The following is a 288,358-nucleotide window of genomic DNA, read 5'->3' as shown; positions in this document are numbered from 1 at the left end:
TGGGAGTCACGCTGGGCCCTTTTGTGGGGTAGGGGAGAGCGGTGAGCCATTTACAGAAATGTAAACTCATCCTAAATTGAAAAGTGCAATTCACAGAGGATGAGCAATATTTGTCCTTGGTCCTAGAAAGGGTCTAAGAAGTTCAGTTTGAAATAAATATATACAACCAGAATATTCCATGTGCAATTGTGAGTGTACATTTGTGTTGCCTCACTTAAATACTCCAAGGCTACGGTACCTCTCGAGGCACATCATGGGAACAGAGGAAATCTAGGAACTGTACAAGGCCACTTACAAAAGGTCCTCACCACTTGAATGGCCCTACACCTTGCCCCGGCAGCAGAAGCATGGGGCAACCCATTGTAATTGTCCTGAAATGTCCAGAAGATTTCCATATGCCTAACAGCTGCATAACACAGGGCTGAGTTCTAACCCAGCGAAACAGGAGACTCACTGCAGCCCAATGAGTTCCAGGACAATGATTTTGGGCAGAAGTACTCACACATTGATTTTTCTACTAGTGATTGTGATTTTTCTACTATTGAAGAAATACACTGAATTGACGGGATACTATTGTTACAGGAAGGAATTTAGTCACAGATGTAATTGTTAACATACATTACTACATAAACCCCAGAAGACTGTAAAAGAATGTCACTAAAGCAAAACTTTATATTAGAGTAAAAGAATGTACTACTTGTCTATGTTTGTTTGTTATTTAAAATAGCAAAGGAGAACCAAGGGGAAAGCCACATGGCTTGGGAGGTCAGTAATTGCCTTTCTAGACTTGAATTGAAACCAGTTTCAATTGGTAAGTGACAAAAAGTTGTTACTGCTACCAATGGCATGTGTGCACTGAGTTGGTAATCTCAGTCACACATCATGTAGGCACTGTATTTTGTGTTATATATTCATCTTCTGGGAGGGTATCTTCTGCAGTTTGCCTAAGGATAGATCTACTATACCTCGGAAGAGTTTATGATCCAATTTGTTTGTACATAATTTTGAAAAAGCTTTCTGTAGTGGAGAGAAAGTACTTTTTTCACCATCCATTTACTAACAGGTGTTTTTGTTAAAATAAAGATAAAACTGGAACAAAGAGATGGTACTAAGAAATGCCAGTCTGACTTGTGTTTTTTTTTAAGTATATGTTTTCAATTAAAATATAAAAAAGCTCTGCATATGTAGCTGAACTACAGATATAATTTATCTTGTCAGCTGTTGCCGCATCAAAACTGTTTGTTTTCAAAAGTCATCCCCTGAATAAAAATGTGAATCAAGTTCATAACCACGCCCCGCCTATTTCCGCCTTCTGTTTTGATCCCTAGAGCAGAATGATATCATCCCCGTACTCAGCAAGGCTGGAATTGATAATTGAAGACGTGCCTGGGACTGGACCAGGAGTCAAGACACTGCTGCTAATAACAACCAAAAATTGTTGGTTTGTTTTTTGTTAAGCTGTGTCTGTTAGACATAAATGTTTCCTTTGGATCTAATTTGCTGTATGAATCAACATATATTCTTGGGGGGCGGGGGGGAGAGAGAGAAGGGAGAGAAAATAAGAGAAAATAATGGACAGATTGTGAAGCTAAACTCTTCATGGAGGACAGAGGACTGGAAATTCCTCAAGATGGAGAGGAAGGATGAGGTTTACCACCCCTCCCTATGGAACAAAGGTCAATATCCAAATCCAATCAATCTTTGGGAATCCACAGATCCCATGACCAGCAAGCAGCCTTCTACGAGCCTTACCTGCCAGGGGTTATCTCGGCTTCCTGCAAGGCTGTGCCAGTTGGTGCCCTGGGTCATCTGCTAAAGGTGAATGTGTGAGTGGGAATTCAGCCATACTGGAGAGGGAGTACCTACATTAATTCTGTTACAGGTGCTATTAACTTCAGATGGGGTTGGTGGAGGAAAAATGCATGAAGAGTGCTCATCCCCCATCCCTGTGCCTCTCCTGGCACTGTAAGGAGAGGCACACCAACCTGCACACCTGAATCCTGCAGAGGGATTTCCATTAGAATTGAAGGAGGGGAAAATAATGCCATAGGTGCAGATTCCATGTTTTCCATTGGCCATAGTTATTTTCTAAGGAACATTTCATATTCACCCCTCTCAAAGAAATGTCATTTTTGAAAAGTTTGATCCTCACTGTCCTTATTCTCCAAGATGCTCTCACTTGGGAATCTTGACAAGAAAATGGACCAATTATTTACAGAGGTAGATTGTTTTCCTGCCAGTGCATGTGTGCAGTCAAAGTAAAATGCACACCCACTACAACACAACACATTTGCTCATACTAGGCCTGATTGAAAGCCCAAAGACTCCACTGGTCTTTGGAGGAGGCACACTGAGTGCAAATTTGTACATGCTTTTCCAGTCTCTTGTCTGTAAATTTGTATAATATGAGTATTTAAAAAAATCTTTAAGAAAACCCCAACAGTTTAATCATGGTGAAATAATGTGTGTATGTGGGGTGGAAACCAACCATATAGCACTCAGCAACTCCAAATTCTTTTTTTAATTCTGAAATTTTAACCCTTTCTGGACCAAGATGGTGGATGAGCAGCTACTGGTGAAGAGAATGAGGTGTCAAAGACAACACAAACTCAATATTCTACATCCTCCCAGCTTTTGATTTTGATCTATAAATACATAGTAGCGCTGCCCTCCAGATCACAGAGAAGAAGGACAGAGTTTTCAGGGATTCCCAGTCTGACAAAAATCACTTCCTAAAAAATATTTATCTGTGATATGTAAGGTTTGAGAGGTTTAAAAATGTGTTTAAACATCATTATTAAATATCAAGCACAGGGCTGGCTCCAGGCACCAGCAAAGGAAGCACATGCCTGGGGCGGCACATGCTAAGGGGCGGCATTCCGTCCATTCTTGGGGCAGCACAGTCTGGGCAGCATTTTTTTCCCCCCCCGCTTTGGCAGTTTTTGGCAGCAAAAATGGTAGAGCCGGCCCTGATCATGCATCAAGAAACCAGGCTTGATTGGGCTTTCTTATCAGGAAATCTGTATGGATTTTTTTCCCTTTGTAAATGAATCCAGCCCTTCCTGAGCATTTCAACATGGCACCTGGAGAGGGTTTCAAAACTGACAGTCATTTCCTATTTGTCAGAAATAAAAATAGGGAATTCAGATCAATGTATGACTTCACTTGTAACTGTAAATAATAATAAACTGCCTTTGGTTCCAAACTTCTACACTGATGGCATATCTAAGAAGAACATTTAATGTCATGACAGCACAGATATAGGATTCATCTTCACTCCATAGGGGTGCTTCATTACCCATTTGAGGTTTTGTTTTGCTACACCCCTTGTGAAATAGAAGGCCACCACTATCTCATGAAGTGGAATACCATATCCTCTGGTAATGCCAGGACATAGTCCCTTTGTATAAGTTTACAATATACACACACACACAGGCAGACAAAGATAACTGTATTGCATCTAAGGAAAAGCAAAGATCAATGTACATGTGCTGAGAATTACAAAGGACACAAAAATAACTAACATACAGCATGACGTAGTAGAAGAAAACCAAATCCAGTACTGAATCTGTTCTCCAAAATGATATTTTCTATTTCACTTTTGCATACCATATTAAGTATGTTTTATACAGAAACTAGAGCATACACTGTGTCGAATGAATAGCAAATCAACTTCCCCCATTCATAAACTCACAGCAACATGGTTCATGTTAGTCTGGTAACAGATGTGTAAATATTTCAAAGCACACATAATTCAGGTTCTTAAGCCATTTGACTTTTGTAAGGACAAAACAGGGCTGTGTGTGTGCTCTAGTGACATTACAAGTACATATTTCTGTTTGAGGCTATTCGCCTTAGCCCTGCTTAATTCATCCAGCCAATTTATTATCTTTTAATTTTTTTTAAATTATTGATTAAAGGACCGTCAGTCAGTCATGGCAATTTAGTAAGCAGGGCTCTGATGTGTTTCAATACACTTGGGAATAATACACGACCTCTTAAAAAAGGGGATTGTGGAAAAACTTAAAATATTTTAGACCTGCTCACATCATTTTTATTTGCTCTTTCTGCACAATGGAAAGAGAAAAACACCAACATTATTAGCTCCAAAAAGTTTTAGAATTAAGACGTTTCTTGAACTTTCAGATTTTACTGTGGATGTAAGTGACAGAATAAATCTTGCAGCTGCATATGCTCTGTATTATAGACTCTTAAATAAACATTTTGTGATGATTAAGAGTTGTGGCAATGCTATTTCATTTCCCCCTTTCTTAGCCTCGTAGCTTCCTCCCAGTGTAAGCTAGAGCACAGATCATAATTATAATGCAAAACAGCATCCCACAGCCTTGTTAATGCATTTCAAACCTGAAGTTCCTTGAAGTTCTAAGGATTTTAAAATATTGATATTCATTAACGGAATGATTTCCTGTGACATAAATGCACATTACATTCTTTAATGTGCTGGAAACAACTAAAAATGCCATGTCAGAAGTGTTTACATGGCTGTTGTGAAAAATGGTACCTTGCTAATATATGCCTGTTTCTTAAATTCTGTTAGCAGTTGTAAGACAGTCAGATACCACCCATGGGATCGTGTGCCCTCATGAAACACAATTACAATGAGAATATCTCATTATCTCATTGGCTTTAGCTTACTGTTCTGTTACCATGGTTTCAAATACACAGAGGAGTCTGAAACTAAGAGTGCTGCTAACAAAGAACATATCCTTGTACAATGACATCAGATCATGTTAGACAGAATAGACTTAATTAAATACCCCCCCGATGTAGGCCAAAATATAGGACTTGTGTATACTTTTAAAAAATGGAATCTAGTGTTTTTTTATGCAGCTGTAAAAACCCTGTAATTTTGAAAATTAATAAAGCACCATGACAGCTTTGCCAAATAGTCACAAAAAGCAACAACAAAGTGATACAATTGATTTTACAAAATTTATTTTTGTATAAATTGTGCTTTGTTAATTGTACTCTTACCAATTCCACTATTCTTGATCCATCTCTCACCCACTAGTGAACTTGGACTATCTTGGTCCTATCATCACCATGCCTTGAATTCAGAACATTACAGTCTGGTCTTGCCAAATGAATTGCAATGCTGCCTAATGAGAGCAGGACACACCACCCTATTTGCTGACAGGACGTCTCCTACTTGGACACATTCAGTTAGAGGCTTATCTTACCACTGGTGGTGAACTAGTCTGACGTATTGAAAGAGAAAAAACACAACTGTTGATATTATGCACTGCAAGAGCCATGCTGTTTGCCATCCTTTTGATTCACGCCCATCCACCAAGTGTTGCTATACAGTTAAGTGTATCTGACTAGCATAGCTAGTATAGCTTCAGTTCAAGTTAAACACTCAGTTAAAAAAATGTTAAAATAATTAAAAATTACACTAGAAAAATAACTCCGTAGACAAAGTTATTGAGCTCAGTGCAGGGGTAACTGGGTGAAATTCTATGGTCTGTGTTATACAAATGGGCAGACTAGGTGATCTAATGGTCCCTTCCAGCCTTAAAAATCTAGGAAGGAATGGCTATTTCCATTTTTACCCACAGAACAAGTGGGTTCATCTACTTTTACTTCATCAAGGAAAAAAACTTTTCCTCATCATGCACTGTCCCCTGAAGAAAATGCACCACCCATAATTCAATCTCTCTTTCAATGTTTTGTTTCAGAGTCAGAGCATTAAAAATTCCACATATCATTTATTTACCCTGGAGGATATCAGGTGACATAATGTGACAATAATGACATCCCTAGTGGTGTTAATTGATTTTGTCCTGGTAGAGAGGGTAATTTGGCATCCACAGCAGCTTCCAGATCATGGACTTAGTGATTGTCTGCCTAGGTAGTATTACTGTTAATGAAGAGAAAACACGCTTTCCTCTTTAAAAGACAGTATGCTAATTATGACAGACAATGGAGTGCCATAGGTCGTTTATTATTTTTAAATAGAGTTAATTCTAAATGACTGACACAGAAGTGCAAAATGACTGTAAATTAGTAAATGCAATTCCTAGCTCATAAAATCCAATGTCACTATTTAATAAATAAAAAAAGAGCACTCATGAAATATTCTAACCATTTTAACATTTAAAGGTGTGAATAATTAACAACCAGAAGTTAACAACCACCAGCTTGTAAAAGGTCTGATTAAAAGCAATGTTCATCATCTGCCAAACTAACACAGCTCATTGGGTCAACATTTCCTAATTAATGCTTTCTAATTATGGAGATAAAACATATTTTCTTAGTATAATTGTTTTTTAAAAGTCATGGTGGTTTTGAATTTAGTCTGTGGAATAATTAAAGCTACTGATGAGCTCTAATGGGTTTCATAAGAGTTGGAGGGAACGGTTTTGGAATGAGCAGGCTTATAATAAAATGCTCAGATTCTGGACCCCTAGTGAGCATGTAAAAAGCAACAGAGGGTCCTGTGGCACCTTTGAGACTAACAGAAGTACTGGGAGCATAAGCTTTCGTGGGTAAGAACCTCACTTCTTCAGATGCTAGTGAGCATGGTGTCATGCCATCGGGATTTTGGCAAACTCTTCCACCTTGGCCAGCTGAACTTTGTCACCTCACGATTGATTTTTTAAAAAATGAAAATTGTGTAAATTCAGTGCTGCTGAAAGATACCAGGAGTGGCAATCATCTGTCCACTTGGCAGTTACAGTAACACCAACCCCCTCACACTGCTGCATCCACTACTCCTCCACCTCGAACTGGGGAGCCATGGTTCCAACAGGCCAAGGCTCTTGGCTCAGCCATTTTGCTGATGGAGAGTGAGGAGTCTAGTGGCCCCAGGAGCCACTTCAGAGTCAAAGGGAAGCTCAGTCTCCCGTCCTGTTTAGTCGTTGGCCTCTGTGCCAACAAAAGTGCTAAGTAATTCTAATTGTGATGATGGAGTTTGTGTTCCAGACATTTGTCCACTGGAACTGGTCTGAGATCACCAAACTCATGCCATATAGATCTCTGAAGATCCATTAGCTGATAACTTTTGATCACTTCCAGCCAGGGCTAGATTTGGACCATCAATCTAGAAATGGAAGACATCCCACTATTAGTTCCCTAAACCGGACAGTCACCCTAGGCCTCGCAGCTTTGAAGTCTGCCAGCCACATGGCCTGGCCCTGCAGAATACTGGAGGCCATAAAAGGCTGTTGGAGAGAGGCAGGCACACATAACAGCTCTTCCTTCCATAGCTAAGTGATTTTTCTGTCTCCCACCCAATAATTTTGTCTAGTAGACTATAGCTTTTTGAGGCTATATCTAAGCTAGGTTCCCTGAGCCAACCTTCGTGGTGGTGGTGGTTTACTGGCTAAGCAATTGATGTGGAGACAGTTTATTTTTACAGGTGTGGAGTTTAACTGTCATATTTGGGGGTCAGGAAGGAATTTTCCCTTGTGGGGGTTCAGTGGTATCTGAGGTGTTTTCACTGCCATAAACCATCTTGCACTGACTGCTGATGCAAGATTTTTGACTAGCCTTTCCCTTTCACTTCAGGAGGTCTCTCTGATACATGCAATGAAGCTGAAGACAGCCAGAGGTAAAGAATATTTGCTTTCAGTAAATATTATCTCTGTCACAACATAAGGAAGGCAGGAGGCCCTTAATTAGACCTGGTTGAATATTGGAATTTCCATTCTGCAGGAAATTCCAAAATTTTGAAAAAAAAAGTCACACTTTTTCATAAAAAAACACAGAAATTGTGACATTACCTGTGAAAGGGAAACGTGAAGAGTTTCATTTCTAAATAATAATAGTATTTAGTTGTGAAGATTTTGAAACAAAATTGAGGCTGAAAGCCCTTAAGCTCCTGGCTTAGCTGTGGCTCCTGGGGCCACTAGACTCCTCACTCTCCATCAGCAAAATGGCTGAGCCAAGAGCCTTGGCCTGTTGGAACCATGGCTCCCAGTTCCATTCAAGGGAGCCTGGAAGTCCTAGGGCTCCCTATGCTGGGGCAGTTCGCATGGCAGGTCTACCCTAGAACCATGGTCCCTAGAAACCCATGCTCCCCAACAGCCCACCGGGTAAGCTGACAGGAAATCAGGAAGATTTCCATTTAAAAATCTGCCTGCGTTTAACTGTGAATTTGTCCAAACAAATATGTTTCTGCGGAGTATTTTAGTTTTGATGAACTGACATTTTCCTTCCTTGTTTTGATGGAACATTCCCAGCCAGCTGTACTCATAGGGTTGATGTACCCGTACAGCTCTGCTCATTATCCAATAATCCAGGCTCCAGTTTGGGAACTAGGCTTGATTTTGTAGACAAAAAGAGGCTATGATACTAACACATGTTAGGACAAGCCCAATGGCCTACCACAGATGTAAGGCAAGGGAGCACAATCCTTTCCCCAGGTAAAGAATAGTTGGGGATTAAGAAGCTTGGGATACTTGCCATCTCCAGTTCATTGGTCATAGGGGCACCCCTAGGCCTTGAACACCTACAGCAAATAAAAGGGACACGATGAACAGATATCTGCCTGGTCACTGCTTGAAGATTTAATGAAGTTGTGGGTCAGGGGGCTTTCTACATCAAGAAAACCACATGAAGAGTTTTATATGCTTCATTCACAAGGAATAATTGGCAGCAGCTGATGTTTGGATATACATCTGCTCTTAAATTGTAATCTCTGTTGTTCAGATAGGAAACATTTGCTTAGGTCCTTATACTGTTAAATACACCATTCTGAAGGTACAGTGGGGAATGGAACTGCTGTAAAAATAAGTCCCATTTCCTTTTTAAATTAGTAAGTGAGCTCATTGGGGGCATCTACTGATGAAGTAACATCATGTCAACTACTAGATGTTCATACGGGAGCAGATGCTATGCTTGTGCTAAATATTAAAGATCAGGCACTCATAACATGATTTAGACATAAAAAAAACCCCTTAATTTAATAGTAACACCCAAATTGTGCTGAGCTGTATAACTGGAAATATGGAGCTTGCTGGATGCCAGCACTGATTTCTTTCAGTACAGAGCCAATATACAAAAAAGCAAAATGTATATTTGCTCCACTAACAAAGAACATTTATTGTGTAGCAAACATTCGTTTCAAGTCATTTTAGGGGGCCCAACTGAAGAGTAAATTCTTCTCAACATGACAGTAAGCATGATATGGAGCATAGTAGATCGGGCAATATATATTCCATCACAGACTGAACATGTATGGCCATGTCTTTACTGACTTTGGTGTATATTTTTCTCTGCCTATACGCATGTAGTTCCAATTGACATTAATTAGCATTAGATAAGTTCAGTGGAAGGAGAAGAGACCCCAGAATGGACGTTAGTGAATCCTTGGCTAAAGCACTTTTAAATATACAAACATCAGGAGGCACATTCTTGGCTATATCTTACTTTATTCCTCCCTTTCCCCCATCTCACTTTAGCTTGTATTCCATGTGGGAGACTGTAGCAAACCTCAGTACTGTCAATCCTAAGCATTCAATAACCATGAGTCAGATCCCCAAAGTTTATGAGATTGGCTTAAAAATTAGGGTTTTTTTTTTTTAAATGTTGGGGTTCTTTATTTGCATTCTGGTTCAAATCCCTATTCTGCAATTGCGGCATATTTTGCAATCTTTCTGTACAACAGTAAAGGCTAGAAACTTATTTTTATTTCTTTTTAAATGAAAGCTGACTTTCCTCAAGCATTCCCTTGACTCCAGTAGCTGGAAAAACACATCAATATTGTGGGATTTGCAATAAAATTGCAGGAATTACCAACTCTGGACACCTGAAGTGAACTCCGGATGAGTGGGACTCAGTATACATGGGTTCTCATCCTGGTTCCACTATTTTAATATGAATAAATTACTTATTTTCAACTCTGGAAAAAATGCTGTTGTTTTTTTAAATTGACTTCAGTAATAGATTAGGTATTGTGAGACCCACTGGTAGGAAAGATTGAAACATAGGAAGTATGGGGAAGTATAGTCCAGATGAGTTTGAAAAAGATAAGGCCAATACTTTATAACAGTGTTCACCACTTATCTAGATCTTAAGTACACTTGACACAGGATTAATACTCCCCAGGCTGATTTGCGAAGGAAGTGTGATATGGGGAAGAAAGACTATTTTAATGGATTAAAAACCACTGCTGAGACAGTAAGCAGGAGGCTGTTGGTGAAAGGAAACAGGTCAGAGTGGAGAGAGCAAGATGTCTCAAGAGTCTGCATTGAATACCACTTTTGTTTGGATTGCATGGGACTGATCCTGCTCCCACAGAAGTTAATGGCAAAACTCCCACAGACTTCAGTGGATGCAGGATCATGCCCTATGTAAATAATTATACCGATGGAGTGATTTTTTGATGGCACAGAATGAGAGAGGCTAGCACATTCCAAGGAACAGAGAAATTGTTCCATACAATATGGGTTAAGAGCTAATATGTGGCTTCCTCAATGTTGTATACAGAAGTATAAGGTAAGACAAAGGATCAAAAATAATGATAGAAGCTCTAAGCCATATCTCCAGTTGGCGTAAGTTAGCATAGCTTCACTGAAGTACTCAAAATAGAGTCAATGGGTCTAGGCTAATTTACACCAGTTGAGGATCTGGCCTTCTGTTTTTAACAGTAAAAAAGATCTAATGATGTACACATTTAAAAGTATAGACTATTATCCAGCTAACATGGTGCCGGTATTATGAGACACCCAATGTTACATCTAACTATGTGCCAAGGTTGTACAATGACTGCCACCCTCTAAATCCTAAATTAGAGAGTGAGATTTAGGGCTTGCCTCCACTACTGGCGGGATTGACACTGCGGTGATCGATTAATCAGGGGTCGATTTAGTGGATCTAGTGAAGACCCGCTAAATCGACCGTCGATCACTGTCCCGTCAACTCCCATACTCCACTAGAATAAGAAGAGTAAGGGGAGTCGATCAGAGAGTTTCTCCTGTCGACCCAGCACAGTGTGGACCCCACGGTAAGTAGATCTAAGCTACGTTGACTTGAGTTACACTACTATCATAATTCAAATTGTGTAGCTTAGATCAACTTTTCCCCATAGTCTAGACCTGCCCTTAGACTAGTGCAGACAATTCTGCTCACTTTGTTAAAGGGAAGAAATTACTAAGGGAAGGTCTACACTACTGGGAAAAGTAGATCTAAGCTATGCAATTTGAGTTACGTTAGTAGCATAACTCAAGTCAATGTAGCTTAGATCTACTTACCACAGGGTCCACACTGCGCTGGGCCGATGGGAGAAACTCTGCTGTTGACTCCCCTTACTCTTCTTGCTCTGGTGGAGTACTGGAGTTGACAGGAGAGTGATTGGCGGTCGATTTAGTGGGTCTTCACTAGTCCCCTGGTGGATTGATCACTGCAGCATCAATCCCACCGGTAGTGGAGACAAGCTCTTAGATTGTAAAGTTGCAGCAGAGGGAAATCAAAATGATTGTATTTTGGGTATGAATTATGAAGAAAGTTAGAGTGATCCAAGTCTGGCTAATCTAACAAAAGAGAGAATAAGAGATATATACAACATCCTGAAAGGAAAGGAATTAATGTGGATGAGAGGTCAAAGCTAGTTAATAATTCTAAAGCAATAGGTAATAGAAAGACAGCATTTTCCAGGGATAGGCTGGCCGATTTGGATATTGTAGGAGCCATTGCCACCAAACTTTCATCCAAGACTCAAACTGACTCTGAACTGAGCAATTTGGGGGACTGAGAAAGTTTTATTTTGTTGTACTTTAGGATACTGGCTGGTCCTAGGAACAGAAGCACAGATACATCCTACTAAAACTTGTTCTCTCTTTTGGCATTTCCAGCTCATCTTTGCAGGCTCGAGTTATTTGACTTTGCCAGGAGGGTGTTTACTATACTGAACAGGTGCTTTCAGGTTTAAAATCTTTTACAGTTTGGCCATCGTGTTCCTTATGGCTTGTCTACACTTACCGGGGGACTGACGAGCAGCAATCGATGCATCAGCAGTTGATTTAGCGGATAGCTCTCCTGTCGACTCCTGTACTCCACCAGATTGAGAACAGTAAGGGGAGTTGACGGGAGAGCGTCTCCCATTGACATAGCGTAGTGTGGACCCTGTGGTAAGTAGATCTAAGCTACGTCAATTTGAGTTATGCTATTCACGTAACTCAAATTGCATAGCTTAGATTGAATTTCCCCTGTAGTGTAGAGAAGGCCTTAGACACATGTGCCACAGCTACTACAATTCAGAATTTCTGCACACAAAGGTTTGTCGCTGTGTGGAGTAAATGTATGCAGTCAGCTGGGATAAATTGGATAAGGGAAGACTCTGGAGGTACAGCCATTAACTAGATATTTGGGGTTTAAATAGTGAGATGTTAACATCTCACTTGAAATTATATTGAGCTACCATTGAAGTTTTGTCAGCATTTCTATTACAAACTGACAAAAAATTCCACCCATGCTTATTCCTGGCACACAAAGGGGTCTACTTTTACCTTTGATGTAATTATCAGTGATTAGAACAGGAGTGTCCTGACTCTGGGATTCTAGTCCCTGCTCTACCAGAGACTTTAAGAGTCTCTCTACTACAAATTGCACATCAGTGAAGCAGATAATACTCCTTGGGTAAAGCCCTGCCCCTGCTGAAGTCAATGGGAGTTTTATCACTGACATTAATGGAGCCAGGATTTCATTTTATCACAATGAGATCATGAGGTTTAATAAATGAGTATTAGCACTATTCATACAAGAATGCCAAAATGTTTTGCAATGCAAATGGCAGCAATTAATTTAATAAAATAAGGTAGAACTTATGCAAGCATAATTTTGACTTTCAGCTTTTAAACAAAGTGGGCCCAATCCTACAACCTTTATTTGTGCAAGCAGCTTTCACTCACAGGAGTAGTCCCATGGAAAATTAATTACTGGTTGCAGGGTTGTATCTTAAGATCTAGAGTTCCTGGGGGCAGGGCTGTGTTATTCTGTCAGTCTGTAAAAGTATCATGCACACCTATGGTGCTATATAAACCACAACAAAGCATGTTGATGGTACAATAGTCCCTAAGGCCTTTGCACACAAGGACGATTTTTTTTAAAAAAGGTTATTTTTTTTTTTCAAATTGGGGTTCTGCAATAAACACATCTCCCTGTTTACACTTCGAGAAGAGAAATGCAGCATCTTAAAACTCCAAATTTTGTATGAGATTTAGACCTGATTAATCAATATTTACACTGGTTTCATTTTGGGTGCTAAATGGTATTTTAGCTCCGGTTATAAAAGTGAGCACTGCCTATGTAGCCATGCTGTTTTTGGCATGGCCTAATGATACAGAGATGTGGCTATGCTTTAATGATCTGCTTTAATAATTTATCAATGGAGTTTGTAAGTGCTAATTTGCACTTTTAGGTGCATATTCTCCTTTTGAAGCATCCATATAACCCCCCATTAATGTTAATGGGAATTATGCTCACATTAAAAGGAGACTGTACCCCTTAGGTGTTTAACATCTGACTTATCTAGGTCTTAAATTGCATGGCTGAATGTCATTTCTTTCATTTACTAAAATGGCTTTTTGTTGTGCTGCCACCACATGGCTGCAGTGGCAGAGAGAATACTTCAATCAAAAAAATAAAAATAAAAATAAACCTCCACCAGGAAACAGTGTGAGTCAGTGCACTAGACTTGACTTTTTAGACCTTGGCTTAAATCTAGTTTTGGATCATGGTCAAATAAGGTTGACAATTGATCAATTCTATTTACATGTTTGCATTCCTAACTAAGACACCGAAGAATATGGCATAATTCAACATGGTTGCCAGTTTGCGCCAGCAAATACAGAAACTAATTAATTTATACATGACAGTAACATGCCAGAGAATAAAGAGCACCATTAGCCTGTAGGACCAAATTCCTCCATTATCAAAATCGCTACTAGACATTCTAAATTGTTACAAAAGGACAAATTTTGTTATACCCCTGGAGACAATCATAAATTGAACTCCAGTTCATTTATATGGTCTAGTTCCTTTGGGTCTCTGATAAGCCCTGATTTAGCAATGCACTTAAGCGTGTGCTTAAATCCCATTGATTCCCTTGAAGTTCACGAGATTTAAGCACAAACTTAAAGTTAAGCTCGGGCTTAAATGTTTTGTGAACTGGGCCATAATGAGCCAGGATTTTTAATGTTGAATAAGTGGTGTTGCACCTTATGCAGCTGCTTCCTCTTAGCAATTTACTGCATTCCACAATCAATGGGATTTTGATAGGTAAACATATTTCAATAGAAATGGATCTGATAATAGTTATACACATTAGCTATTGAATCTAGTTAATTTGCACAGCTGTCATAGCCTATTCATAGAGGAGGAGATTCGTTTGCTGTGGAGCTCCATTTTCATTAGCATCTGACAGAATTTCAGAAGTAGGTAGTCAAAGCTGGCCCTGATCTGAATATTAACCTGCTTTGCCCTGCTGTGGTCAGGTATTTTTAAATTAACTCTTAATCCTTTTGTTGGATTTTTGTAGGAAACTGAATGTTATTTTAATGTACTTTTTGTGTGAATAAATAGATTGGTCTATCCTTGGTTTGTAAGGGCAGGCCTCAATGGAGTATATGAACTTCTCTTAGCTCTCAATGTTCCTAAGCAGCACCGGCATTTTACTTCTTGTTCTTAAAAAAAAATCCTCAGTTTGCAGTCAACTCACATTCTCAGAAAGACATCAAGTTAAAGCTCATGAACACATGTGCATAGAGAAATACTGCTTACTATACAGATATCATGCAGTGCTGGTATGGGTGAGCTGGTTGCCACTCTTCACTATGGACCCAATCCCCTAAGGTGTCAAGTGTCTCACAGAAGACGTGATTATTCTCAATTCTCATTTACCTCACTCACTACAGTGAGTTTTAGGAGCTGGAGAGCCCAACAGGTGGGGTACACATGGGCATCTGTGATAGTGTTCAAAGGCCTGATGAAGGTTTAAAAAGGAATATTTCTCAACCCTTAAATGTTTGGGGCTTAAGCCTACAAGCCATTGTTCCTGAGAGTTGTCTTGTTTCTGATTGATGTAAAATTTAATATTTCTAAAGCTACTTGTTTTCAAAAAATAAAATGCAGACCTATACGCCTTGGGATGAATAAAATATAGGGAGCAACAGAAAAGTTGTTTGTACTTCAGTTTTTGTTTGGCTAAGCATCCAGCCTTTTGGATGCTTACCATGAACTTCTTGGGTCTGTGAAATCAGGCAGAAAATCTCAGTTTCTCTTGTGAGATTTCAGGGGTTTTTGTATCCTTTAATGTGGTACCAGTCTTTAGGTCATGGTCTCTTTTCTGTGTTTGCAAAGCACCTAGGAAAATAGGACTCTGAACCCTTATTGGGCCCCCTGGGCACTAGTGTAATATGCATAATAAATGACACCACAAGAACAGCTTTTCCTATATTAAGTATTGGGTGCCTTCCTATTTTCTGAACTAATTCACTCATCTTCAATGCTTAGGGCACAGAACTGTGCCTGCTATTGAATGAGGCATTATTTAAATTGCACCTGTACAGTCCATTGTACCACACCCCTTATGTCAAGCCACATCCCCAGTTCCTTAATCTCAAGGCATAATATTATACATTTCAGTGGAATTGATTAATGTGGGACAATAATGCAACTAGAAAGACTGATAACTTTACTGGATGCTTTTTATGTAATAAGAAAATGTCTCTATATTGGAAATGCTAATAATTCACTTGGCATTGCCTGATCTCCTGGTTATAGAAATGTGTGAGAGGAGAAATTGCATCTAGGGACTATTTGGACCTTTAGTAAAATATCCAGGAATCAGAAGAGCATGATAATAGCAAAACTCTTTCTCTCAACTACAGAAAGTGGCAGCAAATGGAATGTGTGAGTTTGTTATTTAGGATCTGTGACAATTGAGAACTCTGACAACTCTAATAAGATCTATAGGATGCTAGCAAGGGTGAAAGTAACTTAAAGGACTTACCTGTATGCTGGAGTCCTGAGCAGGGAGGCGGGGCATTAAGATTTAAAGGCCCCAGGGCTCCAGCTGTGGTAGCGGCAGTTGGGAGCCCTGGGCCCTTTAAATCACCACTGGAGCTACCAGCTGCAGAGGTGGCTGGGAACCTCAGGGCTCAGGGGCAATTTAAAGGGCACGGGGCTCTGGCCGCCGCTACCACAGCAGAGCCCCGGGGCCTTTAAATCGCCGATGCAGCCCTGGGGGCTCCTGGCTGCTGCTGCTACCCTGGGGCTCAGGCTCTGGCAGAGATTTAAAGGGTCCAGGGCTCTGCTGCAGTAGCAGTGCCTGGAGCCCTTGGCCCTTTAAATCACCGCCGGAGCCCCGCTGCTGCTAGTCTAGGGCTCCGGGCCTTTAAATCGTGGGCCTTGGGAAGCCGGTCCGGTAAGGTGTACCGGCTTACTTTCACCTTGGATGCTAATAATAGCTTGATTAATTATGATATATATAAAACATTTCCAAAGCTACAAAGTCAACACTTCTTTAGGCTTTTGATGTAGCTCTGCGCAATTGTGAGTACAGACATGGAAAGATGAGGATCAACACTTTTTTGGAGTCTTGGAGGTTGAAGCTACCAGTGTCGGGGTTTGAGTATTGAGTAAAAACAAAGAAAACCACAAACACAAATGGATATTTCAACAGTCAAAAAAAAAATCTGTTTCACTTTTTAGGGAAATCCATAAGCATGGAAAGCTACTTTAGCCCTGTCTGAAAGGCAGAAGATAAAAATACGAATATGTTGTTTCTAGTGGACTGGGTATCAGGTTTAATAGTTTCAGACCGGATACTCTCATCAATTTAAACAGCTTCTCTGGTTGACTTGCATTATTTCAATTCAGAGTAATTTCATGAGGTGGAAAAGTGAGATCACAGACTCAATATCTTAAAGGGAAAGGACCTGGATAAGGCTGACACGCCAATTTCATTATTTGCATGAGTGCCTGTATGGTTAGTGTGAGAAACAATGACGACAAGCCATTTTTTCAATGCAACATTTGTCCATGGTACTTATTTCCATCAGCCTATCCTCTATTGAGTTGTACAATGCTTTGTAAACGCAAAGCTCTATATAAGTGCTAATTTATTATTACTAAGATGCATCAACATTTGCAAATTATTGGGAAAAATGACATGGACTGACTAAAAGGAACCAGAATGTGAACTCTCATTTTTACTGGTAAGCAGTTGCTCTCACAGGTCGTTCCATTGACGTTTCTTGAGATTATCCAAGTAAGTGACCAGTGGAAATAAGGAAGTCGCAATCCAGTCCATGGGCGGCTCGCTGAAAGTGTTTTATTTATAAATGATCACAGAATCATGGGACTGAAAGGGACCTCGAGAGGTCATCTTGTCCAGTCCCCTGCACTCATGGCAGGACTAAGTATTATCTAGACCATTCCTGACAGGTGTTTGTTTAACCTGTTCTTAAAAATCTCCAATGATAGAGATTCCACAACCTCTCTAGGCAATTTATTCCAGTGCTTAGCCACCCTGACAGATAGGAAGTTTTTCCTAATGTCCACCCTAAACCTCCTTTGCTGCAATTTAAGCCCATTGCTTCTTGTCTTATCCTCAGAGGTTAAGAGGAACATTTTTTCTCCCTCCTCCTTGTAACAACCTTTTTTGTACTTGAAAACTGTTATGTACCCCCTCAGTCTCCTCTTTTCCAGACTAAACAAACCCAGTTTTTTCAATCTTCCCTCATAGTCATGTTTTTAAGACCTTTAAATCATTTTTTGTTGCTCTTCTCTGGACTTTATACAATTTGTCCACATCTTTCCTGAAATGTGGCACCCAGAGCTAGACACAATACTCCAGTTGAGGCCTAATCAGCGTGGAGTAAAGTGCAAGAATTACTTCTCCTGTCTTGCTTACTATACTCCTGCTCATATATCCCAGAATGATGTTCGCTTTTTTTGCAACAGTGTTACACGGTTGACTCATATTTAGCTTATGGTCCACTATGACCCCCAGAACCCTTTCCGCAGTACTCCTTCCTAGGCAGTCATTTCCCATTTTGTATGTGTGCAACTGATTGTTCATTCCTAAGTGGAGTACTTTGCATTTGTCCTTATTGAATTTCATCCTATTTACTTCAGACCATTTCTCCAGATCATTTTGAATTTTAATCCTATCCTCCAAAGTAATAAACAAGATAAACAATTCCACCCAAAAATCTTGTGAGATTTATGATTGCCCAGCTGCATCCTCTACCAATGAAAAGCCAGGAAATGAGCAGGTAAGTCATTCAGCTCCCCATCCACACTCCACTCATCTCAAACTCAATTGCTTCCCTTTCACCACCCAGTCTCTACATTCATCCTGAGCACTCAAGAGATGCCTGTCTTTCCTGAGGCTAGCTTATTCTCACCAGATTCTTGTTTTATGTGAGAATAGCACAGAAATCCAGGGAGAACTCCCTGTGCTGGAAGCGTTATTTACTATATAAAAAGGTGCCAAAATGCTAATTTACCATAAATTTGACATTTTTATTCATATAGCTTACAAGAACAAAGAAGACTCATCCTGGGGTAAGAGCAGGGGTGAAAGTAACTTAAAGGACTTACCGGTACAGTAAGGGGCTCGGGACTCTGGCGGAGATTTAAAGGGCCCAGGGCTCCACTGCGGTAGCAGCGCCTGGAGCCCCTGGCCCTGTAAGTCACCGCTAGAGTCCCGCCACCACTACCCCAGGGCTCTGGCAGCAGGGTTTACGCAGCAATTTAAAGAGCCCAGGGCTCTCCACAGCGGCCAGGAGCCCCAGGCCCTTTAAATTGCAGGCCTGGGGAAGCCAGTCCAGTAAGACATACTGGCTCTTGCCGGAACGCCATACCGGCTTATTTTCACCTCTGGGTAAGAGGTGTATCATAAATCTTGTGCCGACGTGTCACCATTTTCATTCGGAAATCTCTTGAGAATGGAAACTCAAGAGTAGAACAAACTTTGTGAATGTGAGGAATGTTTACACCGCCTCTATTTGAAAATCTGTGATGACAATGGTAGGTAGCACACTGCCACTCCCATTATGTGTATTATTTATTCCTCTGGTTGTAGCACTTCTCTTTCCTACACAATATTGAGTTCGTTTAAGCCACTTTGCCAGGCAATGCAGCCCTACAGGCGTTTGGGTCAGCTGTTTTGCTGAGTGTTGCAGAAACCAGGACTTTACACATAAATATGAAAGCTACACTTCAATGAAACCTGAGAGTTCTTTTCTGCTCACAATTATGGTGAGTTACTTGGACTGATTGAACATCCTGTCAAAAAAATCATTAATTTAGTGAAAGGGGCCTACTGTTGTGTGTTTATGTGTATCATCGGCTCCATTTTTCCCCTAAAGAAGGGATTAAAGGAATAGAAAATGTGGTACTTTGACCAAAGTTCTATTAGATGCAGACTGTTGAGTCAATGTTGCTTTATTCCTGTCCCTCCCTGTGACTCTCTCCAAACAAACTCCATTTTACTGCAAGCCTTGGAGGAAGATGTATGGCTGGCATCAATCTGTCTCCTTCCACTCAAAGTATAAGCACACTCTTGTTTCTCCTGCTTGCCCCCCCCCCCAAAAAAAAACACACAAAAAAGCCCCTATGCTTAGTCCCCACCTTCCCCTCCAACTAACACATATCTGTCTTCCCTTTTCCTCTAGAGTTGTCTTAACAATTTCTTCCTCTCCAGTCACCCCTGACTGTGGGTAGCTCTTAGAAGAGGCCCTTATTGAGGGAAGACTTTACACTAACAAGCAGGGCACAGAACACTTATACTTGAACATAGTCATGGCTGGATTCAGTTTGATCATGGTAGGGGGCTCCTTAACTGTGCTCTCTCCCCCCCCGGCACTCAGACTTATCCTGGACAAGTTTACAGGTAGCTGAGGCCTTCAGGAAATGCCAAAACTGTCTTTTCATTGCTTAGTTAATTTGGTGCACAATTATTTAATTACTACTTCTCTCTCTTGCTACCTGGGAACCATAATGTGTTACTCTTGGTTATTTACAGATAGCGCATGATGTGCCACTAGGCAAAGTAACACTGCCAGAGGAAATTCAATATAATTGGGACGGTCTTGACCTTTGTGAACTTTACCTCAAAAATCTTAGATTACACTAATGATAATATTTGGATGCAAGAGAGAAAGATGGCTGGGTGCAGAATAGATCTTTCAATGGATAACGTTATATAAGAGATGTTTGGGATTCATCTGGATAACGTTTTACGTTAGTTTATCCACTCACTGAAAAATAGAATGAATGCTTCACATGTTAATCCTACAGCTAGCAGCTGGAATGTGCTATACCAGCAGTTCGCAAAACTGTAGCAACTCGAGGATCCCCCATTTTGATTTAAAAAATTTCAGGGACACCCCTCCCCCCAGTTCCTGGCCAACGGGAGCTGCGGAATTGGCGCTCAGGGCAGGGGCAGCACGTGGAGACTCCCTGCCCCCCGCCCCAGGGACGTGCCCGCCGCTTCCAGGAGCAGCAGGGAGCCAGGATAGGTAAGCATTAGGAAAATATTTCAAATGGAAGAAAACAGTTCAATATTTGAATCCATATATTTGAAAATTGTGTATGTAATCTGACTTTAACCTTGCGGCAATTGTCTACACTGGGATAAGATCTGGCATGTGCAGTTTTAAGTATACGGTTTTCATTTTGATGAAGCTGAATAGGGAGCTGATAATACAGCCTGAAGACTAGAAAGACTGCTTTCTCTCTCCATAATAATTACACAAGCCATGCACAATTGTGTTTGAAACGAACATATGAAAGACATTTGACTGTTGATTTTCAGTAACACTTTAGCCATGAAAAACTAATCACTTTATTGCTCATCCTGATTAAAAACAGATAAACCACATAGGCCATATTCACCCTGCAGGCTTAAAGCCATCCTATGCCTCAAGCCATCCTATGCCTCACCAGAGCTGTGCCATGCATTCTGGGACTGAGGCCCATGATCTATTCTATTCAGTACCTGTACTATCTGAGCACCCTCCAGTAGTGCATTTAGCAACTTAACTACCATCTGTCATGTATTTGTTCTGGTCCCATAATGGCAAGGACCTCCATCCTCAGTTGTGTTTTGCATTACTGAAGCACTGAAGGAATCAATAATGACAAACATTCCACTGGTATTGATCACAATTTCTGAGTAACAAATATTGAATTGCCCAATAGATCTGGGTTTGATCTTTATACGCTAGACTAGTGAAATTGCCAATGCACACAAACTCAAGAAAAACCACTTGCAAAGTTAACAGCATTCAAGCTAAGGGACCATCAGAAAGTGGTGCAAAAATACACAACTGAGGATTTACTGGAAAACCAAGACACTTGCTGTTAGAATACTGGTGTGGTTTCAAAAAAGTTATATGTGTGTGTGTGTGTGTGTGTGTGTGTGTGTAAAAAAACAACACACACACACACACACTTACTATAATTTTGAAAATTAAATTGTTTTATAATTCTTGCTATAAGCATACAATTTAAAAACATTTGCCATTTGGGGACACAAAATCTTTCTGAAAGTTTTAACTAACACATACTCGTTACTAGCTTTCTATTTCCTATCATGGTGGACCACTGCTTTTTGGGTCCTATTTCCTGGACAGTTTATTGTTAAGTCATGTAATATTTCTTTTTTTCTTCATCTCCTAACCAGGGCCGGCTCTAGGCACCAGCAAAACAAGCTGGTGCTTGGGGCGGCACATTTTTAGGGGCAGCATGGCCGGCGCCAGAATGCTGCCCCTAAAAATGTGCCCCAGCCGCCCTAACTCACCTCCGCTGCTGCTGCCACGGCGCACGAAACAGCCAAACTCAGCCAAAAATCACCTCTCTCTTCCCCGAAAAAAAACAAAACAAACTAACTTCTTGCTAAGCCATAGCTTCTGCTAGCTTGTCTGTATTTTTGGTTACAGCAGAAATGATTAAAGGAAATGGTCTTCAGAAAGCGCCGTCAAATTTTAGGTGCCTTTAAATAAAGAAAGCTCTCTGGTTGTAGAGTGAAAAATCAAAGAGGGAAATTTCAAAATTGTCTTCCATTTTAGAAAGAATTCTGAAATTGCAGAATGTCCCACAAAATGGAAGTTATGGCTCATGGACAGCTCTAGTAATGACATACCATAGAGTAACCTAGTTAACAAATTCCAAGAAGAAGGTTACTGTTATGTGAAGCATAATCTATGACAGGACATGCAGTTGCCAGATTGCACCCAAGGTGTACAGCTGACCAAATGCCTCATCTCCCTCCAAGAAGTGCAGTTGCCTCCCGCAGCATACTGTATTACCTGACTGGTGTTATTCCACTTCAAATATGTTGAGATACAGTTAAAAAATTCACGGTCCATCTCTAAAATGGGGGCAGATAATACATCTCTACAATGTAGAAAGTTTGAAAGCCTTGTTTAACGTATGTAAAATAATTGAGATCCATGAGTTGATGGTCCTAGAGAATATAATTATTGGAGTTCTGGTTCTCCTTTTCAAAGAGCTGCTGAAATATTAGCTCACTGGTCTGAGCAGTTCAGAATCATGCCACTGTTGTTTCACAATACAATGTGCTGGAGCGTTAGTTTTGCCACTGACTTAAATATGGGCAGAATCAACCACTGAGGGCTCAATTCACCCCACCATAGAAACAGCCTGCTTATGAGAAGAAACCCCTCAAGACGAATTTCAGCTCAGTTTTCTACTCATTTTTCCCTTGAGGTAGGGATGTGGTCTGTCTTCCATTGAAGACATTGGGATTTTCACTGATTTTACGCCAAAGAGCTGCATGGCTCTCAGGTGATCTGAGGTGGTAAGAGGCATACACGTAGATGGCTACTGCCTCAACTGACTTCTGGGCCTACCACCAGTGGCCCTTGTAGGATACCTGCTTCCTAGAGCTATTCGTATTATGGTTGCCCCAGAGTCCCCTCCCACCCTCCAAATAAAGGACATTACAGAGGGGAAATCAGCACAAATTAATACAGCAAGAGAGTGGCTTAGCTTGCACTGCTCTGTCCTGCAGGATTGGCAGAAGAAGCATGTTCCTGTGCCAGCACATGCCCTCCAGCACCACAGAGGCACTGTGGAAGTTGTTCCATGTGGTCGGGGAAAGAGGGAGCATATTGCAAATGCTGAATTTGCTCCTATTCTACATGCACCATAGGGAGGTACCCTAGCTGGGAAGTGAGGTTGCTCCTCCATCCTGCCCATTTTCTAAAGACCAAGATCACAAGTTGGGCTCCTTGCTATCTTCCTTTCTGCACATTATTTAATATATGTTAATCAAGATGATCTGTAAAATATCTTACAAAGTGACAAATTCCTCAGGCACCAACTAGGGAAAAAGTTATCCATAATACAAGTGTCAGTGCACTACACGCCATTGGTATATATGCAGTTTTTTTACTCTGTGATTTTAACCAAAGCTAAGGCAACTTATCTAAATTTAATCACAGTATCGCTAACAGCATGGAATGCCATTAAATTTGTTTTTTAAAACAGTAAAAAATTTCAGAGGCTCGTTAAAATGAAAAATGTAAGTAGGTATTTTTTATTTTTTTCCAGGGTCGTCTGAGTCATCGTTAGGGAGATCATACGAGCATTAAAATGAATGTGTCATATGTAAAAATAAAAAATGTCCTTTCTTGTTCTTTTGTTTCCCAAGTGCTCTCTCTGTGTGTGTGATTTGTCTCTTTACTAATGATTACTAAGTACCCAATAGTTTCCTAAGCAGGAAACTTATGTCAAACTAATTAACTTTTAATGAGAGGAAGCCAACTGATTAGTATGTTTTTCTTAGCACTTGATCCAATAAATTGTGTAGATACACTTTTAACTGCATATAGTTGGCACCATAAGCTGTGCCATTGTATAGGAATGCACAAAATATTTGTTTGAATAAATGTTGGGGTAGCCAAATGTGGCAACTTGATTTAATAGCATGTAATAGCTATGTAAGCAGAGTCAGAATGAGCTCTCCCCTGACATCTGGTGCTGAGCTGTGGAAAAGGATTTCAGGGGCTGATCTCATTTGCATGGGCACACCCACCCTGGCTGGCATGAAGGGACTGCTTGCACAAATGGTCACTATGGCTGCTGTGTGATCCCCACTCTCTTTGTTATTGAGGCAAGAGTAATAAAGGGTTGTTATCCTGGTTATGGAATCAAGGATAGAAGGACTGTACTTGGGATTTTATGACTAAGGGACTCACCCTCAACTAAGCAGCACTCGCTAGGCAAGGGACATGGGTTCCAAAGCCCAATGAATTGAGAGAGGGTGGGGACATGTATTTGCACTTGGTTGTGTGGGCCCTAAACACCACTTTGACCCCTTCCTCTTTCAACTGTGTTGTAACAGAGCTAATTTAGTCTCAATTAAGAGTCTGGTTATATGCTACAGAGCTGAAATCACAAATACCTAGCTCTAAGCATTAGACCTACTTTTGGCTAGTGGTTCTGATGCAAGAAGAGTATCTAATAGGGGAGCCTCACCAGCAGTGAGGCTCCCCTATTAACAGCTGAAATCACTACAAGCTGTGTTAAGTGATGGTGGGGGGCTGAAGACATATTGGTGAACAGCTAGCGGAGATGCCTGAGTGGCTGGCAAAGAGGCACAGCTAGTGAAATGGCTGACGGAGAGGCACGGCCAGCTGGGCTGTTGGTGGAGTGGTGCGGCTAGTGAAACAGCTTGTGGAGAGGTGTGGCCAGCGGAGCAGCTGGCAGTGAAGACTGGACCAGAACTCCACAGAGAGGCATGGCAATCCATCATCAAGGGCCCAAGCAACGGAGCGTGTAAGGTGCCTCCATACCTTCCACCCAGGTTGGGAGGTGAACTCTCCAGCTAAACTGGTGAAGTCTGGGGCTGCACTGACCAAGGACAGCAACCGTGAGTAGGGTGACTTTTGGGTTGCTGGACTTAAGAACCCAAAGGGAAAGGACACAGCCCAATATACTTGGGGTGGGTCTTCCAGTTCATGGTTTGTGTTTTTGAACCCTAGTTGTGGTGTTATCCCAATTTAATGCAGACTTGTTTACCTCCTGTTATTAAAGATTTTTTGCTACACCGAGACTCTGTGCTTGTGAGAGGGGAAGTATTGCCTCTTTGAGGCACCTGGGGTGTGTGTGGGGGTGTGTGTGCGCGTAATTTACCCAGGTCACTAGGTGGCGACTTGAGCCGGTTTCGCATTGTATTGTTGAAAGGGAACCCCTAGGTACTGAACCCGGCCCTTGTTGCTGTCAACTCTGCCTGGCAGAAGGGTTACAGCTAATATAAGGATGTTTGGAAGAAAACAGCCGAGACAAATATTTCAATTTAACTTTGACTCATTTATAGCAGAAAATGAAGGGCATTTTTTCTGAGTAAAAGTTAAGTTGACTACATTTCAAACATACTTAAAAGTTGAACAAAGGTTTTGCTGAAATTTAAATCATGTTTGTAGGAGCCCCCATTTTATTTATATGTATTTATACACACCCACACCACAGAGCTGATTAAGATTATGTATAAGATTTATTGTACTTTAACAAAGTTTGAAACAACAATTACTCTGAGATCTTGAAACATCTCAGCTGCAGTTTCCTGGTTTCTGTTTTTAGCATGAGTGTCATCACAGCTGTCAAACACACCACTAGCATGAAAGAGCTATTCCATTCAAAACCTCTATTTTCATGCCTTCATTTCACTCAAATGGCACAGAAAAGGTGACTTACCTGAATTATAGATCAGTCAATATTCATGTAAGTGTCATGGCAGTGAAAATCACTTTGGTTACATATTAGAGAATGGCCTGAGTCAAAAACCTGGGTCTAATCAATTCTGAACTCTAGATCAACATTTGATCACTCAACTTGCCAGCTGCCACCTCACTATATTAAGACTGAAGCAAAACCCTGGATCTTCCACAAGTCACATCCAGCTCTGAACTTGGTGGTTCTGGTCCATCTCTATGTAGAGCATCAAAATAATTAGACAATAACATTTAAGTGACATTAAATTGTCCAAGTTCTTCTATTTAGATCTTTTGCGATCTAAGTTTAGTGAAGTGAAAACAAGGACATAGAATAATTAGTAGCTATAGTTTCTAATACACTATGAGCTTTCAGACCTGATTCTGAGCTCAGTCACTGGGTAATCAGGAGCAACTCCAGTAAAGCATATGGAGTTATTCAGGTGTAAGACTGGTGACAGGAAAATCAGGTCCACAATCTCCTACTCTAGGTAGGTTGCCTTTTATCATCCTATATTATAAAGATAGCTAGTTACCTGAGAACACAAAGCACTTTAACTAGGTTGACTACAGATATTAATTCCCCATCGGAAATGTAGGTCCTCACATCCTGCCCCTTACCTTGCAGAATAGAACTAAGCTGGTTGTTGATTGCATGCAGATCTTATGGCTCCAAAAATTTTAAATAAAAACCAACATAGTTTTGGTTACTGTTCTAGTTATTTCGTTCCTACACTGTAGGAACATGAAACTACAAAAAACAGCTTCAAATCTTGAACTAAACACCTGATTCCATGTTTTCAGGTAATCATCAGTTCAGATAAGTAGTATTAACCCCCATGGTTAGGTTAAGTAACCACAAGTAAGAGACTAGTAGGTATTTCATGCTTTGTACTTCTCTGCTAAGAATGCCTGCGAAATTCAGTCTTCTCCTGACAAGGATTTCTGCTTTGTATTATCCCAGTGTGTACCATTGATTCTCACTACTGTGTATGCTACTCAAGAGTGAGTGACTGCCAATTCTATATTGGTCTTTTCTGGCCTGGAAGAGGTTTTAAACAATTTGCAGCTGAGATGCTTGCCTATCAGTTTCATAGCTTGGGTGAGTGATTTTATGGGGCAGTATTTTTGCATAGCTGATGCATATGCAGCACAAGATTCATTGCTACTGATATTTGGAATCTAGACACTGTACCAACACCAGCAATATTACCTGTAAATGCATTTTCTATAACACAATGCAATTTAACTGTATGCAAAATGTATTATTTTCTCTTTCAACTAGACAAAGAACCCATTATGGAAACTGGAGGGAAGTGTTCACCAAACAGAGGTGAAGTTTAGTAAACAAAGTCTTAAAGCTTCTCACTTAATTCTTTTATCTATTTGGCCAATAAAAAGCAAGCATGAGAAAAAAAAAAGTAGAGAGATCTGGGCCACTGAGATGGGGAAAATTCAGACTGTTAGAATCATAGAAGACAGCAGTGTTACTTAAAACACAAAGTAACCTACAGCTGGAAATCACAGCACCAGGATCTGTGAAAATATTTTTTTGTAGTGTATGAATGAGGTGAGGCTGAGTGATTGTGACTGTAATCAGAGCCATGAGCAGAAAGGGCCAGGAAAGAGTCCCAAAATAGCACTTTTAAGTACACTAAGACAATAAGTCACTGGCAATGAGGAAGAAAAAGATGGGGCCTGGATTAAATGACAATATCTTTAGCTCACTGCAAATATGCACTCACTGGAGACATTTGTGCAATATGGCTACTTACATGGCAATCTCATGTTAGTTTATCATAATCCAGTAATTTATCCTAAGAACTGTAGGTCAGCCATGAAAGCTTTCATGCTGAAGTTTCTTTAAGAAAAATCTCTTCACTGGGATTCTTTGTGGTCATTAAAGATCACTTATGATGTTAAAGAGTGCTTATTATTAGCACTCAGAGCAGCATAACACTGTTCAGAAGAGCAAGAATGTTAGCTCTAGTGTCCTCATACTATAATTATACAGGGCAATTTAGATAGGCAAAGTATCTTCAATTAAATGGGATATTCTTCACTTGCTCTCCTTAGCTAGAGTTGTGTGCAGTTAGAGCCTGATCTGGGAGTTGAGCGTGTACTGCAGACTCAGGCCAATAGAAAGTGGATATTTCATTGGTGGAGGAAGAGATTGCATGTAAAAAGGGTTTTTTTTTTGTGGGGGGGAGGGAGAAGAAAACATTTTAGGATAAAAGGTTGCTGAACCAATTCAACCTGTTCTTAGCAAAGCTCAAATGGATCCTGCTGTATCCTCCATGGACAGGGCTAAAAGTCAAACCTCTAAGAGACGCTAGTGTCCTTTTGCTTACACAAAGCACAATCCTGCTTGGGTTGACTGCAGTTTGACTTGGTTCCCTGGGGTTTTGGTGGGCGAGAACTGTCAGGAGAAAGGGGTAGTGGCTTCTCTATGGGTCCCCTCCTTCCTTGTGGGTTGGTCAGGAGCCATAAGGGTAGGGAAGGACATCACCTAAGCTGGTAGGGCCCAAGAAAGCCATCAGCCCCTTTGCACTGGAGTTCACAGCTGGGCCTCAGAAAGAGAGGCATGCTCTGGGACCAGCAGATGCCCTTTGGCACTCAGGAAACAGCCATCTAACATGATTAGAGTACACTTGGGTGAAAAGGATTTGGGATTTTATAAAAAATTGAAAGCAGAAGCAGGATCTTCTCTCTGAGGGGACTGTAAACTGGTCTGAAATGCTGCTGCAGAGGATATCGTGTGAAGTCAGTCCTCCATGGGCTGACAAGGCCAAAAGATGGGTGAATCACTGGGAACAGCAAGGCCTGGTAGTTACCTATCAGGAAATACTGTATGGTATACCCAAGCTATTCAGAGTCAATGGGGTAGACCTCTGACTGAGGAGCAGATATATTTTTGGCCTATGTCAAGGAGGAAACTCTTAATAATCTGGGAACCAGATGGGGGAGGCAGCCAAATTAATTGCTGGCACTTCCTTGTGGGAGGTGTCTAGCACAGATACTAATCCCATAGCAGATCCAATTCCCTGATGAACCAGAACTGGAAGTGGACTTTGGGGAAGGGAATCCCCTAAAGAAGCCATGGAATGGGGCTGGGTCTCCCAATGACAAGTACAATAGGACAGCCCCCTTTCCCAGTCCTTTAACTCTCATATGAAGGAAGGACTGTGGGGTCGCAGTAATGGGCTAGGGACTGGGTGTGGAAGGCTGACAGCAGCCCCCCACCAGGTGGAAACAATTAAGGAAGAAATTGTGACTTGCACTGTGTGAGTTATTGTCAGATAATTCCCAGGTGAATTAAGTTGATAAAGTTGCGACCTAATTAAACCACATCCCCTGTGACGTGTTTTTCTTCCCTTTGTCTGGGACAATGCTGTCAAGTCTGTAAAGCTGCCAGGCATTCCTTCCACTGTGTTTCAGGCTTGAGAAACTAGATCAAAACATGCTCATCCATGCCCTTTTTAGCCAAAGGTTGTGGGTACAAGAGATGCTTTAGGAAAATGGAGTTATATTATAGTGTAAACTAATTAATTTACTTCAACAAGAAAAACTACATTACCCCCAATTCGCCATCAGGTCAAACCCTAAAGATGCGGGGACCGAGGAAAAAACCTACTCATTAGGCTTAATATATAAGCAGTTAAATCTACTTAAACTTGATGAGAAAAAAAAAAAAAGAGACAAGTCTCATGTCCTTATAGCTGATGTCACGCACGTCCTATGATAAAAGAGACACTGTTATGGCTTCTGCATCTGGGACAAAGCCATCTAAAATCCCAGACACAGGCCAGAGAAGATGAGAAATCATGTAGCATGAAATATATACAAGTGGATCTGGAGAAAGTCTACTAAAGTGTATGGTCCTTCAACGATATCCTGTCTGTGATTTAAACATGTCCCAGCCCCAGGCTTGTATATTAATTTTTAAACTCACCCCACTGGTAGTTATTGACTTTTTGGAGGTAGGCGAGGAAGCAATAGGAAAATACCAGATACTTTAGAGTGAAGCTGGATCACAGTGAGAAATTCATACAATGTTTAAAGAATGGGTCAAGTTGACTTATTAGAGACTTTTGGTAGAATGGCTAGTGTGCAGTGAATGCGGGTAGAACAAAACAAGTCTGTCTTCTTTACTACTTTACTTTCCTTTTTCTTCCACTCTCTCTCTTTATCAATATGTTGTTTCATCTGACATCAGCTAAAATTAATCATTTTCTGCGCTTGGGGTGGCACCACAGGATGCAAAACAACAAAAAACAAAAATATTGAAATACTGGAGAGTGTCTGGTGGCTTGTTAGTGCTGTAACTAGACATAGCACAGGTACACCAAAGGCATTCTGCTATGGACTACATCAGCAGATTAACCTCTGGCAGTATTTGATTAATTTGGTGTGAATTCAGGGACGGCACTAGCCAAGTTACTGGGATACCTGATGAATAGAGATGGGCCTGAACTAGAATTTCAGATTTGGCCTCATACAGGTAAATTAATCGACGGGTGTAGAATTAATACTTAATGGGGCCTGTAATATTTTAAAGCTTGGACCTTGCCACTATTGTACCTTTTTGTATTCTTAAAGGGGGTAAAAAAGGTGCATGTGTTTTTCTGCTCTAATGGAGTCACCTGGTATGGAGATTCTTGGTTTAAGCCAGAAATCCTCAAAAAAAATTTCTTCAAAGTGTTTTTTAAATATGTACTGGGTCCCCTGTAGTCATTAAAGCAGCCCCAATATCCATATCTGTTCTCACTTTGTTATTTCTGACATAGACAACTTTTAAAAACAGCAGAATCCAGCCAGCCAGCTCCTTATCTCATCAGGCCTGTGTGATTCAGATGATCTCCATGGAACAGGCGGCACGTGGCTTGCCAGTGACTTGGCTAAACAAAGGTTAAATGGCATGTCTGATGGGTCTAGGTGGTATCGTCAGATTTAGGGATACAACTCCCATCAAAGTCAACGAGAGTCATGCCATGGATCTGAATGCAAAACTCAGGCCCACTCACATTAAAGGGTACAAATGGTGTGGTCTAGCAGTTTATACACAATTTCAAAAAGGAATTGGTTTGTGCTAATCTAGGCTTCCTGCTGTGTGGCAGTTTCTTCACTTCACATGCAGCTTCCTACGGCTGCTAAACGAGTCAGTCTAATAAATTTTAATGCTTTGAACTGTGCTTAAATTTAAGGCAATTAATTTTATGCTGAAATTTAAAGCACTGAAATGAAAGTGAATATCTACCAGTATCCCTATGAACTGCTAATAATCAGGATTGGCATATTTGTTTCTATCAGATCAGTGCTACCTAAGATTATTCTACTGTATTGCAAAAAGTGGGATTATTTTCCTTTTAAGACTTCAACAGCCTAGCAAAAGCCATGCGGTCACTTTTTTGTTTATGTGGCCAACTCTTTAGACGTACCAGTATCCCATAGGTACTCACAGAAGCAGCTCATTTAGCAAGTAGAACATGAGCAATTGAATAGGTAAGGCTGGCATATGGCACATATATACGGGAATGGGGAAACTCTCCTGATTCAAGCTTTTGCTGATGGAAGAAGTACCTGAATTAACCTCTGATTGCCATGAAGCAGAAGGGAAATTTACTTTTTTTTCTTTGAAAAGGCTCAATATATTGAAGAGCCTCCCATTGTCCCAGACTGAAACAAAGCTATGTTTTCCCCTCTTTGTGAAGAAAAATAAACAATATAGAAATCAATGGACATTCAGGGTTAGTGATGCATCAACTGTTGAAGTTACGAAGAACAGATGCAGCAGAAACAAGTCATTTAGGAAACAATAGGAATTGGGGATAAAAGATAAATAGTTAAATTTTCTAATTAATAAAATTACTTAGATTTATGAAACCTTCCACAAGGGAGGGGTGTGAGAGAGAAGGTTGGGGAGAAAATAAAATAAATAAATAAAAAATCAAAGTGGACAAGAGAAATTCAAATGGACAAAGGAAGATTGAGATTGGCTTTATGCCAAATGTTAGTGAAGTTGCTGGGTATTACTATAGGATAAGAGGATGCTAGTTCAATATTGTACTAAGGGAGTAACCTCAGAAAGGTGAGATGTTAGATCTGACTGTCAAATGCAAAAAAGAGATCTGAAAATTGTAACTTAATTCTTTTCTTTCAGGTTAAATATTAGAGAATAAGAAAATAAACCCAACAATATACATCAGAGCAGTAACACTCTAGAGACTTGGGCAGAAAAGCAGCAAAAAACATTTAAGTAAAAACCCAGCCCCAAAAGGGAAAACATGGGAGTGTAGGCAGGGGCGACTCCAGGCACCAGCACAGCAAGCACGTGCCGGGGGCGGCTTGCCGGTTGTTGTGAGGGCGGCAGTCAGGCGGCCTTCAGCAGCATGCCTGTGGGAGGTCCGCCGGTCCCGCAGTTTTGGTGGCAATTCGGCGGCGGGTACGCCAAAGCCGCGGGACTGACCGATCACCCACAGAAACGGTGCTGAATCCACATGACCACGGACCGCCCGCAGGCACGCCACCAAAGGCCGCCTGACTGCCGAGCTTGGGGCAGCAAAAAACAGAGCCGCCCCTGAGTGTAGGGGATGGATAAAACAAAGAAACAAAACAAACAAAAAAAAACACCACACACCATCAAACTGATCAGATTTTACAGAAGGATTTGGTACTATGACAACTAGTGCTTTGTGGTCTATGCAGTCCTACCTGATCAAGGAGGGTATCAGGTCTGATTAGCCACTGTTACTTCAGTTTTTGCCACTCTAAGGCTTGGTCCACACTGGGGTGGGGGACTGATCTAGGAAACGCAACTTCAGCTACGAGAATAGCGTAGCTGAAGTCGACGTTTCCTAGCTCGAACTAAGTTTACTTACTGCGGGTCCACGTGGCGCAGGCAAGCTCCGCCGTCGACAGCGCTTCCTCCTCTCGGCGAGCAGGAGTTCTGCAGTCAACAGGGGAGCGCTTCTGGGATCGATTTATCACGTCCAGATGAGACGCGATAAATTGATCCCAGAAGATTGATCTCTACCTGCCGAATCGGGCGGGTAGTGTGGACCTAGCTTAAATCCACTGAAATCAATGGAGTTCAGGTGGCCCTGGGGAGAGTGAAGAAAGAAACCCACTGTCTTTCATACACTACAACTGAAAGGAATCTCAGGGGAAAAAAGTGGTCTCCCACACTGTGCAAAAGGAGGGCTTTATCCCCCCTGGAGCCATAGAAAACCATGAAAGAGGCTCTAGAGGCTTTAGTGTGGTATTTTCAATAGAACTCATTATTGGCCTAACTCTGCTGCCATTGAAATCAATGGAAGTTTTACCTTTAATTTCAGTGGGAGCAGAGTTAGCCAATGCTGAGAGGTTTGAAAATCTCACCCTTGATGTCTATGAATACATAAATAACTGCTAATGAGAAAGAGAATATCAAACCCCTCTTTTTATCCAAAGATCTCGGAGATAAACCTCTCAGCGCTTAAAATAATGGTGGAAAAACCACAGCTGAGGTATTCATCTAATCACCACCACCACCACATTGGTTGCTGGTGCACTATCATTGATGAACAAACAAATTGTCTCCATCCCTGACTATTGTGTGTCAGTGCTTGAGTCTCTGCAAAGTCCATTCCTGTCCACTCTTATGTTGTCAATCCATCTCTCCTTCTCTTCCCCTGTACTGTCCCTTGGAGAATAATTTTGGATAGGCCAGATGATCTTGTTATGTGGCTGTACCACTTCAGCTTGCGCTTCTTCATGGTCATCAGGAGGTCTTCATATGACCCAGCGCATTGGGTGATGATGTTGCGGACCTCTTCATTAGGGACATGGTCCAAGTAGGAGATGCCCAGGATTTTACAGAAGTATCTCATCTCTACTACCTGTATTTTCCGTTCAAGTTCTGTTGTAAGGGTCAATGTCTCACACGCATACAGAAAAATAGATGTGACTAATGTGTGCAGCAGTTTCAGTCTGGATTCCAGGGAGATGTTCTTATTCCTCCAAATTGGCTTTAGCTTTGCCACCGCTGCTGCTGTTTGTGCAGTTCTTGCCTGAATTTCTGCCTTGGATCCTTCATCAATGATGATTTCCCCAAATACTTGAACTGTTTCACTGTCTCCAGCTCTTGTCCACTGACAGGGATATGTGAGCTGATCCCATCACGTTTGTTTGTCATCAGCTGGGTTTTCTCTGCACTGATTTCCATGCCATATTTTGCAGAGGTTTCACCTAATTGTTTCACAAGGTTGGCAAGTTCATCTTCACTGTCTGCCAGGCTATCAATGTTATCAGTGAACCGAAGATGTGAGATTGTTCGCCCCCCAATGCTGACTGTACATATGTGATCTTCTAGGGCATCAGTCATTATGTGCTCCAAGTAGATGTTGAACCGTGTGGGCGAAAGAAGGCAGCCTCGCAGGACTCCAACAGTGGTGCAAAACCACTCTCCTATTGTGCCATTGACAAGAACTGCACTCCTGGCCTTGGCATAGTTGTTTAATGGTAAGAATAAACTTACGACCAACATTGTACTTCTTCATGATTGCCCAGAGTGACAGAGTATGGCACGAAGCTAACGCCTTCTTGAAGTCAAAGACATGGTAGATGTCCTGCTGGTATTGTAAGTACTTCTCACATAGAACACAAAAAGGTTGAAAATCTGTTCTGTGGTACTTCTTCCAGCACGAAAGTCAGCCTGTTCTTCAGCGAGGATATTCTCTGCTTGTGGCTTCAATCTGTTCAATAGGACTTTCAACATCACTTTGCTGGGATGGCTAATTAAGCTTATGGTCCAGTAATTTTGACACAATTGAAGGTTGTCTTCCTTTGGCAGATTGATGATTAGTGACTGTGTCCACATGGAGGGCCATCCACCGGTCTGCCAGATCTTGTTGCAGATCTTGGTGAGTACATTTATTATCATTTCTCCTCTGAATTTCATCAATTCGGCTGGGATGTTGTCAATACCTGTAGCCTGTCATTGAGTGATTTCACAGCTGTCTCCACTTCTTCACATAGTATTGGAAAGTCATCCTCCTCTCTTGAATCTGGGCTGTCTAAGACACTAGGATCTCCATTTGTCTGGTGGTTGTATAGATTAGAGTAGTAGTTTGTCCACCTATTGATGTCCTTTTCTTCTGTAAGACTGTTCCCTTTGTCTTGAATTGCGTTAGCTTTGGTCCCTCTTTCCTTGTCAGATCTTTTACAATGTGGAAGTCTCATTTGCTATTTTTATTATTGATACAGGCTTCAATTTTAGAGCATTGTTTTTTCAGTCTCTCTCTCCTTGGCCATCTTCATTCCTTTCTACCAATCGCTCTGTATTTATCAGCTCCCTCGGTACTGTTCTTGTCTCAAGTTCTCTTCTAATATAACACATTTGTAATATTCCATTTGTGACCCATGATTTTGTCTTCTTATGATGTTTCTCAAGGATGTCCATTGCTGCCTCATTCATTACAGTGTTGAAATTGTTGATCATTGTTTCTACATCTTCCTCTAGAGCAAGCAGTGGGGCAAATTTTCTGCTGATCATTGCTTGGAATGACTCTGCAATGTTTTGGTCTCTGAGTCCAAGTCAAACTTTGTTCTGGTGAACTTTGGCCTGATGATTTTCCTTAGCCGCAGCCAAAAATTTAGCATCATAAGGTTGCGATCATTTCCAATATCAGCACTGGGAAAGCTCCTTGTTTTAGCTCTGTTAATCCCAGAACGAAAACTGTTTTGCACCATGATGTAGTCGATCTGGCTGTGATGTAAACCGTTAGGTGCATGCCATGTTGATCATATGGATGCTTTATGTGCTCCTAATGTGTTTGCAAGAACCAGTTTGTTATAGCTGGCAAACTCCAAAAGTCTCAATCCTCTCTGATTGGTTACCGCTTTACAGAAAGGGACACAATAATCTTGCCAATCTGCCTGTGCGTCAGTACCCACTTTAGCATTCCAATCTCCTTGTACAATCAGGATATCTTTGTGTACCTAATTGATGATGTCTTGGAGCGGATTGTAAAAATCTTCAATTTGCTCATAGTCATAGTCTGTTGTAGGGTGTAGACTTGTACCACTGGGATATTGAATGGTACTGCCTTTAGATGGATGGAAATAAGCCTGCTAGACATCGGGCAGCATCCTAATACTGAATTCTTGATATCTTTATGCACAAGAAATCCTATGCCATTGACATGTTTGTCCTCTTCACTGTAATAGAGTATATGGCCCTCTTCCGTTAGTACCTCTCCAAAGTTCTTCCATCTGACCTCAGATTCCTAGGAGGTGCCAGGTGTATTGTTCCATTTCGTATGTGAGTTCTTTCAACCTCTCTATTTGTCTCAATGTCCTTACATTCCATGTGGCTATGGTGATATCTCTTCCACGGGTCCTCTTTGTTGGGGTTACACCAGTAGTATACTTGTTGCGTCTGCCCTGGTGGGAGACAGATGGTGCGGCCAATATTAACCCGGGCTATGATCAATCTGGTATGGACATTGTTGACTTGCTCATCATATTGTGTGTCTTGGGCAAATTTCTAACCTGGTGGAGCCCATCCCTCTCCAGGCAGCCCACTTTTAGTCGCTTTTTAAGACATGCCAGAGGACCAGTGGGCCTATTCTGTCCCCGGACCACAGGGGACACAGCTAAGGTATTACAGTGAAATAAATGCAATTCAGGGCTTTTAAGTTATGAAGTCAAAGACTTTTGACTATCCAAACTTGAAAGACAGTCACTCATGGTGAACCTCTGCCCTTTGCAGTATTTGCAAACAGGAGTGGAAGAGGGTGCATGTAGGTATCACAGTGGACTCCGTGGGGCAGATAGAATCCCGCTATGGCACAAGTGTGCTGCAACTACACCAATGTAACAAGCCAGGGAATACGCTCTAGCTCACTGGGGTGTGGTTCATTGTAACCATGGCTACACCACCCCCCTGGACTGATGCTCCAGGGATCAATGCACAGGGGTCAATTTAGCGGGTCTAGTGAAGACTTGCCAACTTGACTGCAGATAACTCTCCAGTCGACCCTGGTATTCTACCCTGAATGAGAAAAGTAAGGTAAGTTGACGGAAGAATGTCTCCTGTTGACCCAGTGTAGTGTGGACCCCGGGATAAGTCAACCTAAGCTACGTTGACTCCAGCTACGTTATTCACATAGCTGGAGTTGTGTAGCTTAGGTCAACTTACTGTGGTAGTGTAGGCATAGGATGTCTGCACAGTGGCTGGGAGGGCACTTTGCAGTGCAAGTTAAACACTCCCTAACTCTGCTCGGCCCCCCCAAACAAATAAGCGCATATGTGGCCATCAGTGAGAATGCGCAAGTAGGTCAGGCATGCATATAACTCCTATTCTGAAAAGCTGCAAACATCTCTGCTGTGCTGAAGTGCTCCAAGAGACAGCTGTACTGTGATAACTAGAACTCTTTTTTTGATTGACGTATGACCAGCTCGTCAATGTTATACATACTGGGCATTTCTGTGCTGGTCATGGCAGAATCTAGTACAACTTTTAGGCTTGTAGGATTCATAGTCTCAGAGAATCACTCCTCCTAGGAATTCCAAAATGCCAGCCATTATGGAGCTTTATGGAGGTATCAACTGGGAGGGCCCAAACTCTCAGCATGAGAGCTGGGCCAGGTACACATCAGTATGGATAAGGAGTTGGGTCAGATGAATACTTGGGTGCTCTGGTCTGGTGCACTTTGGAAGATCCTGGATGTCTTCTGAGCATGGGGAAAAGAGGTTTAGGATGACGACGACGACAAATGTGGCCAACATACACAAATTTCATAAGAAATTGTATGTGCATGTCTTCCTTTCATCTTAGTATTAAGTGCTTGAGTTTGATCATGATTTTATCTACTGTAAATTCAGGGCTAAATGATTTACAAATGTTAGAACTGTTCTTATGTTCTGCACAATCATACTTGATAATTCCCTTTCATCTCATTACAAAAAGGGAACCATTGTAATATTTTTGGTGTACAATTTTATATACTAGGATATGGATTTATTCAAATTTACACATATGTATTTTTTTTTTGCAGTTGGCTTCATACCAAAAAAAGAAAAAAAAATGGTTGCAGGTCTTCAGAGCAGAAGGCAAAACAAAGATTGGTATTTGGAACTATTCAGTATTCCATGACATTACTTACCTTATGCACACAAATTTAATTCATTTTTGATTGATCCCATAATTACAAAATTTGTTTAAAGCTGTTATATTATCTCCTTATTTGACACAATATGGCACAATTTTGTTATAGTATTGAAAACCAAATAAGACAACTGCAGTTGGTAGCATTTCAAAGAAATACTCCCTTTAAGATGAAATCAATCCTGTTTCAAGTTTATTCCCCAGCTTTATGATTGAGGCTCTAGGGGTGTATTTTGTTGAAAAGTGTCTTTTTGATTTTTCAGAAATTCTTTAGATTAATATGCAGCTGTCATTGCAAGGCAAATCTAGATTTGCTTTTATGATTTTCCTCTTTCCCCAGGCTGCAACTAGTGTCTACCTCTCCAGGAGAAACTGTCCATTCATTTGTGATTGGTGTTCCTTATAACAGGTCAGCAGCAAAGAATTCCTCAACTGATATTCATTTGAAACATGTCACATGGCCCGTTTACCTGACTCCACTGCTTTGCTTACTATAGTCAATATCTAGCCCTTACTAGGTTTACTGCTCATTTTTAATGCAAGCTTAAAGTATTAGTCCATAAAAAATAAAGAGCGTTTTAGTCTTTTATGCTTTTTTCAACATACCTTTTGAAAATTCATTTAACTTGCAGACCATGTACAATAAACTTTCTAAAGGGATATTTCTGAGTAAATAAATGCTGAAGGCCATAAGTGAGGTTATATATATTATATTTAGCCACCTATTCTTTCTACAGTGCCAATCAGGATACTGTTGTTACTGGAATGACATCTGCATTTTGCTGTTTATTTTGATTGGATTCTATGTACTTACTTGGGTCATGCTTGAGATTGTAATTGACAGGATACAAAAGTTAGTATTGTTTGAAATAAAAATAAATTGCTTAATCTCCTCTGGCTATGCATTAATAAGTTGTCAATTTGCAGGTTGTTGAAGGAACTTAATTTTGATACCATAAGCCTTCTTGTCATTGATTATGGAGTGATGGATTATTTGTGGTTGGTTATTTGGAAAGGGATTGTGCTGGAAATGGGATCAAACTATAACCGGTTTTCACGGATGTGAATGGATATGTTAATGCAACAACAGTTTAGTGACTACATTCATTTACTCAGGATAGGACTATTCTATTAGTTCAGATGGGTAAGGGTCAGATTCCGATCCCCTTACTCCTGCTGAATTGTACTTCACGTCACAAATAATTCAACTGAAGTCAATGGGACAACTTTTGTAGTGAGGTGCTATGGTAGATGTCATATATCCTGATTTTAGTAAGTCTTTTGACACAGTTCCACATGATGTTCACATAAGCCAGTCAGGAAAATGTGGTCTAGATGAAATTACTCTGAGGTGGGGGCATAATTGGTTGAAAGCCTGGACAGGTTCACTGTCAAAACAGTGAAGGTGTATCTAGTGGGGTGCAGCGGAAGTCAGTCTTGGTTCCATAGCACTATTTAATATTTTCATTATGAACTGGAGAGTATGTATAAAATATGCAGATGACACCAATTGGGAGGGGTTACAAGCACTTTGGAGAACAGGACCTTTATAAACTGGAAAACTGGTCTGAAATCAAGATGAAATAAAGATGAGTGCAAAGTACTACACTTAGGAAGAAAAACAAAAACAAATGCACCACTACAAAAAGGGGCAATAACGGGCTAGTTGGTAAAAAGAATCTGGGAGTAATAGTGGATCACAAATTGAATACGAGTCAACAATATGATGCAGTTTGAGAAAGGCGAATATCATTCTGGGGTGTATTAATAGGAATGTAGTATATAATATGCAGGAGGTAATTGTCCATTCTACATTACTCTAGCGGAGGCCTCATCAGTGCTATGTCTAATTCTGGGCACCTAATTCATTAGGAAAGATGTGGACAAAATTGGAGCGAGTCCAGAGAAAGGGACAATAATAAAAGGTTTAGAAAACCTGGCCTATGAAGAAAGGTTCAAAAAACTGGGCATGTTTAGTCTTGAGAAAAGATGACAGAGGGAATCTGATTGCAGTATTCAAATATGTTAAGGACTGTTATAAAAAGGACAGTAATCAATTTTTCTCCTTTCCACTAAAGGTAGGACAAGAAGTAATGGGCTTAATTTGCAGCAAGGGAGATTAGGAAAGTTTTTCTAACTATTAGGGTAGTTTCCAAGGGAGGTTGTATAATCCCCATGATTGGAGGTTTTTAAGAATAGGTTGGACAAACACCTATCAGGGATGGTCTAGGTTTATTTAGTCCTGCCTCGGTGCATGGAACTGGACTGGACTTCTCAAGGTCTCTTCCAGCCCTACATTTCTATGATTCTATGAACCTAATCCTAAATGAGCTTATCTGGATATTATAGTAGGGTGGGGTTTGCCACCTCCTCCTGGTGGAATGAGCTGTGATGTCCATCTACAAACCTGGAGGTTCTCCAACAGCTTGAGGTTGCTGGGTGATCCATGGAATACCAGACACTATCCATACCCTCTGCCCCAGTGTCCCTCATTGGGGTCACATTGCCACGCACCATCCCTAGCCCTTGCTGCCCTGAGACTCGCTACAAAAGTGGACCACCACCCTGTCTTTAAGGAAAAGGCAATACAAACTGGGGTACTCTCTGCAGGGCCATCTGAGGAATAATGTGCTTCCCTCTGAACCTATCCTTACCCATCCTGAGGCTGCCCATTTCCCCCCTGCAGATGCTAGGAAGGACAGGGTAGAAAGGAAGGTGCTGTAAATGGAGCTGACCCACCTTTCATGCAAGAGGAATGAGAGCTAAATGAGGAGGATCCCTTCCTGGGGACAAAATATGGCCCAATTTCATTTACCCCACCACACCCACTCAGACTGCTATGTGAACTAGTGAAAACAAGAACTATAGTAAACAAATTCCAGGGGGAGGGGCAGGGGGTGGCCCGCAGAAATAGCAGATATGGATCTGGCATCCATACCTATATTACTAACATGGGGGACTAGAGTGGTTTTCCTAGATGGCGTGTTTACATGCTAACTCACAACAGGTGCTGCCCGCTGGAAATCATTGCTTCTTCTGAAGTTAACAGGCTGTTATTATAATGTAGGGCAGGAATATTCGCACATGTGTTCTCACATTATGTTTTAACAAACACATGTAATCCAGCTAAACACTATGCATTAATATAGTATTGTATGCTAATTTAGGGCCAGATCCCACTCTAGGGGGAATGTTGCCATTATTTCAATGAGTGCAGTTCAGGCCATTAGTTATAAGAATTAATTTCAAAATTTGCTACCTTATTAACTGAAAAGCAGAAAATCCAATATTTTAGTGCATGCAGAAGATGCCTTTCCAATGCATTGTGGCAAATAGTGTTTAGAGACATGCATTTTGAAATGTTGATTCCCTGTGCCCGCCCCCCATGCATTTAGATCTGTTTGATCAGGGTTTCACTGTGCCATTGCTGTAGCAATTGTTCAGTTTAGAGGCCACTCAGAGATGTCGTGCATAAGCTGTACAGTGCCTTGTGGCATTAAATTACTACATAATAAAGGTCATAAGATGGCAATGTACCAAACACTCTTTCCATCTACAAAGTCAGAGGTGAAACAGCATCCAAGGCCTAGGAGCCCTGGCTCCTGTAACCCGAAGGAAATCCTATACCAAGATCTATGAGGAGAGGAAGTATATCATGTCAGCGTAACATGCAAATACAGCTCCTAAACATTTGGAAATAAATGTTTAAGAACATTGTGACAAATATTATTGCACTAACTTAAATAGAATTCTATCAGGGATTCATAAAATCCATTATCTGGAAAATATATTACATGTTTTATATTACTTATCTATAGTGCAGCTTTCCACATATGCCATTATATTTAAAAGCATTAAAATGCTGATAGATTGTATTTTGTATATTTTAATATTGTACCAGACTGCACAGAGTTGTTTCACTAAGGCTGCTTCTATTCTGGCTGAATAATTCCATTGATTCTTCCACTTTAAGATGGTCTGTATCTAAACGGTTTTCCTAAAAATCTTCTGCTACAGCTAGAATTATATGATGAGTCAAATGGAGAATACAGTACTATGAGGTTTGCATGCAAAACTAGTCTCCCCTCAAATAGGACTCTTCATATCTTTGTACTCTCTTTAGTTTTCCTTTTTCTATCTTTCTGCCTTCAGGGCAAATGCAAAGAGCTGGGCTGGACCAGGATAATATCAAGTGTTAAGATACCAAGCTTATTAAGGTTTGCAAATGCAAAAATATTTCTGATATTAATGTCTTTTAAATAATGCAAATAGTGTGCCACTTTAAACAACAGCTTCCATAAGACAGCTTCGGAAATCTCCAAAAGAAATACACTTAAAACAAAGATAACCCAAGAACTCAAATACACTTGAACATACATAATCAAAAATAAATGGATATATTTTTTTCTTTTTAGCCTCCTTCCACTCCAACAAAAGGGATGCAAAGGGGAAGGATTGAGATCCTGCCACAAACTGGCTGGACTTCCCTCAGAAATTTAGCATCTTGGCATACTTCCTGGGATGAGATTTCTTTTTAGAGAAAATAATCATGGCCCCAGTTCTTCCGTGGAACTAGTTAAACTGGGCCCTTGAGTCCCAAATGGATTCTATCGGAGTGCAAAGGTCCATACTAGTAGATCCCGATGAATGATCAAGGTCTAAAAAAAGTTAGGGTGTGTGTGTGTGTGTGTGTGTGTGTGTGTGTGTGTGTGTGTGTGCGCGCGCACCCTCCAAGACTCTTATAACACTAACCCAAAGTGTAGCTAATAGTAGCTATATGGTCATATTGCCTGAGGTACTTTAATATGACAGCTACTGTAATATGAACTCATTGGTAAGATTACTCTCAAGCAGAATACCATAGGTGTCTTGTTACATCCCACCAATTACAATTGGTGGAGCAGATGGCTAGGTAGTAGACAGATTGACAGAACTCAAAGAAATATAGAATCTATGCGGACATGAATTATGAAAGGCTGACTTCAGATAATCTAATTTACAAAAGTGTAAAGAAAGAAATTATATCCTAAATCTGTGATCCTGTGAGCCAAACACCATCACATCACGGGAAAAGAACAAATAAATATTTTCCTAAAAGGATTTCCAAAAGGGGACTGCATCTAAAGCCATCTGGGGCAGCCACATGGATAAGTTTGCTTTATACCATGGTCTTCAGCACTGAAAAGCATCACTGAGTAAACTTCTCCAGAAATGGATAATAAAAGACCCAAGCCATATGGCTTATTCTGCTCCCATTGAAGCAATGGAAATTTTGCGATTCACATGGGGCCTCTGGGTACTACTGCAATATTAATATTAAACAGTATTAATGGTAAGAGGAATTGAACTTCAGTAAAAGAGACAATGGCTCATATCCTTTTGGTGACTAAGTACAGATAATCTGGGCTCCATCATCATTAAAACAAGTAATGTATGATTAAAAGAAATATTTTTTCCACACAATATATAGTGATCTTGTGGCAAAGAATTCCATAGGTGATCACTGAGCGTTAAGCAGGATTCCAAAAATGGTAAGATATTGCTATGGATAAAAAAAAAAGTCTAGAAATAATAAAAATATTACCAAATGCACGCCTTGAAAGGGATAGAAACCCTCAAGCTTCTGGGCATGAAGCCATCAATCTTTCCTTGGAGGCAGTTTACCCAATAACTACCTACTTGGAGGGTTGCTTCCTCTGAAGCAGCTGATACTGGTGACTGTTGGAAACAGGATACAAGACTAAACGGGCCACAGATCTGATTCACTATGACAAATCCTAAAGTAGTTAACAGTAAACTGAGATTTCTGCATCTGACATCCTGTTCTTTGCTCCATTACCATCAAGACACTCTTGAATATGGCCTTGAAATTGGACAGATACTTCACTCTGAATGGAAGACACCCTAAAGATGCCTCTTCTTTTTAAGATGGACATTAATATTCTGCAGACTGTGTCCAGTTTATTAGATAAAAGATAACAAAACACAATTTTAGTGTGTGAAAACGGCTTCTTTGCTCTGATTTGATATCCAGCACTAAACAATGTGGTCAAAAAGGACTGTCTACTCCACCAGCCACAAAATAAACCCCATAAATGTTTATATATAAATGAATGTTTACACACACACACACACACACACACCCCGATAAGAATATTGCAAACAAAACTTTCTCAGAAGCAGACATTACAATTTATATCCATTTAGTTATCTCCCTTCCACCCTATATATTTGTTCCCTTGACAATGGAGGAATTTATGGAAACAAATATTTGGGAAAAAAGTATAATTGGAAATAATGTTAAGCGGACATTGAGCATGTGTGCTATTCAATATGTAAGGTCAGTTCTATTAATGCCTAAAAATATTTAGGTTTTTTTTTTTTTTTTTTTTTTTTTTTTAAATGGCATCACTTGTTGCGTGTCAACCTCAAGATACCTTGCTTTCTAGAACATTTTGGAGAATTCTATACTTGCATTAGTTTGAATCACACAGTCTTTCAAGTTTCCAATAATATTACCTAAACAAGCTTGAATGGATAGTTCAGACATGCATATAGAATATACAATTTATCAGATACATGGGAATTTGATTTTCACCACCTGGCACCCATGTGGGCTTGCACTTCCCAGTATACTAGTTTGAGAAAAGTTAATTTGGTCTGGTTTGAAAATAAAAATTGGATTCTATCTCACAATGAAATAGTGCAGATAGAAGACGTGTTACCCAAGAGGTAATTAACTAATCAACAAACCTGTCCCATAGAAGAACATAACTGATTTTTAGTAGCTAGCCAGAAATATTCAGAAGTTACAGACTAGTATCAAGAAAACAAAACAAAACAAAACAAAACAAAACAAAACAAAACAAAACAAAACAAAACAAAACAAAACAAAAAAAAGCATTGGCTGATTAACATTTGCAGCTGAACTGAAACACAAAATGGCAAAAAGCTACAAACACAACTGGGGGCAGAGAGGGTCTTCTCCCTGGGCCAGGAAAAGATCACTAGAAACCATTTTCCTTTGTGTGGAGAAGATGGATGGGTGTGGAACCAGGATGCAGTGAGAGGTTAGGAAGTCATGGACTTCTGTAGAGCTCTTGCCCATTAGAGAGAACTATTCAAATTCATAAGCAGACCATATTTAATTTACAATAAGGTAGTCATACAGAACAAATGTGACATCTCCTTTTTGTAACATAGGGATGTATAATACATACACATATCATACTCATGCAGTTGCCATTGAAAAATCCTTTCATAGATGGACATCTCAGTTTTATGACCACAGCCCAGAGAATGAAATCAGAAGTATTATCTCTGAAAGTTATGTAGCACTCAAGGGCAAATCTCAAAGCTTGCTGAGCATCCTTCAACTCCTACTGAATGACATGCAAATTGAAGGTGCCCAGCACCTTACAGGATTGGGTCCTCAATGCACAAAGCATAAAAAGCAGCCATTAGGATTCTCTTCTCATGAATTCTAAAGCTCCTTATACATTGCTACAAACTCTGTGCAGTTCTCAAAACGCTGGAGATGTTCCTGGGAATGCTGGATGGATCTAGGACCAGTTTCTTTGAGGTATTTGGAGGATGCTGATTAGAAATGGTAAGGTTTGCAAGCAGGCAGGCAAGTCTTAGGAAACCGATGTAACTTGGAATATGCATATCATTTGGAGATCTGATGGTTTATTTAATTTAGTGCAGATTGAAGACATTAGAAGAATTACAGCATTCGTGTGATAATTTATATATGTTTTCATTGGCATCAGTACAGCTTTTGTTTGCTGTTCAGAGCTTAGGAATGCTGGCGATTTACACATGTTTTGGATGAAGTATGAATCAAATTCATCTTGTGCTTATAGTGTTTTACATTGCTTTAAATTATACATCTGTCATGTTTGTTATTAAGTCACTACAGTTTACATTGCATTACTGCTAACAAGGAGATATATTACAGTGCATATGAATGTCTTGCATGTTCCAGCAAACGCAAAATACATTGTTTTCCCAATATTCCTCTAGAAAGATCACACATTATAATCACTGTATACAGTGTACCATGTAAAATGATCCCTATTTATTTCGTACAATAGATTGTGTCATATAATTAATTTAGACTAAAGAGGAATGATCAGCATTCACTAACAACTTTTCCTTTGGGACTGTAAATGAAAAACCCTCATTTTATACAGCAGCCAGAGCAAGGGAAGTGCTTATGGAGACAAGGGTTGCATCAAAGGAAAAAATAACCCCACTGCCCCAATTTATTTTCAATATATATTGAGTTTATAAAATTGATCCAATATATCTTATGAAAATGGAATCTTCAACACCACATAATACATTAAATTAACCAACTGAAGAAAATATTGACAGTTTAAACATCCTTTGGAGAGGGGAAGATTCTAAAGGGTGGGAAGGTAAGGTTTGCAATTGGGAGTAAGAGGAAGAAATTAAAGCCAGTCAAGATGGAATAGCAGGAAAATTGATGATAGAACGATTGGACTTTAGAAACATCTCTGTGGGGAAGTGGTGGAAGCCTCATTGCTGGACACATTTAGAATTAAACTAGACAAAAAGTACTTGGGGGGGGGGGAAGGGAGAAACAAAAACCAAAGAGAACAATCTGCACAGGTTGCAATAGGGATGAACTAGCTGACCTAACTGGGCTTTATCATTCATGATACAAATTAAAGAGCTATTTATCTTGAAAGTACATTTAACACACCAGAGAGCATACATACTACACACTGGAGAGACTATATACTAGATACCTTCATGGGAAATTGACTGTAATGTATGCCAGCCATGTTTATCTGTTATGAACATGGCTAGCATACATCTGATTAGACAGCTGAAATTATTACATGGATAAGGCTTTCCTTTTAATCCTTGTGTTGGTTTAAAACAAGGTATTTTTGAAAAAAAGTATTTTCATTAGAAATGTTTATTGTGTATGAAGCAACCTAACAGTGGTTGCCTGGAGTAGTGCTGTATTTTAGCATTCTTGTCCCTGTAGAATCCATTTTTATATTATGGAAATTTTTGTAGACCTTAGGCCATGAGTATTGAACAATTCTCACCTTTCACAGCTTCTCATTGACCTACAGTACAATAGTTTTTTTTAAACATAAAAGAATCATTGACAACCTCTATATTACTCCAAGAGATTGTTTATCCATGTGATAGAGAAGGCTTAAGCTTACAGTTAATTAGAAGTATATTATTGATGACAAACCTTCAGTCAAACAGATGGAATAACTTTGTTCATTATATACTTTAATATCATTTCAAAATGATGATTTCATTGCTTTCTTACAAGCTCTGAGACACCAACATGATTTTTGTTTTCCAAATGGGCTCAGTCGATAAAACCAGATCGCAACAGAGCACTAAAGACTTCTAATGTGATGGTTGAATTTCCTGCCGTTGGTGTCAATACATAATTATTCCGGGCTACATCATGCTCCTCAGCCACTAAGTGCTGAGGAAGGCACCTTGGCTGTTGGTCTTCAGACTTCCTCCCATGGACTTTGGAGAAGGGGGTGTGAATGGTTCAGTGATCATTAGGGCTGCAAATCCATGCCCATTGAATCCATTCCGACTTTAGGTCCTCTCCTTCTGGAGAAAACCCTGCACCACAACTAGGTGTTTCCAACCACTAGGCACCTAAAGCTTCACTCGGGAATGGAGGTGGAGGATGACATTCTAACCTGTGGAGCAGGACCCTGCCAAGCTAGGAGCTGGCTCATCAGCATTAACCTGCACTAGAATTTCATCAGGAAGGGAAGGGGGTGGGCAGCAATGCTGAGAATTCTGACTAACTCTGCTCTCTCCCTCAAAGCCATCTCTCCTCCACAAGTGCAGGTGCCATAGGCATGAAGGCCAAACCAGAAAAATCGATAGCTCTCATGTGGTCTGATATCCCCACATTGGCACCATCACCTAACTAGGTACATCCTGTTCATCATGATACTGCACTATTTTTAAAAGTTCCCAAGGGCTTTCATTTATAATCAAAATAATAATAAATATAGAATCTCCCCCAAAACTCTGGCAGATGTGTCACGTTAACAGTATTATGGTATTAAAAATGGAGATAAGATCAGAATCAGGCTCTGAAAGTATAGTTATTTACCCCAGTGAGAAATCATCAATCCCCTAGATTCTATGGGGGTAAATCTAGATTTATGCCATTGTGAGATCAGAATCCCACCTTCAGCTTCATTCTTTTGACACAGGTGTTTGAATCAGGAGTATCACCAGAAAAGTCACTGAAGTTAAATCAGTTTTATACTAGTGTAAATGAGAAGAAAAATCAGCCCTTTGGTTTCTGGAAGTCAAAAGGGTCATATCTCATACCCTTGAATGAAGGTACCCTATTAATCTAGGAAGCATTTAGCATAATGCTTCACACGCTTGTGATCTGTACACTGGATATCATGCTAATATCGCAAACCTTTACTGTATTTTCTTTTGCTTTTATTTTTCCACAAATTATACCTACATACATTTACTGTAAGCACTATTTTCAGCATACATTAGTGAACTATTTTCATCATGAGTAGCATAGCTTTTTTCCAAAACATAATTGTTCTACTTGGGAAGGATAATGTGTATCAGAGTCACAGGTTAGCCTCTGCAATTCTCTTCGGTAAATTAGCTGTGGAAAAATCTTTCATTGCAGCCTTCAATATTTGTAGTGTTTAAATATAACCACACAGCTTTCATTTGATATAATAAAAGATTCTCATCTGTATTACTAGGTTCAATGTAAGTGGTTTGCCTCTCAAATGTATTATAGTTCATTTCATATTTAGTGATTCAATAATAGCTTAAATTGTATACTGAGGTCAAGTACAGATATTGATCCATTTAAACATAAATACTGCTATTAATTAGAGATGGGGTTGAATTGGAATACCTGGTGCAACTGGGGTCCTGCAAGCACCACCAGACTATTGAAAAAAGACTAAAAGGAGGTGGAATAAGTGATTTTGTACCAAAGAAACTAGCTTAAAAGAAACTTTTACTTGCAAGAACAAGTATTGCTTTAAAAGTATTCACCATATACCTTGATATGAAAGAAGCTTCCTTCTTCCTACAAAAAGATCAGAAGACAGAGATAGAGGATAGTGAGGAGGTAGGGAATAGCTAGTACCTAAAAGAAGATAGAGAGAAAGAAAGCATTTTTCGTGTACATGTGTTAGGTTATTCTGGACATGGGGTAATATGGCCTCCTACCAGCAGATGGAGACAGAAAAATACACTAATGTGAAATTCACCAACCAGGAGACAGGAAACGTGTAAGAGTTTGCTCTAACTGATTCAAGTTTTAGCGAGTTCTTTTTTGAATGTGATGTTTCAGGCTCTCACTGTTTCTTAGACAACCCACTGAGGCCAGGCAGCAGTACATGAAGTTCCAGGATTTTCAGAAGGAGAAGTTATCATAAGTGATGAATTAGGTCAGAAGGAGCTGCACTACAGCTGCAGTCAGAAGTCATACTTCTGAGGCAGGCCATGATGGGGGAAAGTGTGTGTAATGAACTCTTCCCTACTTCTCATATCAGATATTTTCCTGTTTTCCTGTCCATGCTTGGGTCAAAAACCTCCCTTCTGTTTAGGGGAACTCAAGGAACCTCATTGATGTGTTAGATTTGCATCCACCAAGAAAGTAATTTCTGAAGCTGTAGGTAGTGCCCAGGTGAAAGGTTGTCTCACTCTATAGCAAGTTTAAAAGTCTGGCTTCTACATGCAAGTCTGGTGCTTATGAAGAACAGCCAAAGAAGAAGTGGTGTGAAATTTGCACCTGGGAGTTTCCAAACATGTTATTAAAATCTTGGGCAAGAACTCTGGACATTGTCAATAATTTTGACAGCACCGCACAGAAACATTTAACCGTCCTCAGCCTCTCCACACCAACTGGGCAGATAGAGCCTTTTATTTACAGGAACACTGCACAGCTACATTCAAAGCTTCAGAATAAAACTGCATCATGACCAGTCGAAAACATGGCCCATGTTTGCTTTCATGGTTTTGATACTAGACATAACACCTCAGAGGCGCAGGTGTAAGACATTCCATTGGAGGCTGTGTTCGTGATTATACATCCTGAAGTCGAATAAGAACATGCAATTATGATCACAATTGGGAAGCTGGTAGAGTCACTAGCAACTCTGCATCTAGATATTCAAGCACTACATCCAGTAAACTACTAAGAGGAAATATCTAAATGGCAGCATCACCAGAAAATGGACCACTTTCTGGTGATTTCCATTCTCCCAAATAAGAATTTTTAGAGACGGAAAATGCTATTATGCAAGTTATGAGTATATGGAAACATTGTGCTGCCCTAAAGAGTAAATAAAGCTACTTGAAGAGCTGAAGAGTGAAAATAAAATATTTAAATTGCAACCAAACAATGCAGTTTTGAAAACATGTACTGCAAAGGAACTGGTCAGTAAAGAGTGAGGTGTCTGGATCAGGTGGTAACTATCACTGTTCGGGTGTTAAAAGTTTCTGCTCTTTCGGGCAGAAATTGGATCCAAAGTGATCAAAAGAGTCAGTGATCTAGCACAGGAATTCTGTATTCCGTATAGCTTTGTGCTCCTACCAGACATGGCTTCCGTTAGCGTTACTGAGGCAAAACTGTTTATTTCAGAGAAAAGCCATTCCAAAAAGTTGCCTTACACATTAAAGGATACAGTGAACCAGAAATTCCAGGAATTAGAAAATGAAGGGATAGTCTGTCTCCTGCTGCTCAAATTAAGTGGGTCACACCTCGCATGAATATAAAGATAGGGAGTTGAGAATTATTAGAGTTACAGTCAATCTTCACAAAGAAGTCACAAGAGCCCATTCCAAAAACTTCCTAATTCATTTACAGTTTTAAGAGGAAAAAAAATTCACCAGATTAGATTTAAATTTTATTAGGAAATGAGTATGGATACAAATCTAAGCAGTTCCTTGCAAATAAGGCATTAAAACGATTATTCCTACACATATCTTCTGGTATGGCTAGTGCACCAGCAAGTTTTCCAGTCACTACAGACCATATATTGCAAGGGCTATGAGGAGTTATATTTTATCTGGATAGTAACCCCAACTTATGGGAGAAAACAGTTAAATCCAATTGCCTAGCTTGGGAGCAGTTCTAAGCATACACCCTCACAGCTCTAAGAGTCTCTTCCTAGGACGTCAGGACTTCCCTGCGCATTTCTTCAGGGGGAATGGATTGACTGTAGGGACAGGGAATATAGCACAGAATTTTCTGTGGGCAGGGGTCGCTGTCTCAAAGGAAGTTAAGTTGGAGACATGTGTGACGGGGCAGTTTGGCACAGAAACACTCATAAAAGTATTACAGTAACTGCGGAGGCAGTGGAGGCCTACCTACTTTGATTTGGTTGAGAGGTTTCCAGTTTCAGCTGTAGAGTTTGCAATATGGCTTTATTAGAGACACTCCACTCTGGCAATTATTTGCATATTTAATTGGGATAGTGGCAGAAAAGTCAATTCCATTTAGGCTGACTAAATAGCTCACTGTATGTAAATTGTGGCGGTATTTTGAACATTAATGGGGTTGGATGGTGTTCAAGTCTGGACCAAATGCTGCACTAAATGTTGACTTTTTCATCCGGTTCCCAAACAATAAAAACCCTTTTCCCTTAGGATAGCGCTTTCCATCCCAATATTCAAGAGTGCTTTACAGGGGAGGGAAAGTATTACTTGCATTTTACAGATCAGAAAAGGAGAGGAGCAGAGCAGTTAAGTGACTTACACAAGGTCATACAGCAGGATACAGCAGTGCAGTAGCAGAGCTAGGAATAGGACCCAAGTCTCTGGACTCAGTGTCATAGGCTTTATTTATTGAAATCTATTCTAATTTTGTTGCCTTTTCTTGTGTGATGGCAGCTCCACATAAATTATTGACAAGTACAAGAGTGATAATGGGTTGTGCTTGCCACTAATGACACTGTCTTTTGGCTGCTAATGCATCATCTGCATCTATGGCACTATATAAAAATAATAAATTCTTCATTATAATAAGTCCTAACAATTTGCAAGACAATAATTCTTTCCACAGTAAAAATAAACACTCTTAAATAAGTGGATTAAAAAACCCAACCCAGACTACATGGGGAAATTACTTTTTCTAAAATGATAGCTATGTCATACCAACAAATTTTGGAGCAGTCACACTTTTGCTGGCTATTCAGTTCCATGCTGTTGGAAGCTTTGGCTATTTCTAAAAACACAGATGACAAGAACTGCTGTAACTTAACATTTTATCCATAAAAATTATAGAATATAAAAACTTTCCCACTGCTTTTTGGAAGATCCCATTAGATTTGTAAATTTATTTCCTGATAAATTCTTGCTGTGAGACAGGAAAATGTACAGTAAAATAATGTTTAAATAAATGTTAAATAATGAGATTTTATGCCAGGGAGAGCACAAGTCCTGTCCATTCCTTTAGGGTTAGGGCTATGAAATTATTGAAAGAGAATTACATAGCTGAATAGTCAGTGGTCCATCTGGTTGTGGAAGGCAAAAAGCACTAATATGCCCAGTTGTTCAATGTGATTACATAAAGGAAAAGATCTTCCTGATCACAGCATGTGATTAGTTTGTGCCCCACAGCATCTGGATTGATAGCCCTTACTCTATATTAGTTAAGATTATGGGAGATTCTGATCTCATCCATACAAGTGTCCTATTCTTCTTTGAATCTTATGTTGCATAATGTTTGGCAATACACTTCTACCCCAATATAACGCGACCCGATATAACACGAATTCGGATATAACGCGGTAAAGCAGCGCTCTGGGGGGGCTGGGCTGCGAGCTCCGGCAGATCAAAGCAAGTTCAATATAGCGCGGTTTTGCCTATAACGCAGTAAGATTTTTTTGGCTCCTGAGGACAGCATTATATCAGGGTAGAGGTGTAATTGAAGACAGATATAATTATGTCCTGAGATATATCAGGAAGAATGTTTTTTCCAAAGCTAAACTCCATTAGGCACTCATCCTAGCTGGGGACTTTATCTCCTTGTGTGAAGGCAATTGTCCAATTTACCTTCAGCAGGAATGTCTGTTTTCCCATAGTTCTGGGATCATCCCTCCCTCAGGCATCCCAAATAAAAATTGCTTCAAAAAAACCCTCTGAGGGTTACTGTTTGCACCCTTTAATTGTGGAGAGCAAGAGTAGAGGTCATTATAATAAACCACAAAGGTATTAATTATCACACTTGTATCAGAAGCAGCTCTTACCTTTTTAGTCTGAACCTCAAATATTATCTTTTTCTTCTCATGGTTAAGTTGCCTGCCATTAGCCTTCTGGGTTTATTCCCATGGTCATACAATTTGGCTCTAGAGCTCATCATCATGTGTTCTGTTTGTTCTGCATGGATGAGTGAAAGTTCTTGCCTCAGAGCCAATAGTGATTTAAAGCCCTGACTGTCTTGGGTTTCAGCATGTTTAATCCAGCTGCTCAATCTGTATCTTTAATTCTTTGCACTGTAGTGTTTGTTTTCCTCTTTTGCTAATTTACGAGCTATGAAATGGCCTTTTTAGAAGGCCTTAACTAAAGCCTCATTAAAATCGTAGGTGGGCCTTTCGTTTATTCTTTAACATTGTAAAGGACAAATTCTTGCCTCTTCTTCTATGAATGACTGATCTGGGTGGATGAGAGAGGACTCGGAAGAGGGCTTTATCTCATGTTTCCTCCTCCACAGCCCTGCCTATCAGAGATTGTTGTAAAGCATCCATTCCCCCTCAGCCAGTGGTTCTCAATGTAGGGTTACCATACGTCCTCTTTTTCCCGGACATGTCCGGCTTTTCGGCAGTCAAACCCCCATCCGGGGGGAATTGCCAAAAAGCAGAACATGTCCGGGAAAATGGCGGCTCTGTTTAAGAGCCGGGCTGCCTGAACGCTACCGGCTTCGGGCAGCCCCGTGCCTGGAGACCCTGCGCCGCCGGAGCCCGGGAGGGGAAGTGCCCGGCTGGGGGCGCAGGGTCTGGAGGCACCGGGCTGCCCAAAGCCGGTAGCGCTTGGGCAGCCCAGCTCTTAAACAGAGCGGGGGCGGCTGGAGCCTCCAGCCCCCGGGGCTCTGTGTAACTGACCCAGTGTCAGTTACACAGAGACAAAGAGGAGAAAAGCCTCCAGCCCCCGGGGCTCTGTGTAACTGACCCAGTGTCAGTTACACAGAGCCAAAGAGGAGAAAAGCCTCCAGCCGCAGGGGCTCTGTGTAACTGACACAGTGTCAGTTACACAGAGCCCCAGCCGCTGGAGGCTCTGTTTAAGAACCGGGCTGCCCGAGAGCTACCGGCTTCGGGCAGCCCCCTTGCCTCCGGACCCTGCGCCCCCAGCCGGGCACTTCCCCTCCCGGGCTCCGGCGGCGCAGGGTCCGGAGGCACGGGGGCTGCCCAAAGCCGGTAGCGCTGGGGCAGCCCGGCTCTTAAACAGAGCCTAAGAGGAGCAGAGCCTCCAGCTGCGGAGGCTCTGCTCCTCTTTGGCTCTGTGTAACTTATACAGTGTAAGTTACGCAGAGCCGCCGGAGCCCCGGAGGGGAAGTGCCCAGCTGGGGGCACAGGGTCCGGAGGCATAGGGGCTGCCCAAAGCCCGAGCGCTACCGGCTTCACGGTTTGTTGGGCAGCCTCCAGACCCTGTGCCCCCGGCTGGGCGCTTCCCCTCCCGGGCACCAGCTGCGCTGGGGAAGCGCCGGCTGGGGGCGCAGGGTCTGGGGGCTGCCCGGGAAACCGTGATGCTGGTAGCACTGGGGCAGCCCTTTCCCCCTGGCTGGGAGTGGGAGGGAGGAGGGGGCGGAGTTAGGGTGGGGGAAGGGGCGGAGTTGGGGCGGGGCTAGGGGGTGGGGAAATGGGCGGGGCCATGGCCCGTGGAGGGTCCTCTTTTTTTATTTATGAGATATGGTAACCCTACTCAATGGGGCTTTGAGCAGGCTTCAGGGGGGCTGCCAAGCAGGGCCAGTATTATATCTGCTGGGGACCAGGGCAGAAAGCTGAAGGCCCACTGCATGGCTGAAGCTCTGAGACCTGCAACCCAAGGCTGAAGCCCGAGCAATTTAGCTTTGTGGGGCCCCATGGGACATGGGCAGTTGCCCTGCTTGTTACCTCCTAATGCTGACCCTGGCTTTTATATGCAGAAAACCAGTTGTGGCAGAGGTGGACTGTGGAGTTTTTAGAGTACTGCCCAGTCAGCTCCAGTCAAGAGAATCAAATTGGGACTGATGGAAGAGGCCGGATGCTGGACTGAGGATTGGTAACACCTGCTGGCCTGACAAGCCAAAGGCTATAAAGACTGGGAAGGAGCCAGAAGGCAGGGGGCAGCAAGGGAGAAATCATGGAGGGAGCTGGAGGCCTCCTAGCTGAAGGCTGACTCTGCCTGTAAAGGAGGTGATTAAACCTGTAATGCTTGTATATAGATGGACACTAGTGGTGAGACAACCTTAAGTAGATAAAGACAGGGGTGTTGCACAACCTTGAAGCCTCTCCGAGACTTCTTGGGGAGAGCAAGTGGACCCAAAGTGTGGGGGGGTCATGAACCCTGTTACGCTTCTCTTCAACATGACAAATCTTCAAATGTCTCATCTGAACCTGTTGTGTTCCTGTGCTGCCAACTGCTAGTCCAGTGGTGTCTGCATTCAGTGGAGCCTCCTCTGGCTTCACCTCTGTCTGTTGAGTCAGGCACAGTATGAGGATTTTTACCCACTGCTGAAAGTTGACTGTGTGCATACGTCATGTTCACCTCTCTGCTTTCAGCAACCTCTGTTGGCTGCATTTCAGTTTTGGGTGAAGGGATTTCTGTATATATACACACACACACACAATTCGTAAAGTGCCTCGGGAGCATTTGGAATGGAAAGCATATGAAAGTAATAATGTTATAATATATTGTTTAATTGAAAATAGATCCTAGAAACTCAGTTTTTCTCAAGTGGAAATATTTGCTTAAGAATGTGACAAATGTTAGTATTGGGCATATGCCCAAATCTTGGCGTGGGACTCAAACCCACAGTTGACCTTATGGTTTAGTGGTAAAAGTGCTACCAATTTATATGAGGAAAGTAAGGGCCTTACAGCAGTGGTGGTGCAATAGTTGAGCACAGCAGATGCTTCCTTTGACTTCTGTTTGAGAGAGTCATATCCACTAACACCTTATCTCCTCTTTTTTGTCCATGGAGGACAGTGGAGTATTGGAGCTCGATGAGTGCTAACAGGGATGTAAATGTTATGATGGAAACCCTCAAAAAAAGAGAGGAGACCATGGGTACTGAAAGACATTTTGTGGCTAAGGCAGAGAATACAGTGGACGAGAGAGGCAGAAAGTTACCACCACCAAAGGGTTAGGGAACACAAGAGGCTAACTCAGAGCTGCTAGACTCTGTGCAGGGAAACAGCAGGCTATATTTCCTGTCAGATTCCCCCAAAAGGTATTTTGAGCTATGCTGATATACTTTGTTACTAATCCTTCTTTAAAATGTTATTGCTGACCTTGGTTGCAAAACAGGAGTCCAGTATTTATTATCAATCTGGTCCCCTACTTTCTGCTAGAAGAAGCCTCCAGGAGAGGTTAGACTCTAGTGCTACTAACATACTTGCATTAGCTGAGGAGATGTAAAGCAGATTGTGCATCTGTGGAATGTCATAATACCTGGGAGAGGAGCTCCTGGATAAAAAAATGGAAAGGAGCTCAGGGCCACTGAGAGCGGGTTTGGGCCCCGGTGAAAAAAATTTCAGGTCCCCTGGCAAGCGCGGACAGGCTAAACAGCTGGGGAAACTGGGCCACCTTCTGCACCGCTGGGCCCTGGTAATTTGTACCGGCTTCCCTCCCCTGTCAGCCCTGTTGGACCTAATGGCCACCCTGACTAGGCCCATCACTGAAGGCATCAGCCCTTTGGCTGTCAAAATAGGATCATAGGATTCATCACTGCTTCTTTGGAACCGGGCAGAGACAGTAATAAGGAACAGCTTCCTCCACCTCTGGCTGGTTAAGAGATTGCACAGTTCCCAGACAGGGGCAAGCAACCATAATCCAAAGAATTATAGTTTCCTATGGAGTGTGGGGGAGAGGGGGAAGGGATTAGAAAGAATAAAGAATGATTTTTTAAACAGCACCAGTTGTTGCAGGACAATAATTTTAATCTTCAACCCTGTACATAGTTATAGTGCTCTTGTGTTCAGAGCGGTTATTAAAGCATTCTATCACTATTAGTGTAAAATGTGCTCTGGGTAGCACAAAAATCTATTTAGTTTACTATTTGGTGGATATACATCCTGTTCTAGTAGCAACACAAGGCTGGTCTCAAGTGACAATGGTACAGAATTGTACCATATGGAGTGTGATGCGGTGCTTTCTGGTGCATCCCAAACATGCAATATGACTTCTGGTCTTCATCAACGAGGGTCATTCTACCGAAGGTCATGAGGAATCTCATTCATAAAAGTGTTCCAGATACATGAAAAGAGTGAGAAATCATAGATTTAGATTTGCCTTGCAAAGCACTTTAACACATTTTACCCATCAGAATACTAAAGGGATCATTCACACATCTATTCACACTCTGAACAGAGGCAATTCTGTAAACAGAAACAAGTGTGGATCTATATTATACAATACTACTCACAATATAATAGAGCTAGAATACTTGACTATTTTCATTATAAAGATATGATGGTTCTGAACTGAAACATCTGGATTGGGGGTTCCCAACATTTGGAAATTTCTGAATCCAGGTGTTTGGTATAGGCTTCATCTTAATAGAGCTGACAGAAAAATATTTTGAGCCCAATTCATATAAAACTACCTACATAACAAAACACTAAAAGAGCCATGAAGGGTACAAGTCAGAATTTTGTTCCTGTAGGAGAGGGATCCTAGAGTGCATTGTGAACCAGTGGTTTTCAAAAAAAAAAAAAAAAAAAAAAGGCAGGACAGACTGAGTAGAGGAGCCTACTATCAGATCAGTAAGTAGGTACTTTGAAGAGATTACTACTATTTACATCACACCAACATACAGAGACACCAATCAGTGCCAGAGCCCTACTGTGCTAGGTGCTGTACAAACATGTCAAAAGCATCTCGGTTTAGTCACTCACTACTTTGGTCAAAAGATATTTGAGACAGGTTTCCTAACTCAAAGGGAGCTGCTTTGAGACCGGTGTATGAGAGCAACCAGTGCTCTGGTAAAGCACCAAATGCGGTGGTAAAACAAGAGCTCTTGACAAGATTACATTCCACAAACACAACAAAGATATCAAAAGCCGAAGAGCAAGAACTGTGCTGGATGGGATTTAGGGCAAAGTGCAGATTCCATAAGTAAAATGAATTCTGACATTTTTCTGGTCTCTAGCACAGTATGGATCAAGTCCTGTTTCCACTGAACTCTATGGTAAAACTCACAAGGATTTCTGTGGGATCAGGAGAGAGCTGTAAGCCATTTGTTTAATTACCCTTCAAAGTATTACAGTATAGTTAGGATCTTGTTCTTGCTGGTACCTTCACCCCCTCAAAACAAGCATCACTGCAGAGAGACTGGCCCTTATGGACAATTTGAGTGATCAGTGTTTGCTAATTAATAAAAATATGCCATATTTTTGTAAGACTTTCAATTTCTCTATTAACAAGGACACGCTTTGGAAAAATCTGTCTGAGTTCACAGCAACCAGAGATTTTTCTTCTTCCTCTTACTTGCCCATGACTTTAAAAAAAAAAAAAAAAAAATAGTTCAGTATTTCTTCTCATCCATTTGCTGTAGGTAAATGAAATTCGTACAGTAGATTAGATACAAGCTGATCCTTCTATTTATTTTGGACCAAGTGACTGCAACATGGGTACCACAAAATTAAGTCACATTTCACCTTACCGTGTGAAAAGGTAATTATCAATGTCAATTAGACACTCAATCACTGACCTGCTGGAGTATAATTGACAAGGTATAATTACTTTTGCCGTACGCAAGTTAAAATGTAGTCTCACTGAACAAAGGACCATGCAGGGAATGGCTGGATTGTATAGAGTCATAGACAAAGGTCAGAAGGGACCATCATGATAGTCTAGTCTGACCTCCTGCACAACGCAAGCCACAGAATCTCACCTACCCACTCCTGTAATAAACCCCTAACCTATGTCTGAGCTATTGAAGTCCTCAAATCATGGTTTAAAGACTTCAAGGTGCAGAGAATCCTCCAGCAAGTGACCCGTGCCCCAAGCTACAAAGGAAGGAGAAAACCCCCCAGGGCCTCTGCCAATCTGCCCTGGAGGAAAATTCCTTCCCGACCCCAAATATGGTGATCAGCTAAACCCTGAGCATGTGGGCAAGACTCACCAGCCAGACACCCAGGAAAGAATTCTCTGTAGTAACTCAGATCCCACCCCATCTAACATCCCATCACAGGCCATTGGGCATATTTACCCCTAATAATCAAAGATCAATTAATTGCCAAAATTAGGCTATTCCATCATATCACCCCCTCCATAAACGTATCAAGCTTAGTCTTGAAGCCAGATGTGTCTTTTGCCCCCACTTCTCCCCTAGGAAGGCTGTTCCAGAACTTCACTCCCCTGATGGTTAGAAACCTTCATCTAATTTCAAGTCTGAACTTCCTGATGGCCAGTTTATATCCATTTGTTCTTGTGTCCACATTAGTACGGAGCTTAAATATTCCTCTCCCTCCCTGGTATTTATCCCTCTGATATATTTATAGAGAGCAATCATATCTCCCCTCCAGGGCCGTAGCAACAAAGAACGTGGCCCCCTCTGAACGGTGGCCCCCTCCGAACATATGTCCGGGCAGAAATGCAGAAACTGGAATGCAGTATTTATTTTGCCACTTTTAGGGGCCCCCTTCCTTGCGGGGCCCCCTCCGGTCGGAGGGTGCTCGCTATGCCTCTGCTCCCCTCAACTTTTTTGGTTAGGCTAAAACAAGCCAAGCTCTTTGATTCTCCTTTCATAAGACAGGTTTTCCATTCCTCAGATCATCCTAGCCCTTCTCTATACCTGTTCAATGTTTAAGAAGGATGAATTCAAACTGGGAGACCAGAACTGCACACAGTATTCCAGATGAGTTCTTACCAGTGCCTTGTATAACGGTACTAATACCTCCTTATCTCTACTGGAAATACCTGGCCTGATGCATCCCAAGACTGCATTACCTTTTTTCACAGCCATATCAATTGGCGGCTCATGGTCATCCTGTGATCAACCAATACTCCGAGGTCCTTCTCCTCCTCTGTTTCTTCCAACTGATGCATCCCCAGCTTATCAAACATTCTTGTTATTAATCCCTAAATGCAGGACTTTGCACTTTTTACTATTAAATTTCATCCTATTACTATTACTTCAGTTTACAAGATCATCCAAATCTTCCTGTATGATATCCCGGTCCTTCTCTGTATTGGTAATACCTCCCAGCTTTGTGTCATCCACAAATTTTATTAGCACATTCCCACTTTTTGTGTCGACGTCAGTAATAAAAAGAATAAATAAGACTGGTCCCAAAACCTATCCCTGAGGATGGCAAGATAAAAAAACCATGAAAGTAAAAATTAAGCATCTGATCTATGATTTTGTCCACAATAGATGAAAACAGGCACTCTGTTAAACTCTGTTTCCCATTTGTGAGATTACATCCTAATCCCCAGTAAGAATTGAGAACTTGAAAACCATAGATAAGAGACTTTGCATGGCTTGGAGAGGTTACTATAGCTGTAAGAGATGGCTACTCTGTGCCAAGCAGCTGTTTAAAATGGAAAGAGAAAGTACCAAGTAAACAGATTCAGGGGATGGAATGAATGCTCTTCAGACCAACCTGGTGGTGCTAACCTGCAGTGCATGAGCTAGGGAAACAGAACACCTTGTGATGTAGTGATCAGCAACACAAAATGAGGAGAGGCCTGTTAATCAGGCAAATAACATCAGCAGATGGCCCAGATAGGCATCTTGTAAAGCACAGCACCAGCCCCAAGTTCAAAAGGGTACACACAGAACAGTGATAGATGGCATGTTAAAAAGATCTTGTTTAGATACAGTCATACAAATGTATTTTGCCATGGGAGAGTTGCTCTGTCCTGAGAAGAGCTGGATAAATATATCAAAGCAGAGGAGGAGAAGAGGAATACTGTCTTCAGGGGATGCAGAGTCCCTCTTGTCAGTCTACATGGAGACTGTATAAACAGATTTTTAGAAGTTATTTCATTTTGGAATTGCAATTACTCCATCTAGTGGTCAATGATTAAAATCTTCTCCAAATCAGCCATTGGTCAGTATTTCTGGATATAAAGTTAGCAGTGATTATTGAAATACTTATTTTTTTTTTACATTTAACTGTGGTCTTACTTCTGTATTTACCATGAACAATTTATTTGTAATTTAGGTTACAGCTGTGGTGGTACCTGCTTTGATAACTTCCACTTAAAGTAATTATACTACCATTGTTAGTATTCTGTATAGAATTAGAAGGAGGTGTGTTTATCATGTGGGCTATTGATTTTTTTTTTTAATAAAGATAGTTAAAGTAAGTTTACAAATTCATTCTGTTTTTAAGAAAAGTGTTACGTCTCAATCCTCCTTAAACGTATGCTTAACTGAATGTATGAGTAGTCGGTCTCATGTACTTCAGTTTTATGAATAGTCCCACTAAGTATGCACTTAAGTGATTTGCTGAATTGCAGTTTTAGAATATATATCATTTTTGATAAACTTAATACAGATACTGCATGTGGTTGCAGTGTCTATGACAACAGCTGGTACCTCACTAGCATGTTCATAAGATACTATGAGAGTTTAGATTCAGTACAGATTCAGACTAACACGGCTACCCCTCTGATATGAGAGTTTAATTTATGTACCACTGTGGGCCATGGGCTGTATATACAATTGTGTTCTACTCCATGGGGGGAGGATTATCACATTTCCTTCAGGAACTAGGAGAGAGAGAAAGGTGAATTGCTCACATTGTAAACACATCTATACAGGTACCACCCCCTGGAGAAATTCAGAGATACTGGTTCAGACTGGGTTTCCAGAGACTAAGGTTGCCAGGTGTCCAGGTTACTACCAGAATGCCCAGTTGAAAAGGGACCCTGGCAGCAGCTGTTAAAAGTTCAGTCGGCAGCACAGTGGGGCCAAGGCACGCTCCCTGCCTGCTGTGGCTCTACGCCTCTCCTGGAAGCAGCAGTGTGTACCCCACTCCCCCGCCCGGCTCCTATGCCGAGAGGCAGTCACAGGGCTCTGCACACTGCTCCTGCGCCAAGCACCAGTTCTGCAGCTCCCATTGGCTGAGGACAGGGCATAGCTGCTTGGCCAAGCCAGACGGGGGACATGCTGCTGCTTCCAGGAGCTGCCCGAGGTAAGCACTGCTCGGAGCCTCCACCCCCTGCCCAAGCCCTGATCCCCCTCCCACACCCTGAATCCCTCATTTCTGGCCCCACCCTGGAACCCACAACCCCAGCCCAAAGCCCATATCCCCCCCCCCACACCTTAACTCCCTGTCTCAGCCTGGAGCCCCCTCCCATACACTGAACCCCTCGGCTCCCTTCCCCCCCCCAGAGCACCCTCCTACATACCAAACGCCTCATTCCCAGTCCCCAGAGCCTGTGTAACCCACACACCTTCTGGATGTGGTGCTCTGTCCCATTTAGTAGCACCAAGACCCCAGAGAGAGATAAAGGAGTCTGCTCTACAGCCTTAGCTAAGAGCCAGCCAGTTGGCTTTTAACTCATGCAGTAGAGGCTCATGCACTAAGCTCCAGAGGTCCCCAGTTCAATACGGCCTGCTGATGACTGGGGTCTGTTCGTGTTACACCTGCAACCCATCTGCAGCACTCACCCCCCTCCTGCACCCCAGCCCCCAGAGCCAGCCCTTGAAAATGAGCAAGTGAGTGAGGGGCAGGGTCTCAGAGGTGTAGGGCTTTAGAGAGGGCAGGTCAAGGATGTTTGATTTTGTGTGAGTGGAAAGTTGGCAACCCTACCAGAGACTAGGAAAACAAAAAGAGCATTTGTCTTTAAAAGGCTGTGTTTAAAAAAAATTATATACAAGTCAGGGCCATCTTTCTGATCCAGCAAATGGATAGGACCTTCTGTTCAAGGCCCCAACCCTTGTGAAAGGGTTGGAAAAACGTTGGCCTATTAGAGCCCTATAAGACTGATGGGTGACCGCTGAAGCTTTTAGCATGTGTATAGGAACATCTCTTGTTTTTGTGTGTTTTCTCTGTAATACTTTTGCCATAATAATAAACGTGCTCTTTTAGAAAGAGCAGTGTGGTAGCTTGTAACTGCTGGCAATACACTGTTCATAGCCCTTGGAGGGAAAGCAGAGCACAGGGGCTGGCCTTTAGGTCAACTGGCTTGCTGGAGATATTTCAGTGTAAGGCAGGGAGCTTTGCAGCCTTAAAACCCCAGTCAGGAGGAGGAGAGACACATGTTTCCACCCAAAAGAGGTGATGACAGGGAGCAGAAAACTAAGTGGGTGCCCTCAAGGGACCATGGAAGGGGAATACAGGTGCTGTTATCCTGAAATTATGACAGCTGTATCCTAGATAGGAGAGAGTCTTCTAGATCACTAGGGCATGAAGGGAGCCCAGGAGAAGGAGACTGCAAAGCATCTACAAAGGATAATGGGGAAATATTTACAGTGTGGTTGTTCATATACATTATGAAGAGGAGGCAGAAGCAGAGGTATATTAAAAAAACCAACAGCTCAATAAATTAAAATTCCATAAGAATCACCAATATTAAATTGCTTTTATCCAGTACGCAAGAAGGAACTGAACAGAGCAGTTGAGCTACCAACAAAAATACGTAACTGAACATTGAGTAGAACTAGACGGGCCCAACTGAGGCTGCCTGGCCCGGTTGTGCTACCTTCCTGAACCAGCTAAGTCCCTTGTACTCCAGGGAGATTCTGCTCAGAGGGTGGGTGGTGTTTTGCTGCTGTCTTCTATTGCATTTCCACTCGATGGACAGGGTACAGAGCTTAAGTTACCAACAAGACTCTGTAGTTGCTCAGTCAGGAGGACTCCTAAGAAGAGGTACTGAATAAATGCAGCCCTCTGGATAATCTCTATAAAGGTTGGTTCTTTAAGGGACCCTTGCATAAATGTGGTTGTAGCCTTTTCACTGTGTTGTAGCTTGTTCTGTCATGGAGGCTCTGCCATTGGGACCTCTGCCAGACCTTAAAGTGGCAAAAAGCTGAAGTCTGACCAAATAATGCTTGCTCCAATGAAAATGTTTTGATTTATATTGTAAGCGCTTTGGGGCAGCCACTACACCTTCCTAAGCCTTGTCCACTACTGCAACAGCGATAACTAAGAGAAAGTGTAAAAGCACTACAATACATCCACAATTATGATCAAACACACAAAAAAGGATCAAGCAATATTGGTCTAAATGTAGACATTTTGAAAGATTAAATAAAGTTCCTAGCTTGTGTGTGTGTTTGTTTTCTGGAGGTAGGGCCAGTCAGGTTAGAACTGTCACTAACATGCAGAAAAGTTTGTGTGTGTGTGTGTGTGTGTGTGTGTGTGTGTGTGTAGAAATGTATATATTTCATTTCTGGTTTGGTTGCAAAAAAGTCAGTATATGAATTTTTAAGAAAGGTCAAACAGTCTTTATTGTGGGTTCATAGCAATGCCAATCCCTGTAAACACCTAAAAATAGTTAGATATTTTGAAACTACAGATTAGTTATATTAGGTTTAAAGTCATCTGCCCTGAATCTCAGCTCAATTCCTGATATGAAGTACAACTTAATTTTTTAAAGAAGTGAACTGCAAAGAAAAAAAATTGTGTTTTTTATTACTTCATTTTTGACAAGCTATGCTTATATTGGTAGCATAATCAGCCAAGTGAAGAGAGCTCTTATATACTCAGCAGCATTTCCGTTTGCTTGTAACATGCTAACTTTTGAATGCCACATCTGATCGGTCCAATTCATCAATCATTTCTTGATTCTTCACAGATATCTTTGAGGTTCTACTGTAATTCTATGAACACCAGAGTTCCAGACTAACCGGTCAACCATACACCAGGTGAGACTGGAAGTAATCAAATCAGGAAGCAGAGAAAAAAAAAAAAAAAAAAAACCACAACCAGCAAGTTTTGTACAGTGCCTGTATTGCATCCGTATAGGCACAACTCAGCGTTAGCCAGCAGAGCAGGAGCAGTGCTGGGGTCTGCACAGCTTTCACCCCTCCCCGGGCTAGGAGCAGGGCGTGTGCTGTGTGCTATTTTTACCCCCTTCCCCAGCTGGGCGAGGGCATGCTTTTTTAAACCCCTGCCCCCTACTGGCCTGGAGGGGGATGGACATGCTATTTTCTCTCTCACACACACCTCCACACCACCGGGGGCGGGGGGGGGGGGACGACGGCTAGTCTACATTGGCAACATTAATGTGGCTTGTATAGTCACGGCAGAGTGTTGGGAGAGAGCTCTCCCAGCGCTAAAACCACACACCTCCACGAGGGGCATAGCTCTCAGCGCTGGTGCACTCTCTATACTGGCCCATTATAGCGCTGAAACTTGCTGTGCTGGGGGGGGGGGGTGTTTGTTCACACCCCTGAGCGAGAAAGTTGCAGTGCTGTAAAGTGCCAGTGTAGACAAGCCCACAGACAAGCTTGCAAACTCATGCCTGGGCTGAGTAGGGAGCTCAGCTGCTGCTGAATCCTGGCCTGGATATCAGCTTCTGGATTTGGAGCCAGAACTGCGCTTTGTTCAGAGTTACGGATAACCTCTATTCCTCCAGTGTTCATAACTCTGAGGTTCTACTGTATATATTGGTCTGTGAAACGCTAAGATTTGACAAAAGCTTTTATACTAAATAGGAGTCCATATTTTAAAAAGGTGGACATACAACTATACCAGGAAAGAACATACAATAGTCAAAAACTTGAATGTTCCCTCTTAGTGCTCTTCCATTTGCCCACAGCTCACATGTAAGGCTGTACTTGAAAATCCACTCTCCAAACAAATAATTATATGTAGGGTTACCATACGTCTGGTTTTTCCCAGACATGTCTGGCTTTTTAGTAATCAAACCCCTGTCCGGTGGGAATTGCCAAAAAGCCGAACATGTCCGGGGAAATGCCAGCCGGGCACTTCCCCTCCCGCGGTTGCTCTGCTCCTCCCCTGACTCTTCGGCTCTGTTTAAGAGCTGAGCTGCCCGAGCAGCAACATTTTTATGAGAAGATTTGTATCTTAACAAGATGTCCACATTAGGAAAGTTTTAGAACCCCCCCCCTCTAAATCATTACATTTTGTAAGTGAATACTAATTAGAGCCCCAATCCAGGCAGCAAGCAAGGACAGTAAGTTTTCATGTATATAAGGCCTGGTCTACACTACGACTTTAATTCGGATTTATCAGCTTTAATTCGAATTAACCCTGTAACCGTCCACACAACGACGCCATTTAATTCGATGTAAAGGGCCCTTTAAATCGATTTCTGTACTCCACCCCAACGAGCGGAGTAGCGCCAAAATCGATTTTAGCAATTCGAATTAGGGTTAGTGTGGCCGCAATTCGATGGTATTGGCCTCCGGGAGCTATCCCACAGTGCATCATTGTGACCGCTCTGGACAGCAATCCGAACTCGGATGCACTGGCCAGGTAGACAGGAAAAGCCCCGCGAACATTTGAACTTCATTTCCTGTTTGCCCAGCGTGGAGAGCACAGGTGACCACAGATACCTCATCAGCACAGGTAACCATGCAGGCTGATAATCGAAAAAGAGCACCAGCATGGACCGTGAGGGAGGTACTGGATCTGATCGCTGTATGGGGAGAGGATTCAGTGCTTGCAGAACTTCGTTCTAAAAGACGAAATGCAAAAACTTTTGAAAAAATCTCCAAGGGCATGATGGAGAGAGGCCACAATAGGGACTCTGAGCAGTGCCGCGTGAAGGTCAAGGAGCTCAGACAAGCCTATCAAAAAACAAAGGAGGCAAACGGTCGCTCCGGGTCAGAGCCACGGACATGCCGCTACTACGCCGAGCTGCATGCAATTCTAGGGGGGGGCTGCCACCACTACCCCACCTTTGTTCGTGGATTCTGGGTCGGGGATAGTCTCGACGCCTGAGGATTCTGCCGAGGGGGTAGAGGAGGAGGAGGAGGAGGAGGATGAGCTTGCAGAGAGCACACAGCACTCCATTCTCCCCAACAGCCAGGATCTTTTTATCACCCTGACTGAAGTACCCTCCCAAGCCTCCCAAGCCAGTACCCAAGACTCTGACCCCATGGAAGGGACCTCAGGTGAGTTTACCTTTTAAAATATAAAACTTGTTTTAAAAGCAAACAGTTTTTAATGATTACTTTGCCTGACTTTGCATTCGCGGTCAGTTCAGCTACTGGAAAAGTCTGTAGCTACTGGAAAAGTCTGTTAACGTGTATGGGGATGGAGCGGAAATCCTCCAGGGACATCTCCATGAAGCTCTCCTGGAGGTACTCCGAAAGCCTTGCCAGAAGGTTTCTGGGCAGTGCATCCTTATTCCCTCCTCCATGGTAGGACACTTGACCACGCCATGCTTGCAGCAAGTAATCTGGTATCATTGCCTGACAAAGCCTGGCAGCGTATGGTCCCGGTGTTTGCTGGCATTCAAGCAACATCCGTTCTTTATCTTGTTGTGTAATCCTCAGGAGAGTGATATCACTCCTGGTAACCTGGTTGAAATACGGGAACTTAATTAAGGGGACAGAGGTGGCCGTTCCTACTGGGCTGTTTGCCTGTGGCGGAAAATAAATCCTTCCCTGCAGTTAGTTTTTCGCGTTTGGCTAGCAGGGATCTTCCCTGTTACCAGCCACGCGGTGGGGGGAGGGTACTGTGATCATCCCAGAGAATTCATGGCGAGGGGGGGGGGGGGCGGGGGGGGGGGGGGGGGTAGTTTGGTGCCTGCAGGGATCTTCCTGCAGGGTTAGTTTGTTTTCTGGTGCTGCTGAATGTTAACAGAAAAACCGCAGCACTCTACTTGCCTGAAGGGGCCCAGACAAGCACCACCACACTGCCCCCCCCCCCCCAACTGGCTGAGATTGGCCAGGCTTCTGCAGCACTCTACAAGCTATGCTTGGTATGTTGGAAAGCACGGACGGCGCTGAAGCTTACCATGGCCGCATGCAAGCCGAATTCTGTTGCCCAGACCTGTGATTGATCTCTAGCAGCAAAGCCACAGGCACTCAGCATTAAGAGGCAAAATGCGACCTTACACAGAAATCACATGTGCTATGTAATGTGAACAGTGTTGGTCACCGTGAAAGAGTATAAGCATTGTTCTGCAAAATGTAGCTTTTAAAACAATTCTCTCTTTTTTCCCCTCCCTACAGCAGCTGCAAATTCCTCAAGCCTCCCTCCTCCATCCCGAAGGTTATCACAGATAAGGCGTCGTAAGAAGAAGACGCGGGAGGACATGTTTTCTGAAATTATGCAATCCAGCAGGAGTGACAGAGCTCATCTGAATGAGTGGAAGGAAACAGTTTCAAAGTATAGGAAAGAAGTCAGTGAACGTGAGGACAGGAGGGACCAACGTGAGGAGAGGAGGGACCAACGTGAGGAGAGGAGGGACCAACGTGAGGAGAGGAGGGACGATCGAGATGAGAGATGGCGGCAGGAAGACCAGAGGATGAAGGATGCAACGCTGGGGCTGCTCCGGCGTCTGGTGGAGGTTCAGGAACGGCTGCTGGAAAACAGACTGCCGCTTCAGCCCCTGTTCCACCCTCCCCCCTCCCCATGTTCCGTATCCTCCTCACCCAGACGTGTAAGAACGCGGGGGGGGAGGCTCCGTACACCTTCCCATTCCACCCCAGTAGACAACCCAAGCAAAAGGCTGTCATTTTTTTAACCTTTTCTTTGTGGCTTTTTCCTTCCCAGCAATCCTCCTCCCAAATACCACCCGGGTTCCCTCCCTCTTTTTCTAATCTATTAATAAAGAATAAATGATTTTTAAATGATAGTGACTTTATTTGGTTTGAAAGAAAGCTGGGGGAAGGGGCAGGGTGGGTTCCTTACAGAAAATCAGTCAGTAAAGGGGGAGGGTATTCATGAAGGAGAAACAAACAGATATTTCACATGGTAGCCTGGCCAGCCATGAAACTGGTTTTCAAAGCTTCTCTGATGCACAGCGCTTCATGGTGTGATCTTCTAATCGCCCTGGTGTCTGGCTGCGCGTAATCAGCAGCCAGGCGATTTGCCTCAGCCTCCCACCCCGCCATAAAGGTCTCCCCCTTACTTTCACAGAGATTGTGGAGCACACAGCAAGCAGAAATAACAATGGGGAGATTTCTTTGGCTGAGGTCAGAGCGAGTCAATAATGAATGCCAGCGGCCTTTTAAACGGCCAAATGCACATTCTACCACCATTCTGCACTTGCTTAGCCTGTAGTTAAACAGCTCCTGACTCCTGTCCAGGCTGCCTGTGTATGGCTTCATAAGCCATGGCATTAAGGGGTAGGCTGGGTCCCCAAGAATAACTATGGGCATTTCAACATCCCCAACGGTTATTTTCTGGTCCGGAAAGTAAGTCCCTTGCTGCAGCCCTTTAAACAGAGTAGTGTTCCTGAAGACGCGAGCGTCATGAACCCTTCCCGCCCAGCCCGCGTTGATGTTGGTGAAACGTCCCTTGTGATCCACAAGTGCTTGCAGCACCATTGAAAAGTACCCCTTGCGGTTTATGTACTCGGTGGCTTGGTGCTCCGGTGCCAAGATAGGGATATGGGTTCCGTCTATTGCCCCACCACAGTTAGGGAATCCCATTGCAGCAAAACCATCCACTATAGCCTGCACATTTCCCAGAGTCACTAACTTTCGTAGCAGCACCTGAGTGATTGCTTTGGCTACTTGCATCACAGCAGCCCCCACAGTAGATTTGCCCACTCCAAATTGATTCCCGACTGACCGGTAGCTGTCTGGCGTTGCAAGCTTCCACAGGGCTATCGCCACGCGCTTCTCAACTGTGAGGGCTGCTCTCATCTTGGTATTCTGGCGTTTCAGGGCAGGGGACAGCAAGTCACAAAGTTCCATGAAAGTGCCCTTACGCATGCGAAAGTTCCGCAGCCACTGGGAATCGTCCCAGACCTGCAACACTATGCGGTCCCACCAGTCTGTGCTTGTTTCCCGGGCCCAGAATCGGCGTTCCATGGATAGAATCTGCCCCATTAACAACATGATCTCCAAAGCACCGGGGCCTGTGGTTTCACTGAATTCTGTATCCGTGTCTGTGTCCATGTCCTCATCATGCTGCCGCCGCCGCTGCCTCCTCTCCTCGTTTTTCTGGTCCTGGCGGAGCATAAACTCCACGAGAACGCGCGAGGTGTTTGCAATATTCATGAGTGCTGTCTTGACCTCAGCGGGCTCCATGCTTGCCGTGGTATGGAGTCTGCAGTGTTCACCCACCCAAGAAAAAAGGCGCGAAAATGGTTGTCTGCCGTCCGTTGCTTTCATGCAGGGAGGGAGGGAGGGAGGAAGTGAGACTGTACCCAGAACCACCTGCGACGATGTTTTTTGTCCCATCAGGCACTGGGATCTTAACCCACAATCCCAATGGGCGCGGGAGACTGCGGGAACTATGGGATAGCTATGGATTTGCTACCCACAGTGCAACGGTGCAGAAATCGACGCTAGCCCCGGTACTTGGACGCACACCACCGAATTACTGTGCTAGTGTGGCCGCACTCATTTCGACTTTATACAACCTGTATCTCAAATCCGAATTATCTAAATTCAGATTAATCCCGTAGTGTAGACATACCCTAAGTGTTTACCGGAGTAGAGCCTAGCTCTGCATAGTCACCAAATCTGCTCTGCATTGGCTGGAATAGCAAAAGATGACAAGGAAGCATGAACTTATGAGGGAAATGGCCAGAAACCAAAGCCAGCTAGGCCGCCAAAGTTCAAGAATGAAAGTTTCTATCACTTTGTTACATGCTTACATCCGAACACATTTCTGCACTTAAACAATATATCAGGAGTTATTTATAGAAACAAGCAAACAAATGCAGATGTGGGAAGCATGGTGAAGAAATACATGCTCTCTTTTCTAGCTTGTCATTTTGAATCTTAGGAAATTGGCTCTACTACAAGCCCCAGTGCAGGCAGTTTTTTTTTTTTAAATAAAGATGTTAAAATATGGACATTTCACCACTGGAAATGTAATCCTCTAAAATTTTCAACACTGTCTCCACTGTCCTGCATCAAGAGCAATGATCGGTGGATAGACTTTTCAGTACACCAGTACCAAAATCTGCTGAATATCTGGAAAGCTAGAAAATGCCTTCAAATAGTAAAGGACCATAATAGTGTCATTATCTCTTTTTTTTTTGGCATTGCAAATGAGGAGTTTGCCTGTTGCAACTTTAATGGGATGTATAAAACCTTAGAATATTGATTTACTGACAACTGTTGAAAAGAGCAAGTAGGAGATGAAAACCCATTGTTTATTTCCATTACCATTTGCTGCAATTATACATTATAGGAAATCAAACAAGCATCTTAAAATGTTCAGCTTCTCTATATTTGTATGTTGACACACTAACTTAGAAGCAGCCAAATAATTAAACATTTTTTCTTTAAAATTCACTCCTTGCACTTTAAGCTACTGCAGGGAGAAAAGTATTCAAAATACTTCCCAAACTTTACCACAGCAATCTAAACATAAGCAAACTGCATTATAGCATCAAAAAAAAAAAAGTGCTTCATAAGTGGCAGGTAGGAGGCAGCTTTGAAAATGCATTGCATGTTTCTTTGTTTGCATGGGTGGTTATTAAACTCTACTTTGCATTTTCAAGAAGCCTTTTGAACATGGAGCATAGGGTGACCAGATAGCAAGTGGGAAAAATCAGGATGGGAATAATAGGTGCCTATAGAAGACAAAGCCCTGAACATTGGGCCTGTCCCTATAAAATTGGGACATCTGGTCACCCTAATGACTAAATATCCCCACAATGTTGCTGCCCCATCCATTCTGCTCTTTGGCAAAGACCACAGAAAAGCTGCATTTACTTTCCTCCATTTAGAAATATATATTCAACATGTTTGACTGGCCTGATGTGCACAGTCACCCCAGTTAGGCAATGATGCCATCAGAAAAATCTATCAGTCACAGACAAGGGGTGTTGCTTCTGGCAGTGTGGCTTTTTCCCTCTCCCATACAAGATATATCCTCCATTTCTGCTTCCATCTCCCCTCTTTGGAGAGTGTTGATCCCTCTCGTCTTTCCATTCTATTTCCTTCCAGTGTCCCTCACCAAAGCTGACTCCTCTTAAAATCTTTACGGTTTTGGTACATGTGCCATTACCTCAGTATTTGTAATGCTACTCTCCAATACTGAGGTAACAAAACTGGGGGGGGGGGGGGGGGGGCGAGAAGAGAAGAGAGGCTTAAGCATCAGCACTGTATATTATTTAGTCACTTTTCTTCTCTTTCTGCTGCTCAAACCCTCTCCCCATTGCGTACATGGTGCTTAACATGGGAATGGTCACAAACCCTGCCATAAAAACAGAATTTGCTTTTAATCAAGCCAGGTCACTGAGTGGGGCACTTTAAGCCCAGTCTTATAGCTGCTGCTCCCAGATTAGGATAGCACCCCCCCCACCCCGCACCAAACACTTTTTTCAGATTACTGTGAACACTGTATCTTCATCTTCCTCTGTCTTCACATGACATACCCCAGCTGCTGGCATCAATAGCCTACAGGGCAGTGGTCTCTTCCCACTGTCAGCAGTCCTCTGCACACTGGAGCAGGGAAGAGCAGCACCTCTCCCTCAGATCAGACCTGTTCCCAACAAAATGGCAAACATCAGCTTTTCCTCTCCCTACCACCATACAAAGAGGCCAGAAGAGGATCCTCTTTGATCCTGAATAGCACAGTCTGAACCTATTGCTCTACCTCCAGTACCACAGCTAGAGAGGAATTTTGTCTTCTCTCCATTCCTGTAGTGGGATGTTGTAGTGCTAGGAAACTGGCTGCAAACTTTTTTCCAGCCTTGCTGCCTAGGACAGGGCAGTGGGGGGTGTTTGATAGAGTTTCCCTCCCACTATGACTGCCTGAGTTAGAGATGAAGTAAGAACAGCTGATACATAGTTGAAGCGCCAACAGGAGTACGGGGCCTGAATCAGCCATTTGCTATATTGCTTAAAAGTTGAAACTGACCCTGCCTAAATTTTAATCCTGGCTTTGATATGGACAATAATCCCTTCAATTCTGTACCTCAGTTTCTTCATTTATAAAATATTTAACTAATCCTCACAACATCCCTACACGGCTGATCATGCCAAAAAAAGAGGTTTTAACCAGCTGTATTGAGTGAAGAGTTCTCATAGAAAAGTGGCCTTTTTTAGACATTGAAATTTTGATAAAAATATTCTGCATTATGGTCCATTTTGAACACTTGCAAACAAAAACTTCAAAATGTCCTTTTAATTGGTGAAATTAATTTTTCAAAACAGCTCTGTTGTAGAAGTCCATAAAGTCATTGCCAAGAAAATTTGTGGATGACAAAGCCTAGCAGAGTAGTAAATAATGAGACTGTAGGACAGTCCTAAAGAGTTAAAGAATTTTTGGTAAACTGGCCCCATTCAAACAAAATGCACTCTGATACAGCCAAACACAAGGTCATTCATCTAGGAGCCAAGAGTACAGGCCATACCCACAAAATGGGAGACTGTATCTTGGAAAGTATTTACTCTGACTCTGATTTAGGGATCATAGTGGAGAAACCAACTTTGTGCTCTGGTTGAGATGCTATGGGGAAAAAAAGAGCTCATGTGAGCCTTGAATGTATAAACAGGGGAGTAGTAGGGCTGTGATTGATACTGGAACACTGCATTGAGTTCTGGTGTCCATGTTCTTAAGAAAATGTTGAAAAATTGGAGAGGTTGCAGAGAAGAGCCATGAAAATGATTTGGGGGCTACAAAAATGCTTTAGAGAGAGAGCGCGAGTGAGTGCGCCAGCCCAATCTCTTTAGTTTACCAAAAAGATGATTTGATTATAACGTCTAAGCACCTTCATGGGGAGAAAATACCAGATTCTAAAGAGCTCTAACCTAATGGAGAAAAGCAGAGCCAAAAAACCCAAACAAAAACCCAATAACTGGAAGTTATAGCAAGACAAATTCAAAATAAAGCACAGATTTTTCCCAGTAACCGTGGTGAACCAGTGGAACAAGCTACCTCAGGAAGTGGCAGATTGTCCATCTCTGGATGTATTCAGATCAAGACTGAATGCCTTTCTGCAAGATATGCTTTAACCAACAGAAGTCATTAGACTCAAAGCAGGGATATTCTGGTGACATTCTATGGCCACGACAGAGAGGAGGTCAGGCTAAATGATTTAATGGTTCTTTCTGGCTTTAATCTATGACTCTGCTTTTGAAGTGCTAGATACAGTAGGTGCTAATTATTAGTCATATGGCTTCATTAAGGTCAGTGGGTGGTACATGGCTAAATGCCCTGCCAGCACTGGAATTATACGCCTTACAGAGTGGGAGGTGAACAACAATGAAGTTGAAATAGCTTCTGTCCCTTCAGGAATAGAGACTCCAGTTCAATCTCTAGCTCAGTTGCAGATTGCTCAGTAAATAATTTAATCTATTTTACTGATTATTATTAATACTGATTTAATCACTTTGTCCAAGGTAATTGTTAGGATCTAAAAATCAGACAGCTTGATTTTAATTGTTTATCATTAGGGGAAATACCTAGCTGGATTAAAATGGCCTTCTTCCAACTATCATGGTAATTTTTAAGCAGTTTGGGACCTAGCATGCTGCCCACCTCAACAGTAGGGGGATAAGTGCCTCAGAAGTGCATACCATATATTGACATCTAGAAAGTAACCATTTGGACTGGTACTCAAATACTACAAGAAATGAATATTGAAAAATCCCTGTTCTGTAAAAAAAGCATAAACACAAACAGTTGGATTTACCTTTCCTAGTAAAACAGGGACCCATTAATACTTTGAATGTCAAAAGAATTGGCTGGAAATACTCATGAACCAGAATTCAAAGGAAAAATTCAACAGTCATTTTCACAGTAATGAGGCCTCACAGCTTAGAGTCATTTCAAATAATAGAATATGATCAGTTCCAGGAATTCTGTCCACAAATGTATCCTTAAAAAAAATTCCCGGGGCCCAGCTGCCAAATTTAGTGACAGTTATTTTTACACTTGTACAGAAATACAAAAAAGAGAATTAAATCTGCAGGGAGCCCCAATTTACTATGACATTTGGTGGACCAGGAAAATTAAACACAGGACCTGACAATGTGATCTACTGAATCATTACAGTGCATCAGACACAGTACTTACCAATTATTATAGCATCCCCATTCACAGTGTTATCGCTAAGAATCTGCCTGAGTTTTCAGTGTAAACCCTCTTTTTTCAAGTGATATTATGTGTGGACCATATAAATTCACTCAGAGAGCTTGGGCCATTTCCTCCAAACTTTTGTGAAAAGCCCCACCAAGCTCTCCAGAGGGAGATAAATACAATCGGACGTTGGATTTCCAGAGGAAGGACTATGTGTATCCCCCTCATCCATAGCGCCTCCCCAGAACCTTTACCCACAGAGAGGTAGGGTGGCCAGACAGCAAGTACGAAAAAATCAGGACAGGAGTGGGGGGTAATAGGAGCCTATATAAGAAAAAGACCCAAAAATCAGGACTGTCCCTATAAAATCGGGACATCTGGTCACCCTACAGAGAGGCCAGATTGCATGGAGAAGCCTCTACAGGGGATGGGGGTGGGGGGAGAGGGGCAGAGGAGGAAGAAAGGAGGCGGACAGTATGAGATGATGCATACAAACGGAGGAATCCCCTTTCTCTATTGAAGTTGGAGACACGTTCAGAGGGTCCCCCCTCCAGGTGCAGAGATGGGTAGGGTTGAGGGAAGTGCTCTGGCCCATAGAATGCAGCCCAAACATTATGAACAGAAGTCAACATCTGAGTCAGGAAAACTTCCCCTCACCCCCTGCAACATGAAGCAGTCTGTATAAAATATCTTCAAAAAAACCAAAGCATTCCAGCCTCGCTCTGGATCACATTTGCTAGGCTATCAGCAATCTGAAAACCAATCACATTCCATATTTCTTAGTGTTAAGGCTCTAAAATAGGCTGCAATTTCCAAAATTGGTTAACATTTAAACAAGTTATTGAAGGCCCTAGTTTCACTAGGAAGTGATAAACATGGACACCACCAGAAATAACACAATGCACAAGATATTTCTTATGCAAAGCTACATCTCTGGCAGGCTGTGAATAGGCACCTGGAACCCTCATTAGTCTCTCAAGGAAGCTATGTTTGCCCACTGGGAATCATCAGTCAGAAAGAGCATCAGCATAGGAAGAGCCTTCCTCAAGCGCTACTTAGAATACAAACTCAGGATCTTGTCATTTTGTCTGCATTAGTAGGACTAGGATATGAATGGAACAGTTACATAACCACTGCTTCCCAGCTGGCGAAACAAAAACCTTCTCTCTCCTTTCTTTGTAGGTAGGGCTCCACAATCTTTTCTCCCTGGACAAGATTCTGAGCTGCAGCAGAAGCTTCCAATCCAAATGCTGCTTTCCTAACAAGTTAAACTGACCTGTGCCCTTTAAAAGGAACACAGAGCTTGGGAGCGTTAACTAAACTCCTTAACCACACAAAACCATAGGCAGCAAGTTATATGGGCCTGTGGTGCCGTGCTCCACCAATATTTAAGAACATGGGCCCAGCTCCATCAATGTTTGGGTTTACCACGCTTTGGGGGCCCCCGTGCTTCAGGGGAATGTGGTGTCCAGGATGGCCTGGTGCCGAGTCACTCGCTGCTGCCGGCGCCAGGCCCCCTGCTGGCCCCCAGGATCCCACATCCCCTTGAAGCGCAGGGCCTGGGCGGTTGCCCCGGTCCGTCCTATGGATGGGACATTTCTGCTTGGACCCATTCTGGGCACCACCAAAAATTATACAAACTTGGCACCCATACACACAACTGAATTCTTTTATGTGAAGATTAATAATTTCCAAAATCCCTTACATAAGAAACCAGCAGGAGAAATATTTTTACTAGAGGAAGGACTTTAGTCTGGTTACTTTGGCAGCTACTACTATAGGGCTAGATTATATAGTGGCTGATGAAATGCAGGTACTGACCAGACTGAGGGTGAAGTTCCTCAGGAAGTCTGCTGCATGGAGTAACTAACTGGGAGAAATGGGGGGATAAAATGACTAACCGCTGCTGTTGACCTAAGCATCTTATGTGTCTTTTCCTTGTTGTCACCTACTAGATTGTATTTGTTGTCTTTTGCTTTTTAACTGCCTATTAATAAACTGCAGTTTGAAAACATCAAAATCCTGGGCTCAAGTGGTTTTTTTTTTTTAAATGTGCAAACCACAAGGCCTTGATTAATAGACTGCAGCCCCTTAAGAAAGTCACAGCACAGATATCTGCATCTTGGAATGATGTGAGGGTACATTTATAAGTGAAACCAAGTAACCTAAAGTGCAATTTATATCTTTTTCCAGCATGAACCCTGCTCTATATGTATCCAATCAAGACCAGGGTACAATTCAGATCTTCAGGCCAGCATCATGCAAAGCTAGTATCACATATGGCCTCAAGAAAGCCCCAGTACAGGGATAAAATGAATTTAGCTTGAAATAACCAACGATAAGTGGGGGGAATATCAACTATAGACCGGGAACAGAGGAAGAGAGACAGAGCCCTCCAATATTATTGTTATTGACAAATTTGCCTTCTATAAAGGTTATATGCTCCTTCAGTTAAATGGATTCCCCTCCCCCCTTTTCAGTATGAATGCTAGTTCCTTTATAGCTATACAATAGCTAAGACATGTTTTCCAACCCTGTCCTCCAAATAGTCTAGAGCTTCCGTAAAGGGGGCAGGGGGTACTTGAGAGACAAAATAGTAGACTCTAGCCTACATACTTTGCTAATATGGTGGAAACTCAGGACAACCAGAAAAGCGATGGCATTTCTCCCTCTAGAGCCCAGATTTCTCAAGTAGAAAAAGGAATTGATGATACCCAAATGCTTTACCTTCCTTTTCCTTCTCAGTGTTGGCAGGAGGGTGTTGTTACCTCAGCTGTCTGTAGTAGTCATTACAGGAATTAGCATGAGTATTATCTCTTAAATTTATTAAAAGGAGCAATCTTTCGTTTTAAGCAGGAAGAAGAGGAATTTGAGGGTTCTTCCTCATCTTGTCCCGCCCCCAACCTGGTAGCACACACCAGGTGGTTAGAAATAAGGAAGGGCAAATTAGAGAGAATTCTGTTACTCACCAGCAGGAAGAGGAGATATAATAGATAGCTGCAAAATAGCTATTTCAGCATTACAGCAGCTTGACTCTACTCTATTTAAAAGGCCAGCCCTCCGGAAAAGCATGATGGGAAACACCCCTATAACAAGGCAACTTTGCAGTGAGGAATGGAAATAGCAATTAAGTAATTACTTAAGAAGAAGTAGGAAGGGTAGCCAGGTGGATTTGCTGCATGTTTCATACCTATCTATAAGGTAGTCAGTGAGGGTCATTGTTTATGAATAAATACAACAATGTTTTCTCTAATGTTAGCATTTCTATCTTTAGGCTTCCTATATACTAATGGAAGCTCTACTAAATCTCACGTTTTACCCTAGAGGCAATTACTACAATAAAAGTTGGACAAATTACTGCCTTCATCTGGGGAAAAAAGCCCTAACAGTCAAGTACAGAAGAAAATAATCTATTGGTAAGTATATAACCACCTTAGAACAGGAAAAAACTGTAAATTCTACACACAATTCTGTAAACGGGGAGTAATTACCATGTAACCACTGAGTTGTCTGGTTATTAGAGAAAGAGAACTGCTCCAACAAAGCATCTGATAGGTAAGAGAGCATGCCATTCTTTCAAACTCTTCTTAATCTTTTAATATTATGGCTATTGAACAAAGGGATGAGGAAGAGCCCTGGTCTTCTTTCAGTATGATAGCAAGAGAGGTTTGCTGAACTGAGAAACTTCTAAGCTTCCAAGGCTGTCAGACACTAACAATTGTTATTTATTTATACAAGGGCACAATTTTTCCTCATATTCATTTTAATAGGAACTGTAATTGTGGATGTGAGGGCAGAATTGGACATTAGGAACCTATTGCCTTTTGAAGTTTTTGAGAGTCCCTTTGGAATTGGTACAGGTGAGCAAGGATCTGTTGGACAATTAGTCATGTTAGTCATGGTAAGGTGGACAAATGGAGACACAACATTTCAATCTCTGACATTTAAACTGAAGATAATCTCAAACATTTGTGTTTTGTCTGGCTTATGGCATCTGTAAAGAAAAGAGGGCTGCAGAAGCAAAAAAAATTATCCTCTGGAGGATTTTGGACTGCCATGGAGCTCGTTACCTTTCTTCAGTGCTTCCATAAGTGGTTGTATACAGTAAACATTGGTTAATAGGAATAGGGAGGAATATGAGATCATAAAGGAGTCAAGCAGCTGCAGCAGTTTGCGCCTGATGTTTCCTATGGCTGTAGCTAAACCACTTATTCTAGGCTATTTTGACAGTTTGGGAGGGGGCATAAAAACAATTTTAGAAAATTTGCCAACATACATAAACTTCAGGAGACGGTCAGAAGCAGTTCAGTAGCTGCCTGCTTTATTGACACAAGTAATTGGAAACACTGTGCAATGACCTTGGGGTCACTCGGATTTAGAATAGTTTTCTTTGGGCTGAAGAGAGTTAGTTTAGGTAGGCATGTCCTATGACAAGATTCATGCTGCGAATTTAACTGTACAGGGAGCTCTAGAGACATTTTAGATGCCTCCTTTAGTTAATCAGGTTTTCATGACAGTAAACAAGAAAACAATGCTATTAATCTTGGATTACAAGAAGCGTAGGGGAAGAATTAGTGGGACAGAGCAAGGAGATTAAGTCAGTTTTCTTCTCTTACCCAAGTAGCTATGCTGGATGTTACATGCGTTATTTCACACTCTCTTTCAAATTAACAAACAAGAAAAAGTCCTGGACATATCCTCAGCTGGAGTACATTCCACTGATTTCAACAGAGCTATGCTGATTTACATCAGTGAAGGATCTGTCTCAAAGAATAGAATAACCATGGGATTGGCAAAAGAGATGATCAGTGCACTGATCAAACTGAATCCCTATATATTAATATAGAATAAAAAACACTGTTAGAAATACATGATAAATAACTATTTATTTGGTTAACAGTTACAGCAAAAGATTTACCTTGACACCTATTTTTATTAAAGGAAAAGTATTCAATACTGCCTAAATATATACACATGTGCACGCACACACAATAAATACATTTATTGTTAAATTATCTTTCAATATTCTTAAACTAAATCACAGTAAGTTTTGTATCACCTATATTTGGTTGTTTCAATAAACAACAGCAGTATAAACTCAGGATACACAACACAAAACAGGATTACATATAGTAATCAAAAGGGAAGATAATCCTTGAAGCAATGATGCAAGAACAAATCTTAACTGCATTAAAAGGTAACAAGATCCGGTTTAAATCACCAGCAAGGGAAGATTTTGGGTAATCTCTTAAATACAGCATATAAATTTACAAGTAAGGCAAATTGTTTCTGAATTTATGCACTGGAAAGGGCAAATTCTAACCCACTCTCCCAACAGTTTAAGAAATCAGGAAGTATACATACTCATCTCAAATATGCACTAAGGCCTGATGCTGCAAACTTCTCCAAGCAGACTGATCCCAGGTGCCCACACAAAGCCCCACTAAAGTCAAGTGAAGTGTCTTGCCTAACTAGGGTATGTATCTTAAAAGCACTTGGAGGAATACTTACAAGATACTCATTGGGATAATTCCACTGGCACACTACTTCAGCATTTCTTAGCTGTTGTGGCAACTTTAAAACCACAAACCAAACCTCTAAATTATTGCTGAGTAAGAAAAATATGTTAATCACATTGACCAGTCAATATTTACTGTATCACATACAGTATTACACAATATAGAACTGTTGCAACTATTTACAGTACATACAATGTTATTTTGTGCTACCTACAATATGTAATATTATCATACTATCCTCAGAGTCTTAGGTTTTGTGGACTAATGACTGATTTTAACTTGCTCTAACAAGGTCACAGAATTGAGTTAATGTTCACAGCATATTGCTGCAGTGATTAGATCTTTCCAACTTCAATCAGCGATTATTTTTTGTTTTAATTTAAAAATTATTTGATCTTTAATTTGTTTTTAGAAGTAATATTTAAACTCTAGTGAAAGGTTACAGAGGTGAACAATTAATTTTTGATTTTTAGTCTGTACATTTGACAGCACTTACCGTATAGACCGTTTCCCTACAGTTAAATGTTTTTCTTGTTTTATACAGGTGTCACAAGGCAAGACAGTAAAGGATTTAAAATTTAGAAAATGTAAAACCACAAAATTTAGCAGGGGAACTCGGGGGCAGATGTGATAACTGAAACTATTATTTTGTAAATTGGATATGTTTCAAATTGAGTGTCCCTTTTAATATAGTTATCAGAATTTATACAAAAGGAAAATGCTGAATAATCCATATGAAGAGAGACAAGATTTAGACTTTTCAAATGGTGAGAATTCTTTTGTTGACAATCTTATGGCAGTTTTTGTCAGCAAAAAGTTTAGTTACTCTTCAATACACATTTTGGACAAAATGATTTATTTATCCTTGTCTATATTGCTCAAAGTATATAAAATGAAAAATGTACCTCCCAGTAATCCTGCATTTGCAAAAAAATGCAGTCAGTCTTTTATCTCTAATTTCTAATGATTAGACCATATGTATGCAGAAGGCTGAAAAGAGAGGAAGGTTGTGCAAAACGTAGATATACAGTAATTTATAAGTACATTCCACACAACATGCACTAAACAGGTATTATCTTAATGAAAATCATGTTCACACACCAAGAAGAGAACAAATGCACAGAGTAAAATTCTGTACTGGACTATGTGTGAGATTCCCAATTATTTTAATGGGAATTACATGAACAGACCCATTGCACGTGCTTATGCATTCAGAATTTGGCCTTTGGATTAAAATCACTCAATTAAAGGCTTCATTTTCCTCTTGAGGTGAATGAAATTCAGCCCTGTAGGGAGAGCCCACACAAGGCCTTCGCACTACCCTATTCTGAAGGCTTAAAAAACCTTAAGTGATATGTATGCCTTGCGAGGACTTGTGGCACATGGGTGAATTTCAGCTGGTGACTTTATATTTCCATGTTATCATTAATGAGCTATATATGTGTATCTACAAAATATAGACCTGCTGTTTACATATGGTGGCAGGATTAAAAATGTTCACACAGCCTTAGCATTTACAGTTTAGTTATACTACATTTTGCCGCAACAGCTTGCTAGGTTGAGAAATATCTGCGTTGAATTACAATAGTATTATCCAGCACTCTTCTGAGTTACTTTACAATATGGAATATGCCATGAGATCATATATTCTAGGTATTTCTAGAGCATTCCTCACTGTAGAACACAACACATTGCAGGAGACAAAGGACTAAAATGGGGTAATTCAGAAGAAAGTGTGTTGATTACATGTGCCATCTTAGCACTTACAGTACAGTAGACATTAAATAATATTTTCTTTTGTAGTATCTTCACAATATTACAAAGAACAAGCCACTGACAATTAGCTTGGTCCCTATGCAATTTTAATCTTTACTCTGTGAAAAAACTTCAAGTTCTCCAAATGTAAACTTTATTGAAAAAAAAATAACAGTATATAGAGACAGAAATGTTATGAATCCTCTTCGTTCACAAGTAAGGGTTCCACTTCTAATGCCACTAAACTGGGTCTTCTCTTGTTCTGCTTGCGATACATAATAAATTGTGCCGTCATCTGGATATTTTGGGTAAGGAAATGAACAACCTGAGATATAAAGATGGCATTTTCTGCTCTTTTAGGAACAAAAAAATTGCCAGACAGGATGAAAACCAGCCATCCATCTAGTCCACCAACCAGTCTCGGACAGTGATCACTTTCATTCTTCAGATGAAGGAATAACTCTCTGCAGAAGATTACTATGCCTATAATGTTTCTTCCTAGCTAGTTAACGGCTAGTTTATACTCTGATGCATGAGGGTTAATATCCCTATTTTTAATCTGAACTGTGGACATTTCTAAACCACGTGTGTGTAATCCTTCTTCAAATTCTGCTTCACTTGTTCTCAATTATATCTTACAGCAACGAGTTAGTCAGTTTTACCAGTGTGGTGTTCTGGGAATTTAAGATTACTATCTTGTTGGGCTGTATTCAGAATTTTTTTTTTTAACTCCAAGTGACAGAATACATTAAATTCAGATCTCCTCAGTTATGATGATCAAATTAATACATATTGGGCTGGATCCTGGCGCTCAGACTGGCCCCTATATATGTTACCGGTGACTTGCAGGAGTGTAAAGAAGCCACAATGACCCCCAGGTGAAAGCTCCAACACAGGAGCAGTGTATGACTGACATTGCCCTACACTGTACTCCCTCCTCCCGTAACCCCAGGCAGAGGGCTATGCTGGGGATGGAACCATAGAGAGCATTTCAGAGGCATGACGGAGAGTGGCCACAGTGCTTTGCAGTTGGCCTGTTTTGGGCTACAAAGCAGCCCATAAGCAGATGAAGGGAGCCTACCATAAATGAGAGCAGCCCTTGGGGGCCTGTAGGGGCTACTCTGATCCCCAGCCACACCCAGAATCTGGCGGCACAGAGACAGCTTAAAGATACCTTTGTCCCCCTCCCTCTAAGCCGCACGTTCTGTGCTGTGCCTCCTGGAGGTGCAGCACAGACTAACCCCGTATATACAAATTTGCTCACTTTAAAACACTCCTTTCTTAGCATGGTAAAGGGGCAGAACCACGAGGAGAGAACCCGGTTTTCCAGTCACTTTGTGCTAGAGGTTCAATTAAACAATGCATATTTAGTTTCATTTATTTGTATAACAGCAGTGCATCAAGGCTCCAACTGGGAGATCAGGGTCCCACTGTGCTAGGCACTAAACACATGCTCAGTAACAGATGGCCCCTGCCCCAAAATAGTTTCTAGGCCAAATAAACAAGTCAGAAGGTGGGAGGAGAAACCCACACAGGCACTGAGAGGTGACTTGCTGTAGGTGACATGGCAGGTCAGGGCAGAGCTAGGAATAGAATCCAAGGCCAACTCCCAGACAAGTGTCTCATCTACTAGACCAGTGGTTTTCAACCTTTTTTCATTTGAGGACCTCTAAAAAATTTCAAATGGAGGTGTGGACCCCTTTGGAAATCTTAGTCTGTGGACACACCTAGGGGTCTGCGAACCACAAGTTGAAAATCACTGTATTAGACCAAACTACCATTAGTGTTTATATCCAACCTTGAAGGGGTTTTGGAGGAGGAGGTGAAGTGGATGGGGTCAGGAAGGAAATTTCAGTCATAGGGACCTGCATGAAAGGCTTAAAGGTCTAGGAAATGGATACAAGGGGGCATCTGTTTACCAGGTATCTTCACGCACACAGTACAATGCATGCCCTTATTCACACAGCTTACCACTATACTTCAAATCCCATTTTACAAATGAAATAGAGTTGCTTTGGGAGGAAACCTGGCACATCAGATCTCTCCTGGGAACACTTTAAACATGTTAAAATAACTTGGCTAGTAGACCATAGCAGTGAGACATTTGACGCTAAGGCATGCTGCTATTTCAAAAATTTTTATTGCCATAGAAGCTTGCTGGAAGGTGCAGGTGGGTAGGGAGGCAATTCTCTACATCCTAGGCGAATCACCCTGCTTTCCCAAAGCTTTACAATACCCCACCTCTGAAGTCCCTTCCAGCTAAAGCCTAGGCAGGATTTCCTTCAGAGACAGTAGATAAGCACTCTTATTCACTGCTGTATTAACATGGGACTCTCTCCCTGATTAGAGCTGAGCAAGTTAGCTGCATAGCACTTCCAGCTTCTGTAGATCAGGAAACCAAGAGACCTGGATTTTGATAGGACCTCATCCTGCAAGAGACTGAGCACCTTCTGAGGGTGCTGAGTGCTTTCATCTCCTGATGAAGCATTAAGAGCTCTTGTGGGACTGAGACCTTCCACCAGTGTGAATAAGGAGTTACTCCACTGAAATCAGGCCATAGATCTGGGAGATGGGACAAGTGTGGATCTCCTGCATGCCAGCACTGACTATCATACTTAGCCCATGACCATTAACTGCCTAGTGGCCTGTTTTATTTAATGAGATGAAGAGTATGGGAAGGAACCAACTCCAAATAACTTGCAATGTATAATTTCAGATCAATATTTCCAGCACATTTTTATTACTAGATACACTTATTTGGGGATTTAAGGAATAAAATTAAAGACCGCTAAAGCTCTTGCATATGGAAGCATGCTTACTGTTCATGTCCATAACTTTCTCAATGAAAATGAAGGCCTGAGCATGCAGACAGCTTGGCTGGCTCATAGCCATACTAAATTGACAGAACCAAGTCTTGGACAGTCACTGTGAACTAATGGGTCAAAATTTTGTTTTCTAAGTATATAAAGATATTAATGTGCAATACGTGATATATGAAACCATCCTGAGAAAAACAGATGCTGAGAGAGGAGAAAGTTGTATGCTCAGTTGGGAAACTGCCCTTGCTGAATTGCCAGGTCAGGCTTAGATTCTCTGCATGATGTAACTGAATTACAACACAATGAGGTTTTGTAAAAGTATATAATGAATTCCAAACGGTTGCCTTGCAAATCACAAGAGGCAGGACTGATAAGACTCTGGCTATTGTTGCTTAGCTCTGGCTGACTATACTTATTTTTGGCCCTCTAGTAACAATGTAATCTGCAAATAACTATGCAGCATTTCAATGTAGTTTGCTGACAAAGGCCGGACCTAAAGTACTGCATGGCAAATAAAACAGAGATGGGGGGGAAATCTCTGTACTAGGGTCTGTCTAATCTAGGCACAAGGCATTGTTTTAGGGATTCAATTTACAGATAAAGACATAAAAAGGTTCAAATGGGGCTGGTTGGGAGGTTTCAAGGTGGAAACCTAATGGCCCAATTCTGTCCATCAGCTACATGGATAGATCTCCCACTGAACTAAATCTCCAGGGAAATCAGTTAAAGCAGCATCCATGTGTTTGAGGGCAGAACTGGGCATTAACTACTCTAATATTTTGCATTTTATAGTACTTTATGATGAAGCTAAAGTAACTGCACACTCAACCAAACTCTTATGCCAACCCAACCCTGTACCTCAACCAAAAGCCAGTGAAGAGTCATGACTCTTCCAATGTCACTAAATAGGAAACAAACCTGGACAACTGGGAAGAAAGTTCCAGAATCCCAACTGATCTACTGAGAATGCCCTCCCCCAGCCATTTCAGTCTAGGGACTAGTCTCTTGGCTAACTTCAGCTGCCACTGCAACAGACATATGTGCAAAAATTCAATAGCAGAAAGTTATGGAGTAACTGGCTGACAGGGGAAGCATAATCCTAACTCAGTCAGTTAAAGGTTGGTTTTGTCCTAGCTGCATGCTGCTTTGTATCCCATCTAATATAACTGTGGATGTTCTCAGAAATTAACAACCAGAAAAGAAAGTTAATCACTCAAAGGCAGTGATTTTACACAACTGAGACATCTCTTCTCCTCTGAAGATTGGGAGCTTTCTATTCCAACTCCCTCTGTTCCCAATGATCAAGAAAGATCCTGCTTACCTCTTTCTGATTTACTCATGACTGTCTAATGTGGTGTGTGAGTTTGCTAGGATTTTCTGCAACAAACAGTAATGAAGCTCTCTTTGGAAAGCACTTATTTCCATATCTTGAGGACGTCTCAAGGCAGGAGGTCTGCTTTTGTTTCTCCTTTTCTCTTGATTACAAAGTTTCTTCAAATTCCCCAAGCCAGGTTGGAAGCATCTGTTTTCAATATAATTTGAACTGGAGGACTACTAGTAGGATTGGATTCAGACTCTAATCAAGTCAAAACTGAGAAATGAATGTCATGTGCACACAAGCATTGCGATTCTGGGCAGTTTGTGGCCAATATCAGAGTTCCTCTTAGGAATACATGATGGAAGGGCATGTACAAATATGCAAGTAGTGTACTGTCATGGTAATCAGCATCAAATTCTGATTTTCCTTTTTGTAAGTATAGGCAATTTTATGTTTCCAGCTAAGGCCAAAAATTTCAGGGCTTTGTTTAGGGAACGAAAGCTTTGTATGTCCAAACCAGGGCAAAGAGCCATGAAATGTAACAGTCTGCTCATGCTAGAGAAATATGTCATCAGTAATAAAACTACACCTTTTAATTTCAAAACAGGAAATTATCCTCAGTAGTGTATTACCACTGTAGTGAAGTTCTGTGTTCATGTAGTGAAGGACCTTTTACTAGAACTTCATGTCTTCGGATGCACAGAGCAGGGTTGGCTATCCTGAGTGAAGAAGTGAGTTAGTCAATCTGAAGTTTTAACAGTTGAACTGTTTACATGCTTTAAGCGGATTCTCAGACTTCTTTTCACTCTATCCCAACTTCACACTTTAAATACTGTATCCCTCTTCCTCTTGTTAGTTTGAGCTACTGACTTGAAGTTCTCAATCCAGACAGGTCAAGAAAACCTCCTTTAAATGCTAATGCTTAGCAAAATGAAAACTGGAAAATCCAGGTTCTGAGTTCCATACAATTAGATGGTTTGGAATTCTGTATTTATTGACTCAATTGTTGGGATCTCAGTAGTAGCCAATAATCCACAGAACCTTTCATCTAATATTAAGCAGGGAGGGCCTTGGTGTACCAAAACTCATACTACAGTTCTACTGTGTGCAGTTGATTAAAGCAGTACAGTAATGGAAGAAGTTAGTTCACATGAAACTATTCTGCTGTGACAAAACCAAGGTTACGTCTATACTACTGTGGTAAGTCGACCTACATAAGAACATAAGAATGGCCCTATTGGGTCAGACCAAAGGTCCATCTAGCCCAGTATCCTGTCTTCCGACAGTGGCCAGCACCAGGTGCCCCAGAGGGAATGAACAGAACAGGTAATCATCAAGTGATCCATTCCCTATCGTTCAATCCCAGCTTCTGGCAAACAGAGGCTAGGGACACCATTCCTGCCCATCCTGGCTAATAGCCATTGATGGATCTATCCTCCATGAATTTATCTAGTTCTTTTTTTAACCCTGTTATGGTCTTGGCCTTCACAACATCCTCTGGCAAGGAGTTCCACATGTTGACTGTGCGTTTTGTGAATAACGTAGCTGGAGTCAACATACCTTAGGCTGAGTTACCGCGGGGTCTACATCGTGGGGGGTCGATGGGAGATTTTCTCCCGTCGACTTATCTTCTTCTTCTTGTCGGGGGTAGATTACAGGGATCGACAGGAGAGCGATCTGCTGTTGATTTGGCGGGTCTTCACTAGACCCGCTAAATCGACCACTGGTGGATCGATCTCAGAGCATCGATCAGGGCTGTAGTGCAGACCTGCCCCAAGGCTCCTCCTTGGATGTGTTGCACTTAAATTCATAAGGCTACTAAATAGGAGCCCAAATTCAATATAAAATGGGCTGGTTTTCCTACAACTTGCTGTATTCTCCCTCCTTATCTACATCAAGGCACTGCTGGTTCTTTGACTGGCTTTATAGACAAAACATGGAATTTTAACTGGCAAGGATAATGGGGTAGATAGTTATACAGATGATGAGTGATAAGACCAACAAATATGTTACCATTCACTAGACTTATGAAACAAAGGCTCAATATTGTTCAACAATTTGCAATCAGTAAGAACAATTATCTTCCTAGAATGAGTGCACATATATAGCAATAACTAGCATGCTGGAAACACAAACAATACAAATCCCAATTAAGAGAGTTCATTTAAGACCAAGCTCTTTCTGTCTGTTACAGCAGCCTGGCATGCTAACCCATGTTGTAATATGTGCTATTGTGCATGATTCTTCAAGCATAGTAACTGACTTTAAGATACACTTAAATGCATGGGTGCATATGTTTGTGCCCCTGGCGATGCACTTAGTTTTATGGGCAACTGCAGTGTATGTTCACTACATATTATGTTTTCAAAAATATCTTAATATGCTTCATGTTTGCCCTTTACCTCTAGATGAGTCTGGCAATAAGCTGATTTAAGATACATTTAAAAATGGGCCAGTTTCAGTTATAATCTGCACTTGGAAATAATTTTTGTGCATTTCTCACGTATTAAACACACATTAGCCATGCACAAATGGGCGGGCCGTTGCGCACGCCTAAAACTGAAAATTTGGTCCATTATGTATTGATTACAAAAAGTAAAGCTATCCAATGTAGCTTTAATTTGGATACCTTATTCAAATTTACTGGCCATCTTATAAAACTGGGCAAATCATTTTTAAAAAGATGTTGTTTCACAATCAGTTTAGATGCAGAATAAAAACCATATAAAATACCAATTAAATCTGAAATTATCCAATATTTACAAACACACATTTGAGAAACTCTTGCTCTAACTGGAAAAGGATACAAAAATATCTAGAAACAGAACTCCAAAGCTCCCAATGAGCCATGGAAGATGGTGTAAAAAGTAGAGGTTTCTGAGAGATTCAGCTGCAGGCATCTTTAAAACAAGGCTCAGTCCATAAGTACAGTTTCCCATCATGGCTAATGCAAACAGCAGGTAAGATGTGCCTTCCGTGGATCTTCTTTGGAACTACAAATAAATATTAAAAAAAAAAATAGGAAAATAAAAGTTGTCACATATATTACAGTGACCGGTTATGCCTATTTTCCAGTATCAGAGGGGTAGCTGTGTTAGTCTGAATCTGTAAAAAGCAACAGAGGTCCTGTGGCACCTTTAAGACTAACAGAAATATTGGGAGCATAAGCTTTCGTGGGTAAGAACCTTGCATCTGAAGAAGTGAGGTTCTTACCCATGAAAGCTGATGCTCCCAATACTTCTGTTAGTCCTAAAGGTGCCACAGGACCCTCTGTTGCATATTTTCCAGTTATTTTACTTTTTAACATGCCCCCCAAAATTCAAACACATATTCTTTTTCAGCTAGAAAACATTTATCTATGTTTCTAATGCTTCTGCCTCCATTAGATCTATTACTTTCTGCACCAGAATAATCTAAATCAGTAGTAATGTGCATAGTTCTGGGGAATAATGCACGTTAACTCCTGCAGCTGCAGAGCAGAATGGGACTCTAGCGCATTATAAAATGTTACTGTTTATTTCTTCAGAAATCTGTTACTCCTTCACTTTCTCCAGTGGAGCATTTTGAAAATGCTATAATAGCTTAGTTCAGAGAGGCCTGCTGGACTGGAAATAAACTGCAGTTCACTGTGCCAAGTCTTTTTCAATGTAAGATCAAAATGCATTCCAATGCCTGTCGTTCTCTGCGTATATAAAATCTTTCTCTCATTGATAAGGCTAAGATTAAGTCAGGGGTATTTTTGGTAAAAAGTCATGGATAGGTCATGGGCAATAAATAAAAATCCATGACCTGTGACCTGTCCATGACTTTTACCAAAAATACCCCTGACTAAATCTCTACTTCCGGGACCCCATTGCTCCGGGGAGCCCTGCTGGGGAGAGTGGGACCTGCTATAGTGGTGGGGGTTGACTGCCCCTCAGCCGCTGCTGCCAGGGACTGCTCTCTGGATGCCAGCCTGGGACCGCTGCTCCGGCTGCCTGGGGACTGCTGCTGCTCGGGCAGTTCCCAGGGCACCCCCAGGACTGCTGCTCAGGTGCTCCCCAGAGCCAGCCACACTGGCCGCTATTCTGCTGCCCGGGGCCGCAGCAGTGGCCGGTGCAGCTGGCCCCAGGCCAGGCCCCGGGACAGCTGCTCAGATGCTCCATGGGGCTGCCCCCAGAACCTCTGCTTGGGCAGTCCCCGGGACCAGCCGCTGCTTCTGTAGTCCCTGGAGCCACCTGGCTGGGACTGCCTGAGCAGTGGCTGGTTCAGCTGGCTCCGGGTTGGTGCCCAGGACTGCTGCTCAGGTGCTCCCCGGGGGCCGCCCCCAGGACCGCTGCTCAGGCGGTCTGCGGGACCAGCCACTGCTCAGGCGGTTCCCAGAGCTGGCCCATGGCCTCCCGAGCAGCGGCTGGTGCGGCTGGCCCTGGGGACCGCCGGAGCAGCTGGGCATGGGTCACTCCAGCAGTGGCCGGTGCTGCTGGCTGTGGGCTGCCTGAGCAGCTGGCCCTGGGGCCAGCTGTTCGGGTGGCCCTGAAGTCAAACGCACCAGCCCCTGCGGAAGTCACGGCGGTCATGGAAAGTCACGGAATCCGGACTTCTGCGACCTGTGTGAAAGAACTGCAGCCTTGTTCATTGACAGTAGGAAGATTATGAAATCAATAATGAGATCTTTGAAGTCACAGTGGATTATGTTTTAAACTCATTGTACTCTATAAACTCTCTACATTGTTTACTTACTTATTTAGTAGAGAACACTTGGCAATCTAGAGCTATAAACTGCATGTTTGTTTTTCATGTGCAATGCATGCCTCTGCCCCACCCTTATAAATTCAGATCTACTTCTCTTGTCCTCTCTGAAAGCTGTGCATCTTTCTGGAATCTGCACCTCTCTCTTTTTGGGGGAAAACAGTTTTCCTTCCTTGCCTCTTCCCATTTCAGATAGTCCCAAATGCAAAGTTCAGATTTCAAATGGAAATGGAAGTTTGTGTTCAGTGAGAGGAAGATTCCAGTGCATCAAGCAACAGGAAGCACTATGCAATTTAAGTGAACTCTCTCAAAAATATACTTACGTTTTTATACAGCTGGGGAAATCTAGATCCCAAGTAAAACATGCAAGATACATAGCCACAAATGAAGCCTGACATTTCGATCATACCAAGAGTGTTCTGAAAAACCAACAAAAGCACAAAAAGATTTTGGTTAAAAATGCCTTTTAGCATTTCAAGAGGTTTTAACTTACAGTTTAACTTCCTCTCAAGGCCTGCATTATGGCCACTGGTTTTCTGGGACCAGAACTCCCTTCAAAGCAGTTCAATGCTGCTGTAAATGGCCAAAGAGGTGACTGCTAGAAAGAGTTTGATCTTTATCTCAGAGTGGTGCACATCAGAATCAAAGCTAGTGACATGCAACAGTTGGGATTTAAATGCTTAATATTAATGCAAAATGCATCTATTCTTAATAGTGAAATAGCTAGATTTGGTGATTAAAGTCAAAATTAAGAACTACAGCAATGGCCTGCGAAAAGTTAAGCACACTGTGGCAAGACAGTGGAATTTTCTACTGTGTTCAACTGGAATCATGTTAGTTTCCCCACTCTACTACATTTTGAAAATAAGAGGCTTCCCTGCTGAGCAATGTAGTTTGTATTACTGTATAGGTAATAAACCAGCACTATTATGAAGATCGGCAAAATGATGGAATATACCCCTCTAGGGGTGCTGGAACAATTTTTATAGTGCAGGTGTGTGTGTGTGTGTGTGCTGAGAGACATTTAACCAAACTGTAAACCATGTATATAATGGAAACCACATCAAGCCACAGGCAGCACCCCTAGTTCCAGCATCTACGTACTCCTCAACTCTCGTATTAGGCAACAGCAGATACATTTTTTTATTATTATATGGAGATATACCTATCTCATAGAACTGGAAGGGACCTTGAAAGGTCATCGAGTCCAGTCCCTGCCCTTCACAGCAGGACCAAGTACCTGTGCCTGACAGATTTTTGCCCCAAATCCCTAAATGGCCCCCTCAGGGACTGAACTCACAACCCTGGGTTTAGCAGGCCAATGCTCAAAGCACTGAGCTATCCCTTCCCACATCAGAGGGTAAACCTGGGTTTCCAGTCTCCAAATGAGTGCCTATGTTAGCTAGTATCAACGATGAGAAGGTGCATTCATCTGTCACTCTAATTTACTACAGAGTTGTGCATCCTAATATATCTCCATTAGCAAGATAAAGTGCATCTTAAAAAGCATAAATTTATAGCTTGCAAAATTCAAAAGAGGGACAATATCTTCTCAAACTCCTGCCCCTACTCAGGAGAAGGTATATTGCATTACATGAACTATGCTCCATTTGTTTGCACTAAGTCATTACTTCATGTACATCTTTTTCCTCAGTAGGCAGGTACAATAATTGAAATAATGCAGCAGTAGTCTAGATCTAGGAATGGCATTAACAAATATTCTCAGATTGGGAGAACTATGAGATTATGGTCCTCACTCTTTTGAAGGAAAATCTAAACAGGTTGGGGAGAGGGGAGATTCAGGGCAAGAAAAAGAGCCTGCCTTCTTTCAGAAGATGGAGAAAGATTTATTTAGGTACAAACTATGAAATCCCAGTACAATGTGAACTGAAAGCTTGCATGAGCGCACTCAAGATTTCTTTAGGAGAAAAAAGAACTCAATTCACTGTGACAGATTTTAATGTCTCAATTAATATTTTCAGGCCACAAGTTTAAAAGAAAACAATAGTGATTTTTACTACTGCCTTAAATGACTATCAAAAAAACCAGTTAATTAGTATATGTGGTTAAACATATTAATTACAAATAATTATAATCATTTCAGAATTTCCACTCATACAAACTGGAAAGCTGTGTAATGCTTAATTGGCTGCATTTTAATAATACCAGCTGGAAATACAGCCTGATGTCAAATATCAAGACAGGAAGACTGAACTGCAAGACATCTCCACAGCTGTTTTTAGGCAACTTCTATATTTTTGGGGTGGGAGTTTGGCATGTATCCTTCAAACAAATACCCATAATACCGCGCACACAATTTCTAAAGCAATTAGGATCATCATACAAATTCTTAAGAAGCATATCCACAATCCTTACCAAAATTTTATAGTCTTTTTGTGTAGAGCGGAGGTTAACTAAAAAACAAACTACCTTGCTAGCTTCCAGCACAGTACTCTGGTCTTGGTTTCGTAGCAGTAGCTGACTGGGTAAAATTACACACAATGTTATACACATCAAGACCCAGGTTACACAGAAATTCTTCAGGTTTATGCTGCCTACAATAAAATACAATAAGTCAGCTGATAAATGACTTGTTGGCTAGAAACATTGCTATTTGCAACATCTACACGTGAAGACAAGTTTCACATTCAGTCCACTTTTTAAACTAGCTCCTCCTAATACGTTCAGGTTTAGCTAGTACAATAATCAAAAAGCTGCTAAATACAACAGAACAGAACACTCTCTTTCCACAAGTATTGACTAAACACCCCAAATACAAAGACATTTGGAATGTAAATTTCATTCCATTTGTCCCAAAGGCTTTGCTGTTAATACAGGCCCATCCAGCAAAGCACTTAAGTACATGATTAACTAAGCATATGAGTGGTCCCACTTACGTCAATGGGACTACTCATGCTTAAAGTTAAGCATGCACTTATGTGACTTGCTGGATTGGGGCTATAGTCACCTACAAAGGATTTCAAAACAGCAGAAAATATTATAAATAATTCAGTAGATAAGGTATCTCCTGTATTATAATACAGTAGTGCCTACAGGCTCCAGATGAAATCAGCACTCCACTATGCTAGAAGCTGTACTGGTATAAAGTAAGAGAAAGTCCCTGCCCTATGAGTTTGCAGTCTAAACAGCCAAGACAAAGGACATATTACTATTGCCATTTAACAGATGGGGATCTGAAGCACAAAGACTAAGGCCCAGATATTTAAAGATATTTAGCTGGTGCTGCACTCCCATTGACTGATTGTTAATGGGATCTAAGATCTTAAATCCCTTTTGAAAATGAATCCAGTCTCATAAATCAATTAGACTTTGCAATATTGAGCGCAGCACCAGCTAAATACCTTTAAATATCTGGCCCTAAACAACTTGCCCAAGGTCACACAAGAGTCTAAGGTAGAGCTGGGAACTGAATCCAGATCTCTGGAGTCGCACACCACCACCTTAACCTCCAAACTATCCTTCACCTTCTAGTTAGGCATGAGTGTCTAAGGGACACTTAAGAGTGAAAAGGGGCACAGCAGCCGGAACTGTGAATTTCCTTTTTTTTTTTTTTTTTAAAGGTTATGAAATAAAAACAAGAAAAATCAGAGCTAGGGACACACCATGTAATCTTAATCTCGATGTGGTTAGATATTGCATGGATTTAAGAGCAGTTCCATATCTGCTGCCCTGGATCTTTATTCAGCTGGACACATCTAAGTTGTAACTCTGTTTTTATTACCTTTCTTAGACCTTTAGTTTTAATATTTATATTTTGACTTTAAAATGTTACTACTGATATGGTCAGGTATGCTGTTCTTCCTGAACTTTTACAATTCGAACAGAACTTTGACTGCTATTGCAATATAAATGGAAGACTGAAAATTTTCCAAGATTAAACACTATAATTATTGGCAGGATTTTATGAAGCAATTCAAGTAATTTCATTCCTTTTCCATTAGGTCTTTTTCACTATGTATAGTTACAGATACAGAACACATGAAAATGTCAAGATATTTTATGCCGTTAGCAAATACAAAATAAAAAGTCCAACTTTGATCAAAATCAGGGAAACTAATTGAACAGAGCCTAATGGAAAGAAATACAAGCTTTCAATCTTCTTTTTACATATGCTTAGATAGCTGAAAGTAAATAGTAAAACCAAGAAATAAGTTAAAGCAAGCAACTAGATTCCACAATATTTATTGCATTTTTTTTAAACACCTATATAAAGTGACAGTCTTACATAGAAAATACTCACAGCTATTACAGTATTTTGCCAACTAGGAATATGTAACAAATTCTGAATAGACTAGTTGAATTTAGGGACAAATATAAATTGCCCTGCAAAAATTGTAAGTCATGCCCTAAGCAGGAAGAATGGGATTTTCACAGGGGCCTAAGAACACTTTAACTGGGATTTGGGTGCTCACCTCCATTTAGACCCCTCTGAAAACTCATACCTAAAAGTTCAAGAAAAGTATATCAAGGACCAAAGTATTCCACTTCATATTGTGGTAAATGAATTAACTGTTGAAAATCTTACATTTTGTTGTCTTCTGATTCTTGAGCTTATAGTAGGCAAACTGTGAGATCACAATGATGTCCATGTTAACATAAAAGATGGCAGTGACGAGCTAAAAGAAATCATAAGATGCACCTTCTTATACATTCAACAAAACAGGACTGTATTTTTGGAAATGATTTACATGATGTAGAGAACACAGAAATGATAAGCGCCAAAATTTTGCAAAAAAGCTGTTTAGGATACAAACCAAGTTAGACTGCTGCAGTGTACTGTAGTATATATTTGCAGTAAGACAAATTCCTGGTCTTTAGACCTGAGGCAGCATAGAGCTTGAGCTATGCAGTCCAACTACTGCTTCAACTGCAAAGGTTTAAACAAATTTTAAAGGAATGTGGCACAATCCCTATCTGGGCTAGGTATTGAATCCCTTCCCTTGCCCAGAGATGTGTCTCTGCGCCACCCGGGAAACCAGAAGTTCACTTAGGAAGGCAGTGTGTACGCTCACTGCCTCCCCATACTAAAAGGGTGTGGCTTTCTTTCCTGCTATTTCCCAGCTGGGGAGATAGAATGAGTAATGCTGCCTGAACAGGGATCTTCTGGCTGACAGCTGCAGAACTGTGTTATAAACTGGAATTAGTCTCCACCCAGTCCTGGTCTCCCTTATGGCCTGTGACAGCCTTCCAGGTTATGAAGCATACTTTTTTTAAAGCAAGAAGGGAAGGTAAATCGGTAAAGGCAGAAAGGGTTGCAGATCCAGCTAAAGTATCATTGGTATTTTTCACAGAGAAATCTTCCTATTCTTGCAATAAGTACCCGTTTCAAGTTATTCATGGATAAACCCATTATTTGACCTAGTTCCTTTCCTTTACTAGTAGACAACCGGCCAAGGAAAAGGGGTAAGAGCTTCAATTTAAAAGGATATCAGTGGAATCTCCATTATTGGGTATGTTTAAGAGCAGGTTGGACAAACACCTCTCAGGAGTGGTCTAGATAATACTTAGTCCTGCCTTGAGTGCAGGGGACTGGACTAAATGACCTCTCGAGGACCCTTCCAGTTCTATGATTCTAACTTGGAGAACTGGTCTGAAATCAACAAGATGCAATTTAATAAAGCCAAGCGCAAAGTACTTCACTTAGGACAGAAAATTCAAATGCACAAATACAAAATGGGGATCAATTGGTTAGGCAGTAGTACTGCAGAAAAGGATCTTGGGTTATAGTGGATCACAACTGAATGTGAGCCAACAGTGTGAGGCAGTTGTGAAAAACCTAATATTCTGGGGTGTATTAACAGAAGTGTTGTATGTATGACATAGCAGGTAAATTTTCTGCTCTTCTCCACACTGCTGAAGTCTCAGCTGGAGTACTGTGTCCAGTTTTGGGGTCCACACTTTAGGAAAGATGTGGACAAACTGAAGACAATTCAGAAGATAGCAACAAAAATGTTCAAAGAGTCTGACCTATAAGGAAAGGTTAAAAAACACTGGATATGTTTAATCTTGAGAAAAGAAGTCTGTGCGGGGACCTGGTAAGTCTTCACATATGTTAAGAGCTGTTATAAAGAGGACTGTGATCAATTATTCTCCATGTCCTCCGAAGGTACGAAAAGAAATAATTGGCTTAATCTGCAGCAAGGGAGATTTAGGTTAGATATTAGGAAATGTTTTCTAACTGTAGGGACTGGAATAGGTAACCAAGGAAGGTTGTGAAATTCTCATCGAGGTTTTTAAGTATCAGTTAGACAAAGATCTGTCAGGGAAGATCTAGGTATAGTTGGTCCTGCCTGGGTTGGGGGATGGACTAGATAACCTCTCAAGGTCCCTTCCAGTCCTACATTTCTATTATTCTAGAACAATTTGATTTTGTTGTTAGACTACAAAAAGTTAATTGACTCCACTCACTCCCAACCCGACTTATTAGGGAAACTTACTTTGAAAAGTAAACTGAAAAATTCCCACTGAACTTTTATCAAATAAAGCCCATTTAGTCTACTTAAATGCTTAATTGTGTGAAATGGTTTATGCAATACAAGTAACAGTATAAAAGGAACTAGCTGGTGATACAAAATCACTCCTACTGTGCTAACAAAGCCACACAATACAAACTTATAAAAGGGTGATAATTTCCTTTTCTAGTATCTGTCTCTCTCTGCAACAGCGAAAAAGATAAATTTTCAAAATGACAAATCATCATGTAGAAAAGCTTATTACCTGAATTGGCAGTTGATTTGTTAAATAACAGCCTATGAAATTTGTAAGGTCCCCACCAATCCAACACAGCAAAAAGCCCAGAGAGAGTGCTTGGTCCACTTTTCCATTCTGATAAGCAACATAAATTTGACTATGAAAAAAAAATCACAAGAGATGCAAACATGAACTGTTTGAATTCTTTAAATACATTTTACTTTAAAAAAGCCCAGTCATGAGGAATTTCCTGTAGAAAGACTAAGCGACTAAACTAGTATTTTGAAAAAAATAAGTCCGGCTCACTATTTCTGGTTCTCTTAAGCCTAGAAACAAAATGCTCAACCCTGTCCCCAGTACTGCTTGCTTGCATGTTCTATTTTTCCATGGCATGGAGTGAAACACACCATTTGTTGGACAGCAGAACCGAGCTATTAGTGTTTGATGTACAGTGGTGTAGTAACCATCTTTAGTAATGCTGAAACTAGAAAAACATTCACATTTAGCAATAAAATGGCTAGGGATACACAAAGCTTCTATGACAGAGGGTATGACAGTCTATTAGGCAGATTAATGCAATTCTCACCAACATCACAGTTTTAATGTAAAGATGCCTTTCAAATAATATTTCAGAGGCTCAAAGGCTCAAAAATGGTTTTATTCTTCATGATTTCCAGACACCCTTTACTAGTTCAGTAACTAGTATTCTCCCTATGTGGACAGATTTTTTTTTATTTGGACTCGATTCCATTTAGTTGAGACATTTTCATCTACTCAACTCCTGCCATCCCCTGCCTGCATAAGCACCTCACACAACACTGCAGAAATGCTGACTGACACTCTGTTTCTGACCTTTTCTCGGTCCCAGTGTCCATTGACCAGGAGCAGCAGGATAGTATGTGTGACATAACATGTGGTTTAAATAAATATTAGTCCACTCTCCACTAAAGACTGCAGGTGTGTGCACACATTCAAGTGTAGGGGAGATGAGGTGAGGGTGACATAGGCCATGTACATTACCACTTCTGTCGGCCAAACTTATGTCCCTCAACAGTGTGGGGAAAAAACCCACCCCCCTGAATGACGTATGTTTGGCTGGCATAAGTGGTAGTGTGCACACTGCTATGTTGGTAGGAGAGCTTCTCCTGCTGACATAAAACCACCTCCAAGAGCGGCGTTAGCTATTTTATCGATGGGAGAGCTCTCTCCCATTGGCACAGAATGGCTATACGAACGATCTTACAGTGGCGCAGCTGCCTCGGTGCTGCTGTAAGCTCGCTAACGTAGTCATGGGGCCTTATTCTCATTTGCTCTCAAGGGCAGAGATTTGTGTCAGATTGGCACAATAGAATAAGTACATCAAGCTCTTTTGCCAACCACCAAATACTGTTCTAAACATGAACATCATACTACTTTGGCGTATGCTATTATGCAGATGGAAACAGAAATGTATCCAAGATCAACTGTAAAAAGGCAGCTTTTGAAAAAGGCTTCAGGCAAGATTACTCGTGTGAATCTGAAGACTGCTTAAGATTTTAAACTTACGGTAGTGCAGCAAACAGAAAACAGACAATGGAAATCAGTCCTATGACAACACTCCAGTACTCCCACGCATTTTCTACACATTCTTCCAAGAGATGCCAAATCCATGGTGTTCCATTTATACACAATCTCCTATTCTCTACTGGAGAGATATTGAAAGCATGTGTATACAGCTGAGGAGCCATCATTCAACTGCTGAGATTCAATTTCAGAAGTTTATTTTTGCCTCTGTTTTTACCCCATGCAAATCCGCAAATCCGTTTATCAATGCTGAATATCCTCTCTCTCAAAAGACCTCCACATCCAGACGGATGACTTGATATAGCAGATATTTCCAATCTTATAAATGGACCTGCCAAATTCAATGACACAAAATACAGCCAGTGTGACTATATCAATTTAAAAGACCAAATCAAAGTTTTCAGTAATTTAGCCACAAGAAACATTGTTTGGGAACATAAAGTCAAACAGAATAAAACTGCAAATACAGACTCTAATCCATAATGTACTTGCTTATATTTACTGCTTATTAAAAAGGACAAATGGCACTGTCCAGAACCAGGTATTACACAAGCAGATACTGTACAGGTTACTCCACACAATGTACAAATGCATAATCCTAATTTACGTCACCTGTGGCATTCTAGTACCTTTGGTAGAGACTGACAGTTGTGCAGTGGTACCAAACTTTAATATAACCGTAATGTGAAAAAACTATACACTAATCAAGCAACTCACTTCCCCTTCAGACCAAAGCCAGGTTTTGAATTGAGGCCTCTTAGGGTAAGATTAGCCCAATGAAATAATGGGCTACCAAATACTCTTTTTAATGATAATGGGTCAGATTGTGAACCCCTCATTCACATGAATACCCGCATTGACTTCAATGTAACTGCTCACGTAAGTATTGCTTATCAGTGCAAATAAGGACTTCATATTCTGGTTCTCTGATATGTGTATGCATTAAAAAAAAATAAAAGAAAAAAATCTGTTACCACAGAATTTGTTCATGATGTCAGATAATTAAGAATAGGATTCTGTTTAAACTTGGTCTGGAGTCTAAATAACAAACTATTGATTTCTTGTAACTTTCCAAATAAGTCCTCCACAAAACATCATACTCTCAATGGATTTCTAAAAATTGCTTTCCCTTTATTATAAGTTTGGCAAGTTTTATATTTCTGTATTTCAAGTAAAATACCCAATATTTTAAACTTTTTTGTTGTTGTTTGCTTCAGCTGGTAAGTTACATTTATTACTTGAAAGGCTCAAGAAACCTCAGTTTTTCTAAACACAAATAAGACATGTCTCAGCACTGAGTAAAATTAAAACAAAGAGCTTTCAGGAAGTACAAGTTTATTTTCAATATGCCACTGTCCAAGTATCATGGAATGAACTAGAAAACAAGCTTTCCAAGAGTGTTGTGGAGGTGTCAGTAGCAACTCCAGAGTGAAGCCTGCATGAAGATACCACAGATCCACATGTATGATATATGGATTTCATACCCTGTAAGTGGGGCCGGGAGGGGAATTACATGCATCAGCACCACACTGATAAATCTTACTCTTAGGTGAATGACAGAATTTCATGAAAGTCATTTCAGGTTTCTAGAGATTTTATACACACACTTCCAAGTGCATAACAGGAATGATTAATATCTGTATGAGAGCACACTCTTCTACTGTAGGTAACAGAACCATGTTAGATTATGTAGCCAGTCTGTAAGAGATTGGGTTGAAGCTGTTTTTATAATACAAGAAGCTATTTTCAATGTCTTTTGAAATCTTACAGGTTGAGGGCATAGAGTAAATGCTGTACATTATAAAACTGGGATTAGCTTTACCCTTCCAGGGCCTGTTCTATATTTCCATGAGACCTCTGGTAGCTGTGTCATCATAATGTGGTGCAGGCTGGGGTATCACATTGCAGATGGAGCTGGATAGCCTTGTAGGGGAATTGATGTCACAGGGCCTATAAAAAAAATGTTGACATTGTACTGAATCCCCCATTTAGCCTGGCTAGTGAATGGTTCAGCACTTATTGCTGAAGTTACCGATCTTTGTAGCCATTTCTGCAAGTCACTTTTAAAGTTTAACAACTGTGCGTGGATGGTTACAGGGGAGACAGGCATGTTTTAGATACACTTGCCTGATCCTGCACCACTGAAGTCATGGACCACACCAATTGTTAGGCATGACGCCAAAAGGCAAGCATCTTCAATCACCCAGCAAGTATTATTGTTGTGATAGATTCTTACATTTTGTAAGGGTTGGTTAACTGTGCATCTACGGCACCCATATAATCTGAATATTTAGCTGTCAGATTCCATTTCTCACAATGCCTATTTCACAGATCTGTAGAATGGGCTAGATAAATGAGCAATTTGATTAAACGCTGTTCAAAACTATGGTTCCAATGTTGTATACCTATGTGGGTATTGAGTATAAGCAGGCTAATAAGGATACAGTCACCTGACTTCACTGTACGTTAATCTGTCCTCTTCCATCATGGTGCCCCCCACCCCACCCCCAACAAACAAACAAACCTGCAGCCATTACAGAAAACCAAACACTTCAAAAGGTGGTGGAGACTACATGGGCCACAGACACTTCCCAGGTGAATGAAATCTTTGTCTTTAGCCTCTTGCCACACAACACATTTAAGGCATGTGGTTATTCAGGGATTATTTTTACTTAACATTTACGTGGTACCCTAACTTCAGTGCTGGCATCTCCTGTGAATTTGTTGTAAATCTTGGAATAATTGCCTGTTTCTCTTAAAGCTCCAGCTATTGGAGTAATTTTGCACAGTGTTTTGCAACTCTAAAAGTCATGATGACAAAATCATCAGCTCTGTTAGATGCGGGGACCCTTGTATGTTATCCACCCAGCCCTACTCACTATGACAAAGATCTGGGGAAGGCTTAAAACCCACATTCTTCTGTTGCTGCTGGGATCATGCTATTCCTAGGCCAGGGTCAGTGTCCTTTTGTTCCTTTCTGGGGTTGTTTTAACTCAGTTCAGTGTTGCACTGGGAAATGAACTGAAATGAACAAACGCCCCTATCTATTATGATGGTGGAATATTGCAGGATTTCCTGGGCTCAGACCAGTTTAGTCCACTTGAGGACGCTAATACACCTTTTCTTCCCTTCTGGACAGAAATTTTAAACTTTTTCCAACAACTTCTTAAAGCTCATGAGTTTACTTTTTTTCATTAGCTTCCTCAAAACTGACTACGTTCCCTGAGGAGAGACAAGAGGATAAGGAGATAGGTACAACAGAAAGAGAAAAATGTGTTGTCTGAGTCACCAGCGATAATAAAAGAAAATGTATGGAAGCATCAATCTTTTGCTTTCACCACAACTCTTTATGTGCACAACACTGTATTTCTGTAAGAGGGTAAATTTTTTTTTTCCTCTAGAGATTTTACTGGCTTTTCTTTTAAGATTACTGTACATTACTGTAGTTACTGCCATTCAGTCCTTGGAAAAATATTCTAAATTACATTCTGTTTCTGCCATAATGAATGACTTAGACCACAGTACTCAGATCTCAGAAAGACTTGTAATAAGGGCTTGTCTTCCCTAGATAGACAAGCCCTAAGATTATATTGAGGAGAGGAAGGCTGGCCTTCTAGTAAAGTGGCTGTATTAGGACTCAGGAGATCTGCCATAAAGTTGTAGGAAGGCAAATTTTCACAAGTGGCCACTGAGTTTTGATTGCCTCTCTTCTTGGATGCCAAGCAATGAGACTCCCTTACAGGTGCCTGACTATGAATGTATGGGTTTGAAAGTGGTCCCCCCTCAGTTTCAAATAATGATATTGACTAAAGACAGCTTGAGACTTTGGAAGGTAAAAATCAGTTAGGAATACATAAATACACATATTGGACAACAAAATCAGTGGAACTAGTCTACATGATAAGACTTACGACTTATTTCATTCACTTGATCCTCCTATTTTATTCCTACAACTCTTTCATGTTCCTATTTTCTTTAAATAATCCTTTTACTGGTTGCATGCTCTCAGCATGGATGATTGTCTCTTTAGGTTCACCAATCAAATATGTATGTATCACATTTGGAAAAATATAATAATAATATTTTTTTTCAGTATGGAGCTCCCAGTTTATCCTGGTAAAATTCAGCTGGAGAAATAAAGTCAATTTTTGAAAGGGGACAAGCCATCCAAGAGCAAGGTGAGTAGTAGCAGCATGTGGGCTAAATGGCCATCTCACAGGTACATTGAAAGACTGAACACTGGGTGTAGGTCAAACACAAGCTGCCCAAATCCATCCCAGAGGCCTTTGCCCTGATTCTCACAGTCTTTCCAAGAACAGGAATCCTTCAAAGGTGCCACTGGGGGAGCTGGCATAATAATGTATAGAAGTGGTTATTAAACTTTTTTGTATTGTGATCCAATCAGAAACAATTTTGGCAATATCATTCTCATAATCCTGAGCCCATATCTTCCCCGAGGCAAATATAGTACTGGGTCAGAAGAAGAAAAAGTAATGAGGATGTATTAAAAGCCAGCAAATGAAAATAATTTAACTTTAATCTGGATGCTGATGTTATTTTGTTACACACACTTCATACCAGAGCTCTCTCTATTTCCTGTCTCTGAGGAGGGCCAGAACTACATTTAGTTATGAACTCTCCTTCAATTTGCTCTGCCCCCATGTGCTTTTGCTACTCCTCCCTGCAATATTTATTCTGTGCCCTCTATAAATGTGATCAGCTGAATTTACACCACAGAAAGGTAATAGGCAGTCATGTATGGCCAGGGCCAAAGGGAGATCAAAATGGAGCTGTTTGAGGGAGGGAAAACAAATCCAAGAGGAGGGCAAAGCAAAGCACCAACCTGGCAGTAGCTATCAGCTTCCAAGCAGGAAATCATCAGGCAAAGGGAGGGAGAAGCCCCAGTCCCAGGCTGAAGCTCACGGGCCTTTGCCTGTTACCTAGCTCACCAGAAGGTCCCTTCCGGGGGCACAAAGTCCCTGTGAAGAGGAAGGGGAGGAAGTGAACCCCAAAAAGCACAATAAAGAGCAAGGATCCCTAGGGCTGCCCCCCTGCAGACAGGGATCCCTGGGGCTGCCCCCAACTGACCCCACCGCCTACACGGGGACTCCGGCCCCGTAACCTCACAGCCCAGCGCGGGCGGGGATGGTCCCCAGCGCAAGCCCTGCGCGGCTCCTTGCAGCCGAGCCCCAGAAGAACGGGGTCCCGGTCCCCGGCCTCCCTCCAGCCCCTCGCCCCCGCACGCAGCAAGGGAGCGCTAACCTGTCCCTGTCGCCCCATCGCGGCTGCAGCTCCAGGGCCTTCCCCAGAGTCCTGCCAGCCGGCCCGGCCCGGCCCGGCCCGCAGGCCGCTCCCCCAGCCCCGCCCAGCCCCGCGCGGGGGGAACGGAGAGCTCGGCAGCCGGAGCGGAGCCAGGGCGCCCTCTGCAGGCAGCTGGGGGGTGTCTGCCCGTCACACGCCAAGCGCATCGCACCGCCGACTCGGCACACAACACAGACACTCAATGACGCAATGCCCACCCAGAGGGAACCACACACCACACACAATCGGCACACAGACAATACACACACACACACACAGCTGTACTCAGGCACTGGCATGCACCCACAGCACATAGCCATGAACTCTGTCACACACACACACCAACCCACTGTGACTGACATCATACACTGTAACCCAACATAAACAGACCTATAGAAAACATACATGCACGGACTCATAATACACATGTAGCGACAACATACACATACACTACTAGAGTCCTTGGGCGGCTCTAATACACAGATACCAATTGCCGCAAACACACATTCCATAAACACGTGGCATACACGCACAAGAGAGGTATCCGTACACACCCTGAGTCAACATACCCGCACACAGAATTGTACCAGTAACGTGGAACACTATGTAATTTCATCTCCATATAGGACACCATTAGGATATAGGAGTTAAGCCTTTTACTGGTTAGTTGTGGAGGACAAGAGAAAGAATTTTCATCTCCAGCTGATTTGTGCTTAACGGTTTCCACTCAGTGGCTTATGGTTGACACTTTCAACTGCCAAGGTCTGGAATATATAACCTTTTATTATTATTTTTAACTTTTTTGGTGCTTAGCGTATTCTGAACAATTTCTAAGAGTAGGTCACTCCCTGACTTCTGAGTGCAAATAACTTTAAACTAGGGAGACCAGATAGCAAGTGTGAAAAATCGGGACAGGGGGTGGGGGGTAATAGGTGCCTATATATTAAAAAAAGCCCCAAATATTGGGACTGTCCCTATAAAATCGGGTCATCTGATCACCCTACTTTAAACTATCACCTAGTCATAAATGAACTTGTAATGATTTGGTTTCTAGTACTGCCCTCTGCTGGATGGAATATATATATATTTTACCACATACTGTTTATGGTGGTGATATCAACGTGATAAACTACAAAGCCGTGTGATAAATCACATTTATCATGCACCACTGACTGCCTCACTTGCACTTTGCTCATTAATCCATCTACACTGTGACTTATTCCAAAGCCATGTTCAAACAGCTGCCAGTTTTTAAAAATAACTTGAAATCCTGGCCCAGTGACAGATTTAAGGTCCAACATCTCATGAACCTAAAGGTCTAGAAACAAGTGCTTTGCCTTACTGGAGAAGCTGGAAACTATTCTGTGATTTTTACAAATGTTTGAGGCTCTGATTAAGAAAAGTGCTGAAGCACATGCTTTTCTGAATAGGGATGGTTTATTAAATCAGGACATGAATGCTGGATACTTCATGCAAATTACTGGTTGTATTGCAATAGCTGCATAAAAATACCATAAAATAACCTTACACCTATGGCCTCAAAATGTGGCAAATGAAGTTGAATTAGGTTGTTTTCCCCCAGACAAGTGAGCTGAAGGAGTAGTTGTTACAGCTCAACTAGTAGAGAGAGATTGGTTTCATACCATACATCTATCCTAATCTGGTAAATAGTAGTGTCACACATAAATAACAAAAACAACAAGGAGTCTGGTGGCACCTTAAAGACTAACAGATTTATTTGGGCATAAGCTTTTGTGGGTAAAAACTTCACTTCTTCAGATACATAGCTTGTTGTTTTTGTAGATACAGACTAACACGGCTACCCCCTGATACTTGACATAAATAACAGTTCATTGCATGTTTCTGACTAGCAATGGATGCTAAAATTAAATTTGTAACATCTGATAGTTTGATGAACTGAGTTCAGTTCCCAGAGAACAGATGTCTATGCCAAACACCGTCACCACAATTGGTACTAATTGGCACCCTTCCTGGCTGTGTCAGTAGAAAGGCCAAGCAATGAATGGGAATGGGGACTGAACTATTTTCTCATTCCTAGAGGTGAATGATCAGGCTTGGTATAAAGAGGAAGTTGCACCTATTTACTCTAGGGATGAGCTTGGACTGTGGTCTTTCCAGATCGGGGCTGTACTCTCTCTGTCCTGAGGATACACAGAGGGCTACAGTTTCCAAGGCTATCAGTCTAACACCTTTCACAAGCAATGAATCCACTAAACGAGAGGAATAAAAATGTCCTGGGATTTTTCATGGTTGCTATGCCCTCTGAATATTGTGGTGACATTTCTGATGTCTTTAGAGCCTGTACTTTATATTGCTGACACTTAGTGGTGTGTGATATACTTTACATGTTACTGGCTACCTTAAATGCTACCTTAGCATTTCTCTAATAATGGCGCAGAGACTATGAGCCAAGATACTAAACAGTCTAATGTACAATCCTGGGAGCTTCATAAGAGGTGTACTGTAAAGATGAATATTTAAAAAAATATTTTAATAGGGAAGAGTGTTATATAAGATACTGAATTTTTAATAAATGTTTACTTTCTATTTTCATAGAGAGTCTTTATTTCTATATTGTTTGTGGCCTGGATAATCAGTATACGGTTGGGAGAATGCATAAAGACAGGCTTTAGGGTCTATTGTTCTGGTTTAATTGCTGCTCAACCAATGATTCACTGTTGTTTATGGCAGCTGAGCAGACTTTGCTTGGCACTGTAAATTTTCCCTATTTATGTTTATGAGACTCATCTGTTGCTGACTGGCAAAAGCAGGCAGCTTCTTATACATGTACAATAGGAGCTAGACTTGTAGAAGGAATAGTTTATTGGCCTTAAAACAATCTACCTAAAGCACTGATATAGCATCCATTACCATAGTAGCTGAATGCCCTATTGTCTTTTTCTTCACAACATCCGTCCGATATAGGGCAATGCTATTATCCCCATTTTAAAGATGGGGAAATGGGGCACAAGACACTAGGTGACTGTGTGGTGCACTATTGAACATGAGTCTCTTAAATTCTAGGCTAGCACCCTAGCCACTGTATCATCCGTCCTAAGTTCCTATATGATGATTACTTACGTCAGAGCTGGTCAGGAAATCATTTTTCCCCTACAAAAACACTTTTTTTGTTTTCATCAACATTTTTATTGAAAAATTCAGGATTTTGGTATAAAAACCAAAACCTGGATTTTTTTAAAGTGTTCAACAACTGAAAAAAATCTATTCTCAAGTTTTCATAAAAACCTGAATTCTTTTTGATGAAATGGATTTTTTTGGGGAATATTTCCATTTAATCAAAAAGCCATATACCATCAAAAAAAGTTTAAATTAAAATTTTTTGGTCATCTCTAGTGTCAGTATACCTGGAAATCCTGGACGCCCCATCATCTCGGGCATTGGCACTCTCACTGAAGGACTATCTGGATATGTGGACTCCCTACTCCCTACTCAGACCCTACGCCACCAGCACTCCCAGCTATCTCTGTGACACCACGGATTTCCTGAGAAAACTACAATGCATTGGTGACCTCCCAGAAAACACCATCCTAGCCACCATGGATGTAGAGGCTCTCTACACAAACATCCCACACACAGATGGAATACAAGCTGTCAGGAACAGTATCCCTGATGATAACACAGCACAACTTGTTGCTGAGCTCTGTGACTTTATCCTCACGCACAATTATTTCAAATTTGGTGACAATATATACCTCCATACCAGTGGCACCGCCGTGGGCACCTGCATGGCCCCACAATATGCCAACATTTTTATGGCTGACCTGGAACAATGCTTCCTCAGCTCTTGTCCACTCACGCCCTTTCTCTACCTACGCTACATTGATGACATCTTCATCATCTGGACCCATGGGAAGGAGACCCTGGAAGAATTCCACCATGATTTCAACAGCTTCCAGACCACCATCAACCTCAGCCTGGACCAATCTACACGGGAGGTCCACTTCCTAGACACCACAGTACAAATAAGCGATGGCCACGTTAACACCACTCTATACCGAAAACCCACCAACCGCTACGCCTACTTTCATGCCTCCAGCTTCCACCCCGGACACACCACATGATCCATCGTCTACAGCCAAGCGCTGAGGTACAACCGCATCTGCTCCAACCCCTCAGACAGAGACCAACACCTACAAGACCTTCACCAAGCATTCTCAAAACTATGATATCCACACAAGGAAATAAAGAAACAAATCAACAGAGCCAGACGTGTACCCAGAAGCATCCTGCTACAAGACATGCCCAAAAAAGAAACCAACAGAACTCCACTGGCCATCACCTACGGTCCTCAGCTTAAACCTCTCCAACGCATCATCAGTGATCCACAACCCATCCTGGACAATGATCCCTCATTTTCACAGACCTTGGGAGGCAGGCCTGTCCTCGCCCACAGACAACCCGTCAAACTTAAGCATATTCTCACCAGCAACCATGCACCGCACCATAACAACTCTAACTTAGGAACCAACCCATGCAACAAACCTCGATGCCAACTCTGCCCACATATCTATACCAGCACACCATCACAGGTCCACCTGTGGTATATATGCCATCATGTGCCAGCAATGCCCCTTTGCTATGTACATTGGCCAAACGCAAGAGGATAAATGGACACAAGTCAGATATCAGGAATGGCAATATACAAAAACCTATAGGAGAACACTTCAACCTCCCTGGCCACACAATAGCAGATGTAAAGGTAGCCATCTTACAGCAAAAAAACTTCAGGACCAGACTCCAAAGAGAAACTGCTGAGCTCCAGTTCATTTGCAAATTTGACACCATCAGATCAGGATTAAACAAAGACTGTGAATGGCTATCCAACTACAGAAGCAGTTTCTCCTCCCTTGGTGTTCACACCTCAACTGCTAGCAGAGCACCTCACCCTCCCTGACTGAACTAACCTCGTTATCTCCATACTGATTTATACCTGCCTCTGGAAATTTCCATTAGTTGCGTCTGATGAAGTGGGCATTCACCCACGAAAGCTTATGCTCCAATACTTCTGTTAGTCTTAAAGGTGCCACAGGACCCTCTGTTGCTTTTTACAGATTCAGACTAACACGGCTACCCCTCTGATAGTGTCAGTATAGTTAGTTAAAAAGGGAGGCGTTATTTCAATTGGAGTTTTAAAGATATAGGACACCATTTTCCAAGCTAAAATGATCTAATATGCAAAATCTGCATGTTAACTGTTCCCTTGGAAGTTTTACATTTCACCATCAAAATGACATGCATATGACATTGTGTTCATATGCCTTGAATCTCTTAAGTTTGTATTATAATACTAACAATTTGAGCAAGCCAGTGACAGATTCTGGAAAAAGTTCACACTCAGTCCAAGGAATATTTAGAGTATTTTGATGATACTAGTTGAAATATCCATACAGCTCTAATGCCCAGGTCTCACAGCCCATATCAGAGGTAAGTGTACTGGTAATTGTAGATTTTCAGTTCTTTTGCTATTCCATTGTTTGCGTCCAACATCCCCTTCCTCAATTTTGCAAAAATAAAATTGGCCATAAGGAAAAGGGAACAAAACAACATTTCATGTATGGTGTGGTAAAACATTATCAGGGCCAGTTTACTCAGGCTTGAAAATATACGTATCTCTCAAGTCATGAACTGCAATTCCTGATGTCCACTGAAAAAAAATGTATAAGGAGAAGATGATCTGGTGAATGAAAGCCAATTATTTTATAAATGTAAACTACATTTTTTAAAAAGTACCATACAACATTATATATTTATAGATACAATTTTGTTCAACTGTCACATCACGGAATGAATTATACGTTAGTCCAAGGGATTTAACATTTATGAATGTCTTTGTTGCCTTGGTATTAAAAAATAAAATATCTTCATTGTCTGTGTTTGCATAACATGTTAACTTTTGTATAGGTAACACAGAGCAGAGCTGTTGTAGTTACCAGCCTCAAAGAGACATTATATAGACACAATGGGGTTTATCACTTTTTAAAGGTGAAGTAATGCCAACAAAATTTTGATATCTTCTTTTTTCCAATCCTGGTAAAAAGGCAGAGATATTTTTATAATTAAAATGTTTTGAATTTATGTGGTGGGAGAAAATGGAATTGATATTTGAAATTATTTAGAAGATGGTGCCATCTCTACCTAGTCTACCTGCTGCCAGAGTTGCAAGAGTTTGCAAAGCTCATTGGACCAAGCAGAGCTACTAGCAAGTATTAATAAAAATGTGGAATTTGGATTTAAAACTAAATTTAACCCGAAGAGATTTAAATATGGGGTTCAAATTGTGTTTCATCAAATTTAACCCTAAAAATATTGAGCCAGCTTCTCTTGTACAACCCTACTAAAGTCAATGGGTTAAACGCATGTCTTTGACTTCAGTGAGGCAGTTATGACAGCAATGAATTTAACCCATAATCCCTATTTATACTGTCCTGGGGCCTTATCCTGACAGGTGTTGAGCATGAGGGTCCAGATCTAGTGAAGCACGTGAACACATGCTTAACTTTAAGCATGTGCGTCTAAAGCCCACTGCAGCCTATGGGCATACTCCAGTCCATTTCAATGGGTAGTGGATCAGGCTTGTGCATAGTATAGAATTCAGTGGGATTATTACTCACATAGTTAAACTTTTAAGTGCTTTGCTGGATTGGGATTCAGGACCTCCAACTAGCTTATCTGACAACTATTAGTATCGGCCTTCTAGTTTGTATAATTTTTATCTCCTTTCCAGCTCTCGTCCTTCACTCTTGTTCTTTTTGACGCGCAAGAATCATGGAGAGTCATTTTCTGTTAAGTGAAGAGCAGAGGGGTAAACCAGCTTGAGCAGAAAGAATAAACAACTTTTATGGTTAAACTCAATTGGACTGAATACTGGAATTCCAGCTCTTAACCTCAGATCTAAATTGCTCCATTGCCCCATGAGTCTAGCTGAAAATGCCCCCACCCTAATGCAATTACAAAATGATTATAACTAGTACTCTGCTGAGTATCCCATGTACAGTAGATGTTTTGAAATGAGTTTACACTTTGCCAAAGTAAGATTAAATTTGGCTGAAATACCATTTATCTTTGAAAGTGTTAATCTGATTTATCTTTATTTTGTACTTTTTCTCCCTAATGTATTTGACAACAAAATTGAATAGTTTTTCCTGCAGAGCTGAGCATGAAAGGTGAACATTCAATTTGCTATTTCTTGATTTTTATGCAATGTGTATGCTTCAGTACTTGATAAACTCAAACCTTGTGGGAAAGAACTACAAGATCATATTGTGAACACAAAGGACCAGATGTTGGCTTATATAATAGAGATTATTGGTTTGCATTTTTAATTTACAAGAAAAAAAATTGATTCTCTGCAATATATTGTGAAAGTTCAATGAGTCTTATTTGTATTGGAGTACTCACTAGTAGCTGTGTGACATTTTGGTGGGATGGTGGGCATGGAGGTGATAGGATTAGCCAGGATGCAGCAAAAAGGGCATGGAAAGAGGGAATAACAAAGACTGGAGATGTTTGGGGATCATGCAAGCTTGGTGAAGCTAGGGCCAATTCTGGATAGAATTGAGGAGGTGGGAGAGAATATTAACTGGCATTTATCTCTTTATAGGTCAGTGGCAGTTCATGTAAAAGAGACCTGCTTAATTAAGATAATTTGTTATTTCTCTCTTTTTAAAGCTAAGGAACTTATTGCTGAAGTATGCACACCAAGCTATGTAAATACCAGTGGGAGGGGAGAGAAGTTTTAAAACTGTATTCTGGGCTGAGAAAACAGAGACAAAAATTAATGAAATACTAAAATAACCTTTTGTAAAGTGCCAGTTTATGATTAAATTGTGTGTGAAAACTAGGTAGCCTAGGATTATGGAACTGTCTGTAAAACCTGTTCTCCTAACCTATATTCCACACAGTTACATTCACAATTTTTTTACTCAGATCAAAAGTTAGATGGGGTGATGTCAAAATAAGGCTTACCATAGAATATCAATGCACCCTTAGCTAGCAAGTCACGACTGTGCCTCCATAATAATAATAATAATAACTAATGACACAATCCTCTAAACACCGAGGATCTTTTATCTGTACTGAAGTCTTCTACTGCAAAACTAGCAAGCAAAAATCTGTACCAGAAAGGAAGCTACATAGCCACATTGCATCTGATCTGAATTCATGTAAATAATTTCCCCTCGAGATATTTTCCTTCTCCCTTTATTTTTTAATGTCTGCCTTCCCTGAACCACTAAGTAAATGTTATCATAATTTGTTTTCGATGCTCTAACTTAAATTATAATTCTTTAGGGAAGAAATTTTCTTCTTATTTGTCTTTAAAACACCATGTAGAACTACATAAATAGTAATTGGTAATGCATGTTTGTTCCATATGCACAATTCCTACTGAGATCAGTGGAACTCCCTGGCTCAAGTGCATGCTGATACATATCTAGTTTTGAGAAGAACTTTGCCCTAAATTATCGTTCTGTCTGTTTGAAAACTACTGTCTGCCAGCTGTACTATGTGAAACATTTATACTTGCATAGTACACTAGTAACTGCACCCGCTAGGGGTTAGAGAGCTACTGTCTTGCAGGGGCATCTCCAAATTGTGAGATCATTTTGCTCTCTAGTGCCTGCAGCTTAATAATTAGGCATTATATCCAGGATAGACTGCCACTCCAGGGCAATGTGGACTCACGTTTTAGACACCACTACTATAGCATGTATATTTAAATTAAATATTTAATTGTTTAATCAGCAGAGAGCAATTATTTCACACACTTTTAGACATTGTATCCAGAGGAGGATGGCCATGGAAGGACAGAGAGAAAGACACATATGCTTGCATAGCATGTTATAGACACTTACTGCTTTTCTCTCTCCTCCCTATCGTTTGAAAAAGTTAGCAAAATTACTGTAATATTTGTAATATTGATATTGATACATGTACCTTAATATCCTGTATGGTTGGTACCACCAGTTCTGGAGGGCAAGTCTCATCATTAATCACTTACATTACGGTAGGATTTAAAGGCCCTAAACAGAATGAGACTATTGTGCTGGGTGCTGTTCAAAAACAGATGAGACAGTCTTTGGCCCAGACAGCTCATTTGCTGAATTCCTCCTCTGTAATAACCACAGCCCCCAACAGATGGAGCCTTTACATCCGTGTAGCTGAGAGCGTCAGGATTTCTTAGTTACCTATCTAGGCTGGTATCTAGCTCCTTGTTTCCAGGTGTACAAGACTTCTTGCTCTTCTTCACAGAGAAAAGCCTAAGCACCTGTTGAAGCAGCTGGAAACAAGGAGATGGAATCAGCGCCATGTGAGCACATAGTTCTCCCTGGACCACAATTTGGGAACAACTGCCCTATGTATTACAGTGAATTGCTCTTAAGCTTCCACACAAGGAGCCAGCAAAGGTTGAATAAATTTTTACTGGACACCAGTCTAAAGGTCTTTGTTTAAGGCAAGTGGTCTTTGGTACAGGTTTCAACCCATGTCAGTACATTAAGGATGGAAAAGTATGTAACAATCCAAAAAGTGAAGAATGCAGCTGAACTAGTAAAGCCAGGACCGGCACAACCCATTAGGTGACCTAGGTGGTCGCCTAGGGTGCTAACATTTGGGGGGGCGGCGACCGTGGCGGCCGGATCTTCGGCCGCCCCAGTCGTCGTCGGCATTTCAGGGGCGGGACCTTCCGCCGCCTCTATCGGGGGCGGCATTTCGGGGGCGGGACCTTCCTGCCGCCTAGGGCGGCAAAAAAGCTGGCGGCGCTCCTGAGTAAAGTACTCAATTTGTAAAGCATGCAGCTGAAATGGCACAAATCCAACTACTCAGGGAAGTTTGATCAGCTCAGTACAGTACATAAGAACCCAGCAACTGAGTTATGCGGCTCAGTTAGCACAGTTCATAAAGCATGCAGCTCAATTAGTGAAGCACTATACATAGGTAACAAGATGGGTTGAAATCTATTATTCCAAGTTAATAAGATATGCAGCTCGATCAGCAAACTATGCAGCTGGATAATTAAAAATATATATACAAAACTGACTCGTTAAAATTGCAATTTGTGCATTAATGATAGGGAAAATTTGCTGAGCCCATAAAGGACTACATTGTATGTACCGACAATGGCTTTTGTTTCAGTTAAGGATGAGCATGCTAGAACACTCTCGAAAATGAAATCAGTCAGAAAGAAATTGAGTATGCAAACTTTTTCTATTTCTGATTTACTTTATTAACTGTACTGGACCTAGGTACATAGCAGATGTTGTCTTTTGTGATGCAGATGAGCTGTTTCAAGCACTACAGACTAATAATGAGATCTGTTTATTGCTGCTAAACAAGGCTGCCAAACAGCTCCACGTGCACACTCTATGATTGGATGGCTACAGCTCTCAAACAGTGTGTGTTTTCTGGAGGCTACAGGCACAATCCATTAGCTTTTTAGTCTTTACTCAGGGAAAATCTCCCATTGACTTCATCAGAAGTTTTGACTGAGTCTGGACTGGAGGATTTGGCCCCTGGAAATAAGCAGCTACTCTCAAAGTGTCAAAGAATATTAGTGTGGCGTGACAGTAATTTAAGTGGAATGTAAGCAACACTTACTATGCAAAAATAATCCTTAGAATGGTTAGAAAGTATGTTTATTAGTTAATATGTAATTTGCTAAAATATTAGGCTAATATATAACATTTTATCTGTCAGGACAACTTCACACCCTGCACAAAATCTATTTAAATCTATGAAATAATATAAGTGTACTCATCATTGGGGCGGTTTACAGTCAAATATTTTGCCCAGAGATGCCAGTGATAAATTGGCCCATATAGAAACAAGGGATTACTGAATATACTTATGTGCCCCATTTTGCCCTACTTTATCTAGGCCAGAACATTACTTGAGGGAATGTCTGTTGGGAGAACAGGAGACTATTCTAAAGTCCACTGAAGTCAATGGGAGTCTTTCCACTAGTTTCAACCCACTTTGGACTAGGCTATAGGCTCCCAGAGTGCAGACTTCTCTCCTCTCACAAGACTGAATGCAGCAGGAAGAAGCATCCAAAAATGTGGAGGACTCAGAGCCGAGTCCTAAAAGAAGCTGGATATCTCTTGTTATGTCAGGTAGAATGTACAGGTATTGAGCCTAATCTTGTAGTCCTCACTCAGGAAAAATCCCCAACGGGTTAACTAGCTATATGCCTGATTAAGGACCAAGTCGACCAGTGCAGAGTACTTTATTGAGTACTTTAATGAGCTACATAATAGTTTGGCACATAAAAAATACTTTATTTACAAAGAAAATGCTCGCACAGTTGTTCCAGGTGTACACTGGAGTCAGTGGACCTTTTTCTGGGTTAATTAATCCACTTGGATTCAGTGGGAATATTCACCAAGTGCCTGACTCTGCAAGGTTCTTAAAGTCCTCAGTTCCATTGACTTGAATGAGAGTCCTTGATGGCAGAAAGCAGAATCAGGCCAGTAGTAATGATGAGTAGCTTAAGGAATGGTTGCAGGCTTAACCCTTATATCATGGTAGCTGAGAACAGAATTTGACCCCTTGAGGTTCCGGCTACTTACCTGAACTGAAAGCTAAATTGTTTGAGATTCGCTAATCATTAGTCAAACTTGTAAATTATTATTAGGCAGGATTTGCAACTTCTTTAATATTTCCATCAGTGTTTTGTATTATGGAAGCTACAGTATTCTGCTTGTTTTTGCTTGCTAACTCTTGTGATACAAGCGGTTTCTGGGACCCAGTTACGTTGTGGGGAGACAACCCCAATCTTGATGTTTTTATCATTGCTATTTGTTTAATTTTAACAAATATCATGCTTTAAATGGCATCACTCTGACTGTGAAATTAATAGAGCTATCAAAACCCAAGTTGTTATATAACAATGGTTAATTATTTACAAGCCAGTCTGAGCTAAAGCAGTACTGTAGCTGTCAGCATTGTCATTATTAAAATTAAAATGCTTTGTCTGAGTACTAGATAACATGACTCATTTAGGCTAAATGAAATGAATGCTGAATACTCTATTTCTCTTCACCGTCATTGTTCAGTTAGTCAGACACAGCACAATAGCATGTACTTTTTTCCCCAACAAGATGTTTACTCCAAGAAATCTAATAAATGCATAACAAAAAAAATAGTTTTACTTTTTTTTTTAAAAAAAGAACAAACTGATCAAAGCTCTTTAATTAAAAGTTAAAGCTGAGGATGTTCTAAAATTGGGCAAATTATTTACAGTGAATAATTTATTTGATAAATTTAGTCCTTTTTTTCTACTTGTGAGTTGTATGTGAAAAGCCTTTTGATTTTTTCATTCTTTGAAACCAGTCAACAGGCTCTTTGCATGAGCATATTTAAACTTACAAGTTGCTCAAGAACATTTTGCTTCACTATGCCTTTGTTTCTATTTGTAATTCATGGTATATGATTGGTCCCCAACATCAGATGGTATTGCTTCTGCTCCCTGATTGGATGATTAAAACTTTTACAAACAGTCTGAGGAAAATCAAAGAGAGTCTATCTAAATATTTCTGCCATGTGAATATATTTTACAAGGATTTGTTTTACATGAACATTCATGAGAACAAAAAATTACTCAAATGAATGTTCACAGAAAACAAACAAAAAGATTTATGAATAATGTTGAAGCCAGTTGAGCATTAACAAGAAGAGAGGGTGAGCTTGACTGGAACTTACCAGTTTGTGAGTGACTATGGCAGTCCAGTAGGATACAAGCATCCTATTAGATTTGACAGCTTTCTTGCCCTTTAGTGAATGTCACTCCTGCTGCATATTGATTGGAGAGTGTGCCCTTAATAAAAGGAAGGACGTAGTGGCTGTTTGTGGTCTCTTCATTTTTATGTTGCATATACTATGATGAATAATATTTACATGGGGTCTTGGTGTTCAATGAGCTAGTGATCTTTCTAGTAAATGCTATTACATGGTGTTCCAGAATCTGATTTCTTTATTTTAAGAAAAGTAAGTCTCTAATTCCTTTGTTCACAAAGATAATCTGTGAATGGAAGGAAAGGGTGAGATTTTCAAAAGATCCTAAGTAATTTAGGAGCACAAGTCCTGTTGATTTTAAATGGCACCTGTGTTCCTAAGCTACTTATGCTACGTCTACACCACATACTAGTGTTGGTGGCGTACAGTGTACATGTAGCTACATGCTACAGTGAAAAGCAGGCTGCATCTATACTGCAGTGTGTAGGTACATGTCAGTGAAAGGTTCTGGCAGAGGGGAGGCTGTGGGGAAAGGCTGCCTTTTCCTGCTGCCTTCCCACTGCTGGTGCCTTTCCCCGCTGCTGGAGTCTTTCCTGCAGCAGGGAAAGGCTCCAGCAGAAGGGAGACAGCAGGACACTACACAGCTGAAAATAGCAGTGTAGATAGGGAGGCACAGCTTGGACAAATAGAGAGATGTGTAGGGTATGTATGCGAGTACATACCACATCCTTCAAGTGCATCTTTAAACACCTAAGCCTGAGAGTCTACACTCTAGTTATACCCATGCTAAGGGGGCTACGTGAATATGTATGCTACTTGGCCATCAAAAGAAGCACACAGTGTAGACAAAGCCTAAGGCACTTGAGAATATTCCACACTAAGCCAATGCTGTGATGCCTACAGATGGGGGAGCATGCCAAAGGGGAAGCGAAGTTTGAGGAACCCCACAGTGCACATATATAATATTTAGAGCATCTGCACAATCTACTGTGCGTGGAGTCTCATTTTGGCATCTCAGTTGGACTGAGCATGGAGAAGTTCCCATTTCTCTATTCAATCCCCTAATAATCACTGAGTAAATAAAAAAGAAGAGATCACTTTCTGATCTTATAATCACTTTATCTGTTTGGCTGCTGCTAAATAGCTTAGATCAGGGGTTCCCACATCTTAATAGAGACTGTTTTGTGAGCCACATCCCTTCACATCTGTGGTCACACTGAGAACGTTTTGAAACAAAGTTAACATTGGATCTCCTTTCACTCTATACTTTCACCTCCCTTATCTGTTTTGTTCCTCTCAGCTGGAAACAAGAAGAGCCAGAACTCTGTAATCAGTTGATCTGTGTGTGTGTGACCAATAATGATCTGCAAAGGACAGAATTAGAATCTCTGTCTAGATACAGCCTGGTACAATGCACCTGCTCCGTTGCTGATTGTGTTAGCTATCAATGCATCAAGTGCAATGGAAAAGCAGCAGCAAAAGGGTTAAGATCTGAATGTGTTCAGGGTATAAAGTATAAAGCTAGGGTTGCAAATCTTTTTTGACGGGTTTTCTGAAAAGTGATTAGATATTGAAGCCTTTAGCCAGAACTTTCCCAAGGCCACTCCTATCACTTTTCCCAGTAGTACCCATCAGTTTTCTTTCCAGTGGCTGTCTCTCTCACCCATAAATACTTCTCTTTTTTCCCACAGCCCTGTTCCTTTCTTTGTTGCCTGGCGTGCCCTCCTGCCTGCTATTGCTCATGTTCTGCTTGTTAGTCTATCAGACATTCCTGTAGCACATGACACTGCATTAATTGCAGCGAAAGGTACACTTCACACTGGGACCACCTACTGCGCTCTACCTCATGACAAGAACATAAGGAGATAGATGGAAGGACGTGGTCAATGCTTGTCTTTTCTTCTGTAGCATAGCAGTCAAGCAGAAGGTCGTACCTGTGTACATATTTTGGGACTGTGATTAGCTACATTCTGACTGTACAGCTTTTATGCTTGACTAATACACCAAATAAATATAAACTTACTTTGCATTTCTACAGTTCCTTTCAGATGATGAGGGGAAAGAATGTCACAAATATTGGGGGAAATGCCGTTCAGATTGAAGCTGATAATATCAGTCAGGCAGACTCACAATGGGAAAGGAACTGAGCCCATTATACAACAGCCTGTGTGGCAGGCAAGTATGATTGTTCCCATTTTAAAAACATACTGCCGAGATGCACAGAGGTTCAGTTACTTGCCCAAGGTGACCCAGTGAATCAATAGCAAAGCGCGGAATAGATCCCCAGGAGACCTGACTCCTACTTTTTTATTTCAATAGCTAGACCACACTATCTCCTGGGACCTCACATTTTTTCATAATTTATTTAGAAAACAATTGTGTGTTTTTCCTCTGGGTTTTAATTCTTGAACTCTTTCACAGAGGTATTAAGATAACAAGCTGTAATTTATATAGTGAGGCATTGAAGGAGAGGCTTGGAGAACACATGATCATATTTTATTTTTAAATTAAATAGGGATTTTCCTCGGGATCTTTACAAATAAATGTTCACTTGTTAATTTTCTGTTTGGTTACAAAGGCCATTGTTTGAACGAAGAGGGAAAACATGCTGTCAGAACTGTTTACAATGTAGTACAAATGAGAGAACAGACTGGAGGGGATATGCATTAATGAGCAAGGGGACTCTGAGCAGTGGGCAATAGCGAGCACAGTCTTTGAAAATGTGTCCTTGCAATTGGCTGGAACACGGCCTTAGGTGTGCAGAAGGTAGGGTGACCAGACGTCCCGATATTATCGGGACAGTCCTGATTTTAACACATTTGTCCCGTGTCCTGACCACACATCGGTCGGGATGCCCTTTGTCCCGATATCAGGGACCACTCACCATCACCGCCAAAGTCCCAGGGCTGGAGTAGGTGGCGCTTCCTGGGGCAGCTCCCGGCGGCGTGCCCACCCACTGGCAGGAGCCTGCAGTGCTGGCGGCCCCTAGGCACAGAGGTGGAGGGGGTCTCCGTGTGCTGCACCGGCTCCCTCCTGCCTAATCAGAGCTGCGGGGGTGGGGCTTGCAGGTGCTGGCAGCAGGCAGAGAGCCCTCTGCCCCCACACCACACCCCACCCACCCAACCACCTGACCCGACCCTAGGAGCCAGAGGGACCTGCCAGATGCTTCCCGGGAGCTGCCCCAGGTAGGCACCGCCAGGACCCTCCACCCCCAGCAGGTCCCTCTGGCTCTTAGGGTCGGCGGGGGGGTAGGGGGCTCTGCTGACTGCTTCCACCTGCAAGCCCCGCTCCGCGGCTCCGGCAGCTCCCATTGGAGCTTTTCCCGGCCAATGGGAGCCATGGAGCTCGCGCTTGTGGCGGGTACAGCACGTGGAGAGTCTGGAGACCCCCCCGCTGCCACTCGAACCCTAGGAGCCAGAGACCTCCCAGCAGGGCTGGTGAGTGCGGCCAGGGAAGGGGGCAGGGTGTGATGGAGTGAGTGTCTGGGAGGTGTGTGTGGGATGCTGGGCTGTGAGGATGTAGAGGGCATTGGGCTGTGAGGGTGTGGAGGGCACTGGGCAGTGGGGGAGGTTTTTGTGTTTTGGGGTGCTAGGCAGTGGGAGCCTGTTGGGGGGTGCTGGGCAGTGGGGGAGATCTGTGTGTGTCAGGGCACTGGGCAGTGGAGGTCTGTGTGGGGCATTGTTTAGTTGTGGTGGTGGGGCTGTGGGGAAGGGCACTGGGAGGGAGGGAGGAGAAATCTGTGTGTATTGGGAAACTAGCGAGTGGGTGGTTCTGTGGGGGGTGCTGGGCAGCTGTGGAGGGGCTGTGAATTGGGGGGGTGCTGGGCAGGGGTGGTAGTGTGCACAGCACTGTGCATTTGTGGTGGCGATGTGGGGGGGTTGTGGGGAGGCTCTGGGCATAGTGGGTTCAGGGTGTGCAGGGCATAGTGGATCCAGGGGGCGCTGGGCAGAAGAGCTGTGTGGCGCAGCATGAGCCCACCCCCAAGAGGAAGGGGCATGCTGGTAGCACAGGGCCAGGTGGACCAGTGTACCCCATTGCCTCTGGCCGGCCCTGCCCTTCCCGCTGCTCACCTCCTCAACTGAAGGCGGGGGTAGGGGGTGCAGGGGTAGGTCCCGGCAGTGCTTACCTGGGGCGGCTCCTGGGAAGCGGCCGTCAGGTCCCCGAGGTGAGTGTCAGCTGGGCTGAACCAGCAGTGTAACCCCGGGCTCCCCCAGCAAAGTGTGTGCAGACTGGTCTACCTAGCTCATGGCAGAGCCAAGGGAAGGAGGCACCTGCCTCTGCACATGCTAATTCCACCCAGGGAGGCTGGAGCTAAGGATTGCTAAGCTGCTGCCCAGGTCTCTTACCCACATTGGCAAGCAGGGATTGCACCTGGCGGCGTACATCTGCTTGATGTACAATCGGGACGCCATTTGTCCCGATATTCAGGTAAAATTTAAAATTTGGTAGTGAAATAGAAAATTAGTCGATTGGGAGTGTCCCATTAAACCCAATTGTGATCTGTTATCTACTGACAATTTTGGTTTTTCAGGTTGTTTTGAGATGTAACACAATTTACAGTAGGGATATGTAGTTTACAGTTCTGAACCACAGTGGACAAACTACAGTGGGCAGATAATAACAAGCACAGAGACTGCGCGGTTCTTTTCAGTGGCTGGCTAGCTAGCTAACGAAAACCCCACCCGAAATGGCAATGGCAAGGGAGGAGCCAACTACCAAAAAACAAAAAAGATAGAATGGGGAGCCACTTACACCTGGATTCGGAAATCCTATGAGTGTGATTCAAAAGCCTTTTGTAAAGCATGTGAGAAGGAATTTAGCATTTGCCATGGCGGTGAGTCTGATGTTAAGCATCATGCTGATTCAAAAAATCATGAACAAAACACCAAGACTCACAAGAGCAATACCCTGGTCTCACATTTTTTCAGCAGGCCAAATGACTCTTTCAGTAACAAGGTTATTGCTGTTGAGCTAATTCAAGTTTACCACACAGTAGTCCATCAACACTCCTATCGCTCGTGTGACTGTGAACTTAAACTGGCGCCTACCTTGTATCCAGATTCAACGATTGCGAAGCATGTCAGCTGTGGCTGGACTAAAACGGAGGCATTGATCAAAAATGTGCTGTCACCACTTTCAACAGAATTTTTAAAAGACCTCAGCAAGCCAGATGGTCCCTATTTCTCAGTTGCCACAGTTGCATCTAACAAGGGCAATGTGAAAACTTTCCCCTTATCGCAGAAATACTGGACACCCGAATATGGGGTCCATGATAAACTGTTAGACTTCTATGAGCAAAGCGAAGAGACTGCAGAGGCAATAAGCAACACATTATTTGAAAAACTTGTGACACACAAACTAGACCTAAACAAAATGTCTTCCTACTGTGCTGATAATGCAAACGTGAATTATGGAAAGTGACAATCAGTGTACCAGAATTAAAAAAAACAAAATGAAAACATCTTGCCTGCAAACTGCCCTGCCCATGTTGTGCACAATGCCATGAAACATGCTAGCAATACCCTACAAGTTCACATTGAGACTCTGGTGATTAAGATGTTCAATCATTTCAGCAGTTCTGCTAAGAGAGTAGCAGCATTGAAGGATATGTTTGACTTTGTGGATATGGAGTATTCCACTTTACTGCGCCACGTTCCGACACGCTAGTTGAGTCTTTTCCAAGCTGTAAACAGGCTTGTAAATACATGGCAGGCTGTTAAGTGCTACTTTGTTTCTCTGGGCAGTCAGAAGTGCCCAAAATCTCTATGGATGCTGTTCTCGGATATGGAAAATGGTGAACGTGGTGAGGGGCCTAACAAAGTTGAGGTTCATCTGTTTTTCCTTCAGAATGTCCTGAAAATCTTCAATGATACTGTGCTCTGTTTGGAAAATGATAGTATGACAGCATGTGAAGTATATGCTATAATTAATACTCTGAGAATTAAACTTCAGCAACGGAAGAATGACAAATTCTTTGGCGCCAGAGTTGAAAATGCATTAACTGAGATGCCGCCTGTCACTGCTGCATGTCTCCAGAAAGTCTTCATGAAATTTTATGATGTGTCGATCCTATATTTGGAGAAATGGTTTGATTTTTCAACAACTGGCTACTTGTTCAATACCCAGTGCTTGAACATCAAAGTTAATAGGGCATTTGAATACAAGGATCTGTCTGCGGCCGTGACAGCTGTAAACCTCCAGAAAACAGTGGATCTTGATCTGCTCTATGATGAGTTCTATATCAAAGACATCAACTCCAAGATGGAGCCTGGAAACTACTCAGTTGGGGAACTCTGGTCTCAAGTGCTGAGAAACAAGGACAGTAGCACTGAATTCCTGAACATGACAAAGCTGGTGTCATACATGCTCAGTATACCAGTACACAACGCATACACAGAGCGTGTATTTTCAATCATGAAAGATGCATGGACTGATGTCTGGAATCGAAGCAGCATAGACTTGGTGTGGAGTGAAAACCCTTGTCAAGATGAATTTCTGGATGAGTTGCAAGGACTTCTACAGCTTTGTGATTGCACAGAAGCAAGTCATGACTATGACAAAGTCATCCAAGAAGTACTAGACTTCTGGCATATTTGAGAGGTATGCAAATTGGGAAGTTGATTTATTGATTGAATAAAAAACCCGGCCCTTTACCCCTGTTGTTTGTTTAGTGTACAAATAAATCTGTATGTTTAAATATGGATTACAACTAAGTCTATAATTTAGTCAGGGGGCCATGACACTCACTGATTCCAGACCTCTGTGTCTTAGTTTGCTTCAGCCCCAGCTTCAGCCACTGACAGCTGAAGGCATGACTGTGGACCTCCCCTCTATGACCGTGGCTGGGGCTGGAGCCAGGTCTAGAACTGTGACCCTTTGCTCCCCTGCCCTGCAACTGGGTCTGACTTTGCAACCAGGATCCTGCACCCCTGTCCTGCGGCTTCAGCCGGGAGCTGGAGCTGGAGCCCTGTGCCCCTGGCTCCGTAGCTGCTGCTGGGGGCTGGAGCTGGGGCCTTGAGTCCTTGCCCCATGGCTTGTGGTGCGGGCGGCATAATCTTCCTTCATGCCTTATGGGTCCCAATCCTGTAGTGATTGCCACATATATTTACCTTTACCCATAGTCCCAGTGATATCCATGAGACTGTTTACAATAAGTAAAGTTAAGCACATGCTTAAGATTTTGCAGGATTGGGGCCATATATTGCAACAAGACTACTCATGTAAGTGGGTTAATGAAGCTGACTTGTATCTCAGTTTTATAGTAATAGGCACTTTCATAGCACCTTTCATTTAAAAATGTCAAAGCAGTGTAAATAACATGAGTTTGATTTGTATAAAAGCCTTCTTAAAAGCAAAACAACAGACTGAGAGAAAATAAATCTAAGTATTTTATTAAGTCCCCAAACCAATATCAAAACATACGTATGGCCTTTAAAATGATCATTAAATACAGTTAAAACAAAGGAGTTGAAAACCAGCTCTTCCTTTACTTACCTGCTGATAAGTTATGATCTTCGGCTGCAGCTGTCTGAGTGCTATTAACAGCTACTCAGTTTTGGATGTTGTCAGCCTCCATAAGGATTTTGTATTTCCTAGTATCACATGCCAAACCCACAAAGATGTAAGAAGAAGCATGTAGCAGTCTGAACTATTAGTATTAGTGATCCTGTATGGCAGTGAAAACACAGATGCCTGACCTCAGGTCTTGACAGGAAAAAAACAAAAGCCTTTTCAGTTCACCTTCAGTGAGTAGATGGCTTTTATCTCAAGGCCACTTCTAATTAAAAGTGGGGTTTTTTTTGGCATGGGCTTCTCTGGGTGGCTCAGCATATATGTAGTCTGTACAGCACTCACCATCAAAAATGGAGGACATATATATTTGCATGTGCTATAAAATGAATTTTTAAAAAGAGCATGTGAAAGGTCCTTCTTGTAGCTGTGAAAAAACAAACATTCTAACAAAGATGGTACAAACACTTCACCTTCACTCTCTGTGGGGACATAGCCTTCATTCTCCCATGGCAGGCTGGGAAAGTTTGGCTTTGTGATTGCATGGAAGAGAGGTTTCCCAATATAGTCTGCTTCTCTTGATGATGCTCCATTTGATGCCACCTCTGCTGTCACTGGAAAAACTTCAGCCTCAGGATCATCATCTGCTATTGATTGGGGCTATACCCATAGACTTTCATACACTAAGAAGAGAGCTCAGTTTCAGACCATGGAAGAGAGAATATGGTGGTGCATAGCTGCCTTTGGCAGTAGTTGTGGCCAATTCACTGAGAAGCTGTAACATACTTGTCCAAGCAAAGCAGAAGAAGAAAAAGTAGCCGGTCATGCTTAACATTCAAGGAAAGCATGTACAGTGTATGTGTAAAACATGGCTGGATTTAGAAAGGATTTCTCCAGTATAACTGCCACGCTTTGGGTACATGTTACTGGCTGTATCAGTTAGACTTGCCCTGACGTTTGGACTAAATTGGGCAAGTGAGACTGGCTTATCTCAGTTCGATGAATTGGTGTGATACAGCCAGTGCCAGTTGATACAATATCTTTCCTTTAATGGGCTCCACTTTTTCTTTTTCGTCCTTTTGGCTTGCCTATCCTCAAACTAATGAACAGGTTCAATCTCTTACTGATTTCTGACAAGAGGCCCCATAATTTATATTAACTTCTAAAACTTCCTCATACTCTAAGCAGGTTATTCATTAACTGAATGTAACCACTGGCTGTTAGATAAATCCTTTTAACTAATTCAAATTACATATCAAGCTCAGAGAATTTTCACTTGGGCTGCTGCTGAAGCTAAGCTTTGCAAAGAATTAATTCTGATTTGTTTTTGAATGCTAGAGTTGGGGGAAATGGAGAGAAGATATTTGTTTGCTTGATTCCACATGACAACTCCAGGGTAACTGAATAGACTGTACGGTTGGTTTGACAAGGCTATGCACTGAGCCAGCAGCTTCACATACCAGAGAGAGGGGCTGAAATGGGGACTCTGACAATTGTAATGGATTTTATCAGACTTTCTCTAAGACCAACTATTTTGTCTTCAGTTGTTAATGTTTTTCAGAGGTTTCCCTTCTGAGAGGTATGAATAACTAATTTAAATGAATATGCATTTGTGTAGGATTTTTCAACAATGAATAAATAATTACTGCAATACAAATGTACAATAGCACATCCAAATATTAAATAATGAAATAGTTTTTCTGAGAGAGCAAAAGTTGTATAGTTATTGTTGATTAGTTTGTGTGGATTCAAGTACTACAGTTATTATGCTTGTGTAAGTGTATTTCAATAATATACATACAGTGCATGTTGGAAACTTGCTTCAAATGCCATAGAGAGGTAAAGCAATGTTTCCCCAGCATAGTGTGTTGCAGCATATGCACTAATCCTACAATGTTCTTAATTCTGCCCCCGGGGTTCATTGCTTTTTGTTTTATTCCCTATCCCAACCCCACCCCCAGGCACTTTATATAAGGTAATGCACTATTACTGCCTTAGTTTCAGGGCAACTCTGAATAAAATTCGGACTAGAGAAGGCACTGGCCCGGTTAAAAGATTTACTAAAGAGAAGCCCACTGGATTGTCAGACACATGAAGGAAATTCAGGGTTAGTTCAATAATCATTCTTGTAGAGGGCTCTATGGGACAGCCACTCTGAATTCATTTTTATTACTACATTTCAACCTTCACTTTGCTAGTGGACTTCTTACAAGCCTATTCCCGCAGTCTCTCTCTGGCTTCTTCATTCTGTAAGTCTCTCCACTCTCACTCTCTCATAAATGGCAAAAAGATTTTTTTTTTTTACTTTTGTAAGGTTTTAAATTGAGTTCCCTCCCCATTCCACCCCCGTGTTATAGAAAAATGACCACAGGGATTGAGATCTCATTCAAGAAACATTTTAAAATACCAGCATTATATAGTATCATAGTGACAATGAGTGTACTGGTATGCGTTCTATGATGTACTTAATAATTTTCCTTTAAGGGTAGGAAACAGTGTAGTTTTTTTGCTTGTAAGTATAATGTAATTTATATTTAATATAATATTTTCAGATATTAGAGATATTCAGAAATATTTACCCAAAAGATATAATTTGTTGGCGTTTAACAAAATATAAGTCATAATAGGATTCATAAAGTGTTGTCACATAAAACACAATTAAAGCTGGCTGTATGTTGCATAGTACATCAAACCCCATGATTTTTTATTCTTTATGTCTTATTGCAAGAAAACTGCATCTCTATGGTATGTGAAATGTCAAGTATATACTAAGAGTCTTAGCTATATACGATATTTTTCTGTCAAGAAATAAGAGGGTTGTGAATTCAGCCCTTGGAAGTGGAAGTGTATATTTTTGTATTTACTATAGCAGTTATGTCCTGCTTTGGTTGTGCAGCCAAAACGCCCACAGAGATCAGTGGTAATTTGGGTTTGATTAAGCAGAATCAGACTCTTAAAAACTAAACATTCACTAAAATATAAAGGTATAACAGTTTATGAAATTCAGATTATCATATGAGAAATACTTCACATGCTAGTTTTGTTTGTGGAAAGAATTCTTAAGTTTTGTTCCAAAGTATACAAGGGAGAATATATATTGCTTTGATTTTGGTAGAAATTCCTTTCCTTCGGAGAGATGAATCTGAAGATTCAGTGTATAACTCTTGAGAATATATCTTACAGATGTGTCTAATGAAAATAAAATTTCCAAACTGTATGTGAGAATCAGATGTCAATAATGTTCCACCACACAATAACCAGAGCAATGTGTTTATAAAACAGTTGATCAATTAAAAAAAAAAACCTTAAAATTAATCGACTTGTCAGTGCTTGTTGCTTCATCTGACAGAGCACAGAATCCACAGGTTTTTTAGTCAAAGTGAAGTGTGGAAACCTGTCGTGACAGAATGAAAGTGAGAGGCATGTAGAAAACAATAGATGTCTTGTGGGAAGAATTTAAATGTATGCAGCTAATCCCATGGGAACTGCTGTAGTCCATTCAGACTTTGTGAAAAAGATGCTCTTTCAAAATAATCTTTAATCCTTTTCTTTCACTGAAAGTCTGAGAACTTTATTGAAAAATTGCAGGACAAAGTGTTCTAGATTAATCAGCCAATGATCTGTAATAATAACATTTTAAAATCAAATTATTAGAGTAACATTTGGGGATATTTTGTCCCAAATATTTTGTGTATTGTGTATTCATTGTGCATATGAACATTCTGAGGAGACTTTCAGACCAAAGGTAACTAGGAAACGCACCCAGGCCTGATTTTACTATGCACGAGAGGTACCTATGAGAGGAAGGATCCAGTGGTGTTGGGATATTACAAAGCCTCTGTGATTTTTTGTGTTTATTTAAATTTTGGAATCCCCCCTTTTCCTTTAGTCCATGCTAAAAATAGAAAGCAAAGAGCTATTGGCTCCCACTGTTAGTTGGTGCCAGAGTAAAGAACAACATTAAAATTTACTGGAAATACTCCAACTTAAGCAAAATGGGCTGATTTTGTAGTATGTCTACCATTATGTCACACTGCAGCCTAAAAACATAACCATGCATAATGTCCACAACAAATTGACACATAACAAACAAGAGTGGAGTTTGGAGAAAGGTGGAAGGAGTTGAGGAATTCCACAAGTTTCCTGTTGGATACACTTTTAAACCAGCCTACTACTATAGATCTTTTTTTTTTTTTTTCAAATGAGGGCTGTCCTAGCCCAGTGATGATTGGCACTCAGGAGCTATCTTACCTTGATGTGTTAGATCACAACCTTGTCCAAGGCTTTAGTGATCAACGGCTCCATGTCTAGTTGGCAGCCGGTTTCAAGCGGAGCGCCCCAAGGGTCGGTCCTGGGGCCACTTTTGTTCAATATCTTCATTAATGATATGGAGGATGGTGTGGACTGCACTCTCAGCAAGTTTGCAGATGACACTAAATTGGGAGGAGTGGTAGATATGCTGGAGGGTAGGGATAGGATACAGAGGGACCTAGACAAATTAGAGGATTGGGCCAAAAGAAACCTGATAAGGTTCAACAAGGACAAGTGCAGAATCCTGCACTTAGGACGGAAGAATCCCATTCACTGTTACAGACTAGGGACCAAATGGCTAGGAAGCAGTTCTGCAGAAAAGGACCCAGGGGTTACAGTGGACGAGAAGCTGGATATGAGTCAACAGTGTGCCCTTATTGCCAAGAAGGCTAATGGCATTTTGGGCTATATAAGTAGGGGCATTGCCAGCAGATCGAGGGACGTGATCATTCCCGTCTATTCAACACTGGTGAGGCCTCATCGGAAGTACTGTGTCCAGTTTTGGGCCCCACACTACAAAAAGGATCTGGAAAAATTGGAAAAAGTCCAGCAGAGGGCAACAAAAATGATTAGGGGGCTGGAACACATGACTTATGAGGAGAGGCTGAGGGAACTGGGATTGTTTAGTCTGTAGAAGAGAAGAATGAGGGGCGATTTGATAGCTGCTTTCAACTACCTGAGGGGGGTTCCAAAGAGGATGGATCTAGACTGTTCTCAGTGGTAGCAGATGACAGAACAAGGAGTAATGGTCTCAAGTTGTGGTGGGGGAGGTTTAGGTTGGATATTAGGAAAACCTTTTTCACTAGGTGGGTGGTGAAGCACTGGAATGGGTTACCTAGGGAGGTGGTGGAATCTCCTTCCTTAGAGGTTTTTAAGGTCAGGCTTGACAAAGCCCTGGCTGGGATGATTTAGTTGGGAATTGGTCCTGCTTTGAGCAGGGGGTTGGACTAGATGACCTCCTGAGGTCCCTTCCAACCCTGATATTCTATGATTCTATGATTTAGGAGCAGACGGGAGCTATCTGTAATGGGTTTGAGTGTCTGGAGCCTATCATGGATATGACATCACTCAGGATTTTGTGCTGTGTGCTCAACCTACTTTTGTAACTGGGCACATGTTGGTGTGCATTGCTAAGTAACTTCCCTCACAAGATATTCACCGGTCTAGCCCAGCACTTGCTGAAGTAGCCACCATTGAGTGCCTCCATTTTTGGATGTTCAACCTGAAGAAAACTTGGCTCTGATTTTTTACAACTTCAGTTGAAGGCAACAAAGGATGGTCTGAACCTTTGAAAATCAGGCCCCAAATGTCTGAAACTAGGTGCCCCAAATCAGAAACCACTTAGGAATGTTTTTTCTTTCTTTGTATTTTGTTGTTGTTGTGCATGCTCCAGTTGCTTGGGGAACAACTTAATCCACACATTTAAGATGTCCCCCTTTTTACACTGTTTTCAGTGACATGGCACTATCTGGACAAAAATTAGCAACAATACTTTCATTATAAATACTTCAAAAATAAAGACTGTGGCTGCAATTCTTGCAAAATTTGCTTTGCTTCAGTATAATGTTATTTCCAGCCCAGACCACTTGTATTTCTAATTTATCTATTTAGAATCTAAGCACCTAAGGCAATATTAAGACTCACAGTTAGGTCCAGTTGCCTTTATACTTGGAATTTTTATTGTTTCTCTTCAATTATGAGAGCAATTATTATGCATGGAGGTGAGTGTTTTGCATCAAACTCTGAAACCTGTCAGGCTAGGGTTTCATTCTGACAGCCCCTAATAAGGAGTTCTGATAAGAATGCTGTGCCTCCAGCTACCAAGAGATCATCGTGGACACTAATATCTTCAAGGTCCCCAATGAGAGTGCATCTGTCTCAGTGGGTTATGGAAAGAGAAACAGGTCCTAAAATACATTAAAATAGACATTAAAATTAGGAGCTGGATTTTGATTTAGATCTGGAAATGCATAGAGTACCAGTGGAAGAAGCAGAGCACCTAATGTAATGTGTCTGACATTTTTTCTGCTTAATTATTATTAATGTTTACTATGGTAGCTGAAGGACCAACCAAGAATAGGGCCCCATTGTGCCAAGTACTGTTCAAACAACGAGGAGTAGATGGTCCCTGCCCCGAAGAGCTTACATTCGAAATAGACAAGTCAGGGTAGAGGGAGGGGTAAAACACACAGAAGCAGAGCGAAGAGTGTGATGGTAGCAAATGGCATGCTTGTTCCACAATTTTTTATTTTATTTTAGGGAGGTGGAGCCACTTAGATGCTAACTCGTTTTATAGCAGAGAACAGAGGTAGGTGAAATAGCATCAAGATGCTTATGAGGAGGGTTGAGGAACCATCCTTTGAGGAAGTATTACCAACCACCCTGACCCTACAGGAAATGTTACTTTAGTGGCCTATGAAACTAATTTCCTTGTACAGAGAAGCAAAGAGAATAAAGGCTGTATTTAATCACAAGAATATGCCATGGTTTGCTCAAATTAATAAAAATTATCTGATAATAAGAAGCAAACAGCATAAGCTTGTAATGAACAAGGAAGTGCTTAAAATCTTCTCCTTATAAGAGCTGAAATGTTCTGCATGTGTAAATCTTTTCAGCAGTGTTACATAATGAAACTTTTAAGGAGATTTGTCATAATTAGAAGTTAAGACACTGTAGCTTATTGAAGAGGTAGCCTCAATTTCAGAGAGCATACAGTAAGGAAATGTTTTCTGGCATTGTCCTTAATATGTTCTATAAAAACTGCAAAATGGAATCTGTTTGAGGCAGGGAGCTAAACCATTATGAGAGATTGAGATGCCTGATTTTCCCTTTGCTGAGGTACAAATCAGGAGTAAATCCACTGCAGTCATTGCTGTTACACTGGTGTAAAATCGGTACAAATGAGAGGAGAATAAGGCCTGGAATCCTTTTTGTAATCTGGCGATGAGGAGGGTGCCTAAATGGGAGCTGAGCTCTGCTGAAAATCTGGCCCATAGCAGATGCAGACACCTTCACAGGTTTCTGGAGTGTGCCTCAAAAGATCACTTTCCTCAGAGAGAGGAAGAGATTTAGAATCTTCCATTTGAAACAGTGACAGCATAGCTGAATAATATCCTGTGCTTTGGTGACTAAAACATGCACATATATCAGTTTGGTCTCTAATTAGTTATAATATAAACTGAGACCAACCTGATGTGAATGTGGGAGGATTTCCAAAGATTGTTTGCAATAGTATTGGCTTCTAACACTATGGGCCAAATTGTCTGTTGGCATAATTCCCATTGACGTCAAAGAATTTCACAAGCAGAGAATATGGCCCTATATATCACTAGAGTAGTTGTCTTAAACTATGTTTTTTATCCATATTCCCAGAGGAGTAGTGTGGTCTAGTGATTTGGTGAAGAGGAATAGGAATCAGACTCCCTGTGTCTGTTGCGGATCTTACCACAGACTGATTGTGTGACTTTAGGTAAATCACTTAACATTTTTGTGCACCAACTTACCCATTTGTAACCTGGATATAATGATATTTACCAATCACACATGGTATTATTATTAATTATTTTATTAAATTAAATTAAAACAGACAATGCTTGTAACCTTCCTCCTCTGAAAATTCAAGTACCTCTGAAGAAGGGTAGACTCAGTGACTGGAAGGAAGGGCCCCTCTTCACTAATTATCCATTGAGGAGATATAGTGGGTGAAATCCTGGCTATACTGAAATCAATGGGAGTTTTGCCATTGATTTCATTGGGTGCTGAATTTCATAGTTTAAGACCATAAGGTACCATTAAATCATGACTTCCTGTATATCACAGGCCCTTAAATGTAACCCGGTTAGCCCTGTATTGAACCCAATAACTTGTGTTTGATTTTCCAGAAAGGCATCCACTCTTGATTCAAAGACATCAAGAGATGGTGAATGAACCACTTCCCTTGGTAGTTTGTTCCAATGGTTAATCCCCCTCACTGTTAAAAATGTCTGCCTAATTTCCAATTTGAATTTTTTCTGGCTTCAGCTTGTAGTCACTGGCTCTTCTTACTTCTTTCTCTGCTGGACTGAACAGCCCTTTAATACCTGGTATTTTCTCCCCCTGAAGGTACTTATAACCCATTTATTTCACCACATATCTCTGGAGAGCTGATCACCATTTAATGCATTGTTGCTGGCTTAGATTTGGTTCTGCTCCCACCCCCCACAAGGCAGTCTTGGGAAGTTAAAATTCAGGAGCATTGTAGGTGAAATATCCTTTCCAAAAGCTCAAAGGGAGCATGCTTGCGTTTCAACTTGTAAGATCAAAGTGCGTGTTCAAAGAGTGGACATGGACAGCAGGCTTGTCGTGACTCAAGCATCTTTGTAGGTCATGTGTGCAGAAATTGTGTGATGCTGTTTATTAAATTGATGATAAAAGCTCAAGTAAAGTTCAGGCCTTCCTTTGTATTCATGAGCTGTTTTATGGAATGGCCACATTTATTCTTTGGGATAGTAAAGCTTCTTCTGGTTGTTTTATTCACTTGCCTTCTTTCTTTCAAAAAGCATAAGCTTACTGGAGTCTTTTTACATTCTTCCCAGGGAAGGATAGCTTTTCACTAACACAGAGAGTTCTGTTTTCTCTATTAGAAACACACTGCACTCACTTTGACTAGGCTTTGTAATTTGTCCTAGGAACAGAGCATTTCATTCAGATAAGGCCACTCTGCATTTAGGTTCATTCTAGTCACCTGATCAAGCCATTGGTAACTTTTAGGCCGCTTTAGTCTGCATTCCTTGAATTCCTTACTCCTGGCACTGTAATTAACAGCTTCAGGTTCACTGGTTAACAGTAAATTCCATAACTTTCCACTTGTTATGCCCTTGGATGCTGCCTGTTGTAGCACAAAGGCAAAGCTGAATATCAACTCCGAGTTTCAACTCTGCAGCTGTAAGTGCCACTAAAGAATGTCATTGGGGAGTCATGCACAGGTAAAAAAATCACCTGTTTGTATTTGTTGTTCTGTGGATTTTCATCTTTAAATGTAAGAAATACTGAATATGAATATGGTGGGCCTGCTTCTCTCATTTATATCAATGACTTCTCATTGACTTGTATGTAGTTACTCCTGATTACCCCACTGTAGTTGACAGGAGAATCTAGTCCATTGTGCTTTCATTTTGGTTGATTTAATTTGCACAGGTTTTACTAGCTCTCTTTCCGTTTTGTTGTGAATAGTCCAGAAAAAGTAAAATCTGCTGCATTGATACAAATCTTTGTAGTTAAAATCTAAAATCTAAAAGAGTAGGCTCACTGCAGGATGAATTCAGTGTGTTGGTAGGGTGACCAGATGTCCCGATTTTATAGGGACAGTCCCGATTTTGGGGTCTTTTTCTTATATAGGCTCCTATTACCCCCAACCTCCTGTCCTGGTTTTTCACATTTGCTGTCTGGTCACCCTATGTGTTGGGCATGTTATTTAAGTAGAGACTGTTGTTTCACTGAATTATTTCCTATAAAGTTCTCAGCGCTCAGCATCAGTTTTGACCTTTGTTTAACATTTTACAATTGTTTCTGAAAAAAAGGCACAAAGCTAGTGTAAGTGAGATTATAAATTTAGCCCGGTACATTGAATTACAAATATAAGAGATCTGAACAGATCATAGGTGGTTATATGTGAACTGATTACTTACAACACTGCAGGTAGAGCTCAAATTAAGGTCCCAGGTGAGATGAGTTTGTATGGCCTTGAGTCTGTATGATCCATTGTGAGAGACACCTGACTGAACCTCATTCTTTTAGAATCAATGAGGATTCTTTATGACAAGAATTATTATGTGTACTGATAAAATTTTGCTTTGGAGACAGCCCGCTGGTACTGCATTTGTATATTTTTAAATCAATACAACTTGAAGCATCTTCCATAATGTAACCTCTCCACATTTTTTAAAATGCCATTTAATGGTGTGTCAAAAATAAATGAAATGTGTATGCAATGAGTAGGCATTTTCAGAGCCTTCTTACCCAGGATTGACAGCAATTCTACGCGGTAGTATCACACAGGTATGACCAATCAGTGTGCTGGTGGAAACTATACATGGGAATTAGAAATACAGTAAAAAGTTTCATATTTGACCATATAATATACATATTGCTTAGGCATGGGATTCTCTATGCTAATTATATATGAAGGATGCCTCAGACCTATACAGTATACATGCCTTCATTAAGACCTTGCTCTTCTCGGTCTTGCATGCATGCATGCACTGAGCCCTCCAGTCAAAATGCTATCCCTGAATTGTTCTACTGCCTGCAGGCTGCTGCAGAGATTGAGTTCCCTGCATATCCCTTAGAGAGTTGCCCTTTGGTTTCATCTCCTGGCTTTTTGGTCAATGTCTATGTACAAAGGGTCACCAGTGGACATGGAGTCACTCAAATAAATTATGGAGAGGGGTCACCACAGATTGAGGTGAGAAGGTCTTGGGCAGGTAGGAAACAGCCTCAATATTGCAAGTACACAGAATAAGTGAGATTTATCTAAAAGGAGGAATCTGGATGGGATCAGGAGCTGCAAAACCTAAGTCCAGCCTTGTTTTGAGCCATGCTCCTTAGAAACAATAGTATGCATAGGTTTCATTTAAGGCGCACTCCCTGTCACTTCTAGAGGCTCTGTATGGCAGATTGCTAGCAGTAATGCAGCAGCTTGATTTAATGCAGAAATTCCAGGCAAATATGGTTACATTTGATCCCATCTTTTGACTCTTACACCACCTTTCTTATCCAGCCCCACCATACAACCAACCACCCCACAAATAATTCATTTTTTGCAAGATTCTGCCTTTACCATGCTTACGCTACATGCATTTCTCCTTAAACCTCCAAACACTTTCAGACATGATTTTATTTCAAAACTCAGAATATTCACACTTCCCTGTTTGCACACTTATGACAAATTCTGCTCAGTTACATTGGTATAAATCTAGAGTATGGCACTGAAATAATTTATACAAATGCAAAAGAGAGCAGAAATTCACCAATAGTCTTGGAGCTGTTCAGAGCTAGACTCAGGAAGACATTTGCAGTGTATAGCAACAATAACAACATTATTGAACCTACTAACTCATGAACAATGCTACATATATTTATATTAATAAATTGCGCTGTTTATATCAAACATCTATGTACTCATATATATATCTAGTGATATAGCTTCTTGGCCTTTTGGCTGAGGGGTGAAAACATCTCCTACAATGGTAGCCAGTAGTGATTAGGCTGAAGTTGCCTCGCTCTGATTATTTTATGAATTTGTTCCATTTATAAATACACCTATTGTCAACATTTAGGCATATTTACTCTTCTGGAGGAGTCTTATTGGCATGAAACAGGAGGTAGTAGTCCAGTTCACAGTTTCTCTGCAGTGACTTGGAATGTTGTGTTCATTTCGTGACACCCCATTATGGGAAGATATTGACAAACAGGAGGGACTTTGGAGAAGACCAGTAGAACTGATAAAGGGGCTGAAGGAATTTTCTCATGTGAAATGCTTTCAAGAGCTAAGTCTGTATAGCTTCAGGAAGTGGTGGCTGGCAATGTGAAATATAAATCTAAGATATTTGAAAAAGGGAGAAGAATTATTTATGCAGTGGGGAATAACAAGGACTAATACAATGAAAGTAAGGGAATATTTAGTCAAAATATCAGGCAAATTTCTTGACAATTACATCTATTCAATAGTGCAATTGTTCTCCAAGGGAAATGGTGGCAGCCCTATCATTTGGGACATTTAAAACTGGACTGGACATAAAAAATAGGGATCAATTCTCTTTGGCTGTGGGCTATGACAGATAATCTAATAGCTCATTTCCATACCTAACTTATGCGTTCTGTTGTGTCAAAGATCTATATGTTAAAGAGTCACCAAGTAAGTTAGGCCTTGACAAGATAGGGTAGATAGACACATTGCAGAGGTCTTACAAAATGAAGACTCTGTTTCAAGGACAAAAGAGAGTGTTTTAGTTTGTGTTGGCTTAAGACATACCTCTAGGTTGTCAGACCATCATTTTTATATGTAACAGAGTTGATGCAGTCTGAGAAAATATTTTCTTATTCTTTGTCTTCTCAGAAAAGATTTCATACTGTTTTAAGTGGGCCTGTAACCTTTCTTCTAATGTCTGTGTTTAATTTACTGAGGTCATGTGATGTGTATTTTAGTTTCCTCTTGTGATTATGATGAAATTTGAAGGTTAGCTGCTGTTTGCATATATTTGTGAGTATTTGCGAATGTACTCCTCATGTGGTTCCTTCTTTTCTCTGTAAGGTCTGTCACACAGTTCCCAACTTTCATGGGGTAAATAAGCACCCTGACTTTCACAATAACCCCAAAATCAAGCTAATCCCATTTCAAAACAAGACAATCCCTGAGAATCCCAACACTCTATGTGACTAGATTCCCCCGGCGTGCAGTCTGGTACTGTGGTGGGCCCACTGTGCATCCCTGACTCTCTTCCCCCTTGCCCCAGCTTGCGGGGAGCCGATAAAAAAAAAAGAAGCAACAAGCTACTATCAAGCAACAAGCTACAAGCCCAAAACTAGCCAACAAGCAACTCACATGCCAATTAAGACAAAAACAAGCCCAATTTCTGCGTTTTTTCCGCAGGTTTGGTGCATCCGCTCAGTCAGCAGACTATTTCTGTCATTGCAGAGCTGCAGGTCCTGACTCCAACTGTATCTGAGATATTGTAGTCTTTGAAGGGTCCTTGCCCGTATTCCTGCTCACTATGATTTTATCATTTCTGAGTGTTCAGAAAGTGAACTTTGGTTCCACTTGCTCTAGATCCTCTCGATATTCAGGCCTGTTGCAGGGCACAGTCCTGGAACAAGTCACTGCAGTCACCCTGCCTCAGTTCCCCTCTTGGTTCTCTAATCAACTCCCATGCACCCAAGAGGTTTAAAATAAGGTACCCTCTTTTGGACTGTAATTTATTAATTCCTCACAAAACAAATACACAGTTCCTTTAGCCCTTCCTCAGGCCTTCCAATTTACCCTTGTTTCAGGGGTTCAGGCTCTGTCTCTCTCTCTCTGCTCCTCAATTCCCTCTGAGCTTTGGAGCTCTGCTGGTCCCACTTCGGCCCTTGGAGACCTTCCCCCAAGTCTTATCCTACCCCCAGTCCCTGTGCTCTGCAGTGCATTGAAAACTCTTTAAATGATCAGCTGTAACTTTAACTTTGAGGGTGTTTTCTTGATCCTGCTTGCAAATTAAGGAGCACTGTAGGGATGTGTGTGATCTGGGCCTACCTGCTGTCAGTTTGCAACTAGCTAGCTTGGAGTAAGACGGGCTGTGCCTCTCTGTTTTAAAGAACAGCTTGCTTTGTCTCTCAGGTTTTGGGTTCTTGTGCATTAGGGTTCTGGAGTTTAAGAAAGAAAGTAGTCCTATATTGCAACTCTCCAGCACTATTATTTATGTTTTTATTGAATTCTCTGTGTGAATGCTATGAACATAACATGCTCAAACTCCTCCTTCCCTTGGAGCAAGGTCTCCACAGCCCTACTTCATTGGGCTGTGCTTGAATCCTGCCCGAGACGATCATCCTAGCTCTGCCACAAGACAGCCTCCATGCAGCTCCCTTTTGCCTGTAGGCTTCCTTTTAGCTCAGAGCACTTACAATTCTCAGCAGGTAGTCACATGATGATCCTTCCCAGAGTGACCTGTTCTTAAAGATACCATGCTTTGGAACAGGGTTGGCTGGCCTCAGGACTCCACTGCCCTTAAAGGGATAGATCAGCCATTTACAAACCCTTGAATGGCCACGCTGAAATCAATAGGATTTCTCATGGAGTCAGGTATTGCTCATCATGCTTAGGGGTATTAAAACCTGATTCTTGTACTCAGATCAAGGGAAATCTGTTGTGGTTTCTTAGTGAATTGTTCTTGCTGCACTATGCAGGTTACCAGCACTATTAATATCTTTTTAATATCTGAACACCACAGATATCTCTTGGTTTATCCCACAAATACTGATGTCCTGCAAGATTCAGGTAGCAGATAATTTCCCATCATCAATGGTAAAGAACAGCATAATTTAAAGTAGGCAAGAAATACACAAAGCATGCAATATTTAAAATATTCCTTGTGGAATTTTGGACAGCTGTTGTACATAAGGATTTGCCTACAGCTGATGTATGTGGAAAAAGGATTCTTAGTTCATCCTAATTGCAGGGTTTTTTCATACATCAGGGTTCAGTTGTGAAAACATTACTCGCATGCGTAGTCCCAGTTCATCATAAGTAACAGTTGCATAACCTAGCTTTCTGGGTCCAGTCTCTCCCCCAGTTCAGATTTGGGGCACTGTTCTTAGCCTGCTGTACCTGTTCAGTGCCTAAAGAGAAGGCAGAGTGTGCATGTAATAACACACACACACACACACACACACACACATCCTGCTCACATAGTTTCTCTCTGGGGAGAGGGTAAAAAAAGAGTCATCTGTGACAGATGCTAGTCGTGGCACTTAATACCCTTTTGGAAAGTGCTCGGATATCATGGTGATGAGGATAGTATAACAACCTGAATAGAATGAAATAGAGAAGGCTTCTTTCTTTATAGCTATCTGGGTAGACTCTGATTCAGTAATAAACTTAAGCAGATGCCTAACTTTTTTGACTATTCACATTCCTGAAGTTAGGCACATGCTTATTAAGTACTTTGCTGAATGAGGGGCTAAGTACCTTTCACAAGCAGTCATTGAAAAATCTTTGGTGAATCACAGGGTGACAGTCCCAGACTTTTGCTAATGTGTGCATTTTTTTTTCCAGATCGTGGCAGAAGAGGCCTCAAAATGTGCAAAAGGTTTACTGTACCTAATAAACTGCTGACTAGGTTATGGGTTGCTACATCACCAGCCTCATTTGACTGAAGCACATGGTACAAGCAGAGATTTGTCTGACTGGCAGAACACATAAGCCATGCATCATCTGTTTGGTCTGGTTTTGGGACAAAAGGACCTTTCACGTGCAGGGGATCTATTCTCCTTAGATGATGCTGAGATAGAAGGAAGCCTGTCAGAAGCTCTTGAGCAAATAAAAATAATTAGTTCATCTCCAGTAAGTAAGGCATGCTCCCCCATCCTTCTGCATGAGATAATGTATCATGAAAAGAAAGGTCAGAAAACAATGACAGAATAAGCAGAACACCAAAAACAGATAATAAATCTAACCCTTTAAAAACCACAAAAGTCCTAAACAAAATGTCAGATTCAAAGACTTCAGCTCTTGCATTCAGTTCTCATTCTGCTGAATTTTATTTTAAGAAAAATAATTTAAACTGATTTTAGTCACACTTCATATTAAGCATCCATTTATAGTGTATTGAGGGTTAATACATGATTAATAGATGTTAAAGTCATGCTATGGCTATGAATGAAATAAAGAATGCATGTGCCATCATTTCATTTCTGACATTTTGTTCTGAGGGAATTGCCCCTAACAGGAGGAGTCCCTGCATTGGTAGTTTTCTCAGCTCCGTTACAGCATTCTATAAGCTTCTGAAGGAGACAGAGCAGCATAAGAAATAATAGGTTGACCTGGTACTCAGCACTCTTTGTGAGGAGAGCTTAAATTCTCCGTATTCTGAGCCACCAGTTCATGCCTTCAAGTGTGCTCTCTTTGCCAGCTTATCTTCTGCTCTTGTGTGGGACTCCCAGAGCAGCTGACAGATAACCTATCAGCATGGTCCAGTACTGATCTTTTGTTAATCTGACCAAAAGAGAGTATGAAAACTAGCACACTGAAGGGAGTTGGATCCAAAGGCTGAAGGATGGATATTCATTGGAGGACCTGAGAATGAATGGGAAGTGCTCACAGACACAGTCATTCCAGGGCTATACGTTGCTATCACGCAAAGACATGGACACTTTCTTCACCCACCCGCTCCCTGGCAGTCTTGATTTTCTTTTCTCTCAATCCATTCTGTTTTTAGTTTTTCACCTTTTCTCAATTTCACCTCTTTCTTTCTCTCTCTCTTCCTCCTGCCCTTTTCTTCTAAGTTTTCTCCCACCCCTCCTCTCATATGAGTAGCTTCTTTTAATTATTTGGTTACTTATTGCTTTGGTTATCTTATTATAGAGTCAAACTTCCCTCCCTCCCTGCCACATTTTGATGTTGCTGAATTCAGCTGCTAAAGTACTGCAGGAGTTGGTAGGAGACAGACAGAGATAAGATACTCTGAAAGCATTTTAAGAAACTATTTGTTTATCGGTTTAGATCTCTCTAACTCTTCTGTACCATGGATTCATATAGTTTAAGGCGAGAAGGGACCATTAGATCATCTAATCTGATCTCATGTATGTCATGGGTGACTGAATTTTACCCAGTTACCCCTTCATTGAGTCCAGTATCTTGTGTTTGACTAAAGCATAACTTGTGTTAATGCTTGGGTCAGCCCAATCCATTCCTCAATTATATTTCAGAGCGGCCTTGACCCTGAGCCATTTTGCAAACCCTTAAATCCCCATAGTGACCACTTTTGATTGGAATATACATCAGCTTGCAGAAGAGAAATTGTCAGCTGTAACAAGACCCTAATATATTGAACTAGCCAATGTACATGCACTTTTCTGGATATCATAGTGATTTTAAATGGATTTTGGCAACATACCAAACTCTAACTTTCAGAACTTTTGAACACACTGTTGCTTGTGGCCACAAATGCTCTAAATCATCAATTATGGAAATCTTTGTGCAGAGACAATTCTTTCCTTGGGTCATTTCTTTGACAGCAATTACCATTGCACATTTTTCCAGAACATTATTCAAATTAGTTTAGCTCTTGACTCCACTTATTCCTGGTATATTTCCACTAATGGCATATTATCAGCATTTCCAGATATCCCTCCCATCATAGTCCTCTGAGACAAAAGGACTGAATTTGCCATTGATACTTTGTGCTAAACTGCTAAACCATGCTACATAAAGAACAAAGGATTTCTTGTGCTTCTAAATTCCCTAAGGCTAATTCCCACTAGAGGGCAGCAGTGCTCAGTGATATACTTCATTATTGCTCTGGAGCAAGGCTTCTCACAATTTTTAAATTCAGAATTTGAGCTGTCAAGGTGTATTTATTTTTCCCAGGTATGTGGGGAGACTCCTAGAGTAGCAGAGTATTCTGCTGTACATCTTTCTATGGCCAAAAGGCAGCTAGTGAATACAAATGCAAACTTAAGTATGAATCTCTTGCTTGTTTCTGTTTCCGGCCAACACCTTACTGGCTATCTCCATATTATTCTACTTCTGCTTTTATCAAAAATAAAGCAAACTCTTTTTAACAAGAGGAGAAGAGATTTCCTGGAATTGCAAGGAGGAAAAGCCAAATTGCAGGATCAGATATATGTGGTAGGGTAAGTCAACTAATCACCCCAAAAGCTTAAAACGTACATCCAATGTGCTCATATACACCAGTGGATTTAATTACTCCACTGGATTTAATAGAGGTACTCCAGAGTTATCCTTTTGTAAATGAATGTTGAATTTAGCCCAAATTCTTAAATATTTCCATGGCTAGCAGGTAAAAGTAACATATTTTTTGATGAATACTTAGCTTGTGTCTGGTTTCAGAGTAGCAGCTGTGTTAGTCTGTATCCACAAAAAGAACAGGAGTACTTGTGGCACCTTAGAGACTAACACATTTATTAGAGCATAAGCTTTTGTGGGCTACAGCCCACTTCTTCGGATGCATATAGAGTGGAACATGCATCCAAAGAAGTGGGCTGTAGCCCACGAAAGCTTATGCTCTAATAAATTTGTTAGTCTCTAAGGTGCCACAAGTANTTATTTAGACTCACAGACGTAAATGGAGATATTTCAGATTTACACTAGGAACAGAAATTGATTCAATAGGCCTGATTCTCTGTTTCCCTGCATGCTGTGTAGTTATTTACCTCTGTGCAAACTAGATCCAAAATGCTACCGAAACATCCATTTTGTACTAGTGTAAATGACTACATTGGAGGCTCAGATGCAGTATATACAACAACTAACCCTCATGCTAAACTATAATATTCTACCTCAAAGAGGCACAGAGGCCAGACACAAGCTAAAAGAACAGGAGTACTTGTGGCACCTTAGAGACTAACAAATTTATTAGAGCATAAGCTTTCGTGGGCTACAGCCCACTTCTTTGGATGCATGTTCCACTCTATATGCATCCGAAGAAGTGGGCTGTAGCCCACAAAAGCTTATGCTCTAATAAATTTGTTAGTCTCTAAGGTGCCACAAGTACTCCTGTTCTTTTAGCTTGTGTCTGGCCTCTGTGCCTCTTTGAGGTAGAATATTATAGTTTAGCATGAGGGTTAGTTGTTGTATATACTGCATCTGAGCCTCCAATGTAGTCATTTACACTAGTACAAAATGGATGTTTCGGTAGCATTTTGGATCTAGTTTGCACAGAGGTAAATAACTACACAGCATGCAGGGAAACAGAGAATCAGGCCTATTGAATCAATTTCTGTTCCTAGTGTAAATCTGAAATATCTCCATTTACGTCTGTGAGTCTAAATAATTGCATAATACAAGTTATTTGGACTCCTGGATGTAATTTTTTTAGAGTTGACATTTAAATGTTTTAATATTATAGTAATATACAAATAGAAAAAATATAAACCAGGGATTTCTAGGCACATACATTCACATCTACTGAACAGGGAAGCCATAGCTTCAAAATGGGGGACTACAAAAATTCAGTCTTAATAATTTAATCCATATTTTTTTGTAGGAGCACAAATTATTCCTTTGTGTTAAATTACAACTTGGAATAGTTAAAGACCTATGACATGATTAGAGTTTTGCTCTCAATATTGTACTTATTTATTGTATAGATGACATGAAGAATATTGAGAGTTAAATTAACTTAACATCTTCTGGTTCATTTTGTGGCATTCTTTAAAGGATGACACTTCATTTGCACAATACAATTTTAAAACCCGTATTTTCTTTAAAACTAGGACTACCAGACTAACGACAATGACCAGGCAGTGGTGGAAATCTGTATCACTCGAATCACCACTGCTATCAGGGAGACTGCATCCATAGAAAAACATGGAAAGGCACTTGTGGCCCTCTGGGAGTCGTGTTTAGAGCACAATCTAAAACCTTCAGGAAAAGATGAGGACACACCACATGCAAAAATTGCATCTGATATCATGAGTTGCATTTTGCAGGTAAGCCTGGATCACAAGAAATACCCTATCACTCACAGTGTCATAGTTTAATAGCAGTTGTACTTAGTCTCTCTTGCGATGTATTGGAGTGCTCACATTTATTGAAAAAGCCAAGAATTGGAGTTTCATATTAATTTATACTATTAAATGTATATGATGTACATTGAGGCCAAGTAAATGTTTTGGCAGCATTCTTATCTTTTGAAATGTCCTGTGTGGTGAATTTCTCAATCTTAATGTTGCATGAACCCTAGATGTTTGCATCTTACATAACAATTGAAGTGTGAAGGATAGTATTATAGCAGCAGCAGATGGGAAAGACATTTCATTCAAAACCCATTATTTTCAAGGCAATTATGACTCTTTGAAAGAAAAGTATCATTTGGGGCAAAGGTTGAAGAGGATCCTTTATCTGATAGAAATGTTGCATTTCAAGAATGAGGATCCCATTTAAAGGCTCAGTTATGATGCGGAGTCCAGATGCAATACTGGAAACTAATCTATGGGCCAAATTCTGACCTTGAACACACAGCTCAGATTTTGATCCTTTATCTGCTTGGAGAATCTTTGTCCTATAAGTAGTTGTTTTTGAACAGTCATATGTTTTAATTGAAGCTGGCTCCTGAATGTTTCTCCAGTAGAGCATATAAAATGCTCTGGGACTCATTTACATAATAGTTTCTGTGTACAGTAAATGGAAGGTCAGTATGGAAGGTCAAGATCAATGGTGGGAAAAATTACATGCAACAGGCTGGTTGTCAATGTTCAGTTGCCTGCTTCAGTGAGAACACATAGCTATGTTCAATGGTGTGAAATGTTTCTCCAGGCAGAAATAGGGTTAAAGTCGGAGCACTGTGCCCATATTTTCTAATGTATCCTGATAGTATTTTTTCTGTTGTTATTTACTCATCTCCTCTGCTTTGTGAAATGTATATCGCTGGGGTACCACTCTCAGGAAACCAAGGTTACATATTGTTATAAATCTGCATGCTTAGTAGTAGGTACTGTTAAGTTACCTCACTGTCTGCCTTTTGGTGAGCTAGCATAAGCGGGCACAAGCTACAGAATAATGAGGCAGGCATGAGTTCAGTGAGCAAAGCAGCCGTGTCTCTTTACCAGTACAGAAGGGTACAGAGGAACCTCCCCTCCTGCTGCTGGTGCCGCTGTTACCGAATGTTTTCCTCTCTAGGTGCAGAGGGGGGGATGAGCAGACACACCCTTGAACAACCTTCACTTGTGGAAGAAGTTACACCCTTTGTGGGCTGTGTGAGTGTGTATCCTAAGGAACACACTCATCCAGTCTCCATACTAACTCTGCTACAACACCTACCCCTAGCCCTGGTTGACCTGGAAAGAAAGGATCAGTAGAGGGCACCATAATGTCTAGAGAAGCAGTAAAGGAAGTAATACCCTGAGTTTGGAGTACAGGTTCAGGACAGAACCAAAGGCTTTCTATGAGCTGGAGCAGCACGTCGGGTGCAGCATCCTGGGAGCAGGCTACGGAGAGAAGGCCCAGCAGCAGGCAGCCTGAAAGTTGGCACTGACAAGCTGACAGCCAGGCAGGAAGCAGACTATTAGTCAAAGGAGGCCAGCAGCAGGGGGAACATACATGCGCAGCACCTGCCTGCAGCAGGAGTACAGCACATGAGGGCAAGAGGCCACTGTGTAGGAGGCCCCAATAAGACAGAAGAACTGAGTGAGCTCTGGTAGATGGTGGAATCTGCAGCCAGGGTTTAATTGCCCCTTAGGAGGGATAGGCTGGAGGGAGTAGCCTAGGTATTAGCCCTGACGAACCCTATGGAACAGCTGCCTTTTTACCTCTCTGTGACCCCTTGGGCTGAATTATGAATTGTTGGGCTGACCTGGACATCCAACTACTGCAGCCATTATTTGTGCTAACCAATCCTCAATGGTTTATTCAAAATGGGAGACTATTAATGGGGACCCATCAACGACCGTAATCTGTACAGCCTGGGTATGTTCCTCGCTGGGGAGAGAAATTGCAGTAAAAATGAGGAAGCTGAAGCAGGCTGGAATGGAAGAAAGAAACCGAAATTCACTGAGAGCCTGTTACAGGAGAGGGAAGTGGAGTTGTCTGAGAAGTTTATTGTTTTATGGGTACCTCCTATCTGCGTAGTTTTCCTCAGCTGGCCTATACTGAATCTTCCCAGCACACCATTGTTTCCTTGGCCAGTCAGTCTTCCCTATTTGGTCTGAGTCACCCAATTCTCCTAGCACTGACGTGTCAGCTCTACATACTGCATTTCATTGCTAAGATCCCTTCGTATAGTTCCCTTATTATTTCCAATTTGCCTTCTGCATTGACCAACTGGCAGCAATGTGCCAGGTTTGACTCAGACTTGCTCTTTAAATGAACTTCTCTACATCTGCCCAGCAATGGCTCGTTGTTGGCAATGAGGTATCTTCAGGTGTGTGTCACTCAGTCTTTCCCTGTAGTAGCTGAAGCAACAGTACTAAAGGCCTCGGTGTGTTACTGTCTACTCCAGACTACTGCTCAAATAGTTGCCACAAGGTCCTCATTATGACATGTTGTCCTTAAAACTTCTTGAGAGTCATCATCTAGTTTGGCTCTTGGTTGGAAGTGTTGAAAGTCCAAAAGAAACAAAAAAAGTTAAAGAAAAAAAAACCCAAATCTGAGTTCACTTCAATGAAATAGCAATTTACAATCGTCCATATGCCCAGGTCTGTTCTTTTCACTTCCCAAACTCTGGGAACAGTGCCAAATGAATATTCACAATGAAGAAAGAAAAAAAAATCTTACTGAAGCTCAGATTGGTGTTGATCTTGTCCAGGAATATAATTCCTGAGATCAGCAGAACAGGTCTCCATTGTCTTAACTCTGCTTATTATTATAACATTGTCAAAATAAAGCATTGCTTATTTCCTAGATGAATTGTATTTGTTAGCATTAAATTCAATTAGTTCAGAGTACACCCGTAAGGGCCAGACTAAAAACCCACTGAAGTGAATGGGAAGACACCTATTGACTTCAATGAGCTTTGGATTCGACCTTTAGTTAATGTTAATATATTTACTGGGACACTTCCCCACTAATGAATGATGATCAAATCCAATTGTTCTCTTTCTGTAAATAATTCAGACATTTATGATAGATGACAATGCATGTTTGAAAGTCTGTGATGTGCCAAAGTTCACCATGGTTATAGGGCAGGGGTGAGTGAACTTTTTGGCCCAAGGGCCACATCTGGGAATAGAAATTGTATGGTGGGCAATGAATGCTCACAAAATTGGGGTTGGTGTGTGGGAGGGGATGAGGGCTCTGGTTGGGGGTGCAGACTCCAGGGTCGGGCCAAAAATGAGAAGTTCAGGATGTGGGAGGGGGCTCTGGGCTGGGGTGGGATGTTGAGGGCTCTGGGGGGGGGTGCGGGCTGGGGGGGGGGGCGGGGGGTGCGGGCTCTGGGGGGGGGCTGAGGAGTTTGGGGTGTAGGAGGGTGCTCCGGGCTGGGACTGAGGGGTTTGCAGGGCAGGAGGGAGATCAGGGCAGGGGCAGGGGGTTGGGGTGCAGGCTCAGGGGTGCAGGCTCCAGACGGTGCTTACCTCAAGCAGCTCCTGGAAGCAATGGCATGTCCCTTTTCTGGCTCCTATGCAGAGGCACGGCCAGGTGACTCTGCACGCTGCCCCATCAACAGGCACCATCCCTGCAGCTCCCATTGGCTGAGGTTTCCGGCCAATGGAAGCTGCGGGGGTGGCGCTTGGGGCAGGTGCAGTGTGCAGAGTGGAACCCCCTGGCTGCCCCTATGCATAGGAGCTGGAGGGGGGCCATGCCGCTGCTTCCGGGAGCTGCATGGAGAGGCCCCCAACGCTGCTCCCCAGCTGGAGCGCCAGAGTGGGGCAAGCCCCAGAACCTGCTCCCCAGTGGGAGCTGAAGGGCTGAATTAAAATGGCTGGTGAGCTGGATCTGGCTCACGGGCCATAGTTAGCCCACCTGTCATGGGGCATTATGCAATCCACCCTCCATGTGTTTGCTGTATTCTTTTTTTTATGTAAAAAAATCACTCAGAATAAATTAAAAAGAAATCAAAGCTGAGAACTTCTACAAATACATTTGCTGCTCTTAGAATCACAGCTACATCATGTGTTACTTTACAGAAGAAAGAACAATTTGAGTTTTTATACAATCCATGAGGGACAATTGGAAAAGTAATGAATATCTCACACCTGGGTTGAATGTTACGTGTTCTGTTGATATTAGCAGCAGTTAGGTCCCCAAGGTTTGCAAACTTTGTTACATTATATTATTGAAATCTGTTTTTCATTGTCACCTGCATATTTTCATAAGTGAACAGTCATGTACAGATATTTATTAGGGGCAGCTGAAACCTTACTCTATGCTTCCATTTGAATTAATACATTTTCTCCGGCAGCTAAGTATTTTATCATCCTTATTATAGAGAGCTTCCCCTTCTGTTCTGTTTTCATAAAAGAGCTACATGTCAACCAAAGAGCCTGAAGTGAATGGTGTTGTGGGGGTGGTGATGGGTATATAACTTGAAGGCAGAATTTGACAAAAGCCTGTCCCGGTCATAAGTAATAAGGAATTATGTGGATTTAAACATGTTGCTATGTAAAAACTCCATTAGTTTTAAGGACCTTTCTCAATATACACACTCTTTTGGCCAGATGCTGATGGCTCCAAAGGGTTGTCCCAGAACCTGGGGATGCTGGAACAACATAGAATACCCTGACCACAGTCTTTTCCCCTTGGCCACAATTCTTACAAGAAAGGGGCAGTGTAGGAATTGCTATGACACACCATACTGCCTGAAGACTCCCCTAACATAGGGAATCCCCATGTGGCCAGTTAAGCCAGGTTGGGGCTGTTTTGCAGCACTTGAGCAACACAAAGAAGACTTAACAAACTAGGGAATACGATTCGTTGGGCCCAATCCTGTTCCCATTGGTGCTATCAGCAAAGGTCCAATTGACTTCACTGGAAGCAGAAATGGGCCAAATGGAATTATGTACATGGAACCACAATATTTTTTTTTTCTGTTCACATGTATACTTTTTCATTCAAAGCTGCTCCAGACTGAATCGTATTCAAATTTCTTTGGAGTGTATTTCTTTTTGTTTTGCTAATGTGCTTGTATAAGAGTCTAGCACGGTGGGGCCCTGATCACTTGTTGTGGTTCGTAGATGCTAGCAAAACTAACAACACATAATTAATAATAATTTAAAAGACAGTCATGTACTACATCCGAAGAAGTGAGGTTTTTACTCACGAAAGCTTATGCCCAAATAAATCTGTTAGTCTTTAAGGTGCCACCAGACTCCTTGTTGTTTTTACAGTGTCAGAAAGATGTTCAAATGTGAAGGGAGTTTAGAGAAAGCCACAAAAATTAGAGGATGAAGGAATAATCAAGGGAAGAGTAAAGGAAAGTATGACTCAATTAAGTCCTCAGCTACTTGGACACAAGTCCGATTGACCGCAGTGAGAGTTTATGTATGTGTACTCTAATGGAAAACATAATTTGACAGTAGTTGTGTATAGGTTGGCTAAACATTTACCATAGGCTGTCCTTGGTGTTTCCAAACATTTAAAGATTGCTATATCTCGTGTTAAGATCAAGTTCTAGGTACACATGCAACCCCCCGTGACTTCATTTGAAGTTGTGTGCACTTTTTGGAAGACAGAGTTTGGCCTTAAGGGAGAAATAGCACACTTGAAATATTTGTAGATGGTTTTTAACATCATGGATAGGAGTTATTTGTGAAGGGACCGGAGGAGGGTACAAAGAAATTGTATGGAATTATAAAAGGAAAACAGTCAAATTATCAGAAAATAATTCCAGATGGTAAACTGATTAAATTAAATCTGTGGAACAATCTCTCAAGCATACCTATCAAATGTCCTTCATTTCAAGGGATGTCATTCCAAACCCAAAGTTATCTATGCCCCCCCTCCCACAAATTTGTACCCTTTTACTTTTATTGTTGAAAATTACTTACCTCAAAAATAAAGACTCATGAAACTGGGGATGCAGAAAGAGTCATTTACACAAAAGGAATAAATCCCACAGCATTTTGGGTCTCCTGCAGGAATAATTTTTGAATATCCCTGATTTTGGGGCTTTGCCGCATTTTGCAGCCCACATTTCCGGCTTGCCAGGTTGACAAGCATGCACCTAAAGGAACAGTTGGAAGCACCATTGCTTGGGGGAAAAAAACAAGACAATATAATGTACTGTAAGTAACAATCCTGCATTGGCAGAGGGTTGGAGGAGAGGGACCTAATAGGTCTTCGCTCTAATTCTGTTATTCTTTGACTAGTGAGAATATTAACCATGATATTCTTATTGATGAATGCACTGCAATGTCAATAATGTTCTTTAGTTCATTTGTGGGTTTTTTTAATACAATCTGAGTCCTCTCTAAAGCAGTGTTCTCCTCTGAGTGCTCCAATACTGCTAGTGATCCAGACTGCTAGCTCAATCATTCCAGTGTAAATCAGCTCTACTTGACTCAGTGAAGTGACTCTGGGTTTATATCAGTATAAATGATAGCAGAACTGGACCCAGATTACAAATATGTACATTGTTTCCCAACTGGACATTATAGCATTGGATGCTTATATTTTGAGGAATTTAGGATTTGTCACTTCATGCCGTCCTTGTCTGCATGGAGGATTAGCCTTGAATTTAGCAGTTGGTGTCCAGAACTTAGTGCAGTTGCACCAGAGCAAACCCCTCGTACAGATAAGAAAAGTCACGATTTGCACTGTTGAAGACTTATCCCTGCTTGAAATCAGGGTAATCTGCATCCCCACAAATTGCAGCTTTCCTTGTTTGCATGAGTACAGCTGCACTGATTACTGGCTAGTGACTGATGAAATTGGGGCTAATTCCCAGTATAGGCAAGGCTACAGTGTACAATGAAAGAATTGAGGTGATATGCCAGTGACAATATCACTTTAGGTACAGAGAATAATTCACCTGTCAACAGCATATTGTACTCTACCCTCCATTCATTTCTTCTGCTGCAGGATGGAGTTGCTCATTCCAGAATGGATAAAATACTGTATGTTACAGCTGTCAACATTCTAGTATCATTCTTATTATCAGTTACATAGTATGTTTGTTACTCCAGTTGTTGACAGGGCTGGCTCCAGCATTTCTGCCGCTCCAAGCAAAAAAAAAAAAAAAAAAAGCGATCGCAATCACGACCGGCGGCAGCAATTGGGGAGAAAAAAAAAAGCCATGATCGGTGGCAGCAGTTCGGCGGCAGGTCCTTCGCTCCCCGAATTGCCGCACATGTTGCCCCTCTCCCTTGGCCGCCCCAAGCACCTGCTTGTTAAGCTGGTGCCTGGAGCCGGCCCTGGTTGTTGAAGTAGGAAAGAGGTACGTTAGCATCTAAAGCTGCAGTAGTTTGACATTTCCTGTCTTACTGTTTTCCCTCTTTAAAGCCTGACGTTAGTGTAACCTTTCGCTATGTGTTTTATACAGTTATTTTCTTGATCACCTGATTTCTGGTTTTCAAATTTTGTCAGCATTAAACTTGATTTTAATCATTTTTTCAGCTGCTTATTTTTCAGTGTCCCCTCCTTTTTTCACAGAATTACAATCGACCTCCAATAATGGCTTTAGCTGTCCCAGTGGCAGTGAAATTTCTCCAGAGGGGTAACAAGGAACTGTGCAGAAACATGTCAAGTTACCTATCCCTAGCTGCAATTACCAAAGCAGATCTGCTGGCTGATCACACAGACGCAATTGTGAAAAGTGTCCTTCAAGGTACAAATATTTTGCTCATTCTGCTATGAGACTTCGGGCCCAATCCTGCAAAACCCCCAAACATGGATTTATCAGGATCAGGCCCTAATATTAGATTGTATAAAGAGAAAGATTTCACGTAACGTATATAAAGGCTTACAGTATTTGATAAGCCTTATTGACTAGGAAGCTTTATGGTAGACTGTAAGATCTTTGGGGCAGGGATTATGTCATCCTATGTATGTGCATAGACAGTGCCTAGGCCATTCACATGTGAATGGACTGCAAATAATAAATAGTAATATGAGACAATATTGTGCATATCAGGCCTTTATCCTTCTTACTTATGCCAATGGCAAAATTCCACTGACTTCTGTGGGAGCAAGACAGGGCCGCCTGGGGGGGGGCAAGTGGGGCAATTTGCCCCAGGCCCCGGGCCCCGCAGGGGCCCCCACGAGAGTTTTTCGGGGCCCCTGGAGCAGGGTCCTTCACTCGCTCCGGGGGCCCCGGAAAACTCTTGCGGGGCCTGGGCCCCCAGAGCTTCTTCCACTCCAGGTCTTTGGCGACAATTTGGCGGCGGGGGGTCCTTCTGCTCCGGGACCTGCCGCTGAAGTGCCGGGTCTTCGGTGGCAATTCGGCGGCGGTGGCCCCCCGCCACCGAAGACCTCAGGCCCCCTGAATCCTCTAGGCGGCCCTGGAGCAAGATCAGACCTGTTCTGTGAAAGAGTCTGAGGTAAATTTGTAAAGCATTGCAATGGAGTTTTATTCCCATATACGCTATTGTCTTTAGTAAGAATTCTCTGGCTAAATTTTTGAAATTTTACTCTGTGGGTTTAAATTATTATGGTAAAGAAGCAAAATATTATTACATATTTTTAAAGGGTAATGTGATTTAGCTGAAATCATTCTGTTTACAATAGGGCCTTATTTTCCAGATAAGGATGCTGCCAGTGTTATAATAGCTGGTTGGATTACTGTGGTGATGTTGTTCTAAAGATGATAGGTCTTAACCCAAGCATGTACATTCTGTATACATTAAAAATCTTTGGGATCCATTTATTTTATGGTATTATATGGAGAGAGAGCTAAAATGGATTCTAATTTATTCCTTAAACAGTTTGATACCAAATCATTAAGATACTTATAAACTGTGGTGAGAGTTTGCTCTTTCCTGCCTGCAGGTGGTAACCAGGGCCGGCTCCAGGGTTTTGGCTGCCCCAAGCAGCCAAAACAAACAAACAAACAAACAAACAAACAAACAAACAAAAATCCGCGATCGCGATCTGCGGCGGCAATTCGGCCGGAGGTCCTTCACTCCCAGGCTGAGTGAGGGACCGTCCGCTGAATTGCCGCCGAATACCTGGACGTGCCGCCCCTCTCTGGAGCGGCGGCCCCAAGCACGTGCTTGAGAAGCTGGTGCCTGGAGCCGGCCCTGGTGGTAACCAGTACTGCCTTTCAACCATTTTACAGTGATGTTCATGAAACAACAGTGGGCCAAATCATCCCACAGAAATCTGTGAGCAGAAAGGGTCTTTGTGCACAGGTCTTCCCTTTTCCATGTGGAAGTGGGGGTGCCCTCTCCTCTGTCTCAGGACCCTAGGAAGGGTGGGAGCTGGTAGGTTGGGCAGACAGGTGCACTATATTTATTGCTTTTTCTTTCTAGCCTGGTGTGGAATCCACTTACAAATTAAAATGGCTTCAGAGTCTTAACTCTTCTGTGGAATCCATCTGTGCAGTGGAAGTTTCCCAATCCCCTCTCTTTAGAAAAGTGGTTGGTGAAGGAGTTCAGGTCAGCAGGACTACTCCATTGGATTCGTACCAGGCTGCCAGGGAGCTGAAGTGGGTGAGCAGGAGACCCCAGAGTCAATATGGATGGTCCTGGCCTCTAACAAATCCTGGAGACCCAAGGGTTTAGTGGGGTGAACCCTCTATTTCATATTACAAAGAGGCAAACCCCGCCATCTTCCCCATAACAGTCCGGTAAAAGCTTCACCCATTGTGGCATTATAGCTGTGGTTTGAGTAAGACTTTAATAGACATTATTTCACAATAGAACAAAATGTGGTAAAAGAAATTAATTTACTGTTGTGTCGATGGCTATTTCTTGTAATGTGTTGCATTGCTGAGAAGCCATAGCAGGCATGTTTAGCACACGCATTAGCAAGTGTTGCCAGTGCAGGATTCCAAGGTGCTTGTAACATGATCCAGGGAAAAATCAGCACGATGAATTTTAAAGTTACTACCAAAATTAAACATGCTGCTGGAGGAAAGCATGGCTATTCTGTTTATGGGCCAGTTTGAGATGAATATATTTAAAACATGTAACATTACTGAGGAAATAAAATCCAGACTGAAGAATATTACTGACAAAAGAAATGTCTGTCTGGATCAGTAAAGCCAAGACTAGTGTCATTAGCATATTTTAGGATTTTAGCTTGTATGATAACATTTGGGAAAACAGTGCTATTAATAGTAAGAACCAAAGTGGAACAAGACTTGGTCCTTAAGATATAATCACAGATATGCTGACACCTGCTCTAGTTTAGCATTTATATTATTCCACCAGTAGATGTTGCTATGGACTTCAGAGATTAAAATTCCAAATTAAAAAAGGGAACTCTGAATTCTTGTGTTTAGCACTCTTTTCTTAGTTATTTGTGTTTTCATCAATAGTATTTCAATCAGGGAAGGTCTTGGTTTCAAAATGCTGCTAAGAACCATGATTTAAAACTAAGACAGTTTATTGAGGGCGAGGGAGAAGGCTAATAAATATGGATGTGAAAAGATAAATGGAGACAAAGGGTCTTATTCTGTTCTCAGGTAGACTGGGGCAAATCCAGAGCTATCAATGCGGTTGCACTTGTGAAACTGAAAACAGAATTTGGCTCAATGCCTGGGAGAGTTTGGGAGCTAATGGATTTATGGACAGTGGGGAAACTGTTGGGCTGTATGATTTATTTATATCTTATTAGCCATGAAAAGCTATTTAGGAAGAATGTTTAACTAGAGTATTATGTTTAGAGATGACTCTAACAGATTAACTCCATTTCCAACACATGAATGTGCACAACCTTCACTCAACACTGATAAATAGACTGTGTGCTGAGGAGTTCCTTGAGTGGGGACTGGAGAGACAGAACCCTCCCCACTTCCATGGAATAGCAGCAAAGCTGACTCACAGTCACTACTGCAGCCGCGGAGCCCCATTACTGGTGCTTCTTATGGGGCAGGTTGGTCAGTTGATCCATGTTGTTGCAGATCCACGGGCCCTGACCTTGTCCCTCCCAACCCCAAGACCTTCTTGGATGCTAGTGCGAATGAAGCTCTGACAGGACACAGCTCATCAGTGTGCTACAGTCTCCCTAAATCCCATACTCTCACATGCACATGACAGAATCACACTGGATCTGCCACACCCAGAGTTTTCAACATCCATAGAGTATTTGCTGTATGAGATATTGGTGTTTACTAGCCGGCATCATATAACATGTTCCATATGAAGAAGATATTAAAGAATGTTAAAGTTACAAAGGGAAGCACCCAAAGCTAGGAAACAACAGTTACCCACAGAGCCTTAACTCTGCCTCTTGTGGGATGAATTACAATACAGCCTTCGGTTATGTGATCACATACTATATTTTCTACAGGAGTCTGCCTCATTCAGTGCACAGATTGCATGGTGTATGAGATGGGGCTGCACCGTGTATGCAGGACTGTGAAGCATTCTACTTCAGGCTTGGCAGAGGGATTTCTGGCTCTTAAAAGGAGGCGGTTGGGGCAGTGAGGAAGGTTCCATTTTACTCAGGGGAGGGAGAGGAAGAGAGCAGCAGCTGGGAGGCAGATGAGTTTCCAGCTGAAAGTGGGGGGAATCTAAACTCTGAAAATGAGCATACAGTATTTATCTTCAGCAATGGAGCATTTCCAAGATTAAATCTGGTGTGGTAGCAGGTGAAAGACTACTCCAGAACCATGGCATGTCAGACTTAGTTAGGAACAGGGCATTGAGGAAGAGATATTTTTTTTGCAAATTATTTTTAATTGTTCTACTATATTTGACTGTATTTAATGGAACAAAGTATATATAGATGGGATTTGACAGAGTTGTTGGCTTTGCACAGCTTACTGGAAGGTCTGGAGTTCTCTTCAATGTGGAGGTGCATTCTCTGGTCCAGAGCAGATTATTTGGGATGACATTTGACCCGGGAATCTCATAGTTTGCTCCACAGCAAAGATTATTTGTGAATTTTATTTAATCAATGTGTGTAGTGCAACTGACTGAACGTTTTAAATGCAGATACATTGTTGTGGTGGTAGAAGTTGATCTCAAAGCAATTAGATTGTAGATAGAATAAGCCATGTTGGCAGAACCTGTTTCACTAGATCAGAAGTTCTTAGCTAGGGGTTCACGGCCCATTTGGGGTCCGAGAGCCATTTCAGGGGGTCCACCAAGCCGGGCTGCTTGGAGCCCCGAGCCCTGGTGCCCAAAGCTCGGAGTCCCAAGCACCAGCGCTCTGTGGGGTAGAGCCCCAAGCCCCGGCAGAAGCCTCCCTGCAGGGCTGAAACCTCCAGCCCCACAGGGCTAAAGCACCAAGCCGTCCCATTGCTCCAAGGGGCAGAAACACTGAGTCCCCTGCCCTGCAGGGCAAAACCTTTTGAGCTCCCCATCCAATGGGGCATCTGAGCCCCACCCTATGGGGCAGGACCCCTCCCTCCCCCCGAGCTGAAGCCCAGTGCTCCCCCTGCAGCTGAGTTTTTATAGCATGTTGGGTGGGCTTCCAAAAGAAAAAGGTTGAGAACCCCTGCACTAGATACCACAGTGTATGTATGAGTGTACTAGAAGGCACAAAACTTCAAGATAAAGGGAAAATTACCTTGTCTGAAATCCATCTTATTGCTTTTGTGTTACTGCTAAGAGAAAGGATCTGGCAGTTCTATAGTGTTCAGGAATTAGTATCGCAGTAATATGCAGAAATAGATACCAGAGCCTTTTTTCATCATGTGATCTAAAGAGTATGAGAAATAGATGGAATCAGTTCAGGGCAAAGAAGGTGTGCATGACTCCAGTGACAAATAGTAATTGCTTTGAAGGAGGCTTTCTCCAAGGTTCACCATAATTCTAATCTTACTTTTCATTGATACCAACATTTAATATAGAAGCTTCCTTGACAAATCCAGCTAATCACCTAGCATCGCTCTTCCATCACCCTTCACTTCTGCTCTGTGTCCTTCACCTGCTTCTCTGCCACTGTCAGAAGCCTTTCTTAGCTCTCTCCCGTCTCTGAGTCATGAGTCTGCTTCTCTCCCGTTGTATCCAACGTCTACTTTCATTCCCCTCTCATGGGGCTCATGGGCTTCAGTGGTTGTGCCTAATCCACTTGTGAAAAACATTGCCACAAAATATTATTGCAACAATGAGCTTAGTTGGATTCAAAAAGGATTTTGAACTGTATGTGAATAATAATTATATGCTTAGTCACACTATCAAGGGTCAAGAATCATTGGAAAGGGGGAGCCTATACAGGAAGGATGGGATCCACCTAAACCAAAATGGGACCAAATTGCTGGCACTTAATATTAAAAAGGTTGTAAAGCAGTTTTAAAACTAAGGGCTGGGGGAAAGCTGACAGGTGCGGAGGAGCACGTGGTTTGGACAGAGACATCCCTTAGGGGAGGATCAATTAATGGAGATTCTCTAAAGGAGGAGAGGATGGAAGATGATAAAATACAGGTAGGGTCTGATGAGAAACAGTCAAATGAAAAAGAAGTCCCATTCAATTACATCATGTAATGGCAGACAGATAAAAAGTGACATGTTTTTAAAGTGCTTATATACCATTGCTAGAAGTCTAAATAATAAGATGGGATATTGATATAATAGGTATCACAGAAACTTGCTGGAATGAGGATAATCAATGGAACACAGTAATACCAGGGTTACAAAATATATCGGAAGGACAGAATAAGTCGTGCTGGTGTGGGAGTGGCACTATATGTGAAAGAAAGCATAGAATCAAATGAAATAAAAATCTTAAATGAACCAAACTGTACCATAGAATCTCTATGAATAGTAATTCCATTCTCTAATCATAAGAATATAGCAGTAGTGATATATTACCAACTACCTGACCAGGATGGTGATAGTGACTATGAAATGCTCAGAGAGGCTATTAAAATAAAAAACTCTATAGTAATGGGGGATTTCAACTATTCCCATATAGACTGCGTACATGTCACCTCAAGATGGGATGCAGAGATAAAATTTCTTGAAACCTTAAATGACTGCTTCTTGGAGCAACTAATCCTGGAACCCACAAGAGGAGAGGCAATTCTTGATTTAGTCCTAAGTGGAGCAGAGGATCTGGTCCAAGAGGTGAATATAGTTGGACCGCTTGGTAATTGTGACCATAATATAATTAAATTTAATATCCCTATGGTGGGGGAAACACCACAGCAGCCCAACACTGTAACATTTAATTTCACAAAGGGGAACTACACAAAAATGAGGAGGTTAGTTAAACAGAAATTAAAAGGTACAGTGCCAAAAGTGAAATCCCTGCAAGCTGCATGGAAACTTTTTGAAGACACCATAATAGAGGCTCAACTTAAATGTATACCCCAAATTAAAAAATATAGTAAGAGAACCAAAAAAGTGCCACCATGGCTAAACAACAAAGTAAAAGAAGCAGTAAGATGTAAAAAGGCATCCTCTTAAAAAGTGGAAGTTAAATCCTAATGAGGAAAATAGAAAGGAACATAAAATCTGGCTAATGAAGTGTAAAAATATAATTATGAAGGCCAAAAAAAATTTGAAGAACAGTTAGCCAAAGACTCAAAAAGTAATAGCAAAATGTTTTTAAAGTGCATCAGAAGCAGGAAGCCTGCTAAACAACCAATTGGGCCACTGGACAATCAAAATGCTAAAGGAGCACTCGAGGACGATCAAGCCATTGCAGAGAAACTAAATGAATTCTTTGCATCGGTCTTCACGGCTGATAATGTGAGGGAGATTTCCCAAACCTGAGCCATTCTTTTTAGGTGACAGATCTGAGGAACTGTCCCAGATTGAGGTGTCATTACAGGAGGTTTTGGAACAAATTGATAAACTAAAGAGTAATGAGTCACCAGGACCAGATGGTATTCACCCAAGAGTTCTGAAGGAACTTAAATGTGAAATTGAAGAACTACTAACTGTAGTCTGTAACCTACCATTTAAATCAGCTTCGGTACCAAATGACTGGAGGATTGCTAATGTGATGCCATTTTTTAGAAAGGGCTCCAGAGGTGATCCCGGCAATTACAGGCGGTAAGCCTGACTTCGGTACCGGGCAAACTGGTTGAAACGATAGTAAAGAACAAAATTGTCAGACACATAGATGAACATAATTTGTCGGGGAAGAGTCAACATGGTTTTTGTAAAGGGAAATCATGCCTCACCAATCTACTAGAATTCTTTGAGGGGGTCAACAAGCACGTGAACAAGGGGGATCCAGTGGATATAGTGTATTTAGATTTTCAGAAAGCCTTTGACAAGGTCCCTCACCAAAGGCTCTTAAGTAAAGTAAACTGTCATGGGATAAGAGGGAAGGTCCTCTCATGGATTAGTAACTGTTTAAAAGATAGGAAACAAAGGATAGGAATAAATTATCAGTTTTCAGAATGGGGAGAGGTGTCTTCCAGGGGTCTGTATATTCATAAATGATCTGGAAAAAGGGGTAAACAGTGAGGTGGCAAAATTTGCAGATGATACAAAACTACTCAAGATTGTTAAGTCCCAGGCAGACTGCGAAGCGCTACAAATGGATCTCTCAAAACTGGGTGACTGGGAAACAAAATGGCAGATGAAATTCAATGTTGATAAATGCAAAATAATGCACAATGGAAAACATAATCCCAATTATACATATAAAATGATGGGGTCTAAATTGGCTGTTACTACTCAAGAAAGCTATCTTGGAGTCATTGTGGATAGTTCTCTGAAAACATCCACTCAATGTGCAGCAGCAGTTAAAAAAGGGAACAGAATGCTGGGAATAATTAAGAAAGGGATAGATAATAGGACAGAAAATATCATGTTGCCTCTATATAAATCCATGGTATGCCCACATCTTGAATATTGCATGCAGATGTGGTTGCCCCATCTCAAAAAAGATATATTTGGAATTGGAAAAGGTTCAGAAAAGAGCAACAAAAATGATTAGGGGTACGGAACGGCTGCCATATGAGGAGAGATTAATAAAACTGGGACTTTTCAGCCCGGAAAAGAGACAACTAAGGGGATATATGATAGAGGACTATAAAATCATGACTGGGTGGAGAAAGTAAATAAGGAAGTGTTATTTACTCCTTCTCATAACACAAGAACTATGGGTCACTAAATGAAATTAATAAGCAGCAGGTTTAAAACAAACAAAAGGAAGTATTTTTTCACACCATGCACAGTCAACCTGTGGAACTCCTTGCCAGAAGATGTTGTGAAGTCCAAGACTATAACAGGGTTCAAAAAAGAACCAGATAAGTTCATGGAGGATAGGTCCATCAATGACTATTAGCCAAGATGGACAGGGATGATGTCCCTAGCCTGTTTGCCAGAAGCTGGGAATGGGCGACAGGGGATGGATCACTTGATGATTACCTGTTCTGTTCATTCCCTCTGGGGCACCTGGTATTGGCACCCCACTATGGCCTTAGAATGCAAGTTTGGGAGTACAGTATCCCTCACATACGACATTTCACGGTCACAGTAATAAATAGAGCTATACAAGCCTTTTCTTAAGAAATCTGAAACGGAATGCAATTTACCAGGAGGTCATAGTGACCATAATATAATTGAATTTAACATGCTTGGAGGCAGAGGAGAAGGGAAATACCAAATACCAAAGAAGCTTACCACAGTAGCATTTAACTTCAGAAAGGAGAATGACACAAAAATGAGGAAGCTAGTTAATGGAAATTAAAAGGAACAGTCACGAGAGTGAAATGCCTGCAGGCTACCTGGAATTTTTTGAAAACACCATAATAGAGGCTCAAATAAAATTAAATGTATATCTCAAATTAAAAAGAATAGAGAGAGGACTAAAAATGCCTCTGTGGCTAAACAGAGTAAAAGAGGTGGTTAGAGGCCAAAAGGCATCCTTTAAAACTTGGAAATCAAATCCTACTGAGGAAAATAAAAAGGAGCATAAACTCTGGCGAATCAAGTGCCATTCAAGTGGCATACCTGAACCATTCTTTTTTAGACTTTTAGTTTTTAGGTGACAAAACTGAGGAATTGTACCAGACTGAGGTATCAAAAGAGGAGCTTTTGGAATAAACTGATAAATTAAACAGTAATAAGTCACCAGGACCAGATGGTGTTCACATAAGAGTTCTGAAGGAACTTAAATATGAAATTGCAGAACTACTTACTGTGGTATGTAACCTATCACTTAAATAATCTTCTGTACCAGATGACTGGCGGATAGCTAATGTGATGCCCATTTTTAAAAAAGGCTCCTGAGGCAATCCTGGGAATTACAGGCTGCAAAGCCTAACTTCAGTACCAGACAAACTGGCTGAAACAATAGTGAATAAGAGAATCATCAGGCACACATAGATGAACAAAATATGCTGGGGAAGAGTCAAATGGCTTTTGTAAAGGGAAATCATGCCTCACCAATCTGTTAGAATTCTTTGAGAGAATCAGCAAATGTGTGGACAAGGGTGATCCGGTGGATGTACTGTACTTGGACTTTCAGAAAGCCTGTGACAAGATCCCTCACCAAAATCTCTTAAGCAAAGTAAGCTGTCATGGGATAAGAGGGAAGGTCCTCTCATGGATCGGTAACTGGTTAAAAGACAGGGAAAAAAGGGTAGGAATAAATAGTCCATTTCCAAAACGGAGAGATAAATAGCTGTGGCCCCCAGGGATCTGTAATGCGACTGGTGCTGTTCAACAGATCCATAAATGATCTGGAAAAAGGAGTAAACAGTGAGGTGGCAAAGTTTGCAGACTATACTAAATTACTCAAGATAGTTAAGTCCAAAGTTGACTGCGAAGAGTAACAAAGGGATGTCACAAAACTGGGTGAGAAAGTGGCAAATGAAATTCAATGTTGATAAATACGAAGTAATGCATATTGGAAGACATAATCACAACTATACATACAAAACGATGGGGTCTAAATTACCTGCTATCACTCCAGAAAGAAATCTTGGAGTCACTGTGGAGAGTTCTCTGAAAACATTTGCTCAATGTATAGCACCAGTCAAAAAAGCTAACAGAATGTTAGGAACAATTAGGAAAGGGATAGATAATAAGACAGTAGATATCATAATGCCACTATATAAATCCATGGATTGCATACACCTTGAATATTGTGTGCATGTTCAGGTCGACCTAAATCTAAAAAGATATATTAGAAATGGAAAAGGTACAAGAGAAGGGCAATAAAAATGATTTAAAGGTATGGAACAGCTTCCATCTGAGAAGAGATTAAAAAGACTAGGACGATTCAGGTTGGAAAAGAGACGACCAAGGGGGAATTTGATAGATGTCTATAAAATCATAAATGGTGTGGAAAAAGTGAATAAGGAAGTGTTATCTACCCCTTCACATAACATAAGAACCAGGGGTCACCCAATGAAGTTAATAGGCAGCAAGTTTAAAACAAGCAAAAGAAAGTACTTCATCACACAATGCACAGTCAAAACTATAACTGGATTACAAAAAGAATTAGACAAGTTCATAGCTCCAGGAATAGCTATTAGCCAAGATGGTCAGTGATGCAACCCCACGCTCTCGGTGTCCCTAGCCTCAGATTGCCAGATGTTGGGACTGGACGACTGCATGGATCACCTGATGATTGCCCCATTCTATTCATTCCCTTTGAAGCATCTGGCATTGGCCACTGTTGAAAGACAGGATATGGGTCTGTAGCGAGGCGGTGTGTTTCCCCATCATGCCGGAGAGGGACGAACCTCTCTGGACACCAAAGTGGGCGGAGCCAGTGAATCCTGCACCTGCCCCCCAGAGGTCAAGGCGCAGGACAGGAAGTATAAAGGCCCAACCCCAGAGCTCACTAGAAGAACAGTCGCCGGAGAGGCCAGATGCCTGTGGCCTACCTCCTGGTTGGGAGACCCTGGCAATCAGCGGCTGACCCGAAGACTGGCCAGACCAGCCGAAGCCTGACGCCGACCAGAGCCCGGAGGAGCTGTCAAGCCTGTCCCTCGCAAGTTACCCAGAGGAGCTGCCAAGCCTACCTCTTGCCAGTTACCCTGAGGACCCCATCATGCTTGACCCCTTGGAGGACACCATCTGGACCCAGGTACCTCTAGAGGGGGAGTAGGAAGTAGCCTGGGGGCAGCTGACCCTAGTCTGGCTGCAGTGGGGATCCTGGCCGCAACACACTGACACAGCAGTGGGTCTTCTGCTGCTGCTAGGGCCCTGGGCTGGGATGCAGTGGAGTGGGTGGGCCCAACTTGTGGGTGGCAGACTCCCCCTCTCCCAGGCCCTTGCTGTTTGGACTTGCTGCTTCGACTTGCTGTTTACCTGTTTGCTCAGCCCCGGCCTGAGCCATTGACTCTTTGCTGCCCCGCCCTGACCCAGGGCCTGGGCCTGCTAAATATAACTGTTTGCTCAGCCCCTGCCTGAGGGCCTGAGCCTGTGACACACTACTGCCCGCTGACTGGGTGTGAATAACTGTTATGTTTTGCCTCTACTACTGCTGTGGCGAGAGACTCCCATGGCCAGGCTAATTCCCCGTCACAACTGAAAGGAAGTAGCGAGGTGGTGTGGTTCCCCGCCGCCTCGGAGAGGTACGAGTCCCGGCCAAACCCCTCTACAGTGTCTATGGACCATTGGTCTGCCCAGTATGGTCACTCTCTTGTACGTTTCATGCGTTCAGGTACAAACTTGTAACACTCTCAGTTTGTGACTTTTTGAACAAACCTAGCCAGTTTCATATAGACCTACGTCAGTTTGTATTTACCTTGAAACCATGAGAAACTCCTACTCTTTCCTGTTGATTCATCAAAAAACTGGGTGCAATTTCATTGTTCACACTGAGTTTTGCTTTGAGTTTTGGGTACATTCACATGTGGTTCTCAAAGCAAAACTTGGAGAGAAAACCCAGGTGGATCACAAACAAAGACAAGTTTCCCTGTGAACCCAAATTGCCTTGTTTCCCACAGTAATAAGTAAATTGAGTAATAAATTATGGTTTGATCCTGAGATGTGCCAAGCACCTGCTGTTCCCATTGGATCTAATCCTGAGGTCCTTATGAAGCTATTAGTCAATCCTCACTAATGCAAAACTTCTGTTGGCTTCAGTGGAATCAGTTACTTTGGATCAGTGGAGTCAGTTTCTTGGATTTCTAACTGAATTTTGACCTTGTGTAAACACTTCAGGAATAAGAACAGGAGTACTTGTGGCACCTTAGAGACTAACTTATGCTCAAATAAATGTGTTAGTCTCTAAGGTGCCACAAGTACTCCCATTCTTTTTGCGGATACAGACAAACACGGCTGCTACTCTGAAACTTCAGGAATAGGCGCCTTGACTTCAGTGTGAATGTTGGGTGTTAACAATGGCAGCATTGGGAATATGGTGCTCATTTATTTTAGGGATTTCTCCAGACTGGACACCCCCCTTCTCCAGGGGAAGGTATACAAGGACAACTCCATCTGGACACAGATTTAGTGGGGATCTGCCCCTTTAAGGACACCTTGGTCTCCTGGGAAGAGCAAATGTCCCAACATGACTCCATCCCCTTGGTTACCTTCAGGGAAGGGATACCTAGCCTGGGCAAATGTTTAGCATTGAGACCCTGAGTACTCATCACCTCTCAGGCCTCTCAGGATCAGGCCCTTTGTGTGAGATGCTGATATTTGTACGCTCTTTTACATAGTGAATAAAAACAAATCTGTTGATGAAAAAAACAGAATACTGTTGTATTACTGTCAGCGTTCATCCTTGTGACAAACTGTAGGCAGTGTCAGTTTGATAAAGTATTTTATTTACAAGATAACTTTACAAAAATAATTTCAATAAAATTATTACAAAATTCATTTACAATATAATACAGCTGCATCTTCTCAAAAGGTAACACTGGATTATTATGGGGAATACTATGTCTAGGCATACGTTAGGTCAATCCATAGCATAAATAATATTTCGAACAACGCACTATTTTATGATAGTATACATACCAGTAACAAAGAGTAATAAACAACAAACATTACTTTATAAGTCTCAGATGGCTCATCTGTAAGAGTGGCATTAGCAATATGAAAGCAACAAATGGGGAACCCCAGAAAATGCAACCGTCTTATATTAGTTCTATAAAAGCAGTTCCAGCCATTTGTTTGCATATGTTTAGTTTAGCAATGAATGTAAGAGCCAAAGTCTGCTCTCAAGTGTCTACAAGTAGCTCTCAGTGGCTATGAATCTGAAAACACAGCTGGAATGACAGCAGTTTATCTATATTTAAGAACAGCTTTTCCAATATCATTCTCTGACATGTTTTTTCAGTGTTTGGTCCAGACAGCAGACAGAGATCAAATCCAATCTCTACAATATCAACACTCAGGGCTGTAGGGCTCTGTGTGTTTGTACCTATTGGTATATTGTTGTTAATGAAAATTCATTCTTTGGTTCAGGATCTAGTTTCTCAGTATTTAGGAAACATATTGAGCTCCTCCATGTGGCAGAATCTCTGTAACTCCCCACCCAACAACATTGCCCCTGATATTACATGAATCTTCTGCTCTAGGCCGCGCTGTTATCTCTTCATTGCTGAGAACTCTATCCCAGATATTAAAGCCAGTCAGTTTTCCCGAAAAGGCTAAAGTTTCATCAAAACCACCTCCGACACAGCAACCATTCTTTTCTTGGCCTAGCTGCAAAATTCCTCCATCTGGAATTATATGAGCCTCTGCTATTTCTGAGGTGGTAGCAACAAGCTCCCCATTTGCCCACAATGATATGGTCCCGTTGTCTGAGCTCCAAGTGCCACAAAAGTGAGCCCAATGTCCAGGAGAAATTGTGTTTGGGGCAATTAACTTGTTCTGGTCACTACCTACAGCAAGTACTGCAGACTCATGGCTGAGATAGAATTGAATTTCATATGGATTTCTCTTTGTTCCGTAGGAGAATACGATAGTTTTGTCCAGCACCTCAGTCACTTTGACCCAAATGCAGGCAGTAAAGGATTGGAGCGTCATGTCAGCAGTTGGGTGAACACTCCCAAAGATCTTTTTGGAACGCATTGGGAATAAAATTGCAGTTTCACATCCTGGGGGGAAAAAACAGAATTAGAAATATTATTCTATCGCAGCTAATTTCTGTAAAAGGTGAAGTATTTGTACATTCACAGTTTGGATCCTTGACATAAACTTACCTCTTTAGGCTGGGATTTCCAAAGGGAGGCAGGCTCCTTTGAAAATCCCCATACCATACAGTATGTCGTAGGAATACATGATAGAATGAATGAATTGAACATTTTATTGCCATGGGGTTGAAATAATCACATTGCTTGGATTAGACAGGTCTTCCCAAAGAAGTAGCTATAAAAAATTTACAGCATGCCTGCACCATGACATGCTTTGTTTATGACACGTTTTGTTTCGTGTGTGTCCTTCTTTTTTAGTCTCAGTATTCTTTTCTCCTTAGAATCATAGGACTGGAAGGGACATGGAGAGGTCCTCTAGTCCAGTCCCCTGCACTCATGGCAGGACTAAGTATTATCTAGACGATTCCTGACAGGTGTTTGTCTAACCTGCTCTTAAAAATCTCCAATGATTCCACAACCTCCTGAGGCAGTTTATTCCAGTGCCTCAGTGTTCTTTTCTCCTTAGGAATACAGCATGCTGTTGGCATAGGAGGAACTCAGTGGCCTCTCCGGGTTCATCTTAAAGTTAGAATGGCTGGAAATTTCTTCCATAGTTTGTGAAACCCAGGCATTGAGTAGTCATGATCACATACTATATGTATTATAAAGAGCAATACAGTCTATTACCATATTAGATAATGGCTACAATTTTGGAAAGTGCCTAAGTGACATACTAGCCTATGCCCCATTGATATCAAGAGACCTAGGCTTATAAGTGCCTAAGTCACTTCTGAAAATTGGACCTGCACTCCTATATCACTTAGATGCTTTTGAAAATTTCCCCATGTTCTGAATACGATATACTATGAAGAAATTATGACTCAGATAAACACAATTATAAGTGAAAAAATAGTATAGCTTATTACTTAATATTTTTGCATAAAAGTGCATATTGAAAGGAGTGGGGAAAAAGAGGCCCACTGTGCAGATTCTGAACACAGTTATATCAGTGTAAACCCAGAGCAACTCCACTGACACCAGAGGAGTTATTCTAGACGTACTCTGCTGTAATTGTGAACAGAATCTGGCATACAGTACATTACAGGAACATTTCACCTACTCAGACTAGAGTCAAATCCTGATTAGTTCCCAAGTGACAATGAGCTCAGTGTGCTCATCCTAGTCCCTTGTGAGTTTCTATCCACACCATAATATTTTCACGCAATTTGTCACATGTGGTGTTCCCTGCTGGAGTGGACTGGAGCAATGGGTGTTGAAAGGCAGGCGTGTGTAGGGACCATAGGCAGAGCCATGTAGAGAAACTTCCAAAACTGCCTGCCTGCTCTGAACTTTGCTTTAATTCTTTTAGTCATTAACTTTCAACTGCACTAAATTGGGTCCCCAAAACCAATTAATATAAAATGAACTGAAAAGATCCATTTCTTAAGAAGCTCTTCTCCCATCTCCAATCAGTGATAATCAGTATGTTGATAACAAAAATTAGATTAGTGATGGCCAGTAACAGAAATCCATTCAAGAAAGAAAAGTAACTAATGATAATAAAAACATATTTGACATTCTCAATACTGCTGTCTAGTTAATATATGATACATTAATATTCCAGTTGACTTAGGGTAAAAGAGGCCCCCCTCTACAATTAAGCTGACTCATTTCCTGTTTAAAGAAGCTATAGAAGCTAAAATATCTCAAATATGTCTTAAAATCTTTGCTTTAATGAATGAAGGACTCTTTCTGCCTTCCAGGATTAGACTGCTGCATTATTTCATATGCTGGTTTCTTTGAACTTTCAGCACAATAATTTTTTTTTCATTGGCTTTTTTTCGGGGGGCATATGGTGGGGAGACAACTGTGGATAGACACTACTTAAAAATGTTAGGAATACTATCTTGAAACTGCTTTTTAATTAGCAGACTTTCTGGCTTTATTATCGAGGGCTAAACAAAATTAAAACCAGCTTCATGGAAGAACAACAAAAGTGTGTTTAGAAAATCCCTTAAGAGTAGGTCTGGCAGTAATTCAAGATGTGAGAAATCAAAACCAGTTGCTGAAAACTCTCTTGGAAAAGATCTCCAGAGAGACTTATGGAGTATATATATATAATTATTTCTATTTTATATCATATTAGGATATTTTCTGTAAAAACATATAGAGCAGAGTCTGCCTCAATTATACAGATGTAATTCAGGAGTAATTCCAATGAAGTCACTGGAGTTATTCTGGATTTACACCAGTGGAACTGAGCTTGGAATGTGATTGTTAAATGCTAGTCAGAATACATATTGCTCTCTGGTTGGTACAAATATGCAAAAATGAAAACTGACTGAGAGGTTTCACTTTTGTTTCATAGTATGAGTTTGGCATATTGTGGGAGAGACTTGAATAATGATGTAACCATCTTGTTGAATCTGAAAAAGACAACATTTTTGTGCAAGCAAAAGGAATATTGCTGGTTGCATTCTTTCAGTGTAATCTTTGCCTCTGTCACTCTCCCCTCCTCCCACATGTGTTAGTATGATACTATATACTATTTTTTCCTGCTTCTGGTTACAAAGCTATTCTAAATTAAAGCTGAATTCATGGTCTACCATCATAGGATACATTTTGTTCAAGGTTATAAAATGTCTTAATATTATTTTAATAGGTTCAGGTGTAAATTACTCTTTGCATTTATGGCAACATTTTCAAAGCTGTAAGAGGTGTGCCTACAAAAGGTACTTTCTTTTGTAAGAACTCACATTGCAGCATCACTGTATATTCACTAGCACAAACTGTGTAACTGCACACCACACTTCCCACATGCACACACAAATATGGGGTTTTGTGATTCCAATGTGCATGCATTTTTGTACCAGGCTCCTTTTGTCCTTGTTGGAAAATTTGGCCCATAAAATCATTATATTGGTAATATTTATTGCAGGTGGAATTATAGATATTCAGTAGTTTGAGCTTTATATTTGAAAGAGATGTGGTATGTTGGTAGTAATTTTTCACACACCTCTTTAGTTATTAATATATAGGGGTTTATTCTTCCATCCCTAAATTTCTCTAATTATTTCAGTCAGGTGCCATACAATGGTGTATAGAAAGCCTGGAACACAGGATTTGAAATACTAGATCAGTCCATATGATCCATCTAGCATGGTATCCAGACCTTAGCTGCCATCACTATATCATACTTCAAAAGAAGGAAAAAACCCTATATACAAGATACATGGGGAAAGCTGTTCCTCCTGACCCACCAAAGGTGATCAGTGTTTGCCCAGAAGCATGACATTTGATTAGATGTTGCCCATTGACATTGTCCGTGTTCTCTCAGGTCTACAATTGCTCCAGTTCACAGCTAGAATTGGTGAGAAGGATGCAGCAGTTGGATTAGAAAAAGTAAAGATTGGCAGTATATGGAGCAAATGAAAGCTTTCTATGAACTAAGGTGGAAATCTGGAGCTGGGAAGGTGAAGGGCAAGAAAACATCAAGATTTCATACGTTAGTCTATTTAAAATGGGTCCACTGCTCGTTGGTCACAGCCTTAGTCTGGAAGCCTCTCCTAGCCTCAGCATCACAGTTGGAGATGACTTACTCTAATAATAACTTTGACTAGTATCAGAGGGGTAGCCGTGTTAGTCTGAATCTGTAAAAAGCAACAGAGGGTCCTGTGGCACCTTTGAGACTAACAGAAGTATTGGGAGCATAAGCTTTCGTGGGTAAGAACCTCACTTCTTCAGATGCAAGAAGAAGTGAGGTTCTTACCCACGAAAGCTTATGCTCCCAATACTTCTGTTAGTCTCAAAGGTGCCACAGGACCCTCTGTAACTTTGACTAGATTCTTCTTTGGTCCCCAAATTTGAAAAGCTGGCCAACTATTTTTACGGAGAGCTTGGTGGGTTTCCCCACCGCACACACATCTTACTTCCAACTGTCCCTTTATTGTCATGCCGTGACAAAAGAATGTTTAGCTGATGTATTGAATATTGCTGTTCTGGACAGGGTATTAAAAGAGAGAATTCTGACAAATGCTACCTGGCATAGACTTACCAGCTGGCAGTAAGTGCTGAGCTGCCCATTTTTGTGATCCTTTCAGTTCAGCTCTTGTTTGCTGTAGTTCTTCCCACAGAGAGTTCAAAGTGAAATTGTCCCCTCTGCCCATGTAACTCGATTTATCTTGCTGCTGAAAACCTGTCTCCACTTTAGCTGGCCTCTGCCAAACACTCTCCAGCTGGGTGAGTCTGTTAGACACATTGAGGGTCAGCTGCAGAAGCTTTTCAAGAATCTTTCTTTGCTCAGATTCATGAAGCGTCTTGGACTCCTGAACGTGATCTCTCTTCCTCATCAGTGTTTGGTCCACCTGTGACAAGACTCGGGAGGTGACTTTTTCAATGGTAGTGGTGCACGTGCCAGCAAAGTTAGCCACAAACTCGATCATTTCTGCTCGTAGAGTCTGCAGTTCCACTTTAAGGATTTCATCAATAGACTGAAGCAACATGTTCTCTTTCATCTGCGAGTTCTCAAGCATGATGAAGAGTTTGTCCCATTCCGTGTGCTCTCGCTGACAGTCACATGAAATAGCTGAAGTACAAGACACAGATGTTATTATTTCTCTTCACTCATTTTTTTCAAACAAAGGAGTTATTTAATAAAATCTCTCTTCATTTATTGCCTATGCTCTCTAAACCGCTAGTGCTTTCCCTCTGAATTAAAACAGAAAATAAGGCAATGTGTAATTTAGCTGTTCTAAGAATCACAGCAACATTCCCAACATTTCTTTTATAAGGGAGAACTGGAAAATAAGGAGTATAGAGAGATTTTGCAGGGACATGCTAAAGTATTTGCATCGTTTGGCTATGTTAAATAATCTGCTTTTACAAAGCACTTTCATTTTGTCTGAAAAATGGTATGTTTGCAATAACTGTTACAAGAACTAAGTAACAAAGAGCGTGATTTAAATAGCTTCTCTTTGGTTTTTATAGAAATTGCTATCTTGTGTTTAATAACACAAAAATAGTTTAAATCCACTTACTTTCTTCAGTAGCAGGAACTATACTTTCTATTTCATTCTCGAAATTCAGGTACATGAGATCATAGTCCTCATTGTTCAGAGCAGAGGAGGAAGACCAGAAAGCACAAAGTAGAATTGTCAAAGAAAGCATTTCTTGAGACAGCATACTCCAGCTGTTTCCTAAAAGTCTCTGAGTCCTCTGAAGTTAAAGGTCTCTCGGAATTGAGCAGAGACAAGACTATCGGCGTCTGACACAGAAAGCCCTTAATAAATACTCTGGGAGTTCCTGATCTTGAATGAATGAGTAACGCTAGTGCCACTGCTGTAATAAGAGTGCTTCTGACTTTTATTTTTTTTGGATGGGAGTAGGGGGGAGGCATGCACGTTGCACAATCTTGAACCTTAAAAGTTTACAGTGTGGGTGGATTAACTAGAGGAGGGGAAAGAATGGGGAAAGCTGCTCTTGCAACTGTGACTTTTCCTGTGAGACCAGACTTTTGTAACATGAAGTGGTAGCATTGACTGAAGAGAACAAGGGGAACTAAATCACTGTGAATTTGATGGATAAAAGCAGGATAATCATTTTACTATCTTGTGCTATTTTACATCCCTTTTGAAAGGAAGGATTTCTGTAGATGACCTATTTACAAATTCCTTTTGCATAGAATGGAACATACAGTGAGGAGATATATATACACATACAGAGAACATGAAAAGGTGGGAGTTGTTAGTCTCTAAGGTGCCACAAGTATTCCTGTTCTTTTTGCGGATACAGACTAACATGGCTGCTACTCTGAAACCTAGCTACCAAAAGTTTCATATTGCACCTAAGCGTAGGTTAGATAAATGTCTATCAGGGATGGTCTAAACAGTTTTTGGTCCTGCCATGAGGGCAGGGGACTGGCCTCGATGACCTCTCGAGGTCCCTTCCAGTCCTAGAATCTATAAATCTATTAATTTTAGTAATGACATGTTTAAACAGGAGCATAAGTCATCCAGCTTGCCAAGGGTGGTGATTGCTCTCCCAGGCTCCAGAAGACTAACCTGAACAGACTCAGAGACATTGCTTGAGGAGCTTGCAAACCAGGAGTTGAGAGTTAAGGGCCACTTGAACTGCTATTAAACACGCGCACCTTCCAGGAGACTTGATTAAAGGAAACACACTTATTTTTGATTAGTGTGTCACTTTTGGTTCTCACTGCCCAGCTCCCTTTACAGGGAATGTTTGATGCTCACCTGGGAGAAAGTAACCTGCAGTGCCAACCCTAGCCACAAAAGTGTGTACAGGGCTGGCACACGCCTTTACACTAATTATTAAAAATGTAGGTTCATATTCAAACTCAAGGGTAAATCTAGGGAAGTTTAAGTCAACATAATTTGTTGTCTTCTGGCCCATCATTATGTAAATTGAAACTCTGCTAGCCCCACTTACCAACATGTAAGGGCTTGTCTACACAGGGAAACAGCCTAGTTATACCAGCTATTCCGCTGTAGCTATACCGGTCAATTTCCTCAATGTTATACATCACCTTTCAATGTAGCTCTTATTGTCTGGTATTGAGCTGTGTGACTGTTATAGAATAAAGAAGCCGTATGTGGCCCTTAATCTACAGTGCAAGTCCAGCTGGGTGGAATTTTCAAAACACCTAGTTGTTTTAGGAGCACAACTCCCATTAATTTACAATGGGATTTGTGCTCCGAAATGAATTAGGTGCTTTTAAAATCTCATGCAGTAATATCTATGGGAGTTTTGCACAAAGAATGTGGATAGAATATGACCCAAAACTGAACTAGTCCCACTGTCTACTAATTCCTTTGGGATAATTCATTAGCAAATACCTTTCCCTTATGACTGTCCCTTATAACCTTTCATCCTGAAGGGTTCCAAATTGCTTAACAAACATTATATTTACAGCATGGCCCACATGAAACAAACTCTGGTGCAGAAAGTGAAAGTTGGGTGGCCCTCCAGCTGCACAAGAGTGGAAGAGGGGAAAATACCAAGCTGGGATTTACACTTTCCTAGTGTATATGATGGATATAAAGCACATAGCTTCTGATCATGGTTGAGAAATCTTCAGTAACCACAAATGAATAATTATAGGATAATATCCTAGACCCTGCCAAGTCCCCTTTGTTCTGCTCTCTTAAAACTGACCTATATGGGGAACCAAGAATTCCTGACTGATGTAACTAGCTGTATGCTACCTTCTCTCCAGAGTAGGGGGCCAGATGGGGTATGGCTGGAAGTGCTGCATTTTCCTGTAGGTGTAATGGCCTCTGCGGGTGGTTACAAGCTGGCACAATGAAAAATAACCCTTAGGCTGTTCAAAGTTGCGTTTTAATTTTTTAGTTCATAGTCAGTTTTCGATTATGCTTTTACTGTGTCTTCCATGAGTTTGATGTTGTAAAAATGTATTAACTGCTGGCTTTTCAGCTAACACATACGAGCCATTTCTACTATCCAGTGAGTGGCCTGTTTATCTTCCATAGCTACAAAGCACAAATTAAAATGGGAGAAAAAGCAGGAGGCCAATATGCCAGTTCCTATTGGAAACCAAAATCCACAGAGACTTTAAGTACTTTAAAGGATTTAGAGAGTGGATCCATACTACATAGTGATAGGCAGATGTTTTCCATATGTTGTGCAAATGTAACTTAAACATTCCAAGACAGGCATGTATAGCTTGTTATGTTATACATTTCTATATGAGACTTGGTTTCAAATTAAATTGTGCAGGCACATCTTCAAACACTAGGAAATGTGTCAGAGTATTTTGCATGTCTCTCTCTGATTGACTCTCTCATCTCTTCCCTTTGACTCTTGGAAATGGCACCCTAACCACTTATGTTCAAATTCACCTTCATGCTCGTTTACTTCTTTAAATAACCAAATACTGTTTCCATATGTTGGTTGTTTCATTTTAGCCTTTTATTCTCAGCAAACAAGAAAAAATAGTTACTGTGCATTCTGTTGTCCTTTTCAGATTCATTTAAAACTACACTTACTCTGTCTTTTAAGTCTCAGTTAAATAACACTCAAATCTGAAATCTCATGAGCTAGCCTTCATTTACATGGGCTTGTACTCAAGGCTGTAAATAATGATTAATAGGAAATGTTTTCTATTTTCCCCATATTGCTTCACTTAGTGAAATTCCTCCTTCAGTAATTTGTTCTCTGGTTTCTTGGTCTAATATACATGTTGTACATCTGTGGACTTTTTGTTTTTCTATATTCCCCATGATTCTCAGAAATTCAAAGTTGTTAACATGCCGCACCTGTATGGAGGTATCTAGCTATAGGGATGTTGGTATCAGAAATGCCAAGATGGCAGATAAAGCTTTGAAACACATTTCTTGGGATTACTCTATTTTCACTCTGTTAACAGGAAATTCCATGTTGCTGCGCGTGTTGCCTTCTGTGTATGAAAAGCAGCCACAGCCAATTAACAACCATCTGATGGAGCTGGTGACACTGATGTCTCAGCTGGAGCAAGCAGAACAACACCATCTTCTAAGGCTATTTCAGATAGTGGCAAGGAGAAAGCAACCTGAGGTAAATGTATAATACCAGACATTGCCAGTGGAATAAGGTTATTCTCTTTGGAGAGTTTATGTTGTTCAGAACATCCTGACAGTACAGTAAAGTGTCCCATGTACTGCACATACCAGGTCAGTGGTACTCAATCTTTCACATACCAGAAGGCTCCCATGTTACAATAGAAAAGGTTTCGGGGCTCCCTGCATGTAGCCATAAAGAAAGAGAAGGTGATCCTGAGCCTGCTAGACCTGTTTGTGACTCCCTCACTGAAAATCTATTAGACAGGACTAAAGCGCAAACAATACTGCAAACATTTTGTCCAACTACTTGTTGGATTTGGTGAATGAATTTGCTTCAGCCACACTCTCTTTTGTGTTTGCTCTCTGCAAACATTTGAGCAGTAGAGGGTTTACCTACAAAAATGCAGCTGGAAAGCACACGTTAGTGATCTGGGTGAATATTTGTGAAAATTGAACTTTACATTCAAATGGATAAATTTGTGCGCTGGACGTGTTTGTTCACTCAGTCAGACAGGCAAGGAACCCCACCAGGCAGCTTATTCAACCAATTACAACTAAGCAACACAGCTCAAATTTTGAATATTTATGATCAATACATGTAGTAAATTTACAAGATGCTGGTTGAAAAAATGCAAGGAAATTACTATCTTCCCATGGATATTCTGCAAGAAGAAAAGGACACTGAATTTGTCAAATAAATTACTTCTTGCCAATTATTTGCTCAGCTCTGCTAAAGAGATGGTCAAATCGTCAGGAAAATGTTCAGAGTGCTGACATTTTTACTGAGTTAGGGAATGTAATGTAACTATTTTACATAAGGTGTGCTGCTGTATACACTACATATTTGCAAAAAACCTTCGAAGAGCCAGATTTTCGCAAATGTTCTTTAATTACTGTAATTTAATACACGGAAGTTTAATGTACTCAGCTAATCTGTACAGGCTGCCTGAGGCTGTCAGATGAGATTTATTGGGGGTATTTAAAGCTGGCACTGTTATCTGGCCAGGGATAAAGGATCTAAAATGGGAGACTATCCACCCTGACTCAGCTCATTTTAGCTTAAAATTTCCTACCACTTTTGGTTATTCCTTTGCCAGTTATGTATTGTTTCTCATCATTACATTTCCTTTTTGAAGATAAGGATGTACTAAAAAGGCTTAAACAATCTTTGAAGTCAAGTTAAAATGAACTGGTGCCAGAATATGAGTGAGCAAGAGTGTAACTAGAGCGAAAGATGTTGTGCTTTGAAAATGATACACCTACTTACACAAGCATGACACTTATAAGGCACAGAACATTAGAAGTGGGTACAATGCTGGCTACTTTACAGAGCACACATTTAATAAATCTTCTTAAAAATCAACAGTAGTTTAATACCGCCCCCCACAGTAGCCAAGGAAACCATATAATAAATATACAGTTACAGAGGAAATGTAACTCCCTTTGAGAACATGATACTTTTCAGTCAGATGGGCCCCATTTTACCATTGCTTGTGGGTCAAAATACTTTCCTCACATGATTCATACTGTCATTGCTATGTGCTATATTGCTTTTTGAGTCATGCACTTCCTAGTAAAAATGGGATGAGCCATTGTGAAAAGAGAATGCCTAAACCAAGGAATATACAAATATGCTTTAAAAACCTGATCCAATGTTCATTGAAGACGGTGGAAAGACTCCCAGTAAATTCAGTGGACTTAGGATCATGCCCTTATTACCCAATCCGGATCCATACAAATCTTTATGCTTGACCAGGGCCATCTTTAAACTACTGCATGTTTCTACAGTGCTTTGAAGCTATGCCACATTACATAAGTGCTAAGTATTATTTATTATTACTAACAGTTTATACTGTCAGCACATCTTCATTATGCTGACAGAGTATTGGTGTTTCCTTATTATGAGCAGTAACTCTCCAGAGTTCATGGAACAGTGACACAGTCACATTCAACATTTACTTCTCATCACATACATGTATTACAATAGTAGCGTGTGATCACATAAACTATATGACAACAGTCACTCTGACTTGTATATATAGATAGACACTTAATAGTCTCTCAGTAACATGCACATACCGGAGTATTGACGCTGCTGTAGCTGACCATACTGTGTACTGCTTACTGGATCGTTCAGTTTTAAGGACCAGATCCTCAGCTGCTGTACATTGCTGTAGCTACACTGAGGTCAATGGAGCTACATCATTTCACGCCAGATGAGGATCTTGCCCCTTATTCCTGTCTTTGTTTCAGCCACTAGTCCTGGGGTTTTAGTCAGTCTCTTGGGAAAGCAAGAATTTCTACTAATCCTTAATTTACTGCATCATTGGGGAGATTCATTCACAAATTGTTTTAATCAATAAAACATAGCATTAGTCAAGTACAAATCAAAAGGAGAAAGTTTTGGTTTTCAACAGTTAAGCGTTTCCTTAATTATGAAATGGTGCATTTATGCATGTAGAACTTAAGGCAAAGTCCACACTTGTTCCATGTGTAGAACTGAACTCCCCTTGACCTCAGTGGCAGCTCTATGCGAAGATTGTCACCAGTGGAAAATCTTTAATATTACAAAAATGGATTGGCATAGTTCAAAATCAAAATCTAATTGCTCTTTTATCACTGCCATTGCAGTACTTGTCTTGGCTCCATTACCAATATATTTCTGATTCATTTTTCCTTTTTATTTTATAGGTGCTAAAAGAATGTATCCCTTTCCTAATTGGTCACTTACGAGACCCTAACCATAATGACATTATCCTAAATATACTGATAGAAATATCAGGCTATGAACCGGTAGCCATGACCAGTTTTCTTCCAATGCTGAAAGAGATTGGTGAGAGTTTTCCAAGCCTGATTGGACAAACCGCAAAGATCTATGGAGCTGTTGGGCACGTTGATGAGGTAAATGACTAATTTTTTAAAAACATGTTTTCCTCCCTTTGTTTGCTGGGCCCTAAGCAAAAGATGAGAGGCCCCATTCAGTACCTTCTGGACTTGCAACCAAGCTCCCAATTTGTACACACTCACAATATTACGGCCAAGTACATATAAGACAGTATGTCACAAGTATAACATTAGGGTGGATAGGCAAGCCGATAGCAAAAGAGCTCAATCTGGGTGCCATTTGAAGGAATATAGATGCAGTACTGGGTCCTGAAGAAGGGAGACATGAATTCGTGTGGAAGTGGGCAATTTTCCACAAAAGATTACTGGACGGGGGTAGGGAAAGATAAAGATCTAAAGAAGAATTAGGACCATGCATCAGATGCAGTATGTCTCCTTTTCTGTTTATGGGTTCTCGTCTTAAGTCATTCTTTAAAACTTGTATATAACAACACGAAAAGATCATCATTGAGATAACAAAGCCATGTGAGACTACAATATCTACTTTTTAAATTAAAGGCAGAGCATTTGGGGGGAGGAGGAAATCTGCAGCCTTTGTATGTTGTTAAATTTAAGAAACAAATAAACAGTCCCCAATGTTGTTTTAATAAGGCAGTGAAATATGAACTTATTTGGATAACATAATCCAAATATTTGGCTTTGGGTCCATAGTTAATTGGATATTCTTTGCACACGTCCTTAAACTGAAACTTCCCTGAGGACGATGGACCACAGTCTCATCTCAGGAACACCAGTGTAAATCTGGAATGACTACATGGACATTATGGAGTTACTCTAGATTTACACTGGTGTAACTGGGATCAGAATCTGGACCAATGGGATTATTACATATAAAAAGTCAATTAGTGGGAACACATTCTGGAAACTCCAACTCTGTATACTGTCTTTTAACTCTGTATAATAGGAAGGTTCACAAAAGTTTGGATGGGAGGATTGTATTATATGGTATGCTTGCAGATCTAAAGGAGTTCCTTTGTGACCATCATGTGATAGCACAAGGTACAGTGGCTGCCATCAAATGTCATTCATTAGCTATAGTTGCCAGCTCATTTGCTTTTTTAAGTACAGACAAAAGTGTCAGTATCTCTAATACCGCCGGGGTAGGGGTGGAGGGTAAGAGTTGACTTTTTAATGCTGTGGCCACTCTAATTCAGTACGTATCACCTCTCTCCTGGCAGCCTGTCTGAGTGAGCATGGTTGAATTTTTTTTACAGGGCCCCACTCCTTTGAGTAATCTTGCAGCATGCTGCAAAAGGATCTAGGCTCACGATGCTACTGGGAGGTGCATGGCTGAATAATAAATTTGCATATCATGCTAATAACTTGCACCAGTAAGACTACCCATTTTAGTGTTTTACTCACTAATGTGAAATCTTGATGTCTTTCTAAATGGAGACCACAATTAGCAAATAGTGAATAAAGTACTGCATGTTTAACTAATCCATATACTACAGACATAACTATAGTACATAAACCTCTTTCATACATACTCTCTTTGAGGATGGAGGCTGAACCCCTATCCTTCCACTCCTAAATGATAGGTATCTAATTAACAGTAGTAGTAGATCCTGTATCTTCTTGGTGGTTCAACCAATAGAGGGTAACATCACTCTCACACACTCTGTCTTCTGTTTTAAATGCCCTAAATCACTAACTATATAGGGTTTTGTCAAGGAGAGCACTGTAGTATGTTCAATCACTCTGTAATATCTGTGTCATAATCCATCTTTAGATTTATAGTGGAGTGACTGTCAACTCCGTATGCTGCACAAGCTCTTCTACTTTGTTGATATCTGCAAGTACTAAGAAATATAACCCTCGCTGAGATTAACACTGGAAACCCGCAAAGGACTCTTTAGTCAGAAGACATGGTGTGTTCTGAGGACACTGAGCCCATTAGATAGAAACATGGCATGTCATAAATTCTAATGAGGTTTTATATTCATTCCTGTGAATATGCTTTATGTGTCATTCACAATTACTAATAGACATTTTCCTTCTGTTTCAAATCAATAGCCCGTAAAATCAAAATTAAAGTTGTGCTGAATTCAAACAGCTTATGGTAAATGATTCAGATTTTTAGATTTGTGACAGAATTTGATTATAGATAGAACATACGTGGAATATAGTAAATGTAAACATTTTCAGAAACATAAAAGTGGTACCTATGTTACAATAACCTGGTTAGTTTATTCCAGTAAGGGATAAATCCTACAGTCTCCTCTCACATCCTGCGCAGAGATCACTCAGGCAGAACTCCCATTGAAGTCAACTGGACTTTGTCTGAGTAAGAGCTACAGGAACTGACCCTCTCTGTATAGATTAGAAGTAGAATAACTTTGGAATATCAAGGAACAACTTAAATGTTTTAAAATCCTGTATTGAAGTTTATTTTCAAATTGTCTATTAAAGTATCAGCATAATGGTATTTTGCTCCTGAGACAACAGCATTCATTTTTCTAAAAATGTAACTCAACATTTAGTTTTCTTTCTTCAGCTAAAAGATCATTGTTTATTTCAGTGATTCATCTTGGGCTTAGGCCCAGTCCTGCAGCTCCTCCCATAAGTTTTGCCTGCAACTGGATTGCAGAGTCAAAAAAGTAAAATATATAAATTATATTAACAGAAACTCATATTTCTGAATAATTTCTGTGATAGAATTGATTCCCTGAGGTCAAATATATGGAAAGACATTAAAGTAACTCCACTGTAGAGAATTCTGTCTCAGGAATTGAAACTTAATGCGGACTATATTGGGTGCATAAATGCAGATGAGTCAGGAAAAGGAACATATGGAAACAGATTGCACAAACGGAACTTTTGCTATTGTGTCACACTTGAGCACCAAGTGAGTTTCCTAATGTGACTGCTGCTTCCAGCATGTTCTTCAGTGACTACCTGATCTAAATAAAAGATTCAGTTAGACTATTCAGCCACTTGCCAGTAGTAGACAGAATATAAATGTCCTGCATACAGGTGCTTCTTAAATTCTTAAATTAGGAATTTACCATAAGATTTGCCTTCCTGGATCAGACCTTGGGCCACATCCACAAAAGTATTTAGGGTCCTAACTTCCAGGCCTTTGGTTCATCTTGTCCTCTACCCTGCAACCAGTAGAGACTAATAGTGAATATGTCCAAGGAAGGTGAAAAAAGATATCTTAAAGTACTGAAACCATGTGCTCCCCCACTCCCCAAACAAACAAACAAAGCAAACACAAACACAAACAAACAAACTTCCTGACCCCACACAGGTACTTAGGTTATGCCTGGAAACATGACATTTGATTATTGTTATCATTATCTTCATTTGCTTAGCTACAGATGATATCCAGCGTCCTAAATAGTGATATTGATCTACAGAGAATCTCTGGAGTAAATACTCTTTCTCCTAGCACCCATCTTCCTTCATCCCAAAATATTTATTTTGTATCATGAGGCATCACTGTGCCTCTGTGTTCTGCAGCTTGTCACACAGCTCACTGACAGACATCAGCACATAGAAGTAATAAATATATTTGATGAGGAAGGAGCCATAGGGGGAACCAGAAGGGAAGACTGCAAGCTCTGATAAATGATCAGCCATCAAGATGAAGGCGCAGTTCAGCTGGCTTAACCCAACAGAGACTCTCTTATACTGTACATTGCCTGCCCTGGTATACTTCAGACAGACTCGAGTTATATCTAGCTATGTTGTGTCCATCACTAGTGTTGCAAAGGATAAATTGATGAGATAAGAACACATCAGGAATGTAGTGACATTTATGGGAAAATGCTCCTTCATGCAACTGTTTTGATGGATGGGGAATTGTCATTCCCATAAACTTAGGTTAGGTAGTTGCTTTTATTTAAAGTGAGAGTCTGATGCAGAGGAAGGAGGAAATTGGGATGTGACCAGTTGGATTCTGGTTGAGGGGATGAGTTCAGGAGTTGGAAGTGTGATTCTTCCTCTACAGTCCAGTTGGTTGATGGGGAGATTAGGCATGCAAGGGCTGATAAATCAGTGCAGACTGCAGGGGCCCCAAAAGTCTAGGCTCCAAGTAATTGTTTGTACCTTGCTTAAGTGTCAATATAACTAGCTGTACTTGAAAATCAATTGATGACTTTTTTAGAATGCACTGGTGGGGAGGGGAGGAGCAGCAAGTGATGTATATACCATCCCCATGAGCATTTCTAGTCTAAGGATGTCACTTTTGTTTAATAATAAACTGAGTGAAATATACAAGCAAAAGCCATTTTTTTTTGTTTGATTTCACTTGTTGCAATAAGGCAAATTCCGTCTTTTGGCTCTTGATATGCCGTATATAATGCCACAACAGACAGGCAATAGCTGCTGTCTGCTCACAGTGGTGGAAAGAGCACAAGAAGAAATCATGTTTACTATTTCTACTAGAGCTTGGGCCATTTAGATCTAATTAAATAAATCTTACGAGAATTAAATCAGACCTCTGTTTCAGCTCAGCAAGTTTATCTGCCATTAGTGTCAAAAACCCAGGCTAGCAGGGCAGAGTGAGCCAAAATTAGCTTGTTGCTGCCTTTCAGGATGGTTAGGGAACCTAGTAAAATTAACCTTCCCCAGCAATTGCTATTGACCAATCCTGTGCAGCATCTGTTCATTTCTACGAACAATGCTTAGCAGCTCACATCACACAAAAGCTTTACAATTTCTAACTAATTAAACCTGATAGTGGCAGAGCTGTAATTAGAACTGAGGCATTTGATTCAGGTTCTATATTTAGACCATTAGACCATCTTTCTCCCATTTGAGAGAGTCACAGATCCCAATTGATGTGTATTGCTTTAACCACTTTTCTGCTGCATTCTGCTACAGCCTCTTAATCAGTACATTGGCACTTCAGTTGATTTATACCAATACCAAGTATACGGGAGTAATGGTCTAGATGGATTTTGCATCTCATTCAGAGACTGAAATATTAAACAGTAATAAATCAGTTTACAAAGAAACAATTTGCTGAGTATTTTTCCTATATATTTCATCTGACGTTATATGTAGAGGTGTAGCTACCAAACTCTCTTCAGTCTCAGCCTGGGCCATATACCTGTGGTGTATTTCCTCTGAACTTATCTTCTGTAAGTGTTTAGTAAGTGAAGTTATTTCCTGTGTCATATGTCTTGTTTTCTAACTAGCTGTAACATGCTGACTTAGTGTAGTGTTTAGTTACAGTCTGTCTATGTAGCGATGAACACTGAATATTTGAAGGGATAACATAAATTTGACTTGTTTGTCCTGTTCCAGTGACATCTGGCAGACCTTTCACTAGATATTGAAAAACATTTATAGAAGCAACAAGCAAAGGTGAACTTTCCAAAATGGTCAAGCAACTCCTCTCCCCTTTTTTTGCTTTCTAAAAATGTCCTGGGTCAGCGTTTCTCAAACTGGACCCCACTGATCAACTCCTCCCCTTCCCTCTCAGTGCCTCCTGCACACTGGGGAACAGCTGTGGGAGGGAAGAGGCAGGGTAGGGGTGGAGCGGGGCAGAGGTGGGGCGGGAGTGGAGCCTTGGGGGAAGGGATGGAGTGGGGGTGGGGCCTGGGGCTGAGCGTGGACCTTGGGGGTTTGGGGAAAAAATTAAATCAGAATGGGGGTCCTTGGGTTGGTAAAGTTTGAGAACCGCTGTCCTGGGTAATGGAAGTTGTCAACCCTGATCCAAATGACTAACTGGGTTAGGAACAGTACAGACAGGAAGAGGAATGTGCTTTGGACCTGTCTGTGTGCCCCACTTATTTAGCTTTACTTACTGACTCTTCTCTGAACCACATTGTTCAATGGGTTCAGGAGACACTCATGTATTTCATATTGTTCTCAGGCCAGATGGAGCATTGTTAAGGCTCGCAAACAATTTGCCAGTATCTGCCGCCTGGTTACACACACTTATAACCTTCTGAAACATCCAGCTTCAGTTCTTTGGTCTGATATTGTCCATGCTTAGAGTCAGATTCTCATTCCTGCTCTGGCTACTTTTTGCTGGGAAGAAGGGCCAGAGTGGCATACGGGGTCCTACACACCCTGCTTCTGGTCAGGGAACAATTCCTTGGTGTAGGAAGTAAGGAGGATAGCTACAGGCTGTCCTTCAAGGACTCCCCTACAACCACTGGTGTGTCCGGCTTGGAAGCAGCACGTCCAGGGTGTGGTTGGGGGCAGGAAGGGGGTGGTGGAGATGAACACTATCGAGATGCGGCACAGCCTCAGGAGGTTACTCTAACTTAGGCCTTCAAGTCTGTCTAAATTATGTCTGGGGCCTGCAGCTGTGGGAGTAGCTTAGACTTAGGAGGCTGCAAGGGTGACTTAAAGCTACCTTCATCCTTCTCCTCCTGACCTGTGCGTTCTGTACTGCACAGAATCTACCCCTTGGTTTTTGCCCAAACGGTGCATTGCATGTTGTTATTGGAAGTTTGAGTGTTCCTGAATTCTGGGTGTGGGGGTAAAATATACAATTACTAATGTTGTTCCTGAAAGTTTTGGTTCTGGGCTCTGTTAGTCACAGCATCCCAGTAGTATCATTCTGCCTGGTATAATTAGTGCATGCAACCTAAAATGTGACATTTAGCCCTGATTTTTAAAAAGGAAAAAAGTGGGCCAAGGTGGTATTTTAGTAACAGTGTAATATGTTGCCATGTAGGGTGGGGTGGGGTCTGTATACAAGGTCCCTCTTAGGGGGTTAAGCAGGTTTTGAAAGCTTAGGGGAGGTATTTTGTGCTGTTCATAGGGGAACTTTTTTTGGTCTCCCATAATAACACGGTGGTCCTCAGCTCATGCTCCAGTTTTCTTCCCAAGGTTTTGTTAAAATAGCACATTAGCTCTCTTCAGAGGTTCTGCCCCTATCCCATATTGAGCAGGCAGAGGCGGTGGTGCTGTTTTGGTGTCTGCAGAGCCCCCGAAGCTGCCTGTTTCTCAGCTGTAGGTAGACTTCTGAAAAAAAAATTCATTTCTTTGAATCCTTCAAAAATTTCACTCACTTATAACCTTCGGATGTTATTTACGACAGTGCAGCAAATCAACTAAAGATAAAATAAGCAGACACACAGCTGGCATCATAAAAGCTGAACAGATGTCAAGTATTTAGAAAATGAATAATTAGTGCACCCAGGAAAAATAATAAAAGTAATAATCTCGTGCAAGCATAGTTGTATAGCCATAAACATTGTAGCAACTGACCAAAGGAAATAGCCTAATTTATTTTGATGGGTTTGCAGCAGAGATGTATAAGCAATAGAACTACTCCCTTGAGTACTACCCTGAGAGTCTCTGGATTAAGTTTTGAAATGTGAGCAACAAGGGTGATGTCGTGGTGGGAGTCTGCTATACACCACCAGACCAGGGGGATGAGGTGGACGAGGCTTTCTTCCAGCAACTAACAGAAGTTACTAGATCACAGGCCCTGGTTCTCATGGGAGACTTCAGTTACCCCGATATCTGCCAGGAGAGCAATACAGCGGTGCACAGACAATCCAGAAAGTTTTTGGAATGTGTAGGGGACAATTTCCTGGTGTATGTGCTGAGAAACCAACTAGGGGCAGAGATCTTCTTGACCTGCTGCTCACAAACAGGGAAGAATTAGTAGGGGAAGCAAAAGTGGATGGGAACCTGGGAGGCAGTGACCATGAGATGGTCGAGTTCAGGATCCTGACACAAGGAAGAAAAGAGAGCAACAAAATACAGACCCTGGATTTCAGAAAAGCAGACTTTGACTGCCTCAGGGAACTGATGGGCAGGATCCCCTGGGAGAATAACATGAGGGGGAAAGGAGTCCAGGAGAGCTGGCTGTATTTTAAAGAATCCTTATTGAGGTTGCAGGAACAAACCATCCTGATGTGTAGAAAGAATAGTATATATGGCAGGCGACCAGCTTGGCTTAACAGTGAAATCCTTAATGATCTTAAACACAAAAAAGAAGCTTACAAGAAGTGGAAGATTGGACAAATGACCAGGGAGGAGTATAAAAATATTGCTCAGGCATGCAGGAGTGAAATCAGGAAGGCCAAATCACACTTGGAGTTGCAGCTAGGAAGAGACGTTAGGAGTAACAAGAAAGGTTTCTTCAGGTATGTTAGCAACAAGAAGAAGGTCAAGGAAAGTGGGGGCCCCTTACTGAATGAGGGAGGCAACCTAGTGACAGAGGATGTGGAAAAAGCTAATGTACTCAATGCTTTTTTTGCCTCTGTCTTCACGAACAAGGTCAGCTCCCAGACTACTGCACTGGGCAGCACAGCATGGGGAGAAAGTGACCAGCCCTCTGTGGAGAAAGAAGTGGTTCAGGACTATTTTGAAAAGCTGGACGAGCATAAGTCCATGGGGCCGGATGCTCTGCATCCGAGGGTGCTAAAGTAGTTAGTGGATGTGACTTCAGATCCATTGGCCATTATCTTTGAAAACTCAAGGCAATTGGGGGAGGTCCTGGATGACTGGAAAAAGGCTAAAATAGTGCCCATCTTTAAAAAAGGGAAGAAGGAGGATCCGGGGAACTACAGGCCAGTCAGCCTCACCTAAGTCCCTGGAAAAATCATGGAGCAGGTCCTCAAGGAATCAATTCTGATGCACTTAGAGGAGAGGAAAGTGATCAGGACTATAAGAAGGATGTGGAAAAATTGTAAAGAGTACAGCGGAGTTCCCCTTTATTCGACATTGGTGAGGCCTCACCTGGAGTACTGTGTCCAGTTTTGGGCCCCACACTACAAGAAGAATGTGGAAAAATTGGAAAGAGTACAGTGGAGGGCAACAAAAATGATTAGGGGGCTGGAGCACATGAGTTATGAGGAGAGGCTGAGGGAACTGGGATTGTTTAGTCTGCAGAAGAGAAGAATGAGGGGGGATTTGATAGCTGCTTTCAACTACCTGAAAGGGGGTTCCAAAGAGGATGGATCTAGACTGTTCTCAGTGGTAGCAGATGACAGAACAAGGAGTAATGGTCTCAAGTTGCAGTGTGGGAGGTTTAGATTGGATATTAGGAAAAACTTTTTCACTAGGAGGGTGGTGAAGCACTGGAATGGGTTACCTAGGGAGGTGGTGGAATCTCCTTCCTTAGAGGTTTTTAAGGTCAGGCTTGACAAAGCCCTGGCTGGGATGATTTAGTTGGGATTAGGTCCTGCTTTGAGTAGAGGGTTGGGTTAGATGACCTCCTGAGGTCTCTTCCAACCCTGATATTCTCTGATTCTATGATACCCATGTACATGTACTGATGACCCCTTCTTATCTTGCAGCTCATCTTGGTGGTGCAAATATTGTGTGTCCTGAGAGTCATTCTAAATATGGCTCTTTTGTGATTTTTCACCTTTTTTATATAAAATAGCTTGAAATGGAGCTTTGTTACAGATATGCCATTTGCATAGGCCAGTTAAATTTAGAGGAGGGTCAACCCCAGAAATACCACATGAAGAAAATAGGTGAGAAATTGGAATAACAAAGGTATTGTCAGCGTTTTGCTATTTGTTTACCGTTTATTGGGAGTTTAAGGCAGCTTGCTTAAGGTTATTTTTACTATTAATTGTCCTGATCCAAATCCTGAAGTCGTTATTTATTTACTCCTAGTTCCTTCCTTTGGGAGGTTTATTTGAATGAGTGGGCAAGGATTTCAGGATTTGGCCCTTTTTGGGTATAGACTGTAAAGGTAGATAGAAAGTAATGTAATGCCTTCTAACTTCTGGAAGCAACTTCTTGTGCTGTACTAAAATGTATTCAGTACCCAGATAGTTTAGATAGAACCCCTAAAGAGATGAGATCTTGTTAGAAAAGCCTAATACATCCCTTAGATGTAAGTCTGCCCTACTTTCACACACACAGATTCCACTGACTTTAGTGGGGGCCTCATGTATGAATCTAAAGGCAGAATTTGACCCTTAATTGGCAATTTTTCAAAAGTAAAGTATCTCTAGTTTGGGCAGGATAGTCAATTGGACATTTTTAGGAATCCTACAAGTGCTGAGTGTTTTGAGCCAATACTGTTTTCAGCTCACCAATGTAAATCTGGAGTTACTCTGGGTTTCTTTTCTAGTTTCCTGATCCTGCTTGACTCCACACAGCGAATATTTTTAAAATGTTGCTGATCTTGTTTTTTTTATTTTAAATCTTTCCCCATAACAGGTAATGTAATACCATAAAATGCAAGAGATGCTTTTGGTAAATCACATAAATATATGAAATAATCAAGCTTAAAATAACAATGGTTATTTACATCTAAATACATTTTATGAGGAGTTTTTAATCTAAATTGTGGCAGAGATAATGGCTGCTTTCATGCTGAGTTTTTTCCCTGTAATTTTGCTTTGTATAATAATTACATATTATATTACTAGCTACAGTTTATTGTTCTACCCCTTTCTGGGCAAACAGCAGCATTTTAGCATTGCTGGAGTCATTCCAGCTGGATCACAATATCATGAAAATGGTGGAAACTTCCATTCCAGTTATGTCTGCTGCAAATATTCTTTAGGAAACAAAAAATGTGTGTTAGATGTTAATTGAGCCCTTGTTTATCTCCTGAAGGGAGGAATGTCTTCTAAATAAATAAGTGAATATATACCAAAAAGTTAAGATCTCTCAGACCCATAAAGAAAAGAGAAAAAGGCACTGAGTCAGACCATAGCTTTCCAACAAATAGATTCACCTATGGTTATCTTTTAATATATGTCGAAGAGAAGAAACAACTCATCCTATGTGTAGTCACTGTTCAGTATATGAGATACTGCTCCATTTGAAATGAGCCCACTAGTTTTTCTTCTATAAATATTTTTCTGGTTATATTTAGACAATGGTTTTGCTGAAGTCTCTGCAGTATTTTCATGTCCTAACTGTATTGGAAATTATTATTTTCTTCCCTTTTTAAATAGCCCAAGAAGAATAGACATGAGAATGTCATTACACTGAAGTACACTTGGAGTATTGTTCTGCTAATTTTTGGGAACCAAAGAAAGAAGTTTTGGATTCTGCTACAATGTTTTTATTTTTATTTACTATAGATCCTGAAAGCAAAATTTCTTCCTGGTTTTATAACAACTTATAAAGTGTGTACTGAGTGGACTGTGGTTTCAATGGAACTACACCCATTTACACCAACTGAGTTTCTTGCCTGGACTCTGTTTCATTGGATCTGGCTACTACTGCTGCAATTTGTGGTTCCTGTGCACTTTTCTCAATACTTGTTCCTCTAATGTTTTGATGAATGTGGAGTTGAATGTATTACAGTCAATGGAGCTATCCTAACAAAACAGAGAAACCTTGGAACATCTCATGGAGATATACTTCAGGGTCTGATATAAATAGATACACACACACACACACTTTCAGATACTATATATATATATATATATATATATATATATATATATATATATATATATATGCACTATATATAGGAGATCCTAACGTATTTCTAGAAGAACAACATTTATATAAGTAGTTTTTATCACACTTGGAGATATTACCAATTGCAAGGAGGAAATCCCAGCATATCTTTGAGAGAAAACTATAATATCTGCATTACCCGAGGAATTATATTAGGATCTGCGACAGTGTCTATAGTATTAACGTATATGGATCATGATCCTGCTCCCACTGAATTGAATGCCCAAACTCACACTGGCTCATTGGAAGCAAGACCAGGTGCAAGATGATAGCAGTGTTTGATAGAAGAGTGTCTGCTCATTGACGGTACACATACAGGGTGAGACTGGTTAGTTTAGACACCGCTAAAGTGTACAAATGCAATAGCCCTGATCAGCTCTGAGCCCAGTAAAATTAGATGGGAGACACTTTAATAATCCTTTAAAAAAACAGACATTCACATGGAAAAACTTTAAGGAAATGCATAACTAAAGTGATAATGCTCTTTATGCTGTTCAGCTGCTGGTTGCACTTATACAAACATTTTAAATGTTGTTCTACAGTTAGGCAAATGAACTACCAGCACATAGGGCTTTTTCACCTAAATTGTGCATTTCCTTAAGGGGTGGAGGGATAGCTTAGTGGTTTGCACATTGGCCTGCTATTCCCAGGATTGTTAGTTCAATCCTTGAGGGGGGGCCACTTAGGGATCTGGGGCAAAAATCAGTACTTGGTCCTGCTAGTGAAAGCAGGGGGCTGGACTCAATGACCTTTCAAGGTCCCTTCCAGTTCTAGGAGATATCTTCATTCATTTATTTATGGGAAGATTTTCTAAGTGAATGTCTGTTTTGGCCCTGATCCTCTAAAGCCCTTTACAGCGCTCTGGTAGTGTAAAGGGGCCTTAAAGTAGGTATCAATCCTTTATGCTGCCAGAGGGGCTTTAGTGTAAATGAGAACCAGGCCCATCATAAGAAATAATTCCTGCCCTGAAGATGTTACAGCATAACGAACAACAGATGGGAGGGGAAACACAGGAGAGAAACATAAACAGATCTTCCCAAGTTCACACAGCAGACCAATGGCAAAGTCAGCAATAGAGCCCACGTCTCCTGATTCCTATTCCGGTGCCCTACCCTCTGGGCCAGGCTGCCACTCTGAAGTCAATGCCTTCAGGAATTTGTCCTTCAAGTCTCTCTCTCCAGCTGTAAATTGTAGGTCAGGTGAATTGGTGTCACGCCAGCATAGATAATATAGAATAAAATGAACTGTACGTAAAAATAATGTCACCAATTGATGCAATTGTTCTTTTCTCAGTAATCCAGGAAACAACCACTGCATGTTGCCTTTGTGCTTTTCTCAGTAGCATACACACAGTCAGCTTTAGTTTTAAACAAATATTAAAGGCATTCATTTTAAAATGATTTATCTTCTCTTAATGGATAGGAGAGAGCCAGGATGTGTCTGATCTATTTGGTAAATCAGCTGGCCAACATGGAGCACTCATTTCACCATATTCTTCTGCTGGAGATTAAGAACATCACTGACACCTTCTCAAATATTCTGGGCAACCAGAGCAGAGATATCTACCGTATGAGTAACAGTTTCACTGCCATAGCCAAGCTTCTTATCCGACAACTGGAAAACGACACCACATTAGGAAGCAGGTAAAACCAGTTTCTATATTAATCTTATATCTGGATAAGTGGAGACGTTTGTCATGGTGTGATGAGTGACAGGAGTATACAATTATGCTAAATAATGAGCTAACATACAAGTACTTGCAGGGAACTTCAGTAAAATCAGTATATCAGATGTCTTCTACCGTCACTGTAGGCTGCCATCTCTAAACTGACTTTCAATCAATTTAATATCAAAATTGAATGCCATTCTAGAAGGCCTGCTCTAGTTCAAACAGGGCTTAATGCAGAAAGCACTTGGCAAAATTCTATAGCCTGTGTTATGCAGGAGGTCCGACTAGATGATCAGAACCGTCCCTTCTGACCTTAAAACCTATGACTCTAGGAAGGAGGGATGGTACCAGTATCTATTCTATTTTGCAGCATCCAAAATACACCAAATATGGTGAGAGGAGGATTGCCACCGTCAGAAGGGCTGAAAAGCAGTTAAATGGTTAAAGGACTAAATAACAAATTACAGAGTAGGAGTCATCAAGGCCTTTTAAAGGGTGGAATAATTTCACTAGGGAAGTGCTGGTCGCCTAGTCATTTGAGTCATTTATATTGGGTTGAGCAAAACACTGAAGAATATGAACAATCTGGAGTTGGCAAAGGTCTGGAGTAGATTTAGTAGGGCCTTCCCCACTTTACTTTGTGATTCCCTAATCAAACATGAAGAACTATGCAACCATACAGCAGTAGTGAGGAACATCAGAAAGTACAGAGGTAATCTCAGAGAGAGCTGGGAAACATCAGAGAGGAGAGTCAAGGAGGCATCTGGAAGGGTTAAGGGAATCCTAAAGACAAGTGTCAAGATTTTCAAAACAGGAGTCCAAAGATAGACTTCTAACTCCATATATAGGCACCAAAATAAGTTATCTTATTTTCAAAAGTGCTGAGCACCCTGCAGCTCCCAGTGAAATCTGTGGTTGTACTGTCTGCTTAGGACTTTTTAAAATCAGGTCACTTATTAAGGTGCCATGTGGATTTAGGAGTCTAACTTTAGAAGGCCATTTTTGAAAATCCTGGCCAAGGGCATTATTTCTAATGGCAGAGGAATTACTACAAAGAATTTCACACTCCTACCACTTTGGGAGGAGTTATAGCTGGCAGTGATAAGGGAAATGTGGTGGCATTTAAGGGAGGAGGTAACAAAAATTCTTTTTAGGACCATTGCAGCAATACCAAATATTGATTCTGCTCATACACTTATACGTTGCTCAGTGTTTGGGGCACTCCTGTTTTCTAAGGGCAGGTCTTCACTACGGGGGGGAAGGGGGTCGATTTAAGATACGCAAATTCAGCTACGTGAATAGCGTAGCTGAATTTGACGTATTGGAGCCGACTTACCCCGCTGTGAGGACGGCGGCAAAATCAACCTCCGCGGCTCCCCGTCGACGGCGCTTACTCCCACCTCCGCTGGTGGAGTAAGAGCGTTGATTCGGGGATCGATTGTCGTGTCCCAACAAGACGCGATAATTCGATCCCTGAGAGATCGATTTCTACCCGCCGATTCAGGCGGGTAGTGTAGACCTAGCCTAAGACATTCGTCCCTTCTCCTATCAGAAGTAATTTAATACACAGATTTTCAAGTATTTATTTTAACTTTTCATATCTCAAGAGGAAGCTTCACCATATCTTCCTCCAGATAACTCTTGTATTAGCTCAGTTGACGGAAGCATTGCTCAGATTTTCTAATGTGGAGCGAAAATAATCCCAGTGATTTTCATTTGAAAGCTTGAAAAGCCTTTGCTTGCAATAAAATAAACAATATGGACCTTACTTCAGTGGAATTACCCCAGACTTGAATTTGTCGCTGTGCTTCTAAGTATGTGAATAGCTCCTCATGTAGGAACATCAAACATAAGAGAAAGGCATAAGGTTTGTATCAACACACATGAACTGGCCACTGGATTATTTCATTTCAAGAGCCTTATAGGTGTACAGAATGTTTGACAAACATGTAATATAATAGACAATATCCCTACCCATAGAAGTTTACAATATAACTCAGGCAAATACAATACACAGTTTACAAGATTAAATGCAGAAATAGGGATGGACAGCACCAAAGCAGAGATCAGTGTTGGAAAGGTGAAAGTGTGTTTTAGGTGTGATTTGTAGGAGTTTGTAGCTAATCATATTACTTAGTGCACTGCTGGATAACAAGGTGCTGGGCTCAGTATAATAATCTGAATAGAATAGCAAGGGGTTGCTTGGAATCTGAGAAGAGAAGGGTTGTTCCAGATTTCAGGAGCTATGTGGAAATGGTATGGTATCCAAGTCTGAGAGAAGAGACTAAGGTAGAAGGTTGAGAAGGACCTAGACAATGGAGTTACACTCATTGGGTGCTGTAATTTGATAATGCAAAAGTTTTAAAGTCTTCTTCCTGAGAAACTAAGTTAACATTACCTGTAGCTGGATTTTTGGTGTGTAACTACCTTGGACTTGTCTACTGAAGTTTGCACTCCGAATATAGTGCCACGGATCATAGTATCTCATACTAATATGGTCATCTCAGGAAACATCTCAGGATATGATAGAGAACTATAAAATCATGACTGGCATGGAGAAAGTGAATAAGGAAGTGTTATTTACTCCTTCACATAACACAAGACCCAGGGCTCACTCAATGAAATTAACAGGCAGCAGGTTTAAAACAAACAAATGAAGTAGTTCTTCCCACAACACACAGTCAATCTGTGGAACTCATGGCCAGAGACGTTTGTGAAGGCTAAAACTATAACAGGGTTCAAAAAAGAATTAGATAAGTTCATGGAGGATAGGTCCATCAATGGCTATTCGCTAAGATGGTTCAGGGATGCAACCCCATGCTCTGGTTGTTCCTAACCACTGACTGCCAGAAGCTGGAAGTGGACAATACGAGATGCATCACTCAATTGTTGCCCTGTTGTGTTCATTCCTTCTCAAGCACCTGGTATTTGCCACTGTCAGAAGACAGGATACTGGGCTAACTGGACCATTGGGCTGACCCAGTGTGGCCATTCTTATGTTCTTTTGCTTTCACTAAGAGTATATTTTACATAATTTGATGCATCCAGCATTTTTTTTAAATGGCCCAGTGACTAGCTGTGCACAGTTGGATTGTTTTACATAGATATGTCCAGCTTTTAAAACAAAAAACAATAAACCAGCTAAACATCTTCTGTTCGGTTGTTGCTCACAGACTGAGAGCAGTGCTCCCCATTTCATATACTTTGATGAAAGGAAGGATTTAAAGCACAAAACATGACCTACATCCCTCACCTTTCCATCACAGAGAAATCAAATCAGAAACAACTACTGCTAGTTTTTTCTAGGCAATAGCAGTAACTCCATTCCCAGAGCTCGGCTGAAATCAGTCAGGGAGGCTGATGTGTGCCATCTTAGCTTCACTGGTCACTGGTGCGGGGGTGGGGCTACTCCATAACCCTTCCCTCATTCCTCCTCACCCTTTCTTAGGGCAGGTCTACACTACCTGCCTGAATCGGTGGGTAGAAATCGATCTCTCGGGGATCGAATTATGGCGTCTCGTCAGGACGTGACAATCGATCCCTGAATCGACGCTTCTACTCCACCAGCAGAGGTAGGAGTAAGAGCCATCGATGGGGGAGCCACGGAGATCGATTTGCCACCGTCCTCACAGCGGGGTAAGTTGGCTCCAATACGTCGAATTCAGCTACGCTATTCGCGTAGCTGAATTTGCGTATCTTAAATCGACCCCCGCCCCCCGTAGTGAGGACGTAGCCATAGGGAGAGTAGCTAACAAGATCACCCGATTAATAAATACATCTCTATTGCTGTTAGCCCTTGCCTCACAGCCTTGCTTCAGAGAGCACGTGATGGGATCAACCCCTGCACCATATGAAGAGCTGATGTAAAGAGCGCCACAAAGGAAGATATTTGCAGAGACACCAACAAGTTTGATCTGTCCTACAAAACACAGAAACAAACTGGGAGGTCTCAAGCCTCCAGAACATGGCGGGGAGCTGCCCCAGCAGGTTCTGAAGTCTGTGCTCTGGGTCCCCTCAACTTCTTGTGCAATCCTCAAAACCTGCTCATCACCTCTTCTGATTTTAAGGGATCTCACTCCTGACATCTAGAGGTGAAATCCTGCCTCCACTGAAATCAATGAGGGTTTTGCCAATGACTTCAATGGAGCCAGGATTTCACCCCTAGATCCTAAGTCTGTTCTTTGGGTCCCCAAACCTAGAACACAGTAATGAATAACCGTTAGTGCTCTGTTTCTTCATGACCTGCTGGCTGGAATCCTCCAGGGACAGGGCAGGGTGAATGTGGCACAGACCCTTTAAATCCAGCCAGTCTCCGAAGCCAGTTGGCCTTATTTTCACTATGCTCTGGTTCTGGCTCAGAAGCCAACTGAAGCCAACTGACTTTGAAGCCAACTGACTTTGGAGAACCTGGAGCAGGGCCTGTGAAGCCTGCTGGATAGCTTTGGAGAAGTTGCTTATAGCTTCTTATTGATCCATGGGGGTTGGGGAACCCGGAACACTGTGAAGAGGGACAGTGCAATCCCAGGTAACCTGGGGCCAGAGGCACAGACATGGCACAGAGCTCTGTGTCTTATCCCAGCCCTCATTCAAAGAGGTGGTGGCAGGGGAGCTCTCTTCTCTCCAAACAGACTGAGAGAATGGTGTGGGGGCCCTCATCCCCCCCACACACACACCAGGTGTGGCAACAGAAGTTCATTCTTTTCCCTAAAGAGATGGTGGTGGCAACAAGGGGTTCTTCTAGTATTTACCCCAGCAGTTTAGCTATATCTGCTTGGGTTTTGGGGCCCCTTGACTTCCTGCCCCACAGAGCCCTCTGCTTGCGTGGTGTTGTCAGGGTACCCCAGAGAAGTGGGTCTTAGAGTAAATATCCCATTCAGATGCATGGGGCAGTTCACACCTCTTAGAGCAATTGTTTTAGACTGAGGCAGACATCACTGTATTTGTGACACTTGCGTTACATTTTCAAGTTGTCCTTAGTAATCATGAAGACTACATTTAAAAAAAAAAAAAAAGCTGAGTGTCTGATGTAATCACATGACTCCAGGAGCTGGGGCTCTAGGCACAAATCTTAAGTGCCTATGCCTTAATCTGGCCCTGCCAGGGAATATAACCAAGCTTCATTTAACCAGAAGTTCAGGTTAAAAGTGAGATAGTATGTTTTATCAACTGAGTTTAGTCCAAAAGATAACCAGAAAAGCCTACAGGAACAGTTTCTGAAATTGCCCCTTTCCCCGCAAGTTAGTATTTGCCAAATGGACAAAATAAATAGGGAGAAAGTATTTTCAAATGTCTAAATAAGTTTTTCTGACCCTCCACCACCAGCACCACCAACCTCTTTCTAATGCACCTCGTAACAAAGTATTTTTGAGTGTTCCAGTATTTGTCCCACAGCGGATAATTCAAATGATATTTAGTGTAGTTTACAGCGAAGATACACTAGTTGCTATTTTACTAAGAGCTGTATAAATACCATTATGTGGTATGTGACAGGTCAAGAGGACACAAAGGGAAACTACTTCTATGATAAAATTCAACACAGATGTCATCAAGCTCATAAATATGAGGAATGGCCTTGGAGGCATGATAATGAGTGGACGCCAAAATGTTGGAGTCATTCAAGAAACAATTAATTGACATTCTGGAGAGAGTTAAATAGTAAAAAAGAGAGGAACCCATGGAACTGAATCATTTTTAAGGAAAGCTGTGAGAAATTTATACAACTCACCTGGTGAGAAAGTGCTTGGTCAAAAAATAGATCTGAGGCCCAGATTTGTAAAGATATTTAGGGATTGCTGCTGTGCTCAGTGTTGCAATGCCTAACTGATTGAGGATCCTAAAACTCATTTTCAAAAGTGATTTAGGCACTTAAGAGTCTAAATCTCATTGACATTGATGGGATATAGGCTCCTAAGTGCCTACATTGCTTTTGAAAATGAGTTTTAGGATCCTCAGGCATTGCAGTGCTGAGTTTAGCAACTCCTAAACACCTTTAAAAGTCTTGGCGCTCGCTCTTGTAAAGAGTTTATTAAAGTCACCGGAGAATATAACTGGGAATAGAAAATAAATCCATGTGAGATAACATGCACGTGTTGGAAACTAGTCCAAGAGTAACTAAAGGGGAATGATAATGCCAGTTGTCATTTGTATTATGATGAAGCAGTAGAAGGAGGGGAGGCTTCACAAACGATCTGATAGCAGAGTTTAATAATTATTGATATAGACCATGCTTGTTCACTTGATATGTTAGTAATACTAGGAAGGCTCAAAGGTATTCCACCCACTGAAATGTTATGATATCCCTACTCTACTCTACTCCCATGTCTGGTACAACTGGTTGAAAAGCAGGAGACATTTTTCATTAAAATGTCAATGAAATATTTTCCAATCTTTTCCCACAAAATTCTAAATGGAAAGAACTCACTTTGCTGAGGGGAAGAAACCCCTGGGGAGAGCACGCGAGAGAGAGTGAGAGAGACATATATTGCTTTTCTAATATTTGCTTGTGTATGTGTGTTTGACCCTCACCAGAGCATATAAACAATTGAAAAAACAAAGTTTTAACATTTCAAAAGTGTCCATTTGGACTCAGGGACAAATACTATGTTACACCAATGCAAATCCAGGGCAAATCACGAAGTTACCATAGGGCTGCAGTGGAGTTGCTCAGGATTTAATCCTTTTCAATTTAGGGCAGAATTTGGCCTTCAGTCCACAATGTAGAGAATAAATAACAATAAAGGAATAGGATCATAAAGAAATAAAAGGCTAATAAACAATCAGGCTGCACTGTGTAAATGCTCAGCGAGGGCCTCATTTTAGAATAAAAGAACTTGTATTTCTGAAAGTATGTAAACAACTAGCTCCTTCACTGCATGCACACTCAATCACAATTAGCTGTCTCGGGGATTGGTCCACTTTCCATTGAAGTCCCCTTGACTTCACTGGGCTGTGGATCAGGCCGTAAACGTTGCCATATGCACCTGCAGTTCTTTGTGCTATGCCTTACACAATTGTAGGTGTCAAATTAGAGGCTGAGTTGACACCCCTTTAAAAACATAGCTGTAAGAGATCATAGAATAAAACAAAGATCTTAATCAAATGCAGAACTTTAAAAATCTTATGTTATTCCCTGGTTTTATATTTCAGAGGCTTAGCCAAGGACAACATCAGATAGATGAGGGGCAAGACGAAACGTAGACCAAAAATTAGGAACGGAGTTAAAGTACTGTACACAGTATAACTCCATTGACTTCACTGGATTTACCATTGATTTGTACTAGTGTAAGTGAGATCAGAATCAGGCCCTGAACATGGAAATATACCCAGTAGCTCCAGAGCTACTGTAACTACTTAATTGCAGAAAGTTTTTCTTAAACAAGAGTAGCAATTCAGAGTATTTGTGCTGTGAAAGAAAAATAGATTTTTCATCTGTGTGCATGAACAATAACCCATTCCTTTTGGAATTGTATTTTTCCATAGGGAAAAACTGATTTCTTCTAAGTAACTGTGGGCTTGGAATCATTTGACATGGGGAATTTTACATACATTTGATGGAGAGTATCATTAAAATCATGTGATGGTCTATTAGCATTGCCACCTACTATCACAAAGAGGCAAGTCATTCACCCCAGAGATAACTTTTAAAAGTGAATGTAGAATGTTAATGTCTGCTGATCCAACTTAGAAGTCTGTCGTGGTCAATTAAAAAAAAAAATAGGATCTAGTGAAGCTTCCCAACCACCATTCCTGGGAACAACAAAGTAAGCATGCAAGCCAGACTGCTCTTTGTTGTTTATTTTTATATAGTGGCTGGATGAAATTATTTCTTCTTTTTATAGGAGAAGCAAAGTCTGGCATATGGTGTCATTTACAATTCATATGCCTTTCATTTTCTCTTCCATTTATCCATCTTTAAAGCAACGTTTGTTATGGTGTAAAGGATTGTAGCCGTATTTAAGAAATTCATAGGATGATATGGGACTGTAGGGTGACATTGCTATCAGCTTTGGAAACAATATGGTTCATGAAGTTTGACGGGATAAAGCTCATTTTCTAGTGACAATAAAGTTTGATTCTAATAATTCTCCCTTAGCAAGACATGCAGCAGCACTTACAGCAGGGCATCTCCATTGCTCATAGCTTGTTCAGTATTATTTGAGAAATCATTAACAGATTATGCCTGCCCAGTTACAGAATGTCTTTACATTAGCTAACTCTAAGGTGGAGTGATAGTAAGGTGACACTGTATTTTTGAAGCTTTTAAGGCTGTAGACCCTGACTCTATTCAATATCCTTGAGCATTGCTCTGATACTTACCTATGCTTACATATGACCTGTCTTTTAGAGATTCTACTATTGCATCTTAGTGCAGGAGGTGATTATGCCTTTGCTTGGTGAGCCTTGGTAGTAGAACCTGATCCTCCCATGTAACTGCAGTGGGAGCAGAGGTAGGCCAGCATGGCATGCTTTTGCAAATCCCACCCTTCATGTGTTTTTAGAAAGGTATTTGAATTGTGCTGCATTACATTCTCAGCACCTGGTTGAGGAGGGTGTATAGAAATAAAAATATTATTATGATCATCTGGTGACCTGTATAATATTTTGATACCTCACCCTAGAGAGTTGAAAAGTAATTCAGTAATAAAGAATATGGTGCCACCAAAATCTTCCTGCAAACATGTTCTATATACTTCCTTGCATATTTCTACATCTCTTTTCTTCTGAAAACAGTCTGGGCCAAATTCAGCTCTGGGGTAAGTGGGGCCAACTCCAGCAGTTTCAGTAATGTATTCAATAATTTTGCCAAGATTTTACATAATTGTTAATGTTATTGTTGTTTGACTGGAGGAGCCAGAAGAACAGCCCGCCTGTCTTCCAGCCATGCACAGTATGTAGGCTCAGTGAAGTATTTCATGTTGGTTACATCTTTCCTGCTTGTTAAGAATGGCTTCATGTCAAAAGGTCACATTGTTACTGCAGTGAGCCTGGGCTTGCAGAAGAGAGATAATGAAGCCTGCCCCCCCAAGGATATCCCAAGAGATGAGTATTTTGTTTTGTCCATTAAGACTAGTACCAGCTATCCTGAAAGTCCCAGGAGCCTGGTATTGGCAGGCTAGTTGAGTTTGAGCCAAGCTATTGATTTGTGGACTTCTGAGTTATAATGAACCATGTTTTTAACAAAGTCACTGTTGGTTTACATCTGACAAATAGAACCAAATGTTTCCCTGAAAGAAACACTATGGTAACATTTCCTTTGAGAGCATGATCCAATGTCTATTCAAGCCAATGGAAAGACTCCCATTGAGTTCAGTGGGCTATGGATTATGTCCCAAGTGGGGAGGGGTGAAAACAAACCAAATGTAGTTTACTCAGAGTCTGCTCTTATTTCAGAATTCTGTAGAGCCTTGTTAGTTCACATTCCTCTAATCCACAAACCTGATCGCTCCATCAAATACCCCACTCCAAAATCCCAATGTACAGGGGGTTTGCTATATATAATTTTATTAGCACATAGTTGACATGGTAATGGGCATACCACTGATACATATATTAGAGAGATAACAGTAGGTGAGATTAAGTCTTCTCCTACATCTCTGCAAAGATTTGATAGCCAAATCTCTAGTGAGGTTCCTTATTGCTAAGACTTCATTACTTTTACAAAATGGTCTCCAGAACATTTATTACTATATCAGGAGTTATTGCCTACATAAAAAAACTAAACTGCCTATATCAAAACAAATGAAAAATTACATTTTGTGATGCAGTTTCCTTGGTTAATTCTGTTAAATATGTTTGTTTTCATAAGCAATAATTTGCAATATTTGGAAATTCTCAATAGGCCTCCAGTCATGAATGTGAATTAGCAAGATTCTGCTATATTTGGCAACACTGCATTTTAACTCCCATCTGTGACATTCCATAAACCTAGCTGTTTTGCATTTAATAATTTATCCACTTAGACACTCATTTAAAAAAAAAAGAAAAAAGAGGTCATCAAAAAAATTCAAATGATGATATAATGTTTAAATGTGTGAATAGAGTTAAAAATACTGACACTCCCCTCTTTAACCCTGTGGGAGGGTTCTGATTGTTATTAAGAAATCTATAAATATTACACATAAGAGGCTAAAGTATGGCATAGGTGTGTTTTGACCCTGTAAAATGTGGTAACTCATCCCTCTGAATTACGGTGCATACTGCTCCCATGATTTTGTTGTCTTGATAATTTTGTGGCCCTGTTGGCAGCCTCGCACCAAAAGAGAAGGCAGGAAACTTGGTTATAACAAAATAACAGCAAGGGCACATACCGACTGTTCACATGATACACCTAATAGTATTCCAGAATAGTAGTAAGCAACAAAGAGTCCTGTGGCACCTTATAGACTAACAGACATATTGGAGCATAAGCTTTCGTGGGTAAATACCCACTTCATCGGATGCATCAGAATAGTAGTGATATCCATATCTTTGAAGAGGGAAGACATAGTAATGGTTTAGCTGTACCACTCTGTTCATTAAGGGTAAAATTCACCTCCTGCACCCAGAACTGTTCAGGGGAGACACTCCCCCTCATACACTCTCTCTCTAGGACTGCTATGACCTCCCCTTCCCCCCAACCATCAGGCTTTGGGGAGAAAAACTGCAGAGATGAGCCAGCCACAGACTCCAGCTGGTAGGAACAGGAGTGGTCAAGGAAAGGAGCACTGGGCATTCAGAGAACTTCCTATAGTGTTGACTGAACATTCTTCATCCTGTGCTGATGGGCTGTTTGCTCCAACCCACCTCCTTCCCTCACTGTCTTTTGACCTCTGCTTCATTGCACACCTGTCTGTTTTACCCTCTTCTTCCCTGCCCTGACCCCTTCACCTCCCTTTTCTTCCTTTTTCAGCTTATCCCCACCTAAGAATGAACACACACACACACAGAACAATGGAACTAACATACCACTTGCTGACATCACGCGGTTCACTTTGCTCGTGTGGTCTACCCCTTCCCCCACCCTATGTCTGTCTGGTCTATTCAGATTGTAACCTCTTCAGGGCAAGGACCATCTACTACTCTGGGTTTGTACAATGGGCCCCCATTCTTGGTTGGCCCTTAGACACTGCTGTAGTAAACATGATTAATAATAATAAATTCAGTTCCCTCACTGCTGCATAAAAACAAAGCTCAAAATGTTCAAACTACAGTGGCTGAAGGGATGCACCTAATTCCATATGCACCAAATTCGAGGAAAAAAATCAATGAAAAAAAAATGGAAAAGATGAAAAAAAAATACAAATAAAATAATGAAGATGTCAATATGTATTATAATTCATTTCTCTACATTTCTGATAATTTATTAATATGTCAGCTCTTTTATTTACAGCAAAAATAAATAATATTTTAGCGAATTTTCTTTCCAATTTGCGACATAGGGTCAAGATGACCCACTCTGCCATTTTGATAAGCAATAACTCAGCCACAATGAAACACATCCACCAGCGGCAAGAGCTGCAATGCTAGTGACGCCTAACTCAAATATACATCAAGGCTGCATAGCCGGAAATTCATGTAGAGTGGCGATATCACGCATTGATTCATGTCAGTCATTTTAACACATGTCGCAGGTAGATGGTTAAGAATCGAGCGAATATTGTGGAAAATTGTGTTTCTTGGTGCCAAAGAATAAAGAATAACATCTTTCAGCATTATAAATCCAAAATGTGAATATCTTTAAGCGTTATTAAACCTTAGCGTTATTATTGGGGCTGTATAATTATGAACTTTTCTTTGTTATAACTGGTTCACATGTAATAAATAAGGTCCATAAAAGAAAAGTAACAGTGTTAACGCTTAATAGACTACAAAAGTGATGATGTCACACTCCAAGCGGGTAACCGTGAGGAAGGGGATTATTTCTAAACAACTGGTGTCAGGTTATAACATCGAAAAAGGTCATTTTGTTTCCATGTAAATGCTGTAACTAACTGTTTTAATAGGTAAGTGAGTGTATGTTACTAATCATTGAGCCTTTAAGCAGTGAAAAGATGCGTTGGGATGGCTGCAATGTGGTTTAAATCGCCAACCATGTGGTGGGAGTGTCAGCCATCCATAACGCTATAATGCTTGCAGTCGGGAGCCCAGTTAGTACATAACAATATTCAAATGTCCCATGGCAGAAAGAGGAAAAAGAAAACCCTCAGGAGCTGAGTATCATAAACAAAAGGCTGAGAAGGAAAAGGACCAAGCAAAACAGCAGGGATCCTTCCTGAAATATCTTCTCTTAAAATGAAAAATTATATACTCCGGGTAATGGAATCTCTTTAAAATTTGTTGAATACCTCACTTTGTTTGATCCAGTCATGAAGGAGCATCTACGTAAAATAACTGATCATGAAACCCAGGTTCATTACTTAGGAAAAAATATGCAGAATGAACTGATTCAAATCCTAGCAAATGCCATTAAAAAGAAAATTGTAGAAGCTGCCCATTCTGCAAAATACTTTTCAATAATACTGGACTGTACACCAGATGTGAGTCATGTTGAACAAATGACGATGATCATTCATTTTGTGGATATGGAAAAGTCTGCATATGAAGAGAATGTTGAAGTGCTCTTAAAGGAACATTTTTTGGGTTTCGTACCACTGAAGGAGATGACTGGAGCATTTATGACTGAAACTATTATACAAGAGCTTGAAACAATGTCATTATCTATTGAAAACGTACATGGCCAAGGCTATGATAATTGGAGTAATATGAAGGGTAAAGACAATGATGGGCAAAGGAGAATGTTGGAAATCAATCCTAGGGCCTTTTTCGTTCCTTGCAGTGTGCATTCTCTGAATTTGGTTGTCAATGATGCTGCTAGATGCTGTTTGGAGGCAAGCAGTTTCTTTGACCTGGTGCAACGTGTTTACATGTTTTTCTCAGGCTCAACACGCCGCTGGGAGATTCTGACTCGCCGTATGAATTCTCTAACTGTGAAACCACTTAGACAAGATGGGAGAGTCACACTGATGCTTTGAAGCCTCTTTACTATGAACTTGGAAACATTTATGATGCCCTAATTGAAATTTCTGATGATACTACCTTTACTGGATCATCTGGCAATATGGCACATTCAGATGCAGAAGCTCTTGCAAATGGCCTTTCCAAATTCAAATTTGTGACTTCACTCATTTTGTGGTATAATAATATCCTTTTCGAGATTAACCTCACTAGTAAGCAGCTTCAGGAAAGAATTTGAACATACATTCTGCTATTCAAAAACTGCAGCAAACTAAAAATATTCTGGAGGAATTCAGAAGTGATGAAGGGTTTGAAAGAATACTGATAGATTCTCCCAAGCTTGCTGAAGAAATAGACTTTCCGACAGAATTTGAACCAGAGGCAGTTCGCATTCGGCAAAAGAAACAGCAGTTTTTGTATGAAGGACGAGACACATGCATTCAGAACCCAAAACGAAGGTTCAAAGTGAATTTCTACTTCACAGTCCTTGATACTGCTAGTCACTCGGTTGACAAAAGATTTCAACAGATTCAGCAGCTAGAGTCAGTATTGGCTTTCTATATGATATCCACAGCTTGCAAAAGAAAACAGCAAAACAGATAAGAGAATTTTGTTTAAAACTGGAGTCGGCATTGACTCATGAAAATTCAAAAGACATTGATGCTACAGATTTGTGTAGTGAGCTTCAGGCTTTTTCAAGACGACTTAAGAAACATTCCACTCCTGAAGAAGTACTGAAGTTTATTAGTGAAAATAAACTCTCAGACAGTTTTCCAAACATTTTTATAGTGCTATGCATTCTTTTAACTTTGCCAGTTTCCGTAGCTAGTGGGGAACGCTGCTTCTCAAAGTTAAAATTGATAAAAACATATCGGCATTCAACAATGGTGCAAGAGAGACTTGTTGGACTTGCCAGAATGTCCATAGAGCATGAAATAGCTGGAAAACTAGATCTAAAAGAACTAGTGACTGAATTTTCAAAACTTAAAGGAAGAAAAGTCATGTTTTAAGAGCACAGAGTGTTTTGTAAATACAGATTAAAGTTCACTGAAGAGTTCTCTTATTTCTTTCTATATTGGATGTGGTGGTAATGGCAGTTAAAGCAGGATAGCGTAATGGATGATTTTGGATTTGTAATAATAAAAATTATAATTAACATTTTTAATGCATTTTTATTTGAAATTGGACTGAAATATCATCTAGCTATTATGTACAAATCTATTCTGAAAATTTCATGTCTCTGTTTTATCTGATCTCAGAAACATTGGTTGGACAGACTGACAAACCGCATAATTAAGCCTCTGTTTAAAAAAAAAATGCTTAAAAACATTAAAAGGAAAAAAGGAGCAAAATGTTTCCCAGTTTACCAAAAACCTCAGGCTAGATCTGCCCTTGGGGTTTGGGGGTGGGGGCGCTGATTGCATGCTTCGCCGAGGGTGCCAGTTGCTGGCAGCTAGTCTAGGGCCGCTCCTGCTTCCCCACAGCTGCTGGAAGGGCTGCAGAGCTGCAATGTCACCTGTCCACTGCTGCTACACTAGCCTATGAGCTGGAATAACAGCTGCAGCTCCTCTGTGACCCCCATTGGTAGGGGGTTAGAAAGTGGATTCATTTAGGATTGGATCTCATTACCTGCTTTCAATGGGCTCCCTCCATGTCAGGGTAGTTTGGCAGGTGCAAATTATTCTACTGTTAGTTACCCCCATGTAACTTCACTGAAATCAACTGCAGACAGAATTCATCACTAATGATATGACAGCGTCATCATTAGGACAATCATTTTTATCAGTGCTGTGAAATCAATGAGGTTCACAGGTATGTCTGAGGGCAGAATTAGGTCCTATGTTTTTAAGAGTGATAACTTCATGCTAACTGGTGCTTTAAATCCAAATTGATTATTGCACAGAGTTTATTCAACTCTGTGCTTGAAAATTTTAATGACGATGTACATTTTAACCATTTTGTTCTATTAAATAGAAACTCGAGCTGCACAGACTTCTAAATAAACCCATTTTAAGTATTCTGGGATTTCTTTTGCTGAACGTGAGTCAGATTACTTAAAACTTTCTCTAAACCAGTTTCTTCCCATGTGCTGAGTTTTGAAATATGTTCTTCTTACTCAGAGTACAATTATTCAGGAGAAAGTACATGTGCAATTTTGTAAAACCACAAATATTCACAGGCTCCACTGTGAGCTCTGCTGTTGGTTTGTAAGTATGCTGTAATAAATGGTTGTTTAGTAGCTTTGTAGGATTGGCCTAAATTCAACTGAAAAACATTTCCCTGAGAGGTTTGCTGGTGGGAATGTGGTTGAGGCCATATCAAGAGGAAGTGTGGTTTTTACCTTTGCAGATATATTGCATGCTATTTCTAATCCAGTGTTGTCATAGATATTTAATGTTTCTAATCCTTTTGACATAGATATGGAGCTGAAAGCTGTTTCCAAAAATGATTAATCAAGTTCTAAGAAATTCACTACTGACACACAATTATTTTACCAGATACAGTATGTGGTTCAAAGTAAGAGAGACACTGTCAGTGTCATCTTGGGCAAAGCATGACCGTGTTAAACCCCTGATTTTTTCTTCTTCAGGACAGAAAATGATGCTGAAACAGAATCTCCTGTACAGTTGGATGATTTAAAATCAGTTATGAATGAAAATGAAGAGGATGAAAAGCTTCAAGTTAAAATACAGGCTTTTGAAGAAAAAATAAATATTGACAACAGTACTCCTGGCTCTGTGCGTAGATATAGTTTAGGCCAGGTTTCTAAAGAAGAAAGGAAGGATATGAGATTTAACAGGTATGATTCTGTAAAATGCATGACTGACTTTCATGCATATCAGTCTTGCAATAAATCTTTATCCAAACATTAAGGGAATAGTTCAATTATAGTATACCTGTGGGCACCATGAGTCTAATTCTAACCAGATCGCTTGTCAGGGCATCTCAGAGCTGGATAAGATCTTTTTAAATTATGTATTTAACCTGTCCTAACATGACCATAGAGAAGGAAGAGGAACATGTTTGTTTACAGAACACTCTAGAACAGTGGTTCTCCACCAGGAGGATGCATATCCCTGAGGGTATGCAGAGGTATTCCAGGGAGTACATCAACTCATCTAGATATTTGTCTAGTTTTACAAAAGGCTACATGAAAAACACTAGCAAAGTCAGTACAAACTAAAATTTCATACAGACAATGACTTGTTTATACTGCTCTATATACTATATCAGTGTTTCTCAATCTGGGGGGTTGCAATTTATTTTATAATTATATGGTAAAAATGAGAAAGTCAGCAATTTTTCAGTAGTGTGCTGTGACACTTTTGTATTTTTATGTCTGATTTTTAAGCAAGTGAGGTGAAATTTGGGGTACACAAGACAAATCCACCTCTTGAAAGGGGTACAGTAGTCTGGAAAGGTTGAGAACTACTGATCTAGAAATGAAGATTCAAAGACCTCACCTGGATACTAATAATAGCAATTCTAACGTTAGTTTAGGTAATATATTTGTATCAATATTTTGGGTCAGATTATGCCCTCAATTACTCTAGATTGATATTTTGTGTCAAGTTAAATTTGATTCTGCCTAGACCCGTTGTGTGTTGCGACCAGGGCCAGCCCAAAGAACTTGCAACTAGGATGTACACCTAGGACATGCAGGCCTCACCAATTCTAGTGGGATGTTTACTGCTCATGCTGCAATGTTGCATGGGTGGAGCATGACCCGTTTCATACTGACTTAGAGTTCTGTGGCGATAACTTGAGCCTTTTGGGAATTTGGACATCTCCTCTGCTGGGGCTGTCATAGCTTCCACCCTCCTCCTCTTTAACAGGGAACCTATGTCCACTTTTCTCCTAATTCTTTCCAGAGACACATTCACCAGTTGTGTATGTATTTCCTGTTCCCCAGCTCCCCTTTGAGGATTAAAGTTTCCCATGTTGTGAAAGGAGTGGTTGGGAAGGATGCTCATTGAGGGCTTGATTCTCCATTGCCTTCCACCTTTGCACTCATATACAACTGTTCAAAGTGAGTGTGAAATGCTGCCAAATCAGAATTCTTCACTCACACCAGTAGTAGCATTTTATACCTCATTTACTCTGGTGCAAATGACTACACAAGAGAGTGGAGAATCAATTCCTGAATGTTGGGGCTTGTGGCAAAGGTGGCCCAGCTGAAGGACTTTGGAGAGAACTCTGGATTTGCTTGAACCACTGCTGGATGGTATTATTTTAAAATGTGATTGACAGACTGGATATTGAGATGTTATAGTGATGAGTAATAGATATACTGGTGCATTCTCTAGTATGCATTATGTGACAGACCCAGACCAGTGGGGTACAGGAGTCTGGTAGAGGGCAAATATACTGGTCACTGGATGAGTAGTTTTCTGTTCCCTGGGTGACCAGAGCAGGGGCTGCACTAGAGTAATCAGGAACCTGCTAGAACCAGTTAAGGCAGGCAGGCTAATTAGGACACCTGGAGCCAATTAAGAAGAAGCTGCTAGAATCAATTAAGGCAGGCTAATCAGGGCACCTGCATTTTAAAAGGAGCTCACTTCAGTTTGTGGTGTGAGTGAGAGGAGCTGGGAGCAAGAGGGGCAAGGAGCTGAGAGTGAGAGGGTGTGCTGCTGGAGGACTGAGGAGCACAAGCGTTATCAGACACCAGGAGGAAGGTCCTGTGGTGAGAATAAGGAAGGTGTTTGGAGGAGGCCATGGGGAAGTAGCCCTGGGAGTTGTAGCTGTCATGCAGCTGTTACAGGAGGCACTATAGACAGCTGCAGTCCACAGGGCCCTGGGCTGGAACCTGGAGTAGAGGGCGGGCCTGGGTTCCCCCCCAAACCTCCCAATTGACCTGGACTGTGGGTTCTTCCAGAGGGGAAGGTCTCTGGGCTGTTCCCCCAAGCCACATAGTGAATCTCTGAGGCAAGAAAATCTGCCAATAAGCACAGGACCCACCAAAATAGAGGAGGAACTTTGTCACAATATGTTGTGAGATATAGATATTGTTGTCTGACTTCTTTTATTACTACAGTTGCAGTTTGATTTGGGTTCTGAGTACCTGTTTGTGAAATACAGGTTTATTAAAAGCTATTTGTATTTGCCAACCAACAGGATATTTAGGCCCAAATTCTGCTCTGAGTTGCACCAAAGCAGCTGCATATATGTAATTGAGAGCGGAATTTGGCCAGAAATCTTGTTATCTGATTCTTCAGCATGGTATAGTCCATCTTATCTCTATCACAAACCATTTGTCTTTCTCTTTATTTACATTGCAGGTCCAAAAGTCTAGCTTTACATGCAATCCGTACAAAGGGGATGAATTCAGACAATGGACAAGACATGGACAATGGAGATATAGCAGCTGGCATCTCTTTCACAGAAATTTATCTTAGCCAAGAAAATGACAAATTGCCTCTTAGTCCAGACACTGAAGAATCACAGCTGGAAAATTCTTCAGTTTCACACCCAAGTATCAAATGTACAGAATCAGAAAATTTGCCAGGATCTGTTAAAGAAAACTGCCATGAAGGAAGTACAGAGACAATAAAAAATCTTGTGGAATATCAGGATAAGCTTTACTTGCACTTAAAGGAAAATCTTAGTAAAGTGAAAGCATATGTCATGGAGATTGGGAAGAAAATTCCTAGCCCAGATCAGTGTATTATTGAAGGTAAGAGCTCTGAACCTTTCAAATTATGGGAAACTTAAAGGAACAGTTTAAAACAAGAACAAAACTGTTCAATACTCATGCAAACTCTTAAGTAAGATTCTCTAAGCATGAGCTCTTATGTTGGATGAAACACGTTTTTACACAATGACGTTGTTATAAACTACAGCATTTTGAACCCTCTTTCATAGGTTTTGTTCTTTCCTTCAGCAATATTGTGCATCCTTCAGAGGCCCCATGCTGGCAGTCCTTGCACACCCAAAACTCCCTCTGAAGTTTATGCAATATTATGCAAAGAATGCTGGATCGGACTCAGGGTCAGTGTTTGATTCTCTTCTTACATCAGGATAAATCAGTGTAGCTAATAGAGTTACATCAGGGTAGGTCAGAAAAGAATCAGATCCAGAATCTCAAATAAAGGTGTTGTGTTCTGCTACGCTCTGATTCAAAGCCCACTAGAAGTCAGTCGAAAGATTCCCAGTGGGATTTGAATTGGGCCCTTATTTACCATTGCATCAGAACTCTATAATGATTCTCAGTTTCATCATGCAGAGTCAGTGGATAGTGTTGGGATCCTCCTCTACCCCCCCTGAGACCTCTTTCTACTTGGCTTCCCAAACACTCAGTTCAACTCCACATTTTATCATTTGGGTATTTTTATTTGGCATACAGCAAAGCAACAGTGAGTGGACCAGAGAACTAGATAAATTCATGGAAGATAGGTCCATCAATGACTATTAGTCAGGATGGGCAGGGATGGTGTCCCTAGCTGGGAATGGGCGACAGAGGATGGATCACTTGATTACCTGTCCTGTTCTGTTCATTACTTCTGAAGCACCTGGCATTGGCCACTGTCGGAAGACAGGATACTGGGCTAGATGAACCTTTGGTGTAACTCAGTATGGCCGTTCTTATGACTCAAATGCAGGGGTGAATGTAGGATACATCACAGAACCAAAGTTACACTGCAATACTCTTCCTTTATATATGTTTACACAGATCATTGCATTTACTATACATTGCATCACACGTTTTGGGATTGACTTGGTTACTTTGTAGGGACCAATCCCTGTACTGCATGTTCTGTCCACACACTTTCCATGCATGACTTACTCTTTAGCTCATCTTTGGATTCTGGACTTGTCCATTGTTAACTTGTTCTTTGTAAATGGTTCCCTGGATGTTCCCTCCCCTTATCTTAGCTAGTTCAGACATTCTGTCGCTCAGCTTACTGACCCATTTGCCTATCTTAGTTAGCACGGACATTGTGTTTTTAGCCTGCTCATCATTTACCTCCCTCAGCCTGTCTTCTAAGAAGTGAGGCCTTCCTTATGTCCAATTATTCATGTCAAGCCAGGTCTACAGATAATTGTTTTCAAGCACTTGATAGCCAATAATGAAATGGGGCCTGATCCTGTGAGCACCCTGTGGAGGTGCTCACTACCTTGCAGGATTGATCTCAGTGCATTACTCCTTTTCAAATTAAAATTCTTAAAGGCCAGATTGTGAATAGAGCTGAGTGAACAATTGATTTTTTTTCGGTTCAGTGGCCAAACCGGAGGGGGCTGGGTGGGGGAAACCCTAACAAACAATTCATTTCAGACCCAAACTGATTTCTTTTCTTTGCTTTTTCATGCTGGAAAAAACCCAACCTCTTATTCAGGCTGAATGAAATGTTTCAAATGTTAATTTGAATTGAAATTTCATATAGAAACAACTGTATCTAAACAAACATCAACAGGACTCATTTTGAAAATCTTTCAAGACTTCCAAAAAAAAATTCAGTTTTTCTTTGTTTGCCAAAACTATTAGCTGAATTAAGTTCACATTCACTGAATAGTTTCAGTGCCCTGAAAAAATATTGATGGTTGGTGTGTGGTGTTTTTTTTTTTTTTTTTTTTTGGCATGAGTTTACAAATGTCGCCCAGCTCTAATTGTGAACATCTTACTCCCATTGCTGAGCAATTACTCGTGTGAGTAGTCCCACTTACTTCAATAGGTGTATTGATCACCAGTGGGAGTAAGGCATTAATAGTCAGGCTAAATAATTGTAGAAAATAGCTGAATGATTCAGTTCAATCAATAAATCTGATACGAAAGCTTTCATTTCCGATCACTTAAAATCTCATTCCATAGTAAGACATAAAGCAGGTCTCAGTCGTTGACATTTGTGCATCAAATGCCTTTCCAGCTGTCTTTCTTTATTTTGTGGCCAAGGAGTTGAAAAGCAGTATTGACCAGCAAGCGACACTTTTTGCCAAGTTTGTTTTTTTGAGAAAAATACTCCAAAGTCCAGCTTTGCTGTTTGAAACACTTCTCATTGTCAAAGTTATTCGTATGTCTTACTGTTTCAGTAAATGACAATGGGAGTTTGAGAGAACAATCTGGCTTGGGAGTTTGCCTAAAGAATTAAATGTGAGTCTATATCTTCTTTTAATATAGTGAATATTTTTAAACATTTTGTTCAGTTTCCTCTTAGTGCCATACTAATTAAAAGCCCTATTATAGTGATGTTTTAAGCAAGTCATTATTTCACAATTCATTCAGACTATTGTAATTTCCTGGGAAATCATCAACTAAAGTTCTTGAAGAAACGTGATGAGTAAGGACATATTTGTTGAGTAAGATAGATGACTTATGTGACTCATTCTAAATACATTCACAGAAACTCACTCATGCTCATTACACAGGGGACAACTTGTTAATATTTCAGATATTCCATAAACTGCTCAGTCCAAAATCTGGCAATTATTTGACCTATGTTATTTCCGCATGTCATAACAGGAGATCATTCAAATTTATACATGTTTTATTCTCTATAAAGCTATTTGTGCATTATTCAGATTTTTTAAAAAACATATCTTCGGTTGATTTTGTGTCAGTTAAGCAGGAATTTGTTGAATTTTTTGGGGGGGGGGTGTTAAATATGCAAAATAGGAAAGAAACAACGAGGAGGATAAGAGGATGTTGCAACAAAGCAGTACAGTTTATCAATAATGGAGAGTACAACAAGTTCCCAAACAATAACACTTGATTTGGGTCATGTCCTTTCCTGGGCTTTTTAAATATAACTGTTAATGTATATTATACACACAAATTAACAAAGAACAGTATTAGATGTAAGTAGCACCCAGTAGATTATGGGCTGGATTCTGTCACCCTTACTCAAGGTGAATTAGAAATAAGGCATACATTTTTAACAATGAAGGTAACTAACTATTGAAACAAACTACTAAGGGCGGTGGTGGATTCTCCATTCCTTGATGTCTTCAAATCAAGAGAGGATGCCTTTATGGAAGATAAGCTTTAGCCAAACACAAGTTATTGGGTTCAACAGAGTAACTGGATGAAATTCTATGGTCTATGTCAGACAGGAGGTCAGATGATTTAATGGTCCCTTCTGGTCTTAAAATCTGTAAATAATACCATATACTGTGAAAAGTCCCATTGATTTCAGTGTGGCTGTTTCTGGAGTAAGGTACTATTTGATGTTGTGAGGGTGGAAACATCTGGCCCTACAGTACTGCAGTTATACAGAATTTAAATTATGTTTTTGTTGACCACAACATAAAATGTGTGTAAACTTCTTAGGGCAAAATATATCCCGTATAGTACTTTCTTGAACATACAGTGTGTACTCCCTTCCTTTACAAAATCTCAGTCTGGTACTTCCAAAACCTGATCACTTGAATTTTCACTTAAGCTGGAAACACATCATTCAAAAGTATCATAAGCAGTGACAGCAGGTGCCCATAACCCATACGGATTTGTTCCAACACTGCTTTATTCCTGCATATCCCTTAATACATTAAACACAAGCTGAACATGATTTCTGCCCAACCCTAATAAATCAGTTCCCTGGTAGAGGGCAGAGCTTCCTGTAGGTCCAGAAGGAACTTCTTGGGAAGGTCTTAGAGAAGCAGTGGTGAAGATCACCACTTAGCAAACTCCCTTATCTAAGCTGTAGTTTTGAATTCTAGAAGTGAGGGCCTGGCTGGCCATCCCTACCTCACATATTTGTTGTATATAATCTAGTTGCCTCTGCTGGTGCTGTAGGTAAAGTTTGTCATCTGTGTGAAAAAGCTTTGCAACAATTTTCATTTTGTCTGTCATTTTCCTTAATTTTTTTAAAAAAATCTGTGTCCCTGAGTCCTAAGGCTAAATTCTTGTCCTGGTTATATGCATGGGACAACCTTGACTTCAGTGGGAATTGCATACAGGGATCCAAATGCAGAATTTATCTCCTAGTATTTAGCAGTTTAAAGGGTTTGTAGAAACGTCTACCTTCCTCACCCCTTTCAGCACCTTGAAAATGCCAATCAACACCCCTCCCCACCATCTTTCTTCTGGTGAGTTTGACAGTGGGTCTAACTCTATTCAAGCCAGTCAAATGGGAATAACTCCATTGAAGTTAGTGGCATTATACCAGTCTAAAACTAGTGTGAAGAGAATCGGGCCCATGTTTCTAACTTTATGTTACTCTTCCTAGCAAGGATGTGAATAATGGATAGTGACTGATCATTCATTCATTCTCTTTGTATCCTGACATGAATAAATAAATAGATTGACCTACCATAAATACATACATACATATGTATTTCTCTGATCTGTTACACTGTGTTTTGACCAAGTTTCTTTACTATTGGTTTGCACACTCCATGTGTATTTCATAATCTTTGCATAGCAGTATTCGTGCTTTACAACATGTGTTTTGCAGACTCCTTATTGATTTATACACTCAGCCAGTAGTATTACTCAACCTCTATGAATTGTAATATTTCTTTATAGGGTATTTCAGAATCCCTGTAATATTGATTTGTACATTGAACTTTACAATCTTAAAGGGACACTCAGGTTGAAAACTGTGGGCTCAGATCCTCAGATGGTATATATTGTTAGTTTACACTAGCTGAGGAGCTGCCCCTATATATTGAACAAACAAACAAAAACAATCACCATTTTCCTCAGCTGTGTTCTCACATTTTGTAGGGTGCAGTGCATTCTGGGGTGTTTAGGCCCAAAGAAGGTTCAGATTTTGAACTGAATCAGTGATCTAATTATTACACCCTAGGGATCGGAGGTGTGGTGGCTAGTGGTTAACGTGCTTGACTACATTCCAGAAGGTCATGGGTTTGCATCTTGCTTGATCTCACATTGAAAGGCCACCTCCAATTCACATAGCTGCAGAATGGGTACCTGATCCATCAGGTTAGGGCAGTCAAAGGTGGCTGGACATGAGGCAGGCCGCCTCAGTAAACTTGTGTATTGTTGGCTATGAAATGGATGTGCCTTAACTACATCAGCCTGAAGAGCAATTGATTCAGGGGAACTTTGATTGGAAATGAAGCTGGATGGCTGGCTTGATTGTGGAGCGGGCCTGAGACCATGGTCAAGTTCAGGGTATGGTTGCAAGTGCTTAAGGTCAAAATAGAACAAAGTTAATGTGTTGGCATGAGTGAATATTTGGAGCTAAGCGCTACATTTTGGTATAGTGCCAGAAGGAAGTCATCTGAAACCTACAAAATTAATTGATTTGGGTTTGCTTCCATTTGGGGTTGAATATTTGGTTCAGTTATTGTTTTGAACCAGTTTACCCATGTTTGCTTCTTTTCCATACCTTATATGCCTTTTAGACATTCCTGTATATTATGTCCATCACTTCACCCTTATTTAACCCTCTGAATTTTTCCTTGAAAATTTTCACCGTATTTATCACATGATTTTACCCTTTATTAAACAAAGCAAAGTAGTTTTCAGCAGCTCATACTTCTCCATATGCTTTGTGATCTTATATATTATCAGTGTTCAAGGATCTTGCTTATCTCAAAGGCCAGATTCCCTGGTCTATAATTTCCTGAGTACTCCCCAGTCCTTTTATTAAGTTTAAGTTTATGTTAGCTAGAATTTCCAGCCACCTCAGTTTCTCTGTAAGTTGAGTGATTAAGAACAGGAGACTCAACATTAACTCCTGGGTACTGTTCACAGACTGTTCATTGACCCTACTGTGTGCCCTTTGAAAGGTCACTTAACCACTTTACCACTCTGTGTCTCTGTTTACTCGTCTGGAAAAATAGGGGTAGTAATGAGTGTAGTAAAGCACTCTGAGATCCCTAGGTTAAAGGTGCTATGCCAGCGGGAAGTATTATCATTCTATTCAGTGTCATGAACTTTCAGAGTAAACTCAATGAGGACTACAGCAAATTAGCTTAGAGCTGAAACTACCTTTATTTCTTTTTAGAAAATTTAGCATTGGGGACTGATTCCTCCAGTCCCTGTGCAAGACTCACAGCCATCTACTGGGCTTACTTTTTAGTCTTATCAATTACCACTTAGGATGATTGCATCTGTGATATTAGTCCCCTTATTTATGCCATTACCATCACCCTTATTCTACACATTTGTGTCATAGGAATTGCCCTAGCAGATCAGACTAGCAATCCATCTAGTGCATACCCTGTCTGTGAAACTGGCCAGTACCAGATGCTTCACATTCCAAGACATCTTTTTCTCTTTTTTTCTCATGCTCTCTCTGCTGTGCCTAACAACTCCTCGCTATACCCATACAACAATTGCAGTTGTCTGTTTACAATTGGTGAAGGAAGGACAATGTTTCCTTTCAGATAATTGATATAATACTACCATTATAGTACCCACATCCCAAATCCTTACAGGTAATTTGTGTGGCAGGTGACCCATCAGAAAGAAAACATTTGAGAGTGCCTATATATGGAGGATATTTTAGAATCTGCACATCTCTGACCAGAGATTAAACTTTTTTTTCCAGGGACAGAGCTTAGGGATTTCTAATGTATCATTCAAAGGCAAGCTTGGTATTGAATTAACATCAAAATCAGATTGGAAATGTAATGCCATTCAATTAAAATATGAAAATATTATAACATTCTGCATATGCTGTGCCAGTTGTAAGTCACTTCTGATTCTTGGTAGTTCTACAGGATAAAATATAAACAGCAAAAATTGTATAGGATTTATGACAGAAATTCCTTAAGGTGGGGGGGGATCTAGTTTGCAGTGCTCTGAACCTAAATCTGGGGGTTGTTATGTTTTATGCTGAATTGAGAGATAATTAGTACCATATGACAGACTAGATGGAAAAGATCACAGCTCCCCTGCAGTGTTTGCCTCTGCACTCTTTTGATAAATTTAAACATGCCATAAGCCAAACATTGATTTAGAACACATGGGCCTCTGCTAATTCACTATGACCACAAAGTTACAGAGACACAGGCCAATGTTTCTAGACATTTTTGCCTATGCCAAAATGCATTAGTTGGCATCATATTATTTGGGACTAGTATTAAGTCCCAGACTCCTCCAAAATCTAAAAATGTATGCACTGTGAAAACTGAAGTGTTAATATACAGAATGGCTTTGTTGTGGGCATTGATTGTGGTCATCAGGTTTCAGTGGAATCCCAGCTCTGCAAGGATTGTAATAGGAGCACTAACACACTCCTGCCTGCACAGATGTGTGATCATAGTGAAAAGTAGCAAATCAAGTGCATGTTCATTCTAGTACAGTAATTGGAACCATTAATTTAAACATAGGAAATGAACTAATCTCTAGGTGGATCTTGCCTGGCAATGGGCTAATTCCCTGTGAGGGGTTTTGGGCACTGTGCTGCGAAGGAAACAGGAATTTTGGCTGCTGGGAGGTGAGTTAGATCTGGACTCTTAGGAGGAGCAAGTACTGATGCAACCAGCCTCCCCATTGACTGGAACTATACTTCTCCCCCAGCCAGCATGGCTGGGATAACCTGCTTGCTCCTGCTACTAGTTCTTGACCCCTCCCTTGGCTCATGGACAAGATGGGGTAAGGCAGGTTTCACTGAAAGGTAAGGCAGGAGTTAGGGAGGAACTGGCACCAAGTCCAGAGTGGAGAGGGCCTGGGGCTTAAAGGAAGGAAGGTGGATCCAGCAGCCCTTTGGAAGAAGGGGAGGGTTTCTGTTGCAGAGAAGATGGGAGTGTGATGAGGCTATGGAACTGTGAGAGCTCTTGCTTCCTTTAGGAGCGGAACAGGAAGGGAATCAGACTGTAATCAGGAGAAAGAAAACACAGTCAGCAAAGATGTTCCTCAAAGGGAGTCCAAACAAGCTAATGTAAGCAGCAACAACAACAAAACAGCAGACTCTCCCAGTCTGGGATGCAAACCAACCCTAGGCCTCGGGGTCCTCTCTCTATCTCCATCAGCAATGAGTCCTGCTGTTCCCCACTGGCTTTGGGTAGATGCTCTTTTGAGCTGGTTCATCATTATAAATAGAAATCAGATAAACATTCTTCAGCTTTGAAGATGGGACCCTGCAACAAAGATGCCTTTTCACTGCCTGTTTCTACTTGGTATGCAATTGACGTAGATTTTCAGTATAATGGGGCGTGGGGAAGGGGGGGGGGAGGAAAAAGCATTATAAAACTATACAGATCCATATGTTTCCAGATGTCGCTTTTGCCATTCATATTCAGAGAACCAAGTTTACTACACTAAAAGCTGAGTTTGCCCTTCTGGATGTCAATATAACCATATCTTCTCCAGGAACATTTCAAGTGAGTATACTGGAGGTGAAATATCTCTGCCTCAGTTGTGACAACACACAATAATCTGCCAAACTGAAAAACTGCTAGTGCTCAAAATCAAGATGAAGAACAAAGGGCCTCTCTTGAGGATGACATTTAAAAATTCCCTTTTCCCTTATTCTTTTCTAAAAATGTATTCTATTGTTTCCATCTTCAGAACAAAAGAAATGAGATAGGTAAAGGAAAGCAGTGAAGGGGAAAATGGTTTAAAACTGAAGTTTTGAAAAATTTCACTGCTTATGGTTGCTTCTGTTTCCTTGTTAAAGACTTGATCCTGCAAACACATATGTACATAAATGAAATTTACTCATCAGAGTAAAGTTAAACTACTGGGACTATTCACATGAAGTTATGCATGTACATAGGTGTTTGCAAGATCAGTGTCTAGTATTATCTAATCCAATGACCAGTTAAACTGAGGTAAATATCAAGCAGTGACTCTAATGACCTTACATTGCTAACTTCTTTTGCTTTTTTTCCCTAGCCCAGTCACTGAATGATTAATTATGTTAAAAACTGTAATATCTCTGCTCCCGTGTCTTGCAAAAACAAAATGGTGGTTATTGCTTTGCTAACAGTTTGAGATCTTCAGACAGATGTGGTGAGAAGTACGTTTTGACTGGGGTTAGTGGGCCTGGCTTAATGTAGCTTTGCTGTTGCACTGAGTTATGACATATATTTACAGACTGATCCCCATTGAAGTCAATGGAGAGTTTCCCCATTTGCTTCAGTGGGAGTTGGGTTAGGTCTTTAATTTTTCCCTTCGATATCCTTTATTGTTGTCGTTTTGGTTCATCAATTATTTCTGTTTCTATTGCCTCTGTATATGTGTTTCAAATAGTGTTAAATCCATTATTCCTACATCTCTTGGTCTAGCTGTTTGAACCAAAATCCTTTACATATATGAGCATGCCTCTACCCAGAGAAAAGGGTCCCATACTCTTTAATTTGAGGGGGGGGTTATTAATATGAATGTGACATAACTGACAGCCATTCAGCTGTTCAGTCTAATACATAAAATACTCACCAGTAAAATTTTATATGTATAAGTTTCTCGTAAAATGAATCAAAACTATGGGATTGTCCTCACTGCAGGGTTCACTCAGGCTTTTATTTGGGTGTTGTACCTAACCCAGCTTCCATCCACACACACAACTTCTCACTAAGTGTGGTGCTGCTTACACTAGAACTACGTGTCCAGACTGGGATATAGGTTAACACCAGAGTGCTGCTTACACTTGGGCTGATAACCCACTCACTTTGCTGTGTGGATGCAGGCTAAATCCCTTGAGTGCTGTCCTCTAAAGCCTTCCCACAATTCCTGTCCCAAAGGCAGACAAGTTCTCAATTCATTGGGAAAGAATCACATCTTACTCATCTTACTGTAGCACTAAGAACACCAGAAGTCCCCCAGACATCACCCCAGATGTCCTTACATCTGTGAGCACAGCAGCACCGTAACTGCAGTGGAGTGACTTTGCAGGGTGGTGGCTCATAGCCATGTTAGACCAACCTGGGCACTCACAACCAAGTGCTGATCACCAAACTAATTCTGCAGTGAGGATGTACCCTATGTCATGTTGTCTTGTCCCTGACCTTTCCCCTCCCTTCCAATGCAGTGTCTTTTGGCCTAACAACAAATACATGGAATCTTAAACAATCTTGTCTCAAGTATATATTAACTTATCATCTATCCTCCAACTCCTTGAGCCAGTGTTCTTAAAATAGCCATATGATAAGTCAGTCTCTGCTGTGAATCGTCTGGGTTTTTTCACAGTAACAGCTTTTAAGAATCAATTTAGTATAGAGGTGTCTGTAGAGTCACTAATCTAAAGGTTGAGTTGATGTTTCCATAAACTTGGATTTAGGTCAGCTGGGGCAGGTTATTAAGAGAGCTGGAGGTTGGTTCAAATTGCTAAAAATTTCCTTTCTATTTTTAGAAGTGACAATTAGTTTTATAGTGTTAAACTAGTTCTAGTATAAATCAGTTTCAGGGGTTTTAAAATATAAGATAATGATATCATCAAGGAAATTTGTTACTTTTCCCCTTCCTTTTTCCATTACGCATTTTTGGCCAATTATTTTAAAGAGATGCAGAGACATCTTTGCTGTATTAGCACTTCATTGCTTTAAATAACATCAAAAGAAAGTTAATCCTGGCATTTGGCGTGACTCTGATTTGTTAAATGTTGGGCGAATTGCTTCAAAACTATTACCTGTTGTTGACAAGGATCACATGTGTATTGTTGTATCTCACTGATAATATGCAGTTTAGGGACAAACTTGTCATCTTCATCAGTGCAAAGCCAGAGTGAATTGTTTGGAGTCTTCATGTGGGGAACAACCTAAGAACTGAGCAAGCAGTGTTCACCTCCCCTCCATGGGCAGGGCAGGGGTAGCCCTTCATCTTCTCCACAGATTCTTTTCCAGTCCAGGCATTGGAATAGAGGCTGAGCCTTCTGCACACTCACTGCACGTGTGTTTGTAGGAACCTCCTCGTGATAGACATCCATCCCTCCACTGACTCTCTCTCTTACCGCCTACATATTGGACTATGCCGCTCTGCCATGAAGACCAGTTTTACCATGAGCATGGGATATGAAATATCCCTGTTTCCTGCTCCCACTGCCCCTCACAGCAGAATCACTGATTCCTCTGTTTTGTGGACATGATATCCTTGGATGCACTTACTGTAAATGAATACAGAACAATATCATTCTCAAGCACATTTCTCCCCATGCTTCAGTTCACCTACTTTGTACTGGTGATAAAAGAAGCTTTTTGCTCAGGTGTGTTTGTATCTTATTAACATGGGAATGCAAAACTTTGTCACTGTGTTATGCATATCTGCAATTGATTTATTTTAGACCCTTCTACATTATTTTGTAAGCATCCCCTCCTGCCTAACCTAATAAGTATATTTAGAGTAAAATATCCTATTAAGTAACCAAAGCCTGCTCTCAGTTGCTACGTGTACACAGATGCAAATACACTGACTTGATCTGGATGATCGTGACTATTCTTAAATTGAAGAGCTGTGAGTGAGAGCAGATTTTGGTCTGTTGGGTCAAACATATCTCTGTAGTAATGCCACTGACGTCAGTAGGAATTATACCCTAGATACCTTTGATTCATGGTGCTTTTCAAAGCATCACAGTGATAGGACTGGGGTAAGTGTCCAATTTAGTATATGTACAGCTCAGTTGGGAAGTCACAGAATTCCTTAACAACTAATCTTTTTCAGAGGTATAGCCAAATATGGAAGTCATAAGCAATTTGATAGCTACATAGATCTAAAACTGATAGAGGACAGAGCTGAAGTTGCAGCAAGGCAAACTCCAGATCCTGAGATGATGAAACCTTATGAATTATGTGGGACATTAGACATCTGGATAGTGAGAAAGTCTGAGTCTCTGGATCTGGAAATTTTAACCCAAATTTGTTCATCTGTATTCATTGTGTGCAGGTGCTTTACAAGCAAAAGTGTATTTTGGTAATAAATTGTCTAACATGAATGTCACACAAATACTTATAAACTATGTATCTATAATATAAAGGTAAAAAGTAACTCTCATTATGAGATGGAATGGGCCGTCTATTGGTTAGAGCAGGAGTATGAAAGCACACAGGTTCTGTCCCAGGCTATTAAGGGTATGTCTATACTACACACCGGATCAGTGGCCAGCCGGGGTCGATTTATCTCATCTAGTCTAGACATGATAAATTGACCCCCGAGCGCTCTCCTGTCCACCCCTGTACTCCAGCGCCATGAGAGGTGCAGGCAGAGTCAACGGGGGAGCTACGTTATTCACATAGCTGAAGTTGCGTAACTTAGATCAATCCTCTCCCCTCCCCATCCCAGTGTATGGACAAATCCCTGCATATCAAATTCTACCATCATTGTAAATGAGTGGAGAAGTCCAATTTGATTGTACTTTACACTCAGTTGGCACAGACATAACTAACCAAGGTGAAGCGCCATGGAGAATTAGACCCTCTAAGACCTACCTTATTAAAAATGTCTTTGTTTGAATATTGCTTAATCTTGGAGAGAGGGTTCATACAGATGGGATTTAAATTGTGCAAAATCATCCCCCGTTTTGCCAACCTTTACTCAATTATTCATCAGCATCAATGGGCATTGCATGCACAGAATGATTGCTGGATGGGTCCACTGACTGAATAAGAAATCTCAGGGCCAGATTCCCCATTACATTATGGCTCCTTTGTGATACTCCAGTGTGAAGGGACCATAAGGCTTTTAGGTCTGGCCTCTGGGAATTCCACCAACATAGTGGAAATCTCCAGGTGGTGTAGAGTCATCTCCCCTTTGCCATCTCCAGAGCAGAGGCATAAGAGATTATAGATGGGGAGGATCAGGATGTAGAATGAGCATGTTTGATCTGGCTATTCCCAGCTGCTGAAATGGCCTCTCAGGATGATACGCAACTGGGCATAAGTTAAAGCACCATCAGAGTTGCTCTTGTTTACACTGGGGGCCTGGCTGTTCCCACCAGCCATTCTATCAATGGGTGAAGTGCAAAGATGGTGGAAAGTCACAGCTGTGGCCTGCATTTTTGCATTGAGCTTAGCACAGCCAGGACAGATAATTCAACCTTCAACAAGGCCTCCAAGTCAACATTTTGCAAAAATGGAAACACACATCTAAAGGGTGCTGCCATTCCAGTTAAACCTAGCATAAATATGATCAGAATCACGCTATAATATATTATGCAGTGCATACAGCCTTCTGTATTAAGAACATCACACTGAGGGTGTTTTCAAGTTGCATGTCACCACCATGGTTTGTTTATAGATAACTAATATGAATGTGGTTGAGAAAAATATACAAAGCCAATACTGGTTTCAATAGAAAAACATGAGTGAGCAATGAGAGTCCGTGAAAAATAAAAACACCCTCTCTATTTTGATTGTACGTAACCTTGCAACCAGCCAATCAAGCTGTGACCTTTGGAGAGAGTCTGTCTGTTCCAGTGAGGAGATCTAATCTCCATTCCAAGTGTTGGTTTGATGTTTTTACACCTATGAATGTATAGATGTTTCTGCAAACTTTTCCACGTCATTTAATTTATCAACCTTTAAATGCTAAACCACCCCCAAAACTAAAATTTTCCATTATTTTTTCTATGAAAATATTTGTATTTGCACTAATGTCAGTGATGTCTAGAGGTTAGAGCAAAGGACTGCCTCTGCCACTGTCTGACAGCAAGTCACGCTGTAAAATGATGGTACAATAATTTCCTATCTCACTTGGGTGCTGCGACTCTTAATTAGTGAATATTTGCAAAGTGCTTTGAGATCCTGAGTTGGAAGGTGATATTTAAGAGCAATGTGTTATTATGAAGATTATTTTATATACACTTGATGAGAAGTGACATTTATAGAGCCTGAAGTCCTTTTAAACTGATGACAGACTCCGAATGCCAAATTGCTCAGTGAACCCTGAATAATACTGCTCTTATTGTAACTTTTAGGATGACTGTATTAAGTACTGCTGTATAATAAACATGTGGCATGCATATTGGTATTGTAAATATATTTAATTCTTTTGTGGCTTTCAGTCAATCTATTCAGTGACCGAGTGAGTTGAGTAACACTGCTCTAGCCAATGACTAATGGTGCAGCTTTCCTTTTTGAAAGGGAAAGTCCTGAATTCATTATTTTGGGCATAACCCCTATTGAAATCAGTTTTTGCCTGAGTAAGGCCTGGGTGAGAGCTGCATAAACTTGGACCAGAAGTGAAGTCTCACTTGGTTGCTACCTAACATGGGATGCTCTTTCAACCAACTCTTTTAAATAAGAATGAGTTGTGAACAGTTTTAATATATTCATCTGTTTTAATAAGCAAGCCTATGAGTGTAAAATACAAGCTTCAGCGCATTATTTAACAAAAAGGAAGCGATACACACTAAAGGCCCAACTCTGCCCTGTGGAGTCAGCGATAAATGGCTATATAAGGTGCAAAACAGTGGAGTTTTATATGTGCAGTGGGTGAAATATAGTCCTGTGCACAGGATCAGTACAGGGCCTATGCACCACTTATTGTGGCTTATATTCAATTTAACTGGTACATTGCCTATGTGCTGACCCTCTGAGCAGTGCTGAATTTCACCCATTTTGAGTTTTAGAGACAACTAATGATACTGACTAAATGAATATCTACTCTTATCTGGATAAAAACCATTGAAATGTGAGAAAGTGAAAAATATAATTTAAAATGTGAAGACATAATTGGTATATTTCAAATATGAAAATAATGGTTTCCTATAGCCAGAAGCATTGCATGTTTAAGTGTAAAGTAATATCGGGTAGATAAATCTCTTAAGTAGTTGATGTTAATATTATGTATATTTGTTTCTAGATACTGTTAGAAGTTGTGTAGCAAAGCTGTTCTTCAGCTGCCCCCTGAAGGGTCATTACTGCCTATACAGTAAATCCAGTTTTACTCTCATCAGCCGACAGCCTCAGCTATGGATCCATATCATGTTTCTCTTTCAGCAGGTGTGTGCAATACATATAAGTAGTGGCACCTCAATAAACTGTACATGAAAAAACAATGTTTTAATGGTAACCCATTTAGATATGTTTATCATCTCCATCACTGTTAGTGTACGTGTGTATGTCCTTTGAATTCCCCCTTCTGATTTCTCAGAAGTGGACAGAGTTACTTATAAGCTCTCCACTATCCAGTGCTTTGCAGTAGACTGGCATAATGTTGTATGACAGAGTATGTGCTTTCTGTTAAATATAACAAATTTAAGATGTCCATATGAAATTAAGAAATCTGAAGAACAAACATTAGACCAAAACATGTCATCCTTATTCAGGCAAAACTCCCATTAAAGTCAAGACCCGATTCTGCTTCCGTGGAAATTAATAGGCAAACTTCAGCTGAGTTATGTGGAAGTAGAGTCAGGTCTATAGACTTCAATAAGCCTTGGAGATGATCAGCACCCCTTAATCAAAACTCCCAGAGGGCAAGTAAGATCATCAGGATTTGATCAGTGTTGTTCACCTATTGATTAAGATGATTCTTTTGATGATTATATTAAATATATTTCCACATAAAGACCATTAATTGATCATGCTTATCTGGAATGAATATATCTCATGCTTATCTGGAATGATCTATATCTAGATGAGAGATTTTGAATAATATAAAGTTATAAAAGAAAAACAAATCTGCATTCCCAGTTCAAGATGAATCATGATGTTTTTCTTGTATTCGTAATAAAAAAAATCAGCTTCTCATAAACTATATATAGTAGTTAAAGATGCAGCATGCCCAATGTTATTGCAATGTTAGTAATTAGAGGTGGAAAAGACCTATTAGATCATTGGGTCAAATCTCTCCGCAAGTGCAAGGCATAGTGACATAGAGGATAGATCAGATATTAAACTAATGCTACCCTTGATCTTGGCTAAATGTTTACCACGGGAATATTCAAACCCATATGGTACTGTAAATTGGTTGATTTAACAGATCAAGATACTCCTACATGTTGTATGATGTCCTAGAAATAAGTACCCAAAAGATCAGAAAAATGCAAATGAGAAGTAAGAACATTTTGATTTAACTCTTTCATTTCAAGTAGTCATACCAGCGAGCAGATTACTGTACCACCAGTGAGCTGAGCCCTCCCTGCCAGCTCCAGTCTAAATTCAGCACTGAGAAGTGATCTGTGCTGTGGCAGCCAGCAGGTCACTAGGGCCTAATGGGGTAAACCCACCAATGTCACAGCTGTATAGTTTAGCAGGGTATGGCAAAGTACAATACCACCCACTGCCACTACGATTTGGAGCTGCTTCCTCCCCTAAAGGGGTAGAGCTGGGTGCCACTGAGGAATTACCACCCTGCAGGACATAGACCACAGGTGGCTGAGGGAGAGACACAGAGCAGGGAACACGGGTTTCTTAGGTCTTCTACAGCAGAGTACATGACTGTTTGCACATGCTTCCTTCAGCACATGGGTTCAAATAGCAGGGTGGAAGCTACAGAGTGGGGATAGAGGGTTTGTTATGTGAGGCTATTTCAAATCACAATCACATGCCCTCTGCTGCCTCTGTTCCTGCTTTTCCACACCTAGAGGATGCTGGGGGGAGGGTGTGGATGGGTGGGTGTTCTGCTTTGGTGGGGATGTGGGGAGGGGAGGGTCTGAGCCAGGTGATGATGGTTGTTGGGTAGGAGGGGGAAGAATTCTGAACCTTGGGATGGGTTCTGAGCTTGTCGTGGAGATGTTTGTTTATATTCTGAGCCTATGGGAGAAGGTTCAGGGCTAAGCATGTTTAAAGTCAAGCACATGCCTAGGAGCTTGGCTGGATTGGGGCTTAAGTGCTCACCCTGCAAAGATCTGGGAGCAACTAAGCCACTGAGCAAGGGGCAAACTGTTGTCTGCCCCAGCTGGACTATGTAGAGCCCAGGAGGAGAAAAGAAGAAATGTGATCTGCTGGCTTTTAAGGGTCTGGTTCTTTCTTGAAAGTAGGGAAGGAAAAGGGAGAGACACTAGCATTTGAGGGGCAGAGAGAGAATTCAAGGGAAAGAGGGAAGGTAAAAGGGGAGAAGAGGAAGGGGGACAGAGAGAAATAGGAAAGAGAAGACCAAACAAGTTAAAAAATAAAGGGGGGTAAACAAGAAGTTGAAGAAAGAGACTGAATTTGTAAAGTCTTTTAAGGAAAAAGAAAAGGTGAAAGAGTGGCCTCAGGGAGAAATAACCTGAATACAATGGTGCAAGATAGAAAAATGAGAGCAAGGAAAATAGCTGATGAAAAAGATCAGAAAAGATGTATTGAAATACATGAGAATGAGCAGAGAAGGAAGAGCACATACTAGGAGAGTAAACAGTCTATTTCTTTATTAACATATACAGTCTGATGCCAAAAACACACCATCTTGCTGGATATTAACAAAATGACTTCAGTCCTCTCTTTCTCTCTGTTGTATATTTTGAATCAATTGTAGTGATTTCATCTTTGATTCCACCTTTATTTCCTCTTGCTTAACATTTTCCTCATAATTTTTCTTTTTTAAAACTTCTTGCTTTAACCCTTTCACCAAGATTACATTGCACTTTGGCCTGACCCTTTCAGTCTTTTATTGAGCTAGGACAATAAGCGTTGCAATATTTCCCATCTCAACAGATTTCCCATCCCTGTTCCTCTACCCCTTCTGTCTGCATTCTGTTCCTCATCTCTCTTTCTCTCTCCTTTTTTTTTTCTTTTTTTTTTTTAAATACCTCCTCATCCCCCTTTGGAGCCTCACCTCATTTAGAACTCCTGGACCATGACCTCTCCAGTTACACTTTGGCTTTAATGTGTTTTTCACTTTCCTGTCTTGGGTAATTGCATTGGTTAAATTAAAAATGCTGTTGCCAAGCTGACACCCTTAAATTTTGGCTCATCTCAGTCATAGCTGCTCATATACTGATGCTGTTCCTTATCTGTTTATTCTCTCCACATTTTTGATGATTAATCTTCTATGGCGGGGTGGGCAAACTTTTTGGCCTGAGGGCCACATCGAGGAATAGAAATTGTATGGAGGGCCATGAATGTTAACAAAATTGGAGTTGGGGTGTGGGAGGGAGTGTGGGCTCTGGGGTGGGGCAGGGGATGAGGAGTTTGGGGTGTAGGAGGGTGCTATGGGCTGAGACTGAGGAATTTGGAGGGCAGGAGGGGGATCAGGGATGGGGAAGGGGTGAGGGAAGGGGTGCAGGTTCCGGCTGGGGGTGCGGGCTCTGGGGTGGGGCTGGGGATGAGAGGTTTGGGGTGCAGGAAGGTGCTCTGGGTTGGGATCGAGGGGCTTGGAGAGAGGGAGGGGGATCAGGGCTGGGCTTGGGGCATGAGGAGAGGCTCAGGGGATGCAGGATCCGAGCAGCACTTACCTCAAACAGCTCCCGGAAGCAGTGGCATGTCCCTTCTCTGGCTCCTATGCAGAGGCACGGCCAGGCGGCTCTGCACACGGCTCTGCACGCTGCCCTGTCTGCAGGCACCGCCCTGCAGCTCCCATTGGAGCATGTAGGAGCCAGAGCGTGGCCATGCCGTAGCTTCTGGGAGCCGCGTGGTGAGGCCCATGACCCTGCGCCCCAGCTGTAGTTTGCCCACCCCTGTTCTATGGGCTGTTGTGTAGTGTGCAAGTATTTTTTGTTAACTTCTGGAATATACTCCATCTATACTATGCTAGAAACTCACAAGACTACATTCTTCCATCTATGCACAGGAAGTCCCACGTGTAACCCCTTATGTATCCAGAAGAGAATAGGAGTACTTGTGGCACCTTAGAGACGAACAAATTTATTAGAGCATAAGCTTTTGGGGGCTACTGCCCACTTCTTCGGATGCATATAGAGTAGAACATATATTGAGGATATATATATATATATATATATATAATTTCAGTGAGACATATATATATATCTCCTCAATATATGTTCTACTCTATATGCATCCGAAGAAGTGGGCAGTAGCCCCCAAAAGCTTATGCTCTAATAAATTTGTTCGTCTCTAAGGTGCCACAAGTACTCCTGTTCTTTTTGCGGATACAGACTAACACGGCTGCTACTCTGAAACCAGAAGAGAATAGATCCCTGAACGTATAGAGCTCATCATGAGTCACCTTTCACACCCATTCTGGGGGGAAAGGGGCATAAAGCATTCCCCTGCATGGGCCATCTCCATCCGGTCTGTGTGCGTATGTGAGAGCAGCTGCTGCAGGGAAAGCTGCTCACACTCCCATGCAGGTATACAGGTAGTAGACAGGCAGGATTGCAACAATAAGTGGGGTCTTGGCTCTGCCTCTCCAAGGCACTGGCTGGCAGAGCTGAGCCGGGCTAGAAGGGGATGTAAACTCTGCTAGGACCAGAATATTTCCCTCTTGGAGCAAGGGGGCAGCAGGGACTGAATGGTGACTTTGCACTGGAGTTGGAGGTGTAATTTCAGTGAGACATACCTGTGATTGAGCTAATGTGCTAAAAAGGAGTGTAGCTGTGGCAGCACGAACAGGAGGAGGGGCTAGCCGCCCTGAGCACAAACCCATCATCTCAGATGAGATCATACTCAGGGTGGCTAGCCCCTTCTGCCGCTTGCACTACCAGGGCTACAGTCTATTTTTAGCATTCTGGTGCAATTAGAACTAGTACAAGTATGTCTCCTTGTGATGGAAATTACACTTTCCAGCTCTTGTGTAAACACCTCAGAGTCTCATTCTGTCCCTGGTGTGCTCCTGGGGCAGTGAAATTCCACATTGCCCCTTCCTGGAGGCTTGTGGTAACACCATGATCTAGTCCTTATTTCCCTAGGAATTTGTTCGTTTTTTTTTTTTTTACCATCTTTTATGTCTATGGCTTTGTTTCTGTTCTGAATTACTGGTTAATATTGGGGTCCTTGAAGCTTTATTCTTTTATTGCTTTTGAAGTAGTTGTAGTAAAAATTACTGCTGAACATCTAGAGCCTGATTCTGGTGCCAGTGAGTCCACAGCAATACTCCCATTGGCTTCAGACGTGCAGGATCAAGTCAGTAACATTTGGTTTTGTGTCCTTGCAAATACATTGTACACATAGCAGTTTATATGCCCTTCTGTGAAAAAATGATGATTCTTATTATGTTGTATTCTCTGTTCAAACCTATTGTACAGTAACATGGAGTTTGATGTATCGTAATTTACACTTTTTCATTTGTTTGAAACTCTAAATGCTTTTACATACTGTGTGTAACCATTTTTAAATTAAATATCTTGCTAAATTCATCCCTGGTGTAACTCCATTGAAGGCAGTGGAACTGCACAAGGCATGAATTTGGCAGAAAATATATTTATAATGTGTTAGCTAATTTACCTAATTTAGTTAATTATTAACTATAAAAAGTCCTTTTTGACCCAGATCCAAGGAATTCCATGAGTTACCTTATTTTTGTGAATAAATGCTATGTTTTGCCATTTATTATACTCCTTTTGTCGAGTGCAAAGGAATAGTTTTGCTCTCATATCCATAACAGATCTTGACTTCTGTCTTCTGCTCTCCCTCTAATTGTGAAAGTCTAGGTTAATCATTTTAATATGCTTTGAAATCCTTGGTTGAAAGTTGTGGAACTGCAAATTATTATTATTATTATGTTTATTGTTATTTGAAACTGGGTGGATTTTATGCTCATAGAGGGAGCAGAATATTTGACTTCAGATCTGTTTTGTAGATGTGAGAGGAGACTGTTTTTCCAATTAAGAACAGAAATGATGGTAGAATAATGATGGTCTTGGGGGAAGAAAGCCTGGTATTTAAGAAGTACTGACATTTTCTGAAAATGCAAGATCGTAATGTCCAGCTGAAGAGGAACAAATCTAGTTCAATTTTTCAAGTTTGATTTATTTATTAAGTTTTTTCCTACAGCAAATTTTGCATCAGATGATATAGGTCAACTCTACAACCACATCACCTCTGGCTTAATTGGTCTCTTCAGGCGTGAAACTGTATAATAGGCAGTGTTGGTAGTGCCCCCTATTTTTAAGGTTGTCCGATACTTTGTATTATAAGACCCTGTTTTCAGTTGCTTGTAACTTTGCCAAATACTGTTTGGGTTCAAATTTTCCATGCAAAGGTGTCCCTTAAGCAGAAATTGTTTTGGAAAATGTAAGCTAAAATGGTTTAGCCATGTCTAAGGCTACATCTTCACTAGGGGGGGGTCGATTTAAGATACGCATATTCCGCTACGCGAATAGCCTACCTGAATTCGACGTATCGTAGCCGACTTACCCCACTGTAGGGACGGCGGCAAAATCAACCTCTGCGGCTTCCCATTGACGGCGCTTACTCCCACCTCCGCTGGTGGAGTAAGAGCGTCAATTCGGGGATCAATTGTCGCGTCCCGACGGGATGCGATAAATCGATCCCCGAGAGGTCGATTTCTACCCGCCGATTCAGGTGGGTAGTGTAGACCCAGCCTAAGAATGTGTCTAGGAGGATATATGTTGTTTTGCCCATATTAAAAAAAAATTTGGGTGACCTTTTCTTTGCATCTTTGAATCACTCTGGTGCCACTATACTATACTAGAAATTTGGTAAGGGATGGCCTTTATGTCAGGGACATGCCTTTTGCCACTCCTGTGAAAATATGCCTGAATTTGGCCAAATTCTAAGTCTCTGAAAAATCACAGTTCATGCATGCCCAGTAGAAAAGTCTTAGATTTTTAGCAGCTAAATTGCCTGAAACTTGCATCCACATTGGGCATGCTCCAGCCCAGAGCTGAGCAGGCTTTCCCTGCAATTGCATCTCTAGACTGCTGTGGGTCAGGCTGGGATCAAGCTAGGGTGACCAGTCAGCAAATGTGAAAAACTGGGACAGGGGTGGAGGGTAATAGGGAGCCTATATAAGAAAAAGATCCCAAAATTGGGACTGTCCCTATAAAATCAGGACATCTGGTCCCCCAGATCAAGCACCAGAACTGAGAGCAGGGAGCCTGTGTCTTTTGGGTGCTCAGTGACCCCCCCTGCTGGTCCCAGGCAGCATGGAGGAGTAAACTTCATGATTCAAATGCTGAAGAAACACGAGTCAGACTTGGGGGGTTGTGTGCAGGGGGATTACATTGGAACAAGGAGCCTGTGGAAGGGAAAGTGCAGGACTTGGAGGCTGCTGGGGTTGGGAGGGAAATTGGAACTGGTAGTTGGGGAGGGAGACTGGGACTAGGTGGGCAAGAAGACAGGGACTGGGAGATGGGGCAGACTGAGACTGGCTGGAAGAGGAGATTGAGACTAGCAGGCAAGGACACTGGGCTGGGGAACCAGGGAGGAAATGGGGGAGCGGGGGGACTGAGATTGGATGAGGAGATGCGGGAGACTGGGACTGGTGGGGCAAGGAGACTGGGGCAGTGAGCCCTGGCAGGAAAACTGGGACTGCAAGCGAGTGGGGACAGAGAATGCAGGTGAGGGGAGGGGTGACTGGAAGCCAGGGGGAGGAAGAGAAATAAATAAGACTAGGAGCCAGGAATTGAAAATTGGGACTGGGTGACAAGAAGGCTGGAGACAAGGAGTTGGGAGTGTAGGGGGAGAAATTAGCATGATGGGGCTGTGAGATTGGGATGGGGAATCTGGAGGGGTAAGACTAGGTCTTGCTGAGAAAGGAGACTGAGATGAGAAATTAATTTTCTCTCTGTACTGGCTTTCAATGTACGCATCCCCAGTCTTTTACCAAAAGAGAGAATACTAGTATATAAGAGTGCTGGTACTGCTACTAATAGCTAGTTCATATATACCACTTTTCAACATTAGATCTCATAGCACTTTACAGAGTTGGTCAGCATCATTAACACGACTTTACTGAGGCACAGGGAGGTGAAGTGACTTGCCCATGGTCTATAGGTTAGTAGTAGAGGCAGCAATAGAACCCAGGTCTTCTGAGTCCAGTGCTCTCTCCACTACCAGCACTACTATATACTAGTGTTATGTGGGTGCGCACATAGGGTAGTAGTGGTATGTTGTAGGTATATAGTAGTACTAGCTTATATGTAAAATGTAATGAATCAAGTGCCTGTGAAATCAGGTGTTGTGCATAGAAATAGTCTCAGAAGAACTAATGGAGTATACAGGAATTATTTAGTTTCAGAGATTTATATACTTTGCATTGATACGAATCAATCTTAACTGCACTGAATTTTTTTTTAAATGTCAGTGTCAGACATTCTGCTCTTGATATAAGATGCAACAAGGACAGCAATTACTTTGTGTAGTTGTATCATTCTGAAATAACAGCAATACGATTTTTGAAGACTCAGATTGAAATTTTCTTTTCAAATATTTTCTCCAGAACTTGTTTCCAGAACCCTTGTCCATACAAAGTAACTCTGTGCAAGTCCTTAAAACCCTGTGGGAGAAGACACAGCTGAAGGGAACACATGGTTTTGAAACTGCGATGATTCAATCTACATTTCCACACCAGAAGGTAAACATTTATTCCTTGGGGTGGCGGGATGGGGAAGTGATTTTATACCAACCTTTAGAACTGGTCTACATGGATCTTTGCAATAGATGTGATGGCTCCATACTGTGGTTAACTACTGGAAAGCAAACCTCTTACACACATGCACATGTGTGTGCACATATATCAACAAATCATAAATATCTTAGCAATTAAACATGGGGCCCAATCCTGCTTCCAAAGAAGTCAATAGAAATTTTGAGGCTGACTTAAGTCAAAGCAGGATCAAGTCCAGGTGGCCTCTGCTTCTTATTTCTAACTACTGAATCACATTAAAATAAACTAAAAGGACACCATTTTTTTTTATATTACTTTTCCATGTGGGCAATTGCTGTGTTGCCAAAAAGATGCTAAGCTTTTGCTCTTGGGAGAGGAGGTGGCCCATGACACTGAGAACAGGATGGGAAGTGGTTTGTGGACACAGGTGGGATTTTCAAGAGTGCCTTAGGAACAGAAGTCCCATTCACTTTCCATCTCTCTATTAAGAGGTGATCTGAATTAGGAAAATGTTTGAGAACTACTGCTTTCGTCATTGGTAAATTTCAACCTGTTTCCACCCTCTTTTGCTCTGTGTATATTTGTGTGTGTGTGTTGAAAGGAAGCTTCTTTATGCACTGAATAATTTTTATGTCACTAAATTTCTTTTGCCTTCAGTGCTGTATAGCTCTGGTTTCTTCTAGGTATTTTCACTCATTACCTTTCCAAGTCCTCTTCAGCCAGTTTTTTCATATGGCAATCTATGGCTTATTCATGATGTAGGGTCCTCTCTCTTACATAAACCACACCCAGCTTGTAAGGGCGTTGACCAGTGCTCAGCAGGAATTTTTATTTCTGAGCTCTGTAGTGGATCCATAAATGTGTCATTTTTATTGTACTTTGAAATGTCTCCAGGTTTACCTAAGCCCTCACATATGCTTCATGGGAGTTGCTAGTGAAGTGAATGAAAACCGGTGATGGTACATGTAGGTATTTTTTCCTATTTACATACATAATTTTAAAGGCTAGAGTCAGAATAGCTGCCATGATGGACTGTTTAGCTGCCCTGTGGAAATTCACACAATTCTGCACAATGCCTTGGATGCTATGAAAATGATGATTTTTACACACTCCATTCTTACCATCTGTCAAGTTTAAAAGCTATTTACTGTTTCAGAAATTGTAGAGAAAACTGTTTCAAAGCTATTAATCAGACTTCATGGAAAAGACCAGTAGAGGATTATAAAACAAAGACGTATTTGAGCTAAGTGCAGAAATATTCTTCAACATGTACAATTTTTTTTTTTTACATCTCAGCTAAAATTGGATGAACTAAATTGTCAGATGTGGTTTTAAAATATTCTTTCTCAGGCTGAGACTAAGAATGGAAAATGTCTGCCTGAAAGTATTATTTTACTAAAGTGATGACAGTTGAAAATAGGAGTTATTAATGGAAACATCTTCTGAAACATAAGGTGATCGTGTTGTCTGACCTATCCAGATGCAACATATACAAGTACGTGCATATCATACACATGTACATACAGATTTTTTAAATTCAAAATTAGATAAAACTAGATCCAAGCTGTTTCTTCCAAAATCATAAAGCTGTTCTTTGTTTAACTTAGAATAAAGCTTGTAATAGCTCATTTGCTGAGAATGGAGTAACCTGCACAGTACTATGAACTAGGAGATCTATCAACTGAAGTGATGCGAAGGTACTTATGACTGCATATATAGGAACAAATTGAACCTCAGCATGCAATCTGAAGAACTGGGCTGTGCACTGGGCAGATTCATAGAGTCTAGTGGTGTTTACAGTAGAACCACTTCATGGCCAGCTGCAGTAGCCCCCATGGCTGGTGCATCTCCTTTCCATATGGGGACTGGCCACTAGCTCCATATTGTTCCCTCTCCCAAATTCCTGTCCACACTTATATACCATGAGCCCACAATGCTCAGAGAGTGTCACACCAAGGTTAATGGCAGCCGACCTAGTAGTCAAAGCCAGCGTTCAATCACGAGACAGGATATCTGGAGATCAGAACCAAGAGACAAACTGGAGATCAGAACCATGAGTCAGGAACCAGAGTGAGGCCAGGTCAGGATACCAGGGGGTAAGAAGCAGGAAACACATAGGAGGTCTGGAACAGCAAGGCAAATGCCAAATGTCAAGCTGGGGTGGGAGACCAGGAAATCCAGGAGCCGGAGCTGGAGCCAGAGCCCAGTTGTTTAGACAGCTTCCTGTTCCTGCTGCTGGCTTAAATAGGGCCAGTGGGCCAATGAGCCACATCAGGACGCTAACAATCACATCCAGCAAACTGTTAGTCTCCAGAGTATTTGTTGCATAATTCTATTACTCTTAATCCTTTGGGGGTTATTTCATCATTCCTTTTTTGTAAGAGTACTTTCTTGGTTAACTGTATTCCCAAATTAATGGGACAGTACATCAAGAAACTGTAAAATTAAAACACTGATCCCAACCAACTAGAAAATGGAACTTTGGAAACTCAACAAGTTGTAGAATTACACACTGTTATCAGGATGCTGGATAACAATCAAGTAGATGCAACACATTAAAGACTTTCTTGAGATTTTAAAAATGCTGTGCAGCATTTGGCTGGTTTCACTTTCTTTGTTTTTGGTTTGCTTACTAATATAGGGCCTGCTATTGCTCCTATCAAAAAACTCATTGATTTCATTGGCAAAATTCCCACTGACCTTTCTGAAAGCAGGATCTGGACCTATTGTTTAGTAGATTTCTTTTTATTTCTTGTGAAATTCAGAGACCAAGAAGACTAGCTAGAGTCCGGTGTAATGCTGTTGGCCCAATGCAGTTTTTTCAATGTCTCTCAAACATGACCAGGAGTGGCTATAAGAAGTGCAAATGTGTGACTACACACACACACACACACATATATATATTCTCCTGAAAGCTTTTGCTTTTTCAGAAAAGTTTGCTTCAGTTGGAAAATTTGCCTTATACTGTGTATAGGTCCAAGACACGACATACTCTCAACCCTCAGTGACTATAGTGGAAGCTGAGAACGCTTAAGCACCTTGTGCAGAAGGATTCCATAACTTTCTTAAAAGCAATTGTGGGTTAGAATTCTTAACTAACTAAACTCTTAGGCACTTGGGTTTACCAAGGGACAGGATGAAATGCTTAGTCATGTAAGCTTTCTAGCACTACCTTTGAATATTCTGGTAACAGATCAGCATTTTAGGCCAGATTTTCAGCTGGTGTAAATGAATGGAGGTCTGGTGGTTTATAATAGTTGGGGAGCTGGCCCATCCAATTTCTGCAGATAGCATTTCTTTTAAGTGTCTTTCTAACATGGAAAAGTACATTTAAAAACAAAATATCCTGCTTTCCCCCCACCACACATACAGACACCCTTGCAGTTTTATTTCATCACAAATTTCAGGGGGAAAAGTTTCCTTACCTTTTTTCTTTTCTGTTTATGGGTCTATCGAAATATAATCAAACATGGCAATTCCAGCACCATACTGTACATTCCGTCACAGACACATGTTCTACATCAGCTTAGGAAATTCAGAAACTCTGGGTTTCTAAAAATGGTTAAAGAAACCACTCTCTTCCTGGGAGAAAGCAGGCTGCACTGTCCTCTAACAAATTCCAGTAGCATTTTGAAATATTTTTGCAAGTAATCAGTAGGTAGGTGAAATAAGACCTTATTCACCCTATCCCTCAGTAAGTTGCCATTACTTCTGAAGTCTGGAGACATGGCAATCTCTGCAGAATCGTTCAGAATATATGTCTAGCTATGAAAGAGAGATTAGGTGAGTAGCTGTGTTTAATAACTGTTTGCTTTATAGTAGGATCAGTTGGGAATGCAATCAACAGACACTAATGCTCTAAGTATCTTTTTTGCTGTGTATACGTGCATGCATTGCACTCTTTCATTGTGATACAAGAATGCCAAAGAGAAATCCAGTTCTTCTCTTTATTGGCACACTAATCCTTTGTGATCAGTTAACTGGGTGCAGTGAACAATTTTAGGTTTTTGATAACATGCTCTTTTCTTAACACACTAAAATAAATATTGTTTGGAAAAATAATTCCTTAGCAGTAGTGTTGTCTGTTGGATAAAGTATAGGGTGGGGAGCCACAAGACCTGGGTTTTTTCTAATCTTGGCTCTGAGAGTGGTTTATTTATGTGATGTGGGGCAAGTGACTGAAACACTCTGTGCCTCAGTTTCCCCACCTGCAAAAAGGGTATTAAGGCTTGATGTTTGTGAAGTGCTCTAAGATCTTTGCATGATGCTAGGCTGTTGCACAAATAATAATCACAGATGATATCACCTGCAGAAATGTGAGCAAGTCTCTACAAATAACAATACCCACCAATTCATAGGAAGGGCAAATATCTTGCATTGTGTTCTAGAGGTGGATGAGAGATCCATTTGCCTTTTATTTCACAATCTGCATCTTCAAGAACAGCCAGTTGGCCTACTCTCTTCCCTGGGCTCTTCAGGGGTGCCCAGCTGGCTTGCTCACTTGTTTGGTTTGGCGGCAAGTTAATAACACCATTCGCCCACTAAAACCAGGAAAGCATCATCTTGGAGCAACTTGCTGGAAGCAATTCAGAGAACACTCTGTATCATGTGGCTGCTGCTGCTTTCAGCGCTTTAAAACACTGTCTCTAGTTCAGTGTTTTGAATGGGCAAACCAATAACTCCTCTGAAGCCAGTGAAGGTTCTCTGGGGTAAAGTGATGTAAGTGAAAGCAGAGCCAGATGCCATGCTTCCAATGCACTCAGTTCATCACTTAGACACAATGTGGCACATAGAGATGCGTCAGTCACAGATATGGATGAACTAAAACCTTGTCTTGAAAAGTGAATTTAGGGCATTCTAGGAGTAAAAGCCTTTAAATTCCTGTTGAAATGGTTAATGTTACTGGCATTTTATTGTGATATTAATGAAGTCTTAGGGAGCCTGAAGCCTAGGTAGGGGTCTTTTTTTATTAAATCTAAATAAAACGAAATAAATAAATGTCACTGTGATACCAATGTATTCATTTCTTTATTTTCTGTTTTGTTATTATGTTTGAATTACTTTTGTTTTGTGAGATTTACAGTTGTTGAAATTAACATTTTAAAATAACCAGATTAACTTTTGACAATGCCTAAATTGTTGTGCATGTAGAGTATACAACATCAAGACATTAGGAATGAAGGAGATGCTCAGATTTCACAACTATTTGTTTCTCAGTCTTAAATGTACACTTATGCTCAGTAAGTTTCCTGTTTACAATGTCACTGAAAAATGAAAAACATGTGAATAATTAAAATATTATGTGAAAAAATAAAACATGTGAAAAAATATTAGTAGCTAGGAATATTATTCCTCTTCTAGCTGGTATACTTGAAAGCAGAATATTGACTCCAGTAGAATTGCTTCAGATTTGCATCATGGTGATTGACTGCAGATTTTGGGCCAATATGTGCAGCCAACTCACTATCATAAATACCTAGCATCACACAAAGAATCTTATGTAGCAACATACTGTATGTTCATGCCACAAAAAATATTTATACAACGCAGTTTAAAATTTGCCAGAAATAAAGTATTTCCAGATGTATACCCTCATAGATTTCCGGTCAGTTGCTTCACAGTTCTTTATCGGAGAACATAGGCTACATTATAAAAAACAGAACCAGTTTTATACTCATTGCAAAATCCATTGTGTTGACTCATGCCATCATTTGTCAGAAGAGTGATGGAGCAGCTATTTTATGAACCTTACACGATTCCTTCAGATTTATTTGCTGAGTAGTTTTGCAAGAAAATAAATAACATTTTTAAGCAATTGTCATTTCCATTTATTCAATTTCTGCACTTGATAAATCACTTTATCCATCAAGAAATAATGCCCCATTTTCACAACTGAGTAGTCGCCTTACACCTTCCAGATGATGCAGGTGAGGGACAGGGAAATCTCTTGCCCCAAAAGTTTGACTACCTCCCACCTCACAAGATGGTGTATTTCAAGCAACTGCCGATTGCCACACAGACTTTTCTTGAGCCTTTTCCCCATCCCCTGGCACCATAGCCAATGCACTCTAGCCACCCAAGAGGTGCTTTTAAAAGCATAGAGAAGGCACCTGCTCTCTAGATGTTTTTCCTTTCAACCCTGACATTATCAACTCATCTCTTCACAATGTGTCATTCATGGAAGACCCTGGGGACACACTGGAGGCAGCATCACCACTCTTGTGCCCAGCTTTCCAGTGATAGACTATGGCAGGGAATACACACCACACCAGGGCAGAGAGAACCACACATCCCAGGGCACTTCACTGCCCAGTACTTTGCTCAGGTCCCCTTCTTGGAAGCTATTCCTTCACTGATACAAGGGACCAAAGGCCAAGGAAACTTCCAGAAGCTAGCTGGGCACGTCCTATTCTGTTTGGTTCTCTGACACCATCCTGCTTATGCTCTGTTGCCTCAGGTCATGGTACCTGAGCCTCCCTCTGAAAAACCTGAGGTAAGTAGCTACTCCTGCCTAAGTAGTTACCAGCTATCCTGCCATTGACAAGTCAGCTGAATAAGTATGGTCAGTGTAGAGAAAGCTCTCCAATTTCAGAGCAAAGCAGCCTGCTGAATCCTGTGAATGGAGAGGGTTCCCCTGTAGAAGGAGAGTTAGTCCTACTGGTATGGGAAGGGCAGTCAGTGAGCAAAGTAGTCAAGTTTTACTGGCCATTTTCAGTGAATCAGTGCTCAAGCACCAGGAAAGAAAGCACCTTAGACATGGACAGCCTGGTTACGCCAAACCTCAGGTATGCTTGAGTACAGTCCCCATATCAAAGAAACTATTTCAGAGCCAAAAGGGTTCCAAACTGGGGGAGGAGGAATGTATCCCTCATGTAGTCCAGTGGGAGCTGGCATGTTAGGCCAGGCCAGGCCAGAAATCAGTAGAAGACAGGAAGACCCTCTTGCTTCTATAGGCCTTATATAGATATTTCCTCCATTAGACAAAATGATTTAAAAACTTTTTAAGATGCAGCTTTTCAGTCCTTAGTTCTTGGTGTGCTGGGAAACACATTTATGTTCCAGCTCCTTTTGGACAGAGAAAAATCTTTCTTTGTCCTGTTTCCGCTGATGGAAATTAAATGTTTATAATTAGCAGATTTTTCTGATGTGCTTCTTTGACTGCCATCTCTCCCTGTGTGTTTTGGCAGATGTCCCTGTGCTGGTATTTGTGCATGTGTCTGTTTCAAACTCAGCAGTTGGTTGAGATGAGGTCTTTAATGGAGGGAGAGAATATTCAAACATTTCTATCTCCATATTAGAAGTACAGGAGAGTCCCTAGTTGTGAAAACAAGGGGCCAAATTTCCCCCCGCAATACAACCCCTTTCCTCTGTCTGCCAGCACAAAGAACCTTTAGAGCCAGGGACTTCAGCCAACTGGGGATTCCCCCAACTGGAGGAGTCCCTGAATGACATAGAGCTGATGTAGCTGGCTTAGGGTGACCAGACAGCAAGTGTGAAAAATCGAGATGGGGGTGGGGGGTTAATAGGAGCCAATATAAGAAAAAGCCCCAAATATTGGGACTGTCCCTATAAAATCAGGACATCACCCTAAGCTGGCTCCTCTTTTCCCTTTGGCTCTAGAGACATGGCCAGGAGATAAGGCAAGTCTAGAAAGCTGCTGTGGTCCAGCAATCCACAGCTGGGATAGTAGCTCCTTTTAAGGTTTGTTAGGAAAACAGTTTGTATGAGCTTCATTTAACCTGTTACTGCAGTTTTGGAACTAAACCTCATAATATCAGTGCTGCTCACCAGCGGTTTGAGTTCTGGCAAAAAAGACCCTCTCATCTGTCTTTTAAAGAAGCGTGGGCCCCAACCCACCATTCAGTGATTAACCCTCTGTGGCCTCATATCCATTTAAAAGGGAGGAAATTCCCAGCGATGTAGTGTCACTAGAGATCATTGGAGCCTAGTGGGTCACCCAAAAAAAAAAAAAAAAAAAAGCACTGGAGAGAGGCTGAAAGTAGTAAAGAAGTTGCTGCTGGAGGGAAGCTATGGCAGGCGGTAGTGGCCAGAGCACAGCTGGCAAGAACGGAGGAGTATCAAAACCTCCCCAAATCCTACCTTCTGAAGAGTTGCAACTTCAGCTGCTTTTGTTGAGAGAAAAGAAACACCCTGTTTTTAATAGATCCACCCAGACTGGGTGTTTGCTGCCACAAAACATAAGAAAGAAGGGACTCTACTAGATCTTAACCCTTCAAAGCTCAATGCTCACCAGGTGCTATTTATAAACTCACAGCTCTAGTTTTTATCAGGTGGAAGCACTGACCCTTATGATTTCATTTTACAAGTAATAAATTATGGGGCAATTGGATCATTCATACTGTGAATTTTTTATTACTGTCCTAGGATCTGGACCATGTTCAGATGCATCTGGAAGAAGTGAGGTTCTTTGATTTATTTGGATACAGTGAGGAAGCAGGAACATGGCAGTGTTTCATGTGCAATAATCCGGAAAAGGCAACAGGTAAGGGATCTTCATTCACTACTTCCATGCAACAAGTAGTAGGGTTCCGTTTCTGGCAGACTACGTTACCTGGCTGGATAATGCAGTGTAGACTTCAAGTCTCCAAAAGTAACATGATTCCTACATCTTATGTAGCAGTAACAACAGAGGAGAAGATCTAGCCATGGCATTGTTGGACTTTTCTATACAGGGACACTCAGGAAAGTTTAGTCAGATCCTTGGATGATGAAGTTGCAGTTACCTAAAGACCACCTACTCCTGAATGAAATTATGGGGAGTGGGCATAACATAATTTAATTTATGTGCATTGACTTCACACTTTTGATTATTCACCTTAACTTTTCTGCATGTCCCTGTGTAGACATGGCCTATGAGAGGGAGGCTGTTAGAAGGGAAATACTGCAGCAAACTCTGAAGAAGAGGGCAGACAAGTTCTCCCTTTTAATTGGAGCTCATCAGCAAAGTTCTTCCCTTCCCTTATCTCTCTTTCCAATATTTCTGAAGAGACACAGGATTAAATTTGAACTTTATTAGCTGTGTGTTGGAAGTGGGGTTGTAAACCCAGAGTGAATGTGGACATGTATACTGACCTGTCCTACAGTCACCTTGTGCAGCAGGAGTAATCTGCAGACATGGAGTGGCCAGATACGGGAATATGAATGTAAAAGTCCATGCTGGCCCAGGCCACAGGTTCCAGCTGAGAATGTCCTTGCTGCAGGTGTTTAGGGAGCCTAGAAGGGATGCAACAGTTGCCCTTCAATTGATGTCTCTTTGTATGAGTACACATCCCTGGAAGAAGTGGCTTAAATTTGACTCAGAATTATTAGTTTTAATGTGATCAAATTCCTGGCACACTTTTTCTGGGAACAGGCTGTTTAACAATTCAGTGATGAAAATGTTTGTACAGGTAAAAAATATAGGTGTGTCAAATTGCCTACTATATTTGGTATCATTATAAGTAGAGCTGGTAGCACTGCCTGTTACTAAGGTCGCCTGACATTTCCCATTCTAACACCGTTTTGCAATCATTGTGAACATCTGCCCAAATTTGGCCAAGTTATAAGCCTTTGAAAAATCACAGTTCACACATGCTCAGTAGAGACTTCTTCAATTGTAGCAGGTAAAATATCCAAACTTGCTCACCTCACTGAGCAAGTTTGAGCCTCACATAGATCCTAGTGCTGACCTAACTGCGTATGTGCCATCACCACAAAGTGACAGAGCCTGCTCCATCCCCTTACTGCTCCGAGCATCCCCCGCGGCTCTGGCAGAGCCTCAGTCCCCCCCTCCCCCCTGGCCGTGCAAGGAGCCGCCCCGCCAGCGGTCCATGCAGCCGGAGCTGCCTCCCACTCCTGTCCCTGCGGAGCCGCTGCCCAGGGGGAGGATCCCGGCACAGGGGAAAGTTTCTCAGCGCGCAGCGGCAGCTCCCGGGAGCCCGAGCTCCACCCCCCCGGGAAGGGCCCGCACTGCAGCGCCTCCCACAGCCGCCCGGCCTGAGCTGCTGCAGCCTCACTGGGTCCAACTGGGAGTGGGGTGGAGGCCCCCCTGAGCTCGGGGGCAGGCCCAGAGCCTGAAGCAACTTCCTGCCCTCCCCTGCTCCAGCTGCTGCTGTGCAGGGGAAGCGCACGGGCTGGAGAGCGGCGGGAGCCAGGAAAGTTGGAGCCTGGGGAGGAGGCTGTTGTTTCGGGTGGCTGGGAGGGAGGGGAAAGGAAGGGGAATGTGGCGTGCTAAGGGGAGGAGGCGGGGTCGGGGCGGGGATTTGGGGAAGGGGTCCAATGGGGCAGGGAGGGGGCAGAGTTGGGGCAGGGACTTTGGGGAAGGGGTTGGAATGGGGGCGGGGAAGGGGCGGAGTTGGGGCAGGGCCAGTGGGCCCTAGAGTGTCCTCTTTTTTCAATGTTCAAATATGGTAACCCCGACTCAGATTAATAAATTGAGAGTGTGACAAAATAAGGACCATATTTTAGCAACAATAAGAGGCACTTAAGAGTCTGAATTCAGAGTACTTGAACAGATCACTAACATCTTGAGTGCAAAAATGTTACATTGTGCCTGGCTCTGAGAGTCTTTAGGAAGAAATGCCTGAAAGTAAGGATATGAAGTGTTTCTTTAGAACTTTTGAAGCAAATAGGTTGGCATATTAGGTTTCTCTTTTTGTTGTTGTTTAAAAGTAGATAATTCTCAGGCAGAGGAAATAGACTGGTAAAAATTCAAACACTACCAGATGTAGGTTTGAACATAGTGAATCAAAATGTTTGACATTAGAATCCTCACTGTGTTCAAGTTTTTCTTTGCTCATTTCCTGCTGCCATAAATACAACATGCAAAGGCATTAGCTATAGAACTCAAAAGTATTATTTTATAGATTGCTGGAATCTCAGTCCTGGAAATGGAGCAGTTCTAAACTATTAACCCGCAAATGCTTAATACAACATTACATACAAATCAGCTAATACAACATTATGATTTAAATAAAATTTTACATGCACAACATGCATGAAATTCAAATTCTATGTATCTTGAGACGTTAAATACACAACACTCAAGGATTTTAAAATAATGATACCCACAACAGTTATAGCACAGCCCCCTAGTACATATGTAGTTTTTTCTATGAATATTCTATATATAGATGGTATTAATTCGAATGCCCTAATATATGGTTTATAACAATAATCAAGACAATCATTTGCACTTCTATGGTATCTTTCATCTCAGGATTTCACAGTACTGATGGACATTAGATATTTAAGTCTTGCAATGCCCTTCCAAGGTAGGTATTCTTCTCTTTTTTACAGAAGGGGGGTGGGTAGAAGAGAAGCCAAGCCCCAGAGAGATGAAGTGACTTGTTCCAAGTCACAGAACGGGGAACAGAACTCAGATTTTTTTGTCATCTGGTTTATGTCTCAACCACTAGACCATGCATTCTCCCATACGAATGCATGTGTCCAAGCTGTGGTTGCTGTAGGAAGCATTCCCTGACTGTTGGGAATTAAAAGTCCTGAGATTTATTGCATTAACACATCTCTTTGCATCTCAGTTCCTTGTTTCTTTTGTAAAATAAAAAAATAGATTGTCACACATTCAGAATAAACATGCTTCTTTGGATGGAGCGTGTCAGTGCTTTTAGCATTACCTCTTCTTCCTTTCATACCTCTACTCTCTAGTTTGGCCCAGTGGGGCAAGCCAGGCAATTGACTTTTTACAAAAGAGAAATTTCTTTCTAAGAAGGTTTTAAAATATTTTAATGATAAAATTATGCAGAAAATTTACCTGTCCTACAGCTGCTTTGTGTGTGGAGAATACCTGATTATGATGTGTCCTGATATATTTAGCGGCTTCTTCCTTGTATTCTCAAAAGCTGATAAAGCCAAGGCCTGATATTGTTCCCATTTGCACTGGTTTTCCCTTGGTGTAACTCCACTGAGATCAGTGGAGTTACTTCAGATTTACACTGGTATAAGCGAGAAGTCTAAGGACATTCAGGAGCTGGACACTGGAGTTGATGGGAAAGAGATTAGGAATTAAAGGAATGATTTAGAAAAGATTCAAGACATTCCGTATTCTATACACTCATCTCATCTGGCAACCATGGAAACCCAAACCCTTTCCTCAAACCCTTCTATACTCTCAAGGAGGAGCAGCTATTCCATACTGCCTAGCAGTGTAATCCTCATTCTCAAATGTTCACTTTGCCTTATAAATTGCAGCTCTTCTTGCCATGTGGAGAGAGAGATTGCTTTGGAGACTTCCAGTCCTGAGAGAGCAACTCCATTTCCTTATTAACCACATTCAAATGAACAACTGATTTTTCTCAGGATAGATGGGGGCCTGTGAAAGTACTGAAATGTCCTGAGGGAACATGCCCTCGCACTGCTTATTATAGACTTTCTTACTTTATGAAAAGAGAAAAACAGTGATTGGGAAACTGGAATTAACAGCATAACCTCCCAGCTCCACAGGGTGGGATGCAGCCACCCGCAATGAGAGACAAGGAGGGACACTGGCCTTTGAGATGAGGCTACAGGGAAGAATATCATTTTCCTGCCATTACACACATACCTCCTTGTCCCTCCAAACTTTAAAATGTGCCCACTGTTTTGGGGTACCTAATGTAGACACCTGGGGCATGACTTTTCAGAGGTGCTGAGCACTCTCACCTCCTCTTAAGGCCTGTTGGTGTTACAGATGCTCAGCATTTCTGCAAATTATGTCTAGGGTGTTTCGAGTTGGCTAAAATCAGTGGCCACTTCTGGAAATTTTGGCCCAAATGTCTGCATTTTTTTTGCCATTTCCTTTTCCACTCTCGCATTTTTGCCACCCACATTTGTCTGTTCACTCTCTCCCTCCCTCACTCCTTCTTCCTCCATTAACTTTCTTTTTCTTCCACTCATTCCCTTCCTTTCTCTCCCTACCTCCTGTCCTTTAAGATGCCTCTCTTAACTCCTGTTAACTTCCAGCCTTCATTCCTAGTCCAGGGTCAAAGACACTATAATTGATATCACAGGACTCCATTGGATCCGGCCATTTTTTCTGTTAAGACGCTAGTCAGCCATCCCTCTGAAAAACACTATCTGGATCATTACCCCTATCTTTCTCTCCCAGCTAAAGATGTGAACTGTGGGTACCTTGGACAAATTTAACTCTTCGCTTGTCAGGCAAATATCAGGACTCTGTTTCTACTTGTGTAGAAAAGAAGTTCCCTAGAGCAGGAAAACCTTAATTAGATCGTGTCAAACTACTGATTATAAAGGATCTATGGGAGGTTTCTATCTGATGGTCTCCCTCTCATCCTGCATCTCTGCTGGGGTGTATAGATCCCACAAGGCAACGGCACCCAAGAGTTAATGAAGAGCGCACTCACTCTCTCAGCTGTGGCTAAATGGTTTGTTAGTGGTGGCTGCAATAAAAAGCTGCAAACAGACAGAGTAGGGTGACTGTCAGAGAGGCCGAACACCACAGTGGAGAAGCACTACAGTATCAGATGCAGGAAAGCTGCCTAGAGGGAGCACTTTGCTGGCAGAAAGATCAGGGAAGGTTGCCATACAGAAGATACCTGCAGGGGGTAGAGGTGGGAGGCAGCAAGAGACATATGCAAACAATCTTTGACTGCCCAGCCCAGGAAGACTGGGACTCAGAGGAGAGGGCAGGCCTGGGACCTGCACAGGACAGAGGGGGCAGAGACTGAATCCCCAGATTCAGAGTGGCGGTACTAACATAAGACTAGGACTTTACTTTTGTTCCTGCTTTAATTTCCCTTGTTTCTTATAATATAAGAATGGCCATACTGAATCAGACCAATGGTCCATGTAGCCCAGTATCCTGTCTTTCAACAGTGGCCTGTGCCAAATGCTTCAGAGGAAATTAACAGGGCAACTATTGAGTGATCCATTCTCTGTTGTCCAGTCCCAGCTTTTGGCAGTCCAAGATTTAGGGACATCCAGAGCATGGAGTTGCGTCCCTGACCATCTTGGTTAATGGCCATTGACGGATCTATCCTTCATGGATTTATCTAATTCTTTTTTTAACCCAGATACACTTTTGGACTTCACAGCATCCCCTGATAGGTTCCACTGGTTGACTGTGCATTGCTATTAAATTCATTGGGTGACCCCTGGTTCGTGTGTTATGTGAAAGGGTAAATAACGTTTCCTTGTTACTTTCTCCACACCAGTCATGATTTTATTGACCTCTATCATCTCCCCCTTTAGTCATCTCTTCTCTAAGGTGAACAGTGCCAGTCTTCTTAGTCCCTCCTCATGAGAAAGCCATTCTATACCCCTGATCCTTTTTGTTGCCCTTCTCTGGACTTTTTTCCAGTTCTAATATATCTTTTTTGAGATGAGGCAACCAAAACTGCATGCAGTATTTAAGATGTTGGCATATCATGGGTTTATGTAGTGGCATTATGATATTTTCTGTTTTATTATCTATCACTTTCCTAATGGTTTCTAACATTCTGTTACGTTTTTTTGACTGCTGCTGCAAATTGAGCAGATGTTTTCAGAGAACTCTCCACAGTGACTCCAAGTGATAACAGCTTTCCTGAGTGATAACAGCTAATTTAGACCTCATCGTTTTGTATGTATAGTTGGGATTATGTTTTCCAGTGTGCATTGCTTTGCATTTATCAACTGAATTTCATCTATTTTGTTGTCGAGTCACCCAGTTCTGTGAAATCCCTTTGTAACTCTTCACAATCTGCTCTGGACTTAACTATCTTGAATAATTTAGTATAGTGTGCAAACTTTGCCACCTGTTTCCCCCCTTTTCCATTTATGAATATGCTGAACAGCACCAGTTGCATTATAGATCCCTGGGGGACACTGCTATTTACCTCTCTCCATTCTGAAAACTGTTTATTTAGTCCTACCCTTTGTTTCCTGTCTTTTAACCAGTTACATATCTATGCGAGGACCTTCCCTCATATCCCATTACTGCCTACTTTGTTTGAGAGCCTTTGGTGAGGGACTGTGTCAATGCCATTCTGAAAGTCCAAATACATTATGTCAAGTGCATCACCCTTGTCCACGTGTTTGCTGACCCTCTTAAAATTCTAACAGATTGGTGAGGCATGATTTCCCTTCATAAAAGCCATGTTGATTCTTCTCCAACATATTATGTTCATCTATGTGTCTGATAATTCTGTTCTTTACTATAATTTCAACCAATTTGCCTGGTACTGAAGTTAGGCTTATGAACCTGTAATTGCCAGGATTGCCTCTGGAGCCTTTTAAAAAAATCAGTGTTACATTAGCAGTTCTATGGCATGTCTCTGTCAAACAGTGTGCTCCTCCACATCTGTCAGCTTACCCCAAGCCCTTAGTTTAAAAACTCTCTACAACCTTTTTAATTTTATGTGCCAGCAATCTGGTTCCATTTTGGTTTAGGTGGAGCCCATCCTTCCTGTATAGCCACCTCCTTTCCCAAAAGGTTCCCCAGTTCTTAATAAACCTAAATCCCTCCTCCGAAAACCATTGTCTCATCCATGAATTGAGACCAAACAGTTCTGCCTGCCTAACTGGCCCTTCACATGGAATGTTACCATGGAGGTTCTAATCTTTCTATTCCACATAGAGGCAAATATGTTGCAGCTCTTTTACATGCTGATCTGTGCTTTAATTAATTGTTTAGTGTCATATTTTCCATTGTTGTTTGCTGTGTTCTGGTTCTGGCTCTGTAGGTAGCAGTATGTGAACATCCAAAGGTTTGGAAGATCACCCACTTTTGATTAGCCTCCAAATGCTTGATTCTTTACCTGAACTTTCAGAGGTTCCTTCCCCTACCTTTTCAAGACTATATAAAAGTCTTCCAGCTCTCAATCCCTCCCATGTCTCCTTTCTGCTTGTGAGACTCCAGTTGACCCTCTGATATCTTCTCCAACTATCCCCTCTATTTTTTGAAGATCTTGTTGAGAAACCCAACAACTCTGTTGGCCATCTCCATTGGAACCAGTTGTAAATGCATTCAAATACCAAATACTTTAGGGCTGCATTTCCCAGAGGGCATTTCACATCTCAGGTCTTATCAGGCTTTATTTCAGCAGCATCTACCTTCACTAAAGACTTGATCAAAGCACATACAAGCGATGGAAAGACTCTCATTGATTTCCATGGGCTCTGAGATCACACTGTGTTGTACTGGCAGAGAGAAGTAGCATTGTGTATTTTTCCAGTCGTCGTAACCTTTCCTTTCCTTGATTTACAGACTATGATTAAATGTCAACAGCATCCATTAAGTCTAGATTTACCCCCTTGTTTTGCTCCATTGCTGCCACATTGCCTCATCTGTTCTGCCATATCCCCTTCCCGACGACCGCATACCCCATGCCACACCCACCTCTGCCTGGCTTAGGCGTATGCGGTGGTCAGGAAGGGGATATGGCAGAACAGATGAGGCAATGTGGTAGCTCTGCTATGTCTATGCTCCACTTGTTTGTGGTTCCGTAGGAACCTTATGCCGCTTGTATGAGTTAGAGCCATCCTCGGCTGCTCACTTCCATGCAGGCCAGCCAGCCCTAGATCCAGGAGCGATAACTGACTTGAATACCCTCTCACCACCACCCACCACCCCGGCTCCAGGAAGGCTTGAGAATTTAGCCCTTGGTTTATAGCTCTGGTAGATCACAAGATATTGAAATTTAAATGGAGATATGTTTTATGGAAAAGCTACGTTAAGAATTCTAGAGGCTTATAAAATGTAGTAGCTATAATTTTGCTCTGCCTCTGAGACCTGTACCATTGAATTCATGGTGCTAGAGGAGCTTGGTTTTACAAGGAAGGATATAAAGAAGTAACAATTTAAAAAAAAACTCACCCTCTTTAAAGTTTTTAAAATATATTTTCTGTAAAATATGCAGCCTATACAGAAGAAATGATGTGGTGTGGTGTAAAGGGCACTCATTTGGGATGTGCTGCCCAACCTGTGACTTGTCCCATGTGCATAACATGGTCATCTATGTCACTGAGGCTTTCATACCATGCCACGCCATTGTCCAAAAAAACACAGTCAAAGAGCTATTGGAGCTTCCGTGGGCTTGGTCCAAGGTCTGTGGAAGTTAAGGGAGTCTTCCCTGGACTTCCTGTTGTTTTGGATGAGGCCCCGTAGGATGGTCTCCTAATATTCACAACCCTATCTTCTTCCCAAAAGTAATTATATTAGTCTGGAACTGGCCTTCTCTGAGTTCAATGGCAAGTTTATTGTAACTTACATACCTTTTTTAGTATTAATATTGGGTTTTGCTACAATTTTTCTATGTTCTACATTGGATACCATTTTGCAAGATGCTGCTTATCCTCAAGATTTAAAAAGGATTATGCCTTTACGCCTGGATCCTGTCTTAGGCCACCAGATCAGTGACACTCTTCAGAGGCAGCCAACGTGGTTTTTAGAAGCCTCATAATCTTTGATAGTAAGATTATGAGGAGAGGCACAACAGTTCTTAGGCAACATGGAGGATGGCCCCAAGTGGTGAATATCTGAGTAAGTTTGTATATTTCACATGCATTCTTTTCACTGGAAAGCTTTCATTAGGCAACCAAGCTTTTGCATGGGTGCTATTAAATAATCATAAACTGTCCCTACAATTTCCCCCTCTGCCAGGGGGAGGAGGATTCCCACAGTCCTGAAATTCACAGCAAAAATCTGTGTTTCTTTCAATGTTCAGTGTCCAGTTGGTCTCATAACTGAAAAAACAAAGTTAAATTCTTTGAAATGTGTTTGTACAGCCCCAATTATGAGTCATTAAAGTGTGAGTAAATACAGTATATGCCTGTTCTTACAAAAAGCTGGCTCTTAACAGCCCAGTTTCAACATAACCCTCTGTATTAACAGTTGGCTTCTCAAGATCTTGCACAAAAAAACATTCAGTAAAAACCACTTGATAGCCTAGGAGGGAATTGAAGTACATTCCAGATTCTGGAAGCTTACAAAGAAATTGTAGTAATCCCTGTGGGCTTCAAAAGAGACACAGTGCCCATGGGCAATGATTCGGGTAAAACTGGGGCATTTTATCAATTTCTCTCAAAAAAGCAATTCACTCAGCCTATTAACTCTCTTGAATGCATTTATCTTTAGCTAGCAGTGAAGATTATCTAAACATTGAAATAGCCAAGCTATAATGCTTGTCTGAAAGCTATAGAAAGTGGCATTCAGAAATGTGTCTTTTCCAGGTTTTCAACAAAAGCATGAGCAATGATAGAATGTGAATACATATTCCCATGGGTTAGCTGCAGTTATCTTCTTCCACTTACCACCAACACATTCCAGAGCACTCTTTTAAGTTTAGTGGAGTTTATTATTGGTCATGATGGGGTAGAATTTTGTAAGCATCTTCATATTTTACTGTTACAAAATTTGAGTTTTATTATTTTGTTTTTATCTCATTTGATTTTCTATATATATTCTCTATATATTAATCTTGATATTCATTATTTTCACTCAGTCCCCAAAACTACTGAAAGCACAATGAACTGCAGTTCTGTAACGCAAAAGATGTTTAATGCAATTACTGGATGGGGGAAGGGAAGGAATTCTGGTGGAGGTACATTCAGGAATAGCAGTCAGGCTTAAATTGACTTGGAAAAGTTCTCTATAATATTCAGGTCCTTTGGAGGCAACTGATGTTCTAGGCAAAATAATTTTCCATTTGGGTTTGGGAAACATTTTCAGCATTGTTGTGGGCTTTCCAGAGTCAGAGGCTGTGAAATTTTTTTCAGTAAATGTTTAAATATTTAAGTATCTTGAATCCATTGTGTGTAAACACTAGGTTTTAGAACAAAAGGTCACATATATTAAACCGTTCACATCATGATATTACTAGGGTGACCAGATAGCAACTGTGAAAAAACGGGACGGGGGGTAGGGGTAATAGGTGCCTATATAAGAAAAAGTTCCAAAAAAACAGGATTGTCCCTATAAAAACGGGACATCTGGTCACCCTAGATCAGGGGTAGGCAACCTATGGCATGCGTGCCAAACACGGCACGCGAGCTGATTTTCACTGGCACTCACACTGCCCGGATCCTGGCCACCAGTCCGGGGGGCTCTGCATTTTAATTTAATTTTAAATGAAGCTTCTTAAACATTTTAAAAACCTTATTTACTTTACATACAACAATAGTTTAGTTATATATTATAGACCTATAGAAAGAGACCTTCTAAAAACATTAAAATGTTACTGGCACGCAAAACCTTAAATTAGAGTGAATAAATGAAGACTCGGCACACCACTACTGAAAGGTTGCCGACCCCTGCCCTAGATATTACCATAAATATAGATTTTAGGGCCAAAAGGGCCAGAAGAATAATGATCATCTGGTCCAATCTCCTGCATAACACAGGCGATACACCCTCGCCCCATAATTTCTGCATCAAGCCCTTGACTTCTGTTTGAGCTATAGCATATTTTATAAAGAAACCAGTCCTGATTTAAAGGGTTCAAGTGATGGATAATCCACCACATGTCTAACCAAGTTGTTCCAATGGTCAATTACCCTCATTGTGCCTTATTTCTAGTCTGAATTTGTCTAGCTTCAGCTTCCAACCACTGGATCTTGTTATGCTTTCTTCTGCCAGAGTAAGTCATCTACTATCAGAAATCACTTCCTCACGTAGGTGTGCGTAGAATGTGATCAAGTTGCTTATTAACCTTCTCTTGGATCAACTAAATAAATTCTGCTACTGATGGGTCAAGTCCTGAAGTTTTTACACTGTAGAGTATGTACTCAATCTGAGCTCCCTTGCACCACTGGTGTCATTCCATGGACTTCAACAGTCAGTCCTGATTTGCACCAGTGTAAACAAAAGGAGATTTAGACATTCATTGGGCATTCTGCTGGAGTAAACACTGAGTAAAAACAAAATTAGGACTTCAGGATTTGGCTCTAAAGTGACTGTGACATCATAAAAAGGAGATTTAGTTCATTAAGTGAACAAACTGTAGCAACAAGCGGGTTATGAGAAAGGTCCTTATGTCCTATAGATATTTAGGAAACTTAATTGCTAAGAAAATAAGAGAAAGGACTTTAAAAATATTTGGAATAATGCTTCATTGTTATCCTTTATGAATTCCCCTCTTTTAATCAGGGCCTCAGACATACTGGCATCTACTTCATTATGGTGTCTGCTGAAACTGGCATTAATGTAGCCAATGGATTTGTCTCTAGATGCATATGAGGACTGTGATTGTAGGATTGGTTCCAACTACCACATTCTTGAAGATGTATCTTCATTTCCAGTGTAAACCTGCTATTGAGAGACTTTATAATTTACCCATAAATATCCACTTTGGTCTGAAACTGCATATCAACTGTCTACCTACTAAAAAGACAAGGAGTACTTGTGGCACCTTAGAGACTAACAAATTTATTTCAGCATAAATAAATTTGTTAGTCTCTAAGTACTTGTTAGCCACAAGTACTCCTGTTCTTTTTGCGGATACAGACTAACACGGCTGCTGCTTTGAAACCTGTCTATCTACTGTTGATCTCACCAACATCATCATCTTGTGCCTGAATTTATTGCCCTTTGTGTCCTCTTAGTACTGGTCTACACTTAAAAATTAGATTGACCTAACTATGTTGCTCAGGGCTGTGAAAAACTTTGCACCCAGAGTACCATAGTTAGGTCAACCTAACATGCAGTGTAGACATGGCTAGGTCAATGGAAGAATTCTTCTGTCGACTTAGCTATTGCCTCTCAGAGAGGTGGATTAACTGCATTGACAAGAAAACCCCTTCTGTCAATGCAGGAAGCGTCAACACTACGGTGGCACAGATGCAAAACTGTAGCTGTGGCACAATAGCGGCTCTCCTGTAGACATACCCTGAGTTTGAGTTAGGACCTGTCCCTGCTACCACTGAAATCAATATCAGAACTACCATTGAGCTGAATGGGATCAGGAGTGGGCAGGTTTGTAAGAGCCTCTGAAAATCTATCAATGTGGCTAGGTATTTATACTGTGCTCATTGTGCTCTGTAAATCATTGTGTAGCTGTATGACACTCTATTAACTATATAACTATAGAAACAATTTGTTTTCCTTTCTTCCCTTTTTATTTAATACTCATCCACTAAACTTGGCTACTTGATGCTGCAGTTAAGTTTCTGATCCATATCATTGTGCCATGTGTTTTTCAATGTGGACACTTCATCATAGCATTTCTGACATCTTGTCTTGTCAGGTATCCTCTCTTCCCCCATTATTAAGCATGCCATGGATATTATTCTTTTCTAGACACCAAACTTCACGTTCTAATGGGGACACACTATCCTCCAGCAAAACATAACACAGCAGTTTGTGTGTCTCAAAATGATATAATCACAATCTAGAAGGTCAAAAGTTCTACAACAAAATGCCTATGATGAGACATCAATGGCAATGACATATTCCTTTATTTTATCATGTTGCAGGCTACCCTACCTTTTCAAGGGCCAGGGAGCTTGCAGGCCTGCCGGCCCTGTACTTTTATCAGCTGGGAAGGGATTAAGTGTTTTCTATAAAGAGCTGAGAAAGCTCAGTTGGAAGGAGGGAGACTGGCTCCTGCAGTGAACCCTGAATTGGGAGGGACAGAGAGGCAAAGAGGAAAAGCCTCTGGGAGCTGTAGCCCAAGGTGGGTAGAGGAGCTGTTTTTGTGTTTGATGTTTTGCCTAGATTTTACATTTGGAGAATAAAACTGGGCCCGATGCAGACTCTGAGCACGGCACTGAGTCCTTCCTGGGTTCGAGAGGCACAGGCCAGCAGCCTACCTGTGGTGGAATGTGCGGGCAGGCTATCAGCCCCTGGAACTGAGGGGAAACTGAGGCAGCAGCTAGCCAGAAACGAGATGGGGCAAGGTGACCCTGCAATTTAGAAAAGTTCACCTAGTTGTACAAAAACCGATAAACCACAAAAACATATTAACCAGAAGAACTGATGTCTACTAACAGTAATTAAAAACTCCCCATCTCCTCTCAGTACCTCCTCAACCCCAACCTGTCTCCTCTGGAAAAGCCTGAAAGAATAGACAGGTTTTGCAACATAGCCTAATGGTAAACTAATGTCCTCTCGAATCCCAGGAGAAGTAAATTCAAGGGATAGTAGTTCTGGGAGACCTCAGCTAAGATCGGGGACCCATTGTGCTTGGTACTGAACATAGACAGCCAAAATAGACAAAACAGACAAAAATTGGGGAAAATAACAGATAAGGCACTGACAGATTAAGTAACTTTCCCGAAGACACAGGATGTCTGTGGTCGAGGGAAGACTGAACTTCGCTCTCCTGGTTCCAATCCAGTGCCTTTACCACAAAACCATCTTTCCTGTCAGCCCCTAAAGAGGAATAAATCTAAGGATTGTCATCTTGAACATCCCAGCTAATCTCAACTGCTGGTTTGTAGTATAAAGAGAGAGATGATATTCAGGGCTCTAAAATATGTAGGGCTCAAGCCATAAAGAGATTTATAGCTCAAAACTAGCACTTTGAATGTCACCCAGACACCAGGTGGAACCCAGTGCAGTCAATGGAGCATGGGTGCAGCATGTGCCTAGCTGGAACCACTGGTAAGGTAGTAGACAGTCACGTTCTGGACTGGATGACATTTCCAAGGGTATCCTTATATTAATCCATTCTGGATGACAAGGATATAGATAATGATGGTGGGTTCAAGAAGAAAAGTCATAACCTCCTTGCCAAGCAAAGATGAAAAAGCACTCAAGTCTATTGCTGTTATCTGGGTATCAAGGAGAAACTGAGAGTGCATGGCCCTTTCCTCTGGCCACCTCTCTTATGCTGGGAGCCAGGAGGAAGGGTTGGGAAGGAGCAGGCACCATTGCCCTAAGCCATGGGAAGATTCCCGCGTGTCACACAAATCTTCCGCCAGGCACATCAAGGGGTCTGGTTGTGCATTGTACTGGGACATGGGCATAAAGCAGACTTCATGGACTACAGAGTCAGGCCCGTAGTCTTTGCTGTGTCCTCTGGTTGTTTTCCCCCACCCAACCAGTATCACCAGATCCAGCTTCAATGAACTAGTTCTCATCTGAGCCACAGACTCAGGCTGAAATGCCCGTACTGTCTGGCTCTGAAGAAAGAGAGAGTGCCATCAGAATTTGAAGGGTTCCGGGTGAACAAATCATTTGCAATGGATGATTTATGTGACAAATACAACCTTTCCCTGCTCCGGGAACATCCAGGAGTGGATCATGATTTATGCCGATGTATTTACTGAGCAGTCTTTGACAATATTTGTATACAGAGTTTGAAAAATGTGAACATGGGCAGTTCTTGCCTCACTATTTAAGGGGTGGCTAGTTGTGATTGGTCAGATGAGTCGCATGGATGTTCCTTCATTTCCCTAGAAGTTTTTACCTTGAGTTAATTAATATCTAATTAACTCATCAAACTTAGCAAGTTTGTAAGGGTGAATATGGATTTAGTGATCCTCAGGGTAAAAAACAAACATTTGGAGCCTGGATCAAATGTGTGGCCAGTGTCCACACCAGTCTTTACAAATATGTTTGGTGAAGGAGTGTGCATGTTCTCTTACAGCAAAAACTCAGACCTGTGCATTTAAAATTCAGTTTCCACCAGTATTTACATCTGCAGATCTGACATTGCTTTCGTGAATGTTCAGGCCAGTAAAACTGAACTGCATGTGGATGGAAAGTGAACATGAAAGCGGAGGGAAGGCTGAAAGCAGCTAGCATCAGTGAGATGAAAAGCAGGGAAGATATATAGGAAAAACCGTTCAGAGCTGCCCATTTGCAACAACCCACCATGCCTACATATTGTAAAGATCTCGCCACCCCTGGCTTTAATCACATCAACTCTTGATAATATTATGCATCTCCTTGATCCCATCCCACCTTGTATTGGATTCCACGCACAAACTGCAGATTCTTTCCACAATTACCCACACTGGTAAAAGCCAATCTCCTGAAAGTACTGCAGTTTTATAGCTGTACCCAAGCAAATGACAGCTGAGTTCATGTAAGTCACGGTTGGGCTGCATTTATTTCTCTCAGCTGCTAAAATGCATTTAGTTCTATGAAAAATTAGGAGTAATAGCTCACTTTTTCATTATCTCTCAAGAGATCTGTAGTACAAAAGTGAGTGCGTGTGTGCATCTGTAATAAAGTTAAGGGCTATTACAAAGGTGTAAATTAAAAAATGTGACACCATTAATCTAGAGAACTTCAGATGACCTGAGTGCAGAGGCAAACAAAGTTTTTCTGCATAAACATTTACATATATTTGCAATGACAAGGTTATGCAGCGAGGAGGAAAGGCTTTTTGTTTCACTTTGTCTTGTGTCAGGTCGTGTCTCACAACACATCAAATATGACATGAAAGAATTCAACATAACATGACCTGACACAAAGAGATGCAAAGTATAGTTGAGGAATGTGGAGCATTGGGGTGAGCAATGAGAAAGAAACAGTTTTAACCACAGAGACATACAGTTAGCTCTTCATGCGTGAGTAGAAATTTGGCACCCAGATTTTTGTTATTTGTGTCCTAAAATACTTTGCCTCATTATTTACTAAATAGGATAATCTGGAATGGATCATTTTTTTTTCACTGATGAAAGGAAGCCTAACATTTATCTTGTCAGTTTAAACTGAGAATGTACAAGGTTTAAAAAGAAGGTAGAAGGTTTTTATTCATACATTCACACACTATATAGAGTGTGCATATAATCCATATCTATGTACAGCTTAAAAGCACAGCTGTATCTTGCTTTGTGGAGGAAGAGTTTGGGGAAATAGTTGTTTGCTATTCACTTCCTTTAGAGCCTTTCATAAAGCAATTACAATAATACAACAAGAAAACACCACCTCACAGCAGCTGGAGTGCAAGGGGAGGGAACCCCCTCAGACAACATTCTTGGGCTAATTCTAAAGAATAACATTTTTAACGTTTTATTTGTCTTTCAGGAACCAGACAGTGAGTAGTAAATAGAGTTGTATAGATATAGAGTTATGCCTTCTCAGAAACTCCAAAGGATGTCCTCAGAGTTGCCATGTCTATTTTCTGTGGGCTAGATGGTGACTCTGACTATGCATCCATGCAAGGGAGCGTAGGGGAGTAAGAACTCCCCTGACACACCAACATGGGCTACCTAGACAATGGGTCCTTATACATACAAGTAAAAAGGGACCCTACACCCACTGACTCCCTCCCCCTCTCCCCACATCCTGGAGTAGGTGGGCAGGAAGGGGTGAGGAATGGGTTGAACGTTATCTTTTTCTCCATAAACACTGGCCAGTGGTCATCTAAACCAGTGTGGCAGAGCGGCAGTCATAACTTGCCACTGGTATAAGACAGCAGCAAATTATTGCTGTTTCCCCCTCCTCTACCCTGAGCAAGGGTGGCATCAGGGAAGGAACTGTGACTCTGAGGTGTGCCTGTGATGCACAGGCCCTACTGGGGCTGTTCCTGAGGTGATGCTGTTGAAACACCACCCTTCGCTCAGGGCTGTGCCTAGAGTCATAATGTAGCTAGGTGTGCTTTAGAATGGCAAGCAGTAACTCATTATAACACCCGGGCTAGCTGTTTTTTAAGTCGGGGTGGATTGTTCATTCATTCATTTGGTTTTTGTGTTAGAACGTTCCTCTTTGTGTGTCTACTGTCTGAAAGCCATGTCAAATCCTGCACATCTCCCATTGATATTCAGCCTGTTACAGTCAATGGACATATAACCTCTATGGACATTGTGGGCAGAGGGTGAAGGATATACATGGCCTTATAAATATAGGCACATTTATAAATGAGAATCTGAGGCATTTTGAAGCAAATAATAATCTTTAACGCCTATGCCGCGCTTTAAATCATCAACGTGATTTTTTTAAAATAGATAATGAAACCATTGTGATGGAGAGGAAACATATATTTCCCTCACTAGAAACTTTATATACCATATATACTCGTTCATTAGCCCGTTCGTTTATAAGCCAACCCTCCAAGATGGTTAGGTAAAAATAGCAAAAACTGTATGACACTTTCATAAGCTGACCCTATATTTCAGGGGTTGGAAAACTTTTGCTCCAGGCCCATCAAGGTAAGCTGCTGGCAGGTCGGGACGTTTTGTTTACTTGGAGCATCTGCAGGCACGCCACTTCCCGCAGCTCCCATTGGCTGGGAACAGCGAACCGCGGCTACAGGGAGCCGAGGGGCTCCATGCTTGCAGACGCTCCAGGTAAACAAAATGACAATGTATTAGATATTCAATGATTCCATAGAATTTAAAATCATCAAATTTTGGTGTAGACCCGTTTATAAGCCAAGCCCCGCTCTTTGATGCATCACTTTTTTACCAAAAATGTTCGGCTTATGAACGAGTATATACGGTATGTTCTTTCTTTCTTTCTTTGGTTGTTTCCCTTAAAAGTAATCTGGATTGACAACCATAACAAGTAGCCTTTTGTGCACACCATGTTCAATATAGAGGATGCACTGGTCTGGAAAACAGCTGAGCTGAAGATGGAGCAGCCAACGGCACCCCTCTTTTTATTGAATATACACTCTGTCTATTATTCCTGGAAGCATTATGGCACTTTACTCATATAATGCTATATTTATATAGAATATAAAAATAAGCTTGGGCAGGTGATTATACTGCTCCTCTCTGGCCTTAAAATCTATGCATCTATTAAAAAGACTTCACACGCTCTACCTTAATATTCAGCTTTATTTACTTCCCCTTAATGAGTTCCATTTGAGAGGTGAGAATGTGTCTGTTTTTTAAAAAAAATCTATACAAACCACCTTTCTGAAACTCTAAATCCTTGGTCATGAAATCATAAATCCACACTTAGCAGTGGAGTTGGAAGTAGTTAAGTGCCAAACTGTTATTGAGGGAGAAAGGTCAACATTGGATGTCCCGGGTCTGTCTTGTGTTGCATTGCTCCAGCAGCTGTGTTCCAGGCACTGGAATAATTGTATTATTTTAGGCAGATGTAAGTGATAGAAAATATCACATTACCAACATTGGTGCTGTGAGATTTGGCTGCACATAAGTAGGAGCAGGACCTAGGTAATTCTTGGTTTGTCCAAAGTGTGAGGATTATTTTTCACAGCATTTTATGTTAATATTAAATAACTTTGCGGCCTCCCTTATGGAAGGACCTAAAGAAGTTAATGATGATTAAACCAATAGGGTTCTTTTAAAAATGTAGAGCTAGGCTGTGACTTGAACTACATAAGCAGTAGAGGAAGTGAGTAGCAAACAACTCTTTCCCCAAACTCTTCCCCGCAAAGCAAGAAGACAGCAGGGAAGTAACTGTGATTCGGGTGTGTCTGAGTCACTCCTGACAGGTGTAGCTCATGTACCACCCTTTCACCAGGATTGTGCCTAATATCTTATTTTTGGATTGGGATTTTCTAAGGGACCTAAGGAAGATAGGAGCTAACTTCCAATGGGGTTTAGGTACCTAACTCCCTTAGGTCCCTTTGAAAATCCTAGTCCTGGCCTTTAATTGGCTCTGTGGAAATGACTCTAAAAAATAAAAATGATTTGAATTTAATAGTGAATGTTATCCTTTGTGTGGGTTTTCAATTCATCCTATAGAATTCTATAGCAGGAATATAAACCTAGAAAGTTGTTATCCTCTATCAGATTCCATGGGACTTTTCATAAGGCGTGATTGGGCCAGTGCAGGTAGCATTTCTCACTTCAGACTCCAAGCATTTTTAAACTGATCTTTTAAATACATGTTATGTGAAGATGTAATTTGCAGGGGAGTTAAATACTGTTGATGATACGATGACAGCGTTGAATAGGAGAAAACAGAGCATAGGTGTCATTTGGGGGAGAAGAGGGCAAAGATCAATCATACAGGGTCATGAGTTTGCTTTTGACATTCTGGGTGCATCTTGGTGGATTATTTGTTGGTTATTCTGTTAAACGTATGCTTCGTTGTACAAGATTATGAATATATTGTGAGGTTGGATAATAAGTTGGGTAGAAATAGGAAGTAGGGGGGATGACTATGCAGTAGTAAGAGTTAGGAGAAGAAAAAATGAAGGGGAGAGGGAACTGTATAGATCGTCCACTCTATGAGACCTACTATACAAAATGGATCCTTCATGAGTAGGGGACTACAACACCTTTCTTCAATCATGGCTGAATATTTTGAGGCAGAAGGGAAATGTGGTCTTGTGGTTTATACAGCAACATTGCAAAACTGATTTTTGGTTTGGAGGAAAAATTGTGCTTCCTTCTGAGATAAGAGAGAGGAAATGAATAACGTCCTCATTATATTTTTCCTCACTAGTTGTAAATCAAGATGGACAACCTCTGATTGAAGGCAAGCTGAAAGAAAAGCAAGTTAGATGGAAGTTTATCAAAAGATGGAAAACTCGCTATTTCACTCTCGCTGGCAATCAGCTTCTGTTTCGCAAAGGAAAATCTGTAAGTTAGAACATCACTTTGGTTTGCTCATTTCCCGCCCCAGCATTACCCTCTCCCTTGGGCTTTTCAAGACTATGATTATTCCATATTCCCCTCACACTACATAGCTAATTTCGGCCAATACTTTGTTGGCTAAGCTTGTGTATGCTGTAGGAGGGTTTATGCCTCTTCCTGTGGAGACAAAGGGTGGGATTTTCAAAGGCTCTCGGTTTTGGCCTGATGCTCTTCTTTTTGAAGTCAGTGGCAACAGTTAGGCAAATGCTGAACACTTTTGAAACTCCCACCCTGCATACTTAGGGTCCAGTTCTGCTCTCAGATAAAAAGATGCAACTTCCGTTAGCTACCTGTAACACAGGTAGATTGTGCCCACCAGCTCTTAAAATCTTTTCAGATTCCCTTAGTTGGTGACCTATGACTAAGAGAGCCTCCAAAGTGAAGGTTTAATTTAGTACCAGGCTATTGTGTCACTAATCCACCTATGCCTTAAGAAATTGCACTGAGTTGAAAAATAAAAATGCCTAAATGCCTTTCAGTCCTGGTTAGCAATTCTTAATTTTGTTGTTCAAGTAAATGTATGGATAAGCAACAGTGAAACTGAATTCTGCACAGGTAAAAAAGCAACCGTTTGCAAAAAGCCTGGAGTACAACAGCAAGGAAAGTATTAATTCCATCTTAGATTCTCAAAAGTGATCAGTGATTTTGGGTGCCAAACTTGACAGACTTTAAAGGGGTTTGATTTTCAGAGAACAGGTGCTCAGCACTTTCTAAAAATCAGGGCCCTCTAAGATTTTTCAAGCTGGGTACTCAAAACAAAATCACTATTGTCTTTAAAGAAAAAAAAAATCTTGGGCTACTTCTCTTGTTTAACTGAATAATCCATACTGACATTATAGCATTCTAATCATCACCAGAAAGGAAATACAAAGTATTGCTGAAAGTGGGATACTAATGCAAGAGTTCTCTGTTTCTCCCAATAAAGGGCTAACTTCTCACTTGTCCCAGTGTATAAATACAGAGTATCTATTCTGAAATTTCAGTGGATTTATACCAGAAGAAGTGAGAGAGAAATTTGGCCCAGTGTATGTAATACTGCAAAATTAATGTCAGTGCTTCTGATTTATTAGACACTCTGAGTGGAAAATTACTTTCTTCATCCCTTAGCAATTGGCATTACCAAATACTTTGCAAAATGGTCTTCTTTGTTTCCAGAGAGGTTCCAAGATAACGGAAGCCTCTTATCAGAGCCTGGCTGAAATTTTGACCCTAAAGCTTAATTTTGCTTCTAAAGAGCTTTTATTACCATCTATAAACAAAATCAAGCGCTCTAAACTCTAAAATGGCTGCTTAAGCCCCTTCCTTTCATGGAGGCAGTACAAAGTTGTGTCTGTGATGCACTTGTGCCTTTCTTGGGCAAATGCAGTCCATCAGAAAGGGGCTAATTCATAAAAGAACATCTCCCTGCACTTCTAGTGATTTCCTAATGTGCTGGTTGGGTTTTAAAGAAAAATTAATCTGTACTTTTATGACCAGTCTATTTTACTATTGCTTGATGTTCACTTTTTTAAATTTGCCAGAATAATTGTCAACTTCCTCACAAGTTGATTGGCCTATAAAAAAATTATTTGATGTATTGGAAGTTAATTAGATATCCTACACTAATAAAGCAACAGGCACATCAGAATGCCTCTAATTCCCATGGGATGTGATTATCGGATGAAAATCAAACCCCTAAGATTGTTTTACTGCTGCTCTCTTTTGTTAATGCAAGAAATGTATATTGTTTGGCAGGCAGAGGAAGGTGGCAGATCAGGTTGTTGAATGGCAGTTTCTTCTCAGCTGTATATTTCATACAGATTAATTTACTTCTTTTTAACTGGTAAAATCAAGAATTTTGAGCTGTTTTAACTGTTTGTAATGGTGATGCACAGTACTAGGCAGGTTTAAGGTACAGTAGCTGTATTCAGGCAAGCATATTTTTCAAGTATTTATGTTATATCCTGTTACTTTTATATGGTTGCTGAAATTAGAGCTAGCCAAAGGTACTGGATTGATATCCCTAGAGACTCGAGGCCTGTCTTTAACCTCAGCATGGGTATAGCATGAGAAATGGCATTGAAAGCTTCCCTGCACAGCCTCACCAGTGTGGCTCAACTCAGTTCTGGAAGGGCTATCTGTAGAGAGAGAATGGGTATTGCAGACTTTTATAGTTGTCCCCTGATTGCAAGGGTGTCTATAACAGTGATGGGCAAATAGAATAATTGGCTGACTAGCATGAGTGTTGGCCATATTTGGGAAGTTGGATATTTTGAAATGTCAAAGTATTTGACTGCATGCACTTGAAAGTGGGGCTGGAGTGGGAGACAGAGGTTACAAGGAATCGAATATATAAATTTCATGAGAGTGCTTCACGTAACTGATGTCTGAATCATAGAATATCAGTGTTGGAAGGGACCTCAGGAGGTCATCTATTCCAACCCCCTGCTCAAAGCAGGACCAATCCCCAACTAAATCATTCCAGCCAGGGCTTTGTCAAGCCTGACCTTAAAAACCTCTAAGGAAGGAGATTCCACCACTCCCTGGGTAACCCATTCCAGTGCTTTACCACCCTCCTAGTGAAAAAGGTTTTCCTAATATCCAACCTAAACCTCCCCCACCGCAACTTGAGACCATTACTCCTTGTTCTGTCCTCTGCTACCACTGAGAACAGTCTAGATCCATCCTCTTTTGAACCCCCTTTCAGGTAGTTGAAAGCAGCTATCAAATTCCCCCTCATTCTTCTCTTCTGCAGACTAAATAATCCCAGTTCCCTCAGCCTTTCCTCATAAGTCATGTGCTCCAGCCCCCTAATAATTTTTGTTGCCCTCTGCCGGACTCTCTTCAATTTTTCCATTTCCTTCTTATAGTGTGGGGCCCAAAACAGATGAGGCCTCACCAATGCCGAGTAGAGGGGAATGATCATGTCCCTCGATCTGTTGGCAATGCTCCTACTTATACAGCCCAAAATGCCGTTAGCCTTCTTGGCACCAAGGGCACACTGTTGACTCATATTCAGCTTCTCATCCAGTGTATCCTCTAGGTCCTTTTCTGCAGAACTGCTGCCTAGCCACTCGGTCCCTAGTCTTAAGCAGTGCCTGGGATTCTTCCGTCCTAAGTGCAGGATTCTGCACTTGTCCTTGTTGAACCTCATCAGATTTCTTTTGGCCCAATCCTCTAATTTGTCTAGGTCCCTCTGTATCCTATCCCTACTCTCCAGCATATCTACCACTCCTCCCAGTTTAGTGTCATCTGCAAACTTGCTGAGGGTGCAGTCCACGCCATCCTCCAGATCATTAATGAAGATATTGAACAAGACCGGCCCCAGGACCGACCCTTGGGGCAGTCTGCTAGATACCAGCTGCCAACTGGACATGGAGCCATTGATCACTACCTGTTGAGCCCGATGATCTAGCCAGCTTTCTATCCACCTTAAAGTGCATTCATCCAGCGCATACTTCTTTAACTTGCTGGCAAGAATACTGTGGGAGACCGTATCAAAAGCTTTGCTAAAGTCAAGGAATAACACGTCGTCCACTGCTTTCCCCTTTGAGAGTCTGAGTTAAGACTCTCAAATCCAGCTGGTGCAACCTCAGTGAAATGCATCATGAACCAAAGGGTTGGGGAGGGGGCAGTCTGGCTGTGCTATTGGTGTCCACCCTAAGAGGTAGGAGATCTCATGTCCCAAAGCTAGATCTGGCAGCGTATGACACTGTCTTGTATGTTATTCCCACAATGGGAACAACGAACAGATGGGAACAGCCTTATCCTGTTACTTAGCACTATGCATTTTGTGGAAAACACCGGTTTAGTTCCCACTGCTTGGAGATATGGGTGCAGTTTTAGTAATGCATGTTTGCATAGATGGTCTGCTCATGGAGAATGCATGCTACATAGCACCCATCAAACTGTAGTGCTGGGCCTGAGATTTTTAAAACAGAAATGAACATCAGCACTGGTGAAGTAGCTAATGAGCTGATAGACACAGGTGCGGTTGTGAGGACTGGCCTAAGTACATGATTTGACATGCTACCAATACCCAGCTTTATTCTGTCTTTTTTATTTTAGAAATCTTTTAGATTTGAATACAAAATCATTCCAAATCAAAATTTTAAAATAGGAGAAAATAAAGATTTTTGCTGGGCTTTTCACCACCCCACACAGTGAGGGTTCCAGTCCTGCATGCCCTCTGCACCTGTATGTCCAGGGAGTAAATGGGCCTTCCCAGATCAGATCATCAAGGTGATCTATGCATCAGTTTACAATAGAGTATATACTATTAAACAGTGCAGTCATAGGTAATGGCTAGTTAAGTCAGTTTTACGTATCCACGTCAGCTGTATGTGGTGTTTATTCTAGTTATTGGAACTGGAAAGTAGTTGTATCTGGTTTAGTACTAAAATCCTACCCCATCCCCCTTTCTCCTGAATTGTTAAACAAGGAGTAGTATTATGTGGATGTTCTCCCTTTACCTCACTGCAGATTTGAAAACATAAACCAGACACAGAAGACGTATTGTGAAATAGCCAGCTGGCTGTGCCTGGGTATTCCTGTAGGCCTGTCACTACCCTTTCCCCTTTAAAATTAACCATGCTAACAATATTTGCTCTGTGCAAGCAATTAGATGGCCAGTGGGTGAAAGGGAGGCAAAGGAAAGTCAGAATCTGAGGACAGATGCATTGCTCTCCACGTCCATGAAAACTACAGTGGGTCCCATACACACAAATCTGCCTGAGGTACTAAACGCCAACTCTCCTTAGCAGCCTGAGGTCACATCTAGTGTTAATGTGTAGCTTATAATAAGAACAAATGCTAGTTTGTGTAGATATGGGCTCGAACATCCAAGTTTGGATTTGAACTCCCACAAGGTTCATTGGTGTTCAGCTCCAGGGTTTTGTTTCAAGTCTATCACTGGTTTGCATCGCCTGGGACACCATGGAAAAATGGATGATTCATCTCCACAGCCTTTGGTCCCAGTGTGGTGCCTGAGTAAATTCCATGGATTCCCTCTGGTCTGATTTAAAGGGTCTACATTGAGGGTACAGCTATTCTGCCTGCCACTGCCCCCTGGCCATTCAGTGGGAATTAATGGTGCTCATCACAACATTAACCCCTGTGCACCAGCCTCTACCTGGCTAGAAGAAGGGATGAAGTTCAGGCAGTGGCAACACAGCTCCCGAGCGAGCCATGCTTGGGTGGATGAGGAACAGGCACTCCATGCTGATGCCACAACATCTCTTGGGTTGGGGACTGATTCCTTGTTAGAAGGCCACAATCCCTGCCTATTCCCTGAGCTCATAAATCCCTCATCCCTGAGAGGATGCTAGCTAGGAATCTCCATGCCTCCTGCAGGTTTTCCATCAGTTAGGAGAACTTACCTCTCCCTACCTTATTTTCCCCATTTATAAAATGGTGCTACTATTTCATTGACCTATTCATATGTATACAATGAACATATTCAGGGCTTTGTGAGCTGTACAATCCTTAAACATATTCACATAAATCTGTCCCCCCCCCCCCCAGTGTGTGGAAACAGTCAACCTTAATAAACTTATTAGGGATATTTATTTCCAACATTTTGCCAAAATATTTACAACACACAACCTCACAGTTATATGATTGAGAGATGAACCAATTAATGTTTGCAAAGTGCACTGAATGTATAAAGAACCATTGGCAGTCTCAGCAGAGCGAATGGCTGGATAGAGAGCTCAGCAACTGAATATTCATAGAGCCTTTGCTCCTCCTGGTCCCTCCAGGGCAGAAGGAGGCACATCCACAGGGCAGTGTAGGGAAGTGGGCACTGATGCTGTCTGGGTTATGAATTCATGGAGCACTTCAGTTTCCCTGTGTGTCCTTCAGGCACCTTTCACAACCATTAACATTGGGGGGTGGGGATTGGAAAGGGGCATAATCACAATCCTATATTGGGGGCAGATGTCAATCCTTTGCAAAAGAGTGGGAGTAACATATGCCAATGCTAAGGGAGGAAAGCTCATGGGTTACTGTGCAATCCTTGCACAAGTAGCCCTAATTGGATTAGTTATGTGACTGAGGCAGGATTATCTAAGGGAAAGTGGCACCCAAATCCTGTTGAAATTCAATGGGAGTTAGGTACTGAACTCCTTTAGGGTCCTTTGCAAATCCCAGCCTCAGTGCTCCCCAAAGTGAGTAAGGGTTGCACAGTCTAAAGCTACTTTGTAGGATCAACAAAAGTTTTCCCTCTGAACTGACCGTTGTGCTCCCTCCCCCACCTCTGTGTTTCAGAAAGATGATCCAGACGACTGCCCCATTGAACTCAGTAAGGTACAGAGTGTAAAAGTTGTGGCCAAGAAGCGCAGAGACCGCAGCCTTCCTCGGGCCTTTGAAATCTTCACCAACAATAAGACCTATGTTTTCAAGGCCAAAGACGAGAAGAATGCTGAAGAGTGGCTTCAGTGCATCAATGTAGCCGTAGCACAAGCTAAAGAAAGGGAAAGCAGAGAGGCAACCACGTATCTGTAAAACCGTCAGCCTAACACTGAGCTTTTGCATCTGCCTTTGAAATGCAAAGATACTTCATCCTGTTTATCACAGAACCAAACAAAGTGATAAGAAACAAACCTTATTTGTGGGAGTAGTCCCTGTGGATTCAGTGGTTTTGGCTACTGCAGGGAACGCTCAAGTGAGTAATGGCTGCAAGATCAGGCCCGTAGACAGTTACCATTGGCAACAAAGTAGCTCAAAGCAACTCATCTAATTGCTATAAAGTGAATATCTTTCCGACGGTGACTTTAGTTTACAGCTGATGTGGTGAAAGAGGCTCCTTTTGAACATACATGGAATTTACATAGCAAATTCTATATTTTGCAGCATATTTTATTGTTAGATGATATCGGTAGCAAATGATATTGAGAAACTAATCTGACAGACACTGGTACACAAAAGCTGCCCTGTAGCACTATTTTTCAGTATGTATATATTTACATTTTTCTCACTTTGTTACGTAAGCAGCTAATCTAGAATGTTAACCCCTGCAAAGTAAAGTGGTTTATGTAATAAAATCCAGCATTCCAAGCTATTTTTGCCTATCCTTTTAAGGTGACTTGATACAGGCTGAAGTGTATATATGTGATTATATCGTGATGGTGGTGGTGGTATCTCATTTTACCCTCTGCTAAAAGCAGCAAAAGAAAATCTCTTGCAGGTAGTAACATTTGCAGAGATTTCAAAGTCCAGACATTTCCAAAAAGGCCATTTTCATGGGGAAAAAAGTTTCAAATGAAACATTTTGAACTGCTTTAATCATTATTCTTTTAAAAGATTTGTGTCTTTGGTTTGATGAGAGAAAGAGTCCATAGTATATTTTCAAATGTTTCTTGCAAATGCAAAGGTATTACAAAGCCAGAAGTACATTCAGCTTTGCAACGGATCCTCTATTTTATATGGCTTCTAATAGGTCAATGTTTGGTCAGTTTGTTTAGGTTTCAAATCATAGGCATGGCCTGAGGCGAAATGGGTAAATGCTAAGGGTGCAATTCAAGCCATTATGATAAAGTAAGACTTAAGTGATTTCAATGTCAGAGATCAATATGCTAAGAGAAAAATTGAAGATAAGGTGAAAACACAGTGCTGTGTCAATTGAGAATATGAAGAACTGTAAGGCACTGAAGGATCAAACCAATGACCTGGAAAATAAATTTAGATTAAAATATATTGGGCCTAACTTATGTCTGGCGCATTGTCACTGAAGCCAATGGAGTTGCACCCAGGATGGCCTGGGTTCATGATAGTCCCCAAAGGCATGAAGATAGGATAAGCTGAAATATTTTCTTTCCAGTAGTTATGAAGGTGTTGGAGATGGATTACTATAATTCCTTCTTCAGTGTACCATGGAGCTTGGCATCCCTAGAAAGCCCAGTTCGACAACAATGTTAAAGACCAATAGTGGAGGTTCCGTGACATAGGCTTTACATAACCTGTTCTGAGTCAGATACTATGTTCTTTACCTGCAGCTGTAAACTAGCACTGAACACACCATTACATGTGAGTTTCATAAACCTATTTTCAGCTGTCACCATTGAGTCTAATACTTGCATTACTGACTTTTCTTGCAATGGGTGATAAAGTTGAAATTAGCATAGAGATCTGAACCTAGAGGCTGATTTTCAGCAATACCAAGTACTCACAGCTCTCTTGATTTCCGTTGGAGTTGTAGGCAATCAGCAACTCTGAACTAGCTAGATCTTAACATTTTATTCTGTCTGGATTTAAGTCCACTGACATCTTGGAAGAAATGTGATTTGATAGTTGTTGGAGTGAGGATAAAAGTATGAACCTGGAACACCAACTGCTTTATCCTTAGACCTCTCTATGGAGGCCAGGATGATTATTTTTTTCTTCCCATCATCTTGTTGCAATGTGTTTGAGGATAAGAAGGCCGTCTGTATCTCAGCAAAGGAAATGAGAGATTCATCAGGGATTTTAGCCACATAGAGGATTTTATTTTTCTTAATGTGGACTTTGATTAGATTTTTCTTCGTATCTGTTTCCTAAATGTTATTGCCACAGCATTTATTTACCTGGGTTTCTGGGCCAGATTTGCAAAGCAGCCTCTAAAACTGCCTTGCAAAATCTGCCTATATTACATATACAAATATGCAAATTACAATTTGCATATGCAACGCAGGTAATTGTGCAGACAGCTGCCTATTTGCATGCGCAAGTTCTCTTTTGCGCACAAACATTTAGTGGGAGTATTGCCGGCACAGAGGCCCGAGGACAGCAACAGTGGGGTTCGTTGCCTGGTGTGCTTCGTGTCAATAAACATACCGGGGTGGAGAAACAATCAAAGTTTATTTGAGATCTCAAAGTGATGCAAGGAGACAGGCAAGTCTCAAATCAAGCACACCAGCAAAAACAGTTTCTCTCCTCTTATACATTTTACAACTAAGCCACCCCTCTCTCCCCCTTTCTACCACCCTCCCGCTACTCCCCCTCCCCTCTCTACCGAAGGCATGTTTATACATTTAAGCAATTAAATCATTCTAGGGCTATAAATCTAGCTTGTTAGTAACACTCCTCTAAACAGTTATTTGGTTCTGTTTACCCTTAGTTTATTACTCCTTCCCCAGCTAGAAACATGCAAACCTCATCGTTATCGTTTGGTACCTGGTATGAGCAAGGTCGTAATTGCTAACTGGCTGTTTACACATTCCAATTCCTGTCCTTGGTTTTTGAGGTCGATTAGAGTTAAACATGGAAGGACAGAGTTTAAACATGGAAGAACTTTGGCTCAGGCAGGCCTAGTGACCATAACAGGAGCAATAGACGTAGCTCTTCATTGATGAGTATTTCCTTTGATATTATCACCTATTAGTAAATGTTTGTACAACACTTGAATTTATAATGTGCTATATAAGTGTTAACTGGTGGTGTTTTGATTTGTAAATTTACCAACACTCTGTATTTCTTTTTATTGTTGGGTGTGTGTGACGCTTTCTCATGGAGGCCAGAACCAAAAGCCAATTTGTTAGCCCTCTGTGTCAGCAAGGGAGAGCTTTACTGGAGCTTGAATTTTGTGCTAGCTCCCTCACGCACCAGTCAGTCAGCCTTATCATCAAAGTCCTCAAAACTCTGCCAGTCTTAACCTTCGCTTTCAGGTTACATTCAGTGAATCCCAGTTCCCAAACCTTCTGGAAGAGTGTTCCTCTGCAGTATCCAGCTCCTATCCTTTTGTCCCTTAAGTGATGGATAACAAAGGAGTCCCTTTTCTTCCCTTTATAGTCCAGAAAACCTTTGAAATGTATTATTTGAAAAGCAAGCCTAGGCGAAGTTCCTCTCTCCTGCTGTTTGCCCGTCAAGGTGCAGATGCAAAACCTCTGCTTCATCAGCTGGTCAATTTGTTTTTTTTATTGGTTTGATCACTTTGTTTACCTTAGATGCAAATGTCCTTTTATTGTCCTTTGATCGAAATCAAGCCATGCTGTTTTCTCATCCACCTGTTAGCTTGATCCACGCAGACAGGTAAATCCATATTCCTTTGTCTAGGGCAGGCTTGTTTATCAGCTACCTCCAAAACATGTTGCAAGAACACATTTCCAGCACACACAACTCTTTATATGCTAACTATACGTACATCATGCAATGATATTCATGACCAGTGTGTCACCAGTTTTTATATGAAACTTTACAAGACACTATTTGGCTAAATATCCTGGCAACAGTGTGTTGGGTGTGCCCCTTGCCAGTGGGCAGAAAGGAACTTTTAGGGTCTGTAATGGGGTGCACGCCCCGTAGGATTTGGCCCTTTGGCCCCGCTCCTTAAAGACTCAGGGACACTCCAAGCTGGTGCAACATCCATGTTCTTTATTTTGTATCCATTTCCCACCACCAGTTTCCCGCTATTTACATGGCTTGACCTCACAAAAACCTGACCAGCAACAGACTAGTAGGCGCCTTCCTCCCTCTGAGCCTGCCCCTCCCCCACTCTCCCATCCTTTTAGCTCCTGCTAATGAGGCTGTCAGGTGGGGGCATTTCCCAGGCAAGCACTGGCTATTTACCCAGCTCCAATCCATTCTCCCTGATTGGGGGCTGGGGTGGCAGGAGCTGCTTAGGGGTGTTCCTAGCAGCACCCTGCCACACACCTCCCCCCTTAAGTGACCACCATGAGTGGGGGCTGGTTTGGCCCCTTCTACCCCTGCCCTGGAGGCTGCTTTTTGTCCTCGCCCCAACTTCTTCCCACAACCATTTTCCCAGCCACAAAATTTGGCTAACCCACATTCCATTTCCGGGCAGTCCTGACATTTGTATCCCTGCCACTCACATCGCCAGCAGTTAAGTGGGGGGCTCTGAAGACATTTTGGTGAGTGGCCAGCCAGGTGGCTGGTGGAGAGACGTGGCCAGTAGGGCAGCTGGCGGAGAGGCGCGGCTGGCGGAGAGGCGCAGCGAGTGGCCAGCAGGGAGGCTGGTGGAGAGGCGTGGCAAGTGGCCAGCAGGGCAGCTGGTGGAGAGGCACGGTGAGTGGCCGGCAGGGAGGCTGGTGGAGAGGCGCGGCAAATGGCAAGAATGGCGGCTGGTGGAGAGGTGTGGCAAGTGGCCAGCAGGGTGGCTGCCAGAGAGGGATAGAGCAAAGCCCCGCAGAGATGCGTGGCTATTGGCTGTTGGGGCAATGAGCGAGTGCCCAAGCAGTGGAGCATGTAAGGTGCCTCCTTACCCCCCACTTCCACCCAGGGTGGGAGGTGAACTCTGTGGATGAACTTCTGAACTCTGGGGTTGCACTGGCCAAGGACAGCAACTGTGAGTGGGGTGCAGAGAAGGGACAGGCATGTTAAAGATACTTTTGGATTGCTGGACTTAAGAACCTGAGGGGAAAAGGACACTGCCCAACTTACTTGGGGGTGGGTCTTTTGCTCATGGTTTATGTTTATGAACTCCAGTTGCGGTATTTTCCCAAATTAATGCTAAATTACTTCCCTCCTTTTATTAAAAGTTTTTGCTGCACTCAGACTCTGTGCTTGTGAAAGGGGAAGTATTGTCTCTTAGAGATGCCTTGGGGGTGGTGTGCAATTGTCCCAGGTCACTGGGTGGGGGCTCGAGCCGGTTTTGTGTTGTATTGTTGAAAAGGAACCCCTAGATACTGAAACTGGCCTTTGTTGCTGCCAACTCTGGCAGAAAGGTTACACACTCATTTGTTTCAGAGTGGTAGCCGTGTTAGTCTATATCAGCAAAAACAATGAGGAATCCTTGTGGCACCTTAGAGACTAACAAATATATTTGGGCATAAGCTTTCATGGGCTAGAACCCACTTCATCAGATGAATGAAGTGAAAAATACAGGAGCAGGTATAAATACATGAAAGGATGGGGGTTGCTTTACCAAGTGTGAGGTCAGTCTAACGAGATAGATCAATTAACAGCAGGATACCAAGGGAGGAAAATAACTTTTGAAGTAGTAAGAGAGTGGCCCGTTACAGACAGTTGACAAGAGGTGTGAGTAACAGTAGGGAGAAATTAGGATTGGGGAAATTAAATTTAGGTTTTGTAATGACCCAACCACTCCCAGTCTTTATTCAGGCCTAATCTGATGGTATCCAGTTTGCAAATTAATTTCAGTTCTGCAGCTTCCCGTTGCAGTCTGTTTTTGAAGTTTTTTTGTCGAAGAATTTCCACTTTTAGGTCCGTTATTGAGTGACCAGAGAGATTGAAGTGTTCTCCTTCTGGTTTTTGAATGTTATGATTCACTATTAAGTATTTATTAATTGTATTTCAGTAATGCCTGCAATGTGCTAAGCAGGGACATCATTTGCTAGGACAAGGGGGACAATTGTCCCTCCAAGATCTTGCTATGGACCTCCCCCCATGACTTCCATAGTCTATATGCTCCTTTATGTCTTCACTTGTTGCCCTCCCTCTGCCCAACATCATGCAGGATATACTATAATACATATAATGTTCTATAGGCTGACACAACTTTCCCCTACCCAACTCTGAATTTTTCTGAATTTATATCCCTGATGCTAGGCGCTGTTCCATACATAGAGGATGACACAGTCTATGATCTGAATACTCATAATCTAAGAAGTCAAGCAACACACCAAGGGTGGAAAAGGATACAATAAAATGTATACAATTTTCATATAAGGGGTATGTTATATATATTGGGCCATGTCCTCACCTGATGTACATGTGTATAGCTACATTAATCTCAGCATCTAGCACATTTTAGGCACAACTAGAATACAAATAATTTGACGTCTACGTAGCTATGCCCATGTACACCAGCTGAAGAACAGGCCAATTGCCTTTTTCCATTTATAATTCAACATACAGTATATACAAGCTATATTCAATTTCTCCACACTCTATCCATTGCTATGGCTGAATTTGGTCTTAGTGCAGGGGGGAATGGTGGGATGAATCTGGCCCCAATGTGTAAATTGATGCAATTTATATGTTGGAAGAAGCAAAACGACAGTAGCAGGAAAAAACAACCAAGAGGAAAATGTAAGAAGGGTTGAGATAAATAGAGCCATCTGACTTTATCTTCTTATACCTTTCATGCTTTCCTGTTGGTTGTACTTTTCCTGCCTATCACGTAACTTACACCCATTTACTTACATGGAACTTACAATACAACTTATATTAGCTGTGAATGTGTACCAGGGTCACTGGACTGAGAAGACCCTGTTAACTTCAGAAAGAACCTCCAGGTTGGAAAGCAAAGACAACCTGGAAAACCTAAATTGTCTGAGAAGAAGAAAGGGACAAGGTGAGTTAGTCACTCAATGTCACAGGCCTAAATATTTAAAGAATTTATGTGCCACCATACTAAAATACCAATCTTGCAAGTGTATGCTTAACTTTACTCACCTGAAAAGTTCCATTAAGGCCAAGTGACTTTTAAGTCCATGTGATTCCAAGTCCACGTGTGTAAAGTTAAGCACATGTATATGTGAATGCAGAAATAGGGCTTTAGTTTCTGAATTGTGTTTTACATTGAACACTACATTCATTCATCCAAGGAACCCAATTGAAATTTGGCAGGGCTGGACATTTAAAAAAAAAATCTATTTTTACAGAAACTACTTCTGAAAACAGTCTATTTTTCTTGCTTTTTCAGAGCTTTATAAAGTATCATTTTGATGCTATTTTTTCAATCTGCCATCCATGTCTGCTTCATCCCTAATTTGGTGTTTCTGATTTATTTATTTATGTTAAATAAACCATGTGAATGTGAAAACCAGGATGGAAAATCCATTTTTATTGTCAGGTGGTTTCAGCAAACTTTGTGTGAAATTGTACAACATGGCAATTATGTCTTTGCTGCACCTACTCTACAGTGGTTTTGCAATCCACTTTTTTCTAAAGCTATCAATCATTTAAATCCGTCCCTTCAACGTCAATGAGATTGAAGCAATATGTAGGTAGAGACGCCTGTTTCTGTGCCAAAAATAATTACATAAAATAAGAAGCCAAACTTTAGTTATCCTGTATTAGATTAAACCTTGGAATAAAATAAAAGGGAAATTCAGCTGGCATCCTGTCCTATTTGTCCTTCTAGAAGGGGACACACAGAAATCATCAAGTTATGACGGGAACACAAAAATGTCAAAAAAAACAAATAAACCCCTCACTGCTGCAAATGTCTTACTTGAACAGGTATATAAAATGTTTTATAAGGGTTTTGATTTTCAATTTCAATATTTTAAGTAATGTTTATGCCCAGGTTAATACATGCTAAACTGGGTTCACTGGTGTCCTTAAAACAGTTAATTGGTGTCAGATATTGTAGTATATTTTCTGGTTTAATTTGTTTTCCTTTAGTGGGCCCATCCCTGCTCCCAAAGAAGACAATGGCAAAACTCCCATTGACTTCAGGGGGTGGAAGATTGGGCTCATCATGTTACTTTGGCATGTAAATGTGTATGTGGCAGCAGTGCTAGAAAACAGATTCAAATGGCCCCATTGCTTTCTGAGGTTGGAGTCTACAGAACCTATGTTCCTCTCTTCCAGGAAACAATTTGTCTTCGGTCTTGCACAACTCCCAATACAAAAGATGTCATTTTCTCTGGGGAGTGTAACATCACACAATTTAACTTTTGCTGAAGTATTTTATAACCCAAGTTATTTGTTTGAATGAGCTTTTCTCCTGAAAAACCAGGGATGAGAAGTATATGGACTGTTGTCTGGGGCCTGCAGCTGAGACTTTATGGGATACCAAAACCAAGTATTGCTCTTGCCCTAAACCCACACTGCTATACGGATAGGAGTAAAGGAGTGGGGCATTGGGTCCAACTAGCTAACAACTGGTTTTACGTCCCAGATTGCCAATCCTCCCAGTTTCTCGATCTTACTGACAGGCAGAGAGAAAACTATGGCACTGTACTGAGGCGGAGTAGCCTCCCTCCAAGTCAGAGGGGTAGGGGACACATTTTGGGTCTGGGTGGGCAGAGCCAGGCTGGGCCCACCCCTTGCACCAGTATTTGAGAGAAGACAGTAGGGACAGTAAGTATAAGTAAGTATAAGAGGTGGGGTCTCCAGCTCAGTTGGGCCAGAGCCAGGGAAGGAGACAGATGCTTTTCACTTGCTGCAGAACTCCGGCCCTGCTACTGAATTGGGTAGCGCCCCAACTCCAGAAGAGACCAAGTCTGGAGAGAAGCTGCTGAGACTGCTGGCAGTTGAATACCCCAACTGAGGACCCCTGCACGACGAAGCTCCCTCCCCAGACTATGGTAGGAAGTAGCCCAGAGAAACCAGACTAGAGTCTGGTTTTGCTGTCAGTGCTCAAGTTGGCATGTTTCAGTAGGATTCCCACTGACCCCGTGGCAGGACCCCCCAACACTGTCACGGCTCTGGGCTGGGACCTGGTGGAGTAGGGTGGGCTTAGGTCCTCCTACTCCCCTTCCTGCCAACCACACCCCGGTGGTGGTAGCCTCCCTACCATAGGCCGAACAGACCATTTTTGTTGCTCTGCCCTGCTTGAGGGCCAGAGCCCCATAGATTGTGCCCTTTGCTTCGCTAATTCCCACCTTGTGACTGGGCTGACCCCACAGTGATGCAGTGAGGCAGAGTGGCTTTCCTCTGAGCCAGACGGGGAGGGATGGCCTCCAACCTACTACAGGCACAAAGTATATTTGAAATATTCCTTACAAGGAAAATAATCAGCCTTTTCATTGTATAGCTGGCATCTCACATGTTTGTTCTGCTATGTCACACAAAGATCTCAGGATCTATGATGCTGTGAACCATAATATCATATTAACAACAAGTGATGGTAAAAGTCATTTCTGATCTATTTGGCTTCCTGTAAGGACAAAGTGGAACAATATGATGATCTTGGCATAACCAAGATGGCTTGAACCTCTTAATGTGAACTTAATGTGTAAACTAACATTGGCAAACGACCACTGTATGGAACTAATAGAGTGCTCGCCTTCCTCCAAGAATTACTAGAAGATAAATATCAGGAATGGTTCTTGAAGAAGAAGAGTAGGAGCTGGTGCAGGAGCAGAATCAATACAAATCAGACTATCTGAGCAGATAAAGCCATGTGTGCTGCTTGTAGTAAACATTCTGACCTATAGTTGGTCATGGTACCCATTACATCAAATATTTGCAGTTGTTTAGAGATTCAATGAATATCTGATATAGTGGATCCACAGCAGTGGAAAAACTTGGCCAAAAAGACAGTATCTTATCCCATACACATATACAAAATATACCTTGAAGCAGACCAGCATTGCTTTCCACGATAGCACTGTGAAATCACTGCCTCTTGCTTAAAAACAGAGTGTCTGAGATGAACTAAAGTGTCTAAGAAACTATGGATCTGATGATTTTATTAGTAGTAGTATTTTACTGTAGTGTCTCCAAGCCTTAGTCATGGATCAGTACTCCATTGTACTAGGCTCTGTATAGACACAGAACAAAAAACACAGTCCCTGCTCCAAGGAGTATACTATCTAAGTCAGTGGTCCCCAAACTGTGGGGCCGGGCATGCCCCCTTCAGGAGGCACAGAGGAACATTTGGGGTGGGGGATGGGGAGTGGAAAGTGTGCATGGCAGGGCCCAGACCAGTGCTCAGGGGCATGGGGAGGAAGTGCCCTCCAGCCCCAGCTGCAGCTCCAGCCCCAGCTTTGGCCCCCAGCTTCTGGCTTCCAGCCCCGGCTCTGCTCCCGGCTGTGGTCCCGCTCCTACCCGTAGCCCCGCCTCCAACTGCAGCCCCATCCTGACTCCCAGCCCAGCTCCCAACCATGGCTCCTGCGGGGTCATGGACAGATTCCATTACAGGTAAGGGGGTAATGACAGAAAAAGTTTGGAGACCACTGATCTAAGTATAACACAAGAGATGGCAGATGGATGGAGACAGACGGGGAAGTACACAGAACAATGAGACAATATTGGTCAATGAGATAGGCAGTTGTCTCAGCACACTAGCAGCCTGACATTATATATATTTTAACTCCCTCTCATGAATGTTCCAAAGTAAAGAGTAAACAACTCAGATTTATATGTAGCCAGGAGTTGCTAGTAGAGCTGTCAAGCGATTAAAAAAATTAATCAAAATTAATCGCGATTAATCACACAGGATTAATTGTGCTGTTAATAACAGAATACCATTTTTAAAAATATTTTTGATGTTTTCTACAATTTTCAAATATATTGATCCAATTACAACACAGAATGCAAAGTGTACAGTGCTCACTTTATATTTATTTTTTATTACAAATATTTATACTGTAAAAAACAAACAAAAGAAATAGTATTTCAATACAACTAATACAAGTACTGCAGTGTAATCTCTTTATCATGAAAGTTGAATTTACAAATGTAGAATTATGTATAAAAAATAATTGCACTCTGAAGTGAAACAGTGTAAAACTTTAGAGCCTCCAGGACTCCACTCAGTCCTATTTCTTGTTCAGCCAATCTCAGACAAACAAGTTTGTTTACTTTTGCAGGAGATAATGCTGCCGGCTTCTTGTTTACAGAAGTGAGATAGTGAGAACAGGCGTTTGCATGGCACTGTTGTAGCTGGCATCACAAGGTATTTATATGCCAGATGCACTAAAGATTCATATGTCCCTTCATGCTTTGACCATTCCAGAGGATATGTGTCCATGCTGATGACAGGTTCTGCTCAATAACAATCCAAAGCAGTGTGGACCGTCGCACGTTCATTTTCATCATTTGAGTTAGATGCCACCAGCAGAAGGTTGATTTTCTTTTTTGGTGGCTTGAGTTCTGTAGTTTCCGCATTGGAGTGTTGCTCTTTTAAGACTTCTGAAAGCATGCTCCACACCTCATCCTCTCAGATTTTGGAAGGCACTTCAGATTCTTAAATCTGGGGTCGAGTAGCTATATCTGTAGCTATATCTAGAAATCTCACACTGGTACCTTCCATGAAATCTGCAGTGAAAGTTTTCTTAAAACAAACAACGTGTGCTGAGTCATCATCCGAGACTGCTATAACATGAACTATATGGCAGAATGCAGGTAAAAAAGATCAAGGGACATACAATTCTCCGCCAAGGAGTTCAGTCACAAATTTAATTAATGCATTATTTTTTTACCAAAAGTCATCAGCATGGAAGCATGTCCTCTGGAATGGTGGCTGAAGCATGAAGGGATATATGAATCTTTAGCGCATCTGGCACGTAAATATCTTGAGACGCCGGCTACAACACTGCCATCAAAACACCTGTTCTCACTTTCAGGTGACATTGTAAACAAGAAGAGGGTAGCATTATCTCCTGTAAATGTAAATCAACTTGTTCATCTTAGCAATTGGCTGAACAAGAAGTAGGACTGAGTGGACTTGTAGGCTCTAAAGTTTTACGTTTGTTTTGTTTTTGAGTGCAGTTATGTAACAAAAAATTCTACATTTGTAAGTTGCACTTTCACGATAAAAAGAGCGCTCTTCGGTACTTGTATGAGGTGAATTGAAAAATACCATTTCTTTTGTTTATCATTTTTACAGTGCAAATATTTGTAATAAAAAATAATATGAAGTGAGCACTGTGCACTTCGTATTCTGTGTTGTAATTGAAATCAATGTATTTGAAAATGTAGAAAAGCATCCAAAAATATTTAATAAATTTCAATTGGTATTCTATTATTGTTTAACAGTGTGATTAAAACTGCAATCAATTTTTTAAATCGGGATTAATTTTTTTGAGTTAATCGCATGAGTTAACTGCGATTAATCGACAGCCCTAATTACTAGCAATGAGTGGGTTTGAAAATCAATACATGCACATTCACACACACCCCTGAACTTGTAGTAGGGTTGAGGATTTATAAATACCTAGATAGGTAGACTCACTTATTTGTTGGTCACATTGAAACCTATTGTACAGTGCCCTAGGTAGAGTCCATTATGGTTGAGAAGAGACTGATCTAACTTGTAATGAATATAAAGGTGATTCCTTCTCCAGGCTGTTGGACACAGACAAGACCTGTAGTTTTCCTCTCTGCCTCCTATTGTTCTTTAATGTCACCTCACAAGGTCTCTATATGTCCTGGTCTGCATAAAGCTGCTGTGAAAAAGGCTCCTGCCTCCAGAGCAGTATATACGACTCTTTATAAACTATATATAAAACCCTGAAGTTAGAAACAGGGCTGAACTGCAAAGTCTAGATTGGGATTTGAGCTTCCCCAAAATTGGTCTGGGTTGGCGGTTCAGGCTCTTTACAGTAGAGTTGTATATATCCAAACGTTTTTACCCCAATGTCCCACTGTGGCTAACACCAGTACAGGTTCACTGATGATAGCTATGGTGATAACACTAGCATGGACCAGCCACTGGTATTTTAACCACTGAGTTATCGACAGTTCCTCAGGGCACATCTAAATGACACAGAGGCTAAAATGCCGTGCCAACACCACAGTTTCCCTTGTTGCTATCACCAATGGAGCTGTACTGCTGGTAGCAACACTGGGTGGGGGGGAGGAGGAGGAGGAGGAGGAGAGCAAAGCCTAGTGTAGACAAGGCAATGTAACTGCAACCTCTGCTTAGTCTGTGTTCAGTATTGCTTTCTGGAATACTGGGAGGGGTAAGCACAGTTAATATACAAGTTAATTATATTTGACTAGGACCGCAAATGGACAAATAATTTGTCATGAATAATTTACTTTACAAACTTCTCCTCTTTTTCTGTCTATGAATTGTTCCCGAGCAGATCATGTTTGTCTTGAATGTATTCATTATTTAAAATTATTCACTGAAAAATTTCTGCTATTCTTTCTTGTAAAGTAAATTGTTTGCAAATTGTTCATTGTGAGTATTTGAAATCTACACGATGCTTGTTAGTTTGGACTGAACATGTACAAATATTTCTGTTCCCTGATTGGATGAGCATAAGGTTTAGAATCAGATTGCAAAATTGCAGTTTGCCTTCCACAAATATTCTTACTGAAATTTGCTGTTTCCACTCATTGAAAGTGAATTTGCTTAAAAATTCAAATGAATACTGGTGACTAGGGCTATCAAGCAATTAAAAAAAATTAATCTCAATTAATTGCACTGTTAAACAATAATAGAATACCATTTATTTAAATGTTTTTCGATGCTTCTTACATTTTCAAATATATTGATTTCAATTACAACACAATACAAAGTGTACAGTGCTCACTTATATTTATTTTTATTAGAAATATTTTCACTGTAAAACAAAAGAAACAGTATTTTTCAATTCACATAATACAAGTACAGTAGTGTAATCTCTTTATCATGAAGTTGAACTTACAAATATAGAATTATGTACAAAAAAACTCCTTTCAAAAATAAAACAATATAACATTTTAGAGTCTGCAAGTCCACTCAGTCCCACTTCTTGTTCAGCCAATCGCTCAGACAAACAAGTTTGTTTACTTTTGCAGGAGATAATGCTGCCAGCTTCTTGTTTACAATGTCACCTGAAAGTGAGAATAGGTGTTTTCATGGCACTCTTGTAGCCAGCGTCTCAAGATTTTTACGTTCCAGATGCGCTAAAGATTCATATGTCTCTTCATGCTTCAACCACTATTCCAGAGGACATGTGTCCATGCTGATGACGGGTTCTCCTCTATAACAATCCAAAGCAGTGCAGACCGACATATGTTCATTTTCATCATCTGAGTCAGATGCCACCACCAGAAGGTTGATTTTCTTTTTTGGTGGCTTGAGTTCTGTAGTTTCCGCACTGGAGTGTTGCTCTTTTAAGACTTCTGAAAGCATGCTCCACACCTCATCCTCTCAGATTTTGGAAGGCACTTCAGATTCTTAAATCTGGAGTCGAGTGCTGTAGCTATATTTAGAAATCTCACACTGGTACCTTCCGTGAAACCTGCAGTGAAAGTTTTCTTAAAACAAACAACATGTGCTGAGTCATCATCCGAGACTGCTATAACATGAACTATATGGCAGAATGCAGGTAAAAAAGATGAAGGGACATACAATTCTCCGCCAAGGAGTTCAGTCACAAATTTAATTAACGCATTATTTTTTTACCAAACGTCATCAGCATGGAAGCATGTCCTCTGGAATGGTGGCTGAAGCATGAAGGGACATATGAATCTTTAGCGCATCTGGCACGTAAATATCTTGAGACGCCGGCTACAACAGTGCCATGAAAACACCTGTTCTCACTTTCAGGTGACATTGTAAACAAGAAGAGGGTAGCATTATCTCCTGTAAATGTAAATCAACTTGTTAATCTTAGCAATTGGCTGAACAAGAAGTAGGACTGAGTGGACTTGTAGGCTCTGAAGTTTCACATTGTTTTGGTTTTGAGTGCAGTTATGTAACAAAAAAAATCTACATATGTAAATTGCATTTTCATGACAAAGATTGCACTACAGTATTTGTATAAGGTGAATTGAAAAATACTATTTATTTTGTTTATCATTTTTACAGTGCAAATATTTGTAATAAAAAATAATATATGTTTTGATTTCAATTACAACACAGAATACAATATATATGAAAATGTAGAAAAACATCCAAAATACTTAATAAATTTTAATTGGTATTCTATTGTTTAACAATGTGATTAAAACTGTGATTAGTCACTATTAATTTTTTTAATCATGATTCATTTTTTGACTTAACTACATGAGTTAGCTGCGATTAATCGACTGCCCTACTTGTGATACATTGTTCTTAGTATTCATCCAGCTCTGATTAGGTTCCATTTTCAAAATCCATTAAGCAGTATTTCAAATGAGGTTTCTGTTCTTCCCGCAAGGTTTGCAACCATGCATAGGTAGGAGTATGTTGCAAGATATCCAAGTTTTGAGTTCTCAGTAGTCTCACTCGACAGTATTTCCTAGAATCAGAAACCATTGATTGCCCAGTGAAATCCTTTCACAGGGATTGTTTATGGGAACGGAACATAGTTCTGGGAAGTTACCCAAAGGAATTTCACTCTCAGATTCCCTTCCCAACCTCTCCAAACAACAGACCTCCTGAAAACATTTGAGAAACAGAAAATAAAATAGACCATAAATGCAAAGATTTTACATTTGAGCACAACATGTAGCTTGTGCGTAAATGGAATAAACAGAGCATTATTTTTCACTCATAGATTTCCCAATCTTCCCCACGGCCTACTAAACTCAGGATTGCAGTAACTCAACCTTCCTACTGTTGACATCTTGATATGGATGACTAAAACTCCTGGGATGAAATCCTGGCCCCATTCAGGTCAATGGTAAAACTCCTATTGACTTTAATAGGACCAGGATGTCACCCTGATCTTGTCCTTGTTTGAATCTTGCTTACAAAGCTACCTGAGAACACCTAGGGTGACCAGACAGCAAGTGTGAAAAATCGGGACGGGGGTGGGGGGTAATAGGAGCCTATATAAGAAAAAGACCCAAAAATCGGGACTGTCCCTATAAAATCGGGACATCTCGTCACCCTAAGAACACCACAGTAATTGGATTCATCACTGTGATCTCTAGGCAGGGGGCTAGGAAGGGACTCCCATTCCACTAATTAATATTGAACAGCAACCTCTAGTAGCCAGGAGTGGATTAAGACTATATGGGAATTAGATCCATCAAATTTCTATGGTCTTCCCATCCCAGCTGTTCAGGTTTCAGAACAATCATGATAGTAAAACTGGTTTTGAAATTAAAAATGCAGGTGGAACAAAGGAAATAAATATATTTTCAGATTCCTTTGATAAAAAACATTCAGTGAATCAATTAAGGAATGTTTAAATTACAACTGCAGAGACAATGGACATTACTGTATTAGATGTCAAATTACAGAAACATTTAGTCGACTCAGCTATGGCATAGATCTCCATTGTTGGATTACCTGAAGAAAGAAGCCAAATCAGGCTTGATTCATACAACTCATTCATTAAGATAACTTGGAACTTTCTTAATTTATGTTATTAATGTTGGGCTTCTCAGAACTCAGGTGTAGTGGAGTGGTCACCTGCTCCTGGCCTGAAAGGGATTAAAAGCTGGCCCTTGGAGAGGCCTGGGAGCCTTAGGCTGGTCTGATTGGGAGGCAGCCTCAGCTGTGGCCATGCCCCAACCAGAATCAGCTGGCCTTATAAAAGCCAGGAGCTCATCAGTCTCTCTCTAGCTGTACAGTGTGATGGACTTGCTGCAGGGACCTGAGCAGAGTACCTGAGTGGAGCAGTGCTGGGGAAAGGCAGAGGAGCTGGGGAGGCTCCAGCCTTAGGCTGTAGCCCAGCATAAGCCAACAGGTATTGGGATTGCAGAGGGCAGCCCACGGGTAGGCTGAGGCAGCAGATCCAAACCCCCCTTGTCTGTGATGAGTGGCTTATACTACAGTCTGCCCCAGGGAGCGGGGGCTAGTTGGTGACTGGCAGTAGCCTATAACTGAGGTGAGGTGGGGATAGGGGTTCCCCTGAGTGGGGAGACCCACAGAAACTGTGGGGGTACTGCCTGGGGGCAGCACCCAGAGAAAGGGTCGTCTGGGAGGGACATGGGGGGGCCCAAGTGGCAGTGGGACAATGGCCTGCAGAGGGTGCTCTGGAGGCTGGAGAACAATTCCTGAGATGACCAGCAGGAGGTGCTGTGGGGGTGAGTCCCACATCACTACACCAGGGACATCAAAAGACTTTGATAGAAGTAAATATAGTTAATCTATGTTGTTACTGTAAACACCTCAGTGTGAATACTCTAGTGTAAATATCTGCTAATATTTTTAACATTCAAATGTTATCCTGCCATTTAATTAACCTCTCCTTACACTGAGGGGTGTGTGTGTGTGTGTGCTAAGTTCAGCACACTGATGTGTACGGCTTCTCTTGAATCTTAATCAGCTGGGATGTACAATTTCTGCACATTTTCAGGCTATTTGTCAGGAAGTTAAAGCAGTTATGGATGACCTTTAACATCAGATGATAACATTGGTTGCTACTTATTCTCAAATAATAGCCATTTCTACCTTTTATTTCAAAATGAAACAAACAAAAAAAATCACTGTCACGCTGTCTAACTTTTAGGCACCTAGAAAATCACAGGAACAACACTGTGACCCATAAAGCCTGAACAAGGTAGGGAGGACCCCTCTGCAATGTCTGGAGAAAGACAGGCACCTTAGGATGTAATTCACAAAACCTAGCACACTGGGCATGGAGCCATGTAAGCTAGCCAATGACAGATGTGGGTGAAAGGGGTGTGTCCTAAAATAGGCACCTAAGTCCAGACTGCAGGGAGGCACCTATTGATTTGCAAACCAGGGAATGATAAATGCTTCTCTACCTGACTTATAGGGCCCAATCTGGTAGGTGTGCTCAGAGACCACATAACTCCACACAAAGTAGCCAGGGGGAAAAGGACATCCCTTATACCCTTTAGCTCACTGATTAAAGCACTCCTCCAGGAGCTGGAAGACCACTGGTTTAAGTATTCCTGGTGAGAAGGGATTTGAACAAGAATCTCCTACCTCCTAGGAGAGTGCTCTAACCACTGAGCAATGGGATATTCTGATGGGCTCACCCTCAATCTATCCCACTGAAGTTAGGCCAGAGAAAAAGAGAATCACTCTGTAGCCCAGTGGTTAAGGAACTCACCTACTTTTCCCTGGTTCATGGACTGCTCTGGGGCTTAGACCGGAGATAGATGTCTGGGTGCCGACAATGAGGCAGCAGTGCGCATGCCCAGGGGCAGAAATGTAGGTGTGTAAGGAACTTTACTGAAAAAGTTTAGGTTCCAAGTGAGTTTATGTGCCTACATGGTGAGGCAGCAGCTAAGCGTGAGTGCTGTGGACCACAGTGCCACCTAAAACCAAGATTTAGGCACCAACGTACCTTTGTGGATCCAGACCTAAATTAATTCCTGACCTAGACAGGTACACCCCTAATTGAAGTCCATCACAATTGTGCCTGCTTACCCCAGGACTGCCTGTAGCTCCATAATCATTACCTGGGAGATGCTGAGCACCTGCAGCTCCCACTGACATCAGTGAGAATTTTAGGTGCTCAACACCTCTCAGCTAGCTGTTAAGCCACTAAAAGGATGTAAACACAAGGACAGCTGTTGTCCCAATGATAGGAAAAAATCCCCATTCACACTAATGGGAATTATGCATGTAAACTCCTTGTGAATCCAGGTAAGAACCAACTTCTTTGATTTTATTTCCTTTTCTAAATTATAAGAACTTTAATTGGTAATGCATTTCTTGGGTTCATTCTCCCACTGACAAGTGTAAGTTCAATTGAATTACTGTTTTATTTATTTGTACTATGGTAGTGCCTACCACCAACCTATGCTTTTTGATTTGGCTAATTATGAATGCTTTCCAGTGTAACCAAAATTGATCCTAATAACTTGCTTATGATCCTTATTATAATCAGACAAACTGGTATGATTTCACTGGAAGATGTTTTCAGATGGCCCTTAGATCATTGCTTTAGATCATCAATTACATCCTATACTACACTTTAGGAAGATCTATAGTATTTAATCAAAAGCTATATATGGAGTGAACTGTTGAAATACTGTAGAATTTATAATTGTATTCCCTGCACTTTCACATTGCTTTTCATCTGAAGAACTCATTAATTAATTGAGATTCACAACACACTTGTGAGATAGGTAAAAGACAATCATAAGGTTCACTACACCTACCAAAGGAATACAACTGTCTCTAGCATGGACCACATCTGCTGTTCAACAGCGCACAATAATTTCAAACATTAAGTGAAGAAGAATACCATATCCAGCTGAGACTGAAGGGGAAATTCAGGTAGGCTGAGGGCAACTATTTGAGGGGACGTTTGGCCAAGATCCCAAGGTTAATACACCTATTCTTTCAAAAACTTCCAGCAAGTCTCTAGTAACAAGTGATCAGCTCTGGGTTTTATGTTAAATAGACAGCAGAAGTATACTGTCTCCTAACACCCTGGAGATATTGCTTTAAAATGGAGACAAACTTAAACTATAAAGAATCAAAGGCAACTTTTAAACACACCATGCATATGAGACTGTGTCTGATACATTCTCAGGCAGAATTCCAAGGGTATCAGTTTCATTAGTGTATTTTCTCCATATGTCGCCCAGATTTGTTTCACGCTTGATCAGAGCCTCATACAAAACTTTAATTCACTGAGCCCAGTCTTCTTTCAGTGAGATAAAGAGGACTTCAGGGGAGTTGTACTGGATTCCAATTTCCAGCTTCCATGGCTGCAGAGCTCAGAGCCTGCCAAGTTTAATCCATATCGCTGACTGTAAGGCCTAGGACATGGCTACTTAAGAAGACTCCTTTCCACCTTATGTCACCACATCATGACAGTTAAACTTTGCTGGGATGGGATCAGTTCCTGGCATTGAACTATCCAGGAGAAATGGCCTGCGTTCTCTCAGCGGAGTGCTCTGCCTGTGGATTTCCCTCCCCTTGGCACAGTCCAGCAGAGCCTTTGTTTCTCATCCGTTAGAGAATGAGGCTTATTAATTTGATTAAGCCTTTATTTACCTCCTGGTTTTGTCTCTGGCAATTTAATGGACTATATTGCATCTTACAGCCTTGGCAGTCAG

The 288,358-nt window shown here is 41.3% G+C and overlaps 3 protein-coding genes across 12 annotated transcripts; 1 reads left to right on the top strand and 2 right to left on the bottom strand.

Annotated features, from left to right (window-relative positions):
• Positions 1-80,041: 80,041 nt before the first annotated feature.
• SLC66A1L (solute carrier family 66 member 1 like) lies at positions 80,042-104,922 on the bottom strand. 7 transcript variants are annotated; one of them, XM_034781720.1, is made up of 10 exons: positions 104,846-104,922; positions 104,427-104,562; positions 101,406-101,533; positions 99,566-99,914; positions 98,048-98,177; positions 95,856-95,946; positions 93,686-93,864; positions 91,633-91,728; positions 89,389-89,574; positions 80,042-82,739 (listed from the first exon to the last, which is right to left on the bottom strand). In XM_034781720.1, exons 4-10 carry the CDS (start codon positions 99,748-99,750, stop codon positions 82,638-82,640), a joined length of 969 nt encoding a protein of 322 aa, XP_034637611.1. In that variant the 5' UTR covers positions 99,751-99,914; positions 101,406-101,533; positions 104,427-104,562; positions 104,846-104,922; the 3' UTR covers positions 80,042-82,637. The 7 variants fall into 7 exon arrangements, with proteins under 7 accessions (XP_034637611.1, XP_034637616.1, XP_034637617.1 ...); XM_034781725.1 differs by having other exon boundaries at positions 93,740-93,864; XM_034781726.1 differs by having other exon boundaries at positions 99,801-99,914.
• Positions 104,923-126,435: 21,513 nt separating this feature from the next.
• VEPH1 (ventricular zone expressed PH domain containing 1) lies at positions 126,436-269,541 on the top strand. 4 transcript variants are annotated; one of them, XM_034782302.1, is made up of 14 exons: positions 126,436-126,743; positions 140,262-140,549; positions 144,443-144,658; positions 152,253-152,427; positions 175,118-175,284; positions 177,981-178,190; positions 190,974-191,194; positions 206,804-207,013; positions 209,493-209,887; positions 224,858-224,997; positions 233,282-233,416; positions 241,835-241,952; positions 261,705-261,841; positions 268,142-269,541. In XM_034782302.1, the coding sequence occupies exons 2-14, from the start codon at positions 140,412-140,414 to the stop codon at positions 268,376-268,378; spliced, it is 2,499 nt and encodes an 832-aa protein (XP_034638193.1). In that variant the 5' UTR covers positions 126,436-126,743; positions 140,262-140,411; the 3' UTR covers positions 268,379-269,541. The 4 variants fall into 4 exon arrangements, with proteins under 4 accessions (XP_034638193.1, XP_034638192.1, XP_034638194.1 ...); XM_034782301.1 differs by lacking the exon at positions 126,436-126,743 and adding an exon at positions 134,333-134,439; XM_034782303.1 differs by lacking the exons at positions 126,436-126,743; positions 261,705-261,841 and adding an exon at positions 134,333-134,439 and having other exon boundaries at positions 268,142-268,210.
• PTX3 (pentraxin 3) lies at positions 165,379-172,056 on the bottom strand. Its single transcript, XM_034782305.1, has 3 exons — positions 171,750-172,056; positions 170,768-171,298; positions 165,379-166,677 (listed from the first exon to the last, which is right to left on the bottom strand). Exons 1-3 carry the CDS (start codon positions 171,892-171,894, stop codon positions 166,061-166,063), a joined length of 1,293 nt encoding a protein of 430 aa, XP_034638196.1. The 5' UTR covers positions 171,895-172,056; the 3' UTR covers positions 165,379-166,060.
• Positions 269,542-288,358: the final 18,817 nt, after the last annotated feature.

This window comes from Trachemys scripta, chromosome 9 (assembly GCF_013100865.1).
Source record: "Trachemys scripta elegans isolate TJP31775 chromosome 9, CAS_Tse_1.0, whole genome shotgun sequence".
Lineage (NCBI taxonomy): Eukaryota > Metazoa > Chordata > Testudines > Emydidae > Trachemys > Trachemys scripta.
Note: the sequence above shows the minus strand (reverse complement) of the source record. Positions and strands in the feature narration are given on the sequence as shown.

Bases quoted from the DNA above. Each gene is read 5' to 3' on its own strand.
- SLC66A1L (XM_034781720.1), bottom strand. From the start codon at position 99,750: ATGATGGCTCCTCAGCTGTATACACATGCTTTCAATATCTCTCCAGTA. The intron at 98,178-99,565 runs GTAAGTTTAAAA...TTTTTTTCATAG, and splicing joins TTTCTGTTTGCTGCACTACC to TCAAATTTATGTTGCTTATC. The intron at 91,729-93,685 runs GTAAGGATTGTG...TTGGTTTTTCAG, and splicing joins AAAAAGACTATAAAATTTTG to AACACTCTTGGTATGATCGA.
- VEPH1 (XM_034782302.1), top strand. From the start codon at position 140,412: ATGCATCATCTGTTTGGTCTGGTTTTGGGACAAAAGGACCTTTCACGT. The intron at 144,659-152,252 runs GTAAGCCTGGAT...CTTTTTTCACAG, and splicing joins TCATGAGTTGCATTTTGCAG to AATTACAATCGACCTCCAAT. The intron at 241,953-261,704 runs GTAAGGGATCTT...TTTCCTCACTAG, and splicing joins TAATCCGGAAAAGGCAACAG to TTGTAAATCAAGATGGACAA.
- PTX3 (XM_034782305.1), bottom strand. From the start codon at position 171,894: ATGCTGTCTCAAGAAATGCTTTCTTTGACAATTCTACTTTGTGCTTTC. The intron at 171,299-171,749 runs GTAAGTGGATTT...CTTGTACTTCAG, and splicing joins AGTTCCTGCTACTGAAGAAA to CTATTTCATGTGACTGTCAG. The intron at 166,678-170,767 runs GTAAGTCTATGC...TTTTCCCCCCAG, and splicing joins TCAGCACTTACTGCCAGCTG to GATGTGAAACTGCAATTTTA.